We start from the raw sequence: 288,358 nt of genomic DNA on the forward strand, positions 1-288,358 counted from the left end.
CGCGGGTGCGCAGGACACGGAGCCGGGCTGCGCGCAGCGTGCCGCCGCCGCCGGCTGGGCTCCAGCACCGCACGGGTCTGCCCAGCTGCGGACCCCTGGTGCCCCGGGGAAGGCGCGGCAGGGATGTAACTGCGCCGGGCTGGGCCGCCCCCCGGCTTTCAGTAGCTCGTCTGAATCAAATTGCCGTGTACAACAGGATTAGACAGTTGTTTTTCAAAGGTTACACCCTACACACTATTAAGATTCATATGTTTTTCAGATGACTTCAGCTGAAATCATCTGAGCTATTGCTTTCCCAACTGCTCCCACGATGTACAGGCTGCCGACGGTTTCATTTTCCATCAGTTCCCTACACTTTGCAAACTCAGTGCCCACTTGATCACTGAAGGATGACAAGTGCTTCCAAAGAATTTGAACAGCAGCGTTCAACAAGGCAGTGGGGCTACAGGATCTGAGTCCCAATCAATTGATGAATAACTTTGGTTGCCTGTCACCAGCAAGTCAGGGGCAGGACAAAACAAGTACTCAGGTTTATCTCTTGGTCTCCTACACTGTTTTGTATTTAGGATTGCTGATCCTCTGCTGCCACAACTTCATCACATCATCGTGTTACCATAGTGTAATGAAAATAATTAAGACAAGTCTAATGAGATTATTAGTAAAGCAGGGAAGGAAGCATTTTATCATTCTTCCTGGGAATTAAAACCAAGTAAACAACTAACCTTCTCCTGGGAAGCTCCTGGGAATCAGAAGGAAAAGTCTCACGAAACCAGGCACCAAGGAAGTAGCTACTCTTGGTTCACTTCATGTTCCCTTGCTCACCTCACCATGCTGCAGCACTTCCAATGCACTGCCCAGCTTCTGGGAACCCAGAGTTTCCCAAAGAAAATTCCCCATCATACGCCACCTCCAGGAGCCAGTGCCAAAGCAGTCTGGCTGCCAGCAGGCAGAGCCAGGCTCCAGCTGCCACCTGGGACCCCATGGCATTTCTGCTGGGAGAAGGGCAGCTGGGGCAAAACCAGCTGTACAACCATTAATGAATAACTAATGGCATATACAAATATTATTCTGCCTCCCTGAGAAAAAGGCCACACAGTCCCACTAAATTCAGGCTCCTTCAGAGGGCAGCTGAGTTGCAGAGCCTGGATGCAGAAACAGCTTCTCAGTTCCCTCCAGGGGCCAGTTATGTGAATTAAAATGAAAGGGATTCACAGCCAGGTCAAACTCAGGCAGGCATAGCAATGCTCAGACATAGAGGCTGCTTTAGTCTCTCTCCTAACGTGGAGTGTGCCAAAAGCAAAGAGATTTGTAGCAATATATGGAGTAGGGAGCAGCTGAGGTCAGCACTGAGTCCAAGAATTTCCTTGAAACAGTGAGAATTTAAAAACAGGCTATTTTTAAAAAATAAAGAATGAGATCACCTTGTAGTCATTTGACAGCATGAACTGTTGTGTTTGAAAGCACAAACACATCTTTTTAATATCAATGCACCTGAACCCTCCAATTCAGAGACAGTAGGAGCAGATGGAAAGCCTAGAGTTCAGCCCAGTTGCATTAATTTTATGCCAGGTTTTAACAGGGCAGAGTAATCCTAAAATTACATTATCATACCTGTTAAGGCAAGCAGCCACCAGATAAATTATGCAGTTCCATGCGCTTTTAAGCTGAAAGCATTGTTCATTTTAGACAAGGACAACAAATGCTGCCAAACCAAAGGAACAAAACCACTTAATAGTTTCAAAAATTGTTAATCTAGGAAAATGCAAATAATGATTAGAAAAAAGACCTTTCTCCCTGATAAGGTTGATAGACAGTTTAATCCCCAGATCCTCTGTGTGAATTTTCCTTATTTTCCTTTTTTGTTGTTGCCTTTGTTTGCTTGTTGTTTTGTTTTTGTTTGTTCTTATTTGATTAGCTGTAATTGTGAAACTATGTGACAAAAAGAAAGGTCAAAAGAAAAAAGATATAAGGAGTGTTAATGATATGCAGGGAAAAGATTATACAGTCAATGAAAATCCAAGGGAACAGCGATGGTACAAAGGCAGAATAATTTTACTGTGATTTATCACACAGGGGAGAGCTTGCTTTGGCTTTGACACTTGGCCACAGAGCAGAAATGGATTCTCTGATGGTGGCACTTTATATTAGAAAGTCATTCTTCATCCTGCATCCATCAGGGCACTCGTGGAGCTCAGCTGCCTTGCACACCAGGTGTTTAAATTTATTTTGTATAATAACACCACAAGAGCTGCAGAACCATGCCCTGCCTCTGCAACAAAACTCCCTCCAGCACTCCCATCATCCTGGCCCCGCACAGTCCAAGGCAGCCTAACCCCAGAGTATGTGGATGCTCCACCAGCATCCCCAGGAGGTCTGGGGCAGCATCATGAGCAGCTGTTTCTCTGCTTTTCATTTTTTCCTCGGGTCAGAAGGTAGGGAAGATCAGAGGAGTGATCCTGTCAACACAAAAAGCCTGAGCCAGATCCACAAATGTGTCCAGATGCTTACAGTGACCTTAATTTCACATGGAACTCAGTGACTACACACTGCTGCGGGTACAAATGTCATCGTTCTATTGCAAGGTGTTGCACACAAACAAATCATTTTGACTGCAGCAGGCTTCAGTTTCCCAAAGCAATACAGGATAAGAAAACTTCCTCCGTGGCCTGTGTCTGTTGGAGAGGCTGGATCTCCTCCCCACCCTCCCTGCCCGTGGAGGCCAGAGCAGTGCACAGGCAGGCAGAGGCACTGGGAGCATCCTCCAAGGCAGGACACGAGCAGTGGGTGGGTGCTTCATCTCACTTCAGTGCTTGATTTTCCTTTTTTTCCCACTAGAAAGAGGAAAGTTTTTTGAACAAGGATTTTGCTTTAGGAAGCTCTGGCTTTTGAATGGCTAAAAGGAAAATAGATCTTCTTTCTGAAATGAGAAAAGGGACAATATAAAAATAAAGACCATTCTATACCCTTTACAAGGAAACGGAATTGTGCTTTTTGATAATAAACTGTGCTCATTCTGGGGACTGAATACAGAGGGTTAGGTATATTTCTGACCAAGTTACTTTGAAGTGACAAGCCATGTGCTCTCCTCAGAAGGGTGTATATTTTTGTTACCTTACAGACTTTCACTTTCTACAAATGAAAAATAACAGTGAGTTCATTAATTAGCTTTTAGGCTGCAAACACTCCACAAAAGCTTATAAATATTTTTTAAACCATAAACAAGGCTGTGCAATAAGCAAGCAAACTGTACTGTGCATTTGAAAATCAACCTAATGATGGATTTAGAGGCTTAAAGCAACTCTTTCACTGCACTTGTTGGAATTTTTAATTTCACACTTCTCTTCATCCTCAGCCATCAGCTGTGATATTGAACTAGAGAGCTTTATAAATCACTGGGTTAGACTGGGTTTAGTGTCGTCACACAATTACAGATTTAGCTTATTTCAGAAGACAGCAGTTGGAACATTGCTGAGCTTTGTCAAGCAAAACATGGAATTCAACAGGAAGTTTTTTAATTAGATTTCAGGCCAACAGAAGCAACTCCTAAATATCCTGGCAGTGCTTTGTTTGGATAATGCTGCCTTGCTTGGGGTTTGCCTCTGAGCTTCATTTTTTAATGACTGACACTTCTGTTTAGAGAGTGAATACATGGGAGCTGCTTGGAAGGGAACATTTCTGAATACATTTCAGTGTACACAGGCTTGACTCACAAAGTCTTAACACACAGCTCCTGGTAGTGGCCCCTTCCATTTTATCTCAAGATAGGAGTCTTTTCTCCACCCAAAGTGACTGCTGTACTCTGGACTGTTCTCTCCTCTTAGCTGAGCACTGTAAGAGGTTCTTTTTCCCATTGTAATTTAAAACACCAACCAAAGCAGATTTTGTTTTCTGTGTTCAGCTCCCCTGAACAGGCAGTGCTGTTCTCCAGGAGCAATAGGCTAGAAGCAAAGCCAGCAGCTGACAGGTGCCATCTATTACCTTCCCAGGAGAGTGACCCTGGAGGCCCTGCAGGAATAGTGCTGGGGAACCTCTGGTTTGGGTGGAATGAGCCCCAGGTGGGGAATAGTCAAACATAAACACTCCTGCTGTTCAGAATCCTCTGAAAAACAGGGTAATGGCTGTAATCTTTTGCTATGAGCTATACCCACTCTGTAACTGGTAATCTCAGCCCATCATCTCAAGATTAAAGGGCAACATGTTGATGCAGAATTTGTGTTCTTGGCTCCTGTTCTCTGGTCAAACTGAGCATTTCACCCTCCAGGAATGTAGTTCTGTCATTTTTTTTAATTGGCAAAAAGTGAATGTAACAAAGCAAAAATACATATTAGCTGAGGGAGCTTTAAATGCTAGGGAAAGGACTTTGGTGTTAATAGATGAGAGGGAATTAGAGGACACACAGATAATGTGGTAGAAACACAGGATCATGCAGGTGCTGACTTACTCAGCAGAGTGGCAGTGGTTTTTTGCATCTTCTTGAAAATTGCTGTCTTATGCAAAGGATCAGGGCTCTGTGAGCCACCAGTCAGACTCCTGGGTATTATGGAGCTGCCACAGGCAATCACTGAAATGTCTGTAGGTTGTCTCATGTTCAGATCATTTGCAGTCATCTATGGTTAAATTACTAGAAATCAGCAGCAGCTCCCATTTTAGGCTTTGGGGAAAGCCAGTGAGAACTTCCCATGAGTGCTTGTGATCCTTCCACTCTTCCTCAGTGAAGGTGAATCTAAATTATTTTCAACTTTTGGAAGAAATCTGAATTTTAATTTCAGTCTTTCAATGTATATATTCCTTTTCGGACTCTGGGTCCCCTGTGATTCTTGGACAAGACATTTAACAGTTCCAAGACTTGCCCTTTCTATATTTTAGAGACAGGCACTGCCCACTCTGTGGGAATGCTGAGTGAAGTGCTGACAGTCAGAACCAAGGCGAAGACATCTCCAAAACTTTTGGAGATAGCTCATATAAAAATATCACCAAACCCTGCCATCTGCCCAGAGATTATTCAGGCATCTGCCATGCCCAGAAATATCTGGCAGAATAAAATAAACCTGATCCCAGTAGTAACTGATGCAACCAGCAACCCGACTTCTTTGCTGGAGAATCTGCTACCATATCACATGAGAGATGAGGGAGAGCCTGGCCATACCTTTCTCCTCCAGCCTCCCATGGCCAGATACTGAACCCCACCTTCCAAAAGGGCTTCCCATGGGATCATCAGGCATGAATTAGTCCCATGTTTTCAACAAGCACAGAAAAATTCCCTGGCCATGTTACCTGTGTCCCAGGTGCAGGAACGCATGTACAACAAGGCAATGCTGCCCTCTGCTCTGTCTTCAGGCACTCATTCCCCTGGCTGTGTACCAGAGCCAGCCACTCCCATTGCAGCTCAGGGCTCTGAATCAGCCTCAGTCAAACAACATGGAGCACAAAAAACAAATCTGGCTCCTGCAGGAAGCTGAACAAAATGTATAAGATACATGTTTTGAATTGAAAATATACTGACAATGCATTATCTACACATGCCCATTTCTAAAAGGAAATTACAGAATTAACAGGAAATAAAGATTATTCATATTAGGCCTGACCCCAACACTAGTAATCAGGTTGACTGCTAAATAGCTCCACAAATACTTTTCTTGTACTCAGTGGAAGTACTTAGATAGGCAAATACTGCAGGGCCTGGCAAAAGTGGGAGAATTTGGGCTTCTCTGATTCAAAGGTTTATTATTAACAAAACCCTTGGTTGCTCAGACCCCACAGAAAGGTTTGAAGTGAACAGTCACACCACTAGCTGGAGAAAGGCACACACGAGATAAAGGAGAATGAAACAGCTCACTGACGTGTTGATACACAGCTGATAAGGAAAACAAAAAACCGACTTCAAAAAATAAACCAGCTCAGTTTCAGTCGAAGCCAGAAGCGGCATCTGGTCTCTTTTCTCTCCCAGCATCAAGGAGGTGTGTGCAACAATGCTGAGGATATTTCCAATTCTAGCCATCCTTGCAGGTAAGAATAAAAAACTGATCAAAATAGCACTGGAAGAAAGGAGCCTGTGGAAGTAAGAGAGCAGGTGAACCTGACTAGCAAACCAGGAGAACTTTTGAGATTAACTATTTCAGGATGGGATAAAAATTATGGCTATACTGCCAGACCATCCTCTGGAAATCCACAAACTGACCCCAGCCTGGTTTTGAGCTTTTTGCTCAAAAACAGAATTTTGGCTTTGGTAGGTTAATGCTTTGCTCTGATGTCAGGAAGAGGCAAAGAACCTCTTCCTGCCATGCACAGAAGTATGGAGTGTTCAGGTCTTTCAAGTGTTTCAAGGTCAGGTTTTTCCATATTTGCCTTTGTCTCCCCTTGATAATAGGGCTGGAAAATGATGCCTCAGTCCCTCAACCTCCAAAAAATTTTGCTTACCACCAAAATATATGCTTAACTTTAAGCATGCAAAGAATATTTTAATTGAGGACATAATATTTTGTGAATCCAGGAATTTTACGGTATAGTAAAAACTATGTATTATTCATATTTCAAGGGCATTTCATTGTGCTAAGCTTTACTTTTAATGTATACGGAAGCAATCATTTTAATGCTTCATGGAGATAAACAGCCCCTGTATCCACTACAGAAAATGAAAGCTTGTTTCCACATCTTTTCCAGATGGAATGATCTGATTTGGGTGCTATAGAAATATTTTAAGTAACTTCTCCTGGAGCTTCAGTGTTCTAACTCTCACACACATATATCCTCAACAGATTTTTACCTTAGATATGAAAAGTAGTTCAGAAGTGGTACCATATATACTTTTCAAAGCTATATCATCTAATTCGAAAGTTCTGGATTTAAGACTAGCAATGTGCCCATGTTGGAGGGCACTACTGACTGGGGGTTTCTGTTGTGGCTCAGAAAAGATCAGCAAACTTGGATTTATTTAATGAGTGTTAAAAACTGCAAAGGACTTCAGTGAGATTGGCAGATTCCTCATTCACTGCAATGACTTTCTCTGTGGGAAGGAAACAGCCTCACTATGATATTGATGAGTAAAGAAGTGGATCAGCCATTTTTAACAAGTTATGGTCCTGTTCACATAAGCTGTTTTCACTGTGTTATTTCTTATTTGTGCACTTTCAAAAATTTAAACCAAAAGGCCTGTATGTAGGAAAGGGGATTAGGGGTTGGAAGCCATAAATGAAAAGTGAAACTGCCATTAACATTCATGGTGAGGAAACAGGCTCTGTAGGGCCAGTTCACTCTGCTCTCAGTCAAAAGATCCATGTTGCAATTAGCATTGGTTTAAACAGCCTTTTTACTTGAGTAAGGATTATTTCAATTAAATGTATTTCTTCAAAATATAGTTTTATGGAAAATAGAATGCTTTGTGGAGTATTTTTTGCTAAAATTAATTTCTTCTGGAAAGGCTTTTAACAGTCAAACTCTGTGGCACTCCTGACTCTAAAACCAGAGAATGATAAAGTAAATATGCAGAGCAGATGACTGGAAAATGGATGTTTTCAGCAGAATAACATTGTGTTGAAAGAGAGTACCTTTAATCCTGCAAAGAGCAGAAAATAAATACACATCAACTGTGCCAGGAAATAATCATCCTCTGGCCAACACTAATTCTTAAAGCTGAGAACAGTGAACTGAGATACCTAAAAGAATATGGCACAGCTTTTCTATCAGATCTCAGTAAGGACTAAGCTGCTGTGAACTCACAAGACAAGCAGAACAGGCAGCAATTCCTGGGATCCCCTCTTTCCCCAAGGCAGGTTTGACACATTTAGGTCAGTCTCCAACTTCTGGAGGTAAAAACTTAGAAACCTAAACAAAACAAAGTAATTAGCAAAGAAGCAGAGAAAAGCTGCTGGGCCAGCCTGAGGGATCCAACAGTGCCATCGAGTCCCAGTCAGAACATAAGGGTGTGTGAAGTGAGAATACTGTAGGTGATGATGCTCTACAGTGAAGGAGATCAGAATTCTAGCAAAATAACTGCAAAAAAACCAAACAAACAAACAAAAAAAAAAAACACAACAAAAAAAACAAAACACAAAACCAAAAAGGACAAGAAAGATGTAAGAGAGGAGTAGACATAGCTGTGACTGAGAGTGCAAGCACAGGAGAGCACTGTGAGTGCAGAAGAAAGGTTGAGTTTTACCACAGACTCTTAGTGAGAAGATGAGTATCAGCCAATAAGAACAAGTATGGGTTTAGGAACTCTGCTTTTTAAGAATATTATTTGTTGTAAGGGCACCAGTATTCTGGGGGATTTATTTGCTTGCTAGCTTTTACCCAGTTCCAGCTTGTTATCTCTGAAATTTCCACACAAAGCCAAAGGGAATCTGTACTGAAAAGGAGAACAGCCAGACACGTCCTACAGTTTCTTCAATAACCCAGTGAGTTAATTCCTGCAGGGCTCCCAGGGCCAGCCCCAGCTGATCTCTCCTCTCCTCTCCACATTTGCTGCCCACAGGCCACACCAGCGGGGTCGTGGTGACCGTCCCTGAGAAGACAGTGAATGTCACCACAGGTGCAAATGCAACCCTCCTCTGCACATACACCAGTAATGGGCCCCTGGAAAATTTCTTTATTCAGTGGAGTTTTTACAGTGCCAAAGAGAGCCAGCTGCATACCGTAAGACATTTATTTATTATTACTTTGAAATTGTATTTGAGATATCTTTAAGTCCTCAAAGAGTCTTGTTATGTTTCATGGGGTTATCCTTACTACAGACCAGGAAATGTTGGGGTTCCTACCCTAGAGATTAAGGACTGGGGTGTGGTGACATTTAGGGGCAGATGAACAAATTATCTAGGCTCCTAATTCCCACTGACATGCCTGAATGTGTTCACAAACTGATGAGAAAGTACAAAAGTGATTCATGTGCTCAAACAACTTGCTCTGTCACACAGGAAGTGTGAAGCAAAGACCAGGTGTCTAAAAATCACACAAGGGCTGCAGCTCCTGGACCAGCTCCCTTTTCTCTTGTCTGGCAGATATTTCCTGCCATTGTGAAAGCTGCTTTCCTGGTGAGACGCCCTTGCTTATGACAATGTGTTGTTCCCCATTTAAGGGTCAAATGAGAGCTCCTTGACTCAGGCACTGCAGTTGCCTTTTGGCAGCTCAGTAAAAGGTGCTGTGCCTATCAGTGGACTCTGAGCACAAAGTGAGCAGCAAGTGTTGGCAGCACTCTGCAGAAAGTTGTCATAGCAGGAAATTTGCCACAGCAAACTTGCATTGATATTTCCCGGCATCCTATGGCTGTCACCGTGGAAACAGAACAATTACAGGTCAAGAACAAATGGTCCCTGCCCTTCCCAAGACCCCAAAAGGCTTCAGAGCCAAACAATCTCCTACTCTGGGGGAAATGAGACTGTGTTGTAGACTGGAGTGTCAGCATGGATGGGATTGGGAAGGACACCAATACCAGACTTGGTCTAAGCCTGAGCCTCTCATGTGGCTGTAAAGACCTTGCAGAGCAGCCTGGTCTGCCTGCAAGGGGTCAGAGATGGGGTGTATATCTATCTATATGTACTCACATTACTGCCCAAACTTCAAGAACTCTTAGTTTCATGTTTTGGTGGGGACATGAATCCATGAATTTCATTCCCAGCATAACACATAGCTCCCATCAGCTTGGTCCTGGCAGGTGGTGAGCTGTCAGTAACACATTCCTTTATAAAAAGAAATCCTAATTAGAAGTGTTGCTGAATCCTTAAAGATGACTGAGATTCCTTTTCTGTGTCCTGGTGTCAGGCTTGTGCTTGTGGGACAATAATTTCCCGTTGTTTTTATCCTTTTGCCAACATTTTTTGTCTGGAAGTTCAACCCTCCTGCCTGGTGTTCCAGCTGAGAGTTGATGTAGAGATTTGACTTGGAGGAGTGTCACAGTCCACAATCAGGATATTTTTGTCCTGTTCATTATTATTTCCTAATAATATTTCAGTAGGAGGCTTGCCATTGCTGATACAGGTGCACCTTCCATTTGGTTTATAAATTACAGCAGAATTAACCTGTAATTTGCAGCATGTGCAGGTTGTAAATTATTTGGCATTGAACAGCAGTGGCCAAAATGTAAGAAATGGCAATTTAACCTAAGACAGAACTGCTAACTCACCTGCAGTATATCACAGCCACAGATAAAGCCTGTACCAATGCCAAGTACAAACTCTGGGCCCATCCCAAATTCTGACTCCAGCTGAATGCCAGACTGATGTAGGCACACCTCGCCTGATCATGTAGTTGACTAGTTGTTACTCATTGTTTGCTTTCCTCAAGTTAAAACTCATTTATTAAATGAAGAATTATTCCTGAAAGGGTGGTAGCTACAGGTTTCCTAAGTTGTATCTAGTACAATATATTATAATTTTGATCCAGTATGTTACATCTTAAATTATAATTGCTTGTTCAGATGGGAAGTACAGCACTAACAGGATGAAGCTCATCTTCTCTATGTTTGGTTTGAGTCTTTCTGTTCTACTTGCATCAGATTTTCCATATTGTAACACATTAAATGCCATACATTTTTCTGGTCACAATCAAGAGAAATAACTAGATTGCAGTTATAACTATTTTAGAGGGAGAATCACACAGTTTCAAGAGATACAGGAGGGGAAAACCATTTGTAAACTGTGGCTAATTATAAGAAAAATATCCCCTGAAAATTACAATCATAAAATACTGTGGGTAGTTCAGAATACACTCAACAAGACCTAACCCATGCCAAACTACCAGATGTCAGGGAAACGTAATGGCTCAATCCCTCCAGTGCTCCCTCCTGGCTTCTGCAGCTCTCAGCACAAGCACAGGGAAAGCTGTGTCTATGAAGTCCGTGAGAAACACTGCTGGGGAAAATTGCAGCTGGATTCCCCCTTCTGAAAGTAATTTCACAGCAAATTCACACATTTGCAATGGCTGCATTTGTGATGGGTGATTTGCATTTTCATTACATAAAGTCAGTTCAGTCTGGAAAGGCCATGGTTAGTGCTAATCCCCTTCTCCTTGAACACCAAGGCAGGATCTCCTCTCCCTGCAGCTCCAGTTCTCCTGGGCTGGGGGGCTCAGAGGGTTCCCTTTGCTCCCTGGAACCTGCTGCTGTCCCTGGAGGGTGCAGGACTGGGGCACTGCTCTTTTTAAAATGCTTCCAGCAATGTTTTAATTCAGTCTTGTATTACTTGACCCTGTACCCTTTTACCACCACCTGGGAATTCCTTACTGTTTTGAACCTATTCACAATAAAATCAATGGTGTTAATGCAAACACTGGGAAGAAAGGCTTGTGATTGCTTGTGGAAAATATGATTTAAGAAATCACACAACACAGCTGAACATAAAGTTGGATTTTCACCCTCCCTCTGAATGAGGCTGGTATTTCTATTGCTGATGACTCTTCTGCATTTCAGAAAGGATTGGGAGCCTGAAAGCCCACATGTTTTTCTCCCACAAGTTTAAACAAAAAGATAATCTCTCTACAAACCTGGCTCTGCCCTGGTGGCTTGGCACATTGCTGAATTAAGTTTCACATTTTGTTCCAAGTAGGGAACAAATGCATGAAAACGGAGGAGGTTGCCAGCTTTGGCATTCATTGTTTAGGTAAAACAATACTAATATGAATTCAAAAATATATTTAATATGCTGGTAAGATGACAAACCCAACTATATTGGAAAGACTGGCACCATATCTTACTGAATACCAGAACAATAGCTTGAATTTTAACTGGAATAAAATTATTTAATTTTATGAGATACTTAGATTCTTCTAACAGATCCATAACAAATTACCAAACACTTCCTTACAAATAGCATATATTTGCCCTGAAAATTTTGTTGAAAATTCTGGCTCTACTAAAAATTTGCCATTTTTTCAGCAACTAATTGGATAGCATTTTCAAATTCCATATTTAAATATTAGAAAATTCGGCCAAATATTTTGAAGACAGGAGACTTAGAAGTTTTGTAAAAAATTACATAAAATATATATTCTTCTATCTACTAAATTTTAAAGTCATCCTGACAACTTAATAAATTTTAAAATAATACTGACATCTTACTGAATGCTAGATGTCTCAATGACCATGTTATTCACATGGGCACTATACTCAAAATAATAAGATTAAGCAGAGGAGATATTCTCTATAACAAATATGTGTGGAAAAAAATATTGATTTTAATAAATATTGTTTATTTAAACAATTGATAACATGGCCCTTTCTCTCCACAATGGCAACAAGTAACAGAACAAGCTATAAACATTATATACATTTATAAATATTATATATAATTAAGACAAATTTATACCATTAAGAAGCTTTTGGCTTTAAGCATTAAGGAATGGGAAGGTTAAATTACTAGATTTTAGGACATAATATATAAAAAGCAGAGGCCAGGGTAACCCTTTACTTTACACTGCTACTTACAGTACAGATTTTGCAGTGTTTTGAGATCCATAAGTTCAGGTACAGTCCTGGCTGGAGTGAAATCAGTAAGGCCAGGATCAGGACTAGTTCCAGTGTAAATTTAATGTATTGTGAGTATTCAGCAGCAGATTTTACCTTGCCCCAAAGGCAGGCTGTTCTTTCATTACTTTGCAGCCTGCTACTGATGCAGATCTGCCTCCCAGCACAGTCTTGTGAGGTTGGTTTTCATTTTTTCTGCTTGTTGTGGTGTTTTCCTGCCCTGTCCTGCCTTGGCCACCCTCCCTGGGGCTGCCACAGCCCCGACCATGGCACTTACACCCTGGGCAAGGAGGAGACACCACAGCCAGGCTGCTCACAGTGAAAAGGGAGCAAGCAAACAGAGCCAGGTGTTCACAGCACTCTTTTGAAGACAGCACAGCTTTTAGTGGGTGAATATAAACTTTTTTTTCTAATTGAGCCTAACTCTGCTCTTTTCCTGAGAAGTTTCTCTAGTAGAAGTAATTTCCCTCACTTGAACTTAATAATATAAGTATAAAATAATGGAAAATAGGATGTCATACATATTTTTAACTTTTTATTTTTGCCATTTAGCCCTTAGCAATGTGCCCTTTAATGCTGAATTTTAGTTTTAAATAAAAACTCCCAGGCAAGGATCTTGAGAACTTTCCACGACTGAGTGATGTCTATTTTACATCTCGACAAACTGAGGCTAACACTACTCTGCTCACCCAGGGTACACCACAGCCTGGCCTGGTTCATCAGGTGAAGTCTCAGCTCCTGCTAAGACCTACATCTGTGCTTCATTTCGTGCTCTGAGTCACTCAGCTGGCCCCAGTGCAAAGCACCTAAGTAAATGTTTGAGAGCTGAAGCCTCTGTTGACTCTTCACAAGGCTAGGCTGCAGCCTTGCAAAGCTGAATACAACTCCTGAACCTAACCTGAGCCACACCTGGAGCCTCCAGTCCAGGCCACCCACAGATAAAGTCAATGAAATGATCAGGGACACTACCTGGCTAACCAAGATGTGCCCAGGGCAGCATTCTTGATTGAAATTTTGAATTCATTATATGAGTAAAGGTCATGGAGGCCTGTTACTTTTAGGCAAAACAGAATTATTGATAGACTTCTTATGAAAATCTTCTCCAAAAAAAGCAAGCTCGTGGCACATTGGTCAGGGGACAAGGAGAGAAAGAGGCAAGCAGAGTGACCTGAGCACAGCTGTGTCAACTCCTTCCACCCTGACACCCCAAATTCAGATTGTCAGTAGTCCCAACACAAAGCAAGGCACAGCCATGGCCACTGGGCTACCCCATGTTGTAAATGCAAGCAAACCCGATGGGAAGAGATGAGGATATCTGACTCAATTCAGAAGGCTGAATTATTTCTTTATTATAATTATGCTAAAATACATTCATATACTATGTAAAGGAAGATACCAAAAACTACAAACCTACTTGTTCTAACTCTAACACAACTCATGACCCTCTTGAGAGTTCAGACCCAGGTGGGTTGGATTGGCCACAGGCTCAAACAATCCTCACCAGAATCCAATCAAGCACTCACTCCAGGTAAACAATTCTCCAAACACAATCCACATGAGAAAAACAAAGAGCAGAAATAGAAATTGTTTTCTCTTTCTGTCTCTCTGTGCACCTCTATGAAAAATCCTGAGAGAGAAATCTGCTACCACAACCCCAGGTGAGAGCCAGAGGCCAGCCAGCCCTGTATGTGTGGAGATTCCATATTAGCTTCTGAAAGAACAAATTCCCCTCCATGTAGTCTGAGCAGTTCAGGGAACACCTTCACACACTTTCAGCCATAAGACACCCGAGATCCTGTGCTGCAGAGGCTGTCAGTGCTGCAGGGGACACCAGCCTGGGAGCAGAGCAGCCCATTCCAGCCCATGAGAAAGATGAGCCTGTGTGAAGCACCTCCTGAGGCAGTACAGGAAACCTTCTTGAAAAGGGCCTCTCTCATCCATAAGCATTTCTTTTTGCCTAGAGCTGTTTTTTTAAAACTGAGTTTTATCTAGCACTTAGATGATTGATTTCATTCCAGCCAGGACTGCACCTCAGCTTATGGATCTCAAAACACTGCAAAACCTGTACTGTAAGTGGCAGTGTAAAGTAAAGGGCTACCTATGGCCTCTGTTTTTTATATGTTATGTCCTAAAATCTAGTAATTTAGATGACAGAGCAGGCACTGTAAGGATCAGCTTCATGGGAAGCAGAGGAATGGAGCTGCTGTTGTCATGCCACTGCTGTTGGAGTGACTCTGGATGTCAGTGGGACTATGGGGGACTGCCTGTGGTTATCACAAAGGGAAGTGCAGACAAGAAGAAAATAATCAGGTTGCAACTGGGGTGTTTGGAGCAGACATTAGATTTTAATCTTAGTTTGCCTAATTTTAGGTAGCACTTAGGAATAAGCTTGTTTCATCCTCTGGTTGACAAGGCCTGAGATACTTTCTGCACAAAACACTGAACATGAGGCACTCTGCCCTCGTGATCAGCATGGATGGTAGGTGGGGAGCTGTGTGGAGAAATGGCTCTTTAATTTTGGGGGAACATTGAAAGTCTCATTTAACTCTCAGATCAGCACATTTTTGCTCAAATACAGCATTACCCGTGCCATGGTATTCTGAGTATGGATGAAAAGTCAGTCAGTCTTTGTCAAAAGACGGTGTATGTGACAGATGCACGGGGAAGATGTAGCTGGAGATACAAGGTAAGAAAACAACCCCCATAATCTTAAGGGGGAAACAGAGCTAAATAGCTTCTACTACATTTATGCTACTGTGAAACCTGTTTTCATATTCTGTATTGAAATCTCAAAACCAGCACATGACTGAAATAAGTTAAATCTGATGCATTATCCAGAATTTTTAACTCACCCTATTTTTTATTGCATTTTTCTATGTCAAATTATTTTGGGATGTAGCTGTTGTGTTGGGAAATTCTAGGTGGCTGAACTTGCACCTTCAGGAATATTCTACCCAAAGGGTATCTGAAGGGTGTGTGCACCCACAAGGAGCCTCTGGGCTGAATGTGAGCAAGACTGGACAGCCCAAACTTGGGGCTACATATTTACATAGAAAAAAAAAAATCATCCTGGATCTCCTTTCTAGAATATAAAACTATTATGAGATGTGATGGATACTGAGGACACTGAGCTGAACCAGCTTCCTCTCAGCTGTCAGCTCAGCGTTCCAGCCATAATCCACCCCAAACTCTCTGACTGCAGCAGGGTTCCTAACTCACCAGGAGGTACAGGGTACAGCCAATGTAAACTGACATCTAATAATAACTGCTGAAGAGCAGTTACACCAAATGCACTAGGAAAACACATTTGTTCTTGATGGGAATTGTTCACTAATAGTTCAGCCACAGGAATGATACTGTGAGAACATGAAAGAACTGCTCCTTCAGTATATTTGCATCAGTTAAAGCTGCTGAATGATTAATCCTCTAAAGGCTTCTGACTCCCTCCCTTTCTTCTTCTACCAATGCACTATTGTGACAAGACACTTCTTGTCATTGTTCATATCTTCAATTCCCAGTGCAAAAAGCCCAGTAAGGGATATCCCTATAATATTCCTGCTACCTTCTGGCAGATCAGAGTTTTGACAAAAATGTGTGAAAAGAAGCTGTGGATGAAATAAGGGATTTGGGCCCAGACTCAGTCATGTGACAAAGAAACCAACACATGTGTGAACATTTGCTTTCTTAGTTCAGAATCTGAGCTTTGGGCCTTCATTAACACTCTGATTGTGTGGCATTTGTTCTCTCATTAAATGGTAAGATGCTTAAGGAAGTGATGAACATTTTTTCCCCTTGTTATTTTACAAATTCTGTGTGTCCTCAGAATTCAAAAAGAGATCACAATCTCAAACCAGTAAAGTCATTAATATCCTCCATTTTCTAGTAGCTTGAGAAATGTCAAACAGAAAATGACAACCAGTGACAGGGCCCTCAGGATGCTGGAGCTTTCCAGCTCTCCAGGCAAAGACTGTGAGTCACACACTGAATCCATCAGAAAAACGTCATCCAACAGGATCCTGGAGCTTTACATGTGCTGGTGGGGGAAAGGGAGAAGAGGCTGGGGGAGGAAAGACAGGTATTGGAAAAGAGGTCATGTCCTGAAACTGTCCTCCAGTCAGGACGTCGAGATTCTGTGGAGATGAAGCAGGACACTTTGTGATGCCTCTTCAAGTGCATCTCATAACTTTGATATCCACAAGTACTGGGCATGTACAGCATTGTGGTGCAGTGACTCCAGGAGATGCGGATGGGAGGAGTGTTGACGTGGAAATTATGAAGGAGTCCATCCAAAGCCATCTGAAAGACACATATTTACGCAAATTCTAGTATATATTTGTCCTGTCAAAAGAAGAAGAGAAGCAGAGGGAGGCATGATTCTTCTCATTTCCTCCCTGCTTATTCACACATACCCTTCACACCCTAAGGAAGATCTTTCTACAGAAGTTGTACAACAAAAACCTCAAGGTGGGTTCCTCACATTGCTGAACATCTGGCAGCCTTTGAAGTCCTCAGCTCAGCCTCAGCTCTGCTGACTGCTTCCTCTGCAGGCAAGTTCATTCTCCACCATCACAGGAGACACTGCCTGTGGACATGAAGGGTAAGCACAGCACAGCCTCAGGCCTGGAAGGATGGCTGGAGACAGCAGCTCTAGGCACTGCCTGGCCCACAACCAGCTAAACTGCAGCCCTTTCTAAGGTCAGAGATGTCTTTGGGCAACTTTGCTGTTTAGCAGAAACTAGTGACTCAGATTATGAAGTTATTAGGGAAAACAGTTTTAGGAGTGATAATCTCCACTCCTTTTTCTCTCAGTTGTTTGATTAGTCACCCAGGGAGCTGCTTCCATGAAATGTGAAAAGGCACCATTATATAATGACTTGCCTGAACAAACTAGCTGGTAAGGAGGAGTAACAGTCATTAATGCACCCTCAATCTTGTTTCTGCTCTGGTAAATCATCAACTTCACTAGAGCTGCTCATGATTTGCTTGAGGACATGAAAAGGTTTTGTCTGAAGGGGAGCACAGCAGATTTCTTTTGTATTTTTTTGCATTCAAGATGGTGCACTTTAAATATATTTATCACACCAGATTAAAAAGGTTTCCAGAAAAAGTCTACCATTGACTACATATACAGTTTTCCCATACACACATTTTAGGTAATATGCAAAGAAAAGTCAATGATGTGTGTCGTAGGAGAAAACATTAGCTGGCAGTAGCCCAAAATCAAAAAGTTTTCCATATCTTCAATAGGAAACAATATTTTTACTTTTGAATTGAAACAAACACTTTTGCAAAGCATCAGTTTTCTGAAAGCCAGAAACCAGCTTTTCAAGGACAGCATAAACCCACTTTGAACCAGGGGTTAAAATATCCATTTTGAATGTATTGTTTAAAATGGACTATGAATTCACAACCAATTAACTGAAACATATTCCTCTTAAATGAAATTTCCTGTGTACACAATCCAATCATACCTCTGGGACAAGATATACACTCAGCAATTAATCAGAACATTAGTCAGCCTTTTTGGTGTTTACCACCTTCCTTCAGGCAATGAACTCCAGAGCCAGGGAGATAAGCATGGAACAGGAGAGAACAGAGAGCAGGCAGGAGCCTGCAGAGGAACTGAATACATTGCCTGTAAATGTTTCACTGCCTTTATATTCATGGCTGGCAAAAAATGACCCAGTAAGACTCTGATTCTATGAAGAGAAGAAATAGTCTCTGCTGTGTTGGCACCTGCCTCAGATTTAATAATGTATACAAAATATTTTCTCTACATTCACTGACTCAGAAAGAGAGAACATAGGATTCATTTTTCAGTGTATTGTATGAGGACTGGAGCACGTAATCCACCCTGACTCCAGATCAAACACACCAAGGAGCACTTGCTCCTCTAAAGTGTTTGCTGGCATGTCCTGACTACATTTACAATGTGCAGTGCCAGTCTTATTCCCAGGAAGATGGGCTGTATCTAAATGAGCATTCAGTGGAGCCCTTCTGCTACTCTTTACTCACATAATCCCAAATTACTCTCACATAGACTGAGTAGAATTTAGCCCCTTTTTCCGACAACCAAGCCTTTAATAAGGTATGATGAGCCTGCCACTTTTCTCTTGCTGCAGCAAGACACACTTGACTTCATTTAAATCATTGTAGAACTTCAGTGTAAGGAGCTCATGGAACCCCTTTCACTGCCCTGCTCCAACAGTGTAGTTGATGGAGAGGAGATGGAAATCCAGGCCATCACTACTGAGAGCTATCCAGGGACATCAACCTCAGAAGAGGCTGAAGTCAGAAATCACTGTTCTTGTAACTTCAAACTCTTGCAAGAAACAGTGACAAATATTAGTCTGCTATTGCTCACACTCAGATAAATGTAGAATGAGACTAATGTGGCCAGTGTGTTTTTGTAATTATAGGTAGACAACTTTTTTGATGAGTGATTTTTTTAAACCAAACTCCCTATTTTGAACACTTTCTTTCCTCAGGGAATACAGTGTGTCCATCCAGACTCTGGTTTGGCAATAGAGTTCCAGCTCTAGACATTTGCAAAGCATAAAATCACTTTTAAAACCGATGGTAGTGTATGCACACAATGGAAACTGGAAGGAGTATCCAGCTTCAGCTGACTTTCTAACCAGGTCTGTCATCAAGCTGACTCTGGTACCTCTTATGCTTCCCCACTGTACCAGCAGTGTTCCACACCTTGGGAATGCTTTGGTGTTCAGAGCCCTGCATCAATTGTACCTGGTGTTTGTAATCCTGGGGCAGGGAAAGATAAAGTCTGGCTGAGGAGTATGCAAAATTGCTCCTGAGATAGGGCCAAGCTGCAGTCCTGGAGCTGCTGGTGCTGTGCAAGCTGGATTCTGACCTTCATTTCAAAGCCATATCTTTGCATAAGCCAGTTGTGTTCTGACAGTTTTGGAGTGTACCTTGCTTTAAGCTAATAAAGGCTTTTAGATAACATTCCTTAAAGACTTCAGTCAACACCATATCAGAGAGGATAAATAGAATTAAGAATTAATATTCTTAATTCAAAATGCAATCAGTTGATCTGCAAAGTAAAGCAAGTTGTACTTCTCACCTGGGGATCTGCTGTATCCCTAAAAGTCAGGGAACTTTGACCAAAAGGAAATTTTGATACTAGTCAAGTGAGAATGGCCTGGGAAGAGGAGTCTGTGAAACTTTCCTACAAGCATTTTCCCAATATTTCCATTAAAAAACACGCTGTTACTTCAACTTTGCTGATGATTCTGGAATACTGCCAGTAGGAACAATGTTAGATCTACATGGGTCACAACCTGTAATTCTATATGGACACCTTTCACCAGTTTAGAGAAATGACTAGTGTGCTGAACTGCTCACTTTGCCTAATGTGTGTATGCAGACGCTGGGGGAACATATTGCCTACCCAAATGCTGTCACTTTCCTACAACACTGTCATTAGCACCTCAGAAAAACAATTCAAGAATCATAGTTTTCTACATCTTTGTTCTTTCAGATTTTGGTTTCAGAGCAGAGTTAGAGTGGACAGAGGGCAGGCATTCCTTGAGAACTGCTATATTACCCAGAGCAGATGAGAATCTGCAGCTCCTAAACAGACTCAGGGCTCAAGGCTCAGACTGCCATCCAGGCTCTGCAGTGAATACAATTCTACCTCTCCTTTCCAGCAGCAGACAACAATTTTGGGCTTATGAGGCCACTTCTATTCCACAATGCTGCTAAGAGCAATTGATACTACTGAAGTCAATGAAATCAGTCAATGATAAATCAGCAATTTTTATTTGGGAGGAAATGCTGCATTCCTTAAAAACTTTCATCCTTACTATGCCTATCATTTGGCAAATCATTTTTTTACTATTTAGTAAAAGGAGAACTTCTTGATCCCAAATAGGAATCCCCCAAGCAGCGAGGCCAGCAGGTATTTTTCACTTCCTCCCTGATACAAATTCAAAAAACCAAGACAGTCCATGACACTGCCTCCAAAACTGATGACACAAACAACAGCATGGCTGCTCTAATTGCATGTGTGATGACTCTGCTCTGTTGTTGTACTGCATCCTCATGGCTTTCAAATTTACTGCCAACAGATCAGGTGCCTTGTTTGCTTAGACCTTTGTCTTGTGAATTTGTTTCAGTCCTCTGTTTGCCAGATTCTGTATTTGGAAAGCTCTGCAGCCACCCACTTCTTCCAATGACGGGTCCATCCTTGTCACAATCTTCTACTGAGCCGCTTATTAATGCTATCCCAAATGATCAGTGCTTCACTTAATATCATTATTCACTGTGCACGACTTAGCATTTTTTCACAAAATTGTCATGATGGTCAGTGGTCTCGCTTTTGTTTTTGCAATTGCATCAGTCTGAGCTTAGGGTATCCACAAAGACTTAGCTACTGCCAATTACACAATTAAAAATACAATTTCTGAAAATCTTGTCTTTTAAGAACCTTTAGAAGTAGGTATTCAAATGTACTATGTTTTCATTTCTGCTTTCTTGGGAGAGGAGGCAAGAAAGGGAGTGACATTGCTTGGTTTTAATCAGATATTCTGAGTACCAAACAAAGCAGCGAGAAGATCTTTTGTTATTAAACTAACAATTGTTTCTTTATCACAGATCTATTATTATTCAGGAGGCCAGTCTTACTCCTATGGAGCATTTAAGAACAGGGTAACAGCTTCAACAAGTCCAGGGAATGCATCAATAACAATCTCCAACATGCAGCCCTCAGACACTGGTTCCTACACTTGTGAGGTTTTCAGCCCCCAGGGTGATGCTGGACAGAGTCAAAAATCTGTGATTGTCAATGTGCTGGGTAAGTGCCTCCCCTCTCTAGTGCTGTATTGTCTTTTTCATCCCATATTATGAAACGCTGAATTCACAGCTCAACATGTGTAGGGCCAGAGGGAATACCAGGCTGCAGAGGAAGCTCCCTGAGTCAGTCACTGCTGCGGTGCTTGCAAGGGCTCTGGAGGCAGGCAGAGCCTGGCTGCCCTCTAGCTTCCAGCACAGCGGACCTGCTTCCACGCCACAGCTGCCTCTGCCTGAGCTGCATCAAATCTCTCCCACCACTGCCCTTCAGAGTCACTTTGTGCTCTCAAAACCTTCCCTTATGTAAGCAGGTATGAGGGTGGCTGGAATTACCCAACCTCACTCCATTTTTCAAACTGGAAAAAAAAAGCGATACTAGTTTTGGTTAAAATAAAACACCATTTTAGCTGGGAGCGACAACTTTTCACTGAAACTATTACATGCAGCCCAGCACAGTCCAAAATTTCCCTAATTTTACCTAATGTTGATCATGGTGACTTGCATAAATCTAGGGAGAGGCAGCAGCACAGCCCAAGAGTTCTGACTCGCATCAATTCCCAAAACCTCTAGAAACTTAGTATTGTTGGATGAAAGTAGTACAAAGTTTGTTTTGTGTAGAAGAAAGCAATAGTTCAGCCATGAACAGACAAAACAGAAAGGATGAAAAGCAGTGGAATGAGATATTTTATTTCTTAATAAGATTATACTAACTCTGTATAATAATAATTCCTTTTATCATGAGAATTCATACCTGATCAGAGTGACAAATCACAGACATATGGGAATGTGATTCCAACATCACCTGCCTATCTTCTAGGGATAAGAAAAAGATATATGTAAACTGATTTCCTGAAAAACCAAAGTACTACTGATAATTATCATCTAAAATTCACAAAATAAATAGTAAATCTTGGAGCAGTTGAGTAAAAGATTTCACTTTTTACATGAAAACCAGGAAAAGTTGTTGGTTTAGGCTATGTTCATTGCTGGTGGTTTCCCTTGACAGGGCTCTAAAGAATCACAAAAGCATATCTGGAGGTAGGAAATGAAAAACAGTGGTGTAAGTGAAGACAGAATCTTCCCTTTTCTGCAAAATGAGGACATTATATAAAAAACAGATACTTTTTTTAACAGAACTATAGCTGTTTTGATTTATTTCCTTCACAACTGTTAATATACTGAAAGAATTGGGCCTTGATCCTCTCCCTCTCTGTGGAAAAGCTCCTGCCATGTCTCTAAAGAAAATGATGCTGCTATGTGGCAGAACGGTGTATGGTGAATAGGGAGTGGCCCATTACAATAATAATTCATAGTTGTAGTCTCAACACCTCCCTAACAATTAATATGCAAATGGAAGATAATAAAACTGTATCCTAGGCCATGTGCATATATTTACTATTACTCAGTTTTTTACTGGAGAGGCTTTGATCAGTTCCATAAATGAGACTCTGCTCTTAGATAGAAACCTGTAGATGGGACTCAGGTCTTTGCTCAGAGCAGCACAGTACCAGAACTTGAGGTGGATGTTTGCAGCCCAGGTGTGCACTCCTGATTGTGCCTGTTCTTATTTTACAGTCAAACCATCAAAACCTTTCTGCAAAGTAGAAGGAACCCCTGAAAAAGGCCATCTGATCTACCTCCTATGCAACTGTGAAGAGGGATTGCCTCGCCCCACCTACCGCTGGTACAAAGTCGATGGGAACACCCTCAAGCCTGTGACAGAACAACTTGGTATGTAACTACAGGACTAACATTCCATGCTCAGGATCTGAAATTCCAGCATTTCAAATGCTGTGTATCACATAGGCTAATTAAAATCAATCCTCCTCTTTCAATAGTCAATGTCACAGAATCATATTTTTACTTATTCAGAACAACTGACAGCTGTCAAAACCACAGGATGTTAATATATATTAAAAAAAAAAAAAGTTGAAGTCCTGTCGATGTCTTTAAATTGTTAAAATGAGAGAAATATTTATGTCTTTACACCTCTCTTCCCTTGAAATTTTGAGTGAATTTAAGTTGAATCAATTTGTCATTCAAGTAATAGCACATCCTTCCCTCCCAGAAATTTTCTGGACCTGTTACATTTTCATTTGTGGAATCACACAGACAACCATAGTATCACTGTGGGTAAAACATCAACCAGACTGGTTGGCAGAGTAGGGGTTTCTAATACACACCTAGAGAATTTACTGGAGCAATTTTCAAGGAAGGTAAATATTTTATTTTAAAGAATATAAAAAACCCACACAAATAAATCAATAATTGGTGAACTCTTCTTCTAATATCTGAATAGCTCTGTGTTAGCCACTACAGAGAACTGTTTGCCTCTACAGAATACAAATAATGTGTACCTGCTCCTCACTTGTCACAGATCCAAACTCTGGCATCCTTTACATTGGCAACCTCACCACCTTTGAAACTGGCTACTATCGGTGCATAGCCAGCAACCTCCTGGGGAACAGCACCTGTGAGCTTGACCTAACAGCAAAATGTAAGTAAAATACATTAATGCCATCACATCTTCGATGGAGGACATACACAGCTTGCAGGAAAATTCTTTAACAATTTTAAAGCTTAGATTTGGTTTTTTTTTTTCAAGTAAGAACAGAACAGGATTTTGAGAGTTCTGGAGTTTTCATGCAAGCCTGCCTAGACTTTAAATGACCTAGAAAACTGATTTAACATCCCCACCTTGATTTCCTGCAAAGGGCAGGAGCTGGATCTGGTTCTGACTGCAGAGTCTTTACTGAGAACAGACGGACAAAGAGTTCTGAACAGTTTCTTCCAACCAACAATCTCACTGAGGTCTCCCCTCCCCAGAAATTACAACCATCAGTGAAACGTGGTAGTACAAGGACTGGGGCACTGTAGATGTGACCACTAGCTGAAAAACAAAACTAAAGGCAACCTGGATTTCAGGATGTGTTTGCAATGATTGAAAAGCAAAGGCTTTTCCCTCTTGTCAGTATTACAGCCCAATGATTCCCTTAGCCTGGCATAAACAGGCAGTTTGTTGGGATAGGGAGAGAAAGAGGCAGCAAAGACCACCTAAGCACAGAGCTCTCACTTTCCTGGAGCTTCTTTGCCACCCTCCTGCAAAGAGTTCTTTGAATCCAATCCCTTCTCTCTGCTAAAGGCTCCTGCACTAAATTTCCATGGGATTTAGCTATATTACTACTTCTTTAAAAGTCAAGAAATCTTTTTCTTTCCTTTGCAGATTCAGATGGTGGTATTGTTGCTGGAGCACTGATTGGGGCAATTCTGGCAGCTGCTATAATCTGCATTATCATCTGGGTCTTAACCAAGAAGGCAAAAAATAGGAAGTCACCAAATAATGAGATGCAGTAAGAATTTCTGTTTACTTCATTTTAAGACAAGTATTTCTGTAAAGCACTGCTGCTAATCCAGAACTAAAGCAAAATGCATAACACAAGTTTTGAGGAAACTTCCAGAGTTAACATCTGCTTTTGGGGGACTTTTTACCTGTTGCTCTTTTAACAGAAGGTGCCATTGCCCTCTTCCCTATTTTAACAGGCAGCTACCACTTGGCAGTATCTGAAACAGTGAAGTAAATGTTTTTGAACAATACAAACTAAAGTGGCAAGTTATAAAAACAGCTCTTTAGATTTAAAGTTAATGGGGTCTGTTAAAAGCAGGTGGAGGAAGTAAAAAAAGAAAGAGCAACTAAGGGTCACCTCAGGAAGTGTACTGATATTTAAACACAGAGGACTCATGTCAGTGCTATCTGAAATTACAGGACACACACTTGGGAAACTCCCAGGCATCTCAGATTGCAGGAAACACAAGGTTTAGAAAACAGAATGGAGCCCAGAATGTCCATTTTGATCCTGCCCTGGAGATGGTTTCTTCTCTGTGCTTTGGTTGCCCATTTTTCCCTTAAATTGCCAAATCTTCAGAATAGGGATAAACTCATGCACTATACAGACTGTATTCAGCCCATTGATGTAAAATGCTAAATAACTGCATATAGCTGAGGTCAGAAAAAAACCCTGTGACTTCCCTGTAGCACAGGTTTAAGACTTCCTAATATGGAATTCTGCTAACCCAGACCAGTGATCAGTCACTCATGCACCTGATTTCTGCTTTCAACTGATGTAGCATTAACACCTAGTTTTGTACTTGGATCCTAATAAATCTGACTGCATTGAATTAATCCACTAGCATCTGATATTTTTTACCATGTGAAAGTGTCTCAGTAGTGGGAGTTGGTTTATTATCGTTTTGATAAGATAAAATGAATTAATTATTATTAATAGTAAATTAATTATTAACACAATATTTTCCTATATTTCCATATTTTCTAAAATACTAAATATATTTTATATTACCTTTCCAGATTTTAGTCTTTTCATAATTCTTTTCTGACTGAAATCTATTTTTCATGTAATTCAGATCTACATGGAATTTCCCAGAAAGCTCACATGAAGCAGCAAGTTTTGCTATCACTCCTCAGATGCTGCTAGCACTCAGTTTCCCTTTCCACTTTCTTGGCATAACATTTAAACATACTAAAATCCATTTTACTCTAATGGAATTGTTTAAACCAGCAATGCATATGTCTTTCTAGCTGTCACTCTTTCTGTCTCAGTACCATGGTGTTGTAACCTTTTCACACAATCTTGAAACAATTATCGTAACATGGGGGTTACTGTTCAGATAGCAAATACAAAGATCCATTATTTTGAAATACTCTAGTGTACATGGGATTTCAGCATGTGAGATCACAATCCTAATCCTGTCTTTCTGCAGAGAAATGGTTCAGAAACAATCCAATGCAGACTATGTTCAGGTACCCAATGAAGAAAACATTCCTGTGACCACAGTTCCATCGAGCAATGCAACAAATGAATACCCAAATGTTGATGAAACAGCAGCTCCTGCAACACCTGAAAATGATGAGAAACAAGAAGCAGAAAAAGAAGAAATAGCTTAGAATTTATAATAGAGTTTTCTTTGTCACCTTTGGACCCCTTTATACAAAAATTGTTGTCATTGAATTAACATAGAAGCATGACTAAAACTTGCATTCAAGGCATTTTTATTGTCACCCACTGGTGTGAATCAAAAAGGGTCTGTTACACTGTACAAAAATTTAAGAAGAGTATAAGTAAGTATAAGAAGAGATGATAATCTACATCAACCTATTTTGCCAAACTAATTAGGAAATGGGCTGAAGCATTTATCAAAATAAGAGCTTTCCAGTCAACTACCAGTAATGCTGTGTCCACTTAGTTCAGAACCACAGCAGCCTTGTCCAGAAACAGTGTTAGCCAACCTGCTTTTTATGCACCCAGAAGATTAAGCATGGCCAGTACATTGCAGCGTTTCAAGGAACTGATTTTGCACGTCAGAAGTAAAAAGAAGTTACATTAATGCCATCAGAATGCTGAAACATCTGTTAACATCTTAACAGATGTCAAGACCTGAGTCAAGGAAATCTTGTGTGTCTGAATTCCACCTAAGCTAAAAAAGAAAATCCTGGAAAATTTTACCCTGTTGCTCCCTGATATGGAAAACACTCTGTTAACCGTGACCTTCTTGGCTTAGAGCTCCCAAGGGCACCAGCATTCCAGAGTTGTCTGTTTCAGCAATTCTGGTTTTCAGTTTAATGGAACTGGCATTTGCGTACCCAGTTCAGACACAAATAACTCTTTTACACAACAGGAGCTGGAGATTTAAATCCTTTGCAAGGCTTGTTCCAATAGGTATGCAGAGCATCACATTCCTCATGACACACAGATATAGCTGCTTTCAAAACTTAGCAGCGATACTGCTTTCTATGCAGCACATCAGTTTTGATTCCTTCCTCTGTTTGAGATGATTTAAATCTCTTTCCAGGCTTGTCCTACCCACTAAGCAATAAACTCATGCTACTTTTCTTCTGGTCTCTTATCCCAGTGTAACAATCTATCTTCTAGACAGGAAAGCATCAAGAGGGAAGGTAAGTGGTGCAAAGCAAACTGACTGCCAGCAGTAGAGCAGAGAGCACCCCTTGGAAGAAGAAAAGGGAATTGAACCATACACACCTGGGTCACTAGACAACCCTTCTCCCTGGGCCTCATTTCTAAGGTTACACAAAGTCAGTTTTTCATGAAGACAAATATAATACTTCCAGAAAAGCTCAAGGACCATGGGGCTTAGGCAAATACAGACCCACACCCTTGCTGATACAGGCAGACACTGGTTTCAGTCTCGTGCACTGCAGAAAAACATATCTGGCTCAGGGATCTCAAGTTTTATGGCACTTAAGTCTTTCATAGGATCTAATATTCATAAATCCTTTAGTGACTGTTCCTAGACTATAAACATTAGTTATATGCAACATTTATCTTTAAGATTTCTGGGCAAAATTTTTCAGCTTCAGCTTCTACAGCTCTAAGTATGTTTATCAAAATAGTGAGTTTAAAAAAAACAAAGAAAAAATATATGGCAATATTTAAGGATTATTATTTATTTTGGATCTTCAAGTATAACTATATTCATTGCTCTTTCCTCAGTTTTCTGACTTCCAAATATTTTTCCTTGATAGGTGTGTCCCATCAAAGTGTTTAGCTTCATTCCAAAGTAAAAGAGCATTAATGGTATTCTTCTAATACTGTTTTAGCCAAAAACTGTGCCAGTCTGTGAGGGTCACACCCTTGCTAATACCAATACTGCCATGTTATAGCAATGGATCCTCAGACTCCTCTCCCCAAAATATCCAGGGTAAATCTCAAACTGGGATCCACACAGAAGTCTCCTTAACTCAGGCAGCTCTTACTGACTGTGCCAGGCCAAATTCCTAACTCACATCCTGCCATCCACGTTAAGCAGCTTACTGAAAATATCTGATATTGACAGCCAATCTGTGTAGACCTGCAGGATGATGACATTAAGCACACTCAGAAATAGCAAGGGAACACTCAGTACTACCTGCTGCTCTCTGGGTACTATTTCTTTTTGAAGGTGTTTCCTGACAATATAATTCAAATCAATTATTGGTCCAAAGGCTTGGCTGACAGCAGCAATAATTTTAAATAATTTATCTGACATTCCTAAGCATTCTTTTACTCTTGCCCTTCATAGGAAAAGATTAATGTTTTCATGTAACTGCTATAGCTGCATTAGTTCTTCTAATGCCATTTCCTGCATGTATGTGAACTTGTCACTTTGTTCTTATTGCTACGACTTTCCAACTTCCACATCTCTGCAACAGCACTATTGTGATTGAAGAGGGGAGTCTATTACGTGGTCATATTTCTTTTAATTTTTCCTTCATCTCACTTCCCACATTTATCTGCTGGTATTCCTTACCTAACTTGCTACAGTAAGATAGGAGCATATGCTGGTGAAGTTGTTACTAACTTCTATAGATAGTACAGTCTTCCTAGAACACCACGGGTTTTATATTTGTTCAAAAAGTAGAAATTGCTCATGTTTAAGTTTTTATATAAAAGAAAGGAACAACTGACCGTATTCTTGACTAATGATTCTTCTCATACTTCTAACCACAAGTGAGACATAGATGGTAGTAAAAAGGCAAAATAAGAAGCAAAACAGGCTGCTGAGAGTAAGGAGATAAGGAAAATAACATGTATTTGGAGTTTCTTACCATAGTGTGGTGCTTTCTGTAAGCCTTCTGGCAGATGTTTGTTCTCATTTTGGTGTTTATCTATCATTTATTAAGAAGGATGGGGCACCATTCCCAGCTTCCCACTGATACCCTTGGCAAAGCGCAAAGGTACTGATCCACACTGTGTAGCTCTAAAGCCATGCAGAGCTATGCAGGATGCATAAACATTTTTCAGACTTAGCTTTAGATGTTCCAACACTCTGTGCTGCATGGCCCATTTATCTTCCCATAGGGATTAGGGATCATTAACATGGACACCAGAAATTAAGCCAACATTCAAGCCACCATCTCGTAAGGAAGGAGATTTACAAAGCTACAGAGCAGGTTTTTTTTGCCATACAAAGATCAAGAATGAACACAGAACTCTTAGCTTCAGCTGCTCTCCAATCCAATTTTCAGCCATGCCTGTGCAATATACAAGAAACATTTACTCAGTCAGGTTCCTCCTTCAATCAAGGTCTGCATGGCCAGAGTTTACTGCACAGGCAAGTTATCCCTCCTGTTCTTAATGAGGCCCCTCAGTGAAATTTAACCTGCATTTTGTGTTCCAAGATACATTTAAAGTGCTTGGTGAAGGTATTTGTTTGGTTCTAAGTTTCTGTCTTGCTTACCAAAATAAATTGCAATACCTTAATCCCTACAAGTCAAACTGTAGAAACTACCAGCTTGCATTTCACCACATCCTTGAGGCTAAAGATCAAATATGTTGCTTTTCCATACTGTGTAACGGATGGCAGGGTTTCATCTTATTGTTCACATCCCAAACATACAAGCTATTTAGAAAATACTGGTTTTCTTATATGTAAGTTTAATAAAGTTTTATAATACCAAAGACTGTTGTTTAGGAAAGTTTTTTATTTCACAGAATTTCATTCTTTATTCAAGGGGAAATCTATCCACTGATGCCAAAAATTATTTTAACAACATAATGACAGGAGGACACTTTTCAGGCTCTATCTTGTTAGCTCTGCCTTGTAATAACTTAATAGCAGGATTTCCTATGAGTAAATAAAGTTTAAACCAGGCTTCTGTTATAAAATAATATGGTAATCTGCAACTGTCAGTGCTGCATATGGGAGTAAAAGAGAACAGAAAAAGAAACCTACAAAAGGAACAAGGAAATATTAAAGTCGAAGTACATCCCAGAGGAGTATTCAGAGCCATCCACTATAAAACAGTGTATTTGAAGAGAGAACCTTGAAACTGGGCCTGCATTCTGCAAGCAGTCCAGTGCACTTCATCAAATACATGTATTTAAAGACTCAGGGAAAAACAGGATAACAACCAGTAATAGAACAGGTTTAAACACTCAGATTTCACTTAATACACCACAAGTAGCAAACTGGATACAATTATCTAAGTAACTAAGCAAACTGCATTCTACGAAGAGAAACACAGTGTAGCTTAGAATCATCTGGAGAAAGACAATCGGTAGCCACAAAACACAGACAAAACCTCACACAAAAATCACAATGGCTAAGAGAAAAAACAAAGACTCTATAAGAAAATAAAAATTGGCTTTAAATGGTTAAAACATTTTTGGTCCTGTTTCTTGAAAGAAATAATTCTAAACTGAGATCTGAAGTAGAAGGAATACCACACTTATACACATCACACTGTAAACTGAAAGAAAACTGCAAGATATTGAAAAATACTTTAAAATCAGTGAACTATTTAATTAACAGGAAGTACAAAGACTTGTTTTGGCAATGCACTTGAAGGACAGCTTTCAATAACAACATTTAATTACCATGCTGACACCATACATGATATCCTAGATGAGCTATCAAAATATGAAGTTTGCAATCCTAAGTAGAAGTGCAACAGGAGAGAGACTCAAGTGGGAAGCCCCCTCTAGCCTTCCACCATTCTTTTAAGGATGGCTCCCAGGCCACCCTTTGCCACTTTCAGAGGGGTCAGCTCTTCTTTATTCTCAATGTGAATACTTGCACCATGAGACACCAGCAGCTTTGCCTCCTCCACTCTCTCTTCATCGCAGGCTAAATGACTGCAGGGAGAACAAGAAACCCACAGGCACCGTTAAACTGTCCAAGCTTTTAAAGAGCAATAATTACACCATGTCAAAATGACAGTGTGAATGTTGGGGGGAGATACATCTGAGAACAACAAATCCACAAGCAGCCAACTACCTAGACAGATTCCAAAGCTTGCTGTCCAGTCCCTCTGTCATCATTAAGCAACTCAAGAACATTCCTCCTGCTGCTCTCCTTGCAATGTTAAGACAGGTCTTTGGGTTAGGATTTGGCTATGCAGTCAGCAAAGCTAAAGAGAACATAATCCATGGTGAGAATGGAAAATGGCAATCTCTATTAAATTGAAGGTGAGAAATAAATTGTCTGATGCTACGAAATAATGAGTTACTGCAAATGCAGCAAATGCTTTTTTCCATTTGGCACAGTGTCCTAGGAAGAACTGTGTGCATTCCAGGGCCATACTGGGGTTTATGTACAGCTAAAACTTACTGCTTGATCTTATTCACAGCAAAATCTGGATTCCACTGTGGTTGTGACACCAACTTCAAAATATCTGTAACCCTTACAGATTCAAATTGATCTCTAAGGTAACAATAAACACTGGGCTGATTGTACTTCAATTGCAACTTATTTTCCTTAGAGAGGTGAAGAAAAGCTTCTGAAATGAGTTCTTGCTTGGCAGGACAGATTAGACCAGCCTGCAAGAGCAGTTTCCTCTGGCTCTGATGTCATTAGCTCACTTTCTACCCTGTAGCAGCAACAAATGTATTCCAGATTAATAAAAAATGTGTTCTACACTCTTTAAGTGGATGCAGTAACACAAAGTATGCATGTACTGACCACTATGGCAAAATACTAAGTATGACTTTCTCAAATACTCCTCAATTGCATAGGGATGCGAAGCAAGAGTGTATTTTGCAGCAACAAAAAAAATATAAAAAGACATTGAAGTAATGGAGTTGCATTTCACAGAGATTATGCTATATTGAGCAAAGTAAAAATAAAAAACTACTTACAGAGGAGTATTCCCTTCAGAGTCCCGTATATCCAGAGTGGCATTGTGCTGCACAAGGATCTGGACCATTTTTAGGTTTCCTTTGGCTGCCGCTCTGTGTAACGGGGTGGATTCAAAATGATCTGTTGCATCTGGATTTGCTCCATTCTCCAAAAGCATGACTGCAATCTGAGTATGTTGAAAGAGAAAGGAGCAGGGGAGGAGGTTGTGGGCTTAACAGACCTAAATCCTTCTTCCAAGAACACCACCAGCTCCAGTAGCTTAGGTAAACATACCTCCTGCTTATTTTTGGAGGCTGCATAATGCAGGGGGGTGCAGCCATTCTGATTGACAGCATTTACATGAGCACCCTTAGCAATGAGGGCTTTCACAATTTCATCACGGCCTGCTGAAGCAGCAATGTGCAGGGGAGTCCAACCAGCCTACAGAGGCAAGAGGAAATCCACATTATTCAAACCATGAGTTTTATGCGGGAAAACATGATAATGCATAACCCAGACAAACCTGAACTACACACTCTTACTCTTACAAGTGTAAAGCTAAAGTATTACTGATTTTCACTAGACACAAGGCTCGTGTCTTCTTACATGCCTGCACGCAGTACCTGGAAAAGCTGTCAGTTAAACGACAGAAATCACCTCTGCTATGCAGTTCTGCATGGTGTTTTGCAGAACTTTGTCTCTGCAGAATTTACACTAGTGCCTTTTTAAGGACAAACAGCAGTAGTAGAAAAGGGTGTTAAAAAGTTTCTGCAACTTTTTCTATAACTTACTCTCTACACTCATGAGACATTTCCTTCTCTATGGATGACATTTGAGATGCTTTGTACTGGATACAAATATTTCAACTCTTCCTCTAGAACAGGAGCAGGCTGTGAAATCACTGAACCTGCACTGGCTTTATTAATACTTTCCCTAGTTTGAGAAACCTTCAGGGTGCCTCATGATTTGGCAAAACACATCTGAGAGATCACAGAGAGATAAGGTAATGTGAAAACGCCCCTGGTTTTTACACCTTCCTTCATAAGCACAGCTCTCCTATAATTCCGGGACAACGAGCAGGTCTCAAATCCCCTCTTCATGCCTTTTTGCAAATGCGGAATACTTCACTCTGCCTTCCCAGAGCAGCCTGGATCTGCACAAGTGCCAGACGCGGCGCTGGGCCCACGGGAGAAGGGGCAGGAGGGCGAGAAGGGAGCGGCGTGAGCGGCCCCGGGAGCGGCCCCGGGAGCGGCTCCGGGAGCGGCTCCGGGAGCGGCTCCGGGAGCGGCCCCGGGAGCGGTGTGAGCGGCCCCGGGAGCGGCCCCGGGAGCGGCCCCGGGAGCGGCTCTGGGAGCGGCCCCGGGAGCGGCTCTGGGAGCGGCCCCGGGAGCGGCCCCGGGAGCGGCCCCGGGAGCGGCTCCGGGAGCGGCCCCGGGAGCGGCCCCCGCCGCTCTCGGGGCCCCTCCGCGCTGGAACCAGACTGCAGCGGGCCGGCAGCCTCGGCCGCAGCGGGGAACCCGCGGCACTCACATCGTCCTTGTCGTTCACAGGCACGCCGAGCCCGAGCAGGAGGTCCGCGACGTCCGTGTGTCCCGCCGAGCAGGCCCAGTGCAGCGCCGTGCGGTGATCCTGCGGGAGGGAAGCGGTGAGCGGGGCAAGGACGGGCAGCGGCCCGCAGGAGCCGGCAGGAGCCGGCAGGAGCCGCCCGGGGCCGCCGCCGGCTGACCTGGTCGGAGCGCGTGGCCTGGGCCCTGTCGCGGAGCAGCAGCGCCCGCAGCTCCTCCAGGCGCCCCGCGAACGCCAGGTTACACACGGCCACGTCCGACACCGCGCCCTCCATGCTGCCACCCGCCCGCGGGGCGCGACCCCCACCGCCAGCCGCCAATCAGAAGGGCGCCGGCGCCCCGTCCAGCCAATCGCGCCTGCCCGCCTGCTCCGCTCGCCGCTCGGGCCGCGGGGGCTGCTGGGGTTTGTAGTGCTGCGGAATGGGGGCGGTGCGCTCCCGGCCGGCGGCGGGACTGCAGCTCCCAGGGCGCCCCGCGGCGCGGCCGTGTTGTGCCTCCGTGTCGGGGCGAAGGGGAGGAGGATGGTGACAGCGGGAGGATGGAGGCCGGTGAGGGGCGCGGGGCGCGGGCACGGCGGGCGGGGCGGCGTGAGGGGCCAGGCCGGGGCTCCGGGCATGCAGCGGGGCCGCCGGCGGCGGGAGACGCCCGCGGGCTGAGGGACGGGGGCCGGCGCGGCGGCGCGGCGCGGTCCGCCCTGAGGGGTCGCCCGGCGCTCGGGGTCCCGCGGCCTCTCCCGGGCCGGGCTGGGGGCTCGGCCGGGGCCGGGCGTGAGGGGCTCGGCCGGAGCCGGGGCTGCCTGGCCCGCAGCTCGGGGGGAGCGCCGGGAGGGGAAAGGAGACCCCGGCGAGGAAAGGAGCCCTGGCCGTACCTGCACGAGCGCTCGGAGGGGGCTGCGAAGGGGGCAGGTGCCTCCGGTTGGATTTCGAGGGTCGAGAGTGTCTTAAGTCTTTGGAGTAAAAAACAGACAGTTTGCTCTCGGAGTGCAGTGAGCGACGGCATTTCTGTGGGAGGGTGCAGAGCACGGTGCGAGAAGTTGTTTTGCTGAGCTGCCCGCCCTAAGGAGCCTGTCCTGGTGTTTAAGCACTGCCTGCGGGGACGCGGGACGTCGGGGCTCGGCAGTGGCCTCATGCTCCAGCCAGAGGGTGGTGCAGCTCCCTTTTGATTGTTGGAATGTATATTTTTAAAAAATTGAATATTACTTAATATATATGATTTTACATTAATTTTTTATACTTGAAGGGTTGTTGCGCTCTTCCAAAAAGCAGAATTTTAATGATCTAGAAAATTGTTAGACTGTGTTCTTTTGGTAGTATTAATTATAATTTGTTATTTTTCACTAAACAGATGTGGTGTTGAATAATAACATTAATACATCTGTTTTTTTTTCTGAAGTGTTTCAAATCTCCAGTTAGGAAAGTAAAGCCCAGCCTTGCTAACACTTCTCACATGCTTTCCATTAAGCATGAGGTCATAATCACTTTGATTTGTATTTTTTCTACGTTTCAGATCAAGCTGTGGTGCCTGATTTTTTTTTTTTCCTTTTATCATTATCTTGAATCAAATCTCATCCTCGCTGCAGTCATCCTGAACTTTGGTCACTGGTTTCAGTGAGACTGCTTCTAAAGGTGTTATTCCTGGTGTTCTCTCACTGAGGAACTAAATAAAAACCAAGGCATTGGCTATTTCAGTGTCAGAACAGCTTTTAAGGGAGACAGTTAAAAGCAGCTGGCAGCACCGCTCAGAAGCCCCAAAGACTGCAAAGACTTACTACAAACTAGCTCAGTTTGAGAGCTCCAGGTTGTGCATAAAAGAACAAGGGGATAAAATGGAGTTTGAATTTTGTGTATTCCTGTTCAGTTTTATCTAGGTATGAAAACCAGATCACTATTTTGTCAGACTACTTAGAAGAATTTCCAGAAACCGACGAGCCGGTGTGGATTTTAGGAAGGCAACACCACCTAAACACAGGTATCTTTAGAATTAAATTATCTGTAACATCTGTAGACTATTTGTAGATTCACATGCAGCAACAGCTCCTGATTTCCTTATGTTCCCTGAATGTCTCATGAGGGCAGTTTGTTCTTCATCAGTGAGACACCAGGTGTAAGCAGGGGAATTCCTCCTGTACAGAAACCAGAGCCAAGGCCAGTGTGCTTCCACTGTAATTCCTGCAATATGATCACATTCATAGCAGAGTCTGTCAGACGTGAGCCTTGTCACTTCCCAACATCAGGGCCCCAGAAATGAATATATAACTTTTGGGAAATGTTCAGCATTACTGATGTCATTTTCCTATGAGGGATGCTGTCCACAGCCTGTTATTTGCAACTAGAATTATATTTCAAGTAACAATAATAAGTTAGTCTATGGCACATACTGCATTTTAGCGAAAATAAATACATTACCTGAAAGTTAGAGCAGAGGAATGTGTTTATATAAAAATAAGACTTCAGAAATGAGTTTTGCTCCCTGGGGAGAAGACAGGGCCATCCTCCTGTGTTACATGTCAAAGGCAGTGGCCACCAGTGCAGGCACGGTGTTCAGGACAGCTGGGGATGCTGCATGGATCCTTGATCAGCTGGAGAATCCTTTGGAAAAGCCAGCCAGTCTGAGCCACAGACTAAGGGGAAATGCAGCAGATAGGGTTCTTAAACATTCTTCAGAGCCTTTGGAGAATCTGTAAGTGCATGTGTTTAAGCAAACAAGAAAAACAAGAGGCTTCAATTTGACATTATTACCATTTTCTTAAAATTACTTTCTGTTGGGTTAGGAGGTAATGTATAATTCCATGTTGATTTGCACGTAGAACTTCTTAACCTGCTTTACCAGTTCTTTCCTGAGGACATAGTTCTCCAGAGTTGCTTTATTCAGGCTGGGCATAGTCATTCCAAACACCTTATAAAATTTCATTGGCTAATAATTATTTCATCTGTAATAAGTTAACTTTAGCAGTCTGCAAAAGCTCTCTGTGTTTAAACTGCTAAAAACTGTTTTAAGTATTAAGGGTCTTTTATGTAAAAGCTACAGGAGCCTTCCTTGTACTCTGCGTATTGACTGTACAGGGATAATTTGAATTTTTCAGTTTTAATAATTTATTTCCTCTTAAAATTATTCCAGACAAATCTAAGTTATTGCTGGATATAAGTGCTCGTCTCTGGTTCACGTATAGAAGAAAGTTTTCACCTATTGGTGAGTATGCAGCATTCCAGCTGCCTGGTTACGGATTAGCAGGATTAGTGATGATGCTGGGGACTGAAAAGTTATTTTTACAGTACTAGAACGTATTGCTCATAATCTTAACTGTGTATGCAAACAGAAGATTAAAGCTATTAAAAGCAGTATTTGCTTGTACCTGTATATAATCAGGTCTTCATGTTTGTGGGGCAAGCAGTGAAGTGACAGCAGCCCTGTGGGGGGAAAGGGGCTGGCTCAGTGCCTTGAAGCTGGGGACAGCTTAATATCATATCCATGATCTGGGATTAAGCAGGGGACAGCTGTCAGGGGTTTGGCTGGGAGCTCTCTCAGAGCTGGGCTCCGTGCAGAGCCGTGCTGACGGAGCACCTCTGTTCCCAGGAGGCACCGGTCCCTCGTCTGACGCGGGCTGGGGATGCATGCTGAGGTGTGGGCAGATGATGCTGGCCCAGGCACTCATCTGCAGACATTTAGGAAGAGGTGAGTACTGTTGCTGAGGTGACCTCTGTGTTATTTGGAGGCCGTTTCATTTTTGTTGTCATTTTCCATAAGAGCATAAAATCTAAATTTTTTAATGAAACTCTCTGTGACGCCCTGATAAAGTTTTTAGTGAACTCTTCTTGTCTGATGGGGCAAAATCATGTCAGCCTTAAGCAAAGAAACAAAAACAGAGGAAGGACAAATAGGGAATCCCACTGTTGATATTTTATAAATCTTTTTGAGGAATACCCAGGTTGAAGCCAAGGGAAAACTTGTTACCAGGGGTCTGAGTTCTTCCCCTTTTTACATTACACAGCCACCAAAATGCTAGCCCAGGGTGACAGTGTCAGCAGCGACAGTGATAGCACACAAAGTACTTCACAAACCACTCACCCATCATCAGCCTGAGTCCAAACCCCACAGCAGACCCTACTAGTGCCTGCTTAATCCTGTACTAACACCCCATATCCCAGGGTCACAGGTGAGTGTCGTAGGTCTGCTCTGTGTGACACTCTTCTGTCACTTAGCTTGCTGTGGCTGGGTCTGTGATCCTCGCACTCTTGTCACGGTTTCCATGGCAGCATGATGTGTGGATTTGCCACTTTAATAGCTGAATAAACAGAACAGTAGTGCAAAGATATAACTGAAAGAGTAGGCAAACAAACATAGTACCCGAGAAAAACTAGACCTTGAACTTGCACTATGGATCTAAATGGCATCAGCCCTGTGTATATGTTTCTGTTAGTAAATGTGAGGTTACTTTATGTTAGAAGCAGAGGCTCACGTGGCAAAGCTGTGGTTTGGATTTTGCTTTGGGAGGGGGCCAGCATTGTGTTCGGATTTTGCTTTATGAGTCTTACTATCCTACAAATGCTTGCAAATCTAATAAAGTGCAAACAGAACAGATAGTTTTAAAAGTCTTGGAAGCTCACATAGAGCAATAGCTATCAATTCTCAGCAGTGATCACTCGGGATATACTTGCAGTTGGCATTGTTATTTTAGTTTCCCAATTTTCACACAATAGCATGTGATGATAAAAGACAGCTTGATTATAAATGACAAGGTGTGACTTCCAGGATCTCTGAATAAAATGTAAATATTAGAGATGGATCATCTCTTAAGATTTCATTGTATGGCTTTCTGCCATCTAGAAATCTGATCAGTACAATGAAAACATTATTTTTTTAATATGTATAACTTTTTTCCTGAAAGATTGGCAATGGGAAAAACACAAAAAACAACCAGAAGAATATCACAGAATCTTACGGTGCTTTCTGGATAGAAAAGATTGCTGTTATTCCATCCACCAAATGGGTAAGAACATACATGAACTTCCTTTTGTCTACTGAAACTTTCTCATTTGAAGTAAGTTAATTAAACATTTTTAAAAGGTGATTATGAAGACAATATATATATTTTATACATAAATAAAAATGTATGCAAGTGGGTACAAAGCATAATAATTCAGAAATGTTATTCATTAAGACCTAAATAAATCTGTATTCTAGAATCTAGCTCTTGATAAAGTGTGCAGGTTTTGGCTAACAGAGTTGACAGTGTTAAAATAGTCATAAAACTTACTGCTGTAATTTGTGAGTAAGGACATATTTGTAGTTGTCATTACAGCTAAGGAACTTCCTCTAAGGGAGCTAGCAGTCATTAAGTTTTGAAAAGAGTATAAATTGAGAAGATAATTGTTGTTGCTAAAATACAGCTTGCACATGCTTTAGAGTGTTTGTCAAGATATTAGTAGGCCATGCTATGTGACACAGACTGTGACCAGCCTCTCTGTGGTCTTTTCCTCTGTGTGTTTTCCCTTCCAAAAACAGCGCAGATGGGTGTTGGAGAGGGGAAGTCCATTGGAGAGTGGTTTGGACCAAACACAGTTGCTCAAGTACTGAAGTAAGTCATGGCAGGGCTCCCTCGGGGCTGCTGAGCCTGGAAAATGTGCAGTGCTGCCCGAGGCTGCTGAGGAAACGTGGAAGCTCCTCCTAGTCTGGAAGCCTCACCAGAGCTGACTTTGGTGAGGGACAGGGAAAGGTCCCAGATTTCAGGTGGAGGCTGGACTGCAGGTTCTGGGTGCCATTTGCTGCAGCCCTGGGACAGAAATGTTGTGGAGACAAAAAGGAGCTAAAGCATGTCCTGGCTTTAGCTCTGCCCCTTTAGCTTCTTTCCCTTACAAATTCTTCTGACTGCACATCAGTTTTTCAGGTTTATTTTAGACAACCAGCACTGCCTGTGCATCCTAAGAGCTCCCTTCCCCAGAGTTCTGGATGTCACACTAAGTGGACAGAAAACTGTGTGCTATTATGCCACCCTCCTAACTTTTGGCTGCCAAAATCTTGAGCTGTTCTGGCTTTTAACAACCTGAAATAATTCCACTGAGTTTAGTGGAACTTCTTAAGCACAGAGTAATGTGGAAAAACTGGCATAGGAATTTTTTTCTTCTCTACATGATGTTGGGCACCATGGGCAGAATCCCACAGCGGAATCTGTTAATTGCAATAAAAAGTAATAAGCCTAATTATGTGGTTGAGCTGTTACTATCCCTGCATTTGGCAAAAGGACAAAACAGTTTTCACATGGTATAGTGTGTGTACTTTTCCTGGAACCACTCATTATTTTTTCTAAATATATTAAAACTATCTTTTTATTACATGGAGACTTAAAAAAAGATTTTTTTTCCAAATAAATGACTTTTTTATTCAAGAACCATTTAACTGTTCTGAGTTAAAAGCTACCCTCACGGTCCTAGTAAGTTTTTATTAATTATTGCCTCTGTGTTTTCTAGGAAGCTTGCTTTATTTGATGAATGGAATTCATTAGCAGTTTATGTATCTATGGACAATACAGTGGTCATTGAAGACATCAGTAAGTGAAACAGGAATGCTTTAGTGTCTCAGCAGATATTAAAGAGTAGCTCAAGCTCATGGCAAATTTAATTGTTTGGACAAACTACTGGGAGTATTAGGGTAGTGGTTGGATTTGATGATGCTAAAGGTCTTTTCTGGTCTGTATGATTTGATGATTCTGTGATTATTTCCTTGGTGACAGTTTTTGATTTGAATTCACTCTCATGAATGTATATGAGAAAAATCGTATTGGCACCATCCCTATTTCTTACCAGGGCAAGAAAAGGAATAATGGAAATGGATACTCAGCCTTGGGATTTCCCAAAGTAAAGTTAGCACAGAACAGTGAGGCATTTTTGGTGACCAGCTCACATACCATGTGATGAGAAGGTGGAGTTGGGTCTGTGCTACCTTAACTCTTACTCCAGCAATGGAATGAAGTTGCAGTATGCATAAATACAGAGAATTGCTTGTAATATGGAGTTTACCAGAAATTTGCTTTTGTCAGGCAAAAGGGAAATGAGGGGCAGATCTTTCAGAAACATGTGGCCCATTTGCAGCTTACAGCTGTAAGAAGGGTGGGTTTACAAGTGGTATTTAGCCACAGCCTGGTTCTACTTTAGTCCCTACTTCTGCTTATTTTATGTCTACATCACTGGAAGTGAAGAGCTCCCTGAAGAATTCCTAATGCTTCCTTTCTGCTATATCATCTCCCAGGCAAAGCTTGACAGCATTAATACTGTGAGTTGTAAATGTAACTTCAGTCAAACATTCATCCCCTCATTTTTCCCACGCCCCATGTGTTGCCAGCACATACTCTGACTGCCAGAATTACTTCTACTAAGTAGTCAGAATTTCCATGCCCTGCTCCTTTTGTCTTAAAGCAGGAGCTCTGTAAAGTTGTCTGGAAAAGTAATTTAATTCATGATTGAAAGATCTGCTCTGTGTTCCTCTGTGCATTCACTGATGTCTCTTTTCATTCCCCCAGAGAAGATGTGCTGGTCCCCTGCCCAGAGCAGCAGCGTTGCCCACAGCAGTGCACATGTGCACAGAAGTGCTCTTGGCCAAAACAAGAACACAGCAGGACTGTGCCCAGGCTGGAAACCCCTCTTGCTCATTATCCCTCTCCGGCTAGGGATTAATCACATCAATCCAGTGTATATTGATGCATTTAAAGTAAGAGATTCTTCAGTGACTTGTTTGTGTATGTGAAAAAGTTCAGGTATCTGGTATATCAATAAACAAATCAATTTAATTTTTCTCTCTTTGGACTCCTAGGAATGCTTTAAGATGCCACAGTCTTTGGGAGCATTAGGAGGGAAACCCAATAATGCCTATTATTTTATAGGATTTTTAGGTAAGGAAGAAAGAAACTTACTCCAAATATCCATATGACTGAAAGAGAAAGGATTTTCTTTGGGGAGGGGCAGTAGTAAGCATTTCAAGCCTGAGAATGGAGAAGAAGACATTTCAGGAACAGTATGAGACCATCCTTATAGGAACAGAAAAAGAGCAGAAAAGCTTAATATAAAAATATGGAATGATATACGCAAGAACAAGACACTAAGAAAACATTCAACAAATGTCAGATGTCACTGCTGCTTAAATACTGTATTTTTTCTAATCATTAATACTTTCTAGTGAAGAGTTTCTTGTTTTATTCTTTTGCTTCCTGGCTTTCTTAAATTATTGTTTCATATTTTTCAGTGTTTTCTCAAAGTAGTATGTCTTTAACCTTCTTCCATGTAATTATTAATTAATGCAATAGTTGATCCTAAATTCAGTCTTTCATATTTTACCCTGGTTTGATCTGTAACTTCTTGGATATTTTGTTCTTTCTTTTGTAAAACCTGAGCTGTTTTAGTCAGACTTAATTGTTCAATTTCTGGGTGAATGCCTAATGGGATTACAGATTGGATTTGTGGTCATCCTGTATCTTTGATCTGAGGCATGTTAGGGATTACTGCAGTTGAGATTTTTAAAAAATGTACTGGACTTCATGTAGATAAAGGAAAGTATGTGACAAAGGTAGAAAAAAAAAATTAAAAATCTACCCTAAAAGCTAACAGTGGAAAATTACACTAAACGCCCTGTGGGATACTGTTGTGCCTGGCTTTCCAGTTCTCTTAAAGACTCCCTAGCTAGAGAGTTGAGATACAGACTGTGCTGATCCAGTTTATGTTTTACAAGTCTGGATGGTATAAGTGTTTATTACTGCTTCTTGCTTGTTATCACCATATGGATTTTACCCCTCCAGGCAATGAGCTGATCTACTTGGACCCTCACACCACTCAGAGTTTTGTAGATTCAGAAGAAAATGGCACAGTTGATGACAAGAGCTTCCACTGCCAGCAAGCCCCACACAGAATGAAGATCATGAATTTGGACCCTTCAGTAGCTTTAGTAGGTGTCAGAAAATAATAAATGTGTGTACTTTGTTCAAAGCAATACTTCTCTGCATTGGTAAGGGCAGCAACATGTTTCCTTGATCACAGTCAAGATCACAGGGCACTCTTCTGCAATCTAAAATTCAACACATAGTAGTTGAACTGCATAGGATACATTAATTTTAGCTCAACTGTTTGTATCCTGGGGAGCCAATGAACTTTCTTTCCTGGGCAACACAGATCTTCTCCAAGTCTGTGACTTTCCAAGAAAGTCAAGGCAAGGCACTGAATCAGGTTTCCTTATTTTTTTCCATCACTATCATCTGTGCATTGGCTGCTCTCGAGAAGATACTTACCTGAGCTTATTTAATCAACAAATCTTCAAGTGAAAATACTTGTAGAAGTCATCCAGTATAGATCACAAGAATACTGTAGTATTTGAAGAAATTCAATCTGATCCTCATGCCTTTGGTTGGGTTATGGGTGGTTGTCACTTGAGATATAACTCATACATAGATACCACAGCATCTTTGTTCATTGACATACTGTATTTAATATTACTATGTGTATTCTTTCCTTAGGGCTTCTTTTGCAAAGAAGAGTGTGATTTTGATAACTGGTGTAGTCTTGTACAAAAGGTAATACTACTGTATTTTTTTGCTCTATACAAAATCATGGATACTGTCCTTTTTTTGGCTAATGGAAATTCCTGGCCTGCAAATCAAGTGATCCCTGGTGAAGGTGGCACTAATGATCAGGGAGAGCTGACACTGCTGATGGAGCTTGTTCAGCATTTTGCAGCCCTGAGCCCCAGCACTGGGAGAAAAAGTGCATGAGTTTATCCTGTGTTAGCAGTACTGCATTAGTGGCTCATACCCAAGTAATTTACTGAGAAACACAGCAAGCAGTTGGAATATTAAGCAACAGGAGTGTGAATATAAAGTACCACCAACCAAAAGCATTTATTTTATAAAAGGCTACAGAAAGCCATTTGCAAATAACTGAAACAGAGGATATGATGGAGCTCACCTGATAGCAGTGAAATTTTGTTTCAATAATAACTTGTTTCTCCTGATCAAAACCTATCTTCCAAAATCTGTTGGATTTTTTAAAGTAGATAGATCTGTCTTTTGTTCCCATTGATCAACAGAAAACTTGAACAAAGAGAGGTCCAAGCAAGTAATTTACTTTTAAAAGGCAGAAGTATGTTCTTGGTATCTGTTTGCTCCATCTGTAAACAAAATTACAGATGTATGGATATAAAAACTCATTATAATGCACTGATAACTTGTAGGAGTTTAAGAGATCCATCTTCCAGGTGTGTCTGCAGTAGGACAGTACTGCAGATGTGTGAAGCAGTGATTCATGAGGGCAGGTACCTGACCTAACAGGAATTTACAGCCTCTGTTCTTTGGTAGATATAGAGTATTAAAAATGTTTTTAATTAAGCAGGCAGTTTTTTGGTCTGTGTTCTGTCCTCAGGAGATTCTAAAGCAGCAGAGCCTGCGGATGTTTGAGCTGGTCCAGAAGCACCCACCCCACTGGCCTCCTTTCATACCTCCAACCAAGCCAGAAGTGACAACCACAGGAGCAGGTGTGGGACCACTGGCTGTGCTGCTGGGCAGCAGAGTGGGGCTCCTCAGCAGCAGGAGATCCAGCACAGCTGGAATAACTGGCCTTTCCTGAGGATCAAGCAATCACTGCATGATTAAATGCCTTACTCTGTAAGAGTATCAGTTACCCAAACATGCTGTGTCCAATTTACAAGTGTTAGTACAACATATTTTTAAATCTTTGAAAATATTTCAAAGGCAGTATGTCAGAAGGGTTGGGGGGAGTGGTGGTTTGAGGGTTTTTTTAGTAATCAAAATCAGGCATGTCTTTACATTCTAAGTTGTTTAATTTATTTTTCAGAACTTATTGAATCTACTGACAAGCTATTTGAATTGGAAGAAGAATTTGAAATCCTGAGTGTATGAAGGAAACTGTGGTGACCCTTCTAAGTATTGAACATATAGCTAATATTATTGCATTGACATAAATTACACAGCCATGTTAGCCCAAAAGTGCCTGAAATCATGGATAACAGAGCACAAACACCTGGTATCATCCAAAACTCCAACAGGGACAGTTCCTTCTGTCAAAGAGCTTCCCCAGATGGAAAGGCACTGAAAGATTTTATCATAAGACCCTGAAAGGGAAACTCTTTTTAATGTGTGTCTTTCTTGAAGACAAATGGACCTCTGAAATTAAGGCAAAAAATAAGTCTGTCAGTGGGCTGTATGTTTGGAGAAAGGGATAACAAAATGGATATTTCTTGCTCTCATAATGCAACAGTTCTTAAAGCAAGAGACTTCAGTTAAGGAGGATGTCTACTTCTGTTCCTTCCTGTGGGCTGGCTGCATCATAGAAAAAAATGCATTGTCTTGTTTAAAAGATCAACTGGATCAGGAGAAAATTGTTTCCTTGTTAAATATTTTAACATGTATTTGAGCAACCACACTTTATGACAAAAATGTTTCTGTGAAAGGAACTATGTCTAACGTATCCATTTTGCAATAGCCTTCCTGTTTCTGGGAGATCTCAAGAGGAACAGGAGCCTCAAATAGTTTATACAGATCACAACCACTGTTATAGTTACATTTCACCTTGACCTTAAAGTTCAATCATTAAAACTTAGGCTGACTTTTCTTTTGGAGCTAAAGTGACTCAAAGGTCATTTACCTGTACCTTATTTATTTTAAAAAAGATTTACACAAGTATCTCTGTTACTGCACTTTATCTGTGCATCTAATAAATTTCTTTAGCTTTTCATAGGTTGTATGCTGCTATATTTTGTTGATTTGTTTGTGTGAACTAAATATAACCCAGGTTATCTTAAAACTTAATATATAGGCATATGCAGATTACTTAATTGTTGGGTTTTGACTTGTTGCCTTCTGAAATCTGTTTTGGTAAAAGTGCCTTAATTCTCCAGTTTTATCAGAAGAGCCGGTGCAGTTTTGTTTCTTTTTAGAAAGAGTATCTCTGTAGCAGCTATAAGAAAACCAGCTCAGAATAAAAGTAAAGATCTTTTAATTCACTCTACAGTTCCTTTTTACTATCACAGTCCCCATTCTGATCCCTTTGTCACCATAGTGTAATGGACGTGAATTGCACACTTTCATCTTCAGTAATAAATGACCATGCAGAGAAAGCTTGAATGCAATCTCCTCTCACTTCCATGGTTTGGAAACTAAACATGTAGGAAAAATACAATTTTCTTCCTCTCTCCATGGATTAGCTACTCAGATTTAGGTTTTATTTTAAACAAAGTGTTTCTTCTTAATTAATATATGATGTTACTGTGCTTATGACATCAGTTGCAGCCCTCTCCTCTCCACAGAAAAAAAATTAAAATAAGCCCTTGCTCTGAAATGCTGAGACTTGAGCAGTACCTGCTTAAAAAATAAATAAAATACCCTCAGTGGAGTATCGGGTGCTTATTCCCCAAGCCACCCTTAGCCTCTTCAGAGAGGAGCCTGAGCCTTGCAGAGCTCTTGAACAATTCTGGGTGGGGGTAAACAGCTGGATGGAAATGGGGCTGATGGCAGAGCAGCTGGTGACTGGAATTCCTGTTCCCTGCACCTGACAGGAACTGGATGGAAGCTCGGACAGGGACAGCAGTGGAGCTGGTTACTTCGAGAGAAGCAGCTCTCTAAAGACAGTGGTGCTTAAAATGCATAAAGCTCTGGTCCTGGGGAATAAATGAATTGTGTTTGCATGGTCACGTTCAAAAATAAAGCTGAGTCACTGCAGATAAAAGACCTAACCAACCACGGGAACCCCGTGGCTGAAAATTTCACTGTACTTTGTTATTACCTGCATGATTTTTCAGATGTCTTGAGCTTTGCTCTGTGCACACAAGTGTTTTAAAGTTGCATGTGCATAACCCAGGATGTAAATCCAACACGATCTGTCTGTGCCAGGACAGCTAGGAAGTAGACTGGATATGCTGCAGGAAAGGACTGCTGCTCAGGAGTGGTAAAATGCCTTAAAGATACTTGCAAAATACACCCAAAGCAGTTGCTGATCTTTCACAATTAGGACTAAGTGAGATGAAAGACTACATTGTTCCTCAACTTCCCTGTTCATCTCTGTGTGGTTTAACTCGAGGACTTGGAGAGCTCTGACCTCCATCTATGAAGATAATAATGTGTTATGCAAATAATACTTTCATCTTTACTGATTATCATCTGCTTAGAATAGTGTTTCAGTCATGCATTAATAATAATCAGAAAAATTTTATCCTAAAAATTTTTAAGCAAAGGGGACAGTGTATTTGCAAGGCACTCCTTTGAAGTGTCCTGGAATGTCAATAGACAAGGATTTCACACACTTCACTCCAGAGGGTAATGGTAATAAGTTTAGTCCTACTGAATGAATTAATTATAGGTATAACCATACCTTTTGTCATGGATATCCCCTAAAATATACAAGGAAAATCCAATTAGTGGCACTTCTCTTTAATTACGCCCTGAAGGAAAGTTAACAGTGCATACAGTAGAGATACATTTTTTTAAACTTACAGCAATAAAGCCCAGAGGAAGCAGTATACAACACATGGTGACTGCAGGAGTAAAAAATGTACATCCCATAGCTGCTTACTCCTGTATCTACATAAGCTTGTATGCCATCTAGTAAAGGCTCTACTTTTCAAACACACACTGCTTGAATAATAAACTTGAAAATAAGTGTGCCAAAGCTGCCTCGGAAAGGAAATTTATGTTCATAGTAATAAAATGTTGGCTAATAAAGTATGGCTGCATATCAGTGGCTCCAAGGAGATAAGCACAGACCTTGAAGCCAACAGACCTGGAATATATTTCAATATAAAGCAATGAAAAATGGTAGAGGTGTTTTGGATTTATCTTCACATGAAAAATTGCATTAAGGTCAGCTGTGGATAGCAGGCTTGATTAGAACTGGTTGCCTGTCACGAAGGAAAGAATGCTCCATCTGTGTAATAAGCAAAGCAAATAATTCATTTTTCAATTTTACTAAAATCCATTATCAACCATTAGTGCATAGTGTTTCCGAGTCACCCAGCATATCCTGATAAATTTTAGCTAGTTCTGTGTTTCACAGGAGAATGAGTCTCCACTCCCTTACACTAGACCAAATACTGTTTGCAAAGACACTAATTAAGCATAGCTCAGGCAAAGTCTCTGGATGAGTGGATGTGCCTTGGACAGAGGAGTGGTACGAGGTGTCAGCTGCTCTTCAGTCTGAGTAAGGAACTCACTGAGACTTTCTGAGGTAGCCAAAAAGGAGGGGAAAAAAATCTTCAAAGTAAAAACATAGCACCATGTTTCATTTAAAAAATGGCTTCAGAACACTGGTCTTTCCCTCCTCTGTGCACAAATTCCTGGACTTGAAACTTGATTTTTGTAGAGTTCTGGCTGTCTTGATTCACCCATCAAACACACACAAAAGAGGTTTGTGAATTTACCCTTCTCCAGTCAGTGATGTCTAATGTGGGGTAACAAAGACCGTTCCTGTAACTGTGTTTTTGTTACTACAAGTTCTTCATGCACACCTGGCAGCGGCTGACACGAGTCCGAAGCTGCCCCGCTTTCAGAGTCTCTGAGGGAGGAGCACTGACAAACTGCTGCTCCTGCTCCACCGTGGTCAGCCAGAAGCTGTACTTGTTGGCAAAGTAGTGGCACGTTCCCCGAGCACCATTGCACTCGATGAATGGAGTAGCTCGGAAATCCTCCAGGCAGGAGCCAGGCGAGACAAGGGACTGGCCTCCGCCTTCCGCCCCTGCCGCAGTGTGCTGAAATAAAGATGGCAAGTTGAGTCAGCTCAAAGGAACAGAAGGAGGTAAACAGGCAACCAAAATTATACCCTGGCTATGTGTATCTGTCTCTTGAGTCGGGGCTAGAAGGCAAAGAGGAAAGGAACATACTTAGGCTGAATATGCAGGCCTAGAATAATCAATAACCAGCTTTTCACTTGAAAGTTGGGAAAGTTTGGAAACAATAATGCTGACATCATGTTTTTCTAATAATCTTACGCTAATAAGCTTCTAGGAGAATGCAATGGAAAACTTTTTCCACTGAAAAAGAGGATTATGTCAATACTGTAGCTGAATTACTGTTTCCACATTTAAAGGTTTACAGAACAAAGATCCGTGGTGATACAGAACTTAGGCAGCAGTGTTACCACCAAAACTGATCAGGGCAGATGCTAAAGAGAGCAAACTCAGAGCTACAGCAACTCAGGTGATGAAGAAATGCACTGAGGCAAGAAGAGACAGTGACCTCATTAGAGAGGAGAGATGGAAATGTTTGAAGCTGCCTTTGCATTAGCAGTAGTAACCTTACCATAAGGAAGGAGTATCCTATCCAGAGGCTGCGCCAGCCCAGGGGACACTGTGGGATGGTGATGTCCTGGCTGTGCACAGCCACAGCCTGGGAAGGTGCCTCACACACAGAGCAGCGGCTGATGTACTGTGGGATCTGGACACTGTCCACGGGCATCATGGGGATGGGAGCAGTAGTGGACAGCCAGTAGGACTTGTCATTTCGGCTGGCATAGTAGCACACTTCATTGATGTTGCAGTAAATAAAAGGCATGGTGCTGAAGCGAGGCAAACATGAGCCAGCAAAACCTGGAAAAATGAGAGAAGTAGTCATACCAAACACCTGCCAAACACTCCAAGTCCTACACACCAACATTCAGCAGTGGGGATGGCACGAGCGACACAAGCGACCTCTCCCAGTGCAGATCTGCCCAAGCCAACTGCCACCAGCTCCACTACAGCCCGCTGCACTGCCACAGGATGGCTTTTTAAATGCAATTTTGAACTGTGTAGTTCATTCTTGAGAGAATTCTGTCAACTCACCCAGATCCTGGTTGTGTGCCTTCTCCTGCCCCTCCACATACAATAAGCTGTAGCCATCCCAGAGCTTGTTCATGCCTATGGGACACGGGGGGATCTGCTCTGACTGACTGTGCTTCACCAGAGTGTATCCAACGGCCGCGCTCCGGCCGGGCATTCCCGGCAAACCGAGGGGCCCCGGCTTCCCCGCAGCACCTGGGAGACAGAGGAAGAATCACCACTGCACTGTGCACATCAGCTGGCTCTGTACCCCATCTGCCATTGCTTATGGCAGCCTTGTACAACGAGGAGCCCAAGCTAAATGGTTGTTATATGAATTACTAACAGCTCCAAAAGCAGTCATTTCACAGCACCACCCACCCACTCCCTTCCTCTTTTAGTTCTCTTTCTTTGCCCAACAACTCTGGTGCCAGTGTTAGGTACATCTCGCAGTACAGTAGTTCTGAGGACATCAAAGCACCACCCAAAACCTCATTCATTCATTTTTGCTATAGTACTCTTCTTGATGATATTCCTCTTCTTTCTCACTGTGCCTTTCCTTTCCTGTCCGAGCCTCACAGCTATGGTTACTGTGAATGCTTTTTAACTCTTCTAGATCTTCAGGATCATTCCCACGTCCACAAAACATTAAAACCAAAAGGTGTTTATAATTGCACCTACAGAAACACCAGCTGTGACATCAACAAGGACATGTGAAAGAACTTTCCTCACTGAAGATTTAATTTCCTTCATTACAGGTACAAAACACAATACCACAGACATCCCCTGGTTTTCCTAAGGTAATTGGGTGTTGGGGAGAGTCTCTGAAGAGGCTGTAAGCAAACACAATTCTACTGTTTGCTTCTTTTTTATCTGTGCTCCCCAAATCATAAAATTACCTTCAAATCCCTGTGGTCCTGGGGCACCTGAAAGTCCTGGATCTCCAGGTATGCCAGGGGCTCCAGGTAAGCCATCACGTCCTTTCAAACCAGATCTTCCTGGCAAACCTTTTGGGCCTGAAATAAAATACAATTATTAGTATCATTATTTCCTCATACTATTGCCTTGACTCCTGCAATCATATTCCAGAAGGGAAATAAGATGTCAGCAGCCATGCCAAGAGCTCACTCTTCACCAGCTGTGCTTATAAATAGCCACCTCCAAAAGAGACTCCACTTGATCTGTTTGTCTGTAAAAGGATTAAGAGGTTTAGCTGAGTATCACAAATGATATATAATATTTGCATGCATTTTGATGGAATTATTTCCTTAATTAAAAAACCCTGTAAACATTCCTAATGCATTTGATAGTGGTTTTCTTCCAGAAGAACAGCATTTTGGTGATCTGAGTGTACTTCTTACCTGGTTTTCCAGCTGGACCATGGAATCCAGGATCTCCATCAAAGCCAGGAACACCATCAATTCCTGGCAGACCAGGTAATCCTGCAGGGGCTGTGACTTCTTCTGGCTGTGGGGTTATTCCTGGAGCCCCTGGTCTGCCAGGGAGACCTGCACATGGGGCAAAGGATGTATAAGTACCCCACAAAAAAACATACAGATTTTATATGAATCCTGACACAAAGAAGAGAAATGTGAAATTAAGACCATCTTTGCACATCACCACTGAGTATATTGTAAAAAGTATGTCAAGCTCTAACTTATTTCAGTCTCTAAGAAATCAAGAGTCTCCCAAACAAGCCCATCAAGGGAGTTCTGAAGTCACCCCCAGTCCAAACCAGGTACTATAAACAACAGCTTTTTAAATCCTCCAGCACTCACCTCGAGGGCCCATTTCACCTTTCAGCCCAGCATAACCAGGATCCCCTGGAGGCCCATCTTTACCTGGCATCCCCATTAGGCCAGGCTCACCTCTTGCACCTGCAAAGACACACAGTTAAGACTGGGCCTAAGCACTAAATCTGACCCACAGCTGTGGCTCTCACTGATGGCAGCAAGAGCACAGGGCCTCTGAGATGGAGGGAACCACAGCCCTCAAGGCAGTTTGTGCCCAATTTCACATTCCACAAGGGCTGCAGAGCCTCAAGACAAGAATTTCCACTGCTACCTGACTGTACTTTATTGAAAGTACTCTTCCCCTTCCTTGGATAGCCCAGGGACAGGGTTTGGAGAGCACACATCTTTACCCTTTGAAATCCATCTCTATGTATAGCACAGAGGGATGGGATCTGCCAGCCTACAAAGACAGCAGACAGCTGCTCATCTGGCAGTGGTTCTCCATCCTGCCCTGGCTTTTGAGTTGTGTGGCATCTCTCAAACCTTGCTCCTGGAGTCCCTGTGTGCAGCTGCCCTCTGGCCTCCTTTCTAGAGACCACAGAAATCAACATGATCCCTGCCTCAGCCCAGAACAACATCTCTGAACTCCTACAATCCTCTTAGCCTCTTGTTGAGACCTAAATCCACCACACTAATGCCTCTGAACATACAGGACAGGTGGGATGAAACAGCAACTCCAGTCCTTGCCTAGAGAGCACAAGTGGGTCAACAAGCACAGCAATGTTGCAGGTGGACATCATCTACTCAGAAAAAAAAACCAACAAGATAAGAGGAAAAAAATAACTAGGGACACATTGAGAAAACCTGGAGCTGGCCCCACTTTGCTGCTTTTGGAGTCAGCAGGTAAAATCTGCAGGAGCCAAATGGAAAGATTGAGACATCAAATTCAGCTGAACGAGGAGGCCACACTAACCACCCAACAACTATTCCTACTGTCAGGATGACAGCTGCCAAGCCACCCCCAGATCCTTTCAAGGCAAGATTACCTTTGAATCCAGATGCTCCAGGGAGCCCAACTGGACCAGTGGGTCCCACGTCGCCCTTAATGCCTCGCAAGCCAAGAACACCAGGGAAACCTGGAGTCCCTGTGTCACCTTGGTCAGAAGCTGGGCCAGGGGTCCCCCGTGGTCCTGGAGGACCTGGAAAACCTAGAGACAACAGAGTTAATTGGCAAAATCTATTTCTGGGGCAAGGGAAATTCTGGAGCTATCCTCAGCATTTCTTTCTGTGTGGGGAAAGACTGGAGTCTCAGCCTCTCCAAGGCTGTGAGGTGCTGAATGGTACCAGTGCCACCGTGACAAAGCTCCCAAAGCACACACACCTGAACTCCCCTCAGTGCCTGGAACACCAGCATCGCCAGGCCTGCCCCGTATATCAGATGGAAGAGAAACTCCAGGTGTTCCTGGCAGGCCAGGCAGGCCCATAGGACCAGGGGGACCTAGAATAAGAAACACAAAGTGAGGGACAACCAAAGGTCTTCATGGATCTTCACAGACATTGACAGAAACAGTGGCTGGGGAGCATTTATACTGAGGAGAACAAAGAGACATCTTGCTGCAGGAGGGGAAACAACACATATTGTGCTGTTCAGAAGAGCTATAGATACTTTCAGAACTGTGCAACCAACTGTTTCTCAAAATACAGAGCAACATCACAGATTTCACATTTGCCTGTTAAGCTTCTAACCACCTTTGATGTTTCAGGAATTGTCTTTGGTAGTTCTGCTGACTATGCAACCCATTAACCTCAGCTGCAATACATCCTACTTTCAGAACATCAGTATTTACCCATGTCTCCTGATGAGCCTTTTGGTCCAGGGAATCCTGCAGCTCCTCTTCCCAAGCCTGGAGAGCCTTCTTCACCCTTTGTACCTGGGAGGCCTGCAGGTCCTTTCAGTCCAGCTTCACTCAGACCTAATTAAACATGGTTAACAAATATAAGAGAGCCCATTCAAATTGCTGAATAGCAGTCAAATTATTGCAGAAAACTAGTGGTGATTTAAAAACTAGCCATTTATTACTGTCTCTGCTGTTTTCAGTAGAGCAGCTGCAATTGGTGATTTGGTGCCTCACATGTTACTCTGGTTGTGTAGAGTGAATTTAAACAATCTGTGAGATGCTGAGAGAAAAGCATATGACTGTTCTGGTCTCCCCACAAGCTCTTGCACAAGAATGGGAACACAGCAGTCCTGTGACAGGATCTGCTGCCAGATGTATGCTGTGTCTCTCACTAGGACACACCAGACTCAAGCTTCTGGTCTTTAAATAACCTTGTGGGCTCCATGCTGCAGCACAGGGAGGGAGTACAGTTTGCACAGACTTCTGCAGAATGCACACAGGCACATGTGGTGCAGGGCAGAGGCTCCCTGAAAAGCTGCAGGGAGGTGTTCAGAATGCCACTCTGGAAAGAGTATACACTAAAAGCAGCTGTCTCAGGAAAATTGTGAGGGATCTATATGCTACAAATCATTACCTTCTGATAATGTTTTAAACAAAGAAAACACAGGTATTGTTTGAGTTGTACACATGAAGTCTAGCCATTTTTATGCATAAAACAGCTGCCACAAATTTTAGGTGTTACTTTACAACATGACTGTAAACAAGACATTTTGGTAAGGTCTTTCTTCACTTCTTTACTTTAATAAAACCCTGTTCACAAAACAAAATTGCATTCCATTTTATATGATTCAAAATATGAAAAAATCCAGCAAAAGCTCCCTAAAAGCAGAATCTGGAAATGAATAAAAGAAATCAGCTTCTGATCTTACTGATGCCTTTCATATAATGGAGGGTTCTGAAAAGCAGTACAGAAACATTTCATTGCTAAGTCCAATTCAAAGCAAGCATTTGGTGTGCCCTGCTCAAATCAAGCATCCATTAGAAAGAGTTTTATTTCATTCCATTAGTGTTCCAGAAGTGACACAATCCTTCAGGAATTCAAGGAGAACCATCACCAGAAAAGACTCCTCAACTCCACAAGCTGCATCCTGTTCTTACTGGCATTGGAGAAGAATTAGTTCATGCACTTTCAGTATCCTGAGGTCCTTCTTCAGGTCATAATTAAAGCCAGAACTGGGTGAAATAGGGGAATTTTGTGGGAAACATTGCTCTCATGGTGGATCAGTTATATATTTCCCTAGCTATCACACTTCTACTACACGTTTCCTTTACCTGGTGTTCCAGGAGACCCTTTTGTGCCTGGCAAGCCATTCAGACCACTTAAACCTGGAAATCCATGAAAGCCTGAGGAGACATTGGGAACACATAAGTGAGCAAATGGGCAAACAATCTAGTTAGGTGGAAATGCATAAGATGGCTCATGGGGAATACAACACATAAGAGAAACCTGACCCATGGGAGCACAGTACATAGAGCTGTAAAGGCTTCCTTCACACAAGGGCCCTTCACAGAAACTCTTCCCACTGCCCTCTGCAGAACACCTATTAGTGATTCAAACCAAGTGAAAGCCCCTCCCTTTCCAACCCTTCCTCTGCTCATTCCTAGCAGCTGGTGCCTGCACAAGGTTGCCAAGAGGGAGCTCTTTCCCATGCACAGCTGGCCGGTCACACTCTGCCTGCCCCAGACACTTGGCCAAAATACTGCTTTTCTGACCTAAATTCTCCTTCCATGTGCAGATTGCACATCTACCTTTAGGTCCCACTGTTCCACGAGCTCCAGGGAATCCAACAGATCCTGGCTGTCCTGGGGGTCCTGGTGGGCCAGGGGCTCCTCTCAGCCCAGCATTTCCAGGGATTCCTAAAAGCAAGCAGAAAAATATTCCTGTACTACACATCATGACCAGGCTGAAACAGCTCAAGCTCCATCTTAGAGCTTCTGTTCCTGCACTTAAGTCATAAGATGAGTGAATAAACTACTATTTAAATAAAGCAAAATCAGATCCAAATCTCTTCTCATGTCACCATTAGCATCACATTTATCAAACTATTAGATGGAGTTTTTTTTAATCATAGCAGTGACATTCTTCATCATCCACTAAGTAACACATGAACAGTTCACACACAAATAGATAATTAAATTGGTTTTGCAAATAAAACACTTCAGTAACAACTTTCAGTGTTCTTCAACTTTCGATCTTGATTTACATTTGGGAATCTACCTGCTAATTACCCCACAACCCAAAGACACTTGTAGGAATTTGTCTGGGTAGGTTTGGCTCTAGAGAGGGAACAGACAAAAACGTAAAGGTGTAAAGAAGCTGCTACTGCTTTTATCTAACTGAGATCTTCCCTATTTGTTAATGGGATTCCTTTGGGTTTCAGTGTTGCAGGCTTCACCATATTTGACCAGCAGGACAAGGTGACACTTTACACTACTGTCAAAGAAAATTCATGTTTTCTTGCCAAACTTCTTGTTTAAGCCTCAGCTGAGACAGACCAAACAGGGCTAAGGAAGCATCAAGGTGAGGTTGTCATAGTCACAACATGAGCTGCAGAACTTAGGTGCTCAGTCCAGTACCTGCTGGGCCTTCTTGGCCAAGATCTCCTGGGCTGCCTTTGGGTCCATTCACCCCAGTGTTTCCTGGATAGCCTGGTTCACCCTTGAGTCCTTCTCTCCCTCTCTCTCCTAAAAGGATATAAACATAAAGTCAAACTGGAGGAAGGCATGAAGAGGGTGAGAAACATGGTATGCTGAGGTTGCAGCACTTGTGTTTGCTCAGCCATTGCCTGGGCTCTGGGCTGGACTCCCAGGGTGCCAATGCCAATGCAAGTTCACTCCTCAAGAAGTGAAGTGAACCCAGCATTAGAACTGGGCTGGTCTCAGATGTGTTCATTATCATCCAGATTTGTTCCCATCTGGATTGCATACTCCTCAAATCTCACTTTCAGCATTACAAAAATACCCAAATTTGGCAATGCCAACCTGTTTAGTCTCTAGAATTTTGTGTTCTTGAAGTGACCAACCAAGGCCTACTTTACCTGGAAATCCTGGGTCTCCTCTCTCTCCTTTTGGTCCAGCAATGCCAGGAACACCAACAGACTCTCCCTGTTCACCTGGAAAAGGAAGGAAAGGCCATCCTGTCATTGCCTGTGGACATCAGTTTACAGGGCTTGTTTAAGAAAATAAACCTTGCTATATTTCAAATTCATGGTGCAAACAAAGACAATAGTAAATAATGCACCTGAGTCTGACAATGCTTATACCCATCAATGGATGCAGATCCACTAATACAAATGCATAAGATAGACATTTACAGGTAATTGCACAACATCCTGCACTTTTGACACAAGGAGATGAGAGAAAAGGGTGCTTCTTGCACTGTCCAACAGGCTTCACACAGTGCTGTGGCCAAACTTTCAGAGGACTATAAGGCATTTAGGTTTGGTATAGGTTTTGTCTGAAAGAAGCCTCCTACAAGGGGATATGTACTAGAGCCAGTCACTGGAGAGCACTGGACACTTCCAAAACACTGCTTATTCCTTTGTGTCATTAATATTTGGATTGTATATAATGAAAGACCATATACTCTGTGAAAGATTTTTTACCCTTTGGACCAGGAAGGCCAATAGGTCCTGGGAATCCAAGTATTCCTGTGGTGCCATCTGAACCCTGAAAGAAACCAACCCAACCAAAATTAATCTTTGCTTTTTATTCTTGCCATTCCAAGCTTGGGTCACATGGAATAACAGAACGTAAAGGTGTAGGAAGAAATACTATGTATAATTCCATTTAATCTGGAAGTTTTGTAAGGAAAAATTCTGCCAGGTTCTGCTGCTGTGCTACAGGAGTATCAATTAGAACACAGAGTTTTCCAGAGAGCACCCAGAGAAATGATGACACTTAAGAAGGTATTTACCCTCTCTCCTGGCATTCCTGGAAATCCCATGATACCATGTGCACCCTTCTGCCCTGGCAGGCCAGGTTGTCCAGGTGGACCAGGGAAGCCTGGGTCACCTTGAAGACCTCTCTCTTTGCTTGGTGACCCAACTGGACCAGGGAAACCAGGCTGTCCACGGCTTCCTGAGATTCCTTTGTCACCTGGGTAATACAGAAGAGTGGAATTTCTTTCACTAATACAGACATCCAGCTCATTTGGGTCAGTCAACCTGTTACCCTAAACTCCCCTAAAGAGGAAGAAGGGATGGCATTAGATCTACAGAACAGAACTCCAAAGGAAAACTGTTTTCTCAAAATTCAGAACTGCCATATGCAAGTCTTGCTAGAATGGGAATGGTAGAACAGAAAACAGTAGCACTGCAGGCACTGCCAAAAAGACAGACCATGCTCCACTGATAACAGCTGATACTGGCAACTAATTGCAATGTTGTGAAATACCTCTAGGTCCTGGGAATCCTCCAAGTCCAGCTAATCCAGGATCTCCTTTGTCTCCTTTGATTTGCAGTGCCTGTTCTGAAGTCCCAAGAACAGGAAGACCAGGTGGACCTATATCACCTCTGTCACCTGAAGAAATAAAAAGTCATGACAGCTTCTTGCAAAATAATGTAGCAGAGAAAAAAAGAACTTCCATGTCTCTTGATGCAGATTCATTACTACTCTTTGGTAAACAGGGCAAAGTATTGAGAAAATAGAAGATTACAATATTTAGAAGAATAATACCAGACACAGACATCTCAGAATTGCCTCCTAAGTCCCTCTGCTGCACAGCCAGCAAAAGCCATTCAGCTGTTTCTCACCTTTTTGACCTTGAAGTCCCACAACTCCTGGACTTCCTTTTCCTCCAGCTGTGCCAGGAGTTCCTTTAAACCCATTCACTCCAGGGACACCAGGAAGTCCTGGCATGCCAGGGAAACCAAGCAGGCCAGAAGATCCTTTCTCACCTGCAGAGAAATGTTGAGAATCAAAAAGGGAATATCAGTCTGTCCTGGTACACTGCACACCCACCCTGGGACTGAAACACCTACCTTTTGGCCCAGAGAAACCTGGATGTCCATCTTGACCAAAACTCCCAGGTGGCCCTAGCAATCCTCTTTCCCCAGGAGATCCTGGAGCACCATCAAGACCTGGGAAGCCTTTCATACCAGCAGGGCCTTGTGGTCCTACATCCCCAGCCACACCTTTGACTCCAGGAGGTCCTGAATCAATAGAAGAAAGAACTCAATCAAGGATATTGCACAAAACTAGGCCAGTTTGTGGCAGCTTCCCAAGCTCTTTAAACACAGCGTTGTTTTTAATGACAAATGGACCTTATGGCACATGCAGCCTACTAGACGGCATAAAGCTTAGAACTGCAAAAGCATTAGTCATCTAATAATAAAATACCTACAAGGAGGGTTACTGCCTACATCACTACACAACTGGCGAGAGTGAAACCCCTTATTTTGACCACCAGACACTGACCTGTAATGCACAGTCTTACCTTCATCATCAAGGCAGCCAAGACAGAATGGGGAGCATCATTAATGCCAGCTTCTGCTTCCTACCCCATGCTCTGGGTGAACCAGAGATCAATCAGCTAGACAGGCTTATTTTTGTAAGTTCTTTTTTTCACCTTGGTAGTTGAGCTGTACTTCTCAAGAGCCAATTGTTCACTACAGGAACAAGCTCTCATAAAACCAATAATACCATATGCACTATTTTGCCTCTAAATGTTTCCAGCTGAAGCTTTGTAATGATTTTCAATTTTAAACAAAGGCTCAAACCATTGAAAACAGAATGCTCAGATCCAAAGTAATGAGGAGAAGGAAAACTCAGGTGGCTTCTGAAAAATTACATTTGCTGCAGTAGCAGTCAATATTCGAGGTCTGTTACACTCAGGGCTTCGTGCTACAGCCCAGCAGTTTTTTAAGCAGATGAAAGAGCTGCCTTATTTAAGAAGACAAAGAAAACACACACACACAAAATCCCTGTGTATTAATGATTTTCTTATATGCTTGAGACTTTGCTACTGTCTGAGCATTCTCATTACAGTGGTTCTTTGCCACTTTGATTAGCAATGATAAGGGGTATCACCTATGGTCAATGCAATCCTTGTAGCATTAAAAGCTGGGTTGTTAGTCCATGAGCTTTTATGCTACACTGCATTTTCTCACCTTGACAGCCTATGTGAAGAACCCATTACCAAACAGTGTGACATCAGAAATGGAGAGTTGATGACAAATGGAATAGAAACATGGTGAAGGAAAAAACAGACAAAATATGTAAACGGAAAGAACCAGGCTGCTAAAGAAATTAATGATTCAGGGAGACAACAGCTGCAAAAAAAAATAGTTATTTGGAGTTTATCATCCTAGCAATGGGAGGTTTTTAAAAACAGTTGAAGAAAAGTCAAATATGGCATATAGACCATAAATGTGAAACAATAGAGAGGCAGAAGGAATGTTAACATTAAAATTTTAAAAAATTCAAAACTCTATAATTTCATGTCAAGTGATGTTACTGCTTTCATTCATTTGTTACCACTGTGCTTCAGCACAGTCATTCTATGTCAGAAGAGCACTTTTACATCCCAGACCATCATCTACCAATTCCCAGGTCTCTCTTTGCTTGATTCTCAAATCTTTCATATACTGTTATGAAACACTGTAGTCATTGCAGCTTTACAGATATCACTATACTCAAGTGGTGAGGATTTTTTTCCTCTGAAGTGAAGAAAAATAAACCTCTCATCTGCCCCAGCAAACAGAAAGACAGGGAAGACAAGTGCTCATCCTGATAAAGTCAACAACTTTTCAATCTAAATAACATGTCAAGCAACCTCACACAATAGAAATGACTTGTCATGAAAAAGGGAAATGAAGATTAGTCAATGATACAGCCAACATGTAAGAGCAAAGATGTTAAAAACATCATGACATTTAAGTTGTTTTCTTCCATCTTTCTGCTGTACTTCCTACAGTATTGGGGTAACATTTCCCAGCAGGAATTGCCCAGCAGAGTCAACAGGCTCACATTCTGCACTGTTCCCCCTAACCTAACCAGGGGTAGGGGCTCACTTCAAGCAAATGCCAAACTTCTCCCACACTTCAACACCACAGAGCTCAGCTCAGCCTCTTGTCTTCATTTGAAAACACCACATACCTGGTGCTCCTGCAAGGCCAGCTGACCCCAAGGGTCCTGGTTTTCCCTTAATGCCAAAAGGGCCCCCAGGGCCAGGAGGACCTTGCAATCCAGGAACACCTGAATATCCTGGATGACCCTGTTCACCTTTAACACCCAGGAGGCCTGGTCTTCCATCCAGCCCTGGAAACGGAGATAGGAGTTTAGAGAACAAATTAAGCAAAATTCATATTTTAAATTAAAAAGTGAGTTTTGATAAAAGCCTTTGATTTGCATTAGATTCTAACAGACAACCAGCAAACCACCATCTATGAGCAGAGGAGTTGCATTGTCTTAAAGTGATTGGAAAGAGGAAGGCTGTTTGAAAGAAAAACAGTTTGATATTCCCAGATAGAAGCAATACCAGTGCTTACCTTTTGGTCCTGGAAATCCAATATCACCTGTAAGCCCTTTATCACCTGGAAGTCCAGGTCGGCCACGCTCTCCCACAGTTCCACTCTCAGCACCAAATACATCTCCAAGAGCTCCTTTTATTCCAGCTAAGCCTGAAGGACCCATTTTCCCAGGTAAACCATCTGTTCCATCCAGTCCTGGAAGTCCTCGTGAGCCTTGTTCTCCTCGAGGTCCAGGGAAGCCTTAAAAAGAAGATCCATAAGAGTCACTCAACAGACAGACAGAATACTGCTTCCAATAGCATCTCAAATAAAAAATACATTAAAAAAAATCCATTAAAGAAAAAGTTGGTTGAGAAGTGGCAAAATATTTCAGTACTGAATTAGAATCAATAATTGGTGATAGAAAGATGAAATTGTTGAAAGGTTTAGGTTTTTTGGACCTTCTGTTTTTCAAGAAAATAATACTGTAGAAGTGTGTAGTTGCAGCTATATGAAGCATTCCAAGCTTGATTTCGCTAGATGGTAGGTAAAACAAAACCCCCAACCCTCATCACCTTTGCCTCTTGGTCTTTCTTTACACAACCATCAGACATTCCTATAGCTAAAATGAGCCCAAGCACTGTGTATAGTGTGCCTTCACCAGAGTACCACAGGGCTTAAAATAAGTGTTACACTAAATTTGTGGCTAACCCGGAACAAAGTATGTGACAATGGTCTCTGGAGAAAAAAACTCTTGACTGTTCTCTTTTCTCCCAGTAGTGATGCAGTGTTACAGGCAGGTGATAAACATCCTGAATATTTCCTGTTTTCTCCCAAGCTGCAATCACTTGATTGCATTTGCAAGGAGCACAGTGGAACACTCAGTGGAGCATTATGAAGGTATGAGGCAGAAGTGACCAAGAAGGTCAGATAACTCTTTTAATAAAGTATTGTACACATTGATCAGACAATAAAAATAACTCCAGCAACTTCCCTCTTACCAGGTTCCCCTTGCAAGCCTATTATTCCTGGAGATCCTGGCTGTCCTTTAGACCCATGTAATCCAGGTTGGCCTGGAATGCCAGAAAAGCCTTTGCTGCCTTTGGGACCTATGGATAAATATATATTAATTAATAATATCAACAAAAAAATAGCAGAGGACAAAAACACAGCACAAGAAAACAGGATCAAATCTTTTCTGCAAAGCTGGTGCTGGATACACAATTTAAGCTAAATAAAGTCTCAAAGCTGTAGCTGTTCACGGGCTACATAAACACAGAAGCAGGAGGTTTGTGTTCAAGGCTACATGAAGATTAAAAAATGGTGCAGTTAATATGATCCTCCATGGGATGTAAGCCTTGTCACTTTGGGAAAAAAAAGGACATTGTTCTTCCAGCTAACCCTCTGGAATAAGTATTGCTTGGAGGAGGATTAATTGGGAGGTATTATCTTCTTTGTCAATAAGTGCTGCTTGGCAGTCAGTCAGTGCATTACATCACCTTGTGTCCCTACCTGGCAGTCCTGGAAAGCCGGGAGTCCCTGGGGGCCCGTATGCTCCAGGAACTATGCAGGGCAAGGTGATACCTACAACAAAGAAACACTGAGGTTGTACCCTGACTCTGCCAGTTTAAGCCAGTGATACTGTGTTATTGCCTTTATCTTAATTTTCTTATTAAGTTGTAGTTCTGACTTGGGATCTCTCACTGGTTTGCTTTCAAACTAGTACAAAGTCACAGACTCTTAAAATGTTTTTCCTCATTTTCACAATAAGGCCTTTCAATCTGGAAAAATAAGGAATGATTAAAAATAAGGAATTATTACTTTTAATACCCACACACATTTCTTCAATATTAGATGAAATTTATTACATCAAAGGATGTTATATATTTTAATATATGCAAATTATTTCCTAGTATGGGAGGAAAGGTACACTCACAAGTTTCCTTACATATCTCTATGGAGGTGCAAACTGAACTGGTTAATGACTTACTCCCTTTCCCACATATTTTGACTATAAATACTCTCCTACACAAAGGACTGTTGATTGTTCCCAAAGCATTCATGTAGGACTCATAATAAGCTGGCTTCTGATGTGCTCTGCAGAATAAATGGAGTTCACATCGTGCACAGAGCATTTTATTTTTACTTATCTCACAATGCAACTTTAATTTAGTGGATTCTGTAGGAGAAAATTTAATGAACAAATGCATAAGCATTCACAACTAGGAATTAGTAAAGCATTTAGCATGTGACTTGAATTGGAAAAAAAGCTTATGCAGACTGTCCCTGGGGGACATTAATGCTACATCAATACAATGGACATCTCCTCCCATAACAACAAGGCAACCTGACACTGGTGTGAGGTACTATCCTCATCCAGCACATCTGGCAAACTCCTGGTGCTGCCCTGGCCTTGCTCTCACCTCCCTCTGGGTCTGAGATTCCTCTGCCAACTCTTCTCACTGTGGTGGTCTTACCACCAAGGGTTTTGAGCTCAGAGCATCACTTTATCAGTCCAGAAATCTATGCCACTATATTATGCCTGCAAATACATTAGTAGCTCTGCATTTTTGACGCAGACAGAATTGCAAACCTAGAAGCCCAAGTATACACAGCATGCAACATACACTGAAAATCAGCAGTGACAAAGAAAAAATACTGTTTACCTTAAGTTATATTTAAATGGCTGACATGGAATCAAGACACTGGGACCAGCTTTCTGCAGTCATTTTGTAATGAAAACATTTTCCATAAATGTTTAGACATGAATTTCCATGTAACTAAATTTGAGAATGAGCATAAAACATCATATATGAAGTATGATCAAACCCATATTTACTTACTTTATCACATGTCATTATGGTATGCTTTAGGTGCACATAATGACACACCAACTGAGCCAAACTATAGTACCTCAGGAAGCAAACAGAGCCCGGAGCTGGTTGCACAAGTCTTAACTAAACTCCCTACCTGATTGTCTTGACAACCTCTTATTCATCCACACCTGGTCATTCATACAATGTATTAGCATTTCTTCTTTTAAAAAAATCTGGGGCTCTTATTTCAATAAGAGTAATAGCTCTGAAAACTGAATCAGACACCTCAGATATCAGTGAATTCCTATTTTTATTAGGACAATGATTTAGGTGTTTTCAAAAACCTCATTTCATCACTCTTCCTAACTCCCTTGGGTATAAAATGGCTTTCCAACAACAGGGAGTAGGTCCATCTAATACTCTTAGTATTTCAGCACTGCTTGAGTATTTATTGCTTATTATCTGTGTCCTCCTGAACATAAGAAATCTGTGACTGCTATGTGAGGCCTGGTGAGCTCACAAATGAGTTTCAATTAATTTAAAGAGCAGTCTTTAGCCTAATGCAATCTTCCGGCTTGGCCACAGGCACAGCAGTAAATTGAGTACCATTTGACTTGCAACTTTACCTTTTTTAAAGTAATACCTACCTGGAGGGCCTGGAAGGCCTGCTTGTCCTGGAAACCCATCCATTCCACTGTCACCTGGTGGTCCACGAACTCCACTAGGGCCTGGGTATCCAATGCCAGGAGAACCAGTTTCTCCTCGATGGCCCTTGGAGCCAGGTAATCCTGGCAGGCCTTTTTCACCTGGGAAACCCAGCCCACCATCACCCTGTGCACAGCAAAGACAATTACAGTTGAAAGTCAAAGGGAGGCAGAAAGAATATCCACCACTATAATTTTTTTAAGTGTGTAGGAGTTTGGTTGGTTCTGTGCAAGGTTCAGGTGAGCCTGAAAAGATATATAAAAACCACTGTAAATGATCCATCTTTATTTTAAAATGTAGCAAAACTTGGTGACTATTACACAGAATATTTAATGTTGTATTTGCCAAAATGCAAATACTACAGATTCTGAAAGACATTTACTTTCTCTTTAATTGATAAGATTTGGCTGTGATTTTTTTATTTCAAGGTGTTATTTTTTATTTCAAGATTTCACTCAGAATAATGTCTTTTGTCTTTTAAAACTCAACATAGAACAGCATTATGGTCCACTGAAGTTTATCTTTTAATAGAGGCATTAGGAATGCCAATTATTAATCCTGACCAAGACAAATTTGTGTTCAGGGACTGTGAGCTTTTTATGTATTTGAAGATTTACCACAGGCCTGATCAGGTCTAGTCTGCCAGACCTGGCTGTCTGAACTTACTGGAGGGCCTGGTGGGCCTGGTAAGCCTGGAAGTCCATCCCTGCCTGGAGCTCCTGGGATGCCTGAAGGTCCTCTGGGTGCTGTCGCACCACGGTCCCCACGAGCACCTTTGACTGTTGCATAGGATGGATCCCCTTTTTCTCCCTTAAGACCTGGAGGTCCTTGCTGACCAGCTGAAGCCTACAGACCAATAGATAAAGAAAAGGAACATGCAGAGAAAAGGCTTTGATTCTTAAAAATGTCATACGAGGACAGGACACAATGATCAGAAAGAATCTCCAGAGGGTTTCCTACTGTATACATTAACTTGGGAGCAGAAAGAGGCTGGTTTGTTTTCAGCTGTTTCTACTGTCACTACATCTCCACAGTGGCAAGCCAAACCTTGGTAATAGGGACAGTAACCTGGAAACATTACATTACTCATGATATAATGAGACCCAAGTAATGAAACTTCTTCACTATTGCTTGGTGTGCTGCACTTACTGACACTGATAGAGATCCTCTGAAGACAAATGGCTAGTATCTTTATGGACTATGATTTTCAAATACTTGCAATGAGCAATGCTCAGCACTTTGGAAAATCCTATTTGTTATGGTCACTGTTTGATAAAAAACAGAGCTCAACTTTCATTGATGTATTTAGCATACAGCAGTTAGGAAGCAGACTCCATCTGTGGTGCACAGTTTATATAGCTATGAGCAACGATGTGGAAAGATCTCCCTGACTGATTTTTCAGATCTTCTCTCCATGTACATGTACAACTGCTTCCCCAGCCAGCCCTCACTTATGAAGAGCCCCGGGTCTAATCCATGAATGTCTACTTCTAAAAAGTCCTGGGATGAATAACTCTTACTGCTTTTCTCTTTACTGATGAATGTGCAATTCTCAGAATTTAAGAACCATTTGTTTTCCCATTTTTATAGCTGATAGTATCTCTACTTTCAGTTTCTTTACACAGATCAGTTTCTAAGTTGATATGTTTTTTTAAATCTAAACAAATAGAAGCAATTGTGAAAATAAAAAGTGTTCTTTCATTACATTCAAGACCAGCAATTGGACATGGCCACAATTCACAATAACCAAGACAAACTCTTCCTGCCTTACCGGAGGGCCACGCAGTCCTGGTGCTCCCACAGAGCCTGGGTCTCCACCAACACCTTTGGCACCAGGTACACCAGGGCTTCCTGACAGACCTGGAGGGCCTGAGATGCCTTTTAGGCCAGCTCTTGTAACTCCTCCATCACAAGCGCAACCACCTGCCTCTCCTGGAAAATAGTCAACACTCCAAGATGAGTTTCATTTGGGTAAAGACCCTTTTCAGTTGCAAGAGCTCAAAAAGCACTATTTGATTAAATGAAGACAAAGCCATTCTCATATGACATGATTTTATGCCTCCTCTGCTCAGGTGATGTGAATGGCAAGCAAGTGGAGTTCAGGTTTTCTCCAGTTTAATTTCCATGCAATGCCATCACCAAATAACCATGTGTGGCAGGAACCTCAGCACTTCTAGACCTCTTGCCAAAGGTTTAAACTTTCCTAAACAGATGGGGAGTTTTAGGGAGGTCTTTTCCTTTTTTAAGAGATAGTTATCAGAGAAAATAAATCCATACTCCCCCTCACAGTAGCTTACAATGACCTCCTGAATTGTTACTGGTCATGGACCCAAACAATCATCAAGCACAGTGATATCTGTGTCATCATGGCTTTTGATGCTGGTTCTGTCACACATTAAGACTCAAATTCTCACAATTTTTAGCACAGGGGAGAATAAAATTAAGTTTTTCTATAATTTACATCATTTTTGTCTATTGCAAAAAGCAGTAAGATTTTATTTCTAAGTCTCATGGCTTTAAAGAATAACTTACTTAGGTAATTTTCTGTGTATGATATGTTGATCAGCTTATTTGCCTGAGCAGAATAAGAAGAAATAGGATTTTACTGACAGTGCTGGGCACATCTCTGTCTAAATTGCAAAGGCTGTTGGCTCCTTCAACTCCTCCTGTGATTTGTCATAAAGACATCCCTTAGGATATTAACCACATGTAAATATCCTTCAGCCCCATGACAGCTGAAAAGCTCTCTCAAAACAAGAGTCAGTTACCTTTGTAGCCTTTTGGACCCAAAGCTCCTGGCAGCCCTCTTTGCCCAGGCTGCCCTGGGGCTCCAGTCCTTCCACTCAGGATTATCACTGGGGAGAATGAAGGGCCTATATGCAGAAAGAAGGCAAGGAAAAGCCATGAGAAGGCTCATCCCCAGCCCATTACTGACTTACAAAATCAGTGATGCAACTGGCACCAGACAAAACTGCAACTGTGGACATAACACAAGGAGATGGATCTTGGTTGGTACCACCCACAGTAGTTCTGCAGCTCTCTGCCACATTTGCTTCTAGCTCTTCACACAGAAAAGTAAAAGTTCTCTCACTGTGGATCTAACAGTTTCATTCCTCTACTCTGCCACTGCACTTTTTCACAGATTTACCAGCTGACCAAAGAACTCACCAAACTGTGGACACGTAGTGTAAAGAATGGTAAATGACTTTCATTCAGTGGCTGCAGCTCAGGAAAGACTAAAGGGCAAAAGGGTTAAGGGGACTTTCCCTGTCCCTCAGTTCATGTCTGCAGGATTGTTGTCTACATCTCTTTATATGCTGAATGGAATGAAACATAGGTTAACTGAAACAGCAGCAGAAAGAGATCAAACATAATCTAAAACTACACTGTCTGCAAACCCTTCCCCTCTGTGACAACAGTAAGATGGAGTGCTGACCAGCACCGTCTGATGCTCCATGGAAACAAACTGCAGCCATCAGCTAAACACAGCCACAGGAGCTTCACAGACTCTGCAGAAAAGTGAGCCAGATTTGACTAGCAAACAGTTATTGATGAGAGAACTCTTATTTCTTCTCCATAGGAAACCATTTTATCAGACCATGCTGGCTGGCTCCATCACTGGAGTGTCCCCTGTTCTGAAGGGCTGGCTCTCAAAAAAAAAACCAGCTTATGGCAGAATGGTAAAACACAGTTCTGTAAACTCAACCCTGATCCTGTAAAACTCACTTTCTGAGGAAAACAAAACTATGCCCAATAATTTAATCCAGACATCCATGCAAATCAACATGTAAAAATGGTATTTCCTTAGGTCTGAAAATGTCTCTTCAGACATCCTATCTGACTCCTGGTACCCAAACTACCAGCTTACAAGACAGACATTTACCTCAGGTGTTCATAAGGATCATGGTCTATTCTTGACCTAAGCCAACAGGAAACTAGCCTAGACCTTCAAAGTCCTTGGTGTCATAAAATGTGTCTACACAACTTTGTGCTTCAGTCTCTCAAGCTACCATGCTCAACAATAATTAGGTCTATTGTCTTATTTTATAGGAGTGTCAACTCATATATATAAGTTTGTGAGCTGCAATCACAGTGAGGTGTCAGTCAAACATGTACAATTTACAGATGAATAATACTTGCTGGCAAAGAACTAAATATATAAATAATTATTTACCCTATTTCACTCTGAATGTAATACAAAAATAGATGTAAAAATTCTACATACGTGGTGAACCAGGCAATCCTGGTGCCCCTGGCAGACCTGGTAAACCACCTCTGCCAGGAGGGCCTGGTATTCCAATTGTTGCTCTTCCTGGTTCTCCCACTTCACCCTTCACTCCTGGAATACCTGGAGACCCTCCAGGGCCCATTCCATCTAGACAACAATGACACAATGAACAGTTCTCTAGCAGCAAACACACTGAAGTATTTTTAATGTTAAGATAATTAGCTTTGTACCTTGAACTGTAATCATGTTAGGGCAGGACAATACATAATTTTACACCAAGGAAAAAGTACTAATTGGAGAGACCAACTGGCTCCCATTTACACACTCCTTTGGTGATCTAAAAAACTTCACAGCACTGCACTCAAGTCCCTATGATCAATCAGACAATTTACTATGTAAGACTGAGGGGGGTTTATTTTCTGATTTTCTTGGTAGTGTAGTTCCTAGTCTCTGAATTATTGCAGGCTAGAATTTCCCAGATGACATTCAAGTGAAACAAAAACTTTTGAGTGAGATCTTGGACGGGAAAAATAGGTTGAACACTCAGTAGATTTATCAAGCCAATCTGTTAGCTCTTTATTGCAAATATAAAAAGTCATTAAAAGATTTCAAAAATATTTATTATAATTTAAAAGGTAGGAAAAGTTCTTCCAACCAGCACATTCAAAATGGAAATTAAACCACAGCCTCCTGCATACACTTCCACACCAAATATTCACACATGAAGAATTACCTGGTCTGTAATAATTGTGGCACTAATTCTGCTCCCACCCAAGTCAACACAATTGGCTTCCCTATGTGCCATCCCTGCCTCCTATTTCTCAGACAGCAGCCTGAAAAGCAGCCAGCTGAAGGATCAGGGAAAGACTTGCTCCAATACCTTCACCATCCCCAGGCCACGACCCAGAAACTTCTCCACAAACTCCCAGCAAACAGCCTGCCAAGAGCACTGGGAGCAGCTGCTTTACCTCTCTCCAGGCCTGGAAACCCTGGAGCCCCTGGAAGGCCTGGTAAACCAATGACCCCTTCATCTCCTGGAGGACCAGGTATTCCTGGGCTGCCAGGGTCACCTGGGGCACCTATCAGAGAAAGAGGAAAACAAGGAAGAAAATCTCATCAGAATTTCTGCTGAAATACTGTTCAGTCAATTACTGTAGTGGCCACTCATCTCTCAGATAGCAAAGGCTGCCAAGCTGTGAGCAGGAAGTCTGTTAGTCAAAGTTAATAATATCGGGAAAAATTCCTCCTGAGCCGTTACAGAGGTTGTTTCAAACTTGACAACACATGAAGGAGAAAGAATAGGAGAGACCATGCAATGTCCCCTTACCTTTATGGCTTCAGAGACTGTTCTCATGCAGGCCTCAGTCAGCTGTGGCATTAATTAAGCTCACTTTTCTCAGTAATATTCCTACCTCATTGGACAACAAATAACAGCAGAATGACATTTAGAGCACCCTTTACCATGCAGCACCAGGAAGCCATTTTTCCTTGGTACAATGAAGACAGATTGAAGTGTGTCTACACAGCAGACACAGCACTCGCCCATGCTCATATACAGTCTGTCTGTCCCAGGCAAGACATTTCATTCTGCCTTGAGAAACATCATTCTGCAATGTGGGAATTAATGCCTTTCTTTAAATTCTAAGGTATAAACAAAGAACAAAATATATGTGTAGCCAAACAACACAGAAATATAGAAAAAATAACAAGGGATGGAATAGACCCAATATATAACGTGGGGAAAGTGTTAACACACAGTGAGAAAGAAAGTTGGATCAGAAAAAGTGCTTTATGAGTTCCAAAACAAAATGAAAATGTGTACCTGAAATGACTACACCTTCCCTGTCAATAATGACAGGTGGACCTGGGGGACCGATGTCACCTAATTCACCCTGTGAAGAAAACAGATTCGTACCACACTCAGATGGGTGATGGAGAGCAGGCTGCTTGCCAGGAAGCAGACTGTATATTATGGTACCAATATCTGCAGCCATTCACTGAGTAACCATCATTCTCTGTCTTGCTGAAGAATTCACTTTGTTCTGCTATTCATAATCATCTGCTGTCCTGACTTACATCGTTCCTGTCTGATGAAACTGATGGCTGCTTCAGATAAGATGGCTGCTACTGACCAGCTATCCTCTGAAGGTCTCCAATTACCTCTGTAGGAAGCACAGACATGTATACAATGTGTACCTGAAACCAGTGTTCCTGACTAGCATCAGGTAGATAATACCTGTTCACTCCTGTAATGAAAGCTGCTATGAGCTATCTCATTTTTAAAAGCTTTCATCACTGCAGCTATCTGTTGCCTTGCAATACTGAATTTCAATAATAGAAGCTTACAGAAAAACATATTCCTTCATAAAATCATCCAGGTAGAACAAGCAAGCTATGACAAACTGCAGTGTCGTTCCTTCTTCTCACTGACACTCTCAAAGAGTATCAGATCCTCTTTGAAATCACAAGCAGAAAATTTGACTGTTATCCAAATTGCCATCATATTTATCATATAAACGCCACGCAGTGAGCCAAGGAAGTGCACACTTGGCTGCTTCTTCCAGTAATACTTTTCTGTACAGAAACATCTAATACTACTTCTTCCATGTACTCTGCACAAAACATCCCTTCAGTACTTGCATCTTACAAGTCTGCAATCTTGGTGGCAGATCAGTGTTTCCACAGCAAACTACTACCTAATCATTTTCCACTCAGTGTCCAGCTGTCTGACTGCCCAAATTGTAAGATACCCAGAAAATGTCTGCTATGCATCACCTATATTTAATACAAGAAATTGAACATGTTCTCAGGCTTGTCCATACTTGTTGGTCTGTGATCCAAGACTTCTGATAACCTTGGCAACTGTCTTACCATTGACTTACTTCCACCTAATCTTGCCTCAGCTGTGCAATAAATATGGCATTGGTGTAAGGATAAAGGAGACCAGAAAGGATACACCTACAATTCTAAGTCATGAAGTTCAATGATTAACATTGAAAAGTAATTAAAATACCCAAGCATTCATGGCTCAGCAATTACTCATTTTTGTGCTTAACAATAAAGTGAATGAGGAACTGAAACATCTGAAAACGACAGTGATATAGGGGAAAACAGGAGGTTTGATTGGAGCAACGATAGTTATTTATTCATATAAAATGCCTTTAAAAAAACAGTGATTTGGTAAGAAGTTACCTTCATGCCTTCTGCTCCATCCAGTCCTGGATAGCCTGGAACACCTGGATGGCCCTGCAAAATCCCACAAGGGAACGATGATACGCAGTGAGACAGTAAGTGACATTATTTTTCAGCTGAGATATCTGCAGAGCCTGGACTCAAATCACAAACCAAATTCTTTGTCCTACCAAACATTTGAAGAAAAATTAAAGAAAGAGAAAAATGATGGCATCGATTTCTCAGCACTCACAAAATATCAGAGCTACTTCAGGCCTCCTTGTGCTGTGAAGATGGTAAGAACTCATGAGCAGGCTGAAGGTGTGCAAATCAGGAGAAGACCTAGGAGTTCTCACAGAACTGTAGAAATGCTTGCAAAATGAAACATTCTTTTCCTTGTCCCACACATTTTGACCCCACTGTTTTCCCTTCTAAAAAATTATTGACATCAAAATATTCAAAGTAACACTGGGAGATGCAGGATCTACTGAATTTGTACTTTCTACTTAGCTTAACTATTTCAATAAGGCTGGTATATTTATCCATCAGAGATCTTGAAGCTACGATATGAGGAGGTCAGTAGATCTTAAGCAGTTAAAGGGCTTCTGTAACTCTTAGGAACAGTAAAAAATAGAAGAAATTTCACCTTTCTCCCTGGAATTCCTTCAGATCCATCCCGTCCCAAAAGACCCTAGAACAGCAAAGACATTAACTTTTAGAGGCTCCATCTCAGCTTGATCAGGCTTCAAATATCTCAGCATCAGAGAATCAAAAGTTAAAATTTTCAAAAGGAGAAGCTACCACTGCCTTTCTTATCTCTCAATTATTAACAATAACAACGTAAAGAATTTAACAAAATAACTGATAAATCAGGCTTATCTTATTTAATCACTGTTTTTCTAATTGGCAGTTCAAGTTAAGGAAGTCATGGTGTCTCAACTTACTAGGAACTTAGGTGTTACTTTATAATCACAAAACCAATAAATTTTAGTGTGGTGAAGACTTTCTAGCAGACAGTTTATTCTGCACACACACAGAACAGAGTATCTTGGTCTTCCTGTTGCACAAGAGCACATCACTGCAGGGAATGAGTCTGTTGATGAAAGGCCCACTTCATGTGTTTGAGAAGGCATTTAAAGACCTGTTGAAGTTACCTACCCTGCCACCTGGTAAGCCAGGCACACCTTTTTCTCCTTTCTCTCCAATACCTCCAAAGCCCTGAGGAAAAATATCAATATTAAATCTCTGTGATCTGTTTGGAATTGAACAGCACATCCCTAAGTAAAGGGAACACAAACCTATTTATTTATAAAAACAGTACAATAGCAAGACAAAGAGAGCTGATTGTTTCTGCTGGGACTACTTTGTCCCAGAAAGAAAAGCTCCTATCAATCCGACTTGGCAGCATGTGCAGTACAGTACCTGCCTTATTCCCCAAGACTTCTATCCATTTAAACCATGGCATATATTTCAGTAGCAACTGCAAGTGACCCCAAGTTACAGGCAGTAGAGACCTGCCAATGCTACTCTGTATTCTATTTTACATTGAGAAATTCTTTCAATTCTCATTTCTTAACAGCAGCAGCTCAAGGGAATGCTCAGGGCACGCTTTTCCATTTCCAAAGCCCATGACTGACACAAAAACAGCATTTTCACACTCAACATATGGAAATATTTGGTGGCTTTCCCAGTCAGCAAGAAGTATCAAATCCAGAGATAGACCACCAGGATTTAATTTCAGCAAGAGTTACAGTAGTTAAGCAATTTCCAGGCTTCAATCTTAAAATATCTTACGGTTGTGGTTAAGTTTGTACATATGTTCTATTTCACCAGCTTCAATGGGTCTCTTGTGATACATAAAGCTAAGATGGAACACGTCCAGAGAGGCTAATAACAAACTGTGCTTCATGTACAGGTTTTTCTTGCACATATTTCTCCTAAGAACATCTGTACATAGAAGAAACTGGCAAACAATTTATCTTATTAGTCAGAAGTTCCCAAAAATATTTATTCCCTAAACTTATTGTAACAACCTCTGTTTACAAAATGTTTTAAGCTGGGAAATAGCTCTCAGGAATTCAGGGGTAAATTGTTTTTCTTAATTCATACAGAGAAGATGCAACACCATGCGGAGCCAATGTGCACTAATATTAAACAGCCCATTTTAACCGGGTGTATATGGATAGAAAGAAAGATCTGCATGTGCTTTACAGTGTTAAAGTAAAATAACAAAATATATGTGTAGATATAATAAAAGGGAAAAAACTAGGATTTTAAAACTGTCTGTGGGACAAGGAACACTGCCATCAAGTGGCCATGCCACAGGTAGAGCTCCAAGCAAGTCTGCTAACAGCAGGCTGCAGGTACTGAAATCTGGGCAGCTTTGCAAGTCTGTAGTAGGACAGCATTTTTTTCTTTGTATCTACAGGATAAAAAACTATCAGATTACAGTTAAACTCTTCAAAAAGTCTTGTGAACACTTTTGTCAGATTTTCCAAATTCTCCGGTGCCTAGAAACTCCTGTAGAGGCCTTGTGAGCTATTCAGAGGTTGCTGAACCATCTAACCCCTATTGGGCATGTGTTAAAAACACTCCTCTGTCCTTACCGGGATGCCAGGCAATCCTTGGTCTCCAGGGAATCCTTGAGGCCCTGGCTCACCCTGACAAGGGGAAAGAGACAAACACAATAAATCACTGTGCCTGTGAAAGCAAGAACTTCCCTGTCCACCCACCGTGCTCCTGACACCCAAAGCAAAGCTTTGTCCTTTGTTTGCCAGCGGGTGCCCTGGGTTTGTGCCACCATGTGCTGCATCAGAGGCTCTCAGCACAGAGCTGCTGCTTCCTCTGGCACTGCCTGGGCACTGCTGCTCTGCTGTCCACAGCTGTACAAGCCAAACCAGGGCATGTCATGTCATCAGCTGGGAAACTGCAACATGCACAGTGCCTCATGAAAGCAGCCAAACAGCACATGATGAGACAGCAATGTTTTCACAACTCTGCTTACAATCTCCAGAGTGAGCCCAAAGGAATGGGGTTTGTCTGAGCCTCACCTCACACTAATGTATATTGACCAAGTACAACAATCTCCCTCGTAACTTTACACAAGGGCTCAGGCAAGCTCAGACTGGGCTCCTAAGCCAGCCTGTATAAGTCCCAGATTAACTCAGTATGCCTAAATTTCATGTGTCTAGAGAATCTTCAACTCAATCTTTAACTCAAACCACACAGCTTTCATAAAAACACTGATGACCTAAATTCACATCTCAGTAATAACAATGCAAAGGTGAAAAAATCTGATTATTTCAGAGTAGTGTGCACTAAGGCAAAAGAGCTAAAGCTTCCATTTATTTTTCTAAATTGATTTTTTTGCTTCAGCTGACACAATTTCACAGGTTTAACAAAAACAAACTACAGTTCACTTATTTTTTAATTTAATGACAAAAACCTTTAAATAGCTTCCAGATTTCTTCTTCTGAGTGTTGTGTATTCTCTAGTGGTCCAAAATGGTCTGAGCTATGAATATTTTTATTCAATAACCATTTGACAGAATAAACTGGTACAGAAAATTATTTTGATTTGGAAACATAACAGCTCTCACTGTTCAGTAATTTTGTTCATTCTTGAATAAAAGAGCATGGAGAAGGAGAGGGTTTGTAAACTTAATTTACAGACCTTTTCTCCTTGCTTCCCCTTTGGAAATCCCATGAATTCCAGTATTCCAGTGGATGGTGGGGGACCTGGAGGCCCAGGCAGGCCCACATCACCCTGTAGACAAAAGAGGAAGATATTAACTTAGCAGACAATGTTTGATTTTCTGTGGAAATGGCCTACAAATCAGAAGAAAAACCACTTCAGTTATATCTCATGCATATAAATCTGTGTGTCTGAATGCTGGCATGGGACTTTGATCATGGGAATCAAAAGATCAGATGGAAAATCAGGATGAACAAAATGCATCAGTTTCCAAAGCCTTGTGGATATAAAACATGATAAGGAAAAAAAAAAGGCTCAGCTATTGAGCTATTGAACCATTATGAAAACATTGCAGAAAAACTTTGGGGAGCAATATGAAAAAAAAGAAGGAACAATTGGAATTGTGGAAGGCAGAGAACCAATTTTAACATCAGCAGAATCAAGTCCCAGATTGAGACCAGAAGCCCCATTTTGCCAGTGTAAATTCTGACACAGACTGCAAGAACCCAGGTAGGACAGTGAGACTATAAATTACACACCAGTTGACTTGAAGAATGTAATGAAAGCCAGGAAGAATGAAGTAATTGGAATAACTCAATACAAGGTGATGGTGCAAAGAAACTGAGAAGTGGAGATTCAAAAGATGTCTAATGATCTCAGGTCTTGATAACCACAAAAATACTGCATTGACTTGAGATTTCCCCTTCTTCTTCACCCAGAAAAGGCTCCCATCCTTTTTAGTGTAACAACAAATAAGGAAGAAGCAAGATTCTTTAGTATTTGAACTGCCAGTTCGTCCAAGAGAAGAAGAGAAAAAGGAAAATTAAAAAAATGCTAGAATCTAGCCACTTTCTAGAGGACCAAGCTGTGATGGAACTCTGAAGTAGTATTTCCTGCTCTTTCCATAATAAAACAAGTTTCACTTACCTTTTCTCCTTTCTCTCCTTGAAAACCTAATCCCATGTTACCCTAGGAGAGAAAAAAAAACATGGATGAATGAATAATAAAACAACAGCAACAACACCACTCCTTATTATCTAAGCCCACAGCACTGTTAAACCCCAAAAATTAGGTGTAAAAAGAAAACAGGAAAGGTAGCTACTTACTTTGGGACCTGGTGGCCCAGGGGGACCCACTGGACCCTAAATATAAACAAGACCAAGATTTTATTCCTTTTGACTTAATTAGGAGCAAACAGTTGAAGCAATGCTGGGATCTGCAGTGGTACCTGAACTTTCTTGCTTCCAAAGCAAAAGCAACACACATGCTCTTCAAGTCTTCACATCTCTAATAGCACAACTCTTTGGCAACGTTGTTAATTAAGAGAAAACTCCAACTTAAACCCAACAAAAATGTAGTTTGGTTTTACCTTTGCCCAATAGAAATTCTCTTGTAGGATCTCGAAAAAGCAACTCTAACACATCTCATGGCAACAAGGGCTCCAAGAGATCAGCTATCAGAGGCTGTCAGAGATCAGCCTATTCCCCTGGCCCTGGGATGAAGCAGTGCTCAGAACGGTGTAACAAGGTGTTGGTGTTGGCAGAGAGTACTGCAGAGCTCTGCTGGAGCCCTTGTTTGCTGCTCTGGATGCCCAGAGAGGAGCCTTTGCTCTTGTGATCAGATCAAACTGACCCAAAACCAAACAGCCTGTGCTGGAAGTCAGCTGTGCTCAGAGTTTTCAGATGCACAGGCACCCTGGCACATTGTCATGACACAAACCGAAACAAGGGAAAGAGAAGGGAAAACTGCCAACAGTTTGAACAAGTGCAACAGCTGAGGTCTCTTACCTGCAAACCTGGTAATCCTATAGGGCCTGCAGGACCTATTGGACCTGGAAAACCTTTTGGGCCCTATAAAAAGAACAGAAGACAAATAGAGGATGTGTAGAATTTACCCCATCAAACCCCACCCAAAGTGAGTCTCAGGAAATATTAAGTAATATCCCCATGTTAAGTAAGTCAATTTAAAAATTACAGCAATTTATCTCATACTATTAGATGTACTTTGAAAATCAAAGTTACAGGGTTCAGTGGTAGGAGGGAGTTTGATTTGAAAAAGGAATAACGAAATAGGCAATAGGAAAAATCGGACTTTCTCTACTCATACCCTTACAAATCTAGATTTGCTTACGCTACTGGTATCACACATGTAAATACACTTCTCACTAATTTGAAAAGGGTTCTTGAGAATCCATACCTGAAAATCTACCCACTTAATATTGTTTAAAATCATTATGCCCCATATTAAACAACTTACAGGAACTCCATCCAATCCAGGAAGACCATTTTCACCCTAAAAATCATAAATGCATATGTAAAAATTATACAACATTATTGGAGCAAACTACAAGGAACATCAAGCTTTGTATAAATAGATATATTTGCTGTTAGTTTATATTAGATCAAGTGTAAATGGGGAAATATGTTGAAATCTCTGCTTCTATATTTGAATTGAGTAATGGAGATCTCTAGAAAAATTGGAACCATTTTATTTATGTGTAACAAGAGAAAATAAAGTGGCAGTAAAAATATTAATTACAAAACCACTGAAAATACACCATAAAAACTCTTACAATATGATTGCTATAAAATATGCAAAAGCATATCATCATAATATGAAATTATTTTTATTTCCTATAAATACAGAAGTAAATTAATAAAGATCTATTTAACTTTTACAAACTTATGAGTGTACATAATGTGGATAGAATTTTAGAAAGTTTTCTAATTTTGACCAGCAAAGTCTGTGTGAGAGGCCTTATCTCACAGAGTGAATTTTTTAATATTTTCAATATTTAGCGAAGCATATATGGAAACCAAGAATGTGACTGATAAATTTCTGGTACCTTCCAGTACAAGAAATTGAGAGGCAGCTGGAACCTCACAGTAGAAGTTGTAACATGCACTGAGCAGTAACAGGATGAGCAATGTCTCAGCATCCCAATATGGGATGAACAAGATCTCTTCAGAGACCAAGCAATTCCAGGTTCTGAGAGTATTCTGTGCTATTATTAATGAAGTTTTACAAGGCCTTTTGCACAACTCTGCACTCAGACACCCAGGATTGACACCATGAACTTGCAGTATCAGCCCTGCAACCTGTGGGACATCAAGGAGTTTCTTGTATTGCATTTTCTCCTGTGTGATGACAAGTCTTACCTTCATTCCTTTAAGACCGCCTTGAGCAAAAACAGGTTCTCCTTTAAGGCCTTTTGGGCCAGGACGACCCTGATTTTAAAAAAATAATAAAAAATAAATTTCTTGAAAAAACACTGCTTTAGTTTGGAAAGAATCTCTAATTAGCATAATGAACAAGGCAAACTCCTGGCTCCAGTTAACTGTAAAAATACCACTGCTGCTTTGTCAGAGAAGCTGTGCTATTATGAGAGCTAAAGACTTCCTGCAGCTTTAGAAAAACAAGGTTCTGCAAATATTTTCTCTGGTATTTTCCTGTTTATATTAGATTTCCCTTTCATTTTAGGCCTTTGACAACCTTAGATTCTATTTGAACCTGTTTGACATGGTATAACTCCCCTGTTCATATACACACCAATGCCATTTAGAGGGACCTTGGCAGGCTTGAGGGATGGGCCCACGTAAACCTCATCAAGTGCAAGACCCTGCAACTGAGTTGGGGCAATCCCAGCCACGGATTCAGGTTGGGCAATGACTGGATTGAAAGCAGCCCTGGAACAAGACTTGGGGGTACCTGTGGACGAAAAGCTACCAGTGTTATTTTGCAGCCCAGCCAGCCACCCGTATCCTGGACTGCATCCAAAGCAGCGATGGCAGCAGGTGAGGGAAGGGATTTTATCCACAGGATCTTAATTCTATCCTCAAGGTGGATAAGAAAATTGAGTTCTAACAGTTCTAATAAACTTGGGTTTTTTTGGGGTCTTCCTAAGTACTTGGCAGTTGCTTCTCCAACGATGTCACAAAAAGCAAGTCCTGGTTTAGTGACTACAGAAGACCACATTTGAGCTGGGACGTACAGGCAGTCCAGGTAGGCCAGGAAACCCATCGGGTCCAGAAATGCCACGACTCCCAGCGGTGCCATTGCAGCCATCGAGGCCAGGGGGGCCTCTGGGTCCAGACTGCCCAGGGTGACCCTGTGTCAAGGGAAAGAGAGAGAATGACCAATGGGATCCATTATTTGCTAGTAATACTGTTGTCCACAGAAAACTCATATCTTCCTTCCAAATGGCAACACAAACAAAAATAATTGCACAACTCCCAAGCAAGTTCAGTGTATGGCAGAGTGCAACAGAACAAGCTTCTTCAGCTAGCTTTGTTTATCCTCCCTAAAGATTAAATCCTAGAACATTGGCTGCATTAATCTGATTACCTTTTTGTCCAAGGGATAGTTTTCTGAAGTACATAACTTGTGCATGAGTAGGTCCCAAAAGGGACCATCCCACAGCAGTGTGAACCATTTGGAATGTAACAGTGTCAAACAGCATGCAAGGGTGCACCTGACACCAAGAATGGAAGCAGCTCATGTGAAAGAAAGGGCAGAGGCAGATTCAACAATACTGAGCATTTATAATTCAAATCTGCTTGGAGTTTCAGTGACTTCTCTTCCTCTCCAGTGTGGATTCTTTCCTTTAATAGATCAACAGATGTTAAAGCTCCAGTATCAGGCCATTCAAGCAGAACTGCTTTATTTGTTATATTAAACATAAGACCTTAGGCAAAGCAACTGGAAGAAAGATCCAATTAAACTGACAACATTTTTTCGAAATCATTTGCAATGGCCAATTATTAATCAAGCAGATCAAAATACAATTGAACCTAATTCTGATTTCACACATGTTTTGCCCTGGTAGAGCTCTCTTAATTTGACTGCAGTTTACTCAGTATGGTACTAGTCCAAAGGAGATCAAAGGCTGGTACTTCAGGTAGTTTTTCTTCAGTGCCACATGAGTATTTGAGGGCAGAAGGCAGAAAGGCAGAACTGTCAGTTACAATGCCAAAGTGCCAGGCAGCTCCTTATGCTGTACTGCTTTTGCTGTAAGTGAGTCCTGTGGCACTCAACAAGATTGTTTTAAGGCAAGAAGAAAAATTAAACTTTTTGAGATAGTATCAGTAACTTGACAGTTCTCTCCCCGCTCAGTACACGGTGATCTTGACTCATCCCAAAAGTACTTTTGTTTTATCCCAAAGATTTGTCCTTAAGATATGGCACTAAGCAAGTTATGACTCACATTAGGAAAGTAAAAAAAAAAACAAACATGGATAAAATGGAGAAAAAGCAGAACATTAACAATCCTTCATACCTGATACTTAAAATAAAACACATTTTCAACACTAAAGGTCTTCCCAATCCAAGCCAATAGCACATACTGAGACAAAACTCAATGAGAACTTTGCAGTAATGTAAAGCTTTTTATCTAAGAATCTTTAAATATCTTGAAAAAAATGTTGGAATGCTATAACCTAGTTTTATAGATGGGAAGCTTGGGACACACAGTAGCAGGGTGATTTTCTCAACGATGCAGAACAACTTAGGCCATATTTATGTAATTACTTAAGCTGACCTCAGCTGCTGCCAGCACAGCTATTCCACACTGCTGCTTATTCATATGTATCTCTCCCTGTGCTGGCAGAGTAGGAGACAAACACAGCAGAGAAATAATTGTTCTATTTCTTAATGGGGTTGATTTCCAGTCAGATGAAGTGCTTGGTCCAGCTCATTTGGCAACTGCATTGAGATTTGTGCCAACAAAATCGAAAGGGACCTGATCTGTTTTCTGTTAGTCAACAAAGTACAAACTGAATCAATGTCAGGTGTGTCTCAACTGCACAATTAAGGCAGCTCACCCAGACAAGTATAAATTTGAGATTTAACAAGGAATGGAATGAAGTCATTCTAAAGCATTACCATCAGAGACTACTACATTAACAGTACCAGCTGCTCTGATGATTAGTCTGCTTGTCAAAATAATCATGTGTGGCGTGCAAGCAGGGACCTGCCAGGCCCTGGTAAAGCAACTGGAGTAAGCTGAAGCAGCAATTTATTGCCACTTAGATTTTTCTCTTAGAAATTACTTAATTAATTTGATCCACGCAGGATGTCATAGTCAAGAGCATCACATCTCTGACAGGACAGGCGGTGACTGCAGAGTCAGAGGCCAGGTTTTCACTTTGTTTACAGCATAAACATGACCAGGAACTATATGGGACAAGCACACACATATCTGGTTACAGCACAAGGTGACCAGCTGCAAGGTTTAGTGAAGCTGAAAGGGCCAACATCTGCCCCTCAGAGTGAGATGACAGGGAGCCAAGCTGCTCCAGCTTTCCTGCTGGCCAAGAGCCAGCCCGTGGCATGCAGCTGCTGGGTGAGCCACGTCCTGGGAAACGCTTTGGGTGAGATCTCCTAACTCTCAGACCAAGACAGCCTGTAAGAGGCCCAAAGGACTTTGGTATGCTCTTAAAATGTGAGTAGGGCTTACAGGGAGAGCACATAAAATATGCTGATCACAGTGATTTCTTATGTGTGCTAAATAAATCTGTGCCCCTGTCACTTAATCCCATGGCATCCGCGTCTGTGGTTCTGTGCCAAAACATGACACAGAACTGACATACAAGCACAAACACACATTCTGTGTCTTTTGCTTTAGGAAAACAACCCACAGGATTTCCTTACTTTAAAGCTAATCAGCAATCAGAGTTCATAATATTTGTTTTAAGACCCTTATCTGAAGAGATATTGAACACCCACAACTGACTTCCTTGAGAGTTGCTAAGTCCTGCCTTAAAAGAACCTTTTTCTCAGGGGTTTCAAATACTGATTTAAAGAGCTGGTTTGACCTGAAAAAGTGGTGGTTAATAGTTTCATTGCTCTCACCTCCTCTAATTCCTCTTTTGGCAGATGTGCCAATTGAACACAAGCACCTCAATTGACTAAGGCACAAGACTTTCAGACTTTACTTATACATGTCAGGGTGATTAGTTTACAGATCTGAGTTAAAACACAGGCTGGAGAGATGCTTGTGCTCTCTGTACCCACAAAATGAGGCATTTGGTGTGAGAGACAGATAAGGAAATTTGAACTGGTTATCTGGACCCTCTTGATCTGACTCTTGTTTGTACACTGACACTGTGATCCCAAGGGGCCTCTTTTCTAAATCAAACAGTGAACAGGCAATCCCAACAGGAGAGTTCCACAAATAATTAAAAGCAGAGAAACAAATGCAATTAGGGATGAATACAAAATTAATTGAATAAACAGTTCAATGGGTTGCTAAGACAAGTGGCCTTTACAGCCATTGGCAAGTGCTTGCATTTACTCTAGGTAGGTCACAAAACTGCCTCTTCATATAGCTTTGGCTTTCATGGCACAGACAAGGGCTCACTTATCATAAAAGTATTTCCTTCTAGAAACCCTTGGACAGTTAACAAAAAGCTATATACATCTCCCAGCTTCAGTTCCAGCTTTTGCCAGAGGTGTCCTTGAATCTTGTCCCATAGGAAAAAAAAAAAAACTTCCCAAGTAGGACTAAGGATTTTAGGGCTTCTACAGCATGACATGAAAGTCTAGCAATAAACACATGTAGCTGCTGTATTTACTAGGTTAAAGGGATTAGTCAGGCCAGCTGCAACAACATGATTTACTTGTCACCAGCATTCCCCAGGGGAACTCTCTGGAATACCACTTCCCTTAAGGTCAGCAGTGGGATTCCCCTCTGAATAATGGCTTTGCCCATGGCCATGACTAAACTACACCTGCCCACACTAACATACCTGCATACTACAAAAAAATCTCTTTATATTTGGATGTGCAGAGATCACAATATCTTTTTACTTCTCCCATCTTTCCCATACACACATGTTCTCTCCTTTGCTCCACATTTCACACATCCATATAAAGTGCCTATATTGGTACACATTTCACAAAAAAATCTAAGTTACTCCCTATCTTGAAATGTAATGGCAAAAGTGAAAATATTTACTCAAGCAGTGGTGGTTGCTATTTTCACCCTACAATGGAAGCATTTATCTTAGTGGTTATAATGTAAACAGTATGAACAAGTTTCTCTTTCCCCTTTTTCTGCCCTGCAGTTGTGGCACATGAGAGCCACAGTGATGAGCACTTGGCCACTCTGACCAGCAAAATCTGCCTCTTTCCCATTAACCCATTTGCAGAATGTTGCAAAGCAGAACAGATCTGCATATGCTGGAGGCTTTGAATCCTCTCATCTGCCTCCCCTTCTCTCTCCTTGGAATGCCTGTAGCTGCCAACTACCTGGCAATGGCTGCTGCTCTATCTCTGCCTCCCCTCATTGCTGGGAATCCCCTTTCTCCAGAGCCTCATCTGAAAAAACACCCTGAGAACAGCACGTTCCCACAGTGTGTTCAATTAAATTAAGTATTATGGGAACAGCTTGTTCTCTTCAGACCTCAACAGTTGGCTGGTGGTAAAAGCAAAAAAAAATTAGCAGCAAGGGAGTAGAGCAGGAGAGAAAACAGGCAAGGATGAGCAGAGGGGAACTAAAGGAAAAGGGCCAGGAAGGAACTGGAATCAAACAAGCTCATTTACAAGGCCAACAGTGCATTTTCAGCCAATCTATCATAACTATACAGTTTTTGATACGAAGTAAGAAAACACAGTTCAATTGTTGGAGCTCTTCAGCATCTGAGAAAGTAGGGAAGATGAGAAAGAGTATGAGCATAGTGTGAAGGCACAATGACACACAGAATGGAAAAATGTCATAAAGAAAATAAAAATAATTCTAATATCAGAAGGAGAAAGCAGGATGAGTCAAACAGGGTAGAAAGAGTAAGGAAGATTGGGGCAACTTCTAAAGCTGATCCAGCTAAAGTTCCCCTGAGATACAGCAAGATATCTCTGTCAGAGTCCCTGGAGAGATCAAACAAAAAAAAGCTGTCCAAGAACTCTAGCTACATAATTTTTTATAAACTGTCTCTAGAATATAAAGTTCTAAAGAATGAAAGAAACAGAAAGTTCCTGATGGTCAGGGAAAGTGGTTACCTACCTGTCACCTGACCTAAACCAGGACTAGAACCTAGAAGAGAATTAAGGGTTATCTGGAGAGCCTCAGCTCTCATCAGTGTTTTAATTCATGTCATAGCAAAAGATGATTGAGGGAGACCTGGTAACAGCTATCACATACAAGAAAGCTACTACAAAGCAAAAGTGAACAATGTTCTCTCTGTGTCCCTGATCAGTAACGTGAAAACTAAGAGCTTTAAACTGCAGAAAGAAAGACTGAAGTTAGGCATTAGCAAAGCTTTTCTAATAGAAAAGTCAGTCTACATCATCACAAGGTTTTAAAAACTGCTTAGGGAACTCATGCTAAAAATGGCCTGAAGCACAGCTGATCATGCCTGTTTGACTCCCTGAGGTCCCTTTCAATTCTGCAAATCTTCGATTTTATGCAATAGTGGTTTTTAGGCAGTGCTGAGGGAACAGTGGTGCTGAAAGAATAGCTAATCAATAATGCAAACAATCCCCTTGTAACTCAGGCTCATTTTCTGATATGTATCAGCTTCCTATTGTCTTACAAAACAGCATGGAATCATCAGGTGGATTAACAAACACTTCCATCTTCCTACAGATAGAAGCAAGCAATTGCTATGCTAAATACACTATGCATGTGCTAGGAAAATCTAATCAGGTGCTTTTGGCTGTAATTACCATTCTGGTGATTTATATCTACATATGCAAACTTACTGGGATCCCGTTGATACCCTGGAATCCTGGAACTCCCATTGGACCCTGAAGAAAAAGGGAACACATTATATTTCGCTTCATTGGTCTATACATTTCAGTTACCTGTGAGATATTTTCCACTCCAACACTTTCAGTCTTGGGCCTCTGCTTTCAAAACCAAAAGGAGCAAACTATCTCAGGCAGATTCCCTCTGACCACAGGGGTCAGTGAAGACAGGAACTGAGCATCTGAGCTTGACTGGATGCCAAATAAGTGTTACAGGAATGTTTTAATCAGGCAATTTAATGTAAACATGTAATCTCCTACTGCACATCTGGGAAAAACAAGATGCCAGGAAAATAAACAAACTACATTTAACCCTTGTCTTTCCAAGAGTTTCAACAAAACTTACATATTTTTCTACAGTTGTCTACAGTTGGATAGGACCCCCAGAGACATGCAGACCACTGCATTAGCTACAGACTGCCCAAGCTGCAAGTAATTACCATACCTTGTTGCTCTGCTCTGAATAGTAGCAAAACAGACTGTGTAAGCAAAATTCCCTTACTTGTTCTTGCTTTGGAAAAGTAAAATATATTTTCCCACAAGAGATGAAGAGAGAGAATCTTATGGCATGTTGGTATTGCATATGTATCATTTCAGGGAATAGAAACAGTTCTGGAGTAACTGGATTTTTTTTTTTTTCAGTGCAAAGAAATTGTTTCCAATCTTGCACATTGCATTCATTGACACCTACACCTTATGGGCTACTCTATTTATTATGACATAGTTTATTGTATTCTTTTTTTTAGAAATAATTTTGTACCTGCCAAACTGAACTGCAGATTTTATTTAGTACCCATTCTTTTTGCTTTTCTAGACACCAGCTCAGGATCTTCTACCTAGGAACCAGCCCCATGTCTCCCTGCACAGAAGTGTGAATAATAGCCTCTATCCCTGGGCATGTGAAGTGACAGACTACTTGCAACAGCAAAACTCATTTGGCTGTAGCTCACCTACCAGCATGGCTACACTCTTAAGTACCTTTAGTATCTGTATTCTCATTCAAAAATAAATGCTGACAATTCTCTAAAGATACTGTTGAAATGCCATTGTATTTTTATCCCTAGACATAGTCCAAGATTATCTTTATTCACTCAAAAATATACACAAGGCCATAGAACTATTGCAGGGACAGAAAAGTCACTGCTGAGCCTACCTTGTCACCTTTCTGTCCAGCTGGTCCAGGAGGGCCCACTGCTCCTCTCTCACCTTTTGCTCCAGGCAAACCTTCTGGGCCAGTAAATCCAGGTGCTCCTATTGGTCCTTGAAGCCCAATTGGTCCTGGTCGACCCTAATATACATTAAAACCAAGTCAATGCATCATCTCCACAAACTCCCTTGTAATTACTGTTTCCAACTCAACTTTCAATGCAATTTGATACCTCTCTGGGTAGTTAGGACATCCTAAAGCTTTCCCTGTCTATTCTTAGACAAAGACTGCCCAAAACTCCACACAGGACTCGAGATGGGGCAACACCAGCACAGAGTAGAGAAGGACAGCCACCTCCCTAAATTATCTGGTGATGATTGGAGGTTGGAAAACTCTGAGATCAATCTAACCTTTGACTGAATACAACCATGCACATGGAAACCATATATCTAAGTGCCACATCCATCCATTTTTTGAACAATTCCAGGCATGGTGACTGCACTATGTTCCACTTCTTAACTCTTTGCAGTGAAGACATTTTTCCTAATATCTGTCAGGGTCAGTTGGTGAGACCCCAACAGTGTGAAAGTCCTTGTTCCCCTAGCCTGGCAGCCAGAGAAGAGGTCTGGAATACGTGAAGTTGAGTTCTCAAGGTTGTTTATTTCTCCTTATCTATATTTTCTCTCTGACCTGCTGAGGTCTGCCTAGTACAGAAGCCATAGCAGTCTGGCTGGCATCTTGGGAGGTGTCTACCTTTTATATCAAAAGTTACGTATTATCTGTTTATAACAATGCACCAATATCTAACATCTACGTTGGACAGTGTGTCCCTATCCTAAACCAATAGAAAAGTGTCACCATCACAGTAAGACATGAAGGATAAGAAGGAAGAAAAGGCTAGGACACGCCCAGATTCCTCCATCTTGTACCCCGAATTACATTCTAAAAAACCCTAAAATTCTACTTTTCCACCCTGTGTCAATTCACCTATGATGCTACTCAAACCCTTCTGGCTTGTAATTCCTCATATAGAGTTGGCAGCCTCTCCCCTGGGCTAAAATCGAAGCCAAAGATATTTTTGACTTCATGCTAGGGTCTCTGAGCCCCCTGCTTGGGTCTGGAGACAGCCAGGGCAGCCAGAGGGATGTGCTGAACTCCCACAAATACCCATCCCGAGTCTCCTCGGGCACAGCTTGAGGCCACTTCCCCTTGCACGACCGCTGCTTGCCCAGAAGCGGCTCACCACCACCTCCCTTCAGAAAGCCCTAGGGTCCCCACCGAGCCTCCTTTGCTGCAGGCTGAGCAACCCCGGCTCCACCAGGCGCTTCTGACCACGCCGGTGCTCCAGCCGCTCACCGCCCCGCTGCCCCGCTCTGCGGGCGCTGCAGCGCCGCGGGCACGGACCCCGGGCCCGGAGCCAGCGGGGCACGGCCGGCCGCTGCCGCCAGAGGGCGCCGCCCCCCGGCCCGGCGCTGCCGGCCCTGCCCGGCCCGGGAGGAGCCCCGGGAGGAGCCGTGAGGAGCCCCCGGGAGGAGCCCCCGGGAGGAGCCCCCGGGAGGAGCCCCCGGGAGTGCCCCCGGGAGGAGCCCCGAGGAGCCCTGGGGAGATGCTCCCCTTGGGAGGTGCCCGGAGGAGCCCTGGGGAGATGCTCCCCCCGGGAGGTGCCCCGAGGAGCCCTGGGGAGATGCTCCCCTTGGGAGGTGCCCCGAGGAGCCCTGGGGAGATGCTCCCCTTGGGAGGAGCCCTGGGGAGATGCTCCCCTCGGGAGGTGCCCTGAGGAGCCCTGGGGAGATGCCCGGAGGAGCCCTGGGGAGATGCCCGGAGGAGCCCTGGGGAGATGCTCCCCTCGGGAGGTGCCCCGAGGAGCCAGGCTCGGAGGAGCCCTGCGGAGATGCTCCCCTCGGGAGGTGCCCTGAAGAGCCCTGGGGAGATGCTCCCCTCGGGAGGTGCCCTGAGGAGATGCTCCCCTCGGGAGGTGCCCTGAGGAGCCCTGGGGAGATGCCCTGAGGAGCCTTGAGGAGATGCTCCCCCCGGGAGGTGCCCTGAGGAGCCCTGGGGAGATGCTCCCCCCGGGAGGTGCCCCGAGGAGCCAGGCTCGGAGGAGCCCTCGGGAGATGCTCCCCTCGGGAGGTGCCCTGGGGAGATGCTCCCCTCGGGAGGTGCCCGGAGGAGCCCTGGGGAGATGCTCCCCTCGGGAGGTGCCCGGAGGAGCCCTGGGGAGATGCTCCCCTCGGGAGGTGCCCGGAGGAGCCCTCGGGAGCTGCCCTCGGAGGTGCCCCCGGGAGGAGCCGCCCGGTGTCAGCGCCCTGCTGGGCTGTGCCCAGGGACACCAAAAACACCACGCTAAGGTCCCCCAGTATCAGCAGAAAATGCACTTCATGGCTATGCTTTCTACCGGCAAAATCAGTGGATTACACAAAGTTGCCCGCGTTAAGGGGTAAAACTTTCATGAAACATCCTGATCCAATCAATTCCATATATTTGCTATTTCTATTTAAAACACACAAAGACAACACATACTGTCATCTTTTTCCCCACCACGGACAATGCCAGGACTGACTCTGTATGAACTCAGAGTAATTATTCCATTTTATACTTCAAGACTTTCTGAAGCAACAATGAAAAACGTACAAAAGTCAAAAAGCATGACTTCAACTTTGGTTGCTTTTTTGTTTTGATGTTGTGAAATGTCCAAGTTGGATAAGAAATAAGGATTAGGACTTATAGTAAAATAGAATAGAGAAGGAAGTTAAAAAATTTACACCTTAATAATTCCACCACGTAATTCCTCCTCCTTTTAATTCTCATGTCCATGGAAGTGTGTTTCCTTTTTACTTTCCTAACTCCATAAAACAGCAGAAGGAATGCAGCTCCCTGCTGCAAGTGTTTCAGGAATCTCAGCTGGAGACATACAAAGCCCTGACTCACGGCTTGGCAGGTAAAATACTTTTACTGTTAAATTAAAAATGCATTGTTACATGTTTAAAATCAAGCAAAGTGAAACAAAGTGTACATGATTTTAAAATTTCTTTTTCCAGGATCATTTCTAGTACCTGTTTAGGCTAAAATATTTTTTTCCATATTCCATGCATCTTTCTTCACTGTTGTTGCAGTTTTCTTTTAACTGCAACAATTCTCCCATATCACTCTTTCTGTTGTGTTTGTTTCATCCTGGCCTTTTAACTGAGGTCAAGTGTGTGTTTGATATTTCATACCTTTTCTGTGTAGACACTGTCCAGAGTGTGCACTTCCAGAGGCACACACTCGCATCTGAAAAGGCTTTTATGTTGATTATTTTTAGCTTTCTTCACTCTGGGCTAATTATCAATAGAATCCTTTATATTGGAAACTATATAATCAGAACATTAATCCCCAAATCTTCAGCTGTCCTTGGCAACCAAACACAACAAAAAACATGTTAAAAATCACATGCTCTGCTCTCACTTAAAAAAGTTAAAGCTGAGACTGAATTTCCCATAATCATAAGCAATTCAGAGGCTTTCAGGCAACTATTCACTTACAAAGCATGGGTTGTGGACTGCTTACCTCAAGGCACAACAGTGCTGAAGCATAACCTAAAACTCTTACACTTACAGTCTTACTTACCTCTCACAAAAGAAATGGCATCCAAGAGCCCACCAAGTTTGTAGAGAAAACACACTGTGAATTCTTCATTTGTTTGAATTGCTAATACTTCTGTATTCCATTAGCTTGATTGCCTGGTTAATGATAGTGTTTCACAATGACTGGAACTGATGGGAATTAACATTTTAGGAGGCTTTTGTTTTGCTCTGCTGCAGGTGGCTCTGAGAAATAGATCTAGACTGGAGAGTAAAGACCAGCAACTACACCTTCTGCTTGTGTTTGGATGAGCAGCTCTTGGACAGAAGAATTAAATATGTTCTCTGTGATTTCAGGGCCCACAGCTAAATAGCTCTCTCCTGCATTAGTGCCCTACAAGAAAGATTTTAACTGCACTTGAAGATTTTGTCCAGTGCCTTGGAGTGTCACTAAAGCATAAGGACACAGTAAAGTGCTTCTAATCTCTCTGATAATGTGATTATGCCATGATAATCAGGCTCTCAAGAATTCCCACTGTTTCTTTTGAAGTCTGTGTGGATGGAAATCATGTTTTCTATGCTGAAACAAAGGACTTGCCTTCATTGCTAAAAAAGCAGTATTTTCGTCACTCAGCAGCACTCCCATGAACTGTTCCAAGATTAAAGCATTATAAAGAGCAGACACAATGGCATGTAGGAGCAATTCAAGGATAGCAGCACTAAGAAGACTCAGGTTTTACCATGAGGTAAATTTACAGACCTCAATGCCACATGGAACTTCTGTCTGACCTAACACTTACCTAGTCTTTATTGGGCTTTAGCCAGTAAAGACTATCCAAAGGATAAAACAATAAAACAACTCTTAGCAGTGAGGACAAGGTGAAATATAAAATATGGATTACATCAAACAAAAACTACAAGGAATCACAGAGCTCCCTATTATTCATCTTTAATGTTCAACACTAGCACTTAATGCAAGCAATATAATTTTAATTTTTTTAAGATGTATGACAATTGTTTTTAAAAAGAGGAAAATTATAGAATACTAATTATATTAAGCAATAACAAAGCAAATGAAATTACTGTGACTTGTGAATGTTCTCTCAAATGCCCACTAGAATTTCATATGTGAAATCTATGACCTGCATTCTCAAACTTATTTGTGCACTAGGCTTTTACAATGCAGCAGCACTAAATGAGATGCCTGTCTCTAATGAATATGATACTGGTAAAAATAGCATTTTTTTTTTAATATACCTGGGCATTTTCATAGTTAATTTTGGATTCTGACCAAGTTTGTGTCACAAGATCAGCATGAATCATGTCCACCTCTGTTATATCCATTGCAAACCGTTACAAATACACAGCTGGCTCAGACATTCAGCTTTCCATTCTCAATGTGTGGTAAGCAAGAGCAAAAAATGCCTGGAAAAGGAACCTCCCATTGCTTCTGAGTCACCACACTGCAGAAGGCAGGAAAACCAAACAGCCCAAAAGTGTAATTTGATGGCAGTGTCTTTCAAGGTGGAAAAGGTTCTGCACCATGTACCTTTTTCCTTATACCCTTTTAAGTTCACCTGCGTGCCAGGGTGTCATGAGGAAAGGCTTGAACAATGGGTAATGTTGGGGCCTCTGCTGCTGCACAACCCAACACATCACAGTTTCTCTATTGTCCCTACCCCTTTTGCCAACTCTAATACCCCACGTAAATTTTCGCCCACTGAAGCAGAGCTGCTACACATAGCATTGCAAATTCCAAACATTCTTTTATTTCCCATTGTCTCTGTGAGCTTGGAGAATAAAGCATAAATCTATTTGATTTGTCACTGTGTAAAGGAACACACATGGAAGTGGTATGGAACCATTGGATAGCCTACTTATTTCTGGGACAAAAAAAAAGCAAATACATACTTACTTGGGAAACAATTCAACTGGCCTAAGTCACTGTCAAATGCCAACTCAGTGATTCATCACCATAAAGAACACTGGAACCCACTAAAACAAATCTAGCAGCTCTGGTAACTAAGCAGATAATACTACTGATCAGGAAGGGCAGAAATGATTCCTATTTTTGTTAGTAAATTTGTAGGCTGCCATATTTCAAGCAGCAAAAGCACTATTCATTTTCTAAGCAAAATTAAGGTCCTGTGTATGAAAAGAGCAACTAAATTTAAATATGCTCATGCCTTCTGAAACTAACACATGGTTTCTTCTCTATGAGAATTCAGTGACCAAAATTTGTAAAAGGTTCTTATTCACATTCTCTATTCCTTCACCCATTATTTGCCCCATAAAAGGTGTTTTATTGACACAAAAGATTATTAGTGAAATATTTACTTCATGAGCAAATACTTTGTTGCTTGAAGCATCTTATGCTTGTTTGATTATATAAAGATGAACCAAACAACCAACCTTTAACTCATTATTACATTCTGGCTCTAAAAATGCATGTTCTCATATACTGCATCCTCTAAGGCTGAAACTTTTAAGGAAGATCTATGTACCCGATTCTTGTTGGACAGGACAGCCTGTGCAAGGGCCTGGTCCCTCAAGATGCTCTTTCACACACACAGATTGCATTTCCCATTTAAACCAAGGACATTCTCTCTGATGAGAGCCACCAGGTTACAAAAGCTGACGCAGGGATTGCCCTGAACTCAGATGAGGGCTCTGTCAGTGACTTACCAGTGCAAGGCAGCCGTGTCCATGGCAAGCAGCATGGCCTAGGGCCATCCTTCAGCTTCCCACCTCCACTTCCTCCCTTGCATCCTTCAGCTTCCCACCTCCACTTCTTCCCTTGTCATTCTTCAACTTCCCACCTCCACTTCCTCCCTTGCATCCTTCAGCTTCCCACCTCCACTTCTTCCCTTGCCATTCTTCAACTTCCCACCTCCACTTCCTCCCTTTTCCTCTTCAGTCTGCCCTGCCTTCACAGCAAGATTCCCACAGCAGTGGTTCTCTCTTGCTAGAGAGACAGAAAGTAGCACAGCAGAGTCCTGCTCTCAGCTGGGGCCCTGCAGTTCTACTGTAATAATAATAATTACTGATGAAAACCCCTTCACTATTTTCCTAAATTACAGGTCAGGTATCCAGTGCCCTGCTCACATTCCAGAGTAAGTAATTATTCTCCCTACTGAAAAATGCTTTGTACTTTTAAAAAAAATCATTCTTCAGTTTTTCTTCTAAAAACTTAGGGGAAGTCTTAAGTTGAAAAAGGCTCCTTTATTTCTGTCATATACTTCATTGCTCCTCTACACAGCTTTTTACCTATGCAGCATGAGAAGAATACAAACAAACTGTATGTGCACACAGAAATAATGGACCAGAAAAAAATCCTGTGCAACAATCCTACTTCATTCAGCATCCTCCCAAAAATGCCATTGTTTGGGGTCTTCTTCTGTTTTGTTCTGTTTAAGGAAGGATATTAGGGTGATATTTTTTTATTTTATCAAAAGCAATATTTTTTTCATGTACCATGTGAAATTCTTTAGTATCACAATGCGTTTCAAAAGCTTTCTGTTTATGCAAAGCAGCCTTTGGAATGCTCACACCGCTGACTGTCAAGGCTGCTCTGGTCATCTCAGGACCAATCTTTTAATGTAATAATGAGCAACTGCAGGCTGAATCCCATAACAATTTTAAATTTAAATTCATGTGATAAAATCCATTTTCAAAAAATAATTCTGTTATTTACATTAAGCCTGACTAGACATGACTGCAAGTAGAAAATCTAGGTGATAAAAAACTGCATCTGTCATGTGTATCTATGTATGTGTGTGTGTATATATATATTATATATGGCTTTACACCCTATTTTTTAACTTTAAAAATATTTTAGCTTTAAAAATTATTGAAATTTGATTCCACAAATTGTTTGATGAATCCCATACTTCAGTAACAAAGTTGCAATGGATAGTTTACCACATTATAAAACAGAACTATATATGGACTCTAGACAATTTTTAAGACTATCTTTATTTTTAAATTGGATATTTAAATCTATGAAAAGCTTGTTCCTTAGAATGCTTGATTTCCAGTTAAAAGCTTTCATGAAACATCTTGATCTAATCAATTCCATATATTTGCTATTTCTATTTAAAACACACCAGGACAACACATACTGTCATCTTTTTCCCCACCATGGACAATGCCAGGACTGACTCCACATGAACTGAGAGTAATTATTCCATTTTATACTTCACGACTTTCTGAAGCAACAATGAAAAATGTACAAAAGTCAAAAAGCATGACTTAACTTTGGTTGCTTTTTTGCTTTGATGTTATGAAATGTCCAAGTTAGATAAGAAATAAGCTCCTGTGGGAAGGTTCCAGGCCACAGAGAGCACAGATAACATGAAAGCCTGTGAAAGCCCTTGTGGGCTGTAACAGCCGTGTGAGAGCAGCACCCCTGAGGCCACAGCGCTCCTGTGCTGAGCCCCAGAGAGGAGGGGAACCACGGGCAACACCCCACAGTGATGGGCACTACAGAAGGTTTTGAGTTATAGGGATTTTTTTTTAATAAAGAGCAAGCAGCAGGATTTACAAAGCAGAGTGATGACTTACATTGTATTTCAATTGAACAAATAACCAATGTATGAAAATCCTGAGTTAAGACTTACTTTTAAGGAGCTGCATTATATATTTGAATTAAATTTACTTGCCTTTTTCATGATCATCAATCAAAATTATGCCCTTTTTTGAGCAGAACAAAAGATTTGCAGAGACTAGATCCTGATGAACTGCATCGCAGAGTATCACCAGAGCAGAGGTGATCACCCCTGAATCCCCAGCTTACCCACTGTTTGTTTAAGCCAATCGGCTGTGAGCCTCAGGTGTTATTTGGTCATCTGAGATTAAATTTTTGCTATTTGCCACAGCAAAAGCTCTTTTTGCTACCTTGGCTGATATCTTTAGGGCCTTTTTGTGTTTTCAGTTGGCAGAGCAATACAAGCTTCATACACCAATGAAGACAATTTGTGTAGACAGCACATGAGACTGACAACAGGTACTATTCTGAAATCGTGCACATGGGTAAGCCTGAATTAGAGGCAGCTGAGGAAATGAGACATGAAGGAGGAGGTAACATAAGCAGGAACTGCTGCTGCATCTCGTGGAGCTCTGGCACTACATTACACCCATCAACATTCCAAAAAATAGGGGCTATATTAAAATACTTGATTATGAAAACTTAACAAAAATGTTGAAGCCAGTGAGGTCTAACTGACTTCAATTTACTTATGAACTAAGTTGTTTTTTTTTTTTTTAAACAAAAGAGCATAGTACAGCCAAAGGTTTGAATGGTTTATGAGATTTTATGGTCTTTTGCAACCTCAGTTCATATTCTCTCCCTCAAGCCTTCAGTGCCTAATCTCTAAAAAATGTTTTAGAAAGCCTTTACAGTTCTCCGACCTGTTCACATAGGACAGCAGCTGTCATAACATTTTCCTGCCCTTAATTGAAGGAAGAGAATTGGAGCATTGTGTACATCTCTTGACAGCAGAATAAGTCCTGAGCTGAATTTTAATACAAAAGAATTAGTTATTTCAGAAGAACACACAGGGTTTCTCTAGAACTTCTTTCCATTCTCCTGGTGGCTGCACAGGAAAGTAGACAAAGTAGCACATGCAAAGTATTTTCCTCACCGGGATGCACACAGGTCACCTCTGGTGAGAGCAGGGCAGTGGGAATGACCAAGTGGCAGCTCCTTGGCAGTCAGTCCCACAAAGGGGATGGTGGAATGACAAGTGAGGGTCACATCCCCTCTGTCCCCTGGCTCTGTGGCCAGGAGTACATGTATGTGTGTGTGTGTGGCACCTCTCCCACACATTTGGGAAGATGGAGCGAGTTATTCTTCACAATGTAAAGGGCTTTTACTTAACTCATTATTGAGGAAGATACAACACAAATTATAGATATTTGACAAGTCTCCTGGGGAAAACACATGATGAATCTTTGTAACTTCGTGGGCAGCCACATCATGACTGCTGCCCACAAAATCACAGCTTCTGCCTCTCCTTAAGATACCCCCTACACAACAACATTCAGGGATCTGCTATGGGCTCATAAGGAAAGAAAAACTTGCAATATTGTGTTATTTTCCCATCCACTTATCCCTAGCACCCCAAAGAACAAACAAACAAAAAAATCTGAGTGTGTTTCTGTAGAACTGTTTAAGTGAACAGTGACAATGAACTTGCTCCCCCTGCCTCTGGCTGGCATTTCCAAGCTGCCTTCCCCATGGACTCGAGTGACAGAAGATTCATTGTTGCAAAAAATGTTGTCAGTAGAAAATTAGCTGTATTAAGTAGTGTACTGAGCAAGTGAAATCCTGCCAGTGTCAGGCCTGTTAAGACTATTAAAAGGACATTGTATCTAGAAAGGCAGGGAGGGTTCAGCCACATGCTGAAGCCGAGCAGACTCCAAACCTCCGCAGGGTCTGCTGTGTCCAGATCTGTTAATTTGCTTTGGGCTCCCCTCCAGTTCTTTCCTTTACAACAAACCCTTTTAAAAAAAAATGTCTAATTCCCCTTTGCAAGCAACGTCTATGAAAAGCTAGTGTTTCCTCAGAGACCAAGCAGGGATGTGGGCAAAGAGGGGAAGGGAAGGGAAGGGAAGGGAAGGGAAGGGAAGGGAAGGGAAGGGAAGGGAAGGGAAGGGAAGGGAAGGGAAGGGAAGGGAAGGGAAGGGAAGGGAAGGGAAGGGAAGGGAAGGGAAGGGAAGGGAAGGGAAGGGAAGGGAAGGGAAGGGAAGGGAAGGGAAGGGAAGGGAAGGGAAGGGAATTCCCTATTTTTCATACTTCTTACAGAAGTTTCCTGTGTTGCTGTCAACCATCTCATGATATTCCAGCTAAAACAGAACAACTTATCTTGGTTTACATGCTGCAAAATTAACAACTAAGAGAACAATCTTTAACAGCTCGTCTTTGAATCTGCATAAAAGGTGCTCAATCTTTACTTTCTACTCCTTGTCTATCTGCAGATATTCTAGCCAGTAATGTGGCTGCTCATATCAATGACATTTGTCTTACTGCATTTTGCAATAAATTAAATATCAAGGTGAATTTTTTGCAGACATTACTTAATATTAACTAAAATAATACAGACTTAATATTTGGCATAAAACATAGCTGTGGTTTTTCAGTTGTTATAATATCATAATTAAATATAACTTTTCAATTATTGTTATTGTGTTCTCTGTTTCTGCAGAATGCAAACTGTATCATTAGAATATGAACAATAGAGATTTGGATCCAAAGCATAACATTGCTATTCTAAAAGCAGATTTAAATTCTGTATGCATTTATGCTTCTAGGAGTTTCTGTCCATTTATCTCAAATTCCTGAGAGAGAAAAAGTGTGTAAAATGCTGAGATAACTAAATCTAAACTGTGGACCTTTCCTCTGTCTTAGCTAGCAATCCAAGTCACAGCCTAACCAATTCTGGACAACAATCTTATGACTGCTTTTTTCGCTCACTGGATTGTCCTATTATTTTTCTAATCTAATTATTCTATGGCATTTCACTGTTACACAGAAAATGTGTATATGTGAATTGCCACAAATTAAGCAATGTTCCAGAAAAACAATCTTGTCTTTTTTGCTTTGTTCTTATTGATGCACTACCATGTCCCATCCCCTGTTTGATACTCAGTGTTTGTGCTATTACAACCAAATTAGTGCTGAGTACAATGTAATTCTGAAAACAAGTCTGAGCCTGGCATGTGATATATGCAGCATGACTGCCTCTAAGACTTACTGCCATTTCATGTATAACATTAATAGTCTAGTGAACAAAATAGCTTCTTTTTTGGAAAAGAAAAAAAAAACCTAAATGAACAACAACAAAGTCCCTCTACACATTTTTTAGAAAAAGTATCCATTTTAGTCACCAGACAATGTTCTACATGCTAAACATTCTGTTTACAAGGGAGAAACACAGCAAAACTTCTCATTAGCCACTAAGGTCATTCAGCCCCAAAGGATGCTTCTGGTTAGAAAGGCAGGCGGGGAAAGTAGGCCATGCACAGATCTGGCCAGTACAGGGTCAGCAGCAAACAATAGATTCTCTGCAAGCAGTTTCCCTACATTTTGCCTCCCATAGCCTTCCCAGCATGTTCCTGGCACTTCAGAAAGGTCTGAGCAGCTTTCCTTGCACAGGGTTCTGCTAAAACCAACAGTGTCTGTTGGAATAGATAATATTAGTCAAGATTTAAAACTCAGATGGGAGCCATATCATGCTTATTCAAGATAGCAGATTTAGAACAAAACCTCTTCCCAGAGATCTGTTACACAGCAGAGCCAAGGGGAGCTTTGCAAACACGTAAACAATTCACTTTAAAGGAAAAAATGGAGTCTGTGAATTCTCATCTATACATTCCTTGGAAATACACGGGCCAAAGCAGGAGTGGAGAGTAGCAGAGGTCTGCATATCTACTAACATAACATTTGGCCAGATTCCAGTTATCTCTAGGGGCTTAAGCAAAGTGGGTCCAGGCAAAATTTCACTGCAGTGCCTGATAACATAAGCGCCAGTCAGTCAGCAGCTGGTTTACTGGGCAGTGTCAGAGAATAAAATGCAATTAGTAAAAATAACTTCAAACCAGTCTGTGAGAGAAAAAAATAGAGGATTTTTCACTTGTCCTATATAAGTGTCGTATATTGATCGAGGTAAGGACAGAAATGAACTTTTCACCTACTTGAATTCCCACTGGCTAAGGTATATAGAATAAATGATCTATTCCAATGTTGCTTGTCATCACATAAATTGTATGTTTAAGTCCTTGGACATTTACTGCGTGGCTGTATTAACACTCCAAAAAGCTTCATTCATTTGTTGGTATAAACCACACTTCCAGTCTGCTTAATCTTTGACAGACAGGTCTCATTGTCCCCAAAATCCCTCACTACACAATACAACAAAGACTTAAATGACTCTGTAGGCCTGCTCTGCTACCCACACTGCTCTGCGCTTCCTGCCCATATATCCCTGGAATTCATGACCATGCAGATTACTAAATTACACACTAGGCCAGGGATTAAGCATGGCTCTTTGTATGGGAGCATCTGAGGTCTGGAAGAAGATTTTACCTGTCACGGTCTGTGCTCACTGGGCCTTGATGGGAGACAGAAGGAAGCAGCACTGCAGAAGATCACAAACACTGGTGTGTGATAATCAGCGATCTGTGTATGATGACAGGATAGCCTGACTGGGGCTGTCCTGCACACAGGTCTCAGCAGCTTTTCACAGACAATAACCAGCCTGCCATTTCCATATCAGCTCAGCAGCTTCTTCCTCCTCAAAATAAAAGGTGAAAGTGTTCCCTGTTCTGATGGATGGCAAGCCAGAAAATGGCCTCCACTGTGCCCAGCAGAACTGAAATGTGTAAGGGTCAGGATTGTATCCTGCAGTTAAGCAAATATATCAACAAGACAAAGGGAGAGGTAGACTAGCTCATTAGTTGTTTTAATTTAGCTGCTAATCAAAGCTGCAATTGTTTCTGATTGTTTTCAGAATGCTTTAAAGTTACACATCTAAAAGAATTAAAAATAAAACTAAGGAAAAAAGGTCTGAAGTAACAGCATGAATTTAAACACCTTAAGGTTATTGAATGCTTTTTATCCACTGCTTTCCACTTGAAAAAACAGAAGCCTTTAGCAGGCTTTAATCTTGATGTCTAGAAGAGACTGAGGAGAGTAAAGTAGTCTTTACCCCAATGTAGTTTACAGAGCTGGCCATGTGCTTACGGAGGGCTGGCAACTCCAAGCTTTGGCTATGTCTGTTTAGTATTTCAGAAGTTACCAGGACAGTATAATGATGGAAATCAGGAAAAGTCTGTAGAGAGACGCCACATTTTACAAAAACAAGGTATTTCCCTTTTTATCTTTTTAAGAAATAGTAGGTGCTAAAATATTTTTTACTTTTCTCCTCTTTACATACATATTGTTCTAACAGCAAATACTGACATCTCCCAGGTTTTATTAGTTATGTTGATGTCGCCATATTTTTCTGAAAGGTGTTATTGTATTTCTCATGTATTTTGCACTCACTTGGAGCACAGTGAATGACAGGGAATATCTAAGGTTTGAAAGACACAAAGTTAACAGCATAGCCACTTCTATGGATTTGTTTCAGACAGCAAACTCTGCTAAAAAAACAACAAATGGGGACCAGTACACCACAGTAAAGTGATGTTTTAGTTCAACATCATCCTATTACATCAAAGAGTAGTGTTACTACATGCCAACATGATGATATGTCATTTTAGAGAAACCAAAACTGTCTCAGATCTGCAAATAGCCTCCTCACAGCTCATAAAAAAATGCAACCCCCCAGAAACCCTGGGATGACAAGCACTGGAAGTGGATCTGGTCTGCACAGACTCAGCAGGACTCTTTGGAAGTTGCTGCCAGTGCTCCTTTTGCAGCCAGAACAGCCACTGTTGAGCTACACAAACTACTGTAAGGCCTTTCCCCAGAGCCATCAGCCAGGGACCAACTATCCCACTGCCATTTGAGAAAAATAAGCAAAGCATACTTTAAAAGAATAGAGAAAAAAAGAATCTTGTCTTGATCACTGCTGCAAACTGGCTTTGAACTTCCCTTGTTCCTGCACTCACTCCAATTTCAGTTAAACCACAACTAGCTGCAGTAATGTTTTTCCATAGGATATTTTTTTAAAGCTTCAAACCATGCTGCATAGCATGCAACAAACTGCCCTCAGCCCACACATGCATACCACCCTTCTCACACTAGGCTAAGCTCTCGATAATCCCCACAGGCATTTATAACAGCCCTTTAGCCAGCAAGAACAGCAGAACAGTGAGCTGGTTCAATGAACACACATTCACTTCTACAGAGTTTCAGATATAGAAAGACTCCAGTATCTTCTCAGTGACATCCCTACAGACACATGGTGGCTGCAGTGAAGCACAGCCCTGATGTCAGAGACAGGCATCACTCCTCCACTGCCACTGCTCGTGCCAGCACAGCCAATCTTCGCTTGGCTGAATCAGCATCAGCAGAAATGTTGTCTTAGACCTGCCACTGACTGGAAATGCCAGCTTTGCAAGTGTCTGCCAACCAAAGCCTGAGAGGACTCATGCCACTGAGGAAGGCTGAATAGTTAAGGGTTAGAAGCAGAATGAAGGAAAAAGAATCTGAGAAATGAAAGGAGGTAATGTTAGGAAGTACAGAGTAGGCACAGCTATACTGTCCACCTTCAGTTTATGGCACAGGCTGAAGAGTACACACAAGGGAAGCCCACAAAAGTCAACAAAGAGTCCTGCATGTAGGGTCCTTGTTTCCAGCATGAAAGCAGTGAGGATGTGCATCAGAGACTGCTGCTGGTTGCTGATTATGTGTAGCCACCTCCTTGATCTTACTGCTGGTCCAAATGGTCAATCCAAGAAACAGACCCAGGAATGCTGAGCTGCAGTTCCACAGGTGGCCATGGGAAAGGCAGGCTGCAGAGCCCACTTTCATTGTCCCAGCTCTCACAGAGGACATGCCTGAGCACAGGAATTGCATCCTAAACACCAGGATTTTACTTGAGTCTCAAAAGCTGTATCATCATCTCTTTGCTTTCTAGAAACAACATTTTTCCACTGACACAAGTAACACTGCAGTGTCAAAGCATGTATGGGTCAACTGGAATAATAACTATTTTATCCTGGAGAAGTGAAATTTAGCTATCCAGAAACTGTCTTTGCTGACTAAATAAAAGAATTAAAAAAAAAAATTCCCTTGTCTTTGCAATATTAGATGCAGCAGCAAGAGGGGAAGAAATCTGTGACTCCTTCATATTGTGATTACCGGTATCAAATTGACATTATTTATTTTGATAGAAAGATTTTTTCCCTATCACTACATCTTTCTAGTGCTAAGAGCTCATACTGTATTTATCAAAGAAACAATTGACTACCAACTATTTTATTTTCTTCTCCACTATGGCAATATGTGAAGTGTACCAAGTACTTTTCCAAGTACCAGCAGCTTCAAAGGCTTTTTTTTTGGTAAGTATCTCCAAATCTAGCAACCTTCCATGAAAGTAAGACAGATCAGATCCCTCCCTGTATTTAGCAGGCCAGCACTCAGAAAGACAACACTATCTTGAAGATATTTTGTACCCCTGACTGTAAGTCAATCTAAATTATGGGGTGTGCATACATTCAGTCATCCAATAAGGGCTAAATTAGTGACCTATCTTTCTCTAAATTAAATAAAAGAATGCTAAAACTTGATCCACACTGTGTTGATTAGAAGCAGGACATTCCACAGAGTCATGTGGTGCTTTTATGGCTCCTTAACCCAGCCAGGTATGGCCAGCTGGCTGCTGCCTGCTCCACTCCCAGCTCCAGGGCAGAGGCTTCTTGAACTCCTGAATCACACTGTACCAAAATACTCTCAGGCTCTTCTTCATTGAGTGTCTTAGCCTTCAGCTTTACTTGGGTGTATATTCGGGATGTTTTACTTTAATGAAATTGAGGATCCATGAAATGAATCTTTAAATGTCCCTATTATGTCATCAGTGAGCACTAAATCCAAATGCTCCACAGTTAAACACAGATGGAAGAAAATCCAGATCTGCCCTTATGTCCAGCTGGTTTGGGATCATTCCATGGTTTTGTCCCAGCTGTGTGTTCTCCTTAAAAAATCAGGACATCTAATGCTTAGAAGAAAAGTTATTTGGTGCAAGGCTTTTTTATTGTTTATACAAAGTACAACTGATCCTGATGTGTAACTGAGGCCCCAGGCCCTGCTGTACTGTAAATATTGAAAACAATCACCAGACCAAAGGAACCAGAGTCCTTGCACAAATGCTCTTTTAAAAATATGATCCAGTTGGATGGTGTCTTCCAATTCTACCGGAAATAGCTTTTTACCTCCCACATTAACAGAGCTGTTTTAGGACAGATATATTTCTAATTTACAGGAATAAATTGACTCTCTTTCTAGATGGTGAAAGAAATCTGTGTAGTATTTCTAGTAGCACTGTAAGTTCAATGCAAGGAAAAAGTAATCAAGTGATAAATAAAGAAAAAGTAATTGATTGAAACAAAATCTCTTCCACAATTAATTTTCCTGGTTAGGTTTCAGCACAAAAGTTATGTGAAATTATATCAATATTTTTTCATTGATATATCAACAAAATAGTATCTCAAACAGTATCTCCTGTGGAAAGAACATTAAAAATTAAACTAAGCAGATGATTTGTAAACATATTTTTTGTCTAGTCTGGAACACAAATTTTACACAGCACATAAAACTCTTAAATCCTATCCAAACAAGCTCAGGGGCAAACTAGATTATAAGAGTACATACCTAGAAATTTAGGTTTTATTTACTTCCAAAACTTGTGCAAAATATTTGGAAAATAATTTACACATAGGAAGCATTAGCTCAGAATCAGCAGAAAGAAAGTAAAGTTCATTATTAGTCATAGTCACATTTCATTACTTCTTCATCTTGCCAGAATAAGGCTCCTTTACACTTGTAAGACAGTGGTTAAAATATTAGCTCCTGTAAGCTGAAATGAGATTAAATCCTATATGTTTAGCAAAAATTAGCAAAATCTACCAGCTCTAACAAGCAGTACTTGCTATGGTTCTTGGAAGGCCTCCAAAGTGTGTAACTGGAATAGCTAGCTGTGTTTAGGAGGGAGTTTCTGATATGCAGTGACATTTAGGAGCAGGCAAAGGGCACTAGATCTTAGAAATGTGTAAATTTGTTCAGAAGCCATTTACATTCAAAGCTGACCAAGACCCCAGGCCAGTTCACTCAAGATAAAGAGTTAAAGGTCTTCTATGTTCACATCTCATGGTGAAGTGAGCAGACAGTTGCTGGAGTTGAGTGCTGGTCAGAAAAGTTCTTGCTGATTTGTGAAATGGTTGGACAGCACCAATGTTCCCAGTGTTGAGCCTAATGAGAGAGAACACTAAAAACCACTGGTGATGGCTTAAAGGTAGTGCTCCCCAGTTTCTCCAATAAAATACACAGCCTTGGATGACTTACACATAAATAACAAGCTTTCAACTTTGTTTAGCTCTAGCTTTCATTCTACAAGTGAAGCTTTTCACTTACACTTCTCTAGTTTAAAGAACATTAAAGTTTTTAATATTTCTTCCAGGGCAATTGTTAAATACACAGGGGATCAGTATTTCCACATGAAGAGCGTGGATTATCCTCTGCAAAATAAGTTTGGGCTATTTTCTGATTTCTGCCTAGAAAAACTGTTCTAATTTCATATCTACTTCTAGATATCAATTACAAACATGTAGTTAAACCTAAATATGGAAGATAAGCATATATCTACAGCCTCTCTTTAAAAAAAGGATATTTTACATCGCCAGCATACCCAAAATACTGTGATTCAGGATCCCATTAATTCACCATTTTTTGCACAATGCTAAAGCAGCATCACCAAAGGCAGGCAAGTGACTTCTTAATCCTAGCAACTGGTTTTCACTAATATAAAGAACAGACCTCCAGCAAAGCTAAACCTGGAGAAACTGGTATTTCTTTGATATTTCTGACACTGTTCTGAGAAGTGTAGAAATGCTGCAGAATAGAGTGAAATCAAGATATGGTATTCACAAATATTCTGTTATACACAATTTTAGAAACATGTTTCTAGAACTGATATTTCTTGATTTAAAGTTCTCCTGCATATACTCAGTAATTCAGTGAGCTCTTAATCTTTAATTTGGAAAGTTGAAGCAAACTTTCCTTAAGACTTCACTAAAACCCAGGTGTTCTGGATCTTCCCAATACAACTATAGTATGAAATGGAAAGTAAACAGTCTAATCCATGTATAAATATTTAATAAGACACTTGAGTCTGGAGCAAAATGCAGCTAACTTACTGTTCCTTCTTTAGAATGCAAACAGATTAGTTTCATGACACAGTGTTAGTACAAACTTCCCTTGACTATAAACATTTCCTGATGCATTTCACCAATAATGCAATGTATAGGAACAGAGGAAGGGTTTACTCTGCAGAGAGCATGTGGAAAAGGCCCAATTTCACAACCTCCTCTCATCTGATGATGCCTTTTCCTGAAGCACCTCGAGAAGTTCCCTCTGCATCATTCTCCTTTCTACTGGCAAAGAGGAACATGAATCCAGTTAAAAATCAATAGCAGATCTCAACAGAAGATGCTGTTCTGTTTCATATATCCCCACAAAAAAATCTCAGCCTGAAATCACAACAAGTATTTGCTAGAGGCAATTCAGATGGGACCAAGAGCAGCCAGAAATTTTGAGATATTAAAAATGTAATATTTAGTCTTAGAAGGAGCTTATAATTTCTGTGTTACTCTCCTTCAGAAAAAGACCCTGAAAGGTGAGTGGCCATACATTTCCTCTCCCATCTCTATTCCTCTGCAGTAAAATCAGACAATTTTTGTGTGGCCTTATGATGAAACAGGATCAAAAGACAGTTGTTCTGTCAGAGCTTTTTTGCATAAAAGTTTTCAAATGCCCAAACCAGTAATATGTTAAAACCACACTGGCCCCAGTGCTAATTAATCCCTAATTAATCAAAGACTGAAGAGAGGCAGCTTCTTCACAGGAGCTATTTCTATGTCTGATCTGTTGAGGGAATGGAAAAGTAGCTACAAATCCCATGAAAGCATAAAAGCCTCGTAACTCTTCTGTTCACAGTTTACTTCACATCTATTTTCAGACCAACATTTCTACACATAAAATAATGAGACATGTATGAGAAATTATTTAAACACTTTGTTGAAGTGAATCAACTTACATTTAATAACATGATCACTTGCCATTCAAAAAGCCAATTTTCATTGTCTGTGCCTATGATTCAACTTAGATTCTAATGTGGCCAGAAACAGAAGTTACAGAGTTATCAGGAACTGAAGTTGCCTTTTTTACTAACAGAATTTCCATCCTCAAACAGGGTGGCAGGCTCTTCTCTGAGCTAAACTCCATCCATGTGCTCTGCCATTTTGAGTAGCAGGCTTACAAGACAAAGCAACATTGCATTTTGAGCACAGAGCAGACTCCCTGTGCTTTGCTGGCACCCAGGCAGGCAGGTGCAGTGCCTGTGCAGCTGGAGGTGTTGGATAACTTTGGGTACACATTAAAGGAAAACTCCACACTTGCTCCCCTGCAACTTGGAAAGGACAGCTCCACATTGTCAATCAGCACTCAACATCTCCTGCAGCTCCTCAGCACAAGCAGTGTGGAAGGAGAGGCAGCTGTGCAGGACAGGAAATGCAAAGTGAAGGGAGCTGGGTGACCTGAGCACGGATGTGCAGTCACACACTCCTGCCCCAGGGAGCCTCTGACCCTGCCCCTGCAGAATCCAACAGCCCTGGGACAAACAGCTGAGACCAGCAATACATGGAAGTGGAAACAGCCACAGGAACATGAAACTGTTTTTCCAAGGTTATTTTGCCAGGTCATCTAAGATTTTTATGGCCACAGTCTGAAGCACTGAAAGCAATCCCAATTAACACAGCTGGCTACCAAGGTAATAACCACAGCTGTGCTATTAACAATGTGAAAACCACTTACCGCTTTCTCTTCAGTCTCTTAACAATTATCAAATAGGGAAATTAGCAAATTAGTTTTAATTACAATATTAAAAATTACTAATTATCAAATACTTGTTTGTGCTCAGGTAATTACTAGGCAAAAGCTAGTTGTACCATATGCTTTCCAGTACATAAGAAAAAAGTGATTTAAAAAATCCTGAAATAGGGTTTTTAGGTTTATGTATTCAAGTCACATATCTTTAATCTATTAGGTAAGCCAAAAGTAGAAGGAAGAAATGTAAACCAAATGCTGACTTGTTAGTAAAGTATAAGCTAAAAAAAAAGAATATGGATATGCCAGATGGTTCTTATCAGAGGTAAGTCAGTATTTCTAAAGATGCTTTATTTTTGTTTGTCACAGTTATCTGTTCCTATGTGCAGTTAAAACACAGGAAATTTAATTAAGTACAGATTTATTTGACAGGGATGTTATTTTTTTAATGAAACACACTCCCACTTCAATTTCCCTTATGCCAAGAGACATATCTACTGGAAAAGTGTAAGATGGAAGAAAAGAATGATGTTTCTAAAAATTCAAACATCATTAAAATGGGTACAACCAGCACCACAGTTGCTCACAAGTTGATAAGACATTTTATGAAATAACAATAAAAATCTCAAACCCCTGTTAAACAGTTCTCATGAGGCACTGCAAGTGAGTCTGGAAACATGGCAGCATCATGCTGCTTAAAGAGGAGGTCTGGAAAAAAATCACATATCTGGAGGTTCCAAAGAAGACTATTGCACAAGATGGAAGGATCATTCAATTCCTATATCACTGAGGCACACACAGCTTGTTTTTTCTCCGGGGCAAACCACTCTGTGATACTGTAAAACATGAAAAATCCCAGTGTTCCTCCCTTCCTCCTGCCCATTCCTATTTGTCCATGTGCTGAAGAGAAAATTTTCACCTCTTTAGAGTAATTGATCTCATCAAAAACTCAACATTAGGAACCTGTGTGTGTTTCTAGCAGCCAGGTCACAGAGCTGAAACCTCCTCCAGGGTAACACTGGAACTGAGTGAAGCAGGATGAAGCTCTGAATGTGACATTGACTCAGCATGGTCCCAGCTGAGTATCATTTGCAGAATAAAGTCTCAGTTTTGCAGAGGAGTTCCAGTTTAAAGTAATGCACTTCCTCCAGCTATAGCATCCTGCAGCACTATAGGGAGCATTCACACAACTTTTCTAGACAAATGTGAAGAAAAATACATCAGGAGGTACCTCCCTTGAAATTGCTACCCTTAACAAAAATTTCACAAAAAATTCACATAAATGGTTGTTTGAGCAGTCATTCTGAGAAGACTGAAAGCAATTTGCTTTAGTGGTTTGAAAATTAAAATCCTGGTTTTCTCATAGATGTGGGGAAACCCCTCAATAACACCAAGGGAACCCAGCTTTCCTCTTCAGTCTGGAGAATTGATAATACTGATACACAATACAACAAAAGTTTGACAGAGCTCATGTCCTGCTTACAGCAGATACTGATGAAATAAACCTAAAGACAACTAAATGTGGAACATCTGGCATGTGATTCTGCAAGAAAAAATAATGCAGAATACAGCATCTGAAGAAAACTCTGACTACTTTTTGTTACCCAGTGTACAAAATCCAGCCACTGCAAGCAGAACTTCTTTTCACCCAAATGTTCTCAGGAGTTAATGCACATTCCAGCTGATAAAAGACAAAGGAATGATTAAACTAGATTAGTTCAGGTTTTAGTCCTGATGTTAGAAAAACAAGTGAAGTTTAATTACTTCACAGCTCTGGAAAAAAATCTGGAGATAACATTTATGTCATTTATTGTTTCAAGAGAAAACATTACATCTCAGGAAAATTCCCTTTAAGGTCCCAGAAACACAGATCCAAGCCTGCAAGGAATCACTGGGTGTCCCATTGCTAGTTTTGTAATGCTTTTGGATTTACAACTGAAGTACAGCTGGAGTTACACAGGGAATGACCACCTGCTGCCTTGATTTTGCATGCAGACTTCCCTTCTTCATTTTAAATTTGCTGTGAGACAAGCTGGATTATATTTCCATAGCTAAGGATATTCCAAAAACATTTTGTCCTTTTAGGAAGATATGCCCTAATTAAAATAGAACAAGACAACCTCTTCTGCTATGTCCCTAAGTGTGGAGAGAAAATGTATTCCAGAAGAAGTGATTAACTGTTTTCAGGGGTCTCTTATTAAGGAGTACAGAAAGCTAACTTTTTAGAGTTTAATATCAAAATATTTTGTGTGAAGTCACTTACTTTCCTGAAAATATAGTTGAGTAAGCAGCAATTTCTTAACTAAAACTTGAAGAAATATAGAACTAATGTAATTTACACAGTGAAAGCACATTGGATCATCAGCTTTTTTCTACTTATATTTGTAACTGCCCTGCACTGCAGGATTTCCCTCATCTCAGCTGGATCCTCAGCCATTAGTTATCACAATAAAGGAAATGAGACAACATCATGTGGGTATTCACAACATACAACATTGAGTTACAAGGGAAATGAAGCCACACAAAGATGAAACAAAACTTGTTTAAAATTTTTCTAGAAAATACTTATCACCGATATTTCTCATATAAAAACATCCTGATTTACGTTCCAGCTGTTCCTAGATAATTAATGATGCTAGGGTAAGCAGTCCTCAGTCCATCTGGGAGCACATCAACCAGTGCTCCCAGTGAGGTTGCTGGTGACCCCCAGGACGGGCTGAGGTGAAGCATTCCTCACCACTCCAAACCAGTGGGAGCCAGGGTGCTGGGCAGGTCCCACAGGTATCTGTCCAGGAGCTCAGGCTACAGTTTCTGCCCTTTTGAGAGGGATATCAGTGTTCATCAATCCAAACCACCACCAGTGCAGTTAGCAGTTCAAGTCATAAAGAATAAAATATTATACAAAAAAGAAAATCCATCCCACTTTACTGAACAGGATTATTCATGTATCTTGCAACTACCAGGGGACAGGTTGTTGAGACTCAAAACAATCCTTTAATTCTATGACCTACATTCACTAGCACAGAGGTAAAGTCTGAAATTGCTGTATGTAGTGATTTTGCCTTCCAGAGCACAGGCTCTGCATGTGCTCACTCCAGGAGCTTACAGCTCTTTCTACCAGAATCTATTCCCTAAGTGCAATAATTATGGCAAGAATACCCTGCATTTCTCTTTTTTTCCTCCCTTCATTTAGAAATTTTTATTCTGTTTTTAGAACCTGATGGGAAATAGGACCCAGACACACGAGTAGGCAGATGGTGTCAAATCTGGTAACAGAGATAGAAGCAAAAGAAATTTGGTGTTCAGGGGAATTTGCCGCTGTGTTAAAATGTATCCCAGCTTTAGGAGCAGGTAAACAGAACACAGCTCAGGTAGAAAGCAGAACAAGCTCTCCTACACTGTTCCAGCAGAAAATCATGGATGAGAACACAAACCTGAGAGATCTGTCTAAAGAGATAGCAGCTTTATAGAACTTTGAAAAACAAAATTTAGTGCAGAATTGCACCACCCTTAGAGCTAAACACTAGGTAGTAAAAAATTCTTGCTTTACCATACACTGAGAATTCAGCACATGCTGAGTCATTTTATACAGACAGCTTTCTTTGATCATTTAAAAGAACTATCATCAACCTTTAAAAAAGGACAACCAGATGTTTCTTAATAATCCTTCAAAATTTCTACTCTTTGTACTTGTATTTATTATGCATATTATTTTTACTGTATTTATTATGGCTCAAACCCAGAAATTCTGAAATTATTTTAACTTTCTATTTATTAGCTTTGGCAACACTCTGCTGTTTTTTTAAAAAGACCCACAAAAAAACCCTTCCAAAAATCACCCATTACAACCAAGGACATTTGCAACTATGCTACTTTTCAGACTACTAAAATGTTTCTATTTCCTGGATGTAGTAGTTGGGTGAGATACCTGATACAATTCACAATATCCCATTCCTACTACATTTGCACCTTTCCTCCAAATTTGTCTTCTATTTTGGCAGTTCCACAGAATGTCAAAGAGAAACCCTAATATGTCAACCATCAAATCAGGACAGTCACAAAAAAAAAAGCTTGTTCTAGCAATGGATTTATGACTGCCTAGACAGCAACAGCTAAAATATCTCTAATCAACAGCTTAAAAGGAGGAGACTGGCAAACACCTGAGCATTGCTCCTATTTTTGCTCAAAGTCAAGGGAAAAGTTATACAATTTACACTTCTACCTAGATTCTCAGCCAGACCACTCTGTATCCTACATGTTATTAATTCTTCTCTTATTCCCACTATGTTCTGTTATTTGGATGTTGCTTTGTTTGTTTTTAAAAAAGGTGGCATCATTCCCTTTTATACTTGTCTTTCATTTTCTTCACCATCAAGTGTTCAGAAAGTCAGCCCTAACACTTTGCTGGACACCAGCAAACACACACATTCCTCACTCACAAGGAGACAGCATCTCCCCATTTTCCTTGCCTATCACTGATGGACAATGAACTATCTGTTCTCCTGTCCCCTAAACTCTCCCATCTCCTACCAGGAAAAGCTACGCTTCGCACCAAAAATACTGCACATATTTCCCAGAAAACAGGTAGCCCGAAACACCTCTGCATTGAGCTTTACTTCCAACTAATTGGCACTCCAGCCTCTCCTAGCACTACAAACAGAGTTTTGCCTGCTTAGCCATCTTCATTGTGTGCTCCCTGGCTGCAGGCTCCATGACTGGCGTACTTCCTGCCTATCTGTTGCCTAATTAAGTTTGCTTTGTAGTAATCCCTGCTGTTGGCTCTTTTCCTGGCTCATGAACCGGCTAACCTGACTGTCAGCCAAATCTCTTCAAACTGGGCCTTGCTCACAGATTGGTTCTGTGATCCTTCTGTTTCCAAGGCTGACTTACTCAAGGAATCACACTGGAAATTGCTGTCACACCTTTCACTTGATGCCAGCGGAAATGCTTTAAAAAAGACTTTTGTTTCTGCAAAGGGCACCTCTTCTCATTTTAAGAAGCTTAAAAAATAATCAGTACCAGGAATATTCTGAGCCAATCACACTTAGAAGATGAGCAAGTTTTGGAGTGGGGTGAGAGGAAAGAGGCATGAAAAAAATTAGGTATTTAAGAAAATTTAACCTGGACAAAAAGACATACTCTAGGTGGTGAGTACTGTACATGAGTAATATAGAATGTGCTGGAAGAAAATGCCCATTGGGTGGTTTCAAGGCAGGATATAAGTTACCCCTTCTTGTTTATCAAATGCTTGGAGAGGAACCTCTTGTGCCATTTCTCAAATGTAAGAGGGCACTAAAAATCTCTCTTCAACTGAAATAGCATTGCAGGAGTAATTGCACAAAATTCTGCAGCTTTTGTTAGGCAAAAGCCCAACCAGCCAATTATATGATCAAAGACTCACAAAAACATTTGTTTTTCTTGTCCTGGACAGGACACTAGAGAGTTTATCTTCCTGCAGAAATTCTTAGTTTTCTTTGACTTCAATGTGGAGTGGCTGAAAAAATACAATTTTAAGAATATTTACTAATTTACTATTTACTTTTATTAATATATTTTATATTTATTATAATTCCTCTCCTACAGTGAATAAATGAATACACAAGAGAAATTGAAAGGTTGGTGTTAGTCCTATTCTAAGAAGTTACGTGGCAAGTAAAACATCACAGACTCATCAAAGTCTCCATTCTACGGCCAAGAAAGACAACAATTTTTACAAAGAAAGAATTTGGATACATGTTTTTACTCTCCAGTACTTAGGAAGCCGAGGGGGTCGGTACTAGGAAACCCTTTCTGAACTCTCTGTTTTGTCCATATGGAGCAAATCCTCAGCACAACTCATCACTTTTGGTCTTGGAGAAAGTGCCACAGATAGAAAGTTAGAACAGAAGGTCGGTCGTGGCAAGGCTCCAAAGAGGGAGAGACAAGGCTAGTCTGGCTCTGTCTTCCCATCTGTCTACACACCTACAATGAAATCAGTGGGAGTGATGGTGCTGCCTTCAAGGGAACAGCACGTTCCTCCTGCAGGGTACCGAGGTAGCCATGGCAGTCATACAAACAAGAAATGATACAGCTCCCATTCCCAGGGCAACGTGCCTGCACCCTCAGCTCATGCCAGCAGCAGAGCAGAGAACCACCAAGGATCTTCAGATGAGGAGGATTTATCACAGCACAGGGCAGAGGCACACAACTGTGCCAGCTGAGCACGACTTTCAGGAGTCATCTCAGCTCCCACCCATGTCAGTAACACCTCACCTCTGAAAAGCTCGGTTTGGGAAAACTAGAAACTTTCAGGCTCAAAAACAGAAACAAAAAGGACATTCACTTGGTATAGTGAGACTACACAACTTCTCCTTAAACTAAGACAACTCACAGCATTGTAGGATGAAACAAGGAGCTTTTTAAATGCTCTATTTGCTTCCAAAACAATGTAAAGACTTTGAAATCCTGGGTTAAAGCTCACATGAAGCACAATTACTTGAACAGTGACACATCTTCACTGGGTTTTTCTAAGCCATCTGGAAGTGCTCTGTGGAGCACAGCTTGAAGACCCATGTTCTGGTTGATTTCAAAGGTCCCCACTGCAATTACAAAATCTGCTGCCCTTGCAGGCAGACTGAAAAACACTTTCAGGTCACAGTTACCTCGCCCACCCTGGTGACACAGAAATGCCATGGATCCTGGCTAGTTTTGAAAGCTGTGGAAAGATACATTTCCTAGAATATATTTAGCCTCCCTTAGTACACACGTTCTCTCAGACAAAGCTGCAAACCAAATCACAGAGACAGGGTTTGCTTCCAGAGCCTCTTTGGTCACCCTCCTTCAACACAGCTGTTGCTGAATTCCAGGATAAGATGGGGGCCTGTCCCCTCGAGAAGTCTTCCCAAAGAGGTGATGTAAGACTGCACAGAGGAGCAGGTTTGGTCTTGACAGCCATTGCATAAGGAACCCTTTCAAATGCAATGACTTTGGTTTTATTTATGCTGCTTTAGTATTTGGCGTGGTTCTCATTAGAGAGCTAAGCTCAGTGTATTTAGGTTCGGTCAGGACGACATGTACAATAATTGTTTAATGCTACATTTGGCAAAGTTTGTTTAATTACTTTAAAAAAAACAAACCTTGGCAGTTGTTAAAAAAAGCAGCTGGCATGTAACTTGTTTGACTTAACTATTACCTCATTTTCTTCCAAAATATTTCCAGAACTTCTTAATGACAGCAAACAGATGGTCATCATTTCTCAATGTTATAGATAATCCTCCTCCCAAACCAAATGATGGCATTTTATATGTTTAACCAGAAGGGAATTGAAACAAGAATTAGACATTATTTACATATAGTCCATCTTTACAAAAAATAACTAGATAACAATCCCAGTTTTACTTGTTACCTGTATCCGTGGTTAGTGCATTTAGCACTGCTCACATCTTGGCATTGTCAGTTTGAAATAAATGGCAGCATCCCACAATCTGTTTTGATTTTAACTGGTCAGCCTGCAGGCTATGGTTATCCAAATGGCATCACTATGTCCCACACTGCTTGTCAAGCCAGGGTGTAGGAAGCCACATTGAAACACAGAGAAGTTTGAACCAACAGCATTAAAGAATTTTTTCACCAGCAAATATGTTTGTGTAAAGCACTTCTGCATTTTGTTGAGTCGACACTTTCAAAGAAATTGTGTTTCATCAGGAAATCTCTGACTGTTCCAAATAGAGTGATTAACCAGCCAAAGTAGAAATCAGCAAGCATTATTAACAATACAATTTATAACTATTACAATCTCATGGCAAAGAAAGATCAACCAATCTTCAACTAATTATCACAAGAGAGACACTTTGTACACCCAGTATTAAGTTGAGGGGATTAGTTCCAGACAAAAGTTAATCTAAGATCTCTTGCCAATGCGACTTTAGTTTATGCTAGATAACAATTAGATTAATCACCCAAAGTTCTGACCTCAGGTTATGCTGTTCACTGCATGGATGTTGAGGATCTGTCTATCTTTTCTTGCTTGCTTGATCTGCAGTAATTCTATCAAAAACTGATTGCCCAGACATAATTTACACTACATTTACTGTCATCATTTTAACTTCAGAAAAACCATGGGGAATTGCATGTATCTCTGGGCACACCAACCTTTAATTCAGATAGCAACCACATTTTTAAGCAAATCTCTCAATTTTAGTCAATTCCAGCTACTCACAGTGTTTTGTTTCACCCTGTGGTGTAGTCTTGGAAGTAGACAAAGAGGATTTTGTTTGAGTGGGACCAGGTCAGGGGATGGGTTCTCTGGCATACCTGATGCACTCCAGCAGTCCTTTACTTTATTGGACCAGACTTTATCCAGTGTAAAGTGTCCACCATGTCCCCAGAACCAACTGCCTCATTTCACAGATACTTCCCCTTCCAACCACACCAGTTGCTAGAAACAGTCTCTGTGGAGACATTTTTTAAGACAGGAAAGGGGTTCTATCATGCCATTAATAGTTTTCTAATCAATCATATAATAATATTTTAATGGACTTTAAATAGCACATTATATATATAGACATGATTACATATTACAGGGAAATATATATAATTAGTAACATCAAGTTTTCCCAATTTACAACTGCTGTAAGCTGTAAAAGCTGCCTGGGACACAGGCTCTCCTGAGTAGTTTGTGAAGTCTTGGAAACAATTTTTAAAATTTTTTTCCTTAATTTCTTTTTTGGTGGGGGAGAATGAAAAAATCCAAAAGATTAGTTCCAATACATGTTGAGTGAAGTTTAAAACAAACTCTAATATTGTTATAAATTCCAAGATAAGTGAACAGGCTTCAGGGGAAGGTATACATGCAACAAAGACTGGCTCTGCTACTTTATCTTCATGAGTGTTTGAAAGTTGATGACATTATATAAAAACAAAAAAAGCCAACATTATTATAAACAAATGCAAAATGAGCTGCAAAATGAAATGATGCAGGCTGCCAACTATTTAGTGCTTCTTGATACTCTGAAAGTATGAAAAACGCCTCCTGTTCCCTGCTGACTTATCTGCAGAGCATTTCTTAGCAAGACAGCCACCAATACAGCATGAAACTTTCATCAACATTATCCCTGCCCACAAACTGTGGACAAACAGTGAGCAATGAAAATGAAATGAAAAACACTTTTTTCAACACAGCAATTTCTTCTGACAGTCCCAAGAATCTTCTAGTTGTAGATCACTCACCTGCAGTGAAAATGAACATATCCTTGCACTAGGATAGGGGCTAGTAATTTAATTTACATTCACCTCCTCATTTAACTTTTTATTTCATATGGTTGCTTTTCTTTCACCTTTCCTCTTGTGCTTCATAATTGAATATAAAGCATTTTTTTTACCCATCAGTTGTTGTTCCTAAAGATGACTGTAAGTCTTGTATGCAAAAAGGGGTTCAGTGTAAGTTTGTGTTCAGACTTTCTCCTATCCCAAAAAATTTTATGTAGCAAGGTTCATTCAAATACTATCACAGCAGAATCCCTTTCAAATTGCCTTAGTTGGATAACAGAGGGACACAGAGATTTAGAAGATCCACACATTCACCTAGAGATTCCAGCTGGACAGGGGCTCGTGTAACCTCTGGGATGCTCCCTGGCATTTTCTTTGCAGAGCATTACATTAGCTTTCATATCAAAATCAGTACAAGTTCCAACAATGCAGTTTAGGGGAATGGAACAACCAGATCCAAAACTCCTAGGTTTAAAATCAATTTCCTGGGCTTCACTTGCTATTACATTTACTGTTACACTATCATACCATGTGTAGCTATCTTCTTGTGCACTTCAGCAGTAAGAGCCATGCACTCAGTTTAACTTTTAACTTGACCTCAGAGAAAATCTCCAGACAAGGTCCTAGCTGGGACCCTTCAGTGAAGACAACACTTCTTCATGAAGAACTGGACTTCTGCACAAATCACTGGATTGCTATTCACACATCTTTACAAGATAAATACTGATAAGTAGGGGAAAATGGCTGCAATGGACGGGAGTTTGACCACTGAATTACGCAGAGACAGGCTTTTCATTAACTCATCATTAGATAAAGGAACCAGTTCTGAATCACTGGCTAAGATGAAGAATGCTTCCGTAACAGATTTCTTCTTGTGCAGGCTTCACAGTAAATTGGATCATATCAAGATTCAATGCACAGCCTAAAACTGGCACAAGGTAACATTACAGCTTTTCAAATATAAGCCAAGCATTTGGACAACAGAAGGGAAATTTTGCTCTTTTAGGAGATGTGCCTTACCACACTGCTAGGAGAGCTCCCTAAGGGGCTGCTAGACAAGCAGCTCCTTCCTTCAGAAAAGAATCTCAATTATTCCACAAATTGCTGACTCACTGCATAGAGATTAATCTAACAAGGTCAGTCTTACAGTCAGTGAGATTATACTGGTTTGTTGAGTTTTGGGGTGGGTTTTTTTGGTTGGTCGGCTTTTCTTTGTGGTTTTTGGTGTTATTTTAATATATCCTACACATACAGCAGCAGTCTACAGCAAAAACAAGAACGTGAGCACCTGTGGATTACACACAACTGCATCCTGTTTCTAGAAATATCTTTCACTGATCAAGTAGTCTGAAGCAGTTTTGACACTTTTATTGCCTAAATAAAATTTTTAAAGATTGATCTGATCCAAAGGGCATTCAGGGAGGACATTTAAGGACATTGTCTATATTATTTTCATTAAGCTGTCAGCTTATTGTCATTTTTCTTGTGCTTTTAAGCTATTTCCTTTTAGAAAGAAAGCTTAGCTTTATTCTGATCTGGTTAATTGTGCAAAATTGACAGCTGAAAGAGTTTTTTAAACAAAATATGGATTTAGGGCATTGACGAAGTCCTGTCTCAGTTTCTGAACTTACAGGCTTTGCAGCAGTGGGGAAGCAGCTAGGCAGGAAGCCAAGGAATTAGCCTCAGGCTGTACAGTGTCCTGCAAGAAACAAGCTGTGTGGAGGATACATAATCACACCGTCCCCAGTTCAGCCAGTCACCTCCACATCCCCAGGCATGGCAGGCCTCCAGTAGCTGCCTGCTGATGTCCAAGAAGGTGTCAGGAGGGCTCAGCACACTTGATGGAAGCAGTGTTGTAAAAGGGAAAGATTACCATTTGCAGCAGACACTTCACTCCATGGACAGGTCTCAGCAGGATGGAACATGTGTCTGAAGGACTGAAAATGCCCTACCCACACAGGTCACATAAGAAATAAGCTAAAAGCCAAATGAGTTCTCAGGTCAGCAATGAAAACAGCCTAAAATCTTTGTGACATCTTAACAAAAGAGATGCCAAGAGCTCAAACTGCAAGGTCAACAGCATTGTGGCCACTTCAAACAATCAAGTTGGACCCCAGGAATGTAAAGAGACAGAAGAATGATGCTCATTGCTGTCTAAAGGTCAAAGCATTTACAGGATATTGTGTTCCAGAACCAAACTAGGTCTGTCTCTTACTGTATCTAATCAAAAAAGGTATTGAGCAATTCACTTTAGCTCATATTCTAAGATATATTGAGAACTTCCTTGCAAAGTTCTTCTACTTATCTGTTTAGACATGCTTTTCCTCTGCCACATGATGAACTGAAAGAATTTTTATATTCTCAGAGCAAGCACATCACCAGTTATCAATTAAGCATTCACACTCAACTCTATCTGCAATTAGAAAAAAACATAATTTTTAAAACAATAGTTTTTAAATAGCAACATTTTTCTAAATTCAGTCCAAAAAGTAATGCCTTGCATGTACACATACAGTATCGCTGAAATAGACAGGCAAAATCAGGATTGCTAGTGTTTAAATAATACTTGATTTCTTTTGGTTTTGCTCAGAGGATGAGTTTTCAATATGATTTTGGGAAGTACAGCTGATTAATTAAACAGGACAACTTGTATAATTTCCCTTCTCTTTAAGCCTTTCAAATTCCTCAAGTACCTACTGTGTGCTCTTTCCTCATTTCATCTCCAAAATCAAAATCTGCAAGATTCATTTTCATACATGTTAAAATGCTCTAGAGCTTAAGATAAAACATTAAGTAGATGGTGTCTGGACAAAAATTAACATTGCAATTGAAGGCAGAGTGAAGTCAATTACTGCATTCCCCTAAGACAGGAGATAAGCAGCTGTATTAAGTTATATTCTGTTCATAAAAGCAAACAAAATTAAAGATTTTTACAGAAATCTTGCTTAAACATTTGGCTTCTTCAAATAAAGACTTTAGGGAGAGAGAGACTTCAGCTACACAAACAACTTTCTCAAAGGGAATTGCTTAGATCCATTCTGAGTTATTATTCCTCCACAACCAAATACACAAATCAAAAACATTTCCACAAATAAACAGAAGTTATTAAAGTAAGGCCTGGGCAAAATCTGTATTAAAAGCCCACACTACTTTGACTTTCCTAATTTTAACTGTTGTAATCTACTTAAAAACCATCTGACTTCTTTTAAACTAGGGCTCAGATCCCATAAAGAAATAGGATTCTATTGAAGACTCATTACAAAGCCAGCCATTTGTAAATCTTCAGAATAGCTTTTGAAATCATGGCCAGGGACATTTGAAATGCAGCTGGTCTTCATCATTTGTCATTTCATGAGGTCATTAGATTGAGAATTACACATATTAACGTGGTGTTTATTTATTAATTTATTTCTAAAAAGATTGATAAGAGGCAAGGACAAGTTATATTAGTGTAAACAAACTTACTCGTGCACCCTTCTCTGGAAAACATTTGCATCCAGCACTGCAATTGCGGCCCCCACATGGCCCACTGTAGGACTTCTTTCCACCCTAAAAAAGAAAAAAAATTAAAAATTGAATTTCATAACTATTTGTTAGCTGAAGATTTTCTTTAATTAAAACATTTGGTCTGTCAACACTTTTCACCTACATTACTTTTATTGTGTGAATTTGCTGAGAAGTAATTTGGCAAAGTGTACTTACATTTTAACTTTTCCACAATTGGGTCCTTTCCAGAATCACCAAATAAACAGAAAAAAAGTTGGGCCAGAAATTCTTTGAGGACAAGTGAATTTACACAAGTTGATGCTCTTCTGCAAGGTGCAGAGTGCTTCCTAGGGCTCTCAACCCATAAAACGAGATGATGTTTTTGAGACACTCAGTACACTCTTGGACTAGGATCGTGATTGGTAACTGCAACTTGTGCCTCAGCCATCCTGCATAAGCAAGTGTCTTCACATCAATAGGAAACTATCGAGACAAATTTGATTTTGGGACCCTTCCGTGTTTCTAAGAACAAGAAGCTGCATCCCTAAACCACAAGAACAAAAGCTACTGGATGAGAGAAAATGGCTTTTTAAACTACGAACACATGTGCAAGGAAGCATGTAGGAAACCACCATGGATCTGGATTTAAACTAAAAATAAATTCCAAATTTGTTGCACTGGCATTAGTTTCAAGAATAATTATAATATTTATGTCAATCAGAAGTCTCTATATCACAAACTTAATTCCCAGCTAATAGAGCACATGAAAGTTAACAACATGAATTTAGTTTAGAGAGTTTGACCTGCTTCCACACTGAACAGGTCTGAAGGATTGGGCTTCCCAAAGCCCTGCAGTGCTACTGACAATACTGTCAGTCCTGGAAAAAAGGTCCCCTTCAGTGATGTAGTTTTGTCACACACTATGAACACTCTCTCTAAGGAAGCTTTCACTGTCCAGCATGCTCAGGTACAGTCCATAGGCTTTGAAATTCTGAAAGCAATAAGCATTTAAGCTTCTCATATGAAGGTGACCAAACTAAATGCCAAAACAAGTTCAGACTGGAGCCAAAAATTTCCTTACTAAAAGCATTCACAGGAAATATTTTTAAAGCCTTTAAAATTTCCTGACAGTGAGGAACGTGAAAAATGAAAGACAATTCATACAAGCTTTTCAATTTTTGAGCTTCTTTGAATCAGCTTTCTCAAAGGAAGTAACTAATTTGACATCACTTGATCAGTGTTCTGCTCAAGGTAAATAAAAACTTCTATGCATGCTGATGTTTATAATGCTTTGCTAAATTAAACATTCTTGGATTTAGAATGAAAAGATATTAACAAAAAGGCTTAAATCCAATCTCCCATACTTCCCTATCTAGAAAGGAGTGTTATCTCTTGCTGTAAATAGTCATAACAACCTTCAAGCAATTCTAAGAGGTATTAAAAAATATTTTAAAAATCCTATGAAATTACTTTGCAGACATTTTGGCAGCTTTGTTCAGATAAGGCGCCATTAGATATGGGGCTTTTGGACTACTCATTAAAATCCTATGGTAGGATCTAACACAAAACTGGAACTGAAGAAAGGCACCACAAGAGAGGCACCATCATGGGAAATGCACCACGGACAATTCTAACTGGCAGCAGCAGAAAAATAAAGAATGAAGTAAAGGTAAAAAACCACCAAATAGCTAACAAAACAAAAATTACCAGCCAGCCTATAAACTACCCAAAAGCCAAGAGGAGACAAACTGTATCTAGAGGTTCTAGAATAGCCTGTAAGAGCATCTCCAAGCTTTCTGCTCAGACAAGGAATGGTCACTTGAGTCTGCAACGTGCAACAGCAAGGGCTCAGTACACAAAAACTGGTCTCTATCTTAATGGACACCCTGCTGACAGGTAATTTCTTTTGAACCTGTTTTTAGATTGAAGTCCACTGAGATACATCTTTTCCTATGTTAATGTGCACATTTCACAGTGGAGATCTGGACCCACTGCTAAGCAATGCATATGTCTATTCCTGACACTTAACCTTATGTTTAAACTCTCCACACACAGCTTTATGCCTCCAGGTAGACAGATTATGCTTTCCCAGAACTTATCAACCTTAAATTCTTCAGAGTTTTAAACTTCCAATCAACTTTTTCTCCAGCTTATTCCTGGTTCCAGGAGTCACTTTCACAAGCCCTCGGGGCCCATGGTTCTGTCCATTGATGCCTCCCAGGAGTGAGCAGTGGCAAAGCTTCCTTTCACCATAGCCCTGTAACCCTCAGAGGTCACTGCCTTGCAATAGCCACTGTCTCAAAGCACTAATCCCCTGCCTCTGGTGGCACTCAGGTCATTCCCAGTGGCAGAGGACTGGACAAAAATTTATCATTCCTTCTGTCCCTCGGGCTCCTGCTGCTCCCATCATTGACGCAGTGTAGTAAATATGGTTCTAGTCAAAATCCCACTGAAGTCAAAAGAAATATTTCTCTTTAATTTATAGGAAGCTGGATAAAACTCTTACTGAGCTTTGTGAAAAAATGAAAGTATGTCCCTATTTTGTGTAAAATTGTGTTCACCACGTACTTCTAGGTTTCTTTTTCACAGCACAAGGAGTCACGTTGCTTACTTATGAATGAAGGCATTTGGAAAGGAAGCAAAGCAAAGCCAGTTGGCTCCAAACCAGGTGTACATGTCCTGAGTATTTTATTTAGGGGAAGTAGCTGACATCAGACACTCCGTGACTATTTAAATCGTAAACAGCCACGTGCATAATGTTTGTGAACACAACTCTAAAGGTTGCATATAAGATTCTAGACAATAGTATTCTCTTCTGAAAAGGTTAGTACATTTTCCCATTCATACATATGAATGTAAGGTCATTCAAACATTTACAGATGGTAACCTGACCATGAAAACATAAGCCTGTCATACTTGTTCTGTGCATGTATTCAGGGAAGGGATTATTTTTTTCCTACTGCTCTAAATTTCACATTGATGAATATGCTCTTGAAAAGAACTAAGAATGAAAAAAAAAAAAAGGTTATTAGTTATCCTGGTAAGCTCCAGCAATATAAGAGAAATTAATGAAACCACTTTCATTTCATCGCATGGAAGCAGACCAAGATCTTGAAAACAAAAAATAAAATAGCAGCACTGTTACTAAAACCTATACTCTGAGATTTAAACAGCTGTAATATCAACTGAGTAACAGACATCCTGATTTTAAATGAGTTATTTCAGGCTTACATAAGAATCACTACCAGGATTTCAATGTAGAAAAAACCCACTCTATTTGAGAAGTTTTGATACAAGTGAGAAACTATTATTAAAAAACATTCAAAACCAAGAATCATTGTAAGGAAAATTTTCCTCTCATGCTTCTGGTGTACCAAGCATTTATGCACAGTTAATTCATGAAGAAGCAGTGGCATTCCAATATTTCCATTGACTTCAGTTTGTTCTGGACTGGAGCCAAAGAGTAAAGAGACCTCACAGCTGTGATGCCACAGGAGGTGTCCCAGAATGTTCATTCCAGCTTCCCTAGAGCAACATACAAGGCAACTGAATAAAAGTACATGACCTGGAAGGACCTGCCTGCAAATCCAAAAATTGTAGGTAGGAGCAGGTAGGAGTAAACCATCTAAAAAAAGACTTTAGTGGGAGAACTCCAGGAGGCACAGCTCAGATGCAAGAGCTGGGGCTCAATTTGGCATCAAAACTCCTGTTCTGTTTCAAAGGATCATCTGCAGAAGGCTTAAAGATCTCATCTGAAGACAGCAACTTCAATCAGATAGGAAAATGAAGCCAGAGGAATGGGCTGAGAGCATGTTTTGGGAAAGGACTGCAGAAAGGTTAAAAACATAATCTTTATCATCAGAAATCTAAAGTAGCAATGGTAGAAATGGGCAAATTAATTGGAAAATTTTAGTAAAGAATGGATTCTAAGGAATGGTAGTGCACAAAACTGGAGTGTGTAAAGTCCACTGAAAAAAGAGCATACTCATGATAAAAGAGAAAAAAGGATGATGAAAAAAAAAGTTATGATAAAACAGAAAGTAAAAGAATCTCTAACTTGCATAAAGAGATATGACAGGGGTGACTTTATTTCCCCAACACTTGTCTGCAGTAGCTTTCCAAATCAAGTTAAGGACTGCTCCATTACAGTAATACAAAATCATAACAAGAAACTTCATAATCAAAAGCTAGAAAGGAAGTATAATGAAAACTTCTGGAATCTTCAAATAAATAATTTTCATATAATGGATGACTAATAAGGAAATTTTGTTCACAGTACCAGAAATTCAGACACCCTTGCAAAATTTCACTACAAAAAAATTAGTGAAACCTAGGATCTCAGTTCACTTCATGAGCTGCTGTGATAACCTCACTCATTTGAGTGTTCGTGGCTTTTAGCTAAATTAATGAATGAAGACTTGGGTAGTGACATAATGGCCCTATACATTCATCAGAAAGGAAAAGGCCAGAAAGGTCAACAAATTTTATTGAAATAGTGTTCTCAATACCCCACTGCTGCTCAGCAGTACTTCACATGGCCATCAGTAACTGAGAAGGGATGGAAACAGATCTCTGGCAAGAATATATAAATCAGCAAAGGGGGTGGCTGTCAGGGACAGAACATTAGCTTGTCCTGTACTAACTAGTCCAAGGAAAGGAAGGACAATCTGGCACAAAAAGCAAGTGTGTGTAAGTTTCCATAAATATTTGCAGAACTGAAGTTTTTAAGCAGAAAGCAACATCCTTCCAGTTACAAAGGCAAGGAATTTAACAATTCTGTTGAAATGGAAATCCATTTTGACAAGAGATTTATACGACAGAGTGGCCAGTCACAGTATGAGACAGTATTCAGTGACTGCCACTTTTCCTTTGCTCCTAAAGTGGTTCATGTCAAAGCATCACCTTCCCATCCAGTCCAGTTTCAGCCCTTGGCACCAAAAATGTCTGGAAGTCAAACAAATGGGAAAAAATCCAAAGCAACTGACCTCATGAAATAAAAATTTTTAGAAGCAGTCCTCAAGGTCTCTGCTTTCAACACCTGCACATTTCTCCTATGACCTGCTACATTAAAATCTGATGTGAAATTGTGAAAAGCCTGAAAAAGCATTTTTCATTGAGTCTCGACAGAATTAGAGAGTAAAAAACACCTACAAAAGGAAGAGACTATTTAAATACTAACTCACATACCACACATAAAGTCAGGCTTTAAGCCCCTCTCTCAGCCTGACTAGCACCAAATTCTTCTTATAGTCCCATGGAAATCACTGGTCTCCTAACAGGAGCAGAAATATCACATACTGGTTATTCCATGTTAACAGATTTGAATCTGGCTCTGAACAGCTCCATCTTCAGGGCATCAGCCCCAAAAATGGCTCAGGCTCCTCCACTGTGCAAAGAGTTCTAACAAAATTACTAAAGAAAGACCTTCACCTCAAGTTAAAGGGATGCTCACAGTATTTTTTATCATAAAAGTACATATCAGAAGGTAAGCTGGCATGTGTCCACTGTGATCCATCCTACAAATTTGTACATAACACAGACCAGATACTTTGAAAATACGATAGCAATTTTTTGTTTGCATTTTATTTTTGAAAAGTAAAATGCCACCAAAGCCATCTGTTAAAAACCGTTTCAAAATGAAAGCTTCAGAGCTGACTGTTAAATAGCAAAACCCAAGGAAAATATTGGTACCATACCTTTAGTGATACTTGCAGCAAAATGCTGGTGGATTAAGAAGTGAAGGTAGGAGTGCATCTGACCTCCCATGCCAAAGCTACCTTCTAAACTCCTTCTCTGTAACTTTTGGATTTGAGTCAGCTGAAAAAATATTTCTTCTGTAACAGCTTTCTCCAGGAAAGACACACTAGGGGTCAATGCAGCCTTATGTGTGGGAGACAGCTGGGAGAGGATGCTTGATCTTTCTGCTGGGGAGACAGTGACAGCAGGATGAGCACAAGGAACTGCACATGAGCACAGCCTCTTAGCCAAGGGGCTTTAGAGGCATTTCTTCACATGGACAATTTGGTCTGCAGGCTCAGCTGACTGAGCATTAAACACTGTCTAAAACACAGATGGAAGCTGCAAGCTGGGAGTTCCAGCCAGTCAACCCTCACTGCACTTGAGTCTAGTCCTTTGCACTTCTGACTGCATCCTTCAAGGTATTGTCAAAGGACTGGTGTAACCACCAAGGTCACTGAAGCCATCACCAATTCTGCTCAAAGGAATACCATTGGTTTCAATTATTTTCATGCCAGTTTTTTTTCCATTAAATTCTCTCTTAAGCAAAGTAAATCAACTTGTGGCAAAAAAAAAAAAAAAAAAAAATTATATATATATATATATATAACCAAAATCTCCCCAGGTCTGCTCTGTTTGTGCACATATGGCATACATATCCACATTACTATTAATTTCTTTATTAACAACTATTTTGTTTCCCTAATGAAAACATAACCTTCAAAGAAACAAGGCTGTACACTGCTGTACCCTGTTAAATGTATCTTTAGTGAAAAAACACCAAAATAATCAATTCTACAATTCCATGCTTAATTCTGATATCATTGAGACCTAAGAACACTGCTGAATGCCCTGCTAAACAGAGATGAACTTGGGCACATGCTGGCTTTGCTCAGAGAAGGCTTCAGAAACACCCTCAGGATACCTCCCTGAGCACAGAAAAATCCTGCAAAGAAATAAGGATATGCATTTGCTCCTCCTGGGTTTGCCTCACCTTCCACAAAGGCCAAAGCAGTACAGTAGCCTGCCACAAATAACTCTGAACATGACAGGGAAAGAAAATCCAAATAGCACAATTCCTTCTTTAGAAGGAATAATCACCTTAAGAAAGATGAAAATAGATCTGTAAGTATAAGAGAAGTAGTGTTATTCCAAACACATGAGAGAAGTGTGTGAAAATCCCTCTTTTATCTGACACTTTTATTTTAAATAAATATGTTATATAGCTTTTAGCTCAAATGTGGCACACGCTTCTCTTGATTAGCCCATAGGACAAAATAAAATGTTTAGAATATTCCGGATTCCTTCCTTGTCCGATTAGGAAAAGGTTGCCCTCAGTACTGAATGCCCAGGTATGCACATTTGCACAGACATTGAAAAAACCTAGACAGCAACTTTTCTCCACAGCAAAGTGACAGAAATAATCCTGATTAGCCATAGCCACTTTTACACCTCTAGTATTTCCAGAATGCATACATAGAAAAGCTCCTGCATCCCCATCCCATGACATGGTAAATGATAAAAATGGCTGGGACAACTTCAACCAGCACATTATTCTGACAAATAATTCTTACTCTACAAAGTCCATATTTTGGGGAGGGAAAGCAAGCCCTCCTCTAACTGCAGCTGGGACTCCAAATCTGCACTAAATAATCTCACAGAGTGCCTCGTATTCAAATTGCTGGTGACATTATCAAGCCACTCATTAAAAAACTCTGGTGTCCCATGTTTAATTACCAGAGGACTACAGTTTTGAAAATGAAAATGAGTGACTAAGAACTGAGTTTACTTTAAAAAATGTTCCAGTAGCAAGAGATTGTTGCTGCTGGAGCTTGTCATTAATAATGGAATTTATACCCAGATGGGCTGGGCATGTCTACTTTACACAAAAACAATTAGCTATGCCTGTATCCCAAACTGATGGTTACACACTCAGTGTTTGCCTGTTCAGATTATTAATATACTTACCCCAAATTAAATTTCCAAAATCAATGGAACACGTCAGCTGCAGATGGTGGAATCTGCCAAGAACCACTCTCATGAGCAGCAAAAGTTAGCAAAGTATTATGGCCCACAGGTATAAAGTTTACTCATCTTTTCCAGTTCACTTACAATATCTACTCCAAGGTCACTCCTTCCTTTTGGAGTGGCACAGATAAACAACTCAGAAACAACTCAGCAACCCATTTGCTTTCACCGAAGCTTTCATCCTATTTTTTAAATAGACAATCTTCATTACATGTTACAGAAGGGCCAAAAGGCCCAAACAGCTGAAAGTCTATATAATTATAGAGTATCTAAATAAAAACGTATGCAGTCATCTCCTGGAACTGTCAGAGGACTACCTGTTATAGCACCATCATGATTAACTCTTCAACCTCTATCTCTGTAGAGATTCTATTCCCTTGCACTTTGTGATCCTGAAAATAAGAGCTGGCTTGTATGTGGATACATCCTCACAAATTTCCCTGGAAGTTTTGTCACTGACTGAAGCAAGAACAGAGTAAAGCCACTGCAAATAGCACAGTGAGACATCCCACTGTGTTTTAAGTTCTCTAGGAAAGATTTACTACACCAGCTTTGGAAAGTACCATGCACATAGCGTGTTCTTGGTTAATTAAATCACAAAAGAAACCAGGGAGGCACTGTGTGCTCCACCCACAAAATACTTCAAAGAGTAGGATCACAGAGAAATTGCTCTCCTTTAGGGGAAAAAGATGTCTGCAACTATGTTTGTGTCCTTGCACAATGGGTCCTTGTTGTTAACTAATGTTTGGGCACCATAGTAGTAAACATAATTAAGAAAAAAATGTTGTTTTTTTAAAAAGTAAGGATCTTTGGATCCATTCCTCTATCCTCTAGGTTATTTCTAGTGTACTATTTCTATCTTCAGGGAGTGAGATTTATCAAGTCTCAACATGTCCCAGGAGCATACAACTGTCTACTCTTGGCTGTTAACAACTTTGCACTCTGGATTGGTCATTTATCCTCTATGAGAAATGTAGAATACCACCAGGATAACAGTACCATTTACAAACATCTTGTGCTAGCACAAATGTCAGTAATAAATCAGAACATCAGTTCTATATTAAAATGAAAAATAATAAACTATTAGAATATCCTTAAAATTGTATGTACATCTGTGTGCAACTCCAATTACGCAAACAAATTAAAAGTGATAAGAGTAAAATTCAGACATGTTGTTTGTCTGTAGCCCTACAACTCTGCAAAAGAAAAGTTGCATAAAAGGCCCATCCAAGCAGCAAATGCAGTCTAAATGCCCTTTGAAGTCCAAAGACTTCCCATTTAGTCCCTAACAGAAGATAAATCAATTGGCAATTAAGAATTTTCCAACACTATAAAAATATCAGAATTACAAAGCAATAGGTATCATAAAAGTAAATTATGTTAAAAAACCAAGGGTATGCATTTGAGATACTACATCATCATGCAAGCAGGCTTACATAATAAACCATGGATTTACTAAAGTAATTCCCTTTTCTAGCTATAGTTGTAGAGAGTGAAGTGACTTAGATGAGCCCTCCTATCATAGTGATGAAAATAACCATAAGTTTCTGAACACAGTTTATCTATAAACACATTTATCTTATTGTTCTATACAAACACAGTGGTGGTCCTGCAAAGTATTTTTCAAACAAACTATCTCTGGGAAGAGACAGGGAGGGCAAAAATTTTATCTACTGGAAATACTACATTTCATGCATTTTTTTCATTCCATACAGAACAAAGGTTAGGAAAAAAGAAAACCTGAAAAAATTAGTCCTTACAGGATTAAATAAAATGGATATTTTTGACATTGGAGAAACAGATCTGGGCACACCTTTCAAGTTCTGTAGCATGGTCCAGGAGCTTGGGTTACAGCAGCACATGAACCCAAAAGCCTGCAGGCTCTGCCTGCTGACAGGAAAAATAAAAAAAAGCCAGGCAGAGACTAGGCAGGTTTTCTACAGAAAACACTTATTTCCCAACATTCATTTACACCAACAGATTCTTTGGGGCCTTTCAAGTTTTACCCCCAGCAGTATTCCTAATGAAAGTCTCTTTTTTAAACCCATGGGAGCAAATAAAACACCTGTCCCTCAGTTGGAAGTGAACAAAGGCAAGCAATCCCAAATGCAGATAAAAATGGTAGGGGTGAAGGGGTGCAAGGAAGACAGGACAGCTTCAGATCAGGCAGAGAAGAATAACAAGGGGTTGGAGGACATAAGGCTGGGAATTCAGGACTTTTAGATAACAGAAATAACACTCTTTCCAAATTCTGCCCAACCTGTATAAACAGCTACAGCCAAGTCTGTTTGCTCTCCATTCTCCAGCTGAGTATGTCTGGGTTGCTTTGAGAGATGCAGGTCCTGCACATTCTCAGGAATCCCATTCTTACTTCACATTCACACAACAGCTCTGGGGGGAGCTCATCCTAGGCCCTGGAAATTCGAAAAGTGGGCAGAGGAACATTCACAAAGAAACAATCAAAGTGTGCTTTTCTGCATCTGCTCTGTAGAGCAGCAATGGTATAGCCCCTGGAAGAGGTTCCTGCATCTCTTCTGAACCTGGTTGGACACATGTGCAGAACAAACATAGCACCACAGTCCACAGTTTTAAATGATCACTCAGGACTCTGAGGGTTCTGGTTTGTCTGATGAATCCAAGATGTAAAATCAACCTGTGACTTTACTGCCACAGAATAATCACACTTCTATCTATAGATACAACATATAACATGCACAACAGGATGTTGTATTTACTCTTACAGCTGCTGGTTCAGATTTGTTTTCTGGGCTGCCCTTCTCATTTCACTGAGGCTTTCAAGCAACCTGTCCTTTCATGGTAAAACAACCCCTTGTAGTGATTCAGCCAGTCAAGCCCTCCCCTGCAGGGCACAAGTGTTTTGCTTAAGGATTCCCCTGCAGTCAGCCTTGCAAGCACACTGCACACTCACATTGCACACTCACTACACGGTTGAGCCACATGTAAGTTAGACAGCAACTTGAGAAACCAAAAAAGGCTGTGTTCTAAATGTTGGAGAAGACCCTGCCATATCGTGATAACTTCTCTTTCCAGTGACAATGATAAAGGACAAGTGAGAAAATAGAAATTGAGGTAAACAACTATATAAAATGTCACAGGAAATTCAAGTAGTTCCATTGTGTAGCCATGTACTTAATTTATTGTTAGGTCTATTAAATTTCAAGTAACACTTCTGAGCCGAGCGGATGTCTATTCATCAACTGTGGATCTTGCAAACTTTTGCCAAGACAAAATGTACAATCTCCATGATGGATAATCTTACCTGTCTGGAGTGGGAAAAGACAAAAAGCCTTTATAACATTTATCTAGATTAAACAGATCAGAGGAGGCATAGTTTGATGCAGTATTTTGACAGGGTTAAGAGCATGTTTGCTGAGGAATAGGTACTGATTAAATCTGAGACAAAGTGTGCTGCAAACGTTTCTCCCAGGAAACCAAAAAAGGACAAAACATAGAACTGGCAGAAAAAATGTGTAATTTTATTTACAAATATCCTAATTTTATTAGGTGTGTTTCTAGGCTACTAAGCAGAGTATGAGCTTTAGAATGATATATTAGAAAACATAGAACCAAATGTCTCGGTTTGCTAGTACTGCATAAGGGAAGGAAAAACTGAGACAAAATGAAACTATTCTTAGCAACAGCTAAAAAAACTGAAAATATGTATTTGGAAACATCATTATCACAACTCCTCAAGTGGAAAATAATGCAAACATTAATTTAATATTTTAATTCAATTTTTTCCTCTATGTAAGTAAAACTTTTTTTTAGATTTTTTGTTTCATGTATTATTTTATATGTTGGGGGACAGAAAACAAGTCTTTTGTTTTCAGATTGTTTTACAGATAAGAAAAGGCATACAGTGAGCATATTCAACATCAACATTCAGATGTCCAGTTTGTCACAGAACCTGACATGAAATTTGAAGAAATATTTTTTTTCAGTCCTTATTAAACCATGCAAAGGGAAATCTGTCATCAGAAAGACTAAAACTATCTACAACATTAGATTGTGGAGTCTGATGCAATTTAGAACTGAAATGCCTACTCAATATATATATATAATCTTCAGAACTCTTTCATGCCAAAGGCATAGATCTTTATCAATAGGTGTGTGTGCCTTCGCAAGCAACTGTTTGAAATGGTGACTTGTTAAAATTTTTAACCCTCTACTCCCCTTTTACCCCTGTCATAAGCCATACTGCCTGGACTTCTCATCTGGGAGATGACAGAAAGCAACTCAGGAAGTAAAAGCAGCCAAAATAAAGTCTTAACCAATTAACATTAAAAAATGGACAAAATATTAAATAAACAGTTATTTAATTCTGGAAGTCCAAGCAACTATGTTTACAGAAGTTAGTTTATAAAATAATAAAGTCATTCTGCTTAAGGCATTACCTTGCTCTGTCTTCCCTGAAACCCACTAGAGATAATGGACAAATGTCTCCTAAACAGAGAAACCAATAGAGTGGAGATAAAATTCACAAAATTTCACTAGAATCAACATCTTATGACCTGTTTGTAAAAATCCTCTCAAGCAGTCCATCAGGATTGACTCCACTGTTGTGCAGTTAGAATTGCTCAGACATGGAGGACTCAGAGGGTCAGGTTTTTAATTTAAGAACCAGCAGCCACCATATTGAAAATAAGTTAAAAAAAAAAACCAAACAAACAAAAAACAACAAGAAAAAAAGAAAAAAAACAGGAAACAAAAAAGGAATTACTGCTCAGAATGGACACTGTCCCAGTTGAAACCATACCACCAAATAATTCATCTGAAGCTTTCAAAGTGTCCTAAATTTTGTTTTGAGTTCATTTATTTCTTAGCTGTCAGGCATAGTGTGATAAGGGATGACCTACACTACACATACAGCACCTACCCAGGAGATTAAAAGTTGCTGTACATGCAATGTAAAAACACACTACTAAAAAATTCTTAGTAACTTAATATCCAACCTTGAACGTTATCACTCAGAACAGCAAACCCAACAATTCCCGAAATGAAGATTAGTGCTAAAATTTACGGTCTCACTGAGCAACATGCTAGCTAAGCACAGCTGTCCCTCCTGAGAAAAAAACACCCACGCTATTTCAAACAACTTTTTTCAAGGACTTTGCCAACTTAAGCAGTTTCTTTTTATTTTTTTGGCCACATGCATAATAATAACATGACAAATATAAGTAAAAAGTCTAATGTAAGAACAAACAATTCTTCTCTATACTGGGTATTAATTTCTCCTATGTGTTTTTTTAACAGCCTGTCCTATTGTACTTTCATTTGCATGGTATTTACTTCAAATTATACTGTATCAAGAAAAGACTACTCCATTTTTTCCTTAATTGGTAAACTGGATTCTAACTTTTACACTGGTTCCTGATGAAAAATACCATGGTTTGTGACACGAAACAACAGATGTTCTTAAAATGACAGAGTCAGATATTTCCAAGTGCTATCACTCACAAGGAAATGCAAGGCAGAGAAAGGAACTGTTCTTATTGGCACTGGGCCCAGCAGGGACCTGCCCCACCAAGTGCTGAGCACCCCAAGATTCAGTGAGTTTACAGCACCTTCCGTAAAGCAAGGACTCTCTCAGAACCAACAGAAAATATGTGTCTAACTGATGAAAAATCACTATTCTACCATGCCAAATGCACCTGCATCATCCCTCCTCACAAGCCAAGCCTGTCATTCCCAGCACTGAAATGACTGCCAGACTTGAGCAGACTCATTTGCAATGATGCTACCACTCTGTCCAGCGGGTTGGTTCAATAGGTTTGTGCTGGTACCTTGACTTCAAACCCTGCCAGCCCATCTCTCTCTTCCCAATCAATTGGGAATGTGGAACAATGACTTGTGAGTGTAATCTGTGGGGTGGGTCAGTCTGAACTCAAGGAAAGCACCTGTGAGCCCTGACTCAAAGCTGGCTATACCAGCTCAGCCTGTCCTCAGCCAGAATGAACCTCCCAGCTCAAGTCAGGTTCATATTTGTGATCTACTCTGTACTGCTGAGGCCACATCTAGAGTGCTACCTCCAGTTCTGGGCTCCACAGATGAAGAAACACAAGGAGCTATTGGAGGAGGTCCAGTGGAAGGCTGTGAAGAGGATGATGAGGAACTGCAGCATGTCCAATAGAAGGAAATGCTGACGGAGCTGGGGCAGGCTGGAGACAACACAACAAATGTGTTAAGGTGGGACCAGACGCTCTTCAGTGGTGCCCAGCACAGGACAAGGGACACTGGGCACAAACCAAAACACAAAGTTTCACCCCCTGAATAGGAGGAAAAACTTCTTCAGTTGTGAGGGTGAGCACTGGAACAGAGAGGTTGTGGAGTCTCCTTCTCTGGAGATGTTCAAAAGCCACCTGGACAAGGTGATTCTGTGCAGCCAGCTCTGGGTGAACCTGCTGCAGCAGGGGCTTGGATCTGGGGAACTCCTGAGGTCCCTTCCAGTACCAAACATTCTGTGATTTTGTGTAATCATCTTGTACCACCTCACAATTTAACTCCTGTTTGAACTACAATGTATCTTCTAGGAAATCATCCTATCTTCCATGGAATATCAAAGCATGAAACTTCCACAACAGGACTAGAATCAAAGTGGCTTAATTTTATGAAAATGTTTATCATTCCTGTACAGAAGGTCAACAGAATTTGTCCATTTCCTCAAATTCACTGAATCAGAATTTTTGGGAGAAAAACTATTCCATCTAAATTGTCAAATACAGTTGTATTATTAGACAGCTGATTTATATGTATTGAGAAAAAATAGTAAATGTATGTATAGGTTTTACTGAACAAATTAGAATTATCTAGCATTTAACTGTGTGGACCATCAATTGCCATGAAAGTACCTCTTCCTTTTTCATCTAACTCCATACTAAGTACTGCTGTCAATTTTAAATTCTAAATTTTAACAGACCTTTACTTTGCATTTAAGTTTTCCAGTGTGCAAAACCAACACCAGCCTTCTGGGGTACACATAATAGAAACTAGAAGTTAACAGCATTTCTGCTTAGCTGCCCTCCCTCTTTCAACCAAGGCCTACCCCAAAACTTTATTTTTACACCTTGTATTTCTTCATCTGGTTACTCAAATAGGTTCTTCATTGGCCTTTAGTCCAACCAAGTCCACTCACAAATCACCTGTGTTAATTTGCTGAAAAAGCTGTAGAGATTACCAGCAAATATAATTCAGGAAGAAAGACACGCTGGTTCCATGGTAACATGAAAGTCAATGAGCCCACCTTGAAATCTGGAAACAAAGGGCCTTTTCAGGACAGGGAGCAGAGGGGAGGGACCATGTCTTATTGAGATGTTGGGTCCTTTCAGATTGTTTGCCAGTGAGATTTTTCTTAAGGAGAAAAGGCACGCTGTAAATTTGCCTTGCACAAGTTCATTTGATTTTGGAGCCTATTACCAAAACTCTGTTGAATTGCCCTTGACCAACCCTGCCCCAAAAAGCAGTAGAGCAGATCACAATGAAAGCCAACCTCCTTGCAGCCCTGTTGCTTTGCTCAGGGATACACAGCTACAACATGACACACTGAAGAATTATGATCCTACATCAGAAAAAAAAAACTAATGTCCTAGAGGATAATATTATATCCTAAATAAGAAAATTTGGAGAGAATTTTGGAAACAAACAGCAAATTTAGCATGAAAAAATAAACTGAACAGACAGACAACTTACAGACCTGCACTGAATTTCCCAAAGCCACCCCTGCCATAGCATCAGAACAGGCTTAGTTATAGTTACATGTGTTGCAATTTAGGAGAATATTTCAAGACTCCCATTGCATGGCCCTTTGCAGTGTTAAAATAGGGAGCAACACAGAATTTAGATATGCTCCAGGAATAACTTAAACTTTAGTGTTTCATGTTCCCCAGAATTTCTGAAAATGCAGGAGTGGAAAGAATTTATAATTTGAACTGTCCAGTAAGACTGCATTATTTAGATAACATCAGATTAAATAATTTGCTTTTTACAAGATGATTTACTCATCAGCTCTCAACAGATGTGACTCCCAGGGCTGCAAGATTACAACAGCCATGCACCTACAGATGGACCTGGCCATTACCCTGTGGGTTATAATCACAGACCAGCTCTACCTCTCCTACATGTTGAGCAGACCAGGTGTGCTCTGCCAATGAACACACTCTAGTTAAACTCCCCACCCTCCTTTCTTCCCTAGCTGCTTTTTTTCTTCAGCTATAGAAGGCTCAGGAGACAGTAAATGCAGAGGCAGAGACATCACCTTCCTGGGCTTGCAGGACACGAATATCCTAGAAACCTACAAAAGCTCTAGAAAATATTATTTACTATAGTGGTAATGATAAAAATCCCCAAAACAAGTAGCCACAAATTCTGGTTCAAATTCTTGAAGATGTCAAAACCATTTCAAACCAATTTTCAAAAAGCTATGTCTTGAAAGCCTTGTTTTCACTCTTACTGAGATTGTTCTGTGTATAGAACAGCAGGGAAAAAATGAATGTCTAAAATCTAGTGAGGAAAATTTCAATAGTGTTATAGTTATAGGCCTACAAACAAAACAAGCCATTTTGGTGAAGAAAATCAGTGTTTTCTGAGAGAATGCTTTGTACTGCAGGCATCATTACAGCACTTTGTATCTAGCATTATTAACACATGCAGAAACAGAGTACAGAGCAGAGCCATTCAGTACAGCAGTCAGACTATATCAGCAGGGCACTCTACAAATACATGCACAGGACAATTCCAGGTAAGTACCAGTACTATTGGCCTCCACCCAAGTTAATGTTAGGAACCTGAACAGGTAAAACAAAGTAGATTATCTTCCTCAAAAGGACTGACATCTGAACTCACCACAACGGAACAGAGAAACTTTCGTAACAAACAACTGAGTAAGAAAGTTATTGAAATAGATTTCCACTATTTCCTTCTGCTTAAAAGCCTCACACAAGAAAAAATGCAATTCTCCAGGCCTGAGTTCTGAAAACATCTACAACACAATGTAGTCACTGCAGAGGTGGATATAAAGTCACCACTCCAGAAGTGGATATAAAGCAACAGTGAGAAAGAGCTGCATAGTCCTGCAGTCCCTGAAAGCCTCCACCAGACAACCCCGGGTATTTTTGCCACATTATCACCTACGACACACACACACAGCATAATCTGGTTGCAATAGCACTAAACAGAAAAAGCATATTTGTTTGAGAGGCCCCTTTCATTTGTACATCACTTTGAAGTTAAAAGTTTCTGCAACTTACTCATGTGCTTTGAGACCATTATTGATACAGTCTCTTGATGACTGTTGAAATCATCATGTATTTGTCATGACACGAAGTGACTAGAAAGTCATTATCATCTAAAAAAAAAATCCTAAATGGACCTTTAACTATTTTTTCCACCTTTTCCAACCAAGTTACATCAATATGAACTGCTATAATTCTTCCTTCCTCTAACTGAAATTTAAGCAACAAAGGTCAGTGAAAAAACTTTGAAAGGATGCAACAGTTTTTAGAAGATTAGTTAGAACAGTGTTTAAACAGCTATTAAACTTTTCTTCAAGAAAACAGCACATACACTCAGGCTAGTCTCAACCTGATACAACTAGAAATGGGTGCTACATTACTCCTAAAACACACAGGGACAAGGGACAAAACACATCTGCTGCGACAACATTCAAGTGTTTTCACTGACACAATGCTAGCTGACTTAGTTCCTTCACTCTGCTCAGTCAATAATAGTTGGAGTATGTTTTTGGTACCTGAATAGAGAGTTTGATTTGGCAAGGCTTACTCATACAATCATCCTTGTTTCACATTAATTCCTCCAGACTACAGAGTCTCATTTCCACTCTCAGAGATTCCTCTCCCTGTCGTGTTGTTCCCCATTCCCACCTCTTCAGAGCCAGCAAACTGTGAGTCTGTGAAGGGTCAGAACAGCAGAGGGTGCTTCTTTGTCAGAACAATAAACTGATCCCCCCCTCACCATACAACCAACTGATCCAGCCAAAGGGAGGCAGGAAACCACAATCAGGACACGGGGTAGCCCACACTTAGATAGGATTAAGTGCAATGTAAGACTGCACTTCATAGAAAATAGGGGATACAAGGTTTGAATTTAAGTATTCAAATGTATTTACTTCTCTCACTTTGATGGGCTCAGATCCTCATGGGATTAGTCTTTTTCTTTGCTGGGTGCACTGGCATGAGAGGCAAAGAATCTGACCTCACTAAAGATTTGCAAGTACTTGTAAATCCTGCATTCAGAGAGGTCAATGGAAACTTCTGACAGACTCCAGCAGAGGTGAGATTGAGCTTGTTACCAAAATGTCCTCCTCAAGCAAATTCAAATGCCATTTTATCTGGTGACTGAGTATGCCTGTGTCTCAAGGGAGAATTTTGTACTGTATGCCCAACTCTAAGTTGGTATTTAGACAAAGCACCTCGTACATGCACCAGAAATTGGAGTTTATATATCTCTATATATACAAAATTATAGATATAAAACTACCAAAACATTTTGCATACAGCCCATACTTTAAAGCTATGTGAACAAACTATGTGAACCAGCCATGAACAAGATTTAAATGTCATTTTGAGGGTAACTTCATGTTTACCAGGACCAAGAGAGGACCTATGGATTTTAAAGAGTGAACTCCACAAATACAGTCTATTATTGGAAAGAAGTAGTTTACATACTCAGTTCCGTGTTTTCTTTTTACCTCTTATTAATGACCAAGGACACTGCTCTCCCCAATATTTGGAATTTCCTCAGTCATCTCTTGCCAAAGCACAGGAAAGAGCCACAGCTACTCAGCTCTCAATTTCAGGAGGTTTAGACCCTATTCGGGGTTCCTGTTTTCCTATACTGTGAGAGACTTCTCTCATTTCAATCCATACCAAAAGCCATGCAGGGAAGAGGGCAGTGGGTGTACGTGACACATGAGATGATTGGACAAACATCCCAAGGAAGGAGCTCCAGGGCAGCAACCACTGCATCCATGCACTCCAGTCTATGGTCCCACAAAACTGAACCATGCTCTGGAGGGACTGCTGATGCTGTTACAAGACTGGAACAACAGGACTGCTTATGCTGCTCTTTCCTGCACAGAATTTTAATATAAGGACTACATATGCTAGAGGAGCATATTTCCCACTAATGCATTAGCTTACTAGGCCATCAGAGTCATCATTATAAGGCAGTAAATAATTACATTGAGATTGATAAACTTCCTTGCCTCAGCTGTTGGAAGCTAAGCCAAGACTAAACACATTTGTACAGCACTAGTAAACTTTCACCATTTGAATAGTTTTCCTGTTATTGTCAAACCTATAAGCAAATAATCCTTCTGACTGACCATATGGCAGAAGGACAGCAGCCCAGAGAGGCAGCAGTATGAGAGAGGAATTTCACATGTCAGTACGCTTTTGTAGGGGCCTCTCACAAAGCAAGGAACAGCCAGTCCCTGTAATGAAAGTTCCAAAAAAGTCATTTTAAGAACAAAGTGATCTGGCCTATAGTCCTGCCTAACACCCTCTCTTTATAAGCAGATGTTTGAAGGTCACATTATATCCTTTTATAAACTAAATCACAATAGTAAAGTTCCTTCATTTCGCAACTACATTTGCAAAGCCAATGTTTTAGCACTCTACTGAATCTTAACCTGCTTGTGGATCTGGGGTCTTTTAGATTCTGGTTGCAGTCTGTAAGACTCAAGCTTGCTGGATATAGGACATTTAAACAAACTGGACATATACAAGTTCATAAAACCTTAAAAGTGTGCCCATAGGTACTGAGGGAGCCAGCTGACGTTGCATGGCTACTCTTGATTATATCTGAAAAGTCACAGTGACCAAATGTTCCCAAGGTCTGGAAGAATACAAATCTCACTCCTGTCTTTCCAGAAAGGTATGTAGGAGGATCTGGGGAACTACAAGACACTCAGCCTCCTCTCAGTCCCTGCAAAGTCAATAGAATAAATTCTTCTGAAAACCTATTCCAAACACATGGAGAACAAGAACGTAATCAGAAACAGTCAATCTGTAAAGAGAAAATTATGCCTGATTATCCTCGTGGCCTTTTAGGATGAGATGTCAGGCTTGATGGAAGAGAGGAGAGGAGCTGTTGCTGTTGTTTACCCTGACCTTAGTGAGGTGCTCAACAGTGCCTCAAGATCCTCATAGAGAAACTAACAAAACACAGGTTAGACAAGTGGACAGTGAGATGCATTGAAAAGCAGCTCAATTGCCAGGTTCAGCTGGCACTTTAAAAATAAACTGAATGAAGTTTTACTCCTTGTTTGTATGAGAACATGTGAATGAAGTCACCATGATTGAAGAAGCTCAGTATCATCAAGGATGGAGCTCTTTATTTCAATGGTTACAACTTTAAGAGGATCTACCTGACCCAGTCCAGATCCAGCTGGGATAAAGGTACACAGAACATGTGACAGCCAACTCAGGTGTCTTTCTTTGTGACTTAGTCTGACATTTCAGTGCACTGTCATATGATTTGCTGAAGCATCACCAGAAATACATCTCTCCATGGTTTTGCAATTATCCTGTACTGTTTTATCTTGTAGAAGATAAGTTTTAGCACTATCCAAATCCTTAGACTGCATTAAAATCTCTACCTACTGCACAAATATCTTAGCTGGATTCCTTTCCTCTCCTCTGCAAATGCTGTTTATAATAGTTTATTTCAGAATGGCTACAGAAATGATATTGCAGAAATCAGAGGCTGCCAGTATGACATTAACATGCAAATGCAGCATAAGGACAACATCATTAAGGACAACAACAGTGTCAAGCACAGTTAAATGTTTAAAACTTACTTTTCTGGCAAAATGTTTTTTCATACACAGCATCTGCTAATACTTAGAGCATAAAGTATGCTGGAAATACTATATACTTCATCAGTGTTAGCCACCTTTTTCATCACCTTTATCACTATTCCCATTGACAGCTGCAGAGTGAAATACAGAGGGACATTAGCAAAATTACTAGCTCCCACAACCAAAACTCTGATGTTTTTTAATTCCAGCTTGGCACTTGCACTGCAACTCAAGGTTGTTTCTCTTACAGTAGACCATCTTCAAAGACTTCTTTTAGGTCAGCAATGTGAAGCAAAATAGTGCTTTTTGAAAACAGGAACTGATGAGATGTAAACAATGAGAACACATCTGAGAACATATCTAAAGAGACCACACTACAAAAATTTATATTCATTCACAGAACAAGGTTATTCACTTTCCTCCCACCCACATTTTGATTGGGCCAATTCTGCCTTCATTTGTACATATATATTTTCTGTCTTTACACAAATATATGGTGTCATTGTTAGACCAAAGTAAACAGAATTCTGTCAGAATTGCTCTTTGTTTCTTCAGTTTAGAATTTGAACAGCATATTTAAAGAAGACAGCTCCAGGAGAGCTTTACAAACACTGACATTTTAAACAGTGAAGACTGTTTACCTGAAGACTCCAGGGCCTCTTAAATCATAGCATCTCCCCACTCAGTTCAATGGACAGTGGGAATAACTGGATGTTCTGTGACTTCTACCCACCTTGAATGCAGCAGAAGAAATCAAGTAGTTGAAGGTAGAAGCACAAGAAAATATGGAAATGCTCAGGTATCCTTGACCATTACAGAAAGGTTGCATACCAGCAGTTGAAATGTGCTGATTTTAGCCCTTTCTAACATGAAAAAACAACAAACCCCCCCCTCCAAAAAAAACCCAAAAAACAACAACAAAAAAAAGAAACCTTGAAACTTTTAAAATACAGTTCCTTTGAACTGAAAATAGTATCTCTTGTAATCACTCATAAACATTGCTAGCCTAGGTAGTATAGACAGGGTCCCATTTCCCTGATATTCTAGAAGAATTCATGGTCCTTTGAACATTCTTCTTTACACATGAAATAAAATATAAGGGAGCAAATTTTGTCAATAACAACACCAAGTATCAATGCCAGTAATAAATCATTGTATTTAGAGCTACTCACCACATACATATTTAACTTTGATTGCACTAGAAGAGCTCTAGAATCTTACTGGCCAAACACTTGCTCTATAATCTTACTGGCTAAGATACAATATTGTCTGAATATTATATGTTCCTCCCAATACTCAGGTTATCAAGAGAGTCAGGGAAGACAAGGGTGACACAGCTCAGCTGGCCTCCTTATTTCTGTCTCTGACACAGATATATATATTTGCATGAAGTCTTGGATCCAAGTTCACAATTGACACCAAGGAGGGACTCTGAAGTCAACACAACCAAGAACACATGTGGCTCATTTTCCTAATCAGCCTCATGTTTGTTTTGAGTTGTTTGACACTCACATGTTCAGAACAGAATATAGAAAAGTATTTCATGTATCCTCACATATCTTGTTACATTACAGTACTGACATTGGCCAGCACAGAGCAAATAAGAATGGTCACTTTTTTCGTACAAGACCACAGATCTACTCATTACAAAACATGCCACCATGATGTAATGGGTCATTTAAATCTACACAAGGCCAAACAATCTCTCAGTATTATTTATCTGAGTAACTCCCCAGAGCTGCTATACATAAGCCCCTTTAAATTTAGTAACTACAAGCAGAGACAAATTTATCTCTTAACAGATCTAAATAACATAGCGAACGTATGAGTCTGGCATTAGTACAGGTCAGCAAAATGCCAAAATAGACCATGAGGGAGCCACCTCACAGCTTGGACACTGCAAACCACCCCTCCCTGCTTCCATGCTCAGTAAACACTGTTAGGATGGTACATACAGAAAAAACAAGAGCCAGAACACAAAGAATGTTCAATTTTTCATGTACCTAATAGCTAGAATGTTAAAACATGTACTCATTTCTCATGTGGCTTAAAACAGAATTTTGCCTAGAGGAAGTAAATTTCTTTGGTTATTCTGTACAATCCTGACCATCAACCTATGGCTTACATTTGTTGAACTGCATTCATAAAATCTAACTGAATATTAAAGTATCAGAGTCAATCATTTTGTATTCAGAGGTATTTTCAAAAGCTGCAGTTCCCATTTTTCACAATCCTCTTTAAAGGTTAGAATGAAAAGGAAATAAATAATTCATACTAAAAAGGAAAAATGAATTGCACATAGTTTGGGAAAAGAAATGTGTAGGTCTTGATCTTGTCAGATTCCTTGGAGTGCAAAGGTAGCTTACACTGTCTAAGGCATTGTCATGTCAGATTAGACATATAAGAGCTGTGTGAATAATTGTATTTTGACAGCAAGAGTACTGTCTTCCTAATGGACCTATTAAAAATGGAAGTGTTAAATCACCCTCTGTTTTTAGTACTTTGATTCCAAAAATAAGAGCAGAAGTACCCACCTAAATTTTAAGAAGAAAATTTGGACAGGGCTAAAAAGAACTCAATATTGGCAATAATATTTTGATAAAATCCAAGTGTCAAGGTTTTAACATATACTGGACTGGCCTGAATGTGAATCCTGATTTTCTCATTGGATTTTTCCCGTGTTCAGGAAGAGCTCTTGCTGCTGGGAGGAGATGGACAAGACTTCTGACCTCTGCTTCTGCACTTGCTTAAAAGGGAGGGCAAAGGTCACACAGAAGGAAAAAGGTTTTAAGCTTTCAGTGGAAGGGCAGATGTAGGCTGGATAGCTGGAGGGAGGGAAAAGAGCTGGGAAAGAAAAAAAAATTCAATCTGCTCACAACTCTTCTACAAATGCTGAGTTATATGAAACTCATTTGCAAGGTTTTAAGGATTAAAGTTCTTGCTGAAATACTGTATTGGCACTTGTAGTAAAAATAAATAAAATAGCTTTCCATTCCCATAAACAGTTATTGCATCTCTCTAGTTAGCCTAACTCCCAAGTTCATCCACCTTACTCTCAGCTGCCAAATGTGCTGCACAGTTTTCACTGCATTCCTCAGGACACAGATTTCTTTTGACCTTCAGATCTGCAGTCAAGTTCATCTTCTATCATTCTTCCTCTAGGATAAGCAGATGCATCTCCCTAAGAGATATGACTCTGCTGCTCCCCATTTTCCCCTCTGAGTAGGACTGCTACCAACCTTGCTGCTCTAGTTTGCAACTCGCTGAACTTCGATAGCTCTTTAAAAAAGGAATCAAGATGCCCAGTAGTTAGAGATGCAGGATCAGAAAACACTTCCTAGGGTTTGTCAAAAGAGGAGGAAAGGATTGAAAGGTTCTTCTTTCCACTTTGGTGTGAGTTTACATGAACCATTCACTGCACTCATGTTGTGCAAGAGCTGGAGTTCAATATCCTGTCATGCAGCAGGTGGTAGGATGACTCTTCACAGACTCATTACTGTCTCACACTATCAGTAGCTTTTTTTTCTAGTCCCATTCACCGCTAAAAAGGAGAGAGACAACAAACTGCTTTTGGCAACCCTCCAAGCTCCATTAACAAAGATGCACAGCACAGCCTATGGAACTTAAGCTGGTCCTTCAAAATAGTAGTCAAAAAAGGAAGTTCCTTCTTATTCACTGGGAAGATACATGCTAAGTTTCTGTATTTATAGGTAATTGTGGTGGCTTAAAACATGAACCAGCTGTTTGGAAGTTCAGTGAGGGAACTCTGGTTTCTCTTCATTTTCATTTTGAACACTAGTTTGTGTCCAAAGTTTCAGGGGCTGCAAGGCTTAAACTTCTGACTGCACAACATACTAGAAAGAAAGTTCAGAAGAAAAGATCTGTTTTGCTTAAAAACAATGGTAGTTGACGGCACATTAATAAATATAATACAATAAAATAATTTCATCTATCTGAAACATGCCTGGTTATGTATTTTACATGTATCTAGATAGCTAAAGAAATACAGAAAGCAAAAACAATACTATATGATTCTCATTCTGTCAAATTACTGCATTAAAGAAATACTATATATTTTCCCATTCACAAACAGCATTGGTTTTATCCTCTTGTTAGCATGTAATGTAATACAATCTCTACTGAACCTAAGAGGTGAGGGAAATTCGTGCATTTAGTAATAATTAAAGCCTTGTTATACTTCACTGACTACAAACCAGGAGAAGAATTTCACAAACTGTTGGTGAATATTGTGACACAAGAGCATGACACCTTCACTTGGACTGAAGAAGGAACATTTTTGTTTATATTTTTCCTTACAAGGCCCACAAATACAGAGATTTGTAAAACATCCCAGAAGGAAGCCTTCTGAAGAAAGTCTCATTAAATACTTAATTTCTTGCACATGAACTAATATTTGATTGCTTCCTTAATGGTTAGAAAATAAAAAAAAAAGGGGGGGGGGAAGGGCAAAAGAAAAAACCTCACTAGTTATGAAATCCCTCCTTGAAATTATAAGCAGCAAGCTGATTTTTAATTAATTCTGGCTCAAAAACTAGTCCTGAATTCATGACTGATCACAAATCCTTATTTTAAAGACTGACCACTAAGTTGCTCTTGAGGGAGAGATCCAGTATTGTTAAAATATCTTAGAGAAATGTGTTTAGATGTATTTTGACTTTGTTATGACAATAGTGACCATAACCTTTGCCTTGACATGAAGGAATGTGTGTATCTCATAGGAAAGTTGCAACCTTTTGCACCTAACCCCATCTCAAAAATCCCAATCTCAGCACAACTGTGTTGTCATAAGAAGCTTCACCAGAAACATAAGTGATAGAACAGACAGGGCTGGGAATTAGCAGGAAGCATTTATATCTCAGACCATCCTGAGCTATCAGGGACTCTGATGACTTAGACTTTCTTTCAGATGTGATAAAAGCCAGAGGTCCTAGCATCTGGTGGCCATTAGGAAGCTAGAGATACTGGAGTTATTAGACATTGAATCCTGGTTGTATTCCAAGACAAAAAGGTTTATTCAGCCTTCCTAGAAAATTCCTCACTGTTTCAGAGAAAATTATATATTCTTCTAGCCACCCAAAGGTGCTGTGCAGTGTTTATTGATAGGCTGCAAAACAAACCACTAATACTGCAGGAATACACTGCACTCCACAATGACAAAACACCTGTTTCATCTGTTTTATCTGTCGTCTGATAATGGCTATATTAGGTTTTGTTACCAGCATAACCACCCTGAACCCCCATTCTCCAAAGTGATGGAATGTGAACAGGATGCCCACCCTGCAGTGGGACCTACAGAAATAGTTTACATGGATAAAGTCCTTTAGAGCTGCTGGAGTATCATTGGAAGGAAAGAATAGGTGCCCAGCTGTGCTATGTCCCATCCTCGTGTAGATCTCTCATGTACACTCACATGCCAGTTTACAAGTGTGCACACTATAAGAAACAATCTTTGTGTCAGAGGTGAGCACTGACATTCCTTATGTCAGTCAGTCATCTGACCTTGGTGCTCACCAAATTACCCCTCTTACCATCCTCCTTTGGTCATAAAAGGACTCAGGTTATTAATGGTTATTCTCCAAGTCATGCCTCGGTTAAATGGATAAATTAGCTCCAAAACTAGATTGGCTAAATATCCTCTTCTCCTTTAACCTTCTTCTAGAGATCAAAAGTGTCAGTGAGAGGTACTGAATAACTAATCTGGATATGATGTCAAATTTACCCCAAAAACTCTCTCCACCTGCTGTTACTGTTCTTTGAGATTCCCAGGAGGTCAAAACTAAGCAATAGCTGTATATAAACATACACCCACATGGATTTTTACTTGAATCAAGTATAATAACTTTGGATACTCTAATGTTAGTCTGACCCAAGGATTACAACCCTGATTAATTTCTCTCTTTGTAAGAGGAGTGTGCAATGTTCTCAGAGTGAAAACCGAGATGTCTTTTCTGGCTGGGGCAGATTTTCCCTCAGTAAATGAAATAATTTGATGTTTTTCAAGAAGACTGATGTTTCTGTTGTTGAAAAGAAGAGAATGATTCTTTTGGATTGCTGATCATTGACTCAAAAGATTTATGATCTGAGCTATCTCATCAACAATCAGCTTAACAATAAAATCCTGTTGCAGAAAGGTTCCTTTTTTATGGTCCCTATTTACACAGCAGCAGCAGCATAAAGCACAGCTGTGCTCTGAGCTCACCATCCTGCCACAAGACTGAGAAAGAACAGCTTTGGGAGCAACAACAATTGTTTCCAAGATGTTTCACAGCCAGATGATTACCAACACCTTCCCATTGCATTAAGTGATTTTAAATTAAAATCAGTCTTGAAACTCCACTACTATACCCATGAAAAGCATTTAGCTCAGGTATTCTCCTGGTTTTTAGAGACAGAGAAGCTGCCATCCTTAACCAGAATACCAGAGGAAGCTGTGTGTACACAGTTTCTTAAACAGCAGCAGCACAATTCTACAGTTGGTGTGATGAGACTGCCCCTTGCTGAGCAATATTTTCCCAGGATTTCTTTAGGGTTCACACGTATCTGGCAGGTTGCAAATCTTTTGAAGTAGGGATTGTATTTCAACTCTGATTTTTCATGTATGAGAGCACACTAGGGTCAGATGTGGTGACCTGAGTTCACAGGTGGGAGCATTACAAACCCACACAAACGTGCAAGAAAGTTCATAGCTTCACAAAGTTGTGAGTTTCAGAGAAAAAAGTATTCCATGTGCACATGGAGATACTTAAATCTCTCAAACTTTTAACAAAGATGATATAAGTATTATCTGAAGGGTATTTTTGAAAAGTAAAACCTTAATAAGATTGCATGCTCTGGACTTCTGATAAGTACTAGATTTCCTTCCTCTAACCACAAGAAAAACAATTCACAGCTATCTGTACTTCCACATTCATCTCACAGACAAACCTGCTGTGACAGGCACAAGGCCTACACTTGCCGTGGGAGAAATAGTATCAGAGCTAAAAATTCAGCTGTGAACTGATCCAAACATTAAGTTCCTAACCTCCCCCCATGAGACACAAACAGCAAGTTCACACTGCAGAGCAGGGGCTGTACATTGTACACCCCGACACCCCGCAGACTCCTTTGTGGTCCGGAATACATTAATAAGGGCAAAAGGTTATTATCCAGCAAAGTTTGTAAATTAAATTCTATAGAAAACCAAACAAAAGGTTACATGAGTGTTCATTTATCTACGAGCAGTGAGCTCAAAAGAAAATATTTCATTTCAGATTTTGCCAAGGTGTCCTAACAATGGCAGCTTATATGCCACAGGTACTTTGCAAACAAGACGAAATTAATTTATATCAAGTTTCTGCCAAATGCATGACCTGGGAAAGGTTTCAAATTAGTTTTTTTCACTGAATTAATTTCAGCTAAGACCTTTGATAAAAACAGCATGGAAAGAATAACTGAAAGAACATACTTTATTTGATTTCTTTTAAAGCACACAGGCTTGCAGAGTGGTGCAAATGGGAAATAAAGAATGAATTAATATGTTACCCAATTTAATTAGTTAGATAAATTATCTTGTCTTAAGATATTAGTTGTCCAGCTTATTGGTATTTCACCCAGCTGCAGAAGTATTCCCTGTTTGCACCAAATCCCACACTGAGCTGCCAGCAGGGACACAGCAGAGGCCTCCTGAGCAGCCCTCAGCACCCGCTGCCCTCCATCCTCCCTGCTCACACCGGCACCCACTCCAGGCCAGGCACAGCCTCTGCCAGCAAATGGCAACAGCAAACAGGATTCCTGACACCTGGCAGGCTTCTTTGCTGGAGTTTCTCACTCCATTTAACAGCTTTTCTCCTCCCACTCCAGCTCATCCAAAGACACAGCAATTAAAAACATTATTTAGAAAATGTTCAAGCAATTACTGTCTTTTAAAAACTGAACTTTGTTCTGAACACTTAACTGTGTCCAGTGTGCATCAAATATGATCAAAATAGCAGATCCTGCAGGCCAGAAAGTATGATTTATATTTTTCTTTCCTGCTGTCCAACTCTGACCTTTCTAAATAGATCTCCTTCCAGCTTGTCAGACATCCTAATCAAACAGGTCCAGGTGCCAATTACTTCCTACAAAGATGCAGCAAACCACACAGTTGACAGGTCTGAGATAATCCAGTCTCAGGAAAACCATCTCCTGATTTCCTCTTCAGATTTCCTCAACAGTTCTTAAGTCAAACATCCAGATGTTACATGACAGGTCCCTACAGGCAAGCACCTGACCTAAAAGCCGTGGAAGAAACCCTGATACTTTAAAGAGAATTTTGTTTTCTCCTCATTTCCTTAAATAAGCTTTAGGGATAGAAACTGATATTTTATTTTATATATTAAAAAGTGGCATGTGCTATTTATATATTAAAAATATAGATTATATATATATTATTTATATATTTTAAAAATAGCTATGTGCTGTTAAAACAAGAGCTTTCTAAAGCTAGTAGAGTTAAGACAGTAAATATTTGGTGCTTTTAAACCCAACCCTGTTATAATACTTCAAGAAAAAAATGTGGCATCAGCTGTATCCCTGTGCAAAATACTATGATACTTTATGTTTTTATTTACATTATGCCTTTATAATTTGAACAAAATAAAGTAATACTACCTTTATTCTTTTTCTTTATACAGATGCTATTTGTTTGGTACAGTCTAATTTTTTAAGTAATACTAGTTTCTAGCCAACTTCATGGCACCTGAGTGGAATACACATAAAGAAAAGAACAAGATTTAGGTAGTCTTCAGTTTTGTGAAATTAAAACCAAAATTCAAACCTGCATTCAGATCAGTTTCTACAAACCATATATTTTGTATATTATTATAATAACTCTCTATTCATACATATTAGAAGAGCTAGTAGATTAGTTATGAAACTCAAGAAAGAAAACTACTTTAACCACCTTAGGAACTTGAGGAAAACACAAGTAAGTGCTCATCCAACTCCCCACTAAATTTGAGTGTTACCAAGAGTTATCTGCCTTGAGGCATACCTTCCCCTCTGAGAGCAGCTCTCCACAGCACAATGCCTTGAAAGAAAGGAAAAACACATTCAATTTTTGACAAACAGGCATACAAACCACTGGAGCAGTATGATTATTTTACAGATAGCTACAAACATGGTATGGAGCATTTAAGAAAGTTACACAAAGGCATTCATTAAGCTATTTTGATAATAGAATCTAGGATTCTTTATGCCACAAACAAGTCCTCATGTTTTATCTACAAAAGTACTAGCTTCCTGCCCTAGCCATAAAATAGCTGATAGAAGTCAATATCCTGCTACAGTTTCTTGATATCATCACACAGGAATTAGAGATTTCAGGCTTCTCAAGAGCAGAGGCTGCACTGGTTATAAACTGAGCAAGCACAGTAAATTTCACAACTCTGTCAAGCAATTGAATGAATTGTGGTGGTTTCATCTTACAGAGATAATCTGGTTCCAAACAGAATTTGAATTCCTTTCCCATAGTAGTTTTATGATGAACTAAATGGAAGCAGTTCAGCGCTTCTGTGCAACTTTTTGGAGATACAAGTCGACACTGGTGCTACTTTGACACAGCGTGAGGTAACATCTAAATCAGCAGGTTGAAGATGCCACTGACATTCGATATATAAGGAAAATCGGGATTACTCATGCCAGACATTAAATAAAATTCCAAAAGAAAGAGAGGCTGCCAATGACACAGACTAAATTCTCAGTGACCTCAGTGGAACACAGGAGCCAGAGCACACCTGAGAGCAGTGTAAGTGCTCGTCAATCACCTCCACCTCTCTCACAATCACACCCACAGCCTTGAAGGGTCTTACAAAACACTTCCACTGCCTATCTAGAAAAGTATCCACCCTTTGAAAATTAAACTCACTGCATTCTTCACAAAGACTAATCCTGCTTTTCACTTTTTGAAACAAAAGCAGATAAGGAAGTGCTGTAAATGTGAGGTCTGTGAGCTGCTGGGTTGCAGAAAGGCCCCTCTAAACAAGTATGTCGTGGAGCTAGTCTGTACCTGTGTCTCACTGCACATTCCTCTGGCAAAGGAATTTAGGCCTGAAACCTGGTACCCCTCTGCCCTCCTCTGAGTGAGTTCATTACACCAGAATGAAGGGGAGGCAAGTAACTTTCTCACTGGAATTTCTTTAATGGAAATTATAAGAACACATCTTGATGAAAGAGACACTGGAAGTAATTTGCCTGGTTATTCACAAAGAATACTTATTATTATATATAGAGAACATATAACTACTTGAGAGAAATTTATCTCTGGTAAGTTTAAAATGTCAAATAATCCAAATAACATCTGTAGCCAATATTACTGCACAAAGATGCCTGGGCTGACAGTCTTCTGTGCAGAGAAAACTGAAAAACAGTAATTCCAAATGTGGACAGTGACTTAGTAAAAAATAAACATTTCAACTGAACAACAAGAAAAAAAAAAAAAACTTCAAGTTGCTTTTTCATAGTCTTTATTTACTTCTATCCAAATACTTGGTAAATGGAGTTGAAAATGGAGTAAATGGAGTAAATGGAGTTGAAAAGTTATAGTAGCATTAGAGATCTCATATAAATATTAATTAATTCTACTCTACTACTGACAGACTGTAGTTAAGACTCAGTAGCTGGATTTAATCCTTGCCCCTCCTCTCTGAAAGATGTGCAGAACTTGGCTGGATAGCACAAGCCTGGAAGATAAAAATCAATCAGATTCTTTGGAAACTTCCCAGTCTCATGCTTGCCCACAGAAGAAAGTGCAATTGACTGGCGAGTCTTTAAGTAGCCATAATTAACTTTTTACTGTTTTGCGCCCTATTGGTTAGAGGTTCAAGCTTTCAAGATCTCCAAAGGCAGATTGTACAAGTCCCCATTTAGAGAGGAGCCTTAGGGCATACAAAGCACACGGTGCAACAGTTCAAAGAAGCAAAACTCGATGCATGACTTGAGGCAAAGCCTTCTTCACAGATCCAGGGCAGCAATACCAGTACTCAGCCTGGCCCAGGGCAAGGACACCTGAAAATCACTCAGGGGTGAAACACAACACAGCAACAGCAACAATCAGTGATTAAAGCAAAAGCTGCGACTTGTTTCTTTGTATTGCATAAGGAAACAGTGTGAAATGAATTTAATAAATGAACCCTAGAGAAGGGTCAAAACACATTAAATGTTGCTGTAACTTCAACAGGAATGCTGGTTTCAGGATTCAGCCTACTCTGCAGCTCTGCACAGCGGAGGGTCTGCAAACACATTTTACCTTCAATGGCAAACGTGCTGTGCCACATGAGAAGATGTTCTGACCCAGCCCCGGCTGGTCCCATCCCAGGTGTCTGCAAAACCTCCCGTGTGATTTTCCACAGAACACTTGAGGAATGGGAGCTCCACATCTCCCGGAGACTCTGCTGAAGGCTCCCAACACTGCACACGCCCCAGGGCCAGTACATTCACATGGAAATTGCTCCACTAAGAGATACAGGTCAAACCACAGTTTGAAACTCACTCTAATTATCTAGGCAGATTCTGGTTTAATCCTAACAAGATTATACATTCACAGAGATTAAGGCTGTTAAAAGTACCACAGAGCAAACCATATAATCACTACACTGAAGAGACCATTAACTATTCTGTTTATGGTCACAAACTCATTTAACTTTAAAACCTCTGTGGTATTCAAGGAAATTTTCTGTACTATTTGTGGTAAAAGTAGGCTAAGGATCTGACATTTACTTTGGTGACATGAACACATTCGTTATAGGAGTGGTTTGAAAGCTTCTTCTTTTCATCATCATATTAACATATTTTCTCTACATTTTTCTTACATCATACCTTTTCAAGTCACAACAAAAAGCCAAGCACCATATGTAGAAAGAGATTTCATAGGCTGTTTCCAGTTTAAACCAAAACTACTTTATTACATTAAAAATTCACTACTCTTCCTTTGTAAAAAATGATCACAAAGTTTACAAGAGACAGCTGTTAAAAAACTGTATTTCTGATGAAAACAGACAGAAAACTTCTGCTAAATATCAAACAATGTGTTTGTGTCACACATATTTCCCTAGCAAAGCAAAAAACATACACATTTCCAAAGCACCCCAGGAACAAAGCACCTTACTTCTGTCACCCAGGCTTACTAGAAATCACCTGTCACCCCATGAGAACACTTATATAATTTCTGGTAATAAAGGCTCAGCATTTTCTATGCAAAATGCTGCATAAACTGTGCAGTGCAATAAGGACCTGCCAACCTTCCAGCCAAATGCACACTTCCTATATGCTGCACTTCATGGAGAGGCATTTACAGAGATACACTGATTTTTACAAATACTGTTCCAATTCTTCAATCCCTCACACACACTTTGATAATAGTCTAAAGCTTCACAAAGCTGAAGCTGAAAGCCCAAAGGCTCCTTTTATGGAAATGTCTGAAGAGTACTATAAATTCTTAATTTTCCAAGCTTGCTTTTTGCTCCTGCAGGCTATGTTCTTCCAGTTGAGTTACACCCTGCTTTGTGGATAGCTTTAATCATCCAAGTACAATACAATGATTCACCTTCCTATTGTTTTGATGTGTTCCTACTACAGTAGTAGCAGTAATTCCAAATTGCTTAAAAAAATTTTTTTTCAAAATATCTATTTTACAGGACAAGTGGTATCTGCACAATACCTCACAGCAAAAGTTTTATATAAGGAGAACTGTTACAACTTTAAAATTTGGTCCTGGCTTCTCTTTGGGAAAATCAAGCCATTATTCAGTGTATCAGTTAATCTATTTAACTTTGTTACAGTAATGATATGCATTTATATGTTCATTTCTAGAAAAAAGCACTTGCCATCTTACAAATTCTAAACAGACTTTAAGTTAAAGTATTAAGAGTAATAATTTCCTCATTTCTTTTACAATTTTATAGTTTTCTGAGGAAGCCTTTTTGGTTTAAAAATTATTTTAAGAACTAAGCATTATTTCATGTCCACAGAGAGATACCTTACTACTTGTGAGGGCATGGCCTTAATAAAAAAAATAACTTCAATGATTCAAACAAATGGATAAGGAATGTAAGAAATTGATTTGAAAACACTAATACAATGTGAGCAGGTAAAGTACGTGCAGTAACTTTTAAAAGTTGGGAAAAGACAAAGCACTGACTTGTCACTTATTCAGAGCTTTAAAGTGATGCTGCCAGCAAAAAAGAGTTGGTGACATTTAATTTGCAGAGATTTGAAGAAGCACAGGAGCATTCATAAGTCCATTTCTTGCTAAATTTCACTTTCATTTTCCTCTCCTCTGATTTTTAGGTCAAAACCAACCCCTCTGAATTAATTTCTGCAGTTGGCTTTCAGCTTACTCTGTACAAACACTTCATCCTAATCTCTAGAAAGCTGCAGGTTTTGATCTATCTACCAGCCAAAAAAAACATGCTAAGGAAACAGGTTGGGAACAAGGTAGCAACAGCAACACTTTCCCCTTCAATGGAAATAGAAAAATGAATTGCCTTTTCTAGCTAGCTCCCAACAAGTCCAGCTACAGCACCCAGCTGACCTGTGTTATCACACGGGGGGTCTTGCCAAATGCTTGTGTCAAGCATGGAATCGTTTGTCCCTACACCAGTGGGGAAAGCAACGAACATTAGGTGCAAACCTCTCAAAGAGATTTGTGCAAGAGAGATTCCTGGGTAAGAGATTCCTGGGTAACAGGCACTGACACGTCCTCACTGCTGCTGGGAGTGAGGCATCAGAGAAAGGATTAACAGCAGTGATACTGGCAGCCTCCCTGGCTATTAAAGCACAAAGGAGAGACAGAAAGGCAGAGGAGCTTATGAGCACGTTGAGGCAAGGGCTGGAGGCTGTATAAAGTACAGTAGATTCCAGCCAAATAGGAGAAAATAGAGCAGTGAGTGAATAAGGCAAACTCAGAATACAGTAGCTATTGACATCTCGGTGGGCTGAAGCAAATCAGACCAATTTGGTTCACAGAGGTGGTTCTCTCAGTATTAAGGTAACCAAGTGAGCAGAGACCATGCAAACTGAATGGTGCTGGTTTAGTGGGGACAAGAGGTTGACACAACCAAAGCTAATCAAAATTCTGCAGAAACCACAAGCAGGGAAGCACAGAACAGAGGGATGTCTAGAGCTTTGCATCCATTTGGATATGAGCAGTGTCAGAAGGCCAACAAAATCACCTCTGACCAGCAAGAACTGTTAAAAAATGTGGCAAAGAAGCCAGAGAAGCAGCAGATCAACGGAACCATTATTTTGACTCAGTATTTATGTTCCGTCTTTGTGTTTCTTCAGACTTGAGAGAAGAGGAAACCATTCTGAAAATATGAATTTGATTATAAGTAGTAGATAATTGTCAACAACTTTTTTAAGTAGTTAAAACACAACTCCTGGAAACTGCAGCAACACAACTTCCATATAAATTGTACAATCAGGGAAGGGGAAGTCATATGAAAAACTCAAGGCAGCTGAACTGCAGGAAGCTTGTGCAAAAAGCATAGGAACAAATTTGCTTTTCCCATGTATTTTCAGATTTATTGCCTACACCTCTAAATTTTCTTCTTTGCAGGGTACAGGTAACAAGAACTGCATGATTCCACTCTAAATGCTCTTTCTGTTCAGACATGTAAATGGAAATAAGCATTTAAAGCTCAGTCAGGGTTTACAGCTTTTCCAGGAGAGTGAGAGCCTTTTTCGGTTATGTGGGTATCTAGGGAAAAAAAGAACAAAAAAATCAAAATAAAGCCCCAGCCACCTAAAGAAATTAAGTTCACAATGCCAGTGCCTGATCTCCCTTCCCACTGTTCTTCCTCCAGCAATAGTCAACACTGCAGTCAGTATCAAGACTGCATTTTCAGGTATCCTCTAACAAGCAATTCAGCCTCCTTCTAATCCCTTTTGAAACACAGACTGACCTTGCTAGAGCAATCCCTTTCACAGTTAACAACTGAGAAGCTTTCGTTTTATTTTTATTCCACAATAATAGTCCTTATTTTGAGATTTGATTTTTAGAGAGCTTGAAAATAATCTATCAATGAAAGCTTTAAAAAACTCTTCTTTTTAGTACTTAGTCATCATTATAACATTTAAGCTGAGATACAGGCATTACCAAACCCTACTCATACAGAGATTCTCTACAGCAAAGATGGACAAAGAGGGGAAAAGCCCCAGCATGAAATGCTCTGCCTCCTTTAGGGACACCAGCATAACAATAGCAGTTCTTAAGTCAAGGGAAGACAGTGGCTGGTGCCAATGATTGTCCACAAGAGGAAATAAAATGCTTCTTCAGGTCACAGTGCCTCTCACACCTATACAAAAAGCAGGCACAGCCTTAAAAGGATAATGATATCACAAAAGCTCTTCAGAATGCAGTTCCATGCATTACTCATTTAATAGCTGCTGTAACCTGACACAGCATCTGAGTGTCAAATAAAATGCCACTTGCTCAAGTGTCTTCAGCACATAGAAAATATTCAGCAAATAAGCAATTATTTTTTCAAGTGGGAAAGTATATTCAGCTTTAAATAAAATTTCCCCTAAAATGCAATGTCTTAGCAAGAGCTAGAAAATCGGCCCTTTCACCAAAAATCAGTTTCTTTTTTTAGTAATTCTCCTTATTTTGCTACAGAACCAGAATGTAATTCTTATTATTTTACCATAGACCTATTGTTATTCAAACTTGCCCTTTGTAGAAGGACCATTCTCAATGCAGTACATGAATCTTCAACAACAAGTGTCTCCACAGCCATGCATTCTTACAGATTAGAGGCTGCTTTGTCTGGTAAATAAATCCTGAGATTTATATTATTTTGTATTTCTGTAGACTCCTTCCTTATAAAAGTAACTTTACTGCAGATACTAGTTTTTTCCCAATAAAATTTATGGCTACATAAAAATACAGCTGTAAAAGTCAAGTTACAGAAGGGTTGCATACTTATAAGTACTGATTAAAATGGCAAAGGAAAGGTCAAAACCTTATAAAAACCTCTTAATGGATAACATCATATTTGCAGAAACTGAATTGGAAAGTTACAGTAAAAGCTGTAACTGGGGTTTGAAATATCCATAATTAAACAGCTAATTTTTCTCCTCTGTCAGAGGCTCTGGAACAAAATTTATTTTTGGCCATTAAAAACAAGGAGTTGAGCTCAATTAAGCTGGTCCAGCACATATTAAAGGAAAAGACACTATGAAGCATTGGTATCATAGATATAAAAACAATAGAAAACACACAGAAAACCTGGGATATATTAAGACATAGATAAATAAGATCACTTGGGCTAGCTTGTCATAAACTAGCAGAGCTTCATTTACTCAAAATAGAGCAGACTTCCCAGAACTGGTTTTAGCACACAGTTTTTGTTTGCCTTACTTGGATACTGAAGATGTTCTGCTGAACAAGATACCAAGTGCTAGGAAAAGGAAGTCAGTGTAGTTAATCTGCACATTTATTAGCTAAAAAAACAGAAAGAAAGAAACAAACCCAAACAAAAAGACCACAAAACAACAAAAAAGCCCACTCAGGTTTGAAAGAATTGCAACATGAAGTCCACTCACAGAAGAAACCTTACTAAACTCCACCTGAAAGATCAGTCCCAACAGAACTTGTCGGACAATAAGTCCCCACAGTAAGTCCTAAAAGTAGTTATTTGGGCTAGCTCATCAAAACTAGAATGTATTCCAGGTATGCTCAACTACCTCAACATCAGAAAGTGAATAAATGAGGAGTTACCATCTCACCTGTATGCCAGGTATGCTGTCAAGGGGGCACAGAATGACTGCACAGGACTGCAGCTCAGCTGAGAGCTTTGTGAAGGAACATGAATCTCAAATCTCATTACAAGAGGCTGTCTTTTGGTTTAGTGACATTTTCAGCACGTGCTCCACCTCACATTTGTGACAGCCCAGAAACATCAGCAAAACTCTGATTATGCTTTTAAAAGTCCCTCTCCTAAAAACTCTGCTTTGCACTGTAACCTGTAAAAGCCTCAGGGGAGGACAGGGATTAGCCAAGGCAAATCCCTGCCTCTCTTGCACTGTTCCAATACTTTGTGTTATTTCCCCTACCCTTGCACAAGCTTTTGTCACTTGTCTTAGTGCAATAAATGTCTCAAAGATAGCACTATGTTGTTGCTTTGTGTTTGCACAGCATCTTGCACTGATGCTTCTGGTTCATTATTAATGAAAATTATTGATAATAAAAGACTGAAACCATGAATGAAGCATAGTTTCTTGATGGACTCCAGGGTGAAAGCTGTTAGGGGGAAACTTAGGTCACTCCTAGCAACTGGTCTGCAGGGTAACAATCTGTCTGACAAGTAACCCCATGTGTAACATCAAGTCATCCATGTTTTCAACATTTGCTTCAAGAAATCAGAGATTATGTTACAAGACTAATTTTGTACTGCCATTCAAAATAGATCATAATTTATACCCAAGAAAAATAATTATTAACTGAGATATTAATTCAGATAGACATTAAAATCTTGTTCTTACAGAGACCTGCGAATCAAAGCCAGCTTTGATAGAGGATGCTGGCCTGATGGGCCAGCCACTGCATGGTCATGTCCACAGCATCATTCCTGAAGAGTGCTCAAGAACTTGGAACAACATTTTAGTGACATTTCTTTTACAACAGGTACGTTACTGAAATGAGATTATTTAAAAGAAAAAAATATCAACAAAGTTATAAATTACACCATCTTCAGCAACAAGTTGGCACTCTCTGTGAATTGTTTTCTAGAAGTTGTTACTCCTTAACCTAAAGCTTTAACCTCATTTTATTGACATTATACTTCACTATGCTCCAGCACTTCAAAGTATACACCACAGATTTATTAAGAAGAGATTCAGAGATCCTAGTCTTCCTAAAAAAAGCTCTGTTTAGTGCAAGTTCAATCACCAGTACTTTTTCTTGACAGCTTACTTCATGCTGGAAGGTGTTTGGACATGTTTTTAAATCAGTGATACCAGAAAGTCAGTTAACCTACTGCTGTATCTGAAGTTGACAAAAATAGTTTTACTCTTTCCTGCTGGCCATGTTTGACAGCATTTTAATAGAAATCATTAAATCCATTATCTGCTTAGGCATATAAAGTACTAACTATTTTATGAACCTATTTCTGATTGTTCTTCATATATTTAGACTGATTACACAGCAACTAAGATTTTAATTGTTTTCTAACCCTGAAGAAAACTCTCAGGAAGACTTAGAAATATCATGTAGCTATTAATTTTAATTATTGTGATTGACTTAATTGACAAGAGTCCTTTTATGGGCAGTGAAAGATGTTAAAGAACTAACAGGAATCTGACTGCTTAAGAGATGTTTTCCAACAGGTATGGAGCAAAAATGGAGCAAAGAACTGAAAATCTGCCGTTAGCTATATCTGCATCAATCAGCAATAATTTCACTGCCATAGCGCATAAATTTATATAAATGTTTGCAAAATGTAGCACATTTGTCTCAAAATAATTTCAACATTTGCCTTTAAAGTACTACTTGTTTTATTAGTCATTTCTACCTAGATTCCACTGCAGTAAGAACTTTTAGTAGAACAGTTCTTGGTTTTGTTGAATAAAACTTTCTAATCTTTTAATCTTTGAGAAGATTAGAGCTTGTAACGACCACCTGATCAGGATGATGAAATTCTACTAGTGCAATTGATTATGAAAAATGCAAAATATAATCAAGCCTTTCCTATTTATAAAAAGTATAAACCCCTCTGCTATTAAAGCCTTTTCAAAAGATTTCTTCTCAGTTGCACAGAAAGGTTATAGATCCTTAAAATTTTAATCAAGAGTAGCAAAAGCAGTAGAAAAGCATTGGCTAACAAGTCAAGAATCCATGTTTCAACTGGTTTTAGAAATCTGAAGTTAAATCAAAATACACATGCTTAAAACATATTATACAAACATTAATTAAGCATTGTATTTGCCACAAACATTATTGTCCAATCTTAATTTACATTACAATATAACAAAGAGGTGTTTTTGAACTGCTGACTGTACATCAGTTGGACATTTAATTTAGGCTACAGATTTATTCACTAGTTAAGGGGGTTAACAATTGCAGATTCCAGTTGCCGAAAATCTATTGCAACACCAAAAAAGAAAATTGTGAACATTTCAAAAATCTGTAGTCCCTTACTACTCTGTTTAAACATTAATTAGAAACAGCAAGAGAAAATCCATGTTCACATCATAAAGTTGTCAGATCATAAAGTCATTATTTCTGTGTACCAACTTAGAATTTAAAACACATCAACTAATCCATACTCATGACTCTTGATACAACACTTAAAAGCTTAATCCTTTAATTTCTCCCATCTCTTTTACTAAATTATGACGTGTTCTGTATTAGATCCCTTGTGAACAAGGACTCAGAGAGTCCGCTTTTACAGCAAGGTTTGAGAAGATGCTAAAAAAGAACTAAAGGCAGTCAGCTGCAAAGAGAGACACTGATCACGGCATCAGACACTGAAAGCTGTTACACCGAATACAGAAGTTCTTCCACCCAGTGTACTTTAGTCAAAGTAGAGCAGATGAAAGGCGCAAAGGAACTCCGGAGTAAAGGTGTGTGGCAATTAAAAAAAAAAAAATCTTTTAGAAGGGCATCTTTTAGAAGGGGGCGGGGATGAGTCCTTTTTCTGGCCGAAGGATGCCCAAACCCCGACAGGTTCGACCAGGCACGTTCACCTCCAGCGAGCACTGCTGCGGCCGGGACCTGCACGCACTTACCGCACTCGCCAGCTCCGCGCCCAGCCAGAGGAGCAGCAGCAGCAGCGCCCTGCGGGAGGCAAAGGGACAGAGTCACGGCGGGCCGGGCGAGCGCGGGGAGGGGGCGGCCGCGCCCGGCACTCACCCTGTGCGCCCCATGGCCCGGGCAGCCCGCGGGCACCGGCACGGCCGGAGGAAGAGGAGGGCCCGCCGCCACTCGGGGCGGGCAGGGCACGGCGCGACCGCTTCGCGGGCTCCTTCCCGGCACGACGGAGCGCCGGGCAGCGGCCGGGCTGGAGCGGCCGGCGCTGCCCGCTCGCTGCTCGCTTCCCGAAGCGGCGCAGCCCCGGCAGGCGCTCGCAGCGTGCCCAGGCAGGAAGTTCGCGCAGTCCCCGCCGAGGCGTCGCACCTGAGCGGGGCCGGATGGGCCGAGACCGAGCCGGGCGAGCCCCGCGCCCGCCGCCCGCCCCTCCGGAGGGGCGACCCGGCACTGGCAACCACCGCTCCCTCACGCACCCACCCCGGCAACTTCCGCTGCAGAAAATAGTCCGGGGTCCAGCTGCCCGCCCGTGGGGGTGCGGGGCGGGGAGAGGCGGCGCCCGCTCTTCGAGCCGACAAAACCGCGGCGCCCGAGGGAAGGGTGGGGGGATCGTGGCCTCCTCGGAGAGGGGCGGTAGCAGCGTGCCCCGCACCGCCCGCCCCCGGAGCGGAGGAATACTGTAGTCCCGGGAGGACTTGAGCCAGGAGGAGCGGGGGAGCGCGGCAGAGGGGCGGGCGCTGGCGTCGGGGCGGCCGGTGCGAGCCGCCTGCAGGAGCCGCGCTGCCCCGCCGGGCTATGCCCGCGCCGCTGGGCCGGCCCCGGAGCTCCTGAGCAGGATGGAGCCGCGGCGCTGGAGCTGCAGCCTGGCCGCCGGCTGCCTGGCGCTGCTGCTGGGGTGCTGGGGGCCGCAGGAGGCGGCGGCGGCGGTGAGTGCGGGGCGCCCTCCTTCTTCTCCTTGGGCGCCCTCCTTCTCCTCGGGCGCCGCGGTCCGTGCCGGGCGCGGTGTGGAGCCTCGCGGGGGGCTTTGGAGCCCCTTGAGGGCTGGCGTGGCTGAAGGTGGCATTCCCCTGACAGGAGCTCGCTGGCTCCTTGCGCGGGCGGGGGTCGGCGGGGCTGGGCCGCGGGAGGGTCTCCCCGGCTCCCGCCGGTGTTGGGGCTCCCGGGCCGAGCCCCGCGGTGCTGCCCCGTCGGACCGGACCGCTCCCGGCGGGCCGCCCGCGCGTCTGGGTTCGCCGGCTGCTCCGGGGAGGAGGGAGTGCGAGGCGGGGGAAGCCCGGGAGGGCTTAGTGTGGGCTCTGAACCCGCTGTTCCTCCAGGACAAAGGAGGAAAGATTTCCCCCCCCCCGCCTTTTCCCCCCCAAAGAACTCCGTGAAGAGGTGTCTGAGCTCTTGCCGCTGAGCCATCACCTGCAGCCGTGAGTAACGCTTGGATGTGGCAGGGAGATGGAGCCATGTGGGCATGGCTCGTCGGAGGACTGTGCCTCGCACTGGGACTTGGTTTTCTCGAGGGTTGTATTTCTGCTTTCTTAAAACTGGAGTGGAAGTGCTAGCGGCGATGGTAAATGTGTGCGGTGTAGTAGAGAGCGGACGGGAGGCGGCCTGGAGGAGACTTTGTGTTTGGAAAAGGGATGCTGCCCGGCTTCCCTGGAGTGGCAGGGCCGTGGGACTGAGAGGTGGGAGAGGTGATCGCTAGCTTCAGGTTTCAGGCTATTTGACTAAGACCTCTAGCTGTTAACAAGTGGTAAAATGATCTAAAGAGGTTTCCACTTTAACCTGCATTAATTTCAGATTTTATAATCTATGTACTTTCTTAACATTTTTTTTAAGTTTACTTGGAAAGTGAAAAAAAAAAATCTAGATTTCTGTTGTTTAGGGTTCCTTTCTAGTTGAAAAGTCATAATGTGTTATGGTAATAGGTGCAGAATATAATTCTGCTACTTCCCCCCCTTCAATTCTGTAGTTAGTGCTGACAAAATCTTATTTGTCCTGAACTCTCCTTTGAAGTGCATTCCTTTACAGTGAAACTTTGTAGACCTTTCATCTACTCTCTGAAAAAGCAAAGACCAGCCATAATATACTTCCTTCCTCTTCCACCCCTCCTTACTGTGCCCAGGTGGGAACCCAAGTGTAAGTGATACTGGTGTGCCAGCAGTGCTCACTGATACGGAGCTGCTCGGCTCCGCGTTGTCTGTGCCACTGGTCCTGGTGCTCTGCTCAGTGAGGCCTCAGCCCAGCCTGCCTGCCAATGCCCCCACCCCAAAGAAGGACCCAGGCAGTCCCACCTACAGGACCTCACTGTTTTAGCAGGTAGGGGTTGAAGATAGGGATATTTGCGTGTATAAATGTGGCCCTTTTCTTTCTTCAGGAAAGTGTCCAAGCAGAGTTCTGTGTGTGCAATTACTGTGAATTTGTGGGGTGTGGGAAGGGACCTGTGGTGACCTTATAGGCAGTCCCCTGCCTTGGGAGAAATGAAGAAGGGAGCAAAACCAGTGGTAGAATTTGTGGTTCTTAACACCACCTTGTGCTGCAGCCTCTCTTTTAGGATTTGCAGTGAGATAAGATAAACTGAAGACCCAAGGGCTAAGTGGGGGCGGGGAAAAGAGAGAGATGTCTCTGTTCCACACTACATAAATCCCGCTGGTCTTTTGTAATATGTTTTTTTCTAATGGTTTCTCAGTACTTCGGTGTTCTGATGATGGTGTTTTAAGTTTCCTGTCATAACGCTAAATATTGCTTGTTAATGGGTATCATTAATTTATTCTACCCATTGTCAGAAAGGGTTGAGTAGATACTGCAGCAGTATGTTTGATACATACAGTCTCTCCTGTGAATTTTGTTTTGGGACCCTGTGTCAGAATCGTCCTCCCAAAAGGACAAATTTGGTCAAATGACTTCAAATCATTCTGGTGTCCTTATTAAAATAATACCTGAAATTGTTATTCAATATCATAATTCACATTTCCAATAAAAAAAGTGTATATTCTGTGCTCCAGATTGTTGTAATAGTGTGTATTGCTATGTGATCAGTTACTAAGTGAGAGAACATAGTTAAGAATCATCTGCCTGTGCCCATCACACAGAAATCCTTGTGATTTATTAAAAAAATCCAAACCAACATTTCATAGTGAAGTAGGGATGGATTTCACTGTTTAAATTTTATTGCTGGGTTTTCACAGCCCACAGTCTACACTTGGTGAGCAGCATATGGATCATGCTTTGCACTCACGTGCAGCCTCATTGTTGATGTAGAGTGAGGCATGCAACTACTGATGAATGGTGTAAAAGTAACTGGGAATTTGAAAATGTGTTTTCTTTTGAATGGGTGAATGAATGAGATGGAAGATGGTTTCATCAATTAGTGAAGTTAGAGTATTTTTTAAAAGTGCGTATTTGTATGCTTTCAGCAGAGGGTATGAGGGCTTTTTCCAATGGACAATTTCAATCACTGCTTAACTGCCTTGCTAGTTTTAATATAAATCCACATACATGTATATAAGCCAATCTTTTATAAGCAGAATTTTTTTCTTCTCCTGGCAGGTTTACACTTGCACTGTGTTATAGAAAAGTGATTGCAAGCTGTGACAGGGAAATCTGTTTAATTAGAGAACATAGATGGACTAGATTCTTCAGTTGTGCTGTCTATGAAACTCACTAGAAGTTAGTGACTGATAATTGGCTTATATTGGAAAAATTTCCCTCATGGCTAAGGCCTAGATTTTTAAAGTGTAAATAGTCTTTGTCAGCCTAAATGTTAGTAAAAATTGAGTAGTGTCTGCAATGTCTTTTTCTTTGCCTTCCATTATAATTCCACTTTGACTAAAAGTATAGGATTGAAAAGAGTTGTTCAAATATGGTAAGGCAAGCTGGTAAGTTGGATATAACTTGTGTTTAGAGAAATAATTATTATTTGTGAAAGTTCTCCAAGTTAGTTGAGATTTCTTTTTTCCTTTCAGAGGTTGCCATATGTAAAAATACATGCTGCCATGTCAGTAATTACAATGTACATGATCAATACAGTTAATTTGATGGTCATCTGTGTTTCTTGTTTGTTCTAATTATTTTATCATGGTGGTGGTTGTTTTTATTTTCCATTTCATAACTGGCAGTGGCTCTTTCTAGTTACAAAAGCTAGGTCTGTAAAAGCAGAAAGTAGTGGAAGCTGGCTTTTAGGATTCAGAAGGTATTTAATCCTGAAATTCTGTAGATGTGTCTTGATTAGTCATGCACAAGATGGGTTTCATAACATCAAGGCTGAAGGCCTCCTGCTTGCAACTTATCATGTCATGTGTTTTGGTTTTGAACTTTTCCATGGCTTTTAGTTGAAGATATATAGTAGAAATTATATCTCAAGTTCTGTTCTAGCATGTACTAAAATGTTGCCATATCCAAGGAATCCTGAATGAAGTAGGATGTAAGAACAATTTAGACCATAACAGAATCTTATATAAAATCACTATGTATTGTTTTCATTTTTTCCACATGATGGAAATAGAATGATATTTCAGTGGGACTTCCTAGGCTTTCATTTTCCTGGTCATGAATGAATAATGTATGCATTGGAACCAATTATTAGTTACCTTTCTTAAAGTAGAAAGGGAAATTTTCCTAAGACAAAATTAGTTAATTTATTTAATAGGAAATGTAAATTTATGCAGTGATTTTTTTCCTACTATGAATAAGCGATGATGCTTACTGTAATGCAATTAGCTGTTGTTGGGTTTACTAGAACATGTGCAAACTTTTCTGTATTATAAAACTACTGAAATCATGAAGGGCATCCCAGCAAATCTAATGTGCATATTTTCAGTCTGGAGCAAAGTACAAGGAAGAACGTGTTTTGCACATGCAGTGAAGATGCATTGTGCATTTTTACCTTTCTTTCACTGAGATGAGAAAGCTTCCTTTTCCAATTGTGCAAACAGTCCACTGATCACCCCAGAACAAGATAGCCAGGCAATGCTCAGGTGCATGTTCTAGGAATGGTATTGCACAAATGCACTGAATAGAAAGTAGCCTCTGCCAGCGGTGATAATACCAGACAAAATTAAAACACTTCTTGCTTGCCTGTTTCATAATGCTGTGTGGAGTCAGTGACATTAAAAACCACTGGGGTGCTTTGAAGTTCCTGCTCAATGCAGTGTTTGGCAATCTGGTGTTGACTGCAGAATTTTTAGTGCTGTAAACCATCTATTCTCAAGAGTACCTGAAATAAAACTTGTTCAAAATATAGAGTACTGATGCAGTTTTAATGATCACTAAGCAGTGTTCTCTACCCTCCCCTGAAAGGCTTGCAGTGCAATTAAACCTTATTAAATATCATTGGTACAGTACAGTGTCTGAAAAAAAAGGCAATGTGCTGAGCATCTTGGGTATGTAGTTGCTAAGTGGGGAGAAAAAGTTTCAATGTGATGTGAAATTGTCATCAGAATAAACCTAGCTGAGATGAAAAGGGTCCTATTTATAAAAAGAAATCTATTGCTTATTTTTTAAAAATTGCTTTGCAATTGACTGAGTCTTTCTTGCAGAGCTTAAGTATTTCTTGGACAACTTGTGAGACACTGTGAGAAGCAAAGACTGCAGGATGTGATCTTAATTTTAAGAGAGATGAATGAAAGGCAATTAGATAATTGCAAAGCTGCATTACAAGTTTTACATTGTAGCTGAAGCCTGTTAATCCTTTACTCTCCCTTCTTCCAGAAGGCATGATGCTGAAACTAATGTATTAGGAGACATACCGTCAGTCTGCTTCAAAAAGACTGATATTGTGTGATTCCTAGTTATGAAACCCTGCCTCTCTTTTTACACGTTTGAGTAGGAGACTGGACTAAATAAACCCAAGGCTCCTTCCAGCTTGAATTATCCTAAAAGTCTAAAATTTTGTGGAAGTACAGTTGTGCTCCTAGGTGTACTTTCTGTTAAGACAATTTTCATATCCAGTAATTAAGAGTTAATCATAATTCATTGAGTTAAATTGCAGATTGCAAGGTATCTGTTTTTTTTTTTAAATTTAGTTTCTACTAGTTAATAAATAATCTCTTGTCAGCATATAGCATTCAGAATTTTAATTTTGTCTTCTACTTTTGTAAAGGTGTCTTATGAAGTGTGTGTTTTTATGTGTATTATTAAATGTGTTTGTATGTGCATTATTCAATGTGTTTGTATGTGTATATGTTATAATGGAACAGAAGAGAAATTGTAATGGCAATATAGACAGTGTTTAGGGGTTTTGGTTTGGGATTATTTTTTTACTTGAGGAGTGTGTGTTAGGAGTTGGAAAGAAAGGGGCTTTAAAGCTATGGATTTCAGCTCACTTGAAGGCTCTTGGTTATTGCAGCTCTGTTGTTGGATTTCTTTGTTCCCTCCCTTTGGAGGGCAAGGGAAATAGTTTAGTCTCTCATCTGTATTTTGTTTCTTTTACCTAATCTCTACAGAGAGTTAAAATATCAGAGTTGAATTTCAATCTCTTCTCTCTCCTAGCACTGTAAAAGGCATATGTGTACAAGACACTGCTGTTTTACTTTTGGTTTAGTTTATTATCTACAGAATGATTTGTTTCATTGAGGTTTAGCTAGACCTGCAGAACTGCCCTGCTCTAGTCTAACATGATGCCAGTGCATACTAGATAAGCTTTGCTGCTGCAGCTCTGCTGAAATCCTGCTTTTCCCTCTCTTTCCTCAACATAAGCCAAGGCTTATTCACTTCCCTGAAGTGAATACAGTGAATGCTAACACAGGTTAGTAAGTCTTTTTGCCAGTGTCTGTATCTGTCAGGCTTTTCTGCTGAAAGGCATTAAACATGTTGGAAAGTGTGTTTATTCAACACCATTAATTTAGATAAAAATATTTATGCTGTACTGCTTCCTAGAGAATTTAGATGCCTTTAGAAACCAGACTTCCACAACCTTTGGTTGCTCCTGAGGTCTGATGTGGCAGACCCCTTCTCCAGGAGGAGCAATGAGCATGGAGGAAATCCTTGGTTGCTGTTGATGTGGTTCACTGGTAAAAAATCAAGACTTTAATCTCCTGACATCTCTTTCTCTACTGCAGTAGTTGTCTGTCCTGCTGTTGTATTTGGAGACCTAGTTCCAATAGATAAGGTCACCTCATTGGCTCTGGTAGAAGAAATAGAGGTTTGGCAGGTCTATTTGGTGCTGTTTCTGCACAGACTCACCTGAGAGCCATGGCAAATATCCAGAGCTGCAGTGGAATGGCTTCAGAACCATTCACTGGAAAGATAAAGCTTCATAGAGACTCTTCAGCTCAGCTTGTTTTAGGAACTACTGCTGTAAGTGACAGAAGTCACAATAGCTTAGTACTTTTGTACAGAAAATGAAACAGAACTATGCACATGTTCCTTTCTATCTTATTTTTCAAGTTGACTGTCTTTATATGGTTACCAGGCTGGACAAAAACATAGAACTTTATTATGCAAAGTATAAAATTTTGTCTTTATCTGGCAACTATAGTGCTAAAGTTAAGTAAACTACAACATTTGTACTGAGAGAAATTGTACTGAGCCCTTGTAATAGTGATGAGTTTTGAATGCTGTTTCAAGTAATTAGCTGGATGTTTGGAAGAATCAGTTACCAATGGGTACTGTGTTTTTTTGCTTGCCTGCAGTGCTGTAGGCTGGCAGTCTTATTTTCCTATTACCAGCTCCTTCATGCTTTTCTTATAGTAGGAGATTTCTACTTTTCTGTCTTAATCTAGAAAGATATGACTGATAAGCCTTAATTTGTATGAAGTAGTAACTTAATTTGTATTATAGTATAAGCAGCATGATGCAAAACTTGTGACTTGGAATCCTTGTACTACTTAAAAGTAGTTAGGGGAAATAAGAAGTGATGATATATACTGGACTTACCTGTATTTCTCCAGTACTCTGCACATATCAAAAACCTACAGTATATTCAGAATAGTTAGTTTTATTTCTGTCTGTTCTGGTTCCTATCTACTCCAACTCCTGCATTCTGTGTGAAAATACAGCAAGCATTAGTTATTAATTACATAAAGCTGTGAAGCTTAGGCAACCATTAATTCTGCAGTTATAGCTGATTTTTTGTAATTCACCATGTTAGCAATGGAAACTTGTCTTCCTTCCTTAGGAAAGATTTTGTTTCGCGAGTCATAAATATATTTCTCTCTAGCATTAGTCTGTACCTGTTAAATGTATCATCAGTTCTTCAAAAGCAAACTTTTCTCTTTATGCACTTAAATGCCCCGGGAATCTGATAGAAAGGAAGAAAATGACCACCCTGAACCATGAACTGCATTCTTTCTACATCTTGAATTAAAGTAGCAATTATTAAAACCCACAATTAAATCGCTTTACTTAAAGCCATGAAAACTAATGTGACTTGCAGGCAAGGCTAGACAAGTCTGCAGCTCCTAGAAATTGTGATGTTCTGACAAGAAATGCCACTGAAAAAAATGTTTGGGTGAAGGAGCTTATGAACTCAGCTTTAGAATCTTTTTAAAATAATCCTTTTTATGAGGCAGTGGGTTTTTTTGAGTCGACTTACTTAGAACCAACCTGTCACACAGAAAGACAGCAGAAACCATTTTTTCTGAAAGGTAATTTCTAGCTGTCATTCAGACAATAGGAATTGACTTCATAATAGAAAATACTTGTTCTGAATTAGTTAGAACACTTCTGTTGTATATTCAACCCTAAAGGGCAAAGCTATTCAGATGGAAAAGGAAGCTTCTGCGCTGAGAAATGAGAATTTATATTTGACCTTGCCATCTCTCTTCATAAGTTCACTGTGTTATCAGAAATGAGGGGAAAAAAAATTGAGATTTCTGCAAAACCATTACTTATTTAGTGACTTAAGAATTTAGCAATATTTAAAATAATAAGGAGAAAATCTAGAGAGAATGAGAAGTTAGCCTGGAGAAAAGGAGACTCAGGGGTGACCTTATCACTCTCTACCTGAAAGGTGGCTGTAGTCAGGTGGGGCTCAGTCTCTTCTTGCAGGCAACAACTGACAGAACGAGAGGACAGCTGAAACTGTACCAAGGGAAGTTTAGGTTAGATGTTAGAAAGAAATTCTTCACTGAAAGAATGATTGGGCAATGGAATCATCTGCCCTGGAGGTGTTTAAAAAAAGACTGGACACGGCACTCAGTGCTGTGGTTTAGTTGATGGTGAGGTGCTAGGTAGATCATGGGTTGGACTAGATGATCTTAAAGGTCTTTTCCAACCTAGTTCATTCTGTGATTCTGTAAGTTGCAAAGCTTGAGTGTGTTTAATTTTGGTAGTTTAACTTCCAGTATTCATTTGGGACCTTTTCTAATAGGGAAGGTAGTGCCATGAAATTTGCTAGAAGGCTGTGCCCAGGGTCTGCCCAGATACACAGTGAAAACATCCATGCAGAAGTTGGTATTTGTCTGGGTGGAAATGATTTTTTAATTCTGATTGAAGGAAGAGTATATACATAATTTTATTTCGTTTCTGAGCCAGAATGCTGATGGAAACCTCTTGGCAATAGAATGAATGACACTCCTGTATCAGCAGAAAGTAATTTTTCTGTTCTAGAATCTTTAATATTCTTAAAGCAGTGGCAATAATAAAGTGTTAAAACATCTCTATCTAATATATGAATTTTTGTATCCTAAGTAAACCTAGAAAACTTCTTCATGCTTGGATGAGAAGATGCTTGTTGGCAGGTCTAGTCATGCTCAGGAAATGTGTATTTTCAGGACATGGGTATACTGTACCCAAAAATCAGAGTAATGAAACAGGCCTCTTTAAAGAACCTTAGATTGCAGATATGCTGCAAAAGTAATTGTGGTGGAAGAGCATGGTCTGTTATAGAAATATAATGGAAATAGTAGTACTTTTTTTTTCCTGTATTTTTAAACAGTTGGACTAAGCAGATGTGTTTAACATAACAAGCCCATTAATCTGAGATGTATTTTTCTAAATTGTAGTGTAAGCTTTTCAGTAGCTATTTTTGTCTTGATAGCAGAAAGAGGAGGTAAGAAAAGGGCACATGGTGTGACTCTTGGGAATGGTGCTAAGCATGGTCAGGAGCTGGACTTGATGATTCTTGAGGGTCCCTTCCAACTCTGTGACTCTGAATATGCTGATCGTTTTGGTAGAAAATTACTTAAAGCAACAAGGATGACCTTAAGCTTTCTGGTGGTGTTCAGGAGTGTAGTGTCAGTTGCTAAAAGAATCAATACAGAAGGTGAATATTTAAAGTGTAAAGATGAGTTTTCTGAAGGAAATCATTAGAAACTGATAATGAAGAGACAAGGTGTAACAAACTTACCAGAACCCTCATTCCCAGTCCTCCTGTTCTGCTGGGGGGTAGGAGTGAAGAAATTGAAAGCGAAGTTAACCTGGGAAGAAGTATGGCAGGAGCAAGGTGTTGGAAGGTCCTTTTTTTTTGTATTTCTCATTACCCTACGCTGACTTTCAATTGGTAATAAAATTTATTTCTCTGAGTCTGTTTTACTTGTGATGCTAATTGCTGAATTATCTCTCCATATGCTTGTCTTGGCTCAGGAACCTTTTGCTATGTTTTTTCTTTCCTGTCCAGGTAAGGAATAATAGTGGAACTTGGGGGCACATGGCACCCACCACATTGTTGGATTTAACATCCTGAAAGTTTTACTTAGGTGTAGATAACAAAATTAAGAAGAGGTGATGTTCCAAGCTAATTTATTGTAGGATTATAGTAAAATTTAGGCTGGAAGCATAATCCTTCTGTTCTGGAATCTAGATTTGGTGACCTCTTGCTGACTTTGAATTTCTGTTTATTGCTCAAATAGTTGCAGTCTAAAAGGACATTGAAACACTATCTTCTATTCCAAACCTTGCTTATTGTAGGAATAATGTTAAAACTTGGTGGGAAAGCTCCTAATTCAAAATTTGCAGTTAACTTACTGATTACTGTGGGATGCAGAGCATGTGTCAAACTTGAAGCAGGTTATTTTCTTTTCATATGTTTGGCTGCAAATAGCACTTGTGGAAGTCGGTATACTCCCTAAAATGGGATGCCTGAGGGAATACTTTCCCTTAGAGAAAGTGACTTTATTTTGGAGTGAGTACAAGTGCCAGGGGCTGTTTCTTACTCCTGCCAAGCTTCAGATTGAACTGCATCTCAAGTTTTAATAATACTCGAATGCTGTTTCTTATGAATGGATCTCCTTACTTTTAATTATTGTGCTGGGGTGTTGGAACCATATGTGATCTCTCCTTGCTTACCTGCCCCCACCTCCACCCTTTTTAAAACTGACAGTATTTTAGTGTGATGTTGCAAGGAAGACAGCTCACCGACATCCTCGGACCTGGTCAGAGAATCACTGCAAGGAGATAATTCAGGTTGCATATTGTCAACTTGCTACTGGGGAGCCCCCAGAATGTGACTCTGAATAAAATCAATTGCTGACAAAAGCAATAATGTAAATTTACAAGTATTGAAGTGAGAAGCTCAGTGCTGCTACTGAAGATTTCCTCCCTCCCCTTTTGTTTCCCTCTGAAACAAAAATACAGTGTCTTTCCTGTCCCTCTGTACCTTCTTTCTCTAGCACTGATGAGTTTACTTTTGCCTGTCCTGTAATTGATACAGTGTTAATGCTTTCAAAATTTTGTTGGCTTTTTAATGTTTTATTTAAAGATATAATCTATGGCCCTTTCAACTACTTCATTGCATGGGTTCAATTTTTTTTAATGTAGCAAATCTCTGAAAAATGTGACTTAATTCCTGAGACTTGCCTTCTGTTTCATGATGATCAGTGCAATCTGAATGCAATGATTCTCAGGATAATGTAATTTGTAGCCTCTAGATGTAATTTCTCTGGTGTAAGGGAGTGGAATCTTTTTCTTCTAATCAAAGTTGAGTATCAAATTCCAAGATCTGCATGTGCTAGATAGAATGTTCTACTAGCACTAGCTTGGGGCTATCTTACAGCAATTTAAAGGCAATAAAATACATTCAGGCCCCCTTTTGGTTTTTTCCCTGTAAGATAGTCTGGGAAATTACTGTTGTGATTCTCCATTCACCATAAGGTCACTCCTTTATAGGAAGGTGCATTTTGCACAGAAGTACCTCACTTGAAGTGGCAGGTGCTCTAAGGAGCCCTAACCTGCTGCTATAGCACATAACCAGTGCTTAAGTGAATGAACTTGAGAGGCTGACACTGAGGGTACTCCATTTCTGCTGAAGTTCAACGTGTGAGTTTCTGGACAGGCATCTGAGACCTCTCACTAAATATTCAACTTTTATCAGCTTTAAGGATTTCTGAACCCATGTGGATAAAAGGGTCTCCCATCTCCTCAGATCCTGATGTTCCATTCTTTTACGAGTGCCTCTGACTTGCCGGGTTAGGAGAATTGTTTGGTCTTCATTGCTTCTTTGTTTAGCTAGGCCCTCTTCAGTGCCCCTTTTTAAACTGATTACCTGGGGCTGGAGAGTAGCTCCCTGTTAGCATTGAGCACCACAGAGAAAGTGCTGCCTGTAGTGCTCTCTTCAGGTGTTAAAGTGCACACATAGTGTGCTGCTGCCACAGGCATAAACAAATGATAAAACAGCTCAAACTAGAAGAACCTTGAAGCTATGATACTTGGTCCAAGAACTGAAGGAGAATAGAGCTGATAATCACCTCCACCACAAATAAAAAAAATCCCCCAGACACCCACCAAGCCTTAAAGTGAGTTAGGTCTTGTTCTGGCAGTTAAGAGGGTGTGGACTTCTTCAGATAACATCTCAGTGCAATATCACTCTGCACAGCCTCTATTCTTTTTAGCATGTATATTTGCTTAATCTTTGGTATTAATTTAGTGCTCTTGGTAGTTTCAAAATAGACCAGAATGGAGTTAGATTAATCTGAAATGCTATTCTATTTTGCCTCCTTTCTCCAAGGAAGAAATGGGTTTCTGTTCTTGTGAGGTCTGCTTCATGCTCTTGACACCTGAAAGTGCAGTTGTCAGTGACAAATGTCTGACCTCTGTTAACAGGACTCTGGAACTGAAGCTTCTTCTATTGCATGTTATATGGACAAGGGTGAGGAACAGGACATTTTCCAGGGAATGGTTGTGTCTTTATTCCATTTCTTTAACTGGGAAAGGAGTAAAAGCAGAGTGCCAGAATGACTGGTGCTATGAGTGTGCAATACTTGGCTTGCAAGCATATCTGAGACTTAGAAGCCTAACTGACCGTTTGGTCTAGGTTTGTGTTACATTTGGACATGGTTATAGAAAGTGGCAACATCTAACACCTGTCACATGGGAAAGGTCCTAAATGACTACTAAATCTTAACCTGTAATGAGTACCATATGGCACTTCTTATTTGCAGCTGGAAAAAATCAGGAAGCCCCAAGAGGCTGGTGATTAGAGACTTGTGTGTAAAATAAAAGTAAAACTGAGACTTCCTGAAAAGTCAAGTGGCTTACTGTATCCTGCCACTGACTGACTGCCAGGTGCTCCATGTGGGTGTCTCAGGGATGGTGTGAGATGTGTAGCGATGGAGGCATGCTTAAAACTAACCATTCCTCTAATTTACTTGTTTAGGGGTTCACTTATAGTCTGTATAAAAGTTAGAAGATGGCTTGCATTCAGAGTTCAGCATTTAGAACTGAAATGAGCAGTGTAGACTGCCTGCAGAGGTGGTATGAAATTTATGCATTCCCAAACTGCAAAGCCAACCAGAGTTACTTTGTTTAGGATGTTTCTCTAGATATGCTGTATATTTAGAGGTTCATGCAGCTGCAGTGCTTGCTGAAGGAAATGAATGTGGTGTTTGGCATCTGTCAGTTCATTAATGTGGAGATGGAGTGGGTTGAGAAGGCCACCTGGTAGTTTACATTCTGGTTTAGTGCTCTTAGCTTGCATGTTTACCAAGAGGTGTACCTGCCAAATCTAAACATAGATGCTTTGTAAGATGCTGCCTCTGGATGGCAGCATAAAGATAGCACTTCAAAGTTGCTGTTAAAGGAATTTTTTTCCAATTCATACAGTCTGATGTGGAGCTGCCTGGAAATTCATGTTCATTAGGCCAGAAGTATTTGGCCTCTCAGGTCTCTTCAATTGTAGCTTTGATATGCTTGTGAGAAGGGCAAGGGAGCTTATCTGATTATTTTACTTTCTGTGTCTCATTCAGTAAAATATACTGTACTGAAGCCCATTCTGTGTTGTAAGACTAATAGACTGCAGAAACCTTAGGGTTTTCAGAAGTGGTGAGAACTGTCCATGTCCTTTTCCTCACCTACACTTGAGTGCAAGGCTGGCAGTGCCCCTTAAAGCAGAGGGCAACAATCATTTTTGAAGATGGAAGACTGTGTAGAAAGTAGGAGTGAACTACTGTGATTTGTAAAGGCTAACTGTTCCTTAAACTTTGTACTTCAAGTTTCTGCCTAATGTTTCTTCATGTTCTGAAGAGTTATCAGCCTCAGCCTTCTTAAACCCAAGTATTGAGAAAGGGGGTAAAGAGTTAGATGCCCAGCTGGGCTCTTCTACTTTGTCTTCTGGTTCAGGGGTCAGATACAGAGAAATTGTCACATTTTGATACCTCCTGTCCTGAATGGGTGAGTAATTGCAGTCTGGGGATTAATCAAAGCTGTTCAAGTTTTGGGGTGTTCATTCAGTAAAGAGTCCTTGACTCCAAAAGTTGCCTGTAGTTAGACTGGTCTATGGGAAGATCTGTTGCTGCAAATATTGCCATTATTTTAACTAGAAGCTTCTGTGAAAGATATTCTTTATGAAAAACTGTATGTTAAAGAACCATAATAGTTAAGTTTAAAGCAATAAATTCCATATTGTTTCAGTACAAGGTACAGGCAGAAAAGTTCAATCCTCTTTAGATAAGAGCTCCTGTCCATTTCTTGTAGCACAAAATGTTTTTAACACAGACGAGCTTGTTTCAATCTTTGCATATTCTGAAGGTAGTTATGCCAAGCTTTTCTAGCTTATAATTTTAGGGTTTTTCTAAGTACACCACTAATCCCAACCAATTTGTAGTAACTGTATTCTAAGAGAATTTATTAGTTCTTAAATTTTCCAGTTAATCAGACCATTCATGTGGGGTGTGATAACTAGACTTAACTAGATCACTTAGTGATAACTAGATCACTTAGAGTAGTTCCATGTTATTATTAATAGCTATTCATGTATCTAAAAAATAAGCACATAGTGCTACCCCTTCAGAGGAAAGAGGGGGTTTTTATCATCAGGTGCTTGAGAATGGTTTTTAACCTGCCTCTTGTGTTCTCATTCACTCTGGGCAGAACTGTAGCTAGTACAACTAAAACTCTGCCAGTCTGAACAGGTCTTATATTGTACAGATTTCAAAGAAAGATAGTGCCTTGAGGTGCAACAGATGAAATTGCATGCCAGAAGTTCCCTTAGTTAAAGAAAAAATTGCCAAGCACTTCTGCAAACATATTTTGACTCTTACAATGTAGACCATGATATTCTTTTCACATCTTTGGGTAGACTGAGGGAAACAATTCCTTAGAAGGGCATGTAAAAGCATTTCAGTCATATTCTGCTTTAGCAATGTTACTGCCCATAAATTCACCACTTTAGTGAGAAAAGGATGGCCATTTGGATTAGACACCTGTGATGACTTTGCTGCCATAGCTGACTTCACACAGATATATTAATAATAAATTATCTTCAAATTTGTACTCCTGCTTAAGCCTAAAGAGCACGGATGTGAAATCATAATTAGAACTCACAATAGGTGCTTTAACTCTGCTTGTCAAATCCCCACAAAACCTTTTGTTTGTTGGTTATATTTCTGTCCAGGCAAGTGAAGGGAAAATCAGCGTGCTGAAGATACATGGTGAAATCTTTGACTTGGAGGAGCAGTAAATCCTTAGCTAGAAAACTGCACAGGTGTTTTGTTACACAGATCTTGACAAGCTAATGAATATGAGGATACTCTTCAAGATCACCACCAAAAAAAAGCTTAATCTTTGCTTGGAATTGAAAGGCTGAATTTATTTGCATTATAAATAAAGGTATGAATAATTGAGTTTGTGGCTTTTGCATGGTTACAGCAGGAAGATTACTTAAGCCATCCTCTTAGAGCAAAGGCATTTGTAACTGATGCTTTGCAGTATCAGAGTGAACAACAGTCAGTCTTTATGATTGATAGAATTATTCAGTATTTATGCTCCTTTTTTTTTTCCGATGCTGAACTTATGCTGACAATTGGTAAAGTGTCATATTTGAAAGCAGAGGGTGATGTTAATAGCATTAAGCATTTGTTCACTGTGTATTAGCTTTATTCTAAGAATATCTTTCACAGATGTCTAACAGGTAATTGCAGCCCCTACTGTGAAAATTGTCTTCTACCAACCCTAAGTCATGAACAAGAGCAGCTTGAAAAAGCTTTTAACCACAGCACATTTTGAGGATGACTTAGGCTATTCATTTCACTGAGCTGATTGTAACAAACCAGGAGTAGGAATATGTACTTTTCTTCTTCAAACTGAAAAACAACAAACAAACAAAACTGTGTTCTGTTGGTGGCATAAAGCAGTTTTCCTCAGTCCATGTAATACACAAAAGACCAAGCTTGTTCTGGAAGAATTATCCTTTGACCAGTAAACCAATACCATCCCTCCTTTTATATACTAATGAAAAGACTTGTTCTCTACACACAGATTCAATGGGTAGAAGCTGTCAGGAAAATCCAGTGACAGGATTAGCTAAACTTGAATAGATTAATTAGAGCATTTGGTTGTGTCTTGCTATGGAAAAGTCAGCATAGGAAATAAGCAGTGATAATGCATTCATCTTTACAGGTACAGGAGCAGGGAGGCAACAGGAGCACAGTAAGGAGAAAAATCTAAGCAGTTTGTCTTGAGTTCTTAAAAGTTGCTTTGATTCCTTATTCATCTTGGAGTAGTTGAAAACTAAAAGATTTTGATAGATATGGAGATTGTGACCAGATTCTTATGGTCAAGCTACAGCTCGCTATTATATAAAATATTTTTTATTATCTTTTGTCACCTGAGACAGTGTGTCCTACTGGCCAGAGCCAGGAACAGAACTGCTACTGAAGGCTTCTGGATGCCAGGTAATAATACAAGGCAAGAGTTGTGCTTGGTTTTCCAACTGCATCAAGTGTAACTTGGAGTTCCCCTGAGGTTTGGAGTCATTCAGTTTTCCATATCTGGAAACCCAGGAGGTCACATAATTTTCAGAACAAGTGATGATTAACTGGTTACTAAGGGTAAAGTACAGATGGTAACCATCTAAATCTTACTCTTAATGTAGATTTTTCTGCATTTGGAATGCCATTGCATCCATTTTCTTTGTGTGATTGAAATGTAGATAACTTATTGTTCATGTGCAGGAGAAATTCCAAGTGTTCCTATGCATAGTATGGAGCCTAGATTTCCTTAGCATTCATGTGAGATACACAACTGATTCTGTGACATCAAAATCTCTAGCTTGTGGCTGCTGAGTGATTTTCAAACTTGTACTAACTTGTTATGTAATATGCAATCTCCTGTACTGCAATTTTTGTGCCTGCTTTGCTTAGTTTAAAAAAATGGCCTTGAGATTACTGAAAAATCTAAACAATAAGGCAGCTTTCACTCAGAGCAGGTCATTAAGCCTTTTTTCTCCTCTGTGCCATCATGTTTTACTTTATTTTTTTTTTTAAGTTATACAGCAATAAGACCTCTAAGTGGCATTAATTGATCTTGAGATAATATAGATTCTCTTTTTTTTTATATTCAGACTGTTTAATTAAGAATACTTTAATTTGGTGCAGATACAAGTTAATGCAAATGAGAAGCACAGTCTGCCAAATACAGCTTTTGTACAGGAAGATAAGTGACTCTGCTGGAGGAGTACTTCTTGATAAGCTTGTGTGTGAATAGATCATCCCTGGATTTATGCCGAAAATTTACTACCATTTGATTACATTGGGTATTTGAAAAGTTTTCTGATTACAGGCCTTTAGCTTCCCTTCACTGCTGTTTCCTTCCTGCAAGTAATGCAACTGAACTGGATATCCAAAACCAAAAAGCATTTGTCAAAAAGCATTCAGTGAGTACTCCTGACTCTCCAACACGGGCCAATTACGTAGGTTAAGAACCTACTCAAAATATAAGAAATCCAGTCTGAATATCTAAATTGCTTTGGAAGACAGTCATAGGTTTAAAAAGAACCCCTACATTGATTAAATCAAAACACTTTGGTGCAAACAAGATAAGGGAGAGAAGTACATTTTTTGTAAACTCTGTATATGAAACTTTTAATGGATACAAGTTGCAGCATAAGGAAGGGGCTGTGGGATCTCCACTGCTGTAGTTATTCAGCCTGCAACTGAACAAGGACCTGTGCACACTGCCTAAGCTGCCCTGCTTTGAGTGATTCCTTCCATACCAAGTTATTTCATTTGTTTTATTAATTAGATCTATTTCATTTGGTCTTGGTGCTGAATCACAGTTAAAGATGTGTAAGCACTGACAAAGCAGCTTTCAACATAGAGTAGCAAAGGGCAGAGACTCCTGAGCTTAATTGTCTGAAAACTCACCTTCACAACGTTGTGCACCTCTGACTTGTTTTGTGAAGGGGCCATGTGGTCTCATATCATCTTTTTCCCTCCCAGCTTCCCTTTCTCCCTGTTTATCCCAACAGTAACCTTGTACCTGAAAACTGAAAAAAAATCTATTAGAAATATTTTGTGGAAGCTGTAAATTAGTCTCTTCTGTTCCATAGGCTGAATAAATTCTCCTCTTTGTGCAGGATATTGATCATGCTTTTGGTGTTTGTACTATTTTAAGCTGTGTGTTCTAGCACAGTTTTTGGTGGGTTTTGGTATGTGCTGATATAGTTTGTTATCTTCCCCCACTTCTTGGAGGCAGCAGAGGTTTTCCATGTTGCTCTCACTGTTCCATCCTTGTAACACAGAATCAGTGCTGCACAAAGTGAGCAAGGTTTTACTGTGAGGGAAGGGAATATTGCATGGAACTAAGGTTAATCCCCTTTAAATGAAGCCTTGTTAAAGAGATTAATACTAACACTGCTTCACAAGGAACTTGCTTTTTTAAAACCCATTTTTAAAAGTGAAAGAGATCAGATTCCAAATTCATAGGATAGCTGGGATTGAAGGGGCATCAGAAGAACATCTAGCCAAACATCCTGTTCCAAACAGGAACAGCCATGAGGTCATTGGACATTGCTCATCCAGCCTGATCTTTGAAAGCCAGGCTGGAAAGATTCAATTTCATTCTAGGGAATGACTCAATAAAACCCTGTTAAATAAGAATTTTTAGTTTTCATATACATAGCACCAAGAAACTGGTAACAAAAGCCACATGGAAGTTCAGGAGAAACACTCTGATCATGTCATGTAGCATCACTGCTAGACTTAAATCTCAAAGCTCTGCCTTTTGCTTGCAACATGCTTGAATAGATCCTGGGATTTTGTAGCTCCAAGTGAATTAAGTTACTTCTGTATTTTCAAACTGATGCTTAGTAGTATGTTTAGGCTAAGAGCCAGGGCATTCCTAATGCCAGGTAAGGGATGGGTCGTGTCTGTAAATGCTTTTGTGGTAATGGAGGCTACAATTCAAATGTGGGTGTATTTCAGATCTGACATACCCAACAGTTTCTTGATTGAAACTTTCTACATAATGGTCTCTGTCGATTACTGAAGGGGATGACCCCAAATGCTCAGCTTTTCAAACTTTTAAAGCATTAGCCCTGTGTTTTTAATACAGTGCTGCACCTGATCTCAGAGCAAGTTGAACCCTGAAGTATGTCAGCTAGTGTATCTTCTAATATGGCTCATAGTTTTTAACTATGAAGAGGTCTGAAATATGTATTATGTAGAAAAATTCTACCAAAGAAAAGGATTTATTCTAGACATCTCACTTCTGTGAACAAATTTGTTAATCTGAGATCAACACAGGGCTCTAATGAATATCCCATGTTAGAAGGGGGGTGGAAGAATACAATCTAAGCAAATGTGATATGGAAGGGTTACTTAACTTGGGTCATCTTATCCTTTCTTCTTCTATATCCCTCTCCTTTGAACCCCTTGAAATCTGGGTGCCTGTCACCTTATGCTAGAGACTGTTGTAGCTGGTTTGTCAAGCTTTGCACTGGTATGTGAATGCAGCTGCATGAAATAGAGGTTTTTAAATGTGTTTTCTCAGTAACTGAGCTATGGGGGGAAGAATTAATCACGTAGTAAGTATTTGTCTAATAACTATCACAAATGTGCTCATAACCGTCAGGCTTGATTTAAACTCTTGTGCAAAACCTGACATCTGCTGGTGGGAAGCATAACTGGGCTCTTCTCAGCTGGAGATGTGCTGAAGAGCCTGTTTTATAAAGTGTTGGTGCTTTTGGCTATAGGTGTTGCATTGTACTGTTTAAGCATAAATTTGGAAATCTAAAATGTAAAATACTTACAACATTGGTATTGTTAAAGGTGATTGAACTTTCAGTTAACTGTGTCTGCTGAACACATGTATAATGGCTGGTGGACAAACTTTATAGGTTTACATTTTAGACAAACTTTTTAACTTTTTGTGACAATATTAAATACTTCATATAGTCTTATGCCAGTTAAAAACAATTTTTTCCCCTTATGTTTTAAAGGCTTGCCATGGATGTACATCTTTGTCCAAATGTGATTGCAGTGGAGTAAAAGGTGAAAAGGTAAATATTCTTTTTTTTTAACTGTGAGACCAGCACACAAATGACTGAACCATATGCAAACTTCTGGTAACTTAAGCTTATGGATGATAATGGATAAAGGTTATGGATTAAATTATTGTTCATATCTTTTTTCTTTGATGGTAGTGTGAGCAGGAACCAAAGAGCAGAGCTGTATTAACAGTCAGGTATTGAGTCAGACTGACTGGTCTATCTGACAGTGTAAGATTTTCATATCATTATTTTTTCAAGAATGGGGAATTAATGCACAGATTTTTTTTCCATTTATCTGGCAATTTTGAAAAAAAAAAAAGCACCCCAGAGAAGAGACAAACTCTAGTAAAATAGAAAGAATTCCTATTTACAGCCAAGTCCTGCCTATAGTAGCTACTTAGTGTTGACAAGCTAAGGTGTGGAATGTAGCATAATGGCTAGGCTAGTAATGCTTCAGTGGGATTTTAAAATTGAGTGAGTGTAGGTTGTTTTCTCTCTTGCACTGCCAGTTCATACGTAGTTGATGCTGACTAATATGTTCTGAACTTGTACTGCTTTTCACCTCTTAATTTGTACAGCTGTAAGCAAAGGTGATGATTGCTGTCACTGTCTAGATGTGAGCTGGACAGTGGGAGTGACAAAATTCACATAAAACTTTCCCGACACAGCTGGCATCCAAGTAAGCAACTAGTTAAAGGCCAAAGATGTATTCTTGAATCAAGCAGAGTAAAAACTATCCCCACTGCAAAAAGTGTCTCTGTGTACCTCATTCAGGTGCAACAAGCTGTTTTGGTCTGCCCAGATGGCATCCTAAGGCTGAGAAATGTATGTTGACATATTAGAGCTTTCCTGCTTCCTTGCAGCTTTGCCTTCCAGTCTCAGTATATCTGTACAGTACTTCAAGTTTGTCAACATTATTTCTTACTGTTTTACAATTTTTTCTCTGAGGAAACAGCAGGTGCCCAGCATTTCTTCTAGGTACAATGCACTGTAGATAAACAGCTCAGTACTGTGAACCCAGCAAATACTCTGTTCTTTCTTCATTGTGGGGAAGCCTGGTTGTGAGTAAATTGTGTTTAAATAGTTCCCATGTAGCTGCTGTTGTCACAGGGAATGAATGGGATGTGATCACTGCAAGGGGCAGAGGCTGCCCAAAATGCTTCCACTCTTAGTCCTGTGAACAGTTTTTGCTTGAGATACAATGGAGTTGTCCTAAAGATGTGAACAGAGTTTGAGAAGCATGTCTTATCAAACCACTTACCCTATCTCAGCAAGGTTCTAGGAGGGTTTCAGTGCTCTAGATTAATTTTTGACACATTTCAAGGGTAGTTTTTGACTTGCATAAACAAATGTAACCTTAAATGAACAAAAGTAATTCAAAATACTGCCACTATAATGTGCTGGTGCAGAGTTTTACTATTGGCTCAGGTTACACAAGGCAACTGTCCAAAATTCAAGGTAATGCTCAATGCCACACCTGCCATCCAGATAGCTCCAGACAGATGAAGTCATTCCTTGGCATTTGCTTGCTTTTAGTTCATTGAGTACATTCCCTATTTACATACCTAGCAAAGAATGGTATTCCCTTGATGGCAAGATTTCCAAGTTAGATTTGGTTAGCCAAGCATGAACCTGGTTAATGTTCCTAGAGGATCTCAGATGCAGGTACCCAAACCAGATGCATCCTAACTAGTCACAAATTATTTCAAGTTCAGTTTGAAGGCATTTAAAGATCAGATTTCTATGTCCAGTAGTTATTGCAGGTACAACTTTGGAGAACCTTTCTGTAATTCTAAGTTGTTTTTTTTTTTTGCACTTGTCACAGCTATTTTGTGAATTGACTGAGCAAGTAGCTGTTGTCTGGTTAATGTGGATCTAATGCAATCTGTCCTTAGAATTGGTATGAAACTGGGGAACTGTGATTCATTTCCACTGCAGCCAAGGTAAACACAGCATAATCCTGAAGCATGCCGGAGGATTTTTAAATATTCCCTCTGAAGCTTGCAGACCATCATGTATCTTATGTAAAGGAAGGATGAAAAGCAAAGCCCCACATTTCCTAGGTATGGTGTGTTGCTAGTGGAACTGTTTGAGCACACATGTACACACCTCATTGTTAGTTGTCCTATAATTACAAAGCCCTCAGTATTTGATGCACTGTTGGATTCAGCAGTTCAGCTCTGGGGAGCCCCAAGGTCTGTTGCTGAAATCCTAATGCTTTATCTTATAAATTCTTTGCTTTGGTTTGCTTAGGTTTTGAATTGTTGTTTGAATCTTCCTAGATTCTTGTACTACTGCAAGATGTCAAGGGCTGTCTGAAGATGATTAGCTGGATCCCTCACAGTGTATCACTTAGTTATACATTTGCTCTAAGTTTCCAAAACCAATACTGCTTCATCCTGCAGTGACATCTGAACCAGGAGTGATACGTTTTGAAGAATGCAAGTCCTGTCAGAGGGGATTTCTGTGTTTGTCTTGATTAGATACTGTAGTTTTAAATGTGTTGAATTAGTGCTCTTGGAGTTGAGGAAGAATTTGTTGGTTAGCATTACAATGTGAGGCAGCCATTACTTTCACCCCGTTATTTACAAAGGTGGAAAGCAATATGGGTGGCTGAGGCATCAGTTCTTCCATGCTGTGCATTTTAATATTACTATGGACTTTTGTACATGAATTTAGTTTTAAGCAGCCACCCATAGTTAAGTGGTTTTGGACTCTTTGAAACTCATTATTTTCATAGCAAGGGCAGGAAGCAAGTATGTGCCATGCTTGTCAAATGTTACAGCCATGTTCTTGCATATGTTTAGACATTAAAATGGGCTCTTCAGCTACTGCTTTTCTGATGATTTTTTTTTTCTCCATTTAAAATGTTTTTTGGTTTGTTTGGGGTTTTTTTGGGGTTTTTTTTGCCATGAGTATTTCACATTAATGTAAGTAATTATTCTGGTTTCTCTCCCCATACTGTTTATTTATAAATATGGGATTTTGGAGAACAAATTCCAGAAATGTGAATTACTTGTCTATGCTTTAAAACTGCATCTATCCCTACTTGTGTCCTATTATTAGAGTACATGGAAGTCTGCCAAACTTTTCTGTATCCCTGTTTAATTGGCTATATCTTGCTGCAGCAAAGCATAATTTTAGGGTGTTTCCTACCTATATTTTTTTCTTTCTACACTCCAAGCAACAGTCACGTTCAAGCTTGTGAGCTGGCAGTTTTGCTGTATTGGTGTAGCTGATGGAGGGCCACTGAGATCAGATTCCTTGCTCATTCCCCAGACATGATGGCTTATAGCTGGGGCAACTTTATTTTGGTATGGAAACAATCCTGGATTTTCAGGATTGGAAGAGGACATCTGGGTTGACCTAAACCTTTGCTATTTATGTTTTAGTTTAGTAGCTTCCAGTCTGAAACAAGATGTATCCAACCTTATGCAGTTCTTTCTGTGTGAGCAGAACTGCCTAGTGAGTTTTTGAATTTATAAGAAAATATATTGCACACTAAGCAGGGACTTAATTGCATTCTATCCCCAACAATATGTCTTTTTTGGCACTGACTTTTTGTGGAAGACTTGTTAAATTTCTTTTCCGTTTCAGTATGTTCCTGCAGTGAGCAGGCAGTTTGTTCTGCCAAATTTGTAGCATCCAAATCCTCATGAAAATTGGTATGGTGAGGGGAGTAGGAAAATCTGGAGGCAGAAGCAACATCTGAAAATGGTTGTTACTTACGGAATCATCTATAGGCTGTTTAAGTAGAAGACAGTTTAAAAAAAAACAACTCAAAGAGAACTGGATCAGAATAGTTTCCCTTCCCACAAAATTTGCTCACATTTCTTTAAGCAATTTTTTATCAAAAATAGGGATTATAGTGCAGCCATTTCCACTGTAATTATTTTAACTTTAATGTAAGTTCCCTTAGGCCATGTCTGATGTACTCCCTCAGCTGCCTCCAATCATAGTCCTTCAAATAATCTGTTTGCTTTTGGGGGTAGTTTGCTTGCAACCTCCACCGGAGTTGCCCTGGCAACAGTTTTCCTCATGCAAGACTCTCATTTTTGCTGCTCACTTTCAAAGTGGGAAAATACTCATTTCAGTTTCAATACTACAGTTCACTAGCATCTGTTGTTGCCTCTTTTGTTCCTCTTAGCTGTTCAACTTGATGTTTCTGTTTCTTTGAAGGCCTTGGCTTCCCCATTCCATGACTGGAGTGGAGACCTTGGCGTAGCTGCATTTTAGAGAACAGTTCCTCAGCCTCAGGTGACACAAAGCCAACCCTCTGTTAAAAGTCTGTTCTAGCAACCATTTGTAGATGCTACTTGCTGTAACAAAAACGTGAAGAAGAGTGATCAGGTTGAGATTAGTAGGCACTCTGTAGCCTGGCCTGCCCCTCACACATCTGACATGCCTCTTGTACACGAGCTGATTTTTTTTTTCCAGTGTGCAAACACAGTTCATGCCAGAGCTTGCTCCAAAATCTGGTTTTACCTAATATTTTCTTTATCTGGCACTCCTGAATTCCTCATTTTCTCTTCTTCAGGAACACACTAACCCTTTCATATCCTGACCAGAGGTAGTAACACTCCTCCACAGTGTCACTTTTCAGATGAGGTAGCAGACCAACTGTACAGCATGCAGAAGTACCTGTATTGGCTTTGCAGGGGAGAACACTCCATGAAAACTTGTAAACCTATGAAATCGGTTTGAGTGCTGTAATTAAAGGTAAATCTGTCCCTGTTCAGGAATTTCTTTAGTTAAGCAGGTAAGATGGTTAGTGTTAGCTTGTCAGTGCAATGACTTCCTACAGAAAAGAAGAAAGATGTGTGTTCTAAATTTTTCTATCATATATTTTGTTTCTGTCATATTTCACCTCCACCACCACCTATTCTTTTTGTAGGGTGAAAGAGGATTCCCAGGCTTGGAAGGACAGCCAGGTTTGCCTGGATTTCCAGGACCAGAAGGACCACCTGGTCCAAGAGGCTCAAAGGTAAGTCCCAATTCACTTGAATGGTATGAAGGTGCTGGGCAGTGTTTGCCTAATTGTAGTGCTGATCCTAAACAATTCCAGAACTCCTGATTATCATTGGTTTAATAGTTAAAGTCTTCAGATGTTGGGATGTAACAGGTCTTTTGGTTGATTAGTTTGAATAGTCAGCCCATGGAAAAAGATTGCTTTGAGTTTGCTATCCAGTTCTTCCCCTACACAGGTGCTTGGCAGCACTACCTTGCACTAGGTACTGCCCATGAGGGTCAAAGAACAGGCTTGGCAAGGTGCTGTGATGCAGCTTTGTTAGTCCTTGCACTAAAGAGATCCTGGCTTAGCTGAGTTTATTGATAAGAGCAGAGGTTTGCTCTCAGCTGCCCTGGGGGCTCCCACCATGTAGGTAAACTGTTGTTTGCACCTGGTAACATTCCTGGGCTGAGTTTGGATGGGGTGATGCTAATGAGGGCCTCATTGAACCTATGTGCAGAGAGCTGAGGAATGGTCCTGGCTTTCCCTGGAGGGACTCCATTTACTTTTATTTACTACTGAATTGTACCCTTACTCAGATGGTGTAATTCAGCAGTAAAATTCCTCTACTAATTGCCTTTAAGAAATATAAAGATATCAGGGATCTGCCATTTTTTTTTAATAAATGCTAACAGAAGCACATAAAAAAGCAAAGGAAAAAATAGGCAGGTGATAAGAAAAAAATAAAGGAAGTCTACACTGAAAGAGAAGATTAATTTGCTATAACAAGAGTGAAACAGCACAGGGGTCTTGGACTAGAAACTTTTGCTACACTTTTATTCCATAAACGCATTTTCTTAAGATTTTGATGCAAAGTTCTGCATTGTGATTCTATGATGATCATGAAGCAGAGCAGCTCTGGTACAGTGTGAGCCCTGTTGAATCCTGACTCCCCTGCTCTGCCCACACGGGGCCGCTGGAGGATGCTCCATGGGAGGGATGACCCTGAGGTTCTCAGGGACCCGACAGCACTGGGGCCTTTAGGAAAACTCCCCTCTGAGGCATGGGTCATCAGCGGGAACAAATACTTTTCAGCTCAGAGTCCAACACCAAAAGTTAAAATAGTTTTGAACCCTTTAACTCAGGGTTATGGCAGCTACTAAATGGCAGCTGCTATAACTTTTAGCCCACTTACTATGAGCATGTAGGAGAAAGTTAAAGCTTTTATCTTACCTAACTGCTCAAAGTGATTAAATAAAGACACTGAGTAGTTTAATTTGATAGAAACACTAACTGCAGCTTGAGTGTGGGGTCTTGTTTGTTTCTGTTGTTTTTTTTTAGGGTGACGATGGTCTTCCAGGGCCTATTGGACCCAAAGGAATCAGAGTAAGTATTGATGCAGTTTTAGGGTTGGAATAGTAATAAAGACCAACAGGCATTGGGGTGGGTCCTAACAGAAGTGGTGATTGACAAGAAAAAAAATTCACTTAAATCTGAGGAGTAATCTACCCACCAAAAGAGATCGTACTGCTTTTTACAATTAATACAAGATTGCATGAGCAATACTATCTTACATATTGTTTGCATTTCATAAACTGTTTTAGGGGGAGCTGCCCCAATACTCATTTTGCAACACAGGACCTAAGCAAGTGGCAGTACATTTGTTTCAATGCATTCTGAAGTAGAGGCAATATGTCTACAGTCCATACAGGAGAGGTGGACTTGTCTGGAAGTCCTTTAGATTTTGTGCCTTTGCTTTATCTGTCAGACACCTCAGCTGGTAATAATTGACACATCTCTGACTTTGTTTGGCTGTATCCATTTTTCACACCACAAGTGTTTATTCATTTTCTCTTTGTATCTGTAATCTATTCCTTTAGTAGTTCTGCATTGTCTTTTCTATGTTTTTGTGGCTATTTCCCTGAAAGATTGGTAAGAACTTTGAATGCCATGTCAGCATGATTTTTTATTCCTTACATGTGATTCAGATGTTTGTCTGTCTTTAATTACACCTGCACAAATAAGTTACATTTAATGAAATAATGGTAAATCCTTTTGCACCCATTCATACACATGGTTCATTTTCTTCTAGGGACCGCCAGGGCTTCCCGGCTTTCCAGGAACACCAGGACTTCCTGTGAGTAGGAATGGGCTGTCTAGCTACAAATCCATTCCCTTTTGTCTTTCAAGCCCGGAGGAGCACCCTGCACTCTTAACTCTTCTTTCCCTTTTCTACTTTAAAGGGATTGCCAGGACAAGATGGGCCACCAGGACCTCAGGGTATCCCAGGATGCAATGGAACAAAGGTGGAATTTCTTAAAAAATCTGAATGCAACAATAATATAGTAAAAAGCTCTTGTTCTCCTGGCTGTACCTAATAAATTTAGTCTGTTGTGTGTAACAGTACTTGTTGTTACTGAGTTGTGAAGGTAATTCCGAGATAATTCATTGAGAGAAGGGGTCATGGTCTGGTATTTGAAGCACAAGCTTTGCCAGAAATTGCCAGCACCAAGACAAAACACTGTGTGCTCTGCAGCCTGTGTGGTTAAACTCTGTGTTCTAATCCTTACTTGTATAAGTTGCAGCTGAGAGCTGTGTCTGATAATTACCTCAGATGCTGTGTCTCATCATTGTAGTAGATTCATGCTACCAAGAAAACCTCATTATTTAACAGTGAGACTTTTAAATTATTAATTTTAATATTATATTGAAAATACTGTTGGAGGGAATAATTTCATTCTGACATGCTACTTAGCTTCATGTTGGGATTTTCCCAAAGAAGTTGATTTTCTGTAACATTCTGCGAGTTTTCCATCTCTGTAGTGTAGTACTTTGCCTGGAAGTATGCAGAAACACCTGACTGTGGAAATTTGTTTCCCTCAGTTGTGTGAATTAACTAAGTGATTATTCTGTCTTGTTCCAATACAATTTTCTATTCTGGAGTCATAAGCTAACAATTAAACTGGATTTTGGAATCAAAATTTGCTTATCTGGTTTTGTTATGTTTTAGTTTGGTGTTGACTAATAATTTTCTTCATCCCTAAGGGAGAGCGTGGGTTCCCAGGCAGTCCAGGTTTTCCTGGTTTACAAGGGCCTCCTGTAAGTAAAAGATTTCCCAGTCTTGTAATCCACTGAAAGAATTCTATTATGAAAAATAAGAAAAACTGTAAAAAGAGGCTGATATTTTTCGTTTAATAAATAGGATTTTAAAAAAAATATTTAATCAGAGCATTTTACATGTCCAATGAAAGTGAGTTTTTCTGCTGCATGCTGTAAAAACCTCTTTGAATTCTCACATGCTGAGATGCTTTACCACCTGCAGAAAAATACAAATACAGGCATCTGTGTCAGAGAAGGAAGATTTTGATACTGACATCTTGTGTTTCTAAAGAGTATTATTGGTAATTAAAGGGTCAGAAAAAAGAGGGGGTTTTCAGTATAAAACACAAGGGTGTGTAGCAAAGTGACTGTCAGAACCAAAGTACAAACAGACATAGTAGCCAGGATGGCTAATAGGAGGCAACATAGAAAAAAATGCTAAGAAAGGGAAATGCAATCCTTCTAATGCTCAACATTCACTAGGAAAGTTCTTTAATTTTTCCATTTGATTCTGAAGTTCATTAAGAATTTATTTTCCCCTGTTCCATATATTGTTATAAGTTTCTGTCTTTAATGTTTGCCTCATTGTGTAGATCTGATTAGTGGTTTGCAAACAACATACCAGTAATTTATTTCTATTGATCTTAATTTTTTTTTTGTTGTTGTTGTTTGTTTGTTTCTTTTAAACAAAGGGACCCCCTGGGCTGCCAGGTATGAAGGTGAGTGTGATGTATTCTCACATCCAGGTACTTACCAGACAGGGGTGTGCAGTGGGATCTGCCATGAGTAACCTGCTTGTTTCATGCAAGACTGTGTGTATGCACTGGAACCTGGAGTGATGTTCTTGGTGTTTCCAGGCCACTCCCGTGCAGCTAAATGGAAATTCTGCAGTAGCTTCGTTTGGGTCAGTAGCTTGAGAAGTAGCAGACTGTTTCCTGAAGCTGTTCCTCGGGACTGCGAAGGGTCAGTTGAGGCATCAAGTTAACAAAATATCTACAAATGCCCAAATGCACATTTGTCTGCCTGTGCATACTCAAAACACTCCCAAAGACTTTACAATAGTGACCTAAAATACCCAGTGACAAGAATAGTACAACATCTTTTGTACTTTTGAAACTGTTTTTTGTACTCTACATGTTACATAGATGGTCTTTGCTCCTGGAGTCTCATGATCTGATGTTGAACCTCTTATTTTTTTAAGGGTTTGACCAGTTGAGCATGTGCCAAAATACCATTTTTGATTGAGATCTATTTAGGAGGAAACTTGGATTACACTGTAAACTCCTGAAAGGACAGCATAACCCTGGTACTGGAAAATTGGGACTATTAAGCTGAATTGCCTTTCTTAGCTCCTTTTCTTCCGAGTTGTTTTCAAGATATTAAAGGACAATCTCATCAGAACATATACTTTCAAAACAAAGATATTCCCTGAAATCAATAAGAAACTACTTCAATATGGAGCACAAAGCATAATTGTTGCAACAGTACAATCAGCACTAATCTCATAAGCTGGGACATTGGAAAAAGCTGAATGAGTCATTTTTCTGTTGTGTCCTATCCACTTCTTTCACATGAAGCTGGAATGTTTCTTTTGTGAAGAATTTGTGTTTCAATCCCCTAATCTTTTGGAATTTAGATCAATGCTGCTATCTTTGTACAAAATACATCTTTTAATAGTTGTTAGTTTAGCCATGTATAATCTTCATCTCTCCTAAACAGAGCTATTCTTTGAGAATCTAGTGCTTATATGAACATATACTTCTAGGGTGTAGCATAGCTCAGAGTCTCTTAGAGTCTTAGGAGCCACTATGTGCCTTTTGGAGTCAAAATGGTGGTAAGGAATTATAAAATGTATTGTTAAAGTCAACTGTATTTTTTCTAGGGTGAAGCAGGTGAAATAATTACATCCTTGCTGCCAGGACAGAAAGGTGACCCAGGATTTCCAGGTCTTCCAGGGATACCTGTAAGTTGCATAAAGTATTATTAGGCTGTGTTCTGCCAAAAAGATAACATGAAAAGTACTGTTATTACAGCACAATTGGCAACTTGATGCTTGGGGATTCATATGTTTTCTTGGAGATGCAGGGTTCACATTTAATGTACCTCTGATTTATGGCTTGAGGGGAAGTGTGTGATTCCATATTGCTCTTAATAGGGTGACCCACAGAAGCCAGAAATGTCCCCTGGTCAGGGAGGTGGTATCCAGCAGACAGCAGCACCCAGTCACTGATTTGCTGCTCTGCTTTCCCTGTCTCTTCCCCCTTCCTAGACATTCTTTGTATCAGTTCTGGAGTTTCCTTCCCTTCTTTACTCTGAGTTGGTCACATCTGGCTTTCTGGCTGTAGCTGCTGTTTTGGATGGTGGGAAGGAGAGGCTAAAGCCTCAGCTGTTCTCCTCATGTTGCACCTCCTGAACAGTGTTTCTGCCCTCCCAGCAGTGCTCTGTGAAAACAGCTATTGACTGCAGGCCCTGTGCTTCCCCACTGAGCCTTTCATTGCTCTAGTGGAAGAACAAGGGGAGCCGAAAATGAGTCTATCGGTCTGAGCTGGACAGAAGCCAGACTCCCATTTCCTGGTACGCAGAGGCAGGCCCCACACTATTCTGTGACCAGACTGAGCCTGTTGGCATTTCTGGCCCTCTGATCTGTGCTTCCCTATTGTCTGTTTCTGGCTGGGAGGAATCACAAATACAAAGTGTTTTGTTGTTCTCTCTCAGTGCATGAAGAGAAAGAAAGTGCAAAAGTAGTTCAAAACAAACCAAAAAGCATTCCCTTATCCAAGCCAAACAGATGCACTGATGTTAAGAGCAGAACTCTCCTAACATGATGTACACTCCTTTAGGCCTTTCCCCAAGGACAGATTGGTAGGTTAGTGGTCAGCTACATGGATTTGACATGTATGGGGTGGCAGCTGTTGGGGTTGTTTGAGCTTGAAGCTCTCACTTGATTTCTTTTTTCATAAAAAGTTGACTTTCATGGCCTCCTCCCCTTCCTTAACAGGGCCCCCCTGGCTCCGTGGGAATTCCAGGTCCAGTTGGCCCTCCAGGGCCCCCAGGTTTGACAGTAAGTTTCTTTAACCTGCTGCTCATAAAGCCTTAAATGGGACAGTCACTGCTTCATTTTGGGTTCTCAGAGGCAGGTCAGTAAAGTGCAGAGGCCATGGTAGTCAGGACTTGGTATGAGGACAGCAGCAGCCATGTGTTCAGTTCAGCCTGGAGCTGTTATATTGTGCCTGTTTAAATAACATACTTCTGAAACAACCTGTTCCCAGACATCGTTTTGCTTTAAATTGTGTTGAATCATTGTGCAGGCTTCTTAATGTGAAACATGAGACAAGATTTAGCTTATTTACACTGATGTTTAATACCTGACTGTTCAATTTCATTTTATGGTCTCACCTAAGGGAATTTTCTTACATATTTGTGAAGTTGAATAGCTTGAGTTTTCAAAGGCAGGCAAGGTGCCTTGTCGGCATGGAGATAATTCACAGGAAACAAAGCTGCAACATTGTTGGGGTTTTTTTCTACAGAGGTTGTAAAGTGCTTTTAAGTGATTAGTTTTTTTGTTTCCTTTTTCAATAGGGACCTCCTGGTCCACCAGGGCTTCCAGGACCCAAGGTATTGTCTTTCTCATATTGATGGACTGTTTTCTTTTTCTTTCTGTTTGTGACTTCTAAGGGCTGATGAGTTATACATTTTGCAGGGTAATATGGGTTTGAATTTCCAAGGACCCAAAGGTGAAAAAGTGAGTAGGTGATCATAATGATATTTTTACTTATTACTTTCAAAATACGTATGCTTGCCATTTTTGCTTGTATTGCCTGTAACAAGCTGCATCTTCCTACATGTTAGGGTGAACAAGGTCTTCAGGGACCTCCAGGGCCACCAGGACAAATTGGAGAACAGAAAAGACCAAATGACATTGAGTTTCAGAAAGGAGATCAGGTGAGTGGGACACTACACCCAAATGTGGTGAGCGTGTGATCAAGCTGCAGCCTCTGTTGGTGTGGCTCATATATGCTCACATTCTGCTTACTGCAGAGGTTCTATTTTTTTTTTCCTTAGAGTACTGAATATTCCAGGCCTGAGTACTTTTCCTTTAATAGAAATCATGCCAATCACATTAGTTTTTACTTGCCTTAGTAAAATAATTATTCTAAAGAAACTCTCTAAAGGCAGTTCACAGTAACATTAAAAGCAGTTAAAATACTCCAATTCTTTGGAACACCCAGAATTGCAATTTTCAAAGCAGTCTGGGGATTCAGATTCCCACTAATTAACCAGCTGTGTCATCCATTGTGAAGAAGTCTTTCAAAAATTTTAATTCAATTTCTTCCTTTTTTGTTATTAGTGATGCCCCACGATCTTTACTCCTTGTGGTCTGAATAAAGTGCTTTCCCTGTTTCTGGCATCTCAAAAGTAAATATCAGTCAGATTGTTACAAGTAAGCTCAAAATACTGGTTTGATTTGTATGCATCCCTCCCTACTCATCAATGCCAGAAAGTCATTGGGAGAGTTAGCAATTTTCAAGTTATTATACTTTTTTTTCTTTCTTTTTCACTGGAGAACATTCTGCAGTGCTGTTTAATTCTGGGTGCCATAGACAGTCTAAGCAAAACCAGCATGGATGCCTAGATGTCACATTTTCCTTGAAGTTTTTGTGATGTACTCAAATACCACCCTGGGTAATAGAGGAGTTGAGGTAGATACTTTGAGGGAAAAGAGTTGAGTGATCATTTCTGTGCTCTCACTACTTTGCAAATGTCACTATAGTAACTGACATTTAAACTATTAGTTTCTTACATCAGTGTTTGGATCAGTTTCTTCCTTTCTATCTTATCTTGGGAAATGTGTCAGAGAAGAAGGCTTTCCACACAGCAGTATTTTATTTGAGCAGGTTGTAGGACAATTCTGCCCTTCATCTTGATCAAAACCATTTGTTATTTTTCCTTTCAGAAGAGCATGAAGCAGCACTAAGGCATTAACTAGAACTATGTGCTGCTGTACACTTGCAGTGCACAGTCATCCTAGGAAGGTCTCTGGTTTTGTCTGTAACTGGGTGATAGGACAGAGTAAAGAGCAGCATTGTGTGTCTTTATAAGTCTAATAAAACACAAGATAACATTTTGACCACACTGTTGAAGAAAAAGTAATCTGATTTTATTTGGGTTAGAGTAATTTGCTTCTGTCATTAGGGACCACTGAAGGACTAATTATACTGGCACCAATTTATGTAAATACACAAAGTAAAAGCATTCTACCTACATTCCTTTTAAAGCACTAAGAATTATAAACATTCTGAGTGCATTGCCTTTGACCAACATTTATCATGATTTCCAAATTTGCAAATTGGTTTTTATTTCAGCAAAATCTATGCTTGGTAGTGCACAATAAGTAAAAAATGTCAATATTGCAGTTACTTTTTTGTGAAATGCACATGGAATTCTGGTATGTGCCTCCACCTATGATCTCTGATTAAAATCAGGTGTGTAGATGGGCTTGAGTCTGGGATGACTCCAAGAAAATAATGGAAACTGCACAGAAACTTTTTTCCGGATTCAGTAACCTGTAACTTTTCTTTAGGTTAATGGTGAAAAGATTTAATAACTTGTACAAAGGTGTGATAAGAGAAAATAGAAATGAGAACTTTTTAACACAGTGATCCTGTGATACTTTTCTGACAAACGTACTTTGATCCTGGTGGCCTCTAAGTTTAAGCAATTACCAGTAATCTAATGACTGTTGCTCCTATAATTTCAGCAGAATTTGGCATTTGTTCTTTCTTCCCTTTTTTCCTTTCTTCTCTTTACTATTGGATAGCATCTGCAGGCCACCAAGCCAGCTGCTGCAGTGCATGCAAGAGGCAGCTGTGTTTTTAGGAGTGAATCATCTAAATAAACAGGATGAGCAGTTAATAAAATTTATAGATTCCCTTGTAATTCCACACAAAGAATAAATATGATCCTTTGTAACTTGGAATCTAAATGACAGCAAAAGTAATGCTATTTAAGGAAAAAAAGTCAACTGAACTGCTAGAGAGTGATGGAGGCTCTAATTCTCTTTTTCTCTGTCCATGATTGACAGGGTATTCCAGGTGATCCAGGCCCACCAGGACTTCCTGGGCCTCCAGGCCCTCCTGTGAGTAGAACTCTTAGTTCTATTTTGTTTCATTTGTATCAGAACTGTAACTTCATTCTACTCTGGCTTGTGGGCTCAGTTTAAGATGATGTTTGTGTGTCCAGGGTCTTCCCGGTGGTGTGAAAGGTGAAAAAGGTGAGCAAGGAGAACCAGGCAAAAGAGTAAGTAGTCTGTTTAACCAAACATTTATCTTTCCATTCAGTGTTATCTTTGACAATTAAGCAAATGTTGAATTCAGGTGGGGCCATCAGTTTATGGGTAAGAGACTACTTTTTTTTCTCCTTGTAACCTGGCAACTCATAGATGATGCACAGGGGTCATGACAGTGTTTCTAGCTGTGGCTCTCTGTGTTTCTGATAGAATTATCTACATGTAGATCTTAGTTTGAGGGGCAGGAGAAAATATTTTAAACTGTTATCTGGTTAACATGTGAGAATCTTGAAAGTTGTTGGACTGCTGGTCTGAAGCAGCAGTTTTCTGTTTCCTTTTAGAAAGGGTCTTCATTCACTTTGCTATGTACTGGGTTGCCAAGCAGCATGAGATTGGTGTGTGTGTATAGATATATATATATATATAAGCTGGTCCATATAAACTCATTCTTGGTGGGTTTGCTTGTGAGATTAATCACAAAACCAAGTCTCTGAATACTGTTAAGACCACAAGTAGTCTGTTTGTTATTTCCCAAGAGACTGACTCAATTTATGCGCTCTTTGGGGAGGGCACAAGTCAGGATTGCTTTATCTAGGGATAGCAAGAGTGGCTTTGTTCCTGATCAGACTCAAATTAATCCTGGAATTAAAATGTACTTGGATATCACAGCTCAGAAAAGCTGATCATAGAAGTGCTAAGAAATAGGATGAGAATAACATGGGCTGGACCAACAAAGAGAGGCTGTAACCAGCTCAAAACATTCAAAAACATTCAGTATCTTTACTTCCACAGCTTCTGAATGCATTGTTTCATCAACAAAGTGCCTTTGAAAGTCAAGGCACAAGTTCTGCTCTGGTTAATTGGACAATATATAAACACTTCAGAAACATGCTGGTAGTAGATTTTCCAATTTCCATAGGAAATAAATACAGTGGAAAAAAAAGTTCGGTACTCCAGATAAAATCTTTCATAGTTGCTAAGATTTACAGAAAGGCTTTGATTTGTCTCTTTTAAAGAACATAAAATCAGATTTACCAAGCCAAAAGTCTCATTGTATTTTGAGTGGGTTTTAAATTGCTGCTTTTCTCTGCAAAAATAGATGAGAACCACATAAATTTGCAGAGATCTGAAGGGATAAAAGTCCTAAGGGGATATGTCAGATGCCTTTTGCCAAAAGCTTGTTTACCAATATTTTTGTTTGGTTTTATTACTCTGAATCTGGGCATGTTGCTTACTTGAAGTGCAATTTTGGTATTAATGTACTTTAAAGTTGCATTTTAGGGCTCCATATGATTCTGTGAGGCTCAAAGCCATTCCAGATATACTAAAAAACGTCAGTCTGCATATTCAAATAGGTAGTTCTTCACATTCACAGGAAATCTTAAAACCTCAGTTTTGAGAGTTAGAATTCATCACTGGTGAAAACAAACTTCACAAATCACACTCTGATTCACTACATCTGTGAGGTCTTATCAATTTTTCAGTGACTGAGAGCTGATCTTGGCACTGAGGAAGGTTCACGAGGTGAACCTGCTCTAGTTCTGTTCCAGCAGGGTCCCCCAGACATGGCTTCTGTAACTCTGACAATAAAGTGCCATTTTTCTGCCCAGTGAATGGTCTGGAATTAACTGGAGCTTGCCCTGCTTTTATTGCAGCCATGACAAATCTGTTCAGCAAGAACATGCTTTTTAGAAGTCACTTCTTTGAGCAGAACTTCATCTTATATTTTCATTTATACTAATGAGAAAATCATGTTGATTTAAAGAAGAGTTAAAAGTCAAACACAAAGTTTTGTTTAGTTTCACTAGTCACATGCTACTAATTTCCTAATTAAATATAGTGTTCTACTATTTAGGGAGTTAGGATCTGTTTTCCAAAAAAAGAATTTCTCCATTGCGAAAATAAAAGGAGTAGTAAACACAATGAGTCAGCAGTAGTTAACTGGAGGTCATTTTTTGTTGTATTCACCCAGCATTACTCTGAGGCTGTCATGATTTTGTGCTCTGGTTTTCAAAATGGAACCTCAGTTTAGGTAACTCCATTGGTTATGGTTGATGTCTTTGTGTTTTCCCAAGAACTGCATTTTAGATAGTTTGATTTATTGAAAAATGGGAAACAAGTAACATAATTTCCATAAGAATTCTTTACCACTGAAGCATTTTATTTCAATGCATATTTGTCTTTGAAGGGAAAGCCTGGCAAAGATGGAGAACCTGGTCAGCCTGGTAGGGATGTGAGTAATTCATATGTTTTTAATCTAAACAGTCTCTTTATAAGCTTTTCTTTTGATATGGGGAAGATCTGAGTGTGAATATATTTCCCTTTTCTTGAAGGGTTTACCTGGTGGGCCTGGAATAAATGGTGCTCCAGGAAGAGATGGTGAAAAGGTATGCCAGGACTTTTGTCAGTATTGCTGTAATAGATGGAAATTTTGCCATCACTGAGTTCATTTTTGCCTGAGTAGTAAATGCATTGCCTTTGCTATTACAGTGTTGAGGATTATTTGCAATAATTTGTTTAAGTAGTGCTGCACAGTATCAGAAATACTCTTAATTTCATTGGTAGGGTGAAAAAGGTGACATGGGTCCCCCTGGTCCTCCTGGAATTGTAAGTTGTCGATCCTTTATTTTTTCTGTATTTGGTTGACAGTGGTGTTTCATTGTAGTTCTTGGCTGACTGAGAGTCCTATCTCTGGGTACAGCACCAAGAGCACCAGAAAATTTTTAACATATACACTAACAGAAACAATGGTTTCCTTCTTTCAAGATCAGTTCTGTGCTCTGGGATTTGCTAGGTCACAAACACAGGCTAGACTATAACCTCAGACCAGCAGGACTGAGTCAGCCTCACTGAAGCCTGTTGTAACTATGTTGGCTTGGCAGGCAAACAGCTTCCTATTGGGGAGTGCTCTTTACTGGAATTTTCCCTGGTAATTCAGTGGAGTGGGGAAAGCATCCTGTCATTGGCATAAGATTCAAAGTATGTTGAACTTTCCCTCCCTCACATCTCTACGATTCCAATGACTCTTTTCTTGGCAAGTAGTTTCACATGAGCATGTAACATTTACAGGTTGTTCCAAGACCAGGCATTGATGCAACAGTGGGACCAAAAGGTAGCAAAGGATTGCCAGGACTACCAGGAGCCAAAGGGGAGCGTGGATTCTCTGGTAGGCCAGGCCCACCTGGCTTGCCAGGAGCTCCAGGTAGGAGTGCAAGCTTTAAATTAAGTTGTATGCTCAAAAGTGTCGTTGGGTATTTGGCTTCTCAGTCTTCACACACTCCTTTTAACAGAAGGCAGAATATTTAGAACTGGCTTTCAGCTTGAGGGGTAGTCTTGAACTTCTGGGGTAATGTGAGGAATTCTGAGCATGCATTGCCCTTGCTGTGGTGAACTGAGGATGCTAATCAGATACTAGCTTAATGCTCCTAGGAGTAATCTATCTCATATCACTTATCTGTAATTAATATACATTGTCCATTGCATTACACAGAGAAAGTTTTGTGTACCACATGCCTGGTAGGAGATGATCTGAGTCTCCAGTGGGAGTGAGCAGTGACACCTCTAAGTGCATTATACATGCACAAAGAGAAACATAACTATTCTAATGATACAGCTTATATATGAGGGATTTTTATCAATACTTCTTTCATTAGTCCTATTTTTGTTTGTGTTGGTTTATTTTCCCAGTCATAAACTTAGTTGTTGAGTTTCAGGTCAATTTTTCAAACAAACATCTCCAAAAACGTGAGATGTATATCATTGTCATCCTTGCAAAAATGTGATGTAAAAACCATTAAGCTAGCAAGGAACTAAGTCCTTCCTGTCTTAGGGATCACTACTGTTGGACCTCCCGGCCCACCTGGCTTACCTGGTGAGAGAGGACAGAAGGGAGATCCAGGTTTACCTGGGATTTCTATTCCTGGGCAGCCAGGAGTTGAGGGACCACAAGGACCGCCAGGACCACCAGGTCCCCCAGGGCCACCTGCACCATCTGTTGCTCCTGGTAAGTGATGATCATATAAACAGCAAGCAGAAGAGACTAAACAGCTTTGACATTTGTTTAGGTTTGGGTTTCTGTGGTTTGTTTGTTTGGGTTTTTTAATTCCACCTCCAAGGTGTTGTTTATCAGCAGCTGAAGTCCATGATATTCTGTTGCTATAGGTTCTCTAAGCTGTTCCCATTGCAAATCAAAACATCTGTAGGAGGACCTTAGGCTTAAGGACAGGTACAGAATTTGTTCCCTTCTAAGAGTTGTGATAGCAGGACAGTCAAAGGTGTAACTTTTCACAGAATTCCAGTGACATTTCATAAATATTCTGGTGTATAGACCATGAGATACTAGCTTTGGAGTACACAATTTGGATGAAAGCACTTAGCTCATTTTTTTGGTATAAGGAGAGTAGGGAATGGTAGATAGGAATATAAGAACTGGAAAGCTTTAATGGACAGGGGCTAACATGGTTCAGAGAGGAATTTAGTGCCTAGATGGCATTGGCATCTGAAGTGCCCTTGGTCTGAGGATGTTTCATAGGCATGGTTTTATGCTATGAGGCTGAACATCAGAAGAGATGGAAGTGTGTAGGCTGTGGGGAGCAGTGGGAGATGGTTGAAGTTGTAAAGAATTTATGATTGTTGTGTAATATCACTGTTTCCTTTTGAGACTGAATTACATGTGTGGGTTTTCACCAGCAGTCCTGTCTGAATTGCCAAAATGTTTGGTCTGTGATTATGGTGGATGTATTAGAATCTGCACAGAAATACATTTTAGTACTGAATACATGTATTTGGTGCTGCTGTCAGTCTGACACAAATAGATAATAAAGCCTCTCCTGATTTTCCTTAGGTGATGGGTTATGTGAACAAGGGCCGCCAGGTCCTCCAGGAGCTCCAGGACAGCAAGGTTTTACAGGGGAACGAGGCCAAAAAGGTGCAGTGTCATGGCTATATTTTCTATTGTTCTCTTTTTTTTTGAAGCTTGGTAAAAAATGTAAAGCCTGCATTAAATAGTGATTAACAGTGCCCCTTCCCAGTAGGGTTAAGTGCAAATGTTTTACGTCTCTGTGTAAGAAAGCTGATTGCTTTGAGTGTAGGATACTCCTTCACACCTTATATTAAAGCACAGGAGTCTGAGTGACTGAGAGTGCAACCAATGTCTAGCATGGATCTTGAATAAAGTAAAATGGAACTTGAGGTTTATGAAATCTCTCAGGCAGATAGAAAATGGGTGCTTTGTAACAGCACTGGCCAAGTCTGTGTAAAAATGTTTTCTAGTTCATTAATAAACTTGACATTTTTTATGGAAAGCAGCATTAAAGTTATATTTATAAGACTCCTAATTTGAGCTAGTCAGTCTGCAGTGAGTTTGTTTATTTGCTAAGCAAAAGAAAGTCATATTTAATATATATCCTTGTTTCCAAAAAGACAACCTTGCAATGAGGATGCTGATACGGGTAAGTGAGAATCTTTTCCTAGCCCAACCATGGACATCATAAATTACTTTAGATATCTCACGTAATTTTGTACTCACTTCAAAGAAAAATATTTTTTCTTATGGAGATTGTAAGGATTAACTAATTAACCTAAATGAAATGTTCAAATATTTCACTGATGAATGTCACATAAGTCTGTATGTGAAGAAAATTCCTAAGCTTCTTGAAACAAATATTTTTTTTTTCTAATTAAATACTTTTAGTCTATTTTCAAATCAATGAAACATTCCCAGTATTTATTTTGCACTCTTGGAGTTTAATGAAGTTTGGGATTTTGATATATGTGCTTTAGGGTTGTAGTGAGAAGTGTCAAGTACCTGCTTTAAAAGGGAACACTTTTGCTGAGGAAAAAAGTCAATGATTTTATTTTCTATTTCTGGAAGCCCTGGTTTTGTTTTAATTATTTTGCATTGTTATAAATACATTATAGTCATATCTGATATTGGTTGTCTGACTCCTTGCCACCAAAAAAGCTTCAGTTTAATTTGTTGGGGGCCAGTGAGGGGGGAGGCTTCTAATATTTAAGCAAAAATTATTTGAAGTAGTCACTTTGGACCTGGTATTAGAGATCAGTAGCAAGAAAACAGTTGCTGTTGTGTTGAGTTCTTTTAATGTGATGCTCTTTTGATCTGATGCTCAAGTATGCTTTTTCAATGCAAATTTCTTTAGGTGATCGAGGAGACACATGCTTCAACTGCATAGGAACTGGAGTAACTGGTCCTCCTGGGGAGAGGGGACCACCAGGACCTCCAGGTAGTCCAGGTACGGCTGGAGTCTTCACTAGTTCACTTAATATGTTCCACAAAGTCACTTTTTATCAGGGTGTCTGGGTACGATGGTCACAATATGTCTGTATGTCATGTCCAAGTTCAAATGTGCATTTGTCAGCTGCTGTGCCGAGTTGGTATATGTTGTGTTTTGCACAGTTGGAAAGAAACAAGATGGGCATGTGTAAAAGAAACCCTCATTCTTTGGAAATCTAGTCTTTGAGAAATATTTCGTTGTTCAAAGACAGCCTTGCAAGCATTCTGCATTTTAAAGATTTAGGGTCTGCTGTAGATTTAACTGAGAGAAAAATTAACTTCTACTACTGCTGTTCCTGGAGTAATGGAGGAGCTGGAGCTTTTGAAAAGCATGATGTTTTTTGACACTACTGATTCAACTTAGAGTTACAAATATGTTTCTGCTCAAATAAAATGAAGCTCTCAAAAAAAAAAGTAAACTTTGTCTGCTTATAAAACAACTTAGCTATTATCAACGAAACAATGTTTGATATTGCAGCCTCTCCAGATTTATGTTTTTCTTTTATGCTTTTCTGTAATACTTAGGTTCTCCTGGTTTTCCTGGACCAAAAGGTGAAAAGGGGCTTCCTGGATTAACTGGCCTTGTAGGGCCACCAGTAAGTGGTGGTGTTATGTTCTGGTGGGGGAAATAGTGTCTCATTTGTCTTGCATGATAGGTAGATCTGTAAACAATAGATTTAATTTATTGTCTAATAGGTATGTTTTTTGTCCATAACTATCTTGAATGCATGATTCATACATTGTTCCATACTCAGAGGGGGAGTGAGAGAAAAACTAAAATACCTTTTTCTTGTCTTTCTTTTTTTTTTTCCTTCTCTCAGGGCTTCCCAGGCACCCCAGGTGCTCCTGGTAGACCTGGTCCTAAAGGAGACCCAGGGGATGTCCTGACTTCTCCAAGAATGAAAGGTGACAAAGGAGACCCTGGCTTCCCAGGACCTCCAGGTCTCCCTGGCATAGATGGCACTCCTGGACGAGATGGACTGCCAGGTTTGCCTGGCCCTAAGGGGGAACCTGTGAGTTCCATGTTAGGCTGTCTTTGACAGGATGGATGTTTTGGGAAGTCCTGCATATATTTGATATAGTGCGGATAAGAGAACTGGCACAAATGCACTTTCTCTGTATGTGATAAGGCAGGAATTCACTTCAGTAAATGCCAACCTGGTGATGATACACTGAGGTGCCTCCTGAATCTGCCAGTGCTTTCTAGAAATAAGCTGAGGCTCCTCTTGGGCAGTGTCAGAGGGTCCCTTCTGTCATTGTCTACTTTTCACCTTTGTACTGGGAGGAGCTAAGTAGCCAGGTTTAGGCCTGCTCTCTACTGTGTTAGCAAGATGCAAGCAGCTAATGAGGGCTGAAAGGATCGAAACTGCCAGAGACTTCCAAAGCAGAAGCAATGAAACACTTTACTCTTTTGATAGTTAATACATTATCTTTCCCAACATGCTCTTCCTATTTTCAGGGCAGTGTTGCATTCAAAGGAGAAATGGGTATTCCAGGTGACCCAGGGATTCCAGGTCCTCCTGGAGAAAAGGGCCTTCCTGGACCTCCTGGTTTTGGTCCCCAAGGCTCACCTGGTGAAAAGGGCATCCAAGGTGTATCTGGCCGTCCAGGGCCTCCTGGCATCCCAGGTGAGTTGGTCTCCGTGTGCTATTGAGCGAGTGCTGCAAAGCCAAACTGCCCCTTTTGCTTCAGGTAGTTCTCAGAACATAATGCTGCTTTTAAACTTTTCCTAGAGGCTTTGTGAAACCTGTTATTTGTGGGGGGCTGCCTTACTGAGGGTCCTCACAGAACCAGAGGGAGGGGGGCATCTGTGCCGTGTCACTTTAGGCACGTGCCTCATCTTCTGCTCTGACCTCCTGGGAAGCTTCTCCTTCCCCACTGACTGCAGTGAAAATGCACTGTGACTACCTTAATATACTTGTCTATACTGCAGCTAAAACAGGTTAGGGGAAAAAAGGGCTGCTTTGAACAAGTTTGCTGTTGTTACTTTCTTGTCAACTACACAGATCCTAATCAAGTTGTGCTGGTGTCAGCTATGGAAAATACTATTCACATGATGGTACCTAGGATGAAGCTATTAAAAAATAACAGTTCAGAAAAACTGTCTGAACATTGAACAGGGCTTCTGAGCCTCTAAGAGCTTTGTGGGGCTTGGGACTGGAGAACCTATTGAATAAAGTATTGCTGATGCCTGAGTTCTTTATAAGCTTGTGATGGGACTGACATTATTTCAGCTTAAAGAAAAACAGAAAAGCAACTCTGAGTGATTCATATTTCTGCTTTTTGTTTTTAGGTCCAAAAGGTGACCCTGGCCAGACCATTACAGAACCAGGAGTTCCTGGTCCCCCTGGTCCTCCAGGAAGAAATGGTGATCCAGGCCTTCCAGGTAAAGCAGCAGCTATATACCCAGGGAATTCCAAGAGCTTTTAATTCTGATTCTGGATAACAATGTTGATGATCTTCTTTTTACAGGAGATCCTGGTCAGCCAGGTCAGCGTGGTTTACCTGGCATCCCAGGTGCAAAGGGAGAGCCAGGTATTCCTGGCATTGGACTTCCAGGTCCACCAGGCCCAAAGGGTATGTTTACTGCCCTGGTAATGTATGGTACTGGCTGGAAGAGGGGACAAAAGGGGTAGTGTCTCTTCACTTTTTACTAGGGACTAGACTTCTGTCTCTAGAATCCTTTAAAAAATGTTTGTCCTAAAGCTATACATCTTTATAACAGTTTCAGAAATACCAGGAGAAAAAATTGCTGAGGTCTTATTACTCTGTTCACTGTCCTGCTCCTTCTCAGTAGCTTACATTCTTCAGTAAACCAATAACACACTTTGGGAAATGAGCTTGAATCAATAAATGATCTCCAAATGCTGCTTCAAGATGTTAATGTTTCTGATGTGAACTGCTTGTGATTTTTGTAAAAGCTCAAAGCCTAGGGAGTACCCCCTCTGAGAGTCCCTGAGACCCTTTGTGGCAAAGACTGAACGCTCAGAAGTTCTCTCAGCTGAATGGGTACCCCTTCATTGCTTGGGCTAGCACAGAACCTCTTTTATGTGCTTTAGGCATGTCTGGAGGGGTTGTCCTAATGCTCTCTGGTGTCCCTTCTGCTGCCCTAATCTTCTGTTCTGTGTAGGTTTCCCAGGGACTCCAGGCCCACCCGGAGCTCCAGGAACTCCAGGTCGCCCTGGTCTGGATGGACCTCCTGGACCACCTGGTTTCCCAGGAGAGAAGGTCTGTGTGTGTGTTTACTATAAAACTTCCTTAGAGGTTTTTCTGTGTCACTGGGAAGATGGTGAGGAGGATTTCACCTCTCATTCTCAGCTTTTGATAGTGGGGAAATAAATATTTTACTTGACATTTTGAGTGAGGGTAGAAAAATAGAAATTGGACTCTAAGATGGTGGCCATTTTTAATTTGTTGCTTTTAACATTTTTAAGAGAGGCTGAACTTAGAAAATCCTCTTTTAATTCTTTTATTTGTTACAGGGAGAGCGTGGATTTGGAGTTCCAGGACCACCTGGGCCCCCAGGACCCCCAGGCATAAAAGGAGTTCAAGGACCTAAAGGTGATCCTGGCTTCCCAGGAAGCCCTGGTCTCCCAGGCCGGGCAGGCTTTGATGGAACCCCAGGGCCCAAAGGTATTGAGAACTCTTCCCCTGTTTTGTTCCCCTACTGAACTTTTAAAAATGTAGCTGTGCTGGGAGGCATATGTCAATTAAATACAAGCAATGCTGATTTTAGAGCCATTACTTCAAAATCAGTTTTTCCAAAGCAGACACACCTGTGTAAATGGAAAATTGTGTTCTCAAAAGGCAGCTAAGGGAATAAATCCCAAACAGTGGGTCAGTACCTGAAGGTCTGTATTCTAAAAACAAATAATGTTTATATGGAGGTAAAGCTTTAAGGATAGAATAATTGTCATTTAGATGCACTGTGCTTCCACATGCACAGAGTTAGCAATTCATTTTACCTCTGCTCTTGACCATGGCCTGTACTGACCTGCCCAGCATGCCTGGTTTGCTGGTGAGCATCTTTTGAGTTTGATGTAGATGATGGTGCAATATATGTGTGTGTAGCCTAGAAACATAAACTTAATGCAGTCCACATTGAGTGAGGACAAATCTCTGGCCTTGGGAAATAGCCTCTGGAGTGTGTTTTTTTTCTCTCTTAGATCAATGTTTGTTTGCATGCTAGGATGAGATTTCAAGTACAATGTGCAGGGACTCTGCTTTTAAAGCAAATGTCTCTGAAATTAGTTCAGTATTTGACTAAACAAGAGTGTTCTTCTAGGTGACCCTGGACCAAGTGGACCACCAGGACTTCCAGGCCCACCAGGCATTCCTGGCATTGGTGGTCAAGGTCCTCCTGGATCTCCAGGACCTCCAGGTCCTGTTGGCCCTCCAGGTAAAACTTACACAAATGGTTCCCATAGGTTATTTCTGGCATATACAAGCAGGGACACAAGAGGCTGAAGGTCCAACTCACAGATAGACAGTGATAATTAAGTATATGTCTCTGAAGGGAGTTTGGTTGCCTTTTGTCTAAAATGACTGGTGATTGATATGAACTTGTTCCATCTCTGCACAGAAGGGTACATGTGCATGCATGTACATCATTCTATTCATAGAGTTTGTTCAGGGAAATTCCTTTTATTCAGTGAATGGGCTTGCTGTGCTCCAATTCTTGATGTTGCAAATACATGGCAGGCACCAACGTGAGAACACTTCTGTGGTCTTCAGCATGCCTTGCACTGAAGCCCTTCCAAACACATCCAGTTCCAGTATTAAATATTTAATTCTGCCATGCCTGTAAAGCAATGTTTGTGTTGCATGTCTTTGAGCTACGCTATTTGAACATGTTTGTGTCAGCACTGGGCTTGTCACTGTTTGCAATGCATGCTGACAAAGTCATGACCAGCTCTAAGACCATGGATCATGGGTTGGTTGGTCATATTCAGATTGTTATGAACTGTGAGCTGAGGTTCAGCAAAGTGCTGAACTTGAAGGTGGACAAGCACTTGAGTAAATAGACCCATGGAGCTTGAATTCTGCTTGCATGCACAATGTGGGTCATGTTTAAATATGTTCTTGCTGAGTGGGGCAAGGAACATGTGGTCGGCACCAGCAAGCCTGGGATGTGCCCAGTGTGGGGAGCAAGGGACAGAAGGGGTTGGGACAAGGCAGACACGGGCTCCCTGGGGCAGCAGTGGGTCCTGTGCCTGGCTGGCTGTGCTGACTCCAGGGTCCTGAGCTGCACTGGAGGCTAAACTGAAACAGAAGGGCTTGATTTTGGGGTGAGGGGGATGTATTAGTGTGGGTTTGAATGTTTCATCCAGTGCATGCTCTTTTATCTTCCTGTAACATCTCCCTTGGTGCTAGCCAGAGTTTGATTTCATGTGACCACCAATTTATTCTGTAAAATACCAATGCTGACAATGCACAATGATTACTAGAGTTGATGGATTTGAAATGCCTCTATTTTCACTCTTCGTGTCTGTACTGACTAATCAGTGTGGCTATTAACAGCATGGGGCTCTGAAATCTGGTGCATGCTGGAAGGTCCTGCTTGAGAAATCCTTATTTCCCTTGGCACTGCTCTGTCTCTGTTTTGTGCAGAATGCCTTACATTCCCTTCTCCCATCCACTGTGTTTTACTAGGCTGTTTTGATTCTGATCCTTTATGCAGCATTAGGGTAAAGTTTCTGGGACTCTGTTTTTCAGGTAATTTGGAAAATTCTTGGAAGGAAGTCCCTGTTCAGAATTTGCTTTTTCTGTACCACCATTTATTCAAGTAGTTTGCAATAGCGCAACATTTTTCCTTTTTTGAATATGTAGCAAATTACTTTAGAATGTATTGTGTTGTCTATATTGTTCTAGTTATGATGTGGTCACATTTTTTGAGACCAGAAATTAGATTGGAATTAATTTCTATTTTAAAAAATAACTTTACCATTCTAGGTATGGAGTTTGTCCTATATATTATGTTTTCTTTTTTTTTTCTATTTGCTGATAGAAAGCCCTTGAACACAGAGTATATGTATCCCCTGTCCATCATCTGGTACTGTGTTTTTTCTGTGCAAAATAGCCACTCCAGGCACATGACACCATGCTTTAAAGCAGTGATAAGCTGCTGCCAGAGGGGAACATGCTTAGAATTAAATCAATGGAACTCTACATCTTATGCCATCAAGAAAATTTAATCTGCCTTTTCAGTGTGCAAAGAACACATGATGACATACTCCTAAACTTGTTCCTGCAGCTGAGAGTGTGGTCACCATTACAGAGTTGGAATTCTGCTGCCTTGGAGTTATTGATGAGGTTTTGGCATGGCAGTGTCAATTATCTCAGATTATGCCAGGGCATGCAACATGCAATATACCATCTGTGGTGTAACAATGCATGCTTGCACAATAGAACTAAAAGAATGTGGAAAAATACTGGAAGTTTTTTTTATTTTGTGTAATAAGAAAGGAACATCTTTTGAAAATCCATATTTGGAGGGATTTAACAGAATGTGGGACAAATCAATGAGAAGCTGATCGATCAGGTGTACTCTGGTGTTCAGAAAGGGTCCATGCCAGTGTCTAGAAATGAGAATTTTGTAAGAAGCATATCAGAAAAAGCTTGTTCCCCACTTTTGTAGAGAACATTAGACAAAGAGAGAAGGGATTTTTTTTTTTTTAATGTACCGTCCATATTTGAAAATATCTGTGTTTGTGGCTTCTGTATACAGAGATGGATGCACTTTTAAAAAGATCTCCAAGTTTCCTTGCAGTCCTGTTTCTCTTAGCTGCATTAGCATTGAATTCTTTGTATTTAGATCTGTTTTCAGTAACTTTAGATAGATTTTTTTTGTCTTTGTTCTAATCTATATGTGATTTATTTTGTTTCCTAACTTAATGACTATTACAACTGCTTACTGCTACCTGTCTCAACTTCCTGATGAGCTCTAACTCGTTGGCTTTTGAACCTCAGGTCCCCCAGGTACTGTGGTTTCTTTACCAAAGCCTTTTCTTAAGTTGAGATTTATGAATTCTCCTTTTTGGTCAGCTACATTTCCACAGTGAGCATCTTCACTGACTGTGCACTGGAGGGAGATGAGCCACCTGCTTGCTTCAGTGTCTTGAGCTCTGGGTCATTAGCAATGAACAATCTTAAGCAAGTTTTGACAATTATTATTTTTCATTCAGGGAAAATACAATGCAGTGCAGAATTTTGCTAACCCTCAAAAATATTCAGCTGATGTTATCTTATATTGTAGGAAAATTAAATAATTCATGGAAATATGTGGATCTGAATAATTTTTAAATACAAACTAGTCTAATCAATTTGGCTTTTTCTTTTATTAATCAGATTTAAAATGTTGTTGAAGAGAGTTGTTTTCCTTTTGAGATTTGAATTGCATTTGCTTCATCTTAGTAAAATTTTAGTCATGTTTCTTTTCAGGAGAACATGGCTTTCTAACACTTAAGCCATTAAAAAATAAATTGTTTTAGAAGAATTGCAGGGTTTTCAGCAGTTCTAGGAATGGATTGCAATTAAAACTATTCCTATGGTGCTATACCCAGACACAGATCTCAGCCTTGCCTGACTTTTTGCTAAAAGGTTGTGTCTTAACCACATTGTCTAGGGCTGCAAGGCATTCCAGGAGAAAAAGGGGATCCAGGTCCTCCAGGCTTCGATATTCCTGGTCCTCCAGGGGACCAAGGAGCTCCAGGATATCCAGGACCCCCTGGACTACCAGGGCCTCAGGGCTCACCTGGACCCCCTGGCAGGGATGGAATACCTGGATTTCCAGGTAAGTTCATGTATTTTACCTATGGAGAAAAACCAAACTGCAGTCGCAGGTGGTAAGCTCTTTATGCTTGGCCGTGCCAGCTTAATGTGCTTAAGGTGTTTATCCAATCTATTTAAAGTTGGATATATGTAACCATTACACCTCATACTTTAAAAAAAAACTTTGTAACAATATTTGTTGCATTAAAATCCTTGTTACCTTTTCACTCTTCCCTGTAACTTGATTTAAATATTTCATACCTTATTCTTTTTCATTTAAGAATTTGTTTAAAGAAAATCATGATAAATGATACTTAATTTTAAGTATTAATTTCCTTATTCTAAGCGTTAGACTATTCAGTTGAGCTAGTCTGTTTTGGCCTTTAAAAAAGAAATAAAAAAAATTAATTTTGATAATCTCTTGGATAGAGGGACCAGTACGAAAGGTTCTAGAAGTAGTGTATATTTAATTGTCTTCTTGCCTTTCACTATATTCAAGTTTGTTCCAACTAGTATTTGTGTTTCAAACCAGGGAATTAAACCTCTTGGAGATAAAACATGTTTTCTACTGTAGCAGAGCAGTGCAAGTTTTCTTCTCATGAACTAACTGGAAAAATTGCCACAATTTTCAAGTGTCATTTTATCTGATATTAATTTATACAATAAATGAGTGCTTGTAATCCCCTTCAAACAAGCATGTGCTGGTTAATAAATACCATAGAGATCCAGAGAAGCAAATTTAAGGTACCTGTCAGGTTTTGAATCTCTGTTCAGAATGACAGTGTGGTTGGTTCAATGCTTTTAGGTGCCAAAGGTGAAATGGGTGTCATGGGAGCTCCTGGTCCGCCAGGGCCTCCAGGAACTCCTGGAAGAAATGGTCTGCCTGGCTTGAAAGGTAATGTTTGTTTTATTCACCCCTAAAGGGACACAAAATGCTGTTTTCCCCATCCTGTGTTGAAAGAGGTTTTGTAATACTAATATCTAGGTTTTAATTTCTGGGACCTACCTAAGTTATTGTCTTGTGACAATGCTGATGTTCAGAATTGCTTTGCATTTTTTAGCCATAGCATTCAATCACTATTTAGTTGATGTCATGAACTGGTAGCTATTTTAGAAACATTTCCTTTGGATTGATGGCATTGAAGTAGGGCAATATTTCTGCATTGTGTTTTGAAATCTGCTTAAAACAGCAGAAAAAAGAAAATCAGTAGCTTAGGATTATGGAGTCATCAAGAATTAGCTATATAGGTATCACAGAGAGTCTCTTTCCTCTGCATTTTCCCAACCCCCTTGTTGGAGATGAATTTTGAAAGTTTGGTAGAAGCAAACCCAGTTCACCTCTCCAGAACAAGGAGGCTCTGAGTCCAAAGCTGCTGTAGCTGTTGTGATGCCTTTGTGCTGGTAGCATAGCATGGCTCAGACACAGCTGCTGCCTGTGCTGCCCAGAGCTGGCAGACACCCCTGTGCACTCCATTCACTCAGCCTTGTTCCAGGGCTAAAGATGCTGTGCAGCACCTTCCATAAACTGCCTGATCCTTTGGTGAATTCCAACCTCATTAATAAATCATGGAATGCCTATGTAAGAAAAACCATTACAAAGACATTAGCCTAACTTAACGATTCTTTTTCCTTTTGTTGGCTGTACCTTCTGTAGGTAATAGTGGATTACCTGGTCCACCAGGACCTCCTGGACCAGTGGGGCAGAAAGGCATCAAAGGTGAAGCAGGTCTGCCAGGCCCACCTGGAACACTTGATCCCAAACACCTGGGAGCAAAAGGAGAAAAAGGCGAGCCGGGTGTTCCAGGTAAGGCACTTTGCATGTGGATATGGGGAGGTGGTTTGTCCTCCACACATAGTAGTGAGCTGTGCAATTACTATTCATTCATTCTTACAGAAAAAAAAAAAATAACTTGGAATATAAATGTGGTTTAAGGCTGTTGTATTTAGGCTTTTTAAAAAAGGGATTTTGTGACCAAGTTCCTCTTTATGGTTAGTTTGCAGTGTCCTTGTTCATTAGCTGTTACTGTTATTTGGCACATGGCAGTTTTGTAATAGCACTAAGGTGCTTTCAGCAGGATTACAATTCAGTCTTCTAGGAGTTATTCCTAAGCATGATGAGAGAGTTTACATAGCTGCTGTCCTGGCTGCATTCCTGCTGTCTCAAAGGCCCTTCAGTCTCTGCCACATAGGATGAAATTGCTCAGGTCATCTGCTTCTGCACCACCTCTATATTCTCCCTTTGGGTGTCTCTCTGAACCACTGATTAGCTAAATGTCATCTCTGTGTGTGTTTCTGCTTGGGAAGTTGGCAGCCTGGAAGTCTTTGGCAAGTCTGTGTTCTCTCATTCTTGCTGGCTTCTTCCTCCTCCCCCACCAAGGGTTCTGATGTCTCCTTTGAACTCTCAATTTAGTCTTGAGAAGAGTAAAACTATTCTACCCTAGAGAGAGCCAGAATGCTTTTCCCTAATGTTGCCCCAGCCATTATTGTGCTTATTTACCTATTGTATTAATTTCTCTCAAGCCTAGATAGGCTCCTAAGACACTGGTTTTCTTTTCCTGTGGAAGGCAGGTTTAACTACGTCAGCAGGGCAACACAAAGTTCTTATGGGATAACAGCCACATAAAATTCATAAAAATCAACTAAAAGACCTGCATTAATTTTATAATATATTAGTCCCAAAGTGATTTTGTAGCAATGTAATTTAACTTATATGTAAATAATCTGGGTGAATGCAGAGGTTAGAATGGTGTCTGCTCATCCAGAAGACAGCCCTTGAATGAAGTATATTGGCATTAGTCATGAAGTTACTTTTTTTGTCTACTTATTTTGTTCCTGTCCTGTAGTAATTTTAAATTTTCCAGAACGAATACTTTGTGTTCTGTGATACTTCTCTTTGCTAAGCTAGCAGTAATTATATTTACTGAGGAAAATATCCTATTTGGTTTTTATTCATCCATAGCTACATCTGATCTCTTAAGGTAAAAGAAAACATACAGTAGTAGTGATAGTAATAATAATAAAATGTGTCTTTTACCCTTGAGGTATTCCTGGTTTATCAGGCCAGAAAGGTTATCAAGGTCTCCCAGGTGACCCAGGCCCACCAGGACTTAGTGGCCCACCAGGTGTGCCAGGATTGCCAGGTCAGTAAACAAGACTTCAGCTGGACAGCTTTGAATAGAGATTTGCATGTGTTTTCATCACATGGAGTTGGGATGTTAATCCACTTATATCTAAACTAACCTTAGGGATTTGCACTTAAAACTGCAGCACAGTTTTGGGACATTTAAAGTCATTATCCAAACATATGCTTGAAGCTCTTCCCTTCAAACAGAGGCAAGAGCAGGTTTAAACTGATCCCATTAAAGATTAAGGTGCCTTTTAGGATGACTGGAAACGTACCTGCTGCTTGAGCAAGCAACGTGACTGCAGAACCTGCCAATAGGACTTTCACTTTGTGTGTTTATTTTGTATATTGCTAAGCATTATATTTTGAAAATGGCCAAATGGATGCATTGCAAAGGCTGTCTGAATGTCAAATATTTGCTTTAAAGAATTGCAAGGACCAAGAAAACTAATTCTGTTTTGCACCACTTCTCCCTAGAGCTGTAACAATTTATGTGAGATCTTGAGTCCTTGCTTGCTGTGTCTAATCTAGGCCTTGCTCAAAATAATTTTTTGAGCTTGGGGAATAATTGTTAACATCCAGGACTCATCTAATTTGGGCATTGTAGGTTGCATTTAAATCTGTAAAAGAAGCTGCTGAATGCTTGTTGCACATGAGGAGATAATGTGTTCATTCTGCATGAGAGACTGTGTCACACCAGAATCCTTTCAGATGGTGACTAAATCCTGGACTGAGATTTAGCCTATTTCATTAGACTTACTTCAAAACAAATAAGCAGTGGCCCTGCTTGCAACAAAATGAAGGTGTTGAATATTTTACTACAAGTGTGGAAGAGCAAGTAGGAGCAGGATGAGGCCTAAAGCACCTCCAAATCCATTGCTTGTAATCAGATGATAAGCATGGTCATATGAGAATGTATGGATATCAGAAACCTGTAATTATTGCCATTAATTAACTCAATCACACCTTTCCTAGGCATCAAGGGAGACATGGGGCTTCCTGGGCAGCCAGGACCAACAGGACCTCCAGGATTAAAAGGAGCTATGGGAGAGATGGGTCTTCCAGGTTAGTTTCTGTGTTGAATTTTACTTCATTTGGGCTAGTGTTCTCCTTTTATATACTCCAAAGATGACTCTGCTTGTGTCTAGCATGTAATAATAGCAATAAAGATGAGGATTGCATAAAGCTCTACATACATAATGAAGATTTTTAGGTAATTGTTTTAGTTTGTTTCTTAAAGTAAAATAACATTAGGTATTCAAGGCCAGTCAGTCAAATTATTGGGCATTTCTAGTTCAGTTTCTGTACTTTGAATGATTTCTGTAAATTACTGCAGAAGTTCTATTTATATTTATTTTAATTTCATTTTATCTTTTGGACAGGTCCCCCTGGGCTTAAAGGCAGCCAAGGACTAGCAGGACGTCCAGGGCAGCCTGGGCCTGCAGGGTTTCCTGGACTGAAAGGGGAGAAAGGTGACCCTGGTCTTTCAAGCATTGGCATTCCTGGCCCCCCCGGACCAAAGGTACAAAATCCTTCCAATTGAAAATTCCATTAGGAAATTAGATTTTGTGTTGACTTTTTCCCCCTCAACTGTTACTTAATATATACTATGTATAACTGTAAATATGTATATAAATATATTAGTAATGAGCTGGGTGGACTTTGCAGGTGAGATAAAAAATTCTAATTTTAAAGGTGGAAATATTTATATATAACTTAATGAGGTTAAAGGAGAAGATTGTTTACCAGACTTTTCAAGTTGGGTTTATTTAGTGGCCTCATCTTCACTGTGACACTTTTGTAGTTGCTAGGGATTTATATAATTAATATTATTGTCCCCCTGTTTAATTATGTAGTTAATTCCTAAAAAATTCAGCAATGCATTTAAGAATAACTTACTGATAATGCAGCATGATTGCTGCTGCTTAAAATTTTAAAGTCTGTATAAAGTATTTTAATTAATATTCACCTATATCATCCTTTGTGCCACCCACAATAAAGTGACAAAAAGATCTTCAGAATGTCTAACAGTCTTCACTGATGCCTTGCAATTGATGTTGTGCACAATTAACTTAGCAAAAACATTGCATGACTAAAGCTGCACTGATTTCCTTTTTATTCTGCATTGTCATGGGGTAGAAATCTGATCATGCTGGAAGAAAGGAAGATACTTTTTTCTTTAACATAGGCCAGTCCTGAGGAAAAACTATGATACTGTACACAAAATTATATGGGAAGACTGTTGAAGTCTTTACTCTTGCTGTTTTTGCTTAATTTTGTGTTGAGATGATTGACATTAACTGGATATGAAGAGAGGTGTACACAATATACTTGTGACCCTGATGTGATGGTAGGATGGGGAACATACAATAAGGACTTTCCTATCTTACGAAGTCTGGGTTCTTATTTCTGCTTAATGTTTTCCAGGGTGATCTTGGCTTGCCTGGATACCCAGGTAGTCCAGGCTCTAAAGGCATAGCTGGAAATCCTGGCTTGCCTGGATTTCCAGGCAGTCCAGGTGCAAAAGGAGAACCAGGCCTTCCTGGATTCCCAGGTAATTCTCAAGAGATTTTTTTTTTTTTTAATTCCCCTCTTGCTAATATCAATATGAACAGCTAAACACAGTGGGTAGCTGGGGGAGACTCCAGTTTCTCAGAGTTTCTGGCAATCTGCTGCTTCCAAGCTTTATGCTGTTGGAATTGTCACTGCAAAAGTGTGGGAATGCATCTCTTATGAGTCTCTTCTGAAGTTGTTCATCTGCTCTGAGGGGATGGAGCAGCTGTGTTAGTTAATACTCTCCATAGCACTCACTCTTAACCTCCTCTAACACACAAATATTGGGGTCAAAAAAAAGAAGTATCTATATCTTTTTCTTCATGAATCAATAAAAAAGTGCCATCCTGGAAGACTTAGCAGTGTTCTTCATAGCATTTATTGTCAAAAAAATATTTTATAAAGAGAAATCTCTGAAATATAATTAAATTAGGTTTTACATTTTGTTCTTTAAAAAATATTAATAGTGGTTGTTCACAGGTGTATGTCAGTTTTTTCATTCAAAATTTAAGGAAACAAAGTTTTTGCCTCTGCTGCATTTACAGCACTAAAGGCTGTTTTACAAACATGCTTGAGCTGCTTTGGTTTAGAAAATTAGGGAATTTAGAATTGTGGTCATTGACAGCAGGAAGCTCAGAAGAAAACAAAACCTGGCCATGAGCCTGACAGTTTTTACCCTCTGTTTCATGTCATGCCTGAAAGACTGAACAGCCACAAGGTGTATTGAGACACTGCCTTGACCAGGCTCAGGTGCTGCTCAGAGCAGACATGCAACAGATCAGGTGTTTCTCCTGCCTCCCACTCAGCTCATGCTGTAGGGGTGAGAATCCAGGGTAAACTCTAAGATCATTTTTACTTTTTCAGGAAGGGAAAAGAGGATTGGGAAACAACTATTCAATCCCAGCTCATAATGCTTTCAATTTGTTGTCAAGCAGAAACATCTGTCTGTACAATGGTAACTTTTGAGTTGCTGTGTCCTTGGCCATGAGCACTCGCCTGTTAAGAGGAGGCTTGAGAGTACCAGCAAGAGTAGTTGTACCAGCATGTTTTGTTTCTGTGCATTCTTTGCTTTCTAATTCATCTCCTTGACCAGCTGTAAATCTGCAAAATGAGCATAAATACAGTATCTTGGTAAACTTAACTTGTTTGTTACTTATGGCATCTCAGATCGTAGCATCTGCTGAAAAGTCAGTTTTGTTCATTATTTGATTGAAATGCCTGCATTTTACAGGAACACCAGGAATTCCAGGACCAAAAGGTATTGAGGGCCCTCCAGGTAATCCTGGCCTGCCTGGACCACCTGGGCCAGTAGGTGAGCACGGACAGTGCAGCAGAGTTCAGCTGCTTCTGTGAAAAACACAACACATGAAGGCACTTCATGTCTTACCTTTTTCATAATGGAAATGTATCCATATGTACACGCATGCTCAAACACCATTGCACACAATTCACCAAAATTAAACAACAAAGAAATTTAACTTTCTTTTGAGGACTTGTATTTGCTGTCAATTCATTAGCTATTGAAACAAGAAGTTAACTCTTTCTGTACTTACCAGCTTTATTTATGCTAAGTATTACAGTGGGCTAATGTGTTTTTATAGGAACAAAATCATAATTTATTCTAAAGGGAAGCATTATATTTTTAGCAACAGTAATTTCTTGAAAATTCACAGCCCTAAAAGACTTTTCTGAATTGTCAGGGGTGAGAGAGAAAGGTTTAATTTTAAGATTACACCCCTGTAAATCTTTTATTGCATTAACACACCTTTATATTCAGATGGTGGTGAAGGGGATGCTGGTTTTCTTTACTGCAGTTTAGGCAAGACTATGCTGATGTGTTCCATCCTTGTTTTAGGTGATATTGGTCGTCCTGGCCCTCCTGGTCCTTCAGGGGAAAAGGGACAGCCTGGTCGAGATGGTATCCCTGGACCAGCGGGTCAGAAGGGTGAACCAGGTTAGGTGCCCTTCCTGTTTCTCTCCTCCTCTTCACTCTGCTTTGACATGTCCTGCTTGCACTAGTCTTTCTTTCCTGTAACTGCCCTTACACCCTCAAAGCTGTTCTGTGGTTCCTGGCTGCTGGGTGGCTCACAAAGGGTGCCGTCAAGCTGCCAGGGAGGCACAGGACAAGAATTCAGTCAGCTCTCCTGGATTTTATTACCTGTTCCTGTATTCCATGGTAGCTGTATTGCTTCAGCTCAGTTACACAGTGGATAAACTGTGTGATCCCTGCTGTAAAGACAGATCTTCAGACAAAAATGCAAACATAGTAACTCCCAAAATCTGAAAGAATTGATTGCAAGGGGATGGAAACAGTTATGAAAGTTAGGAATGCATTCAGCAGCAAAACCTCCAACGTTGGGGAAGGCTGGTAAGTGAATGACAATCCAAGCAATCTCAAGGATCACTTATTTAGATGAACTGCACTCATTGTTCTAAGCCTCATATTCCCATTCCTGGAGACCTGAAAGCTAAATATTAATTTTTGTCTAAATCTGTCTTTTTTTCAGGTCTACCAGGTTTTGGGCGTCCAGGACCCCCAGGGCTCCCAGGATTGTCAGGTAAAGCTTTTCTGTTGCCTATTGCTAAAAAGGTTCAATGTAAAATACATTTACACACCAAAACCAAGAAGAGTATGTTGGTTTTTTTTTTGTAACGAATGCTATAGCTACAAATAATTTTTTTTTTCCTCAGCAGACTGTTTTAAATTAACCACAGCAATAAAGACCGTTTATTACTGACCACTGTATTTTGTCAATTAGCAATTGTGCAGCCAGAACAAATGCACACAGAGCAATATTGCATTGTGTGGAACTTTGCTGATTGGTGTCAGTAAATTCATACAACAGATGACAAATGAAGATGCTTTGAAAGTATAGGTACTTGATACATTGCTCTTCTCTGGTAGCATTAAAGCTCCTAAATTCTCCAGGCTTACTTGAAATTTTTGCAAGTATGTCATAATTTTCAGCAATATCTCAAAAAAGGATAAAGTCTTAATACTGACAGATTTCTTTACAGAAAGCCTTATTTGTAGGCTTACAGTCTCCAAGGATGTTTATGAATTACAGCATCACTGGCTTTTTAACATGTTATAAGCTATGGTGCTTTCTCCTGCAAGAAATATTAGCCCTCACTCTTTTCTGAATGTTAGACAATTTTACTCTGTCTCACCCTGCAAATAAGGGGAGTTGTGGCCAGACTTGTGCCTTCTGCAAGAGAGAGAAATGGCTTTGCAAGTTGGCTTTTGGGCTTTATATAAACTTGTAACAGTATTCACAAATATGACTTTCTACAGGGCAAAAAGGAGAGCTGGGGTTGCCTGGCCCACCAGGACCCCCTGGACTTCCAGGACCGAAGGGAGAACCAGGTTTCCAGGGATTCCCTGGTCTGCAGGGTCCACCAGGTCCACCAGGAATACCAGGGCCACCTCTAGAAGGTCCTAAAGGTAGCCCTGGCCCACCAGGTGTTCCAGGAAGGCCAGGTAAGAGCATGATTCATATCTGTGAACATCAGACTTTGATACTTTGCTGGTAGGTCATCAGCCTTTAAATTGGCTCAGTTTATTTGGATGGATAAGGTCAAGCCTCATGGCATAGGTGTGTGGGCAACCAGAGAATTATGTTGCCAAAAAAACCCAGTATCTATAAATATAACTAGCCTCAGTTTCTCTAAATTTTGGATGCCTGGCAGCAAAAATCAAAGGCGTTCCCACGTGGGAGGGTCTCCGCATGCTGCCCCAATAATCACTCACGAGCACCTCTGAACATCTGAGACCTTTGCAGTGTTGTCACGCGATCAGCAAACGTCACCGCGCACAAAAAACCAAAAGTAACAAGCCCCATCATCCTAAGAGTCATGAAAATCCAATTCCCACTAGCATCCCAGCATGGTCAGATTGGATACTGCTCCTCATCTCCAGGCCATGTAACACCAGTCATTGCTCCACTGTGTCATGTGGCTCCCGTGGACTCTGTGCTCCATCGTGCCGTGTTCATCTTTCCATTCCATGTTTGCATCTTATTCCTGCACCAACTAATTCTGGGAATGAGAAAATTCTACACTGAGTTAACATTGCTGAGCACCTACCTGGCTGGCCTGTGTTAGAAATTGATTTCTATTTTGCGTTACAGAATGTTTATTTGCATTTAGATACTGCTCTTGAAAAAAAACTAATTTAAATGAACCTGCCACAGCTCCAGCTCAAGCTTAGTTCTGGACCTTAAATCCAGAAGTACTTTGCTACATCTAAGATTCATCTTGCATAACAGGCTTGATCTCCCTAAAGGAGACTGCTTTCAAACCAAGCTGTTGGTTGATGACAGGGATTTTTTTTTCCTTTGCAGATTAATGGTGAGGCAATATTTTTATTTATTGCCCTCAAATTATTCTTTAAATAAAAGACTTTTCTGAGGAAAGTTAGTTTTGAGTTAGTACATTTGTAAAATAGCTGCAACACAGATATTGTTGATTTTTGGGTATCAAGGGAGAGTTTAGCTTTGCAGTATACAGTTGAAAAGATTTAAAGAGTCCCATTTTCCTCATTCGCTTCTGACACAAGAGGAGGCAGTCACACTCAATAATGTTTCTTTGAATGAAATTTTATCAAAATATTTTCCCTAGAGCTGGAATTGAGCCATATGTTATTACCAATGGCAATATGAGTTTTTTCTTTTGCAGAGTAGGCTATGAACTCATATACCCTAACTGTGTATTTAAAAAGAGTCATTATAAACATTGGTTTTAATCTATAACACCTTAGAACTGGGGTGCTGTTTGCCAGTATAATGAGGTTTTCTTTTAGTGCCAGTGAAAATCCTTCAGTTGTGTTTCATCCTAAAACTGTTTTGTGTGTGACTGATGTAGAACAACCACCCTATGGGTTAATAATCCCCAGCCAGGAACAATGTCTTCCTCGTTTCCTTTTGGTTAGTAGAATGAGGAGTGCAAGCCTTCCCCCTTTTTCCTGGAGGAACTGACTCCCTGCTGTGTCCCAGGGGCTCTAACCAGGCAGCAAAGCATCCCTGCAGCACATTTGTATCCCTGTTTGCTTTGGATTTTGTTAGTTCTTCTGTATACAGTAGTACAGTGATTCAAATTTTGGCCTAGGATAGTGATTGGTCCATAACAGTATAGGCTTTAATTTTTAAAAGTTTCTTATACAGAGGACGTCTCCATACTTCAAAGTCATCTTTAAAAGTACATCAGGCTAAGCAACCTCTGAGGTGTAATAGAAGAACCAACTGAGATCTCTGCTCTGCTGTAGCATTGGGGTTTTATGGAGCTGCTCATCCTGTTCACACTTCCCTGCCTAAATCAAGTTTACTGATTCTGATCAGCTGGGAAGGTGGAGCAATGGTGGGACTCATTTTGTGCAGGCTTATGAGCAGGGGAAACAACCAGTGAGGTTCTGCTCAGCCATGTTCTCTCTCTTTTTCTCTTTCTTTCTCTTATTTTCATTTTTGTTGCATGCAATGTATAAAGTGAAGCATTTGTTTTGCTTAGTTACGTGTGAACTAATGTGGATAAACCAAACTATTATTGCAGTTCTGGTACAATCAGCACTCCAGCCTTTTGTTTCCAATGATAACAGAGTCTATTGTTGGAATGCTGATTTTGTAACATTTCAGCATAAGGCAGTTACTCATAAAAGCAGCTGTGTGGCTGTCAAATTACCCCTTCCAGGGACAGAAATAAAACCAGAAGCTGTTTGCGTGTACTGTTTGTTGTTGACTTCTGGGTATATTCTAAGATTAGTAAAAGAGATGAAGTTAAACATGATGTTGCTCTCTGACTCCAGTTGAGTTACCCCTAAAATAAACATTGCTAGATGGTGTTGGCATAGATTTATTAATTCATTATAAAATTAAGCCAATTTCCAGGGCAACAGAACACTGCTGTTATTCCACATGTCTATTTTCCTTGCTATAAATAATAATAGTTTGGTGTTTTGCACACTGTATGTAAAGGAATATTGAGCTAAATCTAAAAAGAAAGGTTTAGTTGAATATGTTAGTTTGTTGATATTTCTAACAATTTTGATGTTTTTCCCCTTGTTCTAATGATGACCTTGGTGAATTCTGACCCCCTACTCCCAGGTCCCTCAGGTTAGACCCGTAACTCCAAAATAATAACTTTGCATGGAAATGAATGTATTACTTTTGTAGTGTCTAAATGTAGATATGCAGAGTCATGTTTCAGACATACCTTTTAATTTGTGGTGGGAAAAAAATGCTCAGAGTTGGCTCTCAGCCATCTTCCATGTTGTGGGACTGACACTGGAAGGACGCAGTTGCTCTGCCCATGGTGAAGACCATGTGAGTCTAGATTTGCAAGGCTTTTATAAACTGTCCCCAGCTGTGAAACTTGTTTTTAGCATTTTTTTTTTTCCTCAGTGCAGTTGGAAACAACATATTCTGATTTTTCAGCTTTTTTTAAAAAAGCACATTGCACTGTCCTCCCATGACTTGCTACATAATTGTGTGTTGCAGCTTGGGCAAGTGACAGTAGTCATTTTTGTAGCACCTGCTACTGTTGATTTTGGACACTCTCAAGTGACTTAAATAAATTAGATGCTTCTTTTATACCAACAGTATTGGTAGGAAAATTTATATAGACTAACAGTTGTGTTTTAGATTCCCAATTTAGAGCCTTTTAAGTTTTCGGTGCAGAAAAATCCTTATTTCCATTGTTTCACTTCACTAGCCCACTTAGAGGAAATGAGAAAAGTTCTTCCTTGCACAAGTATTTATTGAAAATAAAGCTCACAGCCATGTCCTCCCTGGCACTAGGGCAGTGGGACAGAATTGGTGAGACATTTATTGTAACCTTAGTGTATCAGCATGGAACACAAACTGGCACTTGGGAAGATTTTAACATCTAGACATGAAACATGTCTAGACTGAAAATGACTTGGTATATCTATTTAATAATGATGTCTTTAGGTTTTGCTATGATGACTTTCAGGCAGCAAAGAACTGTCATGGAAATTTAATAAAGGAATACATTTTTGTTTTCAGCCTGCTGTCCTAAGCACCACGAGGTAGCAAATTTGGTAGCCCCTGATGTTTGAATCCTATCTTTATACAGCCATGTCAAAAAAAGAGAATGTGGCTTTACCTTTTAATTTGACTGTGGTCACCCAAGCAGTAACCACACTTTCAAAGAGAGCTGCCATCATGAGGTGCTGAGAGGAACTAAGCAATTGCATCAAATTTTGTTCCACCCTGTAACTGTGATCAGCCAGAACTCAGTGATGAACATGTGTAGGACTGATTTATAAATCATAGCAGAACTTAACTATCAGTAAAATATTGTTTATAAGTACTTAACAGTAACAATGAAATGTCCATGTCTTTATTTTTAACAACTGTATTACAGTTAGTATTTAAAATAATTTACCAAATATATAAGAAATAGTGCTGTGAGGTAAACCTGATGTGTATTTGTTGTAGTTTTTAGCTGCAAATTGCATGATGATATGTTGATATATTTTAATCATTTCACTGACATGAAATATGCAAGTGGCACAGGAGCTAAAAATATATATTAACTTAGGAGCATTGTAGGGACAACCAGCTTATCTTTTGAGAGAGGGCATTTAAATAATTTTTCTAAGGGTGTTATCACATGCCATTCTTCATATAATCTTGAGTAGGTAAATTAGCATCTTGAAATATTTTTATCACGACAAAACAATGCCAACAGTAAAGACAAATTCAAAATTTGCAAGTTCTGCTGTATTTTTGCTTACAGCATTTGCAGCCCTGTTGATCCATGTCAATCTTGCTTACAGTTTCAACGAGGGCCTAAGCCTACTTTTCATTCCTGGAATTGTATTCACATATAGTTGAGGCTCATACCTGATTAGTGATGATAAGTCCTTCTGTTAGTCACACTTCCCCCCCCTGCCCAAAGCAGAACTTTGCACAGGAGTAAGTTGTATTGCATAATTTACCTATTTGCCTGTGAGGCTGAGTATTGTCAGTGAAATGGTTACATAGTCCAAACCTGTTGTGAGAAGGACTAACCATTTATAGGCCTTAGCTGTAATGTTAAAGCAATAAAACGTTCTCTAGTGAAGCTTTAAGTTTGCTGTTAAATGAAGTGTCAGATTAGTTTCAGTAGAGCCTAGTCACCAGAATAACTAGTATCTGAAAATACCTATGTTTGTGTATTCATGTGTGGTTTTATGCATGCATGTGGATTATACTGTAAATACAAAATATGCTGGTGAAATGGGTTGTTGTGTAGTGTATATGCTGTCATCTGTACTATTTCTAACTAGTAATCTTGTTTTGTACTGTGTGATGTCTGACCCTTCTAACATCGATCATTGGGCTTTGGTGAACTCTGATCCTTCCAGGGCCTCCAGGTTAGACTCTTAACTCGGGCAATTTGTTTTACTGCATTGCACTTGATGTAAGAGAAACAGATGTTTTCCTGTGATTCTGGGATTGTCTTTTCAAGGGCTGTGGTTACTCTGCAGACTGTATGTGTTTGACTAGCATGCCCCAGATGGTAATCTGGTATTATTTTGCATGTGTACAGTACTAGACCAGTATGAAGGAGCAAAATGAACACAAAAAATCCTTGCATGATGGGATGTTTTCTGTAGCTGAAACTGCTACAGGATATGTGTGAAATCTGGTACAAAACTGCTGTTGATTTAAAAAAGGAAGGAACTCTATAATCAAATTTGCATGCAGAAACACAAATCATCAAATTTATCTATTGGGTATAGACTATGAGGATGTCAAAGGAGATTCAAAATTGCAGGAGGACTGAAAATCCAGCACAGTGATTAAATGTTAGATTCATATGCAGGAGAGAATGTCATAGCACTGTCCTGCAAAAAAAAATCCTTTGTTAATCCAATTATGAGCTCTAACTTGTAAAATGTTATTAGCTGTTGCTGCACTTGTTTATGGTTTATTTTGCCACAAATTAATACTGGTTACCTTCCTTTTAGATGGTGGGACAAAGGTGGAGGTCTCATCTTTGAGTTCTCCAGATATCAGTTTTCTTTTATACCCACTGCTTTGTTCCGGATTAATGTGGCTGTAGCAAAGGCAAAATATTTAAAGACCAGCCCAGTTTCTCGATTAGATTTACACAGTGTAAGTCTACTGAAGATTTAAAAAGCCAGTTGCAGGAAGAGTCATTCAACATAAGGAAGTTTCTGCAACTCAGGTTATGTAGGCAAGGCAGAATGACAAGCTTCCTGCTGCCCAGCAGTCAGGAGACAGCTCTTTAATAGGTGTGTCTAATTCTAACAAGAAAGCAGCACTACAATGTTTACACTGTACTGTGTTAGTGTTGAGACTAGCTTACAAAAGGAATTCAGGCTGTTAAGAAGCACTTAAGACATAGTGAATGTAATGCTGGTCAGCAGAGGGGATATTTGTACCATCTAATTTTGGGTTTCTTGGCTCCTAGTAAAGACACTGGTCTGGTCACCAGTCAGCTGCTAATGCAGGAGAGCTGCACTGCCTTCTGGAAAGACCTGCTTCATCAGCTAGATAAGGGGCCTTGGTTCCTGATTTGGGTAGTGCAAATAATTCCTCTTTGTTTTCCTTTTAGTTTACCCTGAATTTAGCACTGAAATAGAGCTAGGAAGTTAAGCCAAAATATCTTTTTCTTTTTTTGTTTTTGTTTTTTTTTTAACACTGAAGGCACAAACTTGGGCAGAATGAATGATATATACTGATGTGTGCGTATTTGTTCTGCAATGTTAAGGTCCACCAGGCCCAGAAGGTCCACGAGGGCCACCAGGCAGTGGAGGACTTAAAGGGGAAAAAGGGAACCCAGGTCCACCTGGTCCACCTGGCCTGACTGGTCCAAAGGGAGATCAAGGACCACCTGGACGCCAGGTAGGACAAGAAATGGAGTTTTCACCTAGTTAATTTTTAAATCAAATAATAATGGAATATATTTGGGTGGAACATGGAGTTTAATAAAAGCCAAACTGTCTTGTAGCAAGGAAGAGGATATTTTCCTCAGCTATCCCCCATAGGCAGGATGTCCCTGCTATGTTCCCGTGGGAGCTGTTGACGCAGCCTCGTGTTCCCACTTGCACTGACAGCCCCCATGGCCTCAGCCCTCCACAGCCCCCAGTGTGCTTTGCTGTCCCCAGCCACCTGTTCCATTCTGGTTCTCTGGATCTGCTGAGATGAGGGAATAACATGAGGCTCTTCTCTGCAGGGGGATCCTGGTCGTCCAGGTCTGAATGGAATGAAGGGTGACCCTGGGGTTCCAGGCGTTCCAGGATTCCCAGGTATTTCACTGGGTATTCCCAGGTATTTAACCAGCATTTTGAGCAAAACCTCCGGACACAGTAACAGCCTGTTTAGGTCATTCCTGCAGCAGACTTTGTAGAACAGCATGTTCTTTCACTGGGTAACTGTGTGAATTGATGTTTCAGGTATGAAGGGTCCCACTGGACCTGCGGGACCCGCTGGCCTCACGGGCAGCCAGGGACTGCCAGGCCCACCAGGTAGGAGTCCTGTGTAGTGGCACTGTCACTTTTGCTTCCTGTCAGTGGAATTTGTTACGTAGATGAGTTGGTCTCAGCCAGCAGTCAAAGTGAAGTGAGCAAGATCTTCAACGTAATTCCAACCTGTCCTTTTTAGCTCCTACAAGTAATTCTAATGTTTTATATTCTGTATCCAGTCTATATGAATTAAATCCTCTGAGAGGGTCCTTAGAGGGGGTCACCAAGAGTACTTTTTTGTCTTATACATACACTTTTCTTTTTTGCAATGTTGGAGCTCTTGGCTTCTGATCGTGAAATAAAGAAACTGCTTCTAATGCTGTCTTCCACCTTGGTTTATCTAATACCCATCTTCCTTCTCTCAGGTCCACCAGGTTTACCAGGTACCATTGGACGAAGCATTGTTGTCAAAGGTGATCCTGGTTCCCCAGGTCCTCCAGGACAGCCTGGGTCCAAAGGGCCACCTGGATTGCCAGGGCCACAGGGATTGCCAGGTACGATCCAAGGTGGCTGCAGAGGACATGACCAGAAATTACCAGAGTGCAGGTGCCAGTGACATGGCACAGGCTGCAGAGATGAGTTACTGACCTCAGCAAGGGGCAAGAGAGAAATGCAGGTTAATAGATAACAGATAAACACAGGATTCCACTATACACATCTGGTTTAATGGACACTTCTTCTCTTATGTTATCATAAAGAAGCAACAGATGAGTCACTGACAACTTGAAGATTTCTGTAGTGAGATTTCAAGAGCTTTTATTTCAGCTATGCTTTGTGTGTTCTAGGTCCCATTGGTCTTCCTGGTGACCCAGGGAGAGATGGACTTCCTGGTTTTGATGGTCCAGCAGGACGTAAAGGAGAGAGAGGTCTCCCAGGCCAGCCAGGTAGGGTGTTTATGCTATGAGGACTCACTGGAAAAAGACTCCCATTTCTAATGGAGGTCAATACTGGGAAATAAGATCTTTGCTTCATGGAAATAATGGTAAAATCATAATTTTAGGATTTCCTTAATGCAGAAATATTACAAGCACCGGAACATACTTTGATTTGGAATATTCTCAGCACCAACACACTGCTGGTCATTGCTGAGTAACATTGTCAAGTGCTTTACCTCAAGCTTAATGGCTTCCCCTTTGCAACATAGATGATGCAGAGGAGATAATGAAGATTGTAAAAAACTGAAGAGAGAGCTTAAAATAATGCTTATTTTGCATGGAAATTATGAGTGGGAACAAACAGACTTCATAAAAGAGTTTCACCAAACTCAGAGATTGGACTATCATTTAGGTATTGCCTAGAACTACTGAACTAGGATTTGAGAAATCAGACTAGGCACTGGGACAATTTTCTAGAAGTGATAGACATTAAGTAGCTCTGTATTACATCCTATGAGAAAAATTAATTAGAACTAAAACAGTTTAAAAGTATACAAAAATCCATAACACCTATTTTTCCTTTTTCTCTGAGCAGCTCTATGAAATATGTTTGCATTATTTTAGTAAAAAAATGTAAATAATGGCTGCAGAATAACACAGTCTGAATATTTGTAGTTATATTTCCTGATATTGGTGTTCAAGAACAGCCTTTTCTGATACATTTCTCAGTCATTTGACTCATTTTTGCTCACATTCAAGGCTGTTCTAGCTTCTTTCCACTTTAATAACGTATTCCAAAACTGGCAGCAGCTTTTTATTTTGATGGGCTTTGGCTCAGGTGTTACCACAGCATGGCTTGGAGTGAGACTTGCCCCTGTTTCTGGTTCTACCATTTATTTTGTGATCTTGAGCAAGATATTTCAACATTATCTTAAGCTGCACACACAGGTATATTTTGGAAGTGGGAAGCTGACTGAAGTAATTCCGGTGGCTGCCATGTCCTCTGCAGTGCCTGACAGCCCTGAGAATATTTAACTTCACAATACCCCTACAACACAGAGAAGTTCCACTGTTACAACCACCTATGACAATCTCCCTGATTCAACCAAGCTTAAATGAAAAAAAAAAAAAATCCAGGAAGACAGTGTTAACAACTACCAGGTGCCCTAACACACAAGCACTTAATCACAAGACCAACAACCTTCCAGAGCTATGCTGGTCATAAAAGAGCAAGCAATGGTGTTAATCAACACTGTGCTGTGTTTCTCTCATGTGAACAGGTTCACGAGGAATACAAGGACCTCCTGGTCCTGATGGCTTACAAGGCCCACCTGGTCCTCCTGGAACAGCTTCTGTTGCTCATGGATTCCTTATAACTCGGCACAGCCAGACCAGCGACACACCACTGTGTCCTCAGGGAACATCAAGAATATATGATGGATTCTCTCTTCTATATGTGCAAGGAAATGAGAGAGCACACGGCCAGGATTTGGGTGAGATATTCTCTATGCTCTCTCTTTAAGAGGAAACATGTTGTAGCTGCTTCTTTGAATGCTCAGGTTCTCTGAAGACATAGCAGTCTTGGAGATTTCTAGATGAGAATGGGGATTGCATACTGAGATCTACTATCTCCAAAGGATGCATATGGTAATTCAGGATGAAGGAATATAAACCAAAATGGAGAAGTGAAGTTTTTCCCCCATGTGACAATCTGATAGCACTTGCTGTGCACTCATAGGAGAGGAAGGATCCACAAGTACTGTTCTGAAAGAATTGCTATAAAAAGCAATGAAGTGAAAACTTTGCTGTCTTATGTGTTTTACTCTGTAGGTACTGCTGGGAGCTGTCTTAGACGTTTCAGCACAATGCCCTTCATGTTCTGCAACATCAACAATGTTTGTAACTTTGCATCAAGGAATGACTATTCCTACTGGCTGTCAACCCCCGAGTCAATGCCGATGAGCATGGAGCCACTGACTGGGCAAAGCATTCAGCCGTTCATTAGCCGGTGAGGCAAAGCAGGCCAGCAGGTCTGTTTTAGTATCTGGAGAAACAGTACATCTCAGCCATGTGTTTCCAACATGCAGCTTGGGAATTAAGAGATGAATCTGTCATGTTTTGTTCTGGGAGAGACTAGAAAAATAATTTGTTTTAAAGTATTCATTGTCTGCAGAGGTTCATCTCTCTGCAGCAGTGATAAGAAGAGGCTGTACAGCTTTTCTCAAACAAGCAAGCTTTGTAGTCAGCAGTGAGATCACTGTGGACAGGAAAGAACATAGAAGCAATTGGCTTTAGGATTAAGGCACTCACTTGGGGACTTTGAGCTTCCAGTTTCTGTTTCAGGAACTGCTTCAGTATTTTACCCAATGTAGTGGAAATACAGACAGATTTGAGCTCCAAAATACTCTTACTGCAGTCACAAAATATGTGAGAAATAGAAGTCTAGATTAATAGGTGAGCTTCTTGCAGGTGAGTTTTGTTCCCTTTTTCAGTGTAAAAATTCTTAATAAAACATACTCCTATTATATTTTAACATCACATGTTTCTCTGGTATTCCCCTGTGTCCAGATGTGTTGTGTGTGAAGCTCCTGCTATGGTGATAGCTGTCCACAGCCAGACCATTCAGATCCCTTCATGTCCTCCAGGCTGGGACTCCCTCTGGATTGGTTACTCTTTCATGATGGTAAGAACTGCCTCCTACTCCAGAAGCAGCTACTGCCTGCCCACCTGTGTCCTCAGCTGCTTTAGGACACTGATAAGAACTGCAAGGGTTGTCATTTTACCTTCGTCCACTAACCAAGGCAGCCAAGACTGACAGTACCCAGGTCCCAGCATCACTGATGTTTATGGAGGTGCCTGACACCACATTATCTCTGCCAAGAATGAACAGTGACTTTTCAGTAGCTGACTGCTGTGCCATTCAGTTTTTAACACCTAAGATCCTTGTTTGTGTTCTCTTTCCTCCACTAGCACACGAGTGCTGGAGCAGAGGGCTCTGGCCAGGCCTTGGCATCGCCTGGATCCTGTTTGGAGGAATTCCGCTCAGCGCCGTTCATCGAATGCCATGGCCGGGGCACCTGTAATTATTATGCCAATTCCTACAGCTTCTGGCTGGCAACTGTAGAGGTGGCGGAAATGTTCAGGTAAGAAAACCTGTTTCTTGTCCTTTGCTTTATTCTGGAATGAATGCTTTTGAAACTAAATTTATTCCAAAGATCAAAAGATATTTGTTTATAGGGATATAGGGAAATAATTTAGCTTGTTTTCCCCCCTCACAACCAGTTTTTCAAGTGTTTCTTTGGTAAGCCTTTAATATTATGTAAAAACTTGCTAGGGCACATTCTGTTTTGCAAGGAGCCAGATTCTTTTTGTGTCAACTCTCATTCACATTTTGTTGTAGCACCTCCTCTGAAAGTAGTCCTACTGTGTTTACTATATTTGGAGACCAAAAGAACTTTGACTTTTTTCTTGCCAAACCTTTCAATAAGCTCAAATATTTGGAAAAGTGGTTCACAGATACACAAGGGATGGAAGTGAAGGGCAAGATCAACTCTACTTAAACCTTTTAAGGCAAAGGTTCATATGATTTGTTTTTAAAAATCTTATATGAAGGTTTCCTACCCTCCATAGCCAGCCTTTTATTCCACTTTGCAGAAGGAAACAGAATGGCATTTTGGCTGCAAGGAAGCCAGAGTGGCCATTATGTCCTCAGCTTCTCTGCAGTCAGCATTTCAGCTGGAGTCTCTCAGCCCCTCCAACTTTTTCCCTTTCAAGTTGAGTAGCAAATCATTTCTTCACTGAAGAACCATCTCCTTTCATAAAATAAATAGCTACTGCCCTGTTTGTATGCTGATAAAACACTCTTAATATTTCCTGATACCTAATTGAAAAGTCTAGCTTTGTGGCACAGGGCTGGCACTATGCTCTGAGCATTGGTGGCCCCAAGTTGGTTTTGTAACACCTACAATCAGGGTACTTGACATAATTCATCACTCTTTTCTGGGTAGTTGATTATTGGTAATTTCCCAGTGAAAACTTCCTGTTAGTAGCTGCCATGCACCCTTGAGATTTCTCTCTCTACTGTTTTCTCCCTCCCATTAAAACAACTTCCTTCATTCTATTTTTTTAAAGAAACTTTAAAGTATTTGACTTGTGTACACACATATTATGCTAATTGTATTAATCTCCTGTCTTGTTACCCTTTCAAAATGAAAATAAATTATTTGGTAAAGCTACCACTTAAATACAGCTTTGACTGTATTTAAGTAGCAGTATTTTCGATGTGTTGTTAAAATACCCTTCAACTAAAGGCCAGAAACAGACCCCAGATACAGTCTAAAATGTACACAATTCACCTTCCCCTTGGGTTGTGTTTGTGCTCCATCATCTGCCAGACTGAAACAGGTTCTTAGCATACCTTGGGGACACTGACACAACTGAGCATCTGTCACCTGGTGCTGGCAACAGACAGTGAATGATCCCTTTTAGAAAAACTCAAGTTCAGGACTCATTCCCTGCTCACATCCTGAAGTTTTATATGAAACAGTGAATTCAGTACAAGTTGAAAGGAACTGTAAACAAAGAAAAACCTAATGCAACCTTTCCTTTGTGTCAACCAGCAAACCTCAGTCTGAGACACTGAAAGCTGGAGACTTGAGGACGCGGATTAGTCGTTGTCAAGTTTGCATGAAGAAGACGTAACATCTTGGAGAATGTTTTATAAAACAGTCGAAAATTCCTAAGATGCACTGTCTTCCAGCTGCAACAATGGTGCTACTGTGCAGAAAGAAAAGAAAAAACAAATCCAAACTGTTTTAAACATGCAAATTCAAGTGTACCTCACTCATGTGCCAAACTAAGGGCTGTTCAGTACGTATTTGACAGCAGGACTAAGATGAAAGAATCGACCTCTTGGAAACAGAAAAGAACACTTGAGGTTCACAAAGGATCAGAAGATGAATTTTTTCATTTCTCTCCCTGTACCAAATGGCACCTTTTTGATCAACCAAGAGAATAGAGAAGAACACGACGCACTGAGTATGTTTAAAATAACAAGACTGCAGTTTTGAAAAACATTTTTCATGGTGCTACTAACCCTACTGTATTTTTAATATGAAATTTTAAGCTTATTTCTCTTTGTAAGTAATGAAATGTGTATATTGTGTAAACACCTTTTTAATCTAAACTTTCAGTCATCTAGAAACAAACCAGACTGATATAAAAATCCTTATGTCTAAAATTAAAAGATAAGACAGTATTTTATTATGAAACTTGTGGTACAGAGAGAATTTACCCCTCTTATGCCAGTTTCTTCATTTAATTTTTCATTTCCTTCCTCAGTTGCCAACCTGATGTATTTGGGGAATGCACAATTATTCTGAAGTGATTTTGATCAGGGTTTTAAATGTTGTACACCGTACTAGCAGTGGTTTTATTTGTGCTTAGAAAACCCAATCCACTTGAAAAGGGTTTTTTTAATCTTGTGAAATATGTGAAATTATTAGCCATATTCTATATCCTTCTTTTAAGAATACAAGTCACATTCACATTTTAGTAATCAGTTTGGTTTAACCAAACCTGTCCTTTGGGAATATCCAGTTACCAAAGCATTTAGAATGATGCTTGCATGAAACTTCAACTCTGAAGTGGTGTCATGTGTTTTATCTATAATAGTATGCACACTAAGAAACCTTCTGAATAAAATAAAGCATAAGCTGGTGGAAACCTTCCTATTTACAAATGAATCTTTTAATCTTATGTGAATTTATACACATCCACAATGTATTCACAGTATACAGCAACTCCTGTGTATGTATAGTTCACATAAGGCCTTGAAAGATGGTGCATGCAGTCTTTCTGATGTCAGTTTGTAAGAATCCTCCTATGTATGTCTAAAGAGTGTCACTACTTGTGCAATAGCTGAAAAGTGATCATTTTTGTATGCATGACTGTTCAGCTTCCATGGTCAGAGCGTTTCATTTACCCTCTTGTATAAACAGCTCCCTGACAATGCAGGACTCTGTCAAGTGACAATACTTTCATATTTGCATTGTATATTGCCACCTCGACTACCAATACAACCTAACTTGTGAATTAACGTACTGCTCTATACAGTTGATGTGTATTTGTTTATTGAATACTGTTATTTATCTGCTAATGGCTGTTCTTACCTTCCAGTTATCCCTGTAAACACGGAGCATCTGACATCTCCTTGTTTTACACATTTGACAAATGACATAGGACTGGTGACTAAGCAGGTGGCAGTGATATACAATGAGATTGGTGCTGATTTCTAAAGCTTTCAACTAAGTATGAAACTGAAGTTCTTTAGTTTAAAGTGCAAAATAATAATAGCTTTGTCTTTTTTCCATTAGCTGCAGTTATATCTGTTGGTAGAGAGTGGGAATTCAGCAATGTGTATCTTTCAGCTCAGTTTAGTTTGGTTTGCTGATGCATGTAGTAATAAACTGAACCTGCTGCTACCTCCAAGTCAGGAACTTTTTACCAAAGCTGAAATAAAATAGTAAGTCCCTTCATGTAAACACAAGCTCTTATCTTGCTGCTGGTTCTGCAGAAGTCTAAAATGGACATAGCTGCCAATCCCTAGCCCTAAAACAGCAGAAAAATGGAAGCTAAGGCCAAGGAGCTCTCAAAGGAAAGGGCTCTCCCAGCCTTCCCTACCAGCACCCCATCTTGTGTTTACTGACACAAAGTGTTCAGATGTGGGGACATGGAATAGAGTGGACCATGTTTAGTAAACCAGTGCATAACTGGTGCTTCTTTGTGAGATGTGGGCTTCTCTTGCAGCAGGTGAAACCAAGACAGGAGATCATCCTCCAGGCTAAGGTACAGAGGACCCAGACCTGCTTGTCTTGGGGCAGCTTCAGGGCCCAAAGCTGTGAGGTGACCACAGAAAAGTAAAGTATGTAAAGCAGCTGTGCTTGTGACAGCTCTGTTCTCTGTTGTGTCCTTGCAGCTCTGGCCCTAACCTGGACAGGAGTCCTGAAACTTAATGAGCTTCAGGCACAGAATTCCAAAGGGGCGATTTTTTACTAAGAGAAAAGTGGTCTAGACACAAAGGAATATCATTTGAGATCTGCAGCAGAGATTCAAAAGATGTTGGGTTAATTCTCACCCCACCTCCTGTGCCTTAGAGCAGGTAAATCACTTGACCTGTGTTGGATTGGAGTTACTGATCTATAAAAGAAAACATGGTTATTATTCTCTTCTGCTTCTTGATGCTTAGACTGTAAGCTCCTTGGGGCAGAGACATTGAGGGGGCTCAAATGTTGGTTGGGGCCTCTAGGTGCTATCCATCACTATATAAACATTAAACTACAGGTAAAAGTTTGTGTTTGCAGCTTTATTATTAAAAAAGGAAAACACTACTTTGGCCATTGGATCCTTAAAATAGTTTCCAACAACACCTAAACACAGTGCAGCTCGGGACACCACTTCAGCTCTGGTTAAGGCTCTTTTCCTGATGTCTGGTATGATTTTGCAAGTTTTTATTCTCATAACTAATCATATAGACTTGGGCTATTTTAGTTAATCTCAGCAGGCACCTGGCAGGTCTGAGCTGTTGGGGACATGCTGCAGCCACTCGAGGGCACCGTGTGCTTTGGCAGGAGCTGTGACAGCAGCACTGCCAGCTCTGGCCCTGCCTGGAGGAGGGAGGACTGCAGGGAAGCTCAGCAGGAGGGGGCTCCCCACCCTTCCTTGCCCACCACGTAGGCCCAGTTCTTGTGAGCTGCTGCATGTGGGGCACTGTAAATTGCAACCAGAATGATGAGTGGAAAAATGCAATTTTTTAAAAGGAATACTAGTTTTAATCCTAAAACCAGGATTTAGCAATCTTGTGCCTAGGCTGGATTTATATTGTTCTAGTGTTAAAAAAAATAAATGTTCTGCTTTTCAGTCCTTCTAGAAAACCTATTACGAAGAGGAAAAAGCTTCCTTCAACATCATATTCATTTATAGAGTGGAATTTAAATTTAAACTTCTTAAACACTTTTGCAGTCCGAGGACAAACTCAACCAAAAGGGGCACACGGGGCAGTGCAGCAGGACTTCTGTATCCTGAACTAGATGTCACACACAAGTACTGAAATGTGCAGCATTTTGTCCTCTGCTGTGCAAGTCAATTCCTCTCTAGTGACCATTTCCAACAGAGTACAGGAAGTATCTGTTTAAAAAGTAGTTTTAAACTTGAATGTTTTCTATATACTTTGATACCCAGGTGCAGTACTTCTGTAGTCAGCTTGCTGCCTGAACTGTGCTGCTGTGCCATCCTTGGGCCACACCTGAGGGAAGGCTGCTGGGCCAGATTCAGGACTGTGCTGCTGGGAGCAGCATTATGTGTTTTAACAGATCCTTCCCAGAATGTTTCAGATAACCCAGCACTGCTGGACACACAATGCTTCTGCTGCCATGGCTACTTCCACTAGAAGCACAAGCTGAAAACTGCATAGGAGACTGGAATAATTTAGTCTTTCCAGGTTAGTCCAGTGAAAAAAAGCAGGACACTTGCTAATGGGACACAGAGGCAGTGATTAGCTCAGGGGAGCAGTGAGTGTTCTACATATAAAATGTAGGGTAAGTATCTAGAACTCCCAAGCTTTGGAAAGAAAGATTATTAACTCTTCCCCTTTGCAGCAGACAGGTGAGCACTGCCTGAGGACAGCCCCAGTCCAGGTGACAATAACTGGTCAGTACCAGACACCTGCTGTCCCTACAAGGGGCTCTCTGCCCGGGTGTAGCACAGGATGGGGGCTGAGGCTGCTCTGCCAACAGCAGCTTCCATGCCTGCTCAGCTGTTGCCTCACACTAAGCTTTAAAAAGTTGTAAATTAATTCAGAAGGAAACCAAAGTAAGCAAAGCTTGGTGTGTTTCTTTAGCAAAAGGGGATGAGGGGGAGAAGTTTCTATCTTCCAGACATGCACAGCAAGCTTAGAGCTCTTGCTCTCCCCAAGACATGCTGCTCCACAGCTCTGCATGGACAAAGGAGGGGAGAAACTTATATATATATACATATATATATATATTCGAGGAAACACTATTGTTATAGCCAAAAGAGGATGCAGGGATAAAAAAAAAAAAGGCAATACAGAGTATATTGATAGCATATTGATACATGGTACCTCTAACAAGGTCCTTCTTCCAGTGCTGGGAATCATTTGGTTATTTCCAGTACCACAGAGCTCAGGGAGATGCACAGGCCATGAGAATTGGGCAATGCATTTCCACAGACTTTTAAGATGTAGTCTAGTGACTGTCTTTGGATTATGGCAGAAAGTCTGTCTTTCCTATTGGCTTTAGCTGAGAGTTTTCACTATCCTTCAGGCACCCAAACGGGCTTGAAAAATCAGTGTAAAATTGTGTCCCCCCCCCACATAAAAAACACCATAACCCTCCAGTAGTTGGCCCATTTCAAATCCAGTCAAAGGTAGTTGCAGCACTTCCTGTTACACTGTCACAACAGCCTGGACAGAGTTTGGATAATTGTCACTGTTTGTTTGCACTGCTGGTAGGGACCTTTCTGCCATGGTTGAGCAGCCCCCTTCTCTTTTCCCTCTCATTACAGGCTCCACACTATGCAAAGGGACCCTAAGAAAAGGTTGGTTTATTTGAGGAAAACCCTATTCTTACAGCAAAGATGACCTTTCTAGGGAGTTGTTTCAATGTACTATTCTGAGTAACAGGGTAAGAATTAATTTGGGTAATTTTAAAGAAAGGTTTTATCATATTTCACAGTAATCACCCACATTTATGGAGCATATTTGCTCCCATCTATAGATAAAAGCCTCTTTCTATAGAAAATTATTTGCCATATCCTTCAAGTCAGTAAGGAATCTGAAAAGGTACTACCTTTTGTTGGTATTTTCTGATTTCAGTTGTTTTTACAGGTGGGTGCATTACTTGAAATGATGAGATGATCTATTTTTGTTTGGGTTTCAAATACTGAGACCTATTTACTGTATCTTTAAAACCAAAATGTCACTGGAAAAGATACAACACCAAAACACACCTGTTCCCTCATGCCCTCAAGTCAGGCCCCTATTTGATAACACACCACTGAAAATTTCTTTCAGGACTAGTACTTTTTGATCATGAGTCTTCCCTATTCAGTGATGGACAAAGTTTGGGTCAATTTTTTGTTCATGCCTTCCACATTTAAAGCAGAAAATGTACTGGGCACTGATTTTATATATAGGTTTTTCTGTTGTTTTTGTTGTTTTCATTCCAAAGGGTAATTGTTTACAGGGATTATGAATCCATGGCAAAAAAAAAAAAAAGGGTGTTTTTCTGTATCTTACTTTCTAAACTAAGTGGAAAGGCAAAACTGGAGAGATGGGAAATCACTACCCTGAAATAGTGCTAAAACTTCTCGAAATCTTCAGGGATACAGGGTGACAAAACCACTTTCAGGAGAAGCAGCTGCAGCAGGAGGTCTGACGGAAAAACCCGAAAGTTTGTTTAAAAATAAAACCCAGACACGGAGCTACATGAACACGTATTTACTGCAAGTAGCTCTATGGAAAGCCAAGTCAGATAAATATAAACACTATACAGAGCTTCAAGCCAGTCTCCCAAAACCGCAAAGGCGATGTGTTTTACAAAGAAAACAACAGAACAATATTTACAATGGAAGACAAAGCCAGATCAATCAGCCCAACTTTAAAACAGATCTGTGGAGCAGAAATAGCAAATATAATGAACAGTTTCAACCATATATATTTTAATTTGTACAGACAATAACTGTCCAATATCAAATTAAATTTACAGGACAAACATTGTTCTATCATTGGTATTTTCGTACTATACAGCAGCATAAACGGGTAGCTGGAAGGTAGTATATATAGTGATATGTTTTACATCATCTGAAAATGTTCTTCCAGCACAATACTGAATAAATTAGTTGCTGTAAACTAAGAGATTCAAAAAGATTGCATATTTATTATGCCGTACCTATTAGTATTTGTACCACTATACTTGAGGTTACCCATTTACTTATTTATTCAGCATGTATTAAATCAGTGCTGTATATTGTACAATGGCAGCCTCAGGGACTCTAATATGAAATAAGTATGTAACAAATTTCTTCAAAACAACCTTTTCCTTTCACATTAAATGTTTAGAACTATCTTCACCAAATTTTGATTTCTTAGAAAAGATGTAAAGCTTTATAAAAAGCTGTCTATGTATTGCATTATTCATTTATGAGACCAACCAACAGCTATATGGCAAGACAGTATCATGGTCTGTAAGAGTGGTTGTGTTTTTAATTCCTGTATGTTTAGCAGCAAGTAATTGTACCAACTGAAACTTCTCTTCCAGAATCAAAAACAGGTCTGTGCTTTTAAACCCTGTAGCAACAGATTTTCCTGTCACTAGACACTGTGTAAACTGATTGGTATCATGTTTCCTAAAAGAATCCCAAAACAATCACCTCGTATTTTAGTGACATGTACATTTCATTACTACTCAGAAATAGATCTGGGTACACATCACTGAACAATCCAAGCTGACAGTGTCTGATTTGTTACACAAACTGTACCAGCAATCTAAAGGTTGTTGGAGGTGAGGCAGCCTGGCACATCCGTTGTACAATATACACGTGGAGGATTCCCAGCTGTGTGGTGCAGTACAGCATGAGGATTTGTGTACCACTTTGAAACCCTTTAGCAATCATCAGTGCCTTTTATAATCCATTGCATGTACCAATGACTAGTGTCATGCTCTTTTAAGTTCATAGCAGTGTTAAAAAGCTAAACTCATTTCAACCAAAAAAAAATTCAGTACAAGAGTGAAGCACTTAAACTGTACAAAAATCAGGGCTTATTTTAAAAATGTCAAATATTCATTGTTCACGTTTCTGTCAGTGGGATAAAGACAGTCAATGAGCCAACATTTTACTTTATTTCCCCTTTATGCCAGAAAGAAAGAATAAAAATAGTCCCAAATTAAAAGTGGGACTTTGGTTGAAAGTAAGATCAATTAGGGTGGTTTCCCTTTAAAAAGCTACAGCTGACAAGTCTAATGCAGAAGTCACAAACATTGGATACGACTCCGCAGTTCTCCATTCGAATCCATGAACAAAAACCTCATTTTACACAATTCATATTTATAAACAAGAACAAAAACAATCTACAAGACAACCAGCCCATTAATCCTACTTTGTACATACCAAAATTCTGAGCAAAAAAATTTCCGTTTAAGCTCTGACAGACACTTGACTTAAAAGCCTCTAGCCTATACTCAAGAAATACCTCTTGTACCATAAAAGCAAAACTTTAAAAAAAAGAAAAAAAAAAGGCAGAAGAGGTCTCTTTTCCTCAGAGCTGTCCAGTCCCACTGGTTCACCCCTCAAGCTAATGTGCATCTTTCCCTCCCTCCTTCTGCCCAGTCACCTGGAAAAATCCTGAACTGCCAAAGTATTTCTAAGCAATGCATGTTTTAAGCTAACCACTTGTTAATGTACCAGAGAAGTAAAACCCATGATAAACAGACAATCAGAAACCAGCTTTGACTTCTCAGAATATAAAGTTTTTTAAAAAATTAACAAGAGAGGCAGGAAGAAGAAAGGGACATACAGGGATCTCCTATTAGCATTCACACTGCCTCCCAAATAGATATGACATGAAAGACCAAATTCCATCACCAAAGCACAGCTATGAAAAAACGTCAATTCAAATTAATTCAATTGTAGAGAGCCGATGTCTATGAAAAAAAATAATTAAAAGGATGTGTGTCTATGTCCGTGCTGGTGGAAATGAAAGTAGCCGGCTGGAGCTGAGCTTTGCTTCCAAAAGCACCACACAGTTTCTGGAGTTACCAGCAGAAAAGTCTTCTCTTCCAACAATGGTTTCCATGGCAATGCAATCAGTCTAGAAAGGAGGGGGGAAAAAAAAAAGTCAGTGACATTTCAGATGCAAGTTATATCAGAAAAAAAAATGTTTTCTAGGGAGGAGAACACATGGAGCTTATCCACTGCAGGAGTGAGAGCTGCTGACTGCAGAATGCAGGTCCAGAGGGAGGGGACACTCCCCGATGCCAACCCTTCAGAGATCCTGAGGGAGAAGAAGGATGGAGTCTAAAGCAAGCACTGAGGAGCCACTGCAGCCAGAGTGACACGTGTACATGGGACAGGAACTGGGGCAGCAGCCAGCCCCTGGTGCCAGCCCATGCTGGGGACAGCCCAAGGCTCAGAGGTCCCACTGCACTGTCCCAGGCGCAGAGAGCCGCGGGTGCCACTCACCAGGACCTGCGGCCACGCTCCCACCCACAGCAGGGCACGGCTGCCAGCTCCAAGCACGGAGCAGCAAGTCGTGACAGCTGCCTGCCCTGGCCTCAGCTTTTCAGGAAAAAGCTTGATTTAGTTATAATTAGAAACACCTCACAGCACACTCGTCCCTTTTTGAAGGAAGTCTCACTGCAAGGCAACACCCAAGTACAAAAGCACACAGCTATAGCCCTTCTTCAGAGGCTTCAAACTGACTGGAAAAGGCAGAAATCCAAGCCTTACTAAAATGAGGGGCAAAAAATATACTCTTATATTGCATGAAGGTACAGATGGGTGACGAGGCACAAATGAAAACAGGAGGGAGTGCCCTCAAAGCACCGTATCAGCCCTGCAATTAACCATGCACATGGCCAAGGTGAGAGCAACTCAGGAGTTTCCTGACATGGAAGACAAAGTGATGAAGGGCACGCAAATGCTTTCTGCAGTTGCATGAAAACAAATGAGGAATATATAAAAAGTCACTTTTCAGCTCTCTACAAAACCCCTTCCGCTCCCAGCTGAGCCAACACGAACACTAATTTTCAGTCTGGAGGGCTACTGCAAACCCAAACAGTGAATCACTCTCCCAGCTGAGACAGACTGTCCTCTTCCACCATTTTTGTCCTCTCAGCCAAGACTGAGGGCACTGTCCTCTGCCAGGCAGGTGTGTGTGCTCACCTTCTCTGCAAGGTTGGAGGTACATACCTGCAGGACCTTTCCTTGCAGTACAGCAAAGAAGGAAACAACCAGTTGCTCTCATTGAGAAACAACGAGTGCAAGAGGTTTAGGCTTAAGAAAACAACAGATATAGAAATGTCAGCTACTTTTTCCCTCCAAGCCACACCGTGCCAGCTCTCTCCCTGTTCTGGGAGCTGCCTGAGCTGCAATATGGGAACACTTGCACAGCAATGGCAGCACAGTCCTCTGAAGCAGAGGATGGGTTTCAGGAATTAATCCTGCCCATGCTCTTATGCTGGGTCACAAGGACATCAGTTACATCTCACTGCTTTAGATCTCATAGTTCTTCCTTGCCTCTGCTCCACGGATATGCTAAAGAAAAAATGACCATGTAAAGAACAAGCATTATGTGTAATAATGCAAACCTGTATGTTTACTTACAAACCAGTCATGAGGTACATACACACCAACTCCACCCTGTGCTAAAGAACTTCTGACTTCTGTCCAGCTAAAAGTACTCTCCCTCCGAAAGAAAGAAGCAAGCTAAAAAAACCAGAAAAAAGACCAAAGCTCAGCTGAGCAGCCCTGCCCCATCCCAGCACTCAGCAAAGGCTGCCTGTGGCTCCAGAGACAGAGAGGCAAAGGCAATGCAGGTCTGACAGCACTGTGGGAAGTACAGAGGGGTCCTTCCTCTTCAGGAGAAACTCCCTTTTAATCCTACGCAGCCTCACCAAGGTCCAGGTTGCTGTTTTCAAATATTCCAGTGATTTCAAAAATATAGCAACTTAGTTTTCCTCAATTAAAGGAAGCAACAGCCAAAATACACCCACAACTTGAGAATCTCTATTTGTTTTATTTCACAGACATCATAAGATCACTACAAAAAGCTATTGCTTTGTACACACAGAGCGTGATGTGGTCAGCAATGGCTTTGTTTTCACAAAGGCCAACTGAAGCTATTATTTCTGAAATAGTTTTCCTCTTTAGAAAAATATTGTTTTGTTGTAAGACCAAAGAATGAAAATATGCACCACAGCTTACATGAATCACACCTCAGTATGATGCATGCAAGTCAAACATTAAAACAGTTAAAGCTTCTATATTAAACTTATACTCAATAAAAATTAACTTTACCAGCAACCCCCCACCCTGTCCTTGCTGTGGACCTGTAAGCTCACATAAAAGGAACTTCAAAAACTGTCTCTGCTTTTGTCAGGACATTTTTCCTCCACGCCTTACACACCAGACACACCTGAAAGCTGTTTGACAAGTTATTCTAATCTCTCCAAGCACATCCCCAAAACATTTTGAAGAGCAAAGGCCCAGTTGCTTAAAGACAATCCCATATGGCAGAACTCAGTATTTACACCTAAAATATTTTGAAAATTTTCATAAACTAATGCCAAATTACATTTAAGCTATTTGGATGGGAAGGGGAAGGGCTTAAAAGGAAAAAAAACCTCAAGCCTGCTTAAGTCCTAAGTTTAATTCTCTATAGCAGCCTGATGTACTCAGCAGCATGGTAAACAATTCTAAAGCAAGAGCATCGGGTAACTCCGGGCAGAACCCCAACAGCACAAATTAATTTATCAGAAACCAGAAGAAAGCCTGGGACCTCCCTGCACCACCTCCCCTTCCCAAAACTCTGCACATCCTAAACAAGAGCTCATTAGTTTCCTGCCTCCATGATTATAAACTACACTTCAATGTTTCTTCTCCATTTTTAAGGTAAAACAGAATTATATGAACTGTAAAAAAAAGTAAGGGAGTTTCACGTAAATATTACCTACAAGCTGATGTCAGTCTCATAAAGCCTTGAGTCTTTCATACATGGAGCTATTGGTTGTCACCACTTCTCTAATCCCCTTATTAAAGCTGGAAACTGCAATATTGCAGTTGGAGCAGTACAGCTGGCTGCTGTCCTGAGTCAGCAGCACTTTTTTGGTATAAAAGTATCAAGTAGATATTTATATATATACACACACATATATGTGTATAGATGGATGCATATATCATATATATCACATATTTATCTTTTCCCAGACAGAAAAGGCTAAGAGCAACTTGTGAAACTTGACCACATGAAAGAAAAATATTTCATTTGAAATCTAAGAGGAGACCCAAGTCTTGCAAGATCCCTCCTGCAATGCCCTGCAGTCACCACCACCCCCGAGGCCCCACAGGTCACCCAGCACAAACCTCCAGGCATGGCAGAAATCCCCCAACACACCAGTGCAGTCTGCACCCAGGGGCAAGTGGGGTCTGCAGCCCAGCCCAAGGCAGCTGGGCAGGCACAATCACGAGCCCTGGCACAATTCCCAAATCCCCCAGCCCTGGAGCTGGGCTGGGTCACAGCACCCCCTCACTGAGCCTCACAGGTCACTGCTCCCACTGCCCATGGGCATCAGCACCCCGGGGTCACCTGGGCACCAGGGAGGCTTAGCAAGAGAAGCTGTTCATCAGAAGAGGTGTAAAATGGGTTTAATGTGAGAACAAGGCTTGGGCTGCTGACACCTGGATTCCCACCTCTGTGGCCCCTACCAGAAGGATCCTTTTGAAGGGACATGAGGGGTTGCAAAAGGACTTGCACATTAGGCTTTGTGACAGTTCCCCTCCCACATCTGAACTGCTTCCATTTTTTTACTAACCCGTTGGTGAAGGAAACCTAATGAGGCCAAGCAGTGCTTGAAGAAAACAGCAGTGCTTATGTGAAGCTGAATAATCTTATTTCAGTCTCATAATATAAGATTCCTCAGGCATCAGTTTCCTCTGTTAATAGTACAGATATGAGAATTGCTGATCAACAATAAAAACCAGATTAACACTTCATACCAGATCCCATATGAATGGATTTAACTCGGCACTGACTAAACAATAAAGGAAGCTGTCAGAAAAAGGGATGAAGAAACTCTTCTATAAGGAAAACAAATTATGAGATGTGAACTAGCAGAGACAAGAGGTACAATTCTCAAAGAGTAACCCAGCATTCCCCTGAAGTTCTCAAACAAAATGCCACCAAGTAAAGCTTGGTGGCCAGATCAGACAGAACTTTCTCTTGCAGTGTAAACACACAGCTGTTCCTGGACTGTCACAAGCTCTTCTAAGAAAATCTACACAGTCTGAAAGAAAAAATAATTAAAAATCTGATAACTGAGCATGACAACAAACAAGCAGCAAAAAAACCTCTCAAGGCAGCCCAGAAATATACTACTCTAAGAAGTTTCCATTGCATTGCACCCTACACTGGCCTTTTCTATCCAAACTTCAGGTCTATTAACAGATTTTGCACAAAAGCTTCAGCCTTTATTCTACTGCTTCAGACTATTGACAATACAAATTCAACTTCTCATCAATGTTTAATATGGAAAACTAGTCTAGACAGCATCCAAACATTTTCAAAGTTCATCTCATGAAATATATAAGCAAAGTTTGGAAAATTGAAGCGACCTCTTCATTACATAATTCAATTTCAATTCATCAGTTTAAGATGGGATCAGATTATTAAACTACATGCAGCTGTCTGAATTCTGCTGAGGAACAACCAGAGGAAGAATAACACAAGGCAGAAAGAAACTAAGGGGCAAATATTTGAAATAGGATGGTAGCACTGCTAAAAGACGTTTTATTTAAAATTAAGGAACACACTGAGAAAGCATTCTGCAAGTTTTCTATGCAAAAATCACACAGTTTTATAAAAATTAGGGGCAGAGACCTAAATCAGCTGTAATTCATTAGATGCAAACCCAGTGTGATCCACTTGCAAATGTATGAGATGAGAATATACCAAATTTACACTTCATTTCCTGCATCTGAATTATCAAGGCCATACAAGTCAAGACACTTTGAAACATACTGAGAGGCTCTAAGAACACAGCAGACATACCCTAATTCTCTCAAAGAAATCCATCCTCAATAATACCCGTTTTCACAAGGAAAGACTTTTACTGACATAATTCTGCAATTGATTCCTAAAAGGATAAAAGTTTTGCTTACTGAAGATATTAGTTTAAAATAATTAAATTATTAAAATCTCTATGTCAAAGACTAAAACAGTTTAATGCTTTCTGGAGAACACTGCTGAAGTTCTCCATTTCCTGAACTTCAGGTTAGGGGGAAATCAAAATTAATCTGATTTACTCAGATCAAAAGCAGCAGAGCAGCCCCTAGATTTTCTGTGCACACGGCCTCACAATATTCGTGTTGTTCAGGAAAGCAATAAACCCAGCACAACCTCAGGACACAATGTGGCATCCAAAAGCATTTTGTTCAGCAGCCAGGCTGGGGAAGGAGCACAGCAGCAAGTTCCACACAGGGCCCTCCCCATGGCAGGCAGGCCAGGGAGGGATCACTTGTCCAAATACATTCTTCACAGATTAGTGAAAATTTTTCTTTTGCTCTCAATTTTATGAAATAGAGTCACTATCCCATGCCATTGTCCTATTTCTTGGAATTCTTATTTTAATGGCATAGCTTTAGACATTGCTAGAGGCAAACAGTGTTACTTGAGAAAAGCCAAATGTCTTAATTTGTACCTGGCAGACACCAAGTTTACAAATACAAATCAAAACCTGAGCCACTTGCTGCATCCCTCACATGTGCAGTTATGGTGCCTGGGTGACCCAAACAAGGCCCTGACACAGAGACAGCCTGATTTGGCAAGATGTTCAACTACCTGCTGACTACCAAGCACACACCCCATCTACTTTCTTCAGCCAACAACAGACTGATGATGCTCCAAATCAGCTAACTAACGTATGTTGAACCTATAATTTTACTGACTTTCCAGAAGCAAAAAAAAAAGAAGGCAAAATTTGGTAAAAAAAATCCTGCTTCATGACCCACTTTTCACTGGATAAACCATTTAAATGTTGCAACTGGTAACAATATCCCAGAATTATTCATTTAAAACAGTTTTGTTACTATTAGTGCTCAGCAATTTCACGAGCTAAGAACCTCTCCCATGCTTTCAGAAAATTTCTACTCACTTAGCAGAAATGCCTTATCTCTTGCAACAGTGGCTTTTTTCCCCTGTTTGAATAAACAGCAGCGTTGTTTCTAGGAAGGCTGTATGCACACTCCCTAAAGTCATCTCTTCTGCTGATACTATTCCTAGAATCAGTAAACTTGCCTGCAGTTTTGGCAGAGGTCTAACAGCAACTCAAATTGCACTGGACAGCTTGACAAGAAGTTGTTGGAGGGTTTTTTGAGTTCGTTTGGAGGTTTTAAACTAAATTTCTATTACAATATAACACAACAACACTAAAAATTAACTCTTCTCCACCTCAAAATACATAGTTCAAAACTTCAGATTTTCATGTTGTAGAATATTCAAAAAAAAGGTTTTGCTTTTGAAAAAGCATTCTCACAGCAAGTATGTGGGTTACTGCACCTGACCTGAACCACAGAAAATATGGGTAAATTTTAGCCAAAAAAAAAGTTGTTTGTGTGGCTTCTGAGAATACCACCTGCTGCAATTCCCTCTGCTCCCATGACAAAGGTCAGGAGCCCTCAGTACCAATAGGGAGGAATATTTCCTGTCTGTGCTCTTGCTGCAAAGTGGGCATTATGAACTGTTTGGAAACAAATAGGAAAGAAAACAGCCACAGCAAACACCTCTGTACATACAGCCCTGCTTCCTGCATCCAGAAAGCAGGGAAGAATACTTGGGAAGTTTCAGTAGGGCAGAGAAAACTCCTGCAAGGTGTGACACAGCTTCTCAGTGAGGAACAGACTGGTAACAAGAACCCTTCAGCCTGCAGAGGAGTATTGGGACATAACAGGAAATTTTAAAAGCCCAGATTATATCACAGGTCCACACGACGAGTGGTACAACACACTGGATAAGTGTATGACAGAGGAGGGCACAGCATCTACGCAATCCTAAGTGGCCTGGAAGAAAAAGATAAGATTTGTTATCTCTCCCACTCCACAAAACAGGAGCTGCCAAATTAAGATGGTGCAGAGCAGGGTCCAAAATGCAAAGAGGTCTGCATGCAGCATGTCCTGATGGATTGGGAGCTGCTGTGGATACAAGGAGTTTACACAGGATCAGAGAGAGATTGGAGAAGTACTTGGATTAAAGAATTCTAAAACTGACTTGAATTACAAAGCAGACAAACTACATCAGGCTCAAGAAATCCCCTAAGCTGAAAAAAAAAAAAAAACAAACCCAAAAATCAGAGGTTTGAGTGTATGTTTGTGGGAGGTATTATACACACCTACCCTGCTCTTCCTCTGCTGGGTAGTGTCTGCTTGCAGGCACAGGTCTGGGGCTTGAGTGAGCCAAACTATTCTTAGGAACACAACCAAGAGAAAGGGCAGGGTCACTCATGACTAATGAAACACCACCCCACCTTTCAAACCACCTTTCCCAAAACTTCCTTTCTACATGAAGTTTCACCTGCTGTAATTCATCCCTTCTCTCTTCTCAACTACTTTAGACCTCAACACCTGCAAGCATTCAGCACTACCTTTTTCTTTCACCTCTAGTGCTATAAATGACTGTCAAAGGCAGAAAGTTACTACACAGCCCAACACCTACACAGTTACACACCTGTGCAGGCTCATGTGTGCCTGCATAGAAAATAAATATACCTTTGCTATCACTCACTCTCTACTATCACACATAGCAGTGACATGCATCAATTTTTTACTAATTTCCTAATTATCACATTATTGATTCTCCATTAATATTAGGACACCCCAAACCCTGGCTCACACAGGAGAGGAAAAGAAAGGTTCAGACTGGACTTCACATATGAAGCAACATCTTCTCAAACCTCAGGACATGCCCAACAGCCAAGGATTGCACTTCCAGCTTCCAGGAGCAGTTTGGGAGCTCACAAGGACAGAGTTAAACTGACTTTAAACACGGACAATGTTTAATCAACAGTGTCCAACTCTTGTTTAGTGTCTACCTTGAGGAACATGTCAACATTAAGATTTCAATCACTCATACCCTCAACAATGAATCCAACCTCAATGCTGCCACCACTTCCAGATTGACCCAAAACCACTGCAGTGTCTGTTCAACTTGATCAACAGACACAGAAATAAAATCACTTTCTCCTGTGAAAGTGACTGCGCTGCACTCCAGCCATCATTCCAGGACATCATTCCTGCAGCTGACAGCACTGCAGCAGGAATGAGCAGGCCCCATGCAGACCTCCCCACCCAGATATGGGCTCCAAACGCTCTGGGGCATTGGTTACACATCCTAAAGGTGACAATCTTCCAAGCCCCACTGTGCCTTCTCTCCAATGCTAGAAGACTGCCTGAAACTGAGAGATGTCACCTTAAAAAACCCCAAGAAGGAGCCAGTAGTAACACCAAGGCAGTTCCACCAGCTTGGCTGCTTCTGGAGCAAAATCTCACCAAAACAGAGACCTCAGTCCACACAACATTAACTGCCAAAGGATGCTGCACAGGGTGATCCTGTGTTTTGGTATGCATTCCTGCATAGCTGCTCACACCAAATCCACCAGCTATATGTCTGCAGGAAAATTAACTTACAGAAAGGAAAAAGAAATAAAAACAGAAAAAAACCCACATCATATTCCACATCTAAAAGGGAGGCATAAACACTGGGACACGCTCCTAACTCAGAGATACATGTTGGCCCACATTCCTCTTACCAAGATTAATATCCTGGCCTGTGTTCTGACATTCATCTCATCCTTTTCAAGTCATTTAAACCATTACGACACTACCTTCCCTTGCTCCCTGCCATGTGCATACCCTTCCAAATGCCTACACCAGCTTCCTCTCCTACAACCACTCTCAGCAGCCTTTTATCTCTCCAGGCTCTTATCTGGATTCTGCCAATGGCAGCAGCCTTGATCTCTATCTTTCTCCACCCCAGCACATTAGGTTTCATCCATCTCTTTAGTTTCATCTCTAAATTGTAAGCTCCTCAAGAGAGGGACCAACACATTTACATTTGTGGCACCATACAGGGACCTCCATCCTGTCTGCCTGTTCAGGTTCCACAACAAGTAAGAAATCCTGTCTGGAGCTACATGCTTTCATTAACAGACTGTTGTAATAATGTCTGAATGACCTCAAGATCAAATCTGTTCATTTTTTCTGCCCATTTCTAACTGATTTCCTGTTCACCACAATCTGCAATTTAAAAACATCTCGTTCTACAAGCACTTAAATACAAATCCCACCCACCCCAAAAAAGCATCACACAGCAAAATATAGACAAAAAAGGCCTCCCAAAGCATTTCACACAAAATTTCAAACAAAAAACAAATGTTGTTATGGAGCAAATATACTACTAGAAAAGTAAAGAGCTTACAAATTGTTCTAACAGATTAACTTAAAATTCTAAATAATTCCATACAGGAAACAGAAATGCCAGTGCCTGTCAATAACTTAAACAGGGGTTTCATACAAATGATGTATCCCACAGCTCACAAGAAAAGCTCTGCTTGGGCTAGCATGCAATCAGTATATACTTAGCAATGATACATCTGCTTCACTGTCACTAAGAACTTCCCAAATTCCTGCTATCCTAAGAGGTCTGGGTAACAAAAAGCACTAGTTCCCAAAAAATTAATTCAGGTTCAGGCTATCCAGCAGGAAAAAAAAAGTTACATGGCTAATTCATCTGGTCAGCAAGAACCTAAACAATAAAGCAAACTGGGTCAGCATGAATACAGGAACTGAATCACACTATTCCCTGTGGAAGGAGAGTATTCCTCAACAGTGCCTCAATAAATTCAGAAACCAATTTTAATAGGTTTTTTTGAAGCCCTTTTGATATTACTTCCTACAATTTTCAGGGGGGAAAAAGTATTTTTGATATTCTCAATCTTTCTGCAAAATTCTGTTCTACTAAAAAGGAATCCTTCCTCTAAGTAGGCAGCATATTTATCAGCCTTTCATACCCTCGCAAAAAGGAAGTACTATTCTTATCTATTTATGCCCTAAATAATAATTCCGTTTGGTATTTATAGAAGTTCATAACATGCATATGCTATGCAATGAATACAACCCCTATTTACCTTTAGTAGTAATTTATTAAAGTTTTCAGTTTTCTTGAGTCACATTAAATTGTATCTTCACCTTGGAATTACAGCCAAATCCGAACTATAGTAATTTCAGTATAAGCCACTTCTTTCAAAAATCCCCTCTTCTTGGAAGACTAAAAAAAGATTAGAACTCACACTTAACTCACAAGTCACAGGCAAACAAAATACACACAGGTGCAGTCTCAATGATTTGCATCCAACCATAGATCTAAATCAACAGAAAAATAATGTGGGAAATAAGCAACCTCTGGCTCTTAAGACACAGCTCATGACTTGAAGAGGGCAGAAAATTCTTGCTAACTCTACTAACACTGTTGCTCCTGGGGTAAAGCTACACCTGAAGCAAAATCTCCACAAATCCAAACACTCATATATGTTCAAGATCATTTAGATAAGATACTCAGCAACACCTCTGAAATGCCTTTGATGAGTCAGGCTCATTCACCTTTGTCTTCCCACTGCCCTCAAGTATGTCAGAAATCCCTTCCTGATCACAGCTCTGCCTCTCAAGTAAATCATAACCCATCCCTAAGCTTGAGTGACCTTCACAGAGTTGCAGGGCTTGATTAAAACTGGAACACGCTTCTCCATTTTTCCCTTGTCACTGCCTAAACCTGCAAGACAACAGTGCAACTTGATCACAGGATTGTTGAGAATATTTAGAACCTGAACTGAAAAAAGTTAAACAGCAAATTTTCAGGGGGACCATCAAACAGTTCTCCAGCCAAGTCATTACACACCATTTAAGGTTGTGTCATAAGACAATAGGCCATTTTTAAGAGAAAACAGCAGTAATAGTACATCTCCAGACTCCAGAGAGTTTGACTCTCTCACACCCGACTTCCAGTTTTATCACTCCATTTTCCTTTGAGCTGAAGAATGCCACATTTGATCACAACAGTACCTAAAATAGAACTCTGGAGTTTGTTTCTTTCTTCAGCTCAGAAAAACAAACTTGTTAGTGCAATCAAAAGAATTCAGCATGGTTTTGGGAGCACCACAGATCCACAAACAGAGCACACACACACACCAAGGTACAAGACAGTACTATAAGCTCTTTTTAGTACCACCCAAAACCTCAAGGTATAAATCCTCCCCCGAGCAATCAAAATGACGAAAATGTATTAAAGATCCTTTCATTAAAAAAAGACCATATACAGAGAAAAGCAAACCCAAACTCTACCTACTGCTAACATACCACTGGACATACAAAAACCCCAAAGAAATACCCAGTGACAAACCAGCCCAGTAATCATATGCTGGAATAGAGCCTCTGGAAAGACCAAAGAGGCACTGCACACCCTCTGCAACTCCAACCTGCTGCCCCAGCCACAGGGGAACCAAGGGGCCCTCAGACATCAAGGGAGGAGGCGAAAATGTGAACTTGTAGAGGGAAGAGTAATAATGCATTTAAGATTTCAACTAAAGACTTCAAAATAAAAAACAAAACAAACCCAAAAACATCCACAAAAAGCACTCTGAACCCATGCTGGATTATTCCAGACCTCCCTGCATCCTGCAGCCAATGCTTTCACCAACTAGACAGCTACAAGTGAATGGTTTTAGACTTCCAAAAAGACAAATGTCACCATCAGCTACAACTATGGATTTGAAGTATGGAAAGCTGATTTCCAGAAGTATTTAAACGCTGACTCCAAGTAAGCATTCTCTTTTAATGGCAGGGGAACAGCCTTGCCTCAAACTTTTTCACCAAAATACAAGTAAAACTGAACTGATTCTTGGTCAAATATGTCATAATTAACTCACTCCCACGCCACACAGCAAAAATCTGTTCTGCCTTCAGCAGCTCACATTCTACTCAAGAAGAAATTATCCAGAGTATTTTTAAGCATAGCTGCAAGTTACCCAATATTATTAAAGTGGCATCTGTTACAACAAGATTAAAATTGTTTGAGTTGTTTGGGTTTTTTTAAGAATTATTATCCCAGCACTACTTCAAAGATGTAGGATACACAGCAGCACTTGGATGTGCTGCAGTAGAGTTCTTTAAATTATTTTTAAATGAGCTCCTGCCTTAAGTATTCTGCCAATACAGAAGAGCCTCAGTTTGAAACAAACTTTAAAACCACTACTTAGAAACCCAAAAGGAGTGGTTATTTGCTTCATATCCCATAAACTGTAATTTACTATATTAGTAATAGGTAAAAATTTCAGCTTCTGAATTTCTTAAAGTGTATATTGTTCCTTATAGTCTTCAAGATTTTGCATTTGAAATATGCAAGTTACCAGAAAGGATTTGGACAATTTGAAACATAAGTTTTGCTTTACAGCTATTGTTGTTTTCCTTCCTCTCAGCTTCTCAAAGTGTACACAGCACTCTCACTCAGTCTGGCACAGGAGAGCTTAAAAAGGTGAGGAACAATTATATTATAATCCAGCACTTTAGAGAACATCTTAAATAATATCATAGCATAGTGTAAGAATATCAGATATGTATCACAGAGTAGCACATAAGACTGAAGAGTGGGTGTAAAACAGCCGAGTTGCTATTAAGCTGAACATTACATTTAATCTAAACAGCTGTTTTTTGAGTCCAGGGTATCTTTGCAGGTATAATATTTCTAATTAGGACTGAAGAAACTTGTATTATACAGGACTCATTATGCATTTTATTACTGCTCTTTCTCATTATCCTGCTTAGTTTCTACAAGGTCCAATAACAAGGTATACATTAGCTAAGCCCTGTTTGAAGTAGCTTTAGTGTTCTGTACTCCTAGCACAAAATGTCATGACTCAGATTCATGTAATCAAAACTGCAAACCACTTGCTTCAATATTGTGTAACAATTTCATGATGAAATTGTTTTGCAAATGACCTCCTTAAACTGCAAGCACTGAAAATCAGTATCTTAAGTTCTTATTATCATTATCAACATAAAACCTGAGCTCAGCTTTGCCTAAAACCCCCCCAAAAAAGCTTAATAACAAGTCAGGCATAGTTACCATTCCAGTTTCTGCTCTCCCCTTCCTCCATACATGTAATGAATGGAGAAGAGGAAAACAAAAAGTTTGATTCACATCAGTGAACCTGAACCAAAAGTAGTTTGGGAATTAAAATGAGGGAGCAGTGATGCATTGGAAATCACTCCACCACCCTCGGCAGTTTGGAGAACACAGCTGAGTCACAGAACACAATATGCCATTTAAGCAAACAAAAACAAAAAGCAAACAATCCAAAGCTGGGAAGTGTTTTCCTTCCAATAAAACTGTGGTTCAGGGAGAGGAGATGAACTTCTCTGCCTGACAGAACTTAATACAGATAGGATAGCTCCTTTCCAGGAAGTTACAGGTAAATACATCTGCTAAATATGTTCCTTAAAAATTGATTTAGCCACAGAGCACTTTTTCAAGCAGAGAGACTGAAAAAGTGAGATGCAGTAAGAAAGACAGCATGTGGTTCTGCTAAGTCTCCAAAAGTATTAAAAAGACTGAAGCTTTATCTTCACTACTTACTGGAATGTGAAAACGTTTTTCTGGATTACAGAAAACTTATAAAATATTAAAATAAAAGCTTTATTACCATAGAAACCAATAAGCTGTTTAAAGAATACAGACTTCTGAAATTGTGCTTGCTATAGCTCAGAGACATGATTTCCTATGTGAAAGTAAACAGCTATACTTATAATGAAGAATTTTATGTCATTCATGAGAAACAAATATACATCACCAATTTACAGTACTGTATTAAAGTCTGGCAAGCTGCTTTCAGCCTGGACTATCCCAAAATCTGTTCACCCCTTCATGAGCCCCTACAAGTGATAAGTGTCCACACCCCACCCACCCTCCTATATACCAGAAATATTTTACACTGCCTTCATAAAAAACTGTTAGGCCTTGTGTAATTTTATGTTTCTTATTAGGACTATAAAGATGCTTGATTTCCTGGCAAAGCCCACATTTTTTGCACAGAGCTGTTTTTGCCTCCTTTCAATGCATTTCATTTCCAGAAAACTTCCACTCCCAACAAAAGCCAGCAGCTGTTATGCCTCTTGCTCCTCTGCAACTTGTAATAGAGAAGGGAAAAACCCCAGGCAGGGGCAGTAAATATTTTGCTGAAGCAACAGTAAGCAAAATGCTTATAATAAATACAATTTCTAAACACAGTATCTCTTGCAAAATATTTTTCAATGTAATATTTACAAAATAACTGAAAACATATTCGGGTTTTTTTTCATCCTAATTATGTAAAAAAAATTATAACATAGATTTTAGTCATATAAGGGGAATAAGATTGAGTTTAAAATTCTGCTGGTTTTGGAGGTGCTTAAAAAAAAAACACAAATCAGCTGCAGTAATCAGTGTGCCTCTGACTGCAGACTTAGCAGACAAATCTTTGAAGTGCTGAAAGACTAACTTTGGAAGCAAGCACTTCTTGGACTGGCAACTTTCAACGTCTTCTAAATTTGATTCCAACCAACAAAACAAAGCAGAGGAAAAAAAACCACTAAGGCAAACCACACATTTCTGAGCAGCCCCAAGCAGTGCTGCCAGACTCTGAATGGCATGCAAGCTGAGTCAGGCTTATACTTTCCACTAGTAAAAGCTATACAATTTTAAGCTCATGCAATACCTTCTACCTTTAGAAGTTTTGTTTTAAAGCAAAAATAGAAAAAAAAAATCCTTCCAGGGTTCAAGAGTATAATTAAAAATATAAAAGTCAGCAGCAGCCTGGCCCCTTACTGCTTTATCTGTAGACAAAGTAAACAAGTATCAATGTCCAACCATGATTAAATATTTCCTCTTAGTATCCAACAATTATTGACTGTAAGTACATTTGCAAAGAGAGGAAAACATAATTTCCAACAAAAAAGGTTTTCTACCAGGAGAGTGAATTACTGTAAGGAGTTCAGTGGGTCACTGGCACCAAAGCAATGATTGCTCTTCCAGAGTTCCAGCACAGCACTCACACACACCATGGCTCAGCCGGGGGACATGCACTGACACCATAATTACTGGCTTTGCTCCCACCACGAGAGCTTATCAAATGAACAGGAGCGTCCCTCCTCTTTCCCATACTCTTTCTCCCCACCTGCAACACCTTTATTTTTATGCACACTTCAAACTGCACTACCTTTCCACTGGGCCAGACTACTGACAACTTGAAAGGCAGCAGCCTCCCCCACCAAGTTTCAGACCTGGAAGACACTGCTCAGAGCCAGCTCCTCCTCAACCACAGGTATTCCTCACCTGCTACACAAAAGGCAGATCCCAGGGAAAGGTTACTGCTCAGCTCAGCCCTAGGTGGTGAATTTGAAGGCCACGAGCTGCCTGAGCCCCCCTCCACACTGCCCAGCCAAGTCCTCAGGCTTCTCCAGAGGACATAAAGATGCTGTGTAGACCAAAGCTCAAAAGCAGCCACCAAACCTTCAAGGGAAAAAAAACTGAGTTCTGTTTACCTAAGATTCAGGTAAATAAATCTGAGCAGATTTGCACATTAAAAAACGCTATAATAGGTATTTCAACTACATTAAAAAGAAACAAGAAATATATTTAAGCCTCAAATTTTGAGGTCTAAATCAAATTTAGCCATTTTGAGCTTTTAAATAACAAAAATTGCAGATCAGAAAAAAAAAAATGAAGAGTCATCAGAAGGGAAAAATAGCAAAACAGAAGTAAAGAGCTACCATAACCTCAGGACAAGAATTCACAACATGAAATACCACTTGTGCTTATGCTAGCAAAATTAATTAAAAAAAAAAAAAAAAAAGGCAGACGACAGTTTGATAACACCTCTGCAGAAATCCTTTAGGCCAAGGACCACATCCTCTTTCACTGCTGTTCAGTGGTTCAGATGCTGCACTACAACAAAACTGGCTGTACTAGAATAACACAGCAGATTATAAAAAGCATCTACCCCACTCTGAAGGCAGCGCTAAGCAGACAATCTAATTCCTATGGTTAAGCAAGCATGAAAGGGAAGTGATTTTAAAGTTACAAACCTTTTCTCGCGTTACACTTCAGCCCATCTGATCTGCTGAAATCTATGCTTACATAAGCTCCACTGTCCAAACCTGAAGTACCATTTTGGAGATGGCAAGCTGGCGCTGTAGTACTCGCCTCACAGCTTAGAGGGTCATCACGTAAATTCAGAGCAATGTAGTTTAAGCCATTCTGAAATCCAGTTGAGGTATCCCTGGACATTTTGTTTTCCTGACCATCAGAAATGTTTTCATCGGGTTTTAACCAAACATTGTCGAATGAGGCAGAGCTGTGTCTTTTGCTACTGTCAGTAAAGAAAGAGGATGAGGTTGTCACAGTCCCAGCAGAAGAGAATGTTTCAGAACTGTGTCTCCTCCGGCCTTGAGGGTCAGCTCGAATCACTTTCGGTCCTATAGGAGGGTCAGAACTAGGGACAGAGAAGCTACTGCTACCACCATATCGATCAACAATGCAGAGTCTATTAACGATGGAAGAAGGACTATCCATCTTTACAGCACTGTCAGATTCAGTGGCAAATGGCCTCGGTGGTGTTGCTGCCATGTTGAATGTCATCTCAGTGTAGTCATCAGTCCTGTTACTTGCCGTGCTAACACATGCAGCACCAAATGAAAGCCTGGCATAGTCAGGGTTTGGTTGGTTTCTAGGAATACTGGAACTTGCATAAATTGAAATATCTGTTAGAGAGTTTGACAGTTCCTTCGCTGCTTTTGGTGACTGCACATCCAAGTCAACACTCATGTAATCAGAGAGTGGTGACTGTCTGTGGTCACTACTTGAGCCTAGAGATGATGGAGATCCTTCTGCAGACAAGGAATATGGCGTGTTACTCGCCTTTTCATTAAAATCAATATTTATGTATTCGCCAGGACTTGCTGGCTCAGGTACTGTACGATCATACATTCTGGGGATGGTGTTACTCCCTCTCGTACCTAGGGGCAGTCGTGTGGGCCTGGTAGCCCTGTTCTGCACAAGTCCTTCATCCGAACCTTTCAACGTTGGCAGTTTAGAGATGCCATTAGCCAGAGTCTCACTGCTGACTCCCTTAACATTTTCTGGTGCACCATACAAGAGTTTTCCAGGTGAAGACATTGGAACATATTCACTGTGGTCACCATTTTGTCCTGATAATGCCTTAAAGCTTCGGGGCAAAGAAAAATATGAACTAAAACCTTTGGAAACAGAAGTGGTATGAATATAATTTGAATCACTGGGGTGTTTTGGAACTGAATTGCCAGGTGACATATCCATATACTCGTTGTTTACGATCTTCTCATTACTTCCTTTAGAAGCAAATCCAGTTAAAGGACTCCGTACAGGTGAAGAGCTGCCCTTTGGAAACATCATCATATAGCCTCGGGAGTCAACTTGAGATGGTGACCACGAATTGTTAATCTGTTTTGGAACAGACATGCTTTTAGGAGTCATTGGCAAATAATCACTGGTGCTGGATAGAGAAGATGCAACTCCTGGCATCATTGGCATGTACCCATCATCCCTGGCTTTACTCCTGCTTTGGTTACACATGGAATCAAGGTTAGTGTCACTGTACTCCAATTCATGGTTATCTTTCAATTTTGGTGTTTCAGAGTAAAGTAATCGTCCGTGATTTCCTGTAGAATCTTCATCCAACAAAGCTGTAGTTTGTGTTGTCTTCTGCTGCACTGCCACAGAACTTGGCTTTGTTAGAGAGTAAGCTCTTTTCCTGAAGCATTTTTCAGCCTCCATATAATCATCTCTTGAGCCATCATCTCCCTGTTGCTTATTCATGGACATGTACTCACTCAGACAGTTCTCCTCTCTGATAGGTGGTGTGTTTCCCAGGGAATCTGGTGTATTACTCCTCACCCTAAAGTACCTGAAATCTCCAGGGCTGGAGCCATACTCATCAGAAGAGATGAATCCCCCATCACTTGGGGAACCACAAACAGACGAGCTGGAAGGCCTGGTCAGCATGTCCGAAGCAGAACCATGGCCACTGCTGGAAGAAACACTGATGGGACTTGTGGTGGAGGGAAAATGAGAAACAGGTAGCGAAGCAGACCTGGTGTGATAAGATGAGCTGAAAGCAGCTCTCACGTACCTTCCACTCCCTTCCTGCCGGCCCAAATTCATCCTTGCAGTATTCAGGTGGATCAGACTCCCAGTCACTGACCTAAAAGGTCTAGTCATGGTTCCTTCTCCTTCACTGGATGTTCTGAAGCGATAGGAGTTGTTGCTTTTGGTGGTAGGAGGAGTGCCTCCAGCAACACTCTCAGTTCTAGATCTTCTCTGCAAGCCTGTCTGGCTGGGGGGTAGGTTGCCCAAGTGCCTTCTAGTGGTGATGAAGGATATGGGATTGGTACCGCTGCCACCACCAGAAGACTGGCTCTTGCTGCGAGGCCTGAACTCTGCAAAGGCCTTTAGAGCTTTCATGGTATCCAGAAAAGTCTCATGCATATTTTGGGCAACAACCGAATCATCTACTTGCATCCAGAGCTCTCCAGGTCCAATGGAGGCAGATCTGCCCACTTCAATGAAGAAGAAGTTCTCTGAGTGTCCACAGCGGCGAATGTTCATAAGCTGCAAGTGAACAGAGGGCACCTCCGAGTTCAGCTTGACAAGGTGGATGGCTTTGCTGGAGAGGCACAACCTGTACACTCCAGTGAGGTTTTTTGTTTGTCCCAAGCCTTTGGGCTTCACGTTGACCTGCCACACCTCCTTGAAGACGGTGCCAGGCCTAAGGGAGGCCCCGTAGTGCTCATCATCCTCATCCACCTGCTGATCAGCATGGTCCTCCTGCTCCAGGAAGCCCCTCTTGCTCTGATTCATGAGCTCGCTGATGGCCTGGTACCAGGCCTCCTGCTCGGCCTCGTTCTCGGCCAGCATGGCGAAGTACTCGTCCTTGGTGTACAGGGCGATGATGTGCTTGTGCTTAGCGTCGGCCCGGCGGCTCACGGTGAAGCACTGGTACAGGGGGATGACCCGCTTGGGCGGGGGGCAGCACAACGCGGCCGCCCCGCCAACCCCCGCCGCCCGCAGGCTGCTCTTGAACTTCTTCTCGCTGTCATAGTACTCCAGCCGGGCGGGGGCCAGGTGGCTCTCGGCCCGAAGGACGAAGTAACGCTTGTGCCCGTGCTTCTGCTTCCGCAGGTACCCGCATTTCCTCACGTCCTCGCCGGCGCCGCGGCCCGCCGGGGGGGGCTGCCCGCCGCGGCCAGCCGAGGGAACGGCCCGGCCCGGCGCGGGGGCGGCCTCGGGCGCCGGGCACAGCGAGGCGCTGGGCGAGCGCCGCAGCAGCAGCAGCAGGTGGTGCGGCTGAGGGGACGGGCAGCGCCCGCCCTCGCCCGCCGCCGGCTCCCCCTCGCCCGCCGCCGCGCCGAGCACGCCGGGCTCCTGCTGGGGCGCGGCTCCGCCTCCCGTGTGCCGGGCGCCCGGCTCCTCCTCGCTGCTGCCGCCGCCGCCGCCGCCGCCCGAGCCATTCATCCCGCTCGCCATCTTAGGGGCCACGCAGGGTCCGGTGCCGCCGGGGACGGGGCACAGGGCGGGCAGCGGGAATCCGCGCTCACCGGAGAAGCGCCCCGTGCATGGGAAGCGGGCGGTGCCTCCTGTGCCCCCAGCCCGGTCCGCGCTTCCCCCGGTCGCTCCGGCCACTCGCACTCACGGGCGGCGGCGGCGGCACCGCGGCGAAAACATCACGTGACTCCGCGGAGGGCGGGGCCGCGGCGGGCGGGGCGCCCGGCGCGCGGAGAGAGGGGGCAGCGGCGCGCCGACCGGGCCGCGCGCCAGAGTGGCAGTGGCAGAGCCAATAGGAAGCGGCAGTCCTTCGCCAGCCAGCCAATCAGCGGGCGCTCCAGGGAGGAGGGGCGGGCTCCGCTGCGCCCTGTCCGGGGAGGCGGGGTTAAAGAGGACGGACAACGCGGCGGACCAATGGGAGGCGGCGGTCGCCCCGGGCTGGCCGCGATCTGCAGGGGTGTTTCCTGTGCTGGGGAAAGAGGCGGGGCCGACCGCGATTGGCAGGAGTGTTGAGCGGTCGGTCCGACAGCCAATCCTCGCCTCACACACACAGACGGGGGAGGCAAGGCGGGGGAGAGGTGTATTCGGCGGCGAGAGTAAGGGGGAAGGCGGGGCATTGAGGAGATGGGCAAGCTGTTTGGCTAATCAGCGCAGAGCCGCGGCTGACGAGCGGTACCGGCTGACGTTGCGTTCGCCCGGTTCCTTCGGGGCGGACCCCGCCCCTAGCGCGCGGAGCCGGCGGCGTCTGCCATTGGCCGGCGGCGTCTGCCATTGGCCGGCGGCGTCTGCCATTGGCCGGCGGGGAGGGCGCGCGGGCGGGGAGGGGTGGGGGGGCGGAGCGCGCGCCGCAGAGGAAGTAAACAACCCGCCAGCGCGCGAGCGGGCGCTGCCGGGGCGGGCGGCGTGAGGGGCTGCGCGTGATTCCCCCACAGGGTGCCATGTCCGGCCCCGGGGCTCTGCCTCACTCGCGCTCACGGACCCCACACATCTTCTCAGCCTCCAGACCCCCCTCAAAGCCCTCTCAGATTCTCTCGTAGCCCTCACAGGCTCCCTCATAGCCCTCACAGACTCTCAAAGCCCTCACAGATTTCTTGCATAGCTTCTCATAGCCCTCACAGCCTCTCAAAGCCCTCACAGACTCTCTCATAGCCCTCACAGCCTGTCAAAGCCCCCACAGACTCTCTCATAGCCCCTCAAAGCCCTCACAGATTCTCTCACAGCCCCCTCAGCCCCCACTCCTGCCCTGGCAGAGGCAGCGCGGAGTTGGTGACATGCAGTGGGTTGTTTATTTTCCATCCACTGCTGCGTCACCATTGTCTCGAGTTCGGGATTGCCCTCTGCCCGTCGAAGTGGGGTGACAATCCGCATTACTCTTGTGACCTTTGCCTGTGAGATCCGGGCAGGCCACTAACATAATTCCTAGGGTTTAGCTCAAAATACGAAGAGTGAAGAGCAAATTCATTCTGTTTCACAGGTAACGGGCATTTCTGTGACATAAAAATCTCTGCTCCATCTAGATTAATTGTATTGATAAAATACAGCGCTGGATGAAGTTACATGTACGGCTGCCCCACTGCAATGGTGGAGGGCAGGGAGCCACTTCCAGTCCTCTATCCACTTCCCCAACATTTTCTTCCTCTGGTAATTAATTCCTCCTTTTGGCAGCTCGCCTATATCCTCACAGAGGACACTGTCCAAGCTGTGGGCAGAGCACACGGCAGGTCTGTGACAGCCCAGAACCCAAGCCTTGTTCCTGTGCTGTGGTGCGGGGGTGCTTAAACTGCAGGGCAGGGCAGGGTGTTGGCCACAGATACTGTTCCTGGTGCCTTCTCACTCTTAATAAAAGCATCTCTGCCAAAGGTACGTTTTATTTGAGTTAGGAGTTTGTGTGTACCAGTCATGTCAAGTGTAAAAATAATCCTTTTCCTGTAATGCAACAGCAAAGATCACTTCCCTAGCCAGTAATTTTGACCACACGTCTCTTTACTTTCTGTCTTGATTTGCTTTCAAGGGCATTCTTGGACTCACTCACCTATGATTCATTATGAGATGACAACTCTCAACAATTCCTGACATCAGCTTCCATCACCCGCTTGTTTTGTTTTGGGATAAATAGTTCTATGTTTTCTTTCATTCTGCCTCTCAGGTGTGGGAAAAGATATTTTTTGAAGTCCGGTAACTCAATTTGAAAGCTGACATGCCAAGCCTTGTACTTTCCACGTTGATTGTTCATGTGTCTTTTTTTTTTATATATATAATTCTCTATTCACTGCCTGCTCACAGTGTTTAAGCTGCACTCTTTTTGGTTTATGTTTTTACATCATCTAACATGGCCTATTCCTGTACATTGCTAGAGGTCCTAAGTGTTATGGCAATACTGTAAATAGGGTGTTACTACAGAAATTTATTTATTCCCAAAACAAGAATTATTAACACTAGAAAACTGATATTAAATATAGTTTTTGGAGCCATTCAGACATGTTGGCACAAAAATACACAACTCAACTCCCCATGGTGTCATGAATTAACTATACAATTATATTGCATTGTATTGTTAATAGCCCTTGGTAGAATGAAACTGGTTTTGGAAGATGAATTCCTTTTATTTTTCATTCTTCTCTGCCTGGTCCAAACAGTTGGGTGAGGCTGAGATTTCCATAATTGTTAGGGCTTCATTCTGTACTTTTACATGAAAATTTAAAGTAGTTTTAAATGTACAGAGCAAGGTGAACTTTGTTCATTGCATGTGTATTTGGGCTTGTTGATAAAGGATATACATGGGAAGAAGAAGGGAAAACTTTTGAAAGAACGGGCTTAGGTTCTCTTTTTTGTTTATGTTTTTTTTTAGTCATCAACCTCTGGGCTTGCTTGACAGTAACTATGAATAATCTGTCCCAGTAAGAAAAAAAATATATCAGTGTTTTCTGGTCTCTTTTAAAGTCCTTTGCTCTTACATTGCATTTACAGTGCTTTTGCTAGGGAGTTGAGAAAGCGACCTATGCATAATGAAGTCATGCAGAATTTTGGGGTGGTGGACACATGTGATCAGACTGGCAGGGACCTGCAGAAACAGAATTAATAGAAATGGATTTTTCCACTGGGTTCTCTCCAGCTTAAAAGTAGTGCTTAGCATTCCTGAAAACTTAATTTATTCATGTTTTCCCATGTGATTACTAAAAAATACTTACCAAAAGTACAGGCTAATCTATAATTTGCATACTCTTTCTCAACTTTCATTAGTAGAAAGAACAACTATTTGTTTCTTCTGTCTTTGAATAGATATTGTTTAGAGTCTTTTGTGCAGTTGTAGAATCAAAATTACGGGTTTCCTGCAAGAATGATTTTTTATTTTTGTAGCTTATATAATACATTTAAGTATACCTGTTAGTGTATTATACCCTTCCATTACTGAGATAATTGTCTGGCTATGGGATTGGATCCAATTTTACTATCTTTTTTGTCACAAATGATTATAACTTTCACAGACTTCTGTAGGTTTCTTTCTTACTGTTTCTCTGGCTACTTGTCTGGCATAGCCATAGCTCACTTTGTAAAGTCAGTGCCCCACTTTTTATATAGAATCACCTTTATATTCATCACTTTTGCTTACAGAAACCAACATAGCCTGTGTATGGAATATTTCCTTAGCTGTGGGTGCACTGTCTTTCAGAAATGAAAAAGAAATCCAGATTCTCCTCCACACGTCTCTTGATCTTCACCAGACTTGAAGAACCTGTAGTTCTTAGAGCTGGAGGTATGTTTGCTTTATGTTTCATGTATTTGCTCTTTCTACCCTACCAAGTGTCTGCATGAAGCAGGCACTGTCTAAGGCCAAAAATTTGAAACCATTTCTTTCATTACAGTTTCCACAAGTGACTATAATGAGTGTAATATAAAGCAATTAAGCTATTGGTAGTCATATTGTTGACCCAAATGCAGGGCCAAATATGTCATCTGTGGCTGAAGTATTGAGGAACAAGGAATGGGTTCCTGCAGGGATGTCTGAAATTCTACAAGGAGTGATATTATTCATTTAGTTAAGATATAAGAAGTAAATGGTTTTGGATGTGATGTTGCATGATTTATTGTTCATTTATTCTAGTTACAATAGCCTGTCTTACACCCATCCTCAGTTACATCTACAGGAGTAATTATCCAATAAAAAACAGAAAGGAAATAAGTTTTGTTGAGTAATAAAACACAATCCTGGTTCGGTTGTGCTTGTGACATGTTCATAAAAGAAAAGGAACTGGAGAAATTACCTCTCTAGAAATTTAGAATTGAAATATCCCAGAAGTATTTAGCAACCAAAGGATGTTAAGTAAAGGGTAAGATTCACAGTTTTTAATTGTATGTGTTACATTTTCACCAATCATATATTTCTATACATTTGTGCAAAATAAATTAATGTAATTGTTCATAATGTGTATTTATGGCCCAAACTCTTCCCTCATTTTAACTTTACATCTCCAAAGTAGCCTGCTCTCATTTCCTTCTTAGCAGTTTTGTTCTCACAGCAGGTCATACGGTGATTTTCACAAGAGGCAAAGTTAGCTCACAAAATCAAATAGAACAATGATTTTAAATTACCAGTTAGCATGGGTCATTCTGCAGATGGGGAAGTGTACCTGTCAGTGGAATAAGAAAATGAAACTATTGTGCCATTCTTAACCAAGATCCAGAGGACAGTAATACCCTCTGTTTAAGGTACAGATAGAGAGTTCTAAATTGTCACTTCAGTTTTTGGCAGGCTTGCCCTACTTCCTTGGGCAAATCTCTCCTACCTTGTTTCAATCCCTTGGTCATTTAATGGAAATAAAAATTTCCCTTCCTCAAAAGAGTTTTAGAGATTTTATCTCTAAAAAATCTGTTCATGACAAAGAACCTCACACATTTTGGTATCAAGGTTATATCAAATTATTATAAAGCCAGCCTGATGCTGGCTTTCCTTCATTCCTATGGTTGTATAGAATCCACTGTGCTCTAAGAGTCCTCTACATGTGCATTGCCCGGCATAAGCTACATGTGGTCTTATTTCTCTCGTCCAGGTCTTCCTTGCTGTGTTGTAATAAGATGCTGAAATGTTCATAGCAATTGTGATGATGCTCACTTATGAAAATGTACATATTTGAATTTAAGATTTTCAGGCACAAAAATTAAAGGCAGACATATTAAAGAGTTCCCAGTTTAAGTTAGAGGGAGCTGTGGGTGCTCAGCCCCTCTCTGATAATGATGATTTGGTTGTTTATTTGTTCCATTATACTCCTTTCACCATCTATCTAATCCTATCACATTATTGTCTACAGAAATACTGAGACACTTGGTTTCTTTACTATTTTGTATAATTGGGGATGGTGTCACCACGCAGTGAAAAGAGCCACAGAATGCTGCTTTTCAAAGGCATACGCTCACATTTTCACAACATTTTCTCACTGGATCATGAATGAATAGTAAGATTATTCTGCCTGTTTGTTTTCCTATTGATGGATAGTTGCTGTTTGGGATATATAGATTTAGGATTATGTGTGATATTATGCAACTCTGCTAGTGAAAGAAACATAAATATGCCCTTTTGCTGTACACAGTTTGGCCGTATGTCCAGATCATTAAGACAGGGAAACTATTAAAGCAACCAGACTCTTATTCACTAGTTTCACAGATTGTCTTTGAAGAATAGCAGAGTGGAACAGAAACTAAAGATACCCATTTATATAACTGGAAATTAAAATGGTATAATTAATATCAGTTTTCAACTATTTATGGTAATGAGCAGACAGTTCTGGTTTTGTAAATCAAAAGCTTTTTTTTCCAGACTGAGTAGAGATGAACATTTCCCACTACCTTCTTTGCGGTACGTCGTATCTAGCAAAAGGTGTTTTATATCAATTAGCCAGTATGTCTTTAATTCTTTGATTTTGCTACTAGGTGCTGATTGCCCCCTTTGGTTTGGTGGTTCTTGGTGATGGAGTCAGAATTCCAGGCAATGCCTCTGCAAGTGCCACAGGCAAAGATGAGGATCACTGGCTCTGACTGGAACTGAGCCAGTTCTGGAAATGTGACTGCCAGGGAGGGCACTGTGCTGGCCACTGCTACTAAAGACTGGGCTGATAGACCGTGTCAACAGGGTTTATAATACTTGTAGCAACCTGTAGCAACACCAGGCAGTGGAATTAATTTCATCTTCCCCCACCAAAAAAAGAAAGGCCTTTTTAATGCCCAAATAGGGACATGAGGAATTTGAGATAAGAACAGGTAACGGACAAAACATGGATGAACAGTGCTAGAGGGGGAAGAGCAGAATGATTGTGGAGTATTTTGGTAGTTGTAATTATGATGAAGGAATGAAGGGAGTATTGTCTGTAACTATTGTTGGTGTTTATGCTATTTTGATTTTGATGCAGGGAATTCTTTTGGTTGATGTAAGTGAAGTTTGTGATGAATGTGTATTTTCATGATAATTCTTAAACATATGGTACCCAGAGGTGAAGAATGGAATGCTGGCTGAGGCAGCGCGGTGTTGGTGACATGCAGTGCGTTGTTTATTTTGGTAGGTTTGGGTAGCTGGGCGTAGGGGCTACACGGGTGGCTTCTGTGAGCAGCTGCCAGGAGTTTCCCCCATGTCTAGTACAGCCAGTGCCAGCCTTCGCGGTGCTAGCGCCTCAGGGATGATGTATTATGGAGGGGAAAGCGTGATTATGGGTTTTCTCTGGTGGTCGTCCTTGTTTCCATCTCAGGGAGGGCAGAGCTTGGTTCCAGCAGTCTGTTTCTGGAGCTCCCTGATGCTCCTTAACCTTTCTCCCTGCGCTCGCAGCAGTGCCACCGGTGTGAGCGAATCAATCTTCTCGGCCTCCGCTCGCTCCGCTGCTCCTGCGCTGCCACCCGCTCCCCGGGACGGCCTCTGGCACCTGGGCGGCGGCGTGTTCCCATGGCAGCTCTGTCCGGGGCCACGGCCGTTCTGGCGAGCGCCGAGGACGTGGCTTTGTACCCGTCCCGTTGGGAGGGCGCCGGGCGGCGGCCGGGAGCGCCTCCGGAGCCGCGGGGGGACGGACCGGACAGACGGACGGCGCGCCTCTCCTGGCGCTCCCGGGGCGAGCTTCAGGGAGTGCCCCTGGCTGTCGGAATGCCGTGAGCTCCAGAGAACCCGTAATTTCCACTTCCCAAAGGTGCGGTGAAAATACCTTTATCCTTCTGTAAGGAATTATTTTAAATGTGTAGCATGACACCACAGACCTCTCGGACAAAACATACTAAATGCACTGCTTTACTGTTTGACGTCATTAGCAGAGAGTGGTTGCCTTTTTGTTAGTATATATGAGTCTGGTTTAATTATTGCAAAGGGAATTAGTGCTCAGTGCTTTGGTGCCCCTCACGAAGTCAGTACTTGCCTGACACACTTGAGAACACAGGGTGAGGCGGATCTGTTCCAGAATGGGACAAAACGTGGCCATGCCCGTTCAGAGCAGCTCAGTGAGAAGTTGTGACTCAGAGGCATCCTCTGAATCATATTTCCCCTGAGCTGTAACATTGCACAAGTGGGGAGTGTGCCATCAGACCCTGCCAGATGAAGCATGTTCCTTCCTTCATGTCCAGCCAGTTCCCTGTGCTGACACAGAAGGGAGCAGAATGATGATTATGTTTGCTTCTGACCCAAATTCCCCCCACTTCTCCACTTGCTCATGGAAGGAAATAATTTCTCTTTGAGGTTGGCTCATTAATTTAGTGCCCTTAGCACAGCTTTGAGGAAGGGTGGCACAGAATGCAGGAATGCCTTACTACTTCCATGCAGAACTCTGTGACCATCAGATGCCCAGAGTATAGTCTATCTGCACATGTGTAGATAGGTGAGACATTTTACTCACCTGTGAGCTCTGAAACTAGTGCTTGTTCTTTGGGCACTCACTTTTCATCCTGTAGAAAGCAAATCTGTCACAGTGAGAGAAGATATCAGCAATGCATACATGACTTGCAAAGGACCATTCAAGTTTGATTCCCAGCAGACTTGGCAATAATCACCAATATGATTAGACAAATCTGAGTTGTTACACATTTTTTTAAGCAAACGAGTTGCACTTACATGGAAACCAACAAAAATACACTTTCTGTCAACTAAATTTAAGAACTAAGGCTAGCATAATCAAATAATCAGCCAATCAGCTAAGCTCTGCAATGACTTCTAACAGATTCAGGCAGCAGATTTTTCAGATGAGCAGTGATTTATCTGTAAATAAAATTGAGATTAAAGTACTCATTTGTTAATATTAGATCAGCTAGCAATGGAAAGCTCTGTTGTTCTTGATGTCTAAAGAAGTTAATGATTCTGGTAGGAATCAAGCACTGAGAATTCCTGCTTTAGGAGCAACAGTAATCCTTTGTGAAGCCTGGCAGTGATTAGCACTTTTTTTTATTTCTTGGTTTATGAGGAAAGAGAATCTATAATAAATAGGATAGTGTGTGTTGAAATAGGTTATTTCAGTGTTAAACATCTATACTTTTCTAGTGAAATTTTCAGAGGACTTAACCTGAACCATTTAATTAAGGGACAAATTATGCTCCTGTCAATGCATAAGGAAATACCAATTGCTCAGTTTAGCCTGTAGGGCAGTTTGGGTGAGTAGTTCTCACCAAAAGAGATACAGAGATAATTATTTTTAATCAAAACCTTTCCAAAACTATCTTAAGACTCCTGAAGATAAAATGTGCAGGGTATTCATTTGTATCACTTCATTTCATAGCAATGCATTTCTCATCTTTAGGCAATGTATAAAGGAATAGTGTACAAAAAAAATTTTAAATCCTTTCTAAGGTTCTGCTGTTGCTCCTTTAATAATATTCTGAAGTGTTCATGTTCCACATCTCAATTATTTTGAATCTTGCAAAGAGGACATGGCATTGGATGTTAATCCCTTCAATAGAAAAGCATAGTATGACATAATCAAGCTGCCTTTCATACAGCTTAACAAACAAATTATGTTCCAAATAGGTTTAGAGAATTCATTACTGTTTGTATGTGTAGTTACAGAACAAAATCAAGGGTATACATGGAAATGACATAAGTTTACAGAATGAAGAAGTGCAACAGATAATACCCCTATGTTTGTTCTTATTTGCATATTTAAAGGCCCGTTGTTAGTATAATAATAAGTAGATGGCAGTTTTAAAATAAATCAGACTGAAAGCAGGTGGTGAGTAAGTGTGCAGAAAAAGTCATATTTGTAGGGATTCCTTCACACAGTGATTGCTCATTTGAGGGGCACTGGCCATCGTACATTCTCTAGAAGATAAATGAAATAAAAGTAAATAACACATTTCTCCTAAAAATCTTTTAGTGACATTACTATTTTAGGCTGAATCAAGACAGGCTCATTTCCGTGCTCTTTACTGTACTATGAATAGAAGGTGTGCTAGAACCTTCTAAATGCCCAATCAAACAGCAACACAAGTTAAATGGTTTGAAGAAAAGAAAAACCAGTAAGGACAGCCTTTGTGGGAAGGTAACTATACTGTTAGGAGAGGGGAACAAATGCAGGCCTTGTACAGGTGGAAATAACTCCAAATGTCCTTAGAGCAACACTAATTTGCCATAACTGACCAGTGGATTGAGCCATCCTCCTTTCCAAAAAGTTCACCACTCTTAGCCTTCAAATTGTTTTTACATTCTTCTCTTTGGACCTGTGTGAAAGCATTAACAGAGGTGAGTAGTTCAGAGGAATGTTACAGTTTCTTCTATGCTGTGTCTTGTAGGTTTTTTCTCCAAAAAGCATTAGGATGGTATTGCTCTCTAGTGAGACATTTTGGGTTAGTGTATTTATTAAGTTTAAAGTTTGCATTTATAGATTAAGACAAAAAAAAAAGTAAACCTTTTGATGTCTATATTTTTTTTATCTCTGACATAATTAATGAATTAAGAGCACAGCTCAACTGATTGTTCAGTATAGTCAGAGCTTATGAAACTCAGCCTGCTAACTCTGAAATTTCTCATTGTAATGAAAACATGTAAATCAATGTTCACATAGTTCTAATTTCTTTCATTGTCAAATCCAGTTATATACTGGAGAATGTTGACCTAGTCAATCATTTGCTCAGAGACTGCTTTTCTTTCAGGAATTTGCACTGAAGTTACCTGCACCATTTGAAGTTGTACCCATGTACTCGATGTGCAACAATTTACAGCTGACTCAGAGCAGCTCAGTGCAAAAAAACAAAGTGACTAATCTCTTTGTAGAACTGAGGCTTTGCAACTTTGCTCTGAGTCATCATGACAGCTCAAAGTGCCTTGACTTAGTGCAGAAATAAATAGATTTAAACAGAGCACTCGGTTTCAAAACAAACATTACTTCTGGTCCTGTCAAAGTGACCTTGTTAACCCCATTTTATAGCAAAGTGTCATTGATACGCAGGGTAATTTCAAATCTCGAGAAGACTGTCAGAGTGGAGCCCAAGAAGTTATGGGAAAATATGGATGAAAGAAGGAAGGCAAAAATATTTTCTCACCAATTAAGAGTGCCACACAGAGTGGGAGCAGTCATTTGTCTAATAGAAAGACAAATGACTGAACTGAAATAATAAAATGGGAATTGGTGGCATTAGAATATGTAGGAAGAGGTAAGGGAGATATTAAAAAGTTTGCCTGTTCCAAACATATTTTAGCCACCCTTAATCATTTCTTCACATTCAAAGATCAAATAAATAAATAACTAAACTAAGCAGTAACATTAATCCTCTGTTATTTGGCAACCCTCTTTGTGTTACATATTAATGGTCCTCTTATCTTTATGCTCCTATCTTAAGGGTAAATATTAGTACAAGTGGAGCCAAAATCTCTTCTGAAATGGATAAGTAGTTTGTGATTTTGTTTTCCAGGGCTGCTTTGCCTCAGTGTAACAGGAGTTCAGGTCTGCCAGTGGGTGTGTGTAGTAACACCCAATATCCATGCACAAGGCACCTTCACTGGGGAGCAAGCATTTCAGAACAGAAAACAGCATTCATATACAACCTGTAAATTATGGATATCAAAATCGATTTAGTCATTAGATAATCAGTCGTAGAATTGAGTATATTATATAGGGCTTGAGGTAATAATGTGGTTTCTTACACACATACTACTACATCTCTGTAATTAATTTATATATAGGTGTTGAAAAAGATTTTTATAGTAATAGTCTCATTTAGTGTCTCATTTCATACAGGCTGCAATTGCTGCAATAGTGGGAAAAGTACATAAATCTAACAAAACTTCAGAAATGAGCAATGTCTTGTTCTTTGAGTCACAAAATTAGCAAGAGGTAACATGTTCATTAATGTTAAGAAAGGATGTTTGTTTAAATGCTTTTTTGCTTGAGGAAAGATCATGTATTATCTCAGAAACTGAGCAGATTTGGGCCTAGTCTGTACTTGAATGGAAGATGTGTAATAAAAATTTGTCTGATTACGAGAAAGGATGTCCGTGGTTTGGGTAGGTTTGGTGGTTGTGGCTGACTCAGTCCAGCAGTCACGCCTGCTCTGGTGGGAAGGAAACATTTCAGTGCTGGAATTGGATCCCAGAGTCATTCGGTGGTTAGGGTAAATTTGGATACACAGTGTGTGGCATTACATTTAGGAAAGCTTTTTTCTTGAATTTTCAGCTGTATTCCCATAACAACAATAGGAGATGTGCAAAGTTTGACAGTATTAAAATAATATAATACAGAATAAAATAAAATAATGAGATACAGTATTAAAGTAATGTAAATATGCATCAAATATTATTAGTGATTGACATATTTTGTTTTGTTTTCAGCATAAGTCAGTAGCACAACATGGTCCTCATTACAGTTTCCCTGTATGCTGATCTCTTTGTTGCTCAAAGACTTTTTACTTGTAAAAATAAGTAGAGGTAAATTGATTTAAAAGTTTAAAAATAAGTAAAGGTTCTTTGTGTTACATCTACAATCCAAACATAAACCACAAAAATGATGCTTCAAATGAGCTGAAAATAAGTACTTGTAGAAAACTGAGATGGGAAGATAAAGATAAAAGGACAATAATGGCAGCACTGACAAAAATTTGATGGCATTTGTACAGAATAAATAAAAAAATTATCTAAAGCCTGTTAGTCCATTAGTTTATACTAATACAAGAGAGAGAGACCTTTACAAGGAGTGTATAATCATTGCACTTTTGAAATTGCATTCTTTCTGAATCAAAATTCATTCCAAATCTGACAATTAGGATGTGATGTAAAATTCACCTTTGTGGATACACACTTTCAGAAACTCATTGTGGTCCCAAAATTATAATTGTTTTTATGAGATGGAATTTGATATTTTTCTTATTTTTCCAAAGCTTCTTTGGAATCCACAAGATTTAATTTCTGTTGATGGTTCATTCTGTCATTGATGTAGCTATGAACATTTCACACATTAAAAAATTGATTAATTTAAAATTAAAATCGCTGAAGATTAAAGGGAAAGTTAATTTTTGTAACTTGCGAAAATAAAATTTGCATGGAAATTTTCACTGTAAAATCCTTTCCTTCATTCCTGTTTATTTGGGTGCTAAAACTTAATTCAAAACCTTTTTCTCTTTAGCCAGAAATCCTCTGTTCCTACTCATCTGAGAAGCACATCCTCTGCTGTTCCATTACAGTTCTCTGTCTAGAAAACACCTTTTCAGTCTTTGTCAGAGTAAATGCCCTGGTTTTGGGTCCATGAGACATCTGGCCCTGCCACTGTGTCTGGGGCTGAAAAGCACTCGCTGGGCAGGAATTTGGCTTGGAATGCTGAGATCCAGAAAGCTGCTGGCTCTGGAAATTACCCCATTTATGAACTAGTGTTGCACTTCTCTTTAGATTGGAAGAAAAAAAAAAAAAATATAATGGCTACAAGGTCTGCAAAGTAGTTTGCCTGCCTGTGGGAATAAGTTTTAAATGTCATGAATGAAGTTAACATTATTATCTATCATGAATCTGAAGACTGAAAAAACAGAACTGTGTTTCATAATATCTTTGGGGAATAATCTGACAAATAGATCTGCAATTAGGGATCATTTCCTGACAGCTTTGGTGTTTTCTGTAAAGATTGTGTAATGTTGATAATGAGTTGTTGGATTATATTCACACTTAAATCACTTAAACTATCTTTGCCTCTCATGTGGAAAAAGAAACAAGGTATTTTTAGAGGGGTTATGATGTGTTTCCAAATTTTGGGGGTGAAGGAACTTGCTATAAAGTAGAAGAAATGTTACTTTGGGTGGTATTTTTCATAGAAAGTCTTACTCTATTTCATGAGAGAACTGACAGAGTATTAGTTTTCAAATGAATATCAGATAATATTATGCAACAACATCATGTCATGATATTTGTAAAATAATTGCTAGCTGGAGTAATGAGTAAGTACCGAAAACAAAGACAACTGCGTAAAGCTGCTCATATTTGCATGGGTAAGCTAAAATATGTGTTTAATTGCAATAATTCTCAAAGTTCTTGTAAACAACTATTACATTTCTTAGGCAAACATGCTTGATATTTTTAAATCTAATGATAAACATAAATATTTTTGTTATTCACAGAGGTATTTAAGTTCTCTGTGTCTTCAGTCCTCCACTAGAGCTGCTGGAAGTGAATTGCTGCATGGCACAAGCACTGCTGTTCTGGGAGTGGGTGCAGCCTGAACTGGGTGGCCAGGATGGTGTCCTGTGCTTCTGCATGCTTGTTTTCTATCTGCAAGCATTGCAAAGAAAATTCTCTCTTACACTTTTAGAGAAAAAGGGAGGGAAAGTTGTGCTTTCATTGCAAAGAAGTTACTTATAGTATGAGTAACTTCCTTGTGAGACTCATCCTTAGCTAGATAGTAAATCTAGAGCAGCTTTGTGGAAAGTAAGATCCTTGACAGAGACAGGAAATACTTTGAAATTTATATTTATGTTACATTAAAAGTTTTGCGTTTTGAAACTGGATGTTTCTGTCAGTTTGTTACCTGCCTTATCTCTGAACTTTGGTGCCTTCACACAAATATGATAGTGTGTGCTTTTTGTAGGATCACATTTATGAAATGATTTCTTGATTAATGTGACAGGAAAGATTTCTGAAAGTTTGACAAGCTCCAACTGGTTAGGATCTCAAAGCACTGAAAGCTGGTGATGTCTAAACCTGCTTTGCGGAAAGTCAGATATAAATGTATTCAAAACTGAAGGTGATAAAGACTAACTTTTTGATTACAATACCGTAGGAAAACCTACCCTGTTAAATCTCAGATAAGAACTGTATTTTTCACAAGCATCTTCTAAAACTTTTTACATTCATGGGTGTAATTTTTTCATTTGTTTCATACAATTGTTCATAAAATTGTTTCATACAATTTATTAACTTTTGCTTATATGAAGTCTGAATTTGTTTCTCTAAAGACTCTTGCAAAAAATGGTGCACTCATTATTTCCATAGCTTTTAGTATGTTTTTGGGCTTGATGTTGAATCTATAAATAATGCTAAAATAATTGCTTATGGTCCATCTGTACAAATTGCAATGTTTGTGCATATGTAACAATTGATGCATGAAAATATTGAGATGAAATTGCATTTAGATGTTAGATACTTAGAATTGTAAAGAGGAATGATAGAGGTTTTGGTAAGTGGCTTTCTTTTGTCTGTGATCCCATGCATTTAGGGTTCAATTTGAAGGGGATAAAGGGTGTTAGAGCCTGCCTGTGCAAGCAGAAGCAAGTAACAGTGCCAAGGATTTATACATTTCTCTAAATGTTAAAGCATCTAACAGAGCTTTTCTTCTGGTTTGCCAGAAAAGGCAAGATCTGACCCTTTGGCAGTATCTTTAATGAGAGAGACTCCCCTTTTGAGCATTACCTGACCAAAAGGTGCTGACACCGTTGAGTCAACACAACTGTCCTGGCTTGTTTTTTAAATATTTGTAGGGAGTTCACAGGTGATAAGATGACAACCAAGACAGAGACTCTAGAAATGTATTGTTTGTGAACTTGTGTCTCACATGCAAGAACAAGGTTTTGTAGGAGTAACAGTGGGCACTGAGTTCATGAGTCAATAGGCTGGGCGGGAGTGCAGCCTGCTGCAGGCATGGGACAGCAGCGGCACTCCAGAAGCCAGCTGCTTGCTGTGGCTGTGTAAAATAGTTCAGAATTTGCACGAGTAACTGAATCCAGAAGTAAAATTTCTTTATAACTGAAAAATAAAAAAATCTCTTTTTTGTTAACTAAAAACTGGACTTTTTCACCAAGGCAACAATATTTGGATCTATCATGGCCTGTTTCCACTGGGTCTGTAACAACAATAAAATAATGAGAAACATGCTAGTTAAAGGTCCATAGAACCCAGTCTGGTTTTAGTGATGCATACACTCCCAAAGATAAATAATTATATAAAAGATTGGAAAAAGTCTTAATTGTGAAAATATGTTAAGAATATGTAAGAATATTGTAAACTTTCTGGGACAGTTTTTATCTTGACAAAACTGCAGCTGAATGGTTTTCTAATCTTCTACAGACAATAAATATAAATTGCTAAAAGATCTACTAAAATTATAAACTAAACCGTAAACTAAAATAACATCAATATAAACAATTTAAGTCAACAAAGATCCTTGATTTTTAATTTCCTTTTATGTTCTATGGAAAGATGGACAAATTAATTTTGAGAGGGTTCTGTTAGGGAGATCCTATCTCATATTCTGTGGATGTCTAGAGAACTCAGCATTTACACCTTATAAAGTGAATTTAATTCACAAAGCTGCTGTGCTCAGTTCAGACATGCTGGTAGGATCAGTCCCTTCAAAATATTTAAGCATATTTTATTACTAACTACTTTTCCAACATGTCAGCTGTATCAAAGCACTCTTTGCCTAATGGTGAACTGAATAAGTAATTTATTGTCAGTCGATAGAAAAGAGTGGCATTTGAAATGCTTTATTTATCTTGCATTCAATAATTGGAATGAAAAATGTTATATTAATATACATTAAATATATTAAATGTTATGCTGATACATTTATAATTGATAAAAGTAGAAAACATTTGTGTCTCATCTTAAGGAAAACAGAATTTTTGTTATTTCAGAAAGAGGATACAGGTCCCTGATTATAATAACATACTCTTTCTTCCATCCTATTGGCAAGTAACAATCATTTCTGTTTTCATACAATTTATTAACTTTTAAATTATTATTTATCTGATTACAGAGCAAACTGTTTACAGTTAAAACCTTTAGGCTAAAATCAGTTGCAGGTAATTTCAGTTGTATTTTAATAGACTACTTTTTGTGATTAACTTTAAATAGTGCCTTAGTGTAAAAATTGTTACATGTTTCTTGAAATACTTTTTCTTTTTTTCCTTGTTTGAAACTCAACTGTTAACACTGTATATTTTCACTTTTGAAAGCTAAAACAGTTTATAGATTTATTCACTGTGAATTGATATCGGAGGGAAGAAAGAACTTATTGTGGTATTTTCTTGCCTCTCTTTTCTAGAAAGGGAAAAAAATTATCTGTGGAATTATTACATTTCTAGATAGAAATTAATCATTCTTGATTTTTTTTTTTTTTTTTACTTCTGTAGCAATTTAGCAAGAACAGTAGGACTAAAAAAAGTCAATCTTTTGCTATATGAGGCATAACATGTTTTGACTAATTAGTCACAAGTGTTTGTTCTTCATCAACCATGATTCTTTACCTCATGATCTCCCATTTAATGTTAACCTGGGCTGGTAGTGTTCCATTTCCAGGATCAGATGGGGTTGAGCACTCTCAGTCTGTGTGGGCAGACTACCAGGAGAAAAAATATACATGCACCTGGTAGTACTGGATGGATTATTTTGCTTACAGTGATTTTGTTTCCTTCAGTGTGTACAGAATGGAATGGCTGTTCCCAAAGTAAGGACATTACAAATTCCAGGAGGAGAATGTGTCTATGGCTAAAATATTTAAATATTGAATGTTTTAGTGAACTTACTGCACATAGGAATGAATAATACTTGCACCTACAGTGTGCTGGAGTGCTCACAGACCAAGCAGTGATTAATTTTCTTCTAATATACCATTTTTAAATAGGATGATTCACATCAAAACTTCCCTACAGTAAAGCACTGTATTTTTGTTTGTTACCGAAACCAGGCTGCAAGACCCAGCAGAAGATCTTTTCAGTATAACTTAAGACAGAACTTTGTAGGAATTGTTGGGTTTGAATGCAGTACACAAATGAAAGTTGAATGCAGTACACAAATTGAACTGCATATCTGATTTAGATTCTTAACTGTCAGAAATGCCAGTAAAAACACACTATTGAATCAAAGATAACAGATTATGAGTTAGTCTTGAAAGAAAGAAATAAACAAGACGTTTTTACAAGTACAGGTGTGCTTAAGAACCAGAAGCATTAAGAATCTTCTGTTTGTCTGTTAATGTCCTACCACAGCTAACACAGCAATGAGATTGCTCAATGCCTCATCGCTGCTTGCTTCAAGATGAAAATTTACTGTGCTCCAAGAGCTAGATGAGGCAACAGGTCTGTGATTCCTTTAATTTTTAATCCAGGAATGTATTTAATGAGAAAACATACCCTGTATTCAGTGCTGTATCTAGATTTGAACACCACCACATCCATAATCTCCGTAATTAAAAACATTTTTTAAATGTTCACCTAGAAGGCTTTTGACAAGGTGTAACAATCCTTTCAATTATCTTTCCCAAATTTTAAAGTAATTTTTGATTTGAGCTCTTACTGATGATTCCGTTCAGTAAGAAAATCCCTCTTCTATATTTAGTAAACTGTTGTTAACAAAAAACCCACAAGATCACTTCAAACAGTTTATTTTAGAAAGTTGCTTTGCTGAATATCCACTGTATATTCTGTGTATACTCTGAAATTTTCCTTATACAGTTCCCTACTTGTAGTGTGATATTAACCTTGGAAAGAACTAAGTTTTAATGGGAAAAGAACTGAGAAGAGAAGGCTGGGAAAGTAGCATTAGAAAAAGCAGAGTTTTTTTCACAGAGGAAGCCACTGTGATATTTGGTCAAAAGAAACCCCAACATATTTGTGAAGCAAGGTTTGCCTTTGGTTTCACAGACATGATAGCCAAAAGGTTCTCTGTTAGGTTAGCAGCAGAGATAGAGCAAGGCTTTCTACTTTGTAAGTATTGGGGTTGTAAGATATAAGCAAACACCTTTATTTCTGTGGCAGGAATTCAGATATAGGATGTCAAAATCTTTAGGCTATTCCATGATACAGAAGAGATTGGGAACGTGGGGGCAAGAGCTGACAGGCAAGAACATTGACAATTTTTGGCACAAGCTAACAGTAAGTTTAACTAACATTAGACTGCCATTCAGCTGATGCACATCACAGCTTGTATTTTTTTAAGAATGCAGCTGGTGGTCTCACTGGAGAAGCCTAATACTGGGGGATTTAAAGCCTTGGTCTGCCTTCCTGCCTGCAGAAATATTTCCTTGGAAGGACCTTAGAGTGAATGAGGAAGGTGATGTGAGCAGCTGACACGGTGGTTATGCCATACCTGAGCTGCGAGTAGCAGAGGGTCTCCAGGAGCTGCTGTGGTGCAGTGCAGGGATAGCTCAGCTCCTGAGAGCAGCACAGCTCAGTAACAGGGCCCTCTGCTCAGCCTTACCACATCAACAGCCTTGGCAGCACAGCTGTACTGCTGCTTTGCCCAACATCTGCTGGATAAACATTCCCTACAACATCCCGTTCTAGATTGATTTTAATATTCAGTTGCTCTAGAGCTTCAGAAAGTGTATGAAAATAGAAGAGCTAATCCATGGAATTATGGAGATCCATAAGCAGCCAGCTCCAGTACTAAAACAAGTGGGTAGAAATAAAGCCAGACAAGCAGGAAGTGGTGAGGCAGGTATGCTGTGCCATGGAACTGGATGATAGAAGCATGGCATAAATGAAATTTTTTAAAAATCTAAAATCCTGTCTGGTGAACAGATGCATGTGTTATGTATGTCTCCTGTGTTTTCTAATGTGTTTTCACAGTTCATTTATTCATTAATATAAAAGTAATGGGATATTAGCATTCATATAGTGGTGCTTTTTATAGAATGGCCTACCAAGGCTTTTGCTATTTCCAAAGTCTGTTTAGGAAGCAAAACCATCCTGATTTAAATTGTTATTCTTTCCTGAATGCTGTGGGTTTTACCTGCCATTATGCAAATTGATCCACTTCCCATGATTTCATTAAAGAATTTACTCTCTTGGGTATGAACACCAAAGAGCTTTGGGAAATTAATCCAGGTAGCTGTAAACCAGCTAGAGCTGAATCAATATTCCTCCGTGTATTTTGACATATCCTCTTCTGAAGTGTGATATGAGTTGTAAAAAGTAATCCTGATGAAAGGTGTTCCACAGCATATTAGCAATTTTCCTCTCTATTTCATAGTTTTGGGATCACATTTTCTAACAATCAAACCTAGGAAATTTTTGCAGGTCATCAATTTATTTGTATGCCATTCTCCTCATTCATAAGTAATATTCAGGCATCAACTGTTGGTTTAGTTTGTGCAGCAGGACAATGCAGCTTTGATATTCTGCCATTCTCATCCCAAACTAGCTGTGCACTATTAAAAATGGTTCAGATTCATTACTTTGTGGCCATTCAGGTCAGGCCCCAGGCAGCTGTTCAGCGTGGTGGGGAATCTGTGTGTGGGAGAGGGGAACTTCGGGGACAGAGGGAGTTACATGAGTTCCCTTAAACTCTGGCTTTGTAAACAGAGCTTGGTTCTGCATACTGATTTCATCAGGCAGCCAGTGTCAACACTGACATTTTCAATCTCTTTCTTTTATGTCACATTAGTGGAAAGTGACCTGTTGTGTTTGTGGGAGCTTTGGAATCCCGCAGGAGAAGGATCACTCAGCAGCATGGCAGTCTGCCAAGTACAACTCGTTCTGCAACGCAGTGCTGAGAAGTTGCATTATCAACTGAAACGCAGTGTCAGCTTAGCAGGAGGTGGGTTAGGCCGGTGATTAGTGACTTGTGACCAGCGAGCCCCCCAGGGCACGCTTGCAGCTCTGCTGCCGGTTCTTCCTTTTCTTTCTCTTCCCGTCTTCTGTCCGCCTGGCCGCGGAGGTGGCCCCTGCAGAGCTCAAAGTGCCGGCCTCTTCTATCTCTGCGCCGTGTTCAGCGTCTCTTCTGTATGCTGGCCGTGGTCTATAAGGAATAGTTTCCTAAATCGCTAACTTGTTCAGAAGTCATATGTTTTGTTCCAGTGAGAACAAATGCTAAAAGTGTAAAAGACACTAATTTAAATTTTAATTTGATTTCTGCTATCCTACTTTTTTGGCCAGTTTTGGCCTGAAGTCAGAAATCCTAATATTATCTCAAACTCTACTTGATAATAAATCCATATAATCAATACAGAATAATAAAATAGTTTAGCCAGTAGAAAAGGGAAGTAGCTTAAATAATTTTCTTGCAGATGGAAAAGACATAATGTGTGCTAAAAATACAAATGTGTTTGTATTGTTCCAAGAATTCCTGATTAGCAAAAACAAACTCGGGGCAGACTAAGATTTACATGAGGAGGTTTGAACTTGAGTAGTAGTAGGAAAGGAGGTAGTTTAACCCATTTTTAAAAAGTGCTTACTACAGACAGATGACATAAAACAAATTGTCAGGCAGAGCAGAATCATCTGACCTTTGTCCAAGCTCCCAACATCTAAAACTTCTCATGGGCTTGCTTTTAGCTGCAGTTCTCAAATCTGTGTCTATTCTTTGTGGAATAAAACATAACTGCATATGGAGAATGTAGACTTTTCTCTCAGGGTGACCAGCGAGACTGAGCCCCAGTTCTCCCCTGCTGCAGGCTACCCACAGACAGTGGGTCCTCTCCGTACAGCTCGGCACTCCTGCAGCAGAGCTCTGCAGGCTTCACTGCCTGCAGGGTGAAGCTCCTCCGGCTTTCCCTGTCCTGCTGGGAAAGTCTGTGACTGACAAATCCCACTGAGGGGCCCACATGGTCCTCTGCAGCCTTTGGTACTGCAAGACCAGGGCCTGAGTGATGTGCAGACATAGGAGGGAAAGGAAGGTGGCAGCTCTGGCAGAGGGCAGTGGTAAAGAGTTGTGTGGGCTCATGTCTCACTCATGTGGGGTCTATTGCTAAAATAAATGAGTAAATACACTAGAATAAATTGTGTAAGGCAAGCATATATCTTAAAAATTTTGAGTTGAACAAATCTATATTAAAAGTAAATGTAAAATAAAAGTACTGTACATGTGGAGTAGACTTTCAGAGGAAATAGAATGAGTATTTGTATAATATGGGCATAAATGTGGTTTATACATATTTATGCATAATGTAACCTTCAAGGCCCAGGCAGAAGAGAAGAAAATCCTAATCTGAAAAGAATGATGGAGGTTGGTATGTCATTTTAAGGCAGAATTGATGGCCCCAGAATTGTTGGAAACAATTTTTACAGATTTCTTTGAATGTCTCACTAAGAGCTTATGGTGATTCACATGAGTTTTTCACTGACTAAGCTAAGCATCTTATAGTATTGCTTGTTCCCATTAGTGGCAAATACTATAAGCTATGCATTTCAGTTTAAAAATACCTTTGCATTATTCAATTCTTTAATAATGCTTTCCTAAATGAGGCAGTAAAAATGCTGAAAAGAAGCTGGAAAGCTTTAAGCAGTGTTAGTGCATGTTTCATGCTGCAATTGCAAACACACTCTGTATGTCATTGCATTGTTATATGGATATAGCACATTATTTACTAGAGATAGTTTTTGGGGATCAGCATGTCTTGTAAATTTGAGGAATATTGTCAAAGTTAAAAAGAAAATCAAAATAATAATTTAAAATATTATTATAATTCTTGCATGCTGATCTGAGTCCTAATATTTAGTCATATTTCTACATCATTTTACAAAGGCAGATTATTTGCAGAGATGGAAATTTCACAAAATACTAAAGGAAGAAGATGATGACAGACATTTTTAAAGAGCGAAGCAGCAGAGCAACTGCAGCTGTCAAAGGCTGCAGGATTACAAAAATTGTTGTTTAAAATCAAGAACACCAAGTGCACTAAAGAAACAAAATAGTAAAAATATTGCACTTTTTTATTTTGGACCTGTTGTGAAGTTTATAACAGACCACATAGTTTGCAGAATCTGCAGCAATAAAGACTTCTGTAAGGTACATTGTAAACAGGTTGGACTTTGATTTTTCATGGAACCCATGTCTACATATTGCTGGTTAAAATCTCAAGAAAAGTCTCTGTATTCATCTGGAATTGTAAGGGTCTATTCATTCTGTAGCTTACAAATGCTGGACTGTGTGCCCTTAAAAATGTGTGCCCTGCTGAAACTGAGCACTGAACACATCTTCTGCAAGTGCTTTGTTCCACACAAATCAGAAATCATATAGCAGTGATGCTGGGATTTATACATGGAAGACAATGGGAAATGCAATATTAATACAGAATAATTTAAAATTTAAAGAATACATTGAGAAATGCGGTGTGGTCTAAATGAGAACATAACTTACAATATATATAGTCATTTCTATTTTTGTTAAATAGTGATTAAAATTAAGCTATAAAATACAAAACTAAATCTAATTATTGTGATTCCATTGTGTTTTCAGAAAGGGTGAGCTGACTGGCAAACTTTCAGTCCAGAATGGAATGTACAGAAACACTCAAATTCTTTAGTTTAATATAGCTTTATTTGGCAGGGACATGGATTCAGGTCATTAACCTCAATCTTTTTAAGTCATTGGAATGAGAATTTCTCTCAGTCTTCCATGAATACACCCCACTTTTGGGTGATGAGGGAATGTCTGTATAGCTCATAGCTCATACCCAGGTACATCATGTGCATGGAACCAATTCTACCGGGGGGATCTGGAAAATGAACTTGGAGCAAAAGCAGTGCTTCATCAGGTCTGATTCTGCAGCCACACCTGGCAGTGAACTCTCCTTGAAGTCACACACATTTTTCGAGATTTATTGCCCTACTTTTGCAGACTCTGGAAGACTTAGAGAAGCATCCAAATTTGCATACATTTGGATGAACTGAACTGTTTGATTTCTGAAGGACTTAAACTAGAGGAATGGGTTATTCCTGAATTATGGGAAGCTTGGGTCTATATTCAAATGCTCATGTAAAATTGAGTTATATTGTATGTGGATAAAAGAATGCCTGTTATCGTGTTCTTAAAACCAAATTTCCTCATGATCTCAGTCTTAAATTTTGATTGCTCCTGGGCAGTCATAAAGACACACTGTGAGTAAACTTAAGGGATGTCTCCAGAAACACCCACTCCTCCCATGAGTCCTTGCAGACCTCCATGGTCCTGGGCAGCAATGTCTCTGCTGCTTTATCCCATTTTCAGCAGAGCCACCTGCATTATTGCCTTATCTTGCCAACGCCCTTGCACTGTCCTGCTGCAGCTTGGCAGGTGCTACAACATGGGTGTGATCCAAGAGTCTAACCACAGCCCATAGAAATCACTGGGATTTCAGTTAAGCTTGAAACATTTTGTGTTTTAGTTTCCAACCTATAAAATGGAAAAAATTACCACCTTTCTTCAACATTTCCTTCTAGCCTTTTTTTTAGCTGCACAGTACCTATGAAGATTTGAATTCCAATCTCAGTTCAGTCTAGACTCTATGGTAATAAAACCAGATTTTACTAGAAATAAGCTGTAATGTATTTACAAGCTTTTGTCTCTGTTCAGTCAAATATCAAGTTTCAACTCAAACTTTGAGAGTGGTCATAACAGTACTGTGTGTTTTCTGCACCCACTGGGATGTGCTTATCAGCAATATTCATTGCAGTTATGTGTATTTGCTTTATTTTCTCACTGTCTCTTTGATCTTTCTCCAAGCTCGCAATTCTGTGACCATTTCTGGTTTTATACCCAAGAGCAAAAGCAAACCAGGAGGAATTTGATTAAAGGTTTAGCACAAACTCCTAGATACTGTGTCATTATTAGCAAAAAGCACTTCCCATGAATCAGAACATTTGCACTGTTAAGTGGATAAAAGTACAATAGAATTCACAGATTTACTTAATATTTTTGAAAGAAATAAAATCCAGTTCTTGGTAGAGATAATGCCATGGAAACTAAAAAAGAGGCAATTTGTCATATTAATCACAGATGCTACTATACAATTTCTTGTATATAATCTGCTGGTACAAAACTGTATTATAATGATTAAACACTAAAAGCTTCATTTAAATAACAATAGTGTCATCTTGCAAGATGATATTCTCCCATCTCATGGATGAAAAGGAAACTGAAATGTAGAATTACAGCTCTTATTTGCAAGAAAAGATACATTTTTCAAAATCTATTAAATATATGAGATCCCATCAGCACCATCTTTCTCCAGCTTCCTGCCACTGGTGCTGTGACCTGTTGTGCCATGACTCCGTCTTCATTGGGAATCGCTCTGGTGAGATCTTGACCTATGAGCTGGCTTCATGCTGATATTAACTGCATCCAAATCCTTCCACCTTTCCCTTTCCCACTTTTTATTTAATTCATTATGGACACACTGATATAGTGGATGTAGCAGGCTTATACATTTCATTTATGCAATTTCAAGTACAATTTCATAGCTAGGCTTATGTTATTAATTAGTTATTAAACTTAGTTGAGTTTCTGAATGATCAGCCTTCCAAAATTCAGCCTCTAACTACTTATAATTGCTCTTAATTTGAAATGTTGGCGTGTAAGTTTAAACGTCTTCCTCACCACTTTTTTCCCAAAAATACATTGCCATAACTCACTTTTCCAGTCTGTCAAAGGAAGGACTATAATTAACTTATTTGACCTAAGCATTATTTGGGAAGCTTAACTAACATGCACAGTGTCCTTTGTAAGAGAGATTTTTATTAGAGTAAAATCTCGAATAAATAGTTAAGGATGAAACTCTGAGTAATTAAAAAAATCACTTTCATGAGCAAAGGATTGTAAATAAAGTGAGGGTATAAAGAACTTACTCCCATTGCAGTCTCATAGCTGCAAGGGGCCTTAAGCACATGCTTTTTCACTTTTAGGGGCCCTCTACAGAACACAAATTAAAACCAGGGCATGCCTTTTCTTAGAACCTGTGCCAGGCATTTTATTTTCATAGGTGTCAACTCTAAAATCAGGTTTTTCTTTTACTTGTACTTTGATGGAGGTGGAAGAAATGAGTGGAGAAGTGAACTCTGATTACTTGAATAAAAAGTGTTAGTCATTTTGGACCATTTTCTTTCCATCCTGCAGGTTCCTGGCTGACCCTTATACATGGAATTGGGGGTGGGGAACAACACCAGTCTAGACAGAAGAGGCCAACAACTAGTTGTCCACTCAGGTTTCAGATTATAAATGAAAAATGTTCAATTTCTCACAGATGTTTGGCAGCCATTCTGCTTTCACTCTAATCACAAGCAGGATTTCTTCTGCCTGAAGAATGCAGTGACCAGGAGACATACAGAGACACACAGAATAATGATTCCATCTGCTGTGGTTTAGGTTTATCAAGCAATAGGTTTTTAAAGTGAGATCACTAGGACTATGGTCTTACTAAATGTATTAACTTATTCAGACCTGGCACATCTTCTTTTAAAGTTTGGGGATTCAAATGTTTCTTTCATGTAGAATGAAATTTGTAAAAATTAGTAGATTTGTTCCAGTGATTAATTATGCCTTTAAATGTAATACAGACTGTATCTATAAAGGCTCTTGAAGGATTAGGAAAAACACAGAGATAAAAACTCTATATATGCCCAGTTTACAAATAAAGGAACGGGTTTTTTTTTTCTCAGCCACTTGGTTTTAAAAATCAAAATCTGAAAACTGAGGCATTAAATACAACATTCTTAATTTCTCTTAGGATACTCAGAACTTTACAGTTGCCAATTACCATGTCAAATTACATAAATATTGTAACTCAAGTTTAAAAACACAGCTCTTTTTTTCCCTCTTTGTTACAGAATGATTGAACTTAACAATTAGGTGTTCAAAGGCTTAGATCTTGTCTGAGCACAGGCAAAGGTTGTGCAGGTTGCCTCAATCTTCTTCCAAATTATAAACAAAAACTAAATTCCTTTAAAATTAATTGAACAGGAAAAAGGAAAGATAATACAGATTGAGCATTTTTGACTGTCACAATTCCATAGAATTTGGACAGTAGGGCAGTCAACAAAATATGGTGCAAGAATGATGACAGCAAAAGCAGTCCAGCAGCAAGCAGGATAGGAAATAAAGAAAATATTGCAGATTAAGCCTTGGATAAAGTTTTAATGTCTACGTTAATACAAACTGATTTTCTTCTGTTTCTAAGCATGGCTCGTTCTAGGTGTTCATAGACAACTTTAGTTTATATGTCAAAATATAAAATGAGAACATTTGGAGAATCATATTACTTCCTGTACAGTTATCCCAGATGTGAAATAAGCCAATGAGTCAAAATCCTGTTGTGGCTTTTACCAGAGGTTCTGTTCTGAGGGGCGTTGGGCAATACAAACAGAAACATTGCACTTTAAAAGGGAACAGAAATTGTCAGCTGAATAGCAGGAAGAACTTTGTGACAGAGTGACATATTTGATTGTGAAATAGTCTCCTAGAATAAGTGCTGGAAACAAAATCACTTAGAACATTCAGGAGCTGAAATCCTCTGGAAATACAAGGGGCCCATCATGCCTTGGCAGAGCTAATGGCTGCTTCTTTCTTGGATTATAAGGGAATATAATTTATTACTTTGTACAGGAGATATCACAGTATGTAGAGATGAAGTTTCTAGATACTATCACAATTCAAATGACATTAAAATAATAGTGTCTCACTAACCCTTGGGAATGAAAACTTATGTAAGTTATTCAAAGAAACGAAAGAACCTGCTGTTCACAGATAAGGAACACACAGGATGAGAGCAAGTCAGTCAGGGAAACAGCCAAGGAAACATCTTAGCCTAACCACTATATCCATCACTGCTTGAAAATGTATGCATTGTAAGAGAAAAGAGGAAAAATTAATTTAAAGAGAGAGGGTGATTGTGTTACTTTGGGTTACTTTTTTAAATTTTAGAGGATATTCTGGAAGGACAGAAATACCTCAGAAGGATATGGGTGACTGGATGCAAAAGACTGACAGAAATAGGAGGAATACTAAAATTAAAAATCCTTATAAACACTTAAAAATCAATTTTCCATGCTTACATATTTTAATTACCTATTTGTCATTTGTCAACAAAGGAGAAAAAAACAGTCTGCTAACTTAAGATTTTGGGAACATGCACATTTGGAATGACAAAGGCTTAAAGATTTATTCAAACAATGGACCAAGAATTATTGTGCTGAAAATTTGTCAATTTTCATCCATAATTGTAAATTACTTAAGTAAGGAAAATCACAGCCACCACAGATTTTCAAGCTGCATATAGACAGAAATAATGAAATAAACAATTCCTGGTTGTTCCATTTTCCAACTTTGACAGTTATACTTCTGAGACTGTGAATGCCATACATTCCCAAGCAAAGTGGGCTGGAAAAGCAATATATCCAGTTCATTTGGAGTTGCTTTCAGCCCTAGGCAGGATTTCAAGAAATGAAGAAAAGGCTTCGAATATACAAAGCTAAGTTCTGGAGAAGAACTAAATTATCAAAAGGTTCTTAGGAAAGAGAGACAAATCATATAATGGCCTCTATGAGGCAATTTACCATTTTTGATGCTACCTAAGATAAGGCATATCATGAGTTACATTAAAATGTAGCAGAAGGAATGAGGATGTATTTTGAGAAAAGAAAACACCGGGTCAGAGAAGCTGGTGAATTTTCTTTTGAGCTAAGTTTCTTCAGTTTCATAAATTCTACCAGGGGGTCTAATCCCATTGCCATACAGTACAGCAAAATGTTAAAATGCTGTCTAGCTCCATAAAAGCAGAGGCAATACCAAAGGTTTGATTTAATGTGGATTCAATGAATATGGCACAATGACTAAATCTCTATTTTTGAAAGTATAAAAAATTTGCATTTATTCAGCTGTGATCTGCATTGTCTTCCTGCTGCTGCATTCCCACAGCTATGGCTCTTCTGAAGACTGTCCCTGGTGCCTGGCAGCAGCATCTTCCAAAAACCACAAGTGTTCACTGACAGGTGAGCAGATACTCCGTGGAGCTGGGGAGAGCAGAGACTGCTCTGTAACTGTCTCAGAAGTGCTGACTGCTGGGGTTGTATTTACTTTGAGAATTGATGTCAAAATAATATCCTGTGAAGTGACAACTTTATAACCCAGAGGAGAAAAGCAAAACCAAATAAGTATCACCTATTGCCACAAAATCAGGCCTCAGTTCCAAACACACAGTGATGTTCATTTTTCTATATTTACTGTATGTTATACTTAAGTTGCCAAATGTAAAAAGGCAAATAACTTCCTAGGTAAAATTTTACTGTAAAATAAACAACAAGATGCATGTAGCTGCAGGCCTGGAAGTTTGATTGGTTCTTTAAAGAATGGCTTTAATAAGAGAAAATCACAATATCAGAATATAGCTACCAGGTCATAATAATTCCAAAAAAAATAAATATAGACAGAAATTTATATTTCTCCAATAACTTCTGAAATTTCCAAAGAAAGGCTGTGATTCTCCAGAAAATTACATAGTTTGGATGTAGCAATGTTCCTATAGAACATGTTTCTGTTTTTTTTTCTATTAAACCTGTGGGGTTTAGTCTATGCCATATTTTTAGGTCTTTTCTGCAAAAGTCCAACTTTTGCTGCTATCCAAAAGAGAAGCAAATATTTTGTTCTTTACCCATTTGTTAATATTTCTTAATGATCATCTTAATGGGGAAATTTTTCTGTCCAATTTGAAAGTTATAAATCTCTTCTGTTGTATTAAAATGTCTTAAAATATCATTGCTTCTTACTGAATTTTAGCCACTCTGAAAAACTAAAGTAATAGGTACACAGAGCTCTCTTAAGGCAGGACTGGAAATATAAAAATCCTGGCTTTTGCTACGGCACCCAGACCACAAGACCACATATATCTGTATCTCATTGAAAATGAAACCAAATTACTTTTCAAGATTTCTTGATGTGTTTCTTTCTTTACCATGTTTGCATTGCTTTCTACTGTGGTAAAGATAAAGGATTAAAGTTTTAGAGTTAAAATTCAGCTTTTAATTAATGTGAAAACTGAAATATTTTGAAGAATAATAATTTTAATACATTCAGATTAGTGCCAGATCAGTCAGCATTTCAGCATGGGATGATAGTGTTCTCTTCTGGCAGTAAATTGTCCATATAATGACTTCATCTCCTAAATTTCTTCAAAAGGTTGATTTTCACCTGAAGTGCAGCTTTTTCCAAGCTATATTCAACTTAACCATATCATAATTTAGGAATTTAATTTGTTCTATGTTTTTTCAACTGTCTCAGCAGTTAAATGGATGGCACTTTTTTTTTTTATCTTGGGAGCATAGAATTTGTTTGCTAAGGCTTTTATAGAATTTATGAAATTTTTGAAAAATCTGATTCATTAATCCACTTCTATTAAGTGGTTATGTATATGTCCATAAGTACATATTTATATATATTTTTAGGTACTTATGAGTGTAACTTGGCTGATAATTTTATATTGTACTTGTATTATTATTCAGATGCTGCCTCTCAGAAAAAGCCTTGCATGAAAATAATCTTTTTTGTAAAATGACGTAAGCATAGGCAGCCTATTCCACCCTTCCCAAATTAGTTTTATGGGCAGGAAACATGTTCCAGGTTTTCTGAGACAATCACAGAACTGTGCAGAGCTGTGCAGGATCTCAGTGTGTGTTGGAGCAGGGCTGCTGAGGAACCACAAGGACATCCTGGCAGCTCAGTGCAGCCTCGCAAGGACAGCAGCTCAGTGCCCTACACACTGAGCCTGGAAGGAATTCAGGGGATGGGTGCTGGGCATGAAGGAAAGGGAAGTATCTGGGGAGAGGAAAATAGGAGCAGAGGATTGGAACTGTAGCTGGAAAAATATAAGATAACTTAGAGGAGAAGTGGGGATATGCTAACAGGAATGGAGGGGGGCTGGGAAGGACCTTGGGGTCCCTTCACCCTGGGGAAGGCACACAGTAAAGCTGCATGAAGCAGCTGCCAGGTTGGGCCCGTGTCTCAGAGGGAGCCAGCCAGCACCACTGATGGCTTCACTGATGCTGCTGCAGCAAACCTTACATCCAGACTGATGAGCCATGAGGCAGTCATGAGCTGTGTCTTGCCCATGTGAGGAGAGATCACTCATCAATGAAATACGTCCCTTTCTGAAGTGAGAATATGAAATTCAGATTGCATTGAGTGCTTCAAAAGGTCTTCCTGGCAAAGAAATGAGAATACTACAGCAGACTGAGGTTAATGCTATTGGAAAACTGCCTGACAAATGAAATATGTTTCAAAATGACACAAAAAACAAGCTATGGAAACTTTATATTAATCAGTGGGTGTATTTTTTATTTAATGCATCAGTTCAGGACTGATCCTTTCTTTTAGGTGCAGTAGGATGTGGTATTGTGTATCTTGTGAATACAGCTGTTGTCTTTGTGCTTGTGCTCAGGAACAAGATAACTTTAATGATTCACGCCTCGTAGCATTTCTGTACAGGAGCTGTGTCACTGCCCTGTAGCTGCTGCACTTCCTCATGCCTTGGGCTGAGGTCCAATTGAGGATGCAAGAACATTTATGATAAATACTGACAATTCTGTTAAGTCTAACATAATTCTTCCTGCTGAGGAGATGAAGTAGGAAGGGAAAGAGTTT

General features: G+C 40.4%; 7 protein-coding genes across 14 annotated transcripts; 4 read left to right on the forward strand and 3 right to left on the reverse strand.

Annotated features, from left to right (window-relative positions):
• The first annotated feature begins 5,841 nt into the window (after positions 1 to 5,841).
• On the forward strand, positions 5,842 to 29,733 carry VSIG1 (V-set and immunoglobulin domain containing 1). Of its 2 annotated transcripts, XM_085570887.1 has the most exons (8): positions 5,842 to 6,006; positions 8,471 to 8,631; positions 15,030 to 15,137; positions 21,068 to 21,266; positions 22,838 to 22,993; positions 23,640 to 23,759; positions 24,486 to 24,612; positions 26,039 to 26,369. In XM_085570887.1, the coding sequence occupies exons 1-8, from the start codon at positions 5,970 to 5,972 to the stop codon at positions 26,220 to 26,222; spliced, it is 1,092 nt and encodes a 363-aa protein (XP_085427013.1). In that variant the 5' UTR covers positions 5,842 to 5,969; the 3' UTR covers positions 26,223 to 26,369. The 2 variants fall into 2 exon arrangements, with proteins under 2 accessions (XP_085427013.1, XP_085427014.1); XM_085570888.1 differs by lacking the exon at positions 15,030 to 15,137 and having other exon boundaries at positions 5,847 to 6,006; positions 26,039 to 29,733.
• Positions 29,734 to 29,736: 3 nt separating this feature from the next.
• PSMD10 (proteasome 26S subunit, non-ATPase 10) lies at positions 29,737 to 33,754 on the reverse strand. Of its 3 annotated transcripts, none has more exons than XR_002467060.3 (6): positions 33,618 to 33,754; positions 33,422 to 33,520; positions 32,186 to 32,332; positions 31,912 to 32,078; positions 31,052 to 31,184; positions 29,737 to 30,909 (listed from the first exon to the last, which is right to left on the reverse strand). XR_002467060.3 is itself a non-coding variant. In XM_021547885.4 (6 exons), exons 1-6 carry the CDS (start codon positions 33,729 to 33,731, stop codon positions 30,756 to 30,758), a joined length of 759 nt encoding a protein of 252 aa, XP_021403560.1. In that variant the 5' UTR covers positions 33,732 to 33,754; the 3' UTR covers positions 29,737 to 30,755. The 3 variants fall into 3 exon arrangements, 2 of the variants coding, with proteins under 2 accessions (XP_021403560.1, XP_021403562.1); XM_021547885.4 differs by having other exon boundaries at positions 31,052 to 31,129; XM_021547887.4 differs by lacking the exon at positions 31,052 to 31,184.
• Positions 33,755 to 33,969: 215 nt separating this feature from the next.
• Positions 33,970 to 45,571, forward strand: ATG4A (autophagy related 4A cysteine peptidase). 2 transcript variants are annotated; one of them, XM_021547889.3, is made up of 13 exons: positions 33,970 to 34,004; positions 35,314 to 35,424; positions 36,574 to 36,645; positions 37,030 to 37,128; positions 38,342 to 38,443; positions 38,959 to 39,031; positions 39,921 to 40,000; positions 40,970 to 41,157; positions 41,260 to 41,338; positions 42,239 to 42,384; positions 42,950 to 43,006; positions 43,851 to 43,962; positions 44,283 to 45,571. In XM_021547889.3, the coding sequence occupies exons 1-13, from the start codon at positions 33,995 to 33,997 to the stop codon at positions 44,345 to 44,347; spliced, it is 1,194 nt and encodes a 397-aa protein (XP_021403564.1). In that variant the 5' UTR covers positions 33,970 to 33,994; the 3' UTR covers positions 44,348 to 45,571. The 2 variants fall into 2 exon arrangements, with proteins under 2 accessions (XP_021403564.1, XP_085427012.1); XM_085570886.1 differs by lacking the exon at positions 33,970 to 34,004 and adding an exon at positions 34,462 to 34,598.
• Positions 45,572 to 46,857: 1,286 nt separating this feature from the next.
• On the reverse strand, positions 46,858 to 159,693 carry COL4A6 (collagen type IV alpha 6 chain). 2 transcript variants are annotated; one of them, XM_077786549.2, is made up of 45 exons: positions 159,202 to 159,693; positions 159,078 to 159,126; positions 118,694 to 118,777; positions 85,883 to 86,017; positions 84,685 to 84,729; positions 78,980 to 79,096; positions 78,147 to 78,215; positions 77,245 to 77,280; positions 76,776 to 76,838; positions 76,095 to 76,130; positions 75,916 to 75,957; positions 74,968 to 75,060; positions 73,902 to 73,955; positions 72,454 to 72,513; positions 71,942 to 71,986; positions 71,317 to 71,370; positions 69,947 to 70,016; positions 69,093 to 69,203; positions 68,122 to 68,271; positions 66,665 to 66,769; positions 65,668 to 65,828; positions 64,563 to 64,742; positions 63,839 to 64,022; positions 61,888 to 61,959; positions 61,377 to 61,484; positions 60,415 to 60,636; positions 60,023 to 60,184; positions 57,907 to 58,077; positions 57,679 to 57,822; positions 57,320 to 57,445; positions 56,841 to 57,022; positions 56,530 to 56,593; positions 55,963 to 56,037; positions 55,502 to 55,609; positions 54,674 to 54,781; positions 54,197 to 54,268; positions 52,814 to 52,939; positions 52,348 to 52,464; positions 52,013 to 52,174; positions 51,012 to 51,110; positions 50,595 to 50,741; positions 50,133 to 50,249; positions 49,258 to 49,449; positions 48,737 to 49,023; positions 46,858 to 48,186 (listed from the first exon to the last, which is right to left on the reverse strand). In XM_077786549.2, the coding sequence occupies exons 1-45, from the start codon at positions 159,213 to 159,215 to the stop codon at positions 47,926 to 47,928; spliced, it is 5,079 nt and encodes a 1,692-aa protein (XP_077642675.2). In that variant the 5' UTR covers positions 159,216 to 159,693; the 3' UTR covers positions 46,858 to 47,925. The 2 variants fall into 2 exon arrangements, 1 of the variants encoding a protein (XP_077642675.2); XR_014952476.1 differs by lacking the exon at positions 50,595 to 50,741 and having other exon boundaries at positions 50,133 to 50,192; positions 51,008 to 51,110.
• A 120-nt stretch (positions 159,694 to 159,813) lies between these two features.
• Positions 159,814 to 232,511, forward strand: COL4A5 (collagen type IV alpha 5 chain). Of its 3 annotated transcripts, XM_085570883.1 has the most exons (51): positions 159,814 to 160,022; positions 179,675 to 179,734; positions 184,620 to 184,709; positions 186,015 to 186,059; positions 186,766 to 186,810; positions 186,917 to 186,979; positions 187,719 to 187,772; positions 188,465 to 188,491; positions 189,655 to 189,735; positions 190,771 to 190,833; positions 191,352 to 191,387; positions 191,473 to 191,514; positions 191,622 to 191,714; positions 193,855 to 193,908; positions 194,013 to 194,069; positions 196,247 to 196,291; positions 196,392 to 196,445; positions 196,624 to 196,665; positions 197,128 to 197,260; positions 197,888 to 198,061; positions 198,902 to 198,985; positions 200,217 to 200,309; positions 200,876 to 200,946; positions 201,172 to 201,363; positions 201,810 to 201,978; positions 202,644 to 202,736; positions 202,823 to 202,927; positions 203,481 to 203,578; positions 203,833 to 203,983; positions 204,636 to 204,749; positions 207,975 to 208,142; positions 208,926 to 209,015; positions 209,775 to 209,924; positions 211,162 to 211,260; positions 212,220 to 212,309; positions 212,627 to 212,766; positions 213,672 to 213,798; positions 215,029 to 215,109; positions 215,653 to 215,751; positions 216,305 to 216,355; positions 217,093 to 217,278; positions 223,533 to 223,666; positions 223,998 to 224,070; positions 224,218 to 224,289; positions 224,652 to 224,780; positions 225,072 to 225,170; positions 226,442 to 226,654; positions 226,992 to 227,169; positions 227,730 to 227,844; positions 228,132 to 228,304; positions 229,781 to 232,511. In XM_085570883.1, exons 1-51 carry the CDS (start codon positions 159,933 to 159,935, stop codon positions 229,860 to 229,862), a joined length of 5,067 nt encoding a protein of 1,688 aa, XP_085427009.1. In that variant the 5' UTR covers positions 159,814 to 159,932; the 3' UTR covers positions 229,863 to 232,511. The 3 variants fall into 3 exon arrangements, with proteins under 3 accessions (XP_085427009.1, XP_085427010.1, XP_085427011.1); XM_085570884.1 differs by lacking the exons at positions 159,814 to 160,022; positions 179,675 to 179,734 and adding an exon at positions 196,941 to 197,037 and having other exon boundaries at positions 184,674 to 184,709; XM_085570885.1 differs by lacking the exons at positions 159,814 to 160,022; positions 179,675 to 179,734; positions 184,620 to 184,709; ... (8 more) ...; positions 191,473 to 191,514; positions 191,622 to 191,714 and adding an exon at positions 196,941 to 197,037 and having other exon boundaries at positions 194,013 to 194,043.
• Positions 232,512 to 235,662: 3,151 nt separating this feature from the next.
• On the reverse strand, positions 235,663 to 257,711 carry IRS4 (insulin receptor substrate 4). The gene is made up of 2 exons (XM_021547745.3): positions 254,118 to 257,711; positions 235,663 to 238,047 (listed from the first exon to the last, which is right to left on the reverse strand). Exons 1-2 carry the CDS (start codon positions 257,590 to 257,592, stop codon positions 238,043 to 238,045), a joined length of 3,480 nt encoding a protein of 1,159 aa, XP_021403420.2. The 5' UTR covers positions 257,593 to 257,711; the 3' UTR covers positions 235,663 to 238,042.
• On the forward strand, positions 257,682 to 285,835 carry LOC110480095 (uncharacterized). The gene is made up of 4 exons (XM_085571028.1): positions 257,682 to 257,718; positions 257,808 to 258,206; positions 261,281 to 261,364; positions 285,641 to 285,835. Exons 1-4 carry the CDS (start codon positions 257,682 to 257,684, stop codon positions 285,709 to 285,711), a joined length of 591 nt encoding a protein of 196 aa, XP_085427154.1. The 3' UTR covers positions 285,712 to 285,835.
• The last annotated feature ends 2,523 nt before the right edge of the window (positions 285,836 to 288,358 follow it).

This window comes from Lonchura striata, chromosome 4A (genome assembly GCF_050655825.1).
Source record: "Lonchura striata isolate lonStrDom1 chromosome 4A, ASM5065582v1, whole genome shotgun sequence".
NCBI classification, from domain to species: Eukaryota; Metazoa; Chordata; class Aves; order Passeriformes; family Estrildidae; genus Lonchura; species Lonchura striata.

What these genes read in the sequence shown, in the direction of transcription:
- ATG4A (XM_085570886.1), top strand. An exon ending in TGGACCCTTCAGTAGCTTTA is followed by an intron (nt 42,385 to 42,949) that starts GTAGGTGTCAGA and finishes TTCTTTCCTTAG; the next exon opens with GGCTTCTTTTGCAAAGAAGA. An exon ending in GGTGTAGTCTTGTACAAAAG is followed by an intron (nt 43,007 to 43,850) that starts GTAATACTACTG and finishes TTCTGTCCTCAG; the next exon opens with GAGATTCTAAAGCAGCAGAG.
- COL4A6 (XM_077786549.2), bottom strand. An exon ending in CAGGCCCACCAGGCCCTCCA is followed by an intron (nt 64,023 to 64,562) that starts GTAAGTTCAGAC and finishes TGCTGTGCACAG; the next exon opens with GGTGATGGTGGGCTGGGTTT. An exon ending in CGGCTTTCCAGGACTGCCAG is followed by an intron (nt 61,485 to 61,887) that starts GTAGGGACACAA and finishes ATTTATCCATAG; the next exon opens with GTCCCAAAGGCAGCAAAGGC.
- IRS4 (XM_021547745.3), bottom strand. Translation starts at nt 257,592, where the DNA reads ATGGCGAGCGGGATGAATGGCTCGGGCGGCGGCGGCGGCGGCGGCAGC.
- COL4A5 (XM_085570883.1), top strand. Translation starts at nt 159,933, where the DNA reads ATGGAGCCGCGGCGCTGGAGCTGCAGCCTGGCCGCCGGCTGCCTGGCG. An exon ending in CAGGAACACCAGGACTTCCT is followed by an intron (nt 186,811 to 186,916) that starts GTGAGTAGGAAT and finishes TCTACTTTAAAG; the next exon opens with GGATTGCCAGGACAAGATGG. An exon ending in AGGTGTGCCAGGATTGCCAG is followed by an intron (nt 211,261 to 212,219) that starts GTCAGTAAACAA and finishes CACCTTTCCTAG; the next exon opens with GCATCAAGGGAGACATGGGG.
- PSMD10 (XM_021547885.4), bottom strand. Translation starts at nt 33,731, where the DNA reads ATGGAGGGCGCGGTGTCGGACGTGGCCGTGTGTAACCTGGCGTTCGCG. An exon ending in AGGCCACGCGCTCCGACCAG is followed by an intron (nt 33,521 to 33,617) that starts GTCAGCCGGCGG and finishes TCCCTCCCGCAG; the next exon opens with GATCACCGCACGGCGCTGCA. An exon ending in CTGTGAACGACAAGGACGAT is followed by an intron (nt 32,333 to 33,421) that starts GTGAGTGCCGCG and finishes TTGCCTCTGTAG; the next exon opens with GCTGGTTGGACTCCCCTGCA.
- VSIG1 (XM_085570887.1), top strand. Translation starts at nt 5,970, where the DNA reads ATGCTGAGGATATTTCCAATTCTAGCCATCCTTGCAG. An exon ending in TGTGATTGTCAATGTGCTGG is followed by an intron (nt 21,267 to 22,837) that starts GTAAGTGCCTCC and finishes CTTATTTTACAG; the next exon opens with TCAAACCATCAAAACCTTTC. An exon ending in TCACCAAATAATGAGATGCA is followed by an intron (nt 24,613 to 26,038) that starts GTAAGAATTTCT and finishes GTCTTTCTGCAG; the next exon opens with AGAAATGGTTCAGAAACAAT.
- LOC110480095 (XM_085571028.1), top strand. Translation starts at nt 257,682, where the DNA reads ATGGGAAGCGGGCGGTGCCTCCTGTGCCCCCAGCCCG. An exon ending in AGGTGTATTCGGCGGCGAGA is followed by an intron (nt 258,207 to 261,280) that starts GTAAGGGGGAAG and finishes ACTGTCTTTCAG; the next exon opens with AAATGAAAAAGAAATCCAGA. An exon ending in TGTAGTTCTTAGAGCTGGAG is followed by an intron (nt 261,365 to 285,640) that starts GTATGTTTGCTT and finishes GCATTCCCACAG; the next exon opens with CTATGGCTCTTCTGAAGACT.